Source organism: Buteo buteo, chromosome 4 (assembly GCF_964188355.1).
Source record: "Buteo buteo chromosome 4, bButBut1.hap1.1, whole genome shotgun sequence".
NCBI classification, from domain to species: Eukaryota; Metazoa; Chordata; class Aves; order Accipitriformes; family Accipitridae; genus Buteo; species Buteo buteo.
Genome location: NC_134174.1, coordinates 66,038,303 through 66,326,660, shown reverse-complemented (window position 1 = coordinate 66,326,660; position 288,358 = coordinate 66,038,303). Strand labels below are relative to the sequence as shown.

The following is a 288,358-nucleotide window of genomic DNA, read 5'->3' as shown; positions in this document are numbered from 1 at the left end:
CGTTGCTAGTTTCTCCCAAATCACCGCTTTCAAGAACTAACAAATCTTCTTTGCAGACAAACACACATCCCAAACACACACACCTCCTTCCCAGCAGCTCCCAAACAGCAACAGTGTTTAATACGCTTGGTTATTCTGTCCCCGTTGGAAAGATATCATTTAAAATTACCTGAATTTGAATAAATGAAAGCTTGCAGTGGCTAAGCACCAATTTACCCTGCTGCCTACCCACGCTTTTGGGCTCCTCTCAGGGTTGTTGTTCCACAATCCTATTTTCCTTGGCTTTTGGGTGTTTTTGTGTGTGTTTTTTTGCCCTTCAGTTTGTTTCATGGAAGGTTTGCCCAAGCGAGAGCTGGAAAAGCTTGGCTGAAGCCCCGTGAAGGGTCTGTTTGGCAGGACCGAACCCCCGTGCGATGGCTGCAAGGCTCAGTCCACGCCGAGGGACCGCCGGGAGCTGCCGGTGAACGGCTGTGTTGTTTCCCCTGCCAGCTGCAAAGAAAAGGCTGCGTTGTGTCCTGTGCCCATGTGTGCAGGCAGGGGTGGGGGGGAGTGTAATAAGATTTCGCCCTGCTCACATGCATCTGTTATCATTTCGGTCCTTGGCTGGTGGGGCAGGAAGGTGACGCTGCTGCTCTCCGCTGCTGGTGGCGAGCCCGCGTCGAGCATCCTCGCAGGGCATGCGGGTGATGCTGCAGAGGGCTGTGACCATCTCCCTCCTCCGGCCAGAGTTGCCACTCAAGCTGCAGGGAGGAGCAGGGACCCCCAACTTGCTCTGCAAGAGCCTGTGGCCCTCTTTCCCCTGCTGTGGGCAGATGAGTTGATGGATGGTATGTGTATATGTGTGCTCTGGAGCTTCCAGGCGCTCCTTGGGGACAGCAAATCCTCTGCCAGGTCCCAAAAGATCCCCATGCATCTACTTGAGCCTGCCCTGATGGAATGATATCTCCGCCCAAGACACAGTTAAGGAATATTGTCCTCAGGCCAACCCTGGTGTTTATGAGGCAACCCAAGGCCGTTGAGCTCGGTACCAGATTCAGGCACTTTCTGGAGGTCCATGTTTGCTCTGTGGGCTCTGAGCCTTTTAACGGACACAGATTCCCATGTATTCACATGCAAAATAAGAAAGGGGACATTTAATGAACAATATATTAGGGATTTGTGGTGGTGATGTGACTCTGGGTTTCTCTCCTGAAGCTTGTGATGGGAGGGAGGAGGTTCAGGATCCACAGAGGCTGGCGTGCGACTTGTGACTTGGCACGCCGCTCGCTCCTGCCCTGCGGCACCATTTGCATGCTCACGAGAAGGAAGATTTCAGCATCTCTCTCCAACGTGCTGCAGTTCTGCTCTTGGTGAGGAGGGGCAATGGAGAGATTCAGTCTCTAAGCCCGCAGAAATTTTAAATAAGGGAAGTTACTTCGCTCTATGTCTTGCATTCAAACAGTCGCACGTTCCCATGAGGCGGACCCTGCATCACCAGCCAGTCGAGCTGGCAGCTCCTGTTGGATTGGCTCATTGATTTACTTCGTGTTGTAACTTGATGGAGTGGTTACAATATCTGTGGGGTTTACGCTGCAATCTTCCTCTGCCTGACTCACCTGGCTGGCTCCGATTATCTCCTTCCCTGTCTATCGTACCAGTCAAAATCGCTTTCCAGTCCTTTCCCACAGGTAAACATCATCTCCAGCCCATGATGCATTTTGTATCTCTCCAGAAAGTAATACCTATAGAAGTCAGCACTTCACTGATTTATGTAATTAAAATATGATGGATCAAGTCATTAAAATTCACTAGCGCTGGTACACGTGTTCACAAGTACACAACTTGTCTCCAACTATGCCTGCCCCATCATCCCAAGATGACCTTGTTTTATTACTTAAGCTTTTACTCTGTATCAGAAAATTATGAATAGCAGAACCAACTGAAGAGTGGAATTAAAAACAAGAGTGCCTGGTATATTTTTCTGCTTGTATTTACTTTGTCACTTCAAAATGACAGCTTTGAAATTCCTGCATGATCTTCAGCATGTTCTAAAAATGACAGCTACTATAATTCAAATTTACTGCTGTATTTTTTTTTACTAGTAATGAAGTTGTAAATGCAGCATTTCTTTCATTACCTATTCATTAAAGATATGACATGAAAACAGAGTTACCATGGAAATGGCTCTGTGAATTCTGAGTACATAATAAGAATTTCATTGTTTACACTACAGCATAGATAACTGATGGGTGTTGTTGTTGCTGGTAAAGTCTTATTTAGCCTCAGGAATGCTTGTAAGGGGGAAAAGGTTATGCAATTGGTCTTCCACTAAGTGCCTGCATACAAGCAAAGCTCTGTAAAATCATCAGTGCAGAAGAGTTTTATGATGAAAAGGACTGAATATGTTTTGAGCTTTAAATCTTTGAGCATCATTTGGAGTTGAATATTTAAACATTCAAAATAGAGATAGCCTAGTTTGTGTGTTACTAATAGTCTCATCACAGATCTAATGCGTACACATCTCGTCTAAATAAATTAGCATACAGAAAATTTAGGAGTTTTTATACTTAAACTGAAAACAATAGGTTTTAGTAGCATGAAAGCATCAGATTTAATAAATAACAATGTCAACAGCTTTGCAAAAAGGTAAAGGTGCTAGAAGCCTTATTTTTGCACCAGGGCTTGCAATTTCAAATGAAATAATGAAGATCAGGAGCAGTGTCCTCTAACTGTATAACAAGGACTGCACTTTTGTGCCATACTGCACCTATGAAAAGGATCTGGTTTTATACATAATGGGACTAGGAATATTCTTAAACAACCAAATTCCATGGTGACCCTTTGACAGCTAAAGTCAGAGTGATGGTCAGCAGCACTTTTTCTAGTAAAAAGGTTTTAATCCAATTCTGCACAGCTCAAACAAAACCCACGGAATAGGCTTGAGCCCTGTTAAGAATAAATGAGTCAGGATTGTCATTTATGCCACAAAACCTTGAATGCCTCTTTCTCATTTGAAAACCAGTTCATTCTAGGGAATGAGCCATAAAGAGAAGCATTATAGATAGTGTGTTATAAAATAGAGTGATAATGATATCTCCTTTGTGCCTTAAATAAACATTTAACTGTTCCTAGTTTTAAATAATAAAATGTGTACATCTGCACAAAGATGAGGAGTCTGAATGTGACCGGGCATGTCCCAAGTCCTTTGATATCTGTGACAAGATTCTTGTTGATAATAAAGGTGCTGAATTGGGGTGTTTGATTTACATCAGTACTCTCCTGTTCCAGAGTCGTTTGCACTAGGCAGCACTAATCACTCCTAATTGCAGTTGATTGGCAGAATAACATTAATGACGTCCCTAAAGCAGCTTGCACGTTCATTTTCCTAGGTCCTTTGCAGGAGGACTGTTTCCTCCCATGTCTTCCAGTTGGTGAGATAACGGGTGGAGGGAAGGGACCATCCCAGTGACACGCTCGGCAGTGACAGGTACTGCCCTAGGTATCAGGTCTTCCCATTCCCAGCCCTGTGCTGGGAGCTCATGCTGACTCTCATTTTAGTAGAATTTGGTAAATTTGGGGAAAAATTAGACATGGCAGCCGTCATACGTAATAAGACATAATAGCTTAAAGCAATAAGACTGTAAAGAGCATCGGATGGGTCACCTACATGCAAATAGCAGCTAGTACTTTCTCCCATGAGCTAGTCTGCCATAGTACAGTGATAACCATATTAAATCTGTCTTTATGAATACTTCCAGTATTCTGAGGGACAGCCACGGACTGCAGTTATTGCATAGTATAAATAATAATTTTGTAGGAAAGGATTAGAGTGTTATTCCTCAACATATCAGAAGTTACTTTAGGAGAAGAGATTTAGGCAGTGGGGGGACTAGATGCTACTGCCACACATTCACCAATAACTTATAGTTTGCCTTGGAGATTATGTTTCATTGGCTTGAGTGGGAAAAGGCAGTTAAAATACTAGATTCTCTCCTGCTCCTGGTAAGAATTATCTTCCACCTTCAGCTATTAGAAAAGATAGTGCTGTCCACACACTCATCTTGGACCCTATCACACATCTCTCTTGCATGTGTTCAGCTGGCATGTAGGGATGCGCTTTGGCTTTGACTCAGCTCGGTCAAGTTACGCAGCAGCTGATGGGCGGCCAACAGCATGTGGCATGAGAGGGAGAACAGTTTTCACATCTTGCTGTTGATTACCAAATGAAATGTAACTCAGATTATTGGAGCTGCTCAGATTAATGATCTTGATAGTGTTTTAACTTTGCAGAGCATCTGCACCATATGTGATCCCACCAGTGTTTTGTTGGTTGAATCACTGCTGTGACAGAGCAAAGAAAAAGTGTTTAAATCATATATTCTATTGGAACCAGTAGGCAATGTTTTGCTTTTGATAAAACTGCATCAGACACAAAGAGTAGTTAAATGAAAAAGGAAAGCTGTTTGAATAATGAGTGCACTGACCATCATATTAAATATAAAGACTTACACAGTAGGTTACATTTTGGACCTAAATTGCTTGTTTGAGTCTGTTTTGGTTTAAAATGTAATTATTTTTTTCTTTTGCAGTGTTGTAAACTATTTTTACTGATTTTATAGGTAGGGTCAAATTTTGCTGGTCAGATAGAAGAGCACAAAGACAAAAACGTTCTTCAGCTGCCTCCTAAATGTACGACGTGCCATAAATCAAAAACTATAGGAACTATGTCTTGGTCTGAAGAGTTTACCTGGCTCCTCACATGGAGTTTTCCTCTGCGTGGTACTGCAGGGAGAGAACGAGCAGGAGTTTCAGCCCTCCCTAAAACCTCTTTGAGCATTTGGGTCTCCCAGCTGCTGCTGGTGTCCCATTGCTGAAGGGTGCAGAGGCATTGGTACTACATCCAGCATCAGCTCGGTCCACACTTAGCTTTTGCATGGGATCCACATTAGTCTCTGGGGCCCCTACAGGCCCCTTATCACAGAAAACTTACTGCAGGATGTATAGATGAGACTGGGGGTATATAAATAACAGAGGTATTTCACATTTTACTGTATTTTGCAGTTTTGGTTCTCCAGGCTTATTTTCTACACAGCAGGGGCAATTTGCACATAATATCTTTGCTGCTGGACTGTGAACATTTATGCTACGTGAAGTTAAGCAGCTGGTATAAAGCCCTCAGAAATAGAGTTTTATAAAAGAAGTGCTGACACACTTTTAATTGGAGTGCTGGATGCCACAGGAGCACTGTGTCATAAGCCTAGGTAGTTAGTGTATCTTATTTTGCAGCTTGCAATGTCCAAGCTATAGGGCATGACTGGCTTTATTTTTAATGCAAATTATAGCTTATTTCCAACTGTTGAATTGCAGGTACTGGGAGCCTTGCTTGCTCTTAAAACTGTTATTAGTAATTCGAAGAAATTGATTATCTGAAGAGCAGGCAGATCCTTGCAGGCAGGGGATAAACACAATTGTTTGCTGTCAGGGTGGTTTGTTTTTTTAAAACATTTATTAAAACTGCTAGAAACCATGCTGGCTAAAAGTGTAGTTTGCAATTTTCTGAGTGCTTTATGTCTCTTTCAGAAAAATTCATTATAGTAACAGAGTAACCAGGCTGACTCTCTTTGTGTAAAACAACAGACTCTCTGGAGATACTAGAGGGGTAACAAAACAAATGTACAATGTCCTGATAGAAATAAAAGTATTGATCTGATGAATATTGCAGCCTAAAGACTACATGTTATTAGGGTGTAATGAAATCTTGTTGTTTTGGCTTCAGAGCTATAGCGCTGCTACTGATCACTACAACACTGAGTTATTCAGAAATCACATCTTTGGGAATACTCAGATGTTTTAGAAGATGCCATCAGCTTCCTTGTTTCTTTTTGTTCTTCTCCCCCATCCAAATGCCCTTTTTTGACTCTAAATATTCCATAGATGCTTGAAATAAAGCCTTTCCCTCCTGCTTTTTTCCTGTTTGACAGAAGCCGAGGTTGTGGTTCATCGATACAGTAAATCTGGCACTAAGACTCTTGGTATTGGATCCAAAATGCCACAGGCAACTGATGCAAAGTGCTGATTCAATACAAACTGACTCTCATAGTTCAAATTTATTTGGAAATTTTTTGATAGATTATAGCATAAGGTTTTCTGCTGAATCAGGTATTGTCAGTACTCCTACTGCTGCAGTAAAGTTGGCATAAAACCAGCATGAACTTAATCTCATCTGCTTTGTCTCCTTCAACAGAAATATGATCATGTGCCCACTCCTACCGCAGATCAAACGTGTGTGCTGGGAAGCCCAGGACTGCGCAGGCTGGGTGTTACTGGCAGCAGAACCTCCGCCTGAAATGAAACCTGTTCTATCACAGAGAAAAGAGAGGGTGGAGGTATTTGAGGTGCCATATCCAATGTCAGAGACAACTTATCCATGGAGCAGCCATTCTTGTATAGCTCCCCTGGGATGCAGGTGTTATCAGATAGGCTGGCAGTTTTGTGGTGATCGGCCCTTCTCACTGACCAGTCTTTCCTTAGTAATTTCTACAGTCTGCAATTGACCCCTCAGTGGATTTGCTACTGGCCCTGCACTCATGCTGCTCATCAGTAGCCTGGTTCAGCAGCAGTGTTTCAGTTTGTCTGGAGCTGTTGCCTCCAGACTGTGGTGTACGTAGCCGTCAGTGCTCCAGCCCTTTTCCCTCAGCTGTGCTGCAGTGAAATTACTGGACCTGGAGAGCACTTCCCAGCTCTGTGGTGACTCAGGTAATGCCCTCATGTTTCCTGCTCACGGACAACCCATCCACAGCAGAGCGCACCTCCCCAATATTCCAAGCAGCACCACCTCTGCTGGCTTCCCTCCCTTGCTCCTAGTCTTGAGGTTGGATTTATATATAGCTCTATCCACAGCTATGCCCAATGTCATGTTTTGGACATAGATGAAAGACAGCCTAAAAGTTTCAGAGGGAAACAGACCATCCTTTGCTGCACATGATGTCTTTCTACCCTTCCAGCCTTGCATTATTAGCACAAGTGTCCTTCCCTGCTATTTCACTTGAAATCAATCTCTCCAGCACTGATTGGTATGTCAGATTCCCTCTGTAGGCAAGCTTGCTGAACACTTTTATTGTACTGCCCAGAGGCAAAGTGGTCGCACAAAGAGCCCTCTAGACTGAGCTCAAGGTCACAAGTCCTAATAGCTTCCTTAGGATGGCTGCATTCTCTGCCAGAAATTCACTTTCAACCTGATCTTGCTGTGGAATCAAATCCCACTCAGCTTTAGCACCAGTGAAAGCTGTTGTCCAAAACAGACCATTGCTTATAAAGAATTTATCTGCAGGTTTTTCTGGAGCTCTGGTTCTTCCCTACAGGGAGTGGGTTCTGGCATCAGGGAAACTTCTGAAGTCAGGCACCTATCTCAATCTTCTAAAAACAAACACACAAATTCAGTGGTTAGGTGTTATCAATTCAACATATAAGTAAATATTTCTTCTACTGAGTTGTCTGTTCAATCCCTTTTACCACTGCAGGCAGCAATGAATCCTCTGCATTTCAATTTGCTGCTTAACTACAGTTGGTCTTAGTCAAGGCCTGGTGCAGGTTTGTCAATGAACTACATAAGGATGAAGTTACTGAAGTTGAACTTTTTACGTTGCCCCTTATAGTACCTGAGTAGTGTCATAGGTAGCAGGTCTGCTCAAGCAGACCTCACTCATGGAGCGAGCGAGTTCTGGGCAGCTGCCTTTGGTACTCCCGTGTCCAAGGAGATCAACAGCATGTTGGGATATTCCCCTATTAGGACTCTTTCCCCCTCTGCCTCTCTTCTAATTTGGTGTAATTTGTTTCTTTGTCTTAGATGCCTGCGTTCAGTCCCACTTGTAGTTATCTCTCGATACACATAACAATAGGTTGTCAATCTGTTTTATCATACATAGAATCATAGAATCATAGAATGGTTTGTGTAACTGTCAGATAAAGGAAAATAGCTAACATTTCTCTCTGGAGGCCTTTAAGATATTATTATTGTTTTATTATACATATAGCATTATCTTCTTGTTGTTTAGGGTCATTTTAAGATCCAGTGCACTTCACCTTTATGTTCTGCACATTACATGCTTTTGTGTGTGACCTTTCAACGGTAATAAAGGGAGAGGTTTCAAGAACACATCCACTTCTGCTGTATATTGTTCACCTTGAGCTATGCTCTTCCTGTTTATGACATGATAATTTTCATAGCAACCACTTTCCATACAACATAATGCAAATGAACGTGGTACTGCATCATTCCCATACCACTCTCGCAAAGTTAAGTAGTTGCTGTAATGGAAATGTTACGGTAAGAAGGTGTGAGGTAGAGACAATAGAAAAGGATAGGCTGCCAGGATTTGATAGGTGAGAGGTATTGTATGTTGAGGTAGAAGAATGACTGATGTAGGATGGCAACGTGGAAAACAAGCAGTGAACAGAGCCTTGAATATCGGATTTTTCTGGTTTGGTGACCATGGTACAGGAAACACTGTATTAGTTTAAGTAATTACCGAATAATTTAATATCAATTTTTTGTCAAAATGAGAACAAACAGAAACAAATAGTTCAGATTAACCAAATGTTTTGGTCAAGATATGGGGAAGAGGTTATATATTTTCCAAATTTAACACAAATACAGTTTTGAGTCCCTTTCCACTGTGCCACACATGGTGCTGTTCTCTTAGGAATTTTTTTAAAAAGAAAATATGAACTCACTGTGGCTAAGGAAGGTGGATTAAGATATTGAATGTACATTGTAGACTTATATGGCAACCAAGATTTCCTTCCAGACAGGAGAAGGAAGGGAATCCATTTTAAGATTGCTACCATGGGTACTTGTAGACACAAAAGCCCATGAGAAGACTCCTATTACCTTCCATTACCTTTTGATCTAACTCTTGGAGAATTGCTACAGGATATTAGTACCCGTGGTAAGAATTCTCACAGAGAAAACATAGGAGCTACAAGCCCTGAAGCAAACCACATCAGACACCCAATAGGCCCACGTGTAAAGAATTTATGTTAAAAGCCATATTGGGTAAGTTTGCACAAGGACACAGGTAGTTTGTAAGAAAATATATTTTCCCCAAATCAAGCACCAGCATCTTTTTTTTGTCTTTCTGAAGCTCTGGTATCAGTATTTGTGTCCCTCCACTTTTGGGGTCTGTGCCCTTAGAATGAGGTGTGAGTTCATTTGTTGCAAAGGATAGTGAAGAGGAGCAAAAAAGCTGTTCAGACTTGTGTTATATGCCAGGTAAATACAATCACTGATAGTGCAGCCATTTCACATTGACTTTACAGTTATTGTTGCAGCTAGATTATTTTCCTGTGTTAGATGTTTTATATATTAAGCAAAGATGCAAAATGCTTTCCAGGGTACGCTGCAATTTTGCTTTTTAAGTTGGAAACTAATTTACTCTTGAAACCATAGATGTTTAAAAAATGGCATTGCTTGAAAAAATTAGCTTTTCATGTTCCCTCTAAATTAGGAGAAGAGGCTAATTGCTGTGTTTTTTATAATACGGTGGAATACCCTTAATATTTCTTCTGGAGTTGCCTAAATTGGGAAATCTCTGGAGGCCCCAATCTTTCTCCATCAAAGAGAGAGAGAACCTGTAGCCATGTAGGCTCCTTAGCTAAGACGCCTCAATAAAGTACCTGCAGTCTGTAGTCCCCAGCCTGAGGATGGCTCAGAATAACAGAAAAGTGACTTTTCCCTTTCACATTACTGCACGTCAGCTAGCCCAGGGTAAACATCTATGTAGGTGCTCTCCATCTATGTCCTTTGCAAGGCAGCGTGTTGCCGTAGGTTAGTGTAAAATCAGAGAGGGCTAAGTTAACTCAAATTATGGTGTGTTTTCTGTGCACTCAGAGCATGCACACAGACCAGCTGATGTATGGTAACTTACTCACCTGATGTAATTTGTGGTTTGTGTGCTGGAGCCCTTGTAGTCTACAGTAATGAGGTTTTAAAAAGACAGATGCTTCCTCAGCTCCAAGGTCTCTTGGAAATGTTGTGTATTTCTGATGTCTCTTTTCACAGTGGAGCCGATGTTTTCCAACGAGTTATTATCACTGCTCTCCAGGTCTCAGATACACTTGACTGTGTCTGGCCCATGTATAGCCATCACCCTTTTATTTATGAATGACTTCTCTGATGCGTTTTGGGGGAGAAATCCATTTTGGAGGAATCCGAGCATTATATTGTTTTTATATATGCTGGGTTTTGCATGTTTAGTTGACACACAAAGTGTACTACTATTAAGAGGCAGTTAGCTGTTGGCTGTCCTCACAGCATGACAGGCCTGAGCACTTTTACCTTTGTCACATACAGTTTGTTCTCTGAACTGTTGTGACGCTTACCATCAGCCTTGGGTTTGCCGATTGCATGTTCATCTCAATACTCGGCAACTTCTCTACCCCGGGGTTTAGCAAACACACATCCTTTGGGTTTGGGGGTCCGAGGCTGGAGCCACCTCTGCTCCCTTCCTCCACAAAGGAGCCAACGTACTTCCATGTGGAGATACATGAGATGCCAAGTTACTGACTTGAATCCTGGCAGCGATGCACCCACTGGGCTAATTTGCTTGGGAAGATACCTTGTTGACATGTCCAGGTCAATATGCTGTTAGCTTGAGCTGAAGTGTTTGGAGATTGCCACGTCCACGCAGCCCTCCCTCGCGCAGGGGATAGCCCTTCTGCAGACCTCACCACCTGGGAGGATGGAAGGTGATGGCCTCAGTCTTCATCAATGAAGATGAAGATGATGGCCTAAGTCTGCAGGACCCCCTAACTCTGATGGAGTGAATGGGGCTTTGCAGGTCTCTTCAATGCAGCTGAGCTCAAGAGGCCTGGGGCAGAGAGGATGTATGTTTTATACCGCTCTTCTTTCCCATGTGCATTTTAAGAAATGGAAAGCAAATTGCATTTGTCCCTGCTGTTCTACAGTGGTTGGGTTTACCACTGCTGCCACCACTTCTTGGGAGCAATCCCACCCTCTAAATCTGTTGCACAGTACCTGGGGTCAGAGGACGCAGAAAGACTCTTCAAGGAGGACAGAGACGTCCAAATACCTCATCTTCATCCTTCACTCGAAACACATGACATTCAAAGGGCATCAAAATTGTCTTAAATGTCCTCCTTAAGTATGCACATGCAACACCCTTTCACAGACTGAAAGGCTGAGACATCCAACCCGGTATACTCAGAAACAGTTTATCTTGCTGAAATATGTAGTTATAATGGATGGTCTTCTGTGATTTATTTAGTAGTGTTCTGTTTTTTACTCTTTTTTTAAACTCAACCCTCTTGCTTCTGCAGTACAAAGGAAGAGTCAAACTGACTACTTAACTGACTGAATACATCACTTGGGATGTTTCATTCTAAAAACCTGGGTGGGTTTTTTTTCAAATTATTTACACTTCAGAGTGGAAAAATAGCAACATTACTATAGCATTAGATTAAATTTCCCCAGGTTAATGGGCTCAGTGTCAGGAGTGAATAATCACAAGTGCGTTGCCAATGGAGAGACCATAAAGGCACGTTCCTTTCACAATATATTCTACTCCATGAATATATTAAAATATTTTTCCCAGTATAAAAAGAACGGAAATAGCCTTTTGTTTTCCTCTTTTCATAGCAAATGCTCCTGTCATTCGCAACACAATGAATTCCTCGAATCTGTACCAGTCAGTTTCTATCCTTCCTTCAAGACCCAGAGGCCACTGGAAAAATCCTTCACATGGCTAAGCTTTGCTGAATATATTTAACCAGTAAATTATTTATCTTCTGAACTAGAAGAACCAATACTCATTTATGTTCTAAAAATGGTTTGTTTTACTTACTTTATGAGTTAGGTCTGCAATAGTAGCAAAGCCAAAGGACATTTAATTAAGTTATATTTGCTTTTTCATGATCTTTCAGCTTTAGATTATAAATCATGAATCAATGAGTACTTAATTTCCTCATATAGCATTAAAAGTAATTGCTTCATAAATTCGTTTTAGTAATCCAAATATTTGCACAGAGTGCAGCACAAAGAAGTTGTTTCGTTGATGAGAGTTCTCACTTCCCTTTCCCCTCTTGGAAGAAAATGGGGTTTGCTCATTTGGGGTCCAGTCCTTCATGTTACAGAAGTCTCTGAATACTAGTGGTGGGATTGTGTTAAATATTGATGTCATACAGATTTTTTTGGTCATTGATTTCCTTGGCACTTGAATCACAGTGAACTTCTCTCTAAACCCCAGTCTGGCAAGCAGAATCTTGTGAGTAGGTCCATGATCCTGTGCAGGGCCACCGAACAGCCATTAGCTACAGATATTTCTGCTTTCTTTCCAAAATACAAGCCCAGATGTGGAGACTTGCTTAGATCCTTGTATATTAGATACTGCACTCTTGGACTTGAGTTTCCATTTAGCAACACGGAGCAGAGAGATTCTTCCTGCATCACTCACCACGGCGATGTACCATCTGTATAAAGAACCAGCTGCGTGAGAAGCTATAGCTTTCCAAACATATTACATATGTAGAGTACATAAAATGCATGTATGTATTGGGTCCTGCTCGATTATAATGGTTTGTTATCAGGCATTGCTGGTTTTCCCAAGTGGAGGATTTTTTTTTACTGTTGTGGACAGTGTGCTGAAAATCCCGGTCTTTTAAAAAACAAAATGTCACTATAGTGCAATGGTCCAAATTGTATGCAGCTCCATGAAAGCACTTTTTCAATTAAAGGCTTCATTTGAATTGGAAAGCTGATGAATTGTTTTTTGATGGAAAGAAGAGGAAAAAATTGCCAGCAGCTGCTGTACGGAAAAGGGTCAGCTTTTCCAAGTTCCTATGACTCGACCAATGCCTGGTGCTGTATCTTGAACACCTCTGAGATGGGTTTCAGTGGGCTTTGCATTGCTTCTTAGCCACAAAGGTGGAAGATAGTGAACTGATACTGTGTAGAACCATGCAGGAGTAGAGCTTGTGAAAAGCAGATGAACTCCAGCATCATCTGCTTTGTGGTGCTCCTAGGCACAAGAAGAGGGGGGGCATCCTAAAGAGCAGCTGTTGAGCATGAAGCACACCCGAGGTCTGGCTGGTAGGGTCCAAAGCCCATGCTCCAAATGGAGCTGATGCAACATTTCCTCTAGACTTCACGCACCCCCAATCTGTGATTTTTAATGGGATATGCCCAACATACAGAGTTTTCTCTAGCTGGACTTTGAGGAGTTCCCACAGGTATCCTTAGGCAATGATAAGTCAGGCAAAACCTCCAGGGGAGTGAACAGCAATTGGGGCAAAATAAAGGGGAAGGAAGGAGGAGGTAAAGGAGGAGCTGCCGTGGCCATAATTCCCTTGTGTCTGAAAAAGGTTTTGAGAAGGAAGTGTTTTATTTCTTTAATGGAGATATGGGTGGCAGGGAGGGGTCAGAAAAAGAGGCCTGGGGTTAGAAACAACTGTTATCTTGGAAGAAGATCTCCACTGGAGTGCAATGGAATAATCAGGATTTATTTATAAAATATTGCTATTAAATAAACATTACAGAAACTTTCGAATATCAAGCTTATTTATAGCTTTAGGCGTGAAAACCCACATTAGTATGTTGAATTATATGAGTTCACTGCTGCCTGCTAGCTGACAGCACGTCAAATTATTTGCAAATATTTTCTGGAACAGTAACCTTGAAGGATGCCAGCACCATTCAGTGTAACCTTATCACGAGACAGGAACCAAGTGATGAGATGAGGACTGAGGATACAGAGTTTTTAGCAGCAAGCGACCTCTGACTTGCTGCCTAAAAACAGAGTTCACGTGGTACCTCCCTCAGCAGAGAAAGATGCTTTTTTGTCTCTGACATTTGCGCTGGTTCTGTGCAGGGGTTTTGGAAGATGGTGTGAGTGATGTCTAGATGAGAAACTGCTCTGGGCAGGAATTTGAGAGTACATTGGTCACATTTAAGTGGGTTTATCTCCTCCAGCCTGCAATACCAAGCTTCTGCGAAAATTATGTAATCATTTTAACAAAGTGTTCTGTAATTGACATGAAAAAGGCAAAGTGAAATAAAAATGAATTTCTCTGTAAGCAGGAAGGTTCATTCATTTTAACTGCAATCTGCAAGAGGGAAACGGGAAAAAAAATCCCAAATGCAGGCTTTTTATGGAAATTGTGGCCTCATTGAAATTATAAGCTTTCTGCTATTTAAATGAATAATGTTCCCTAACACAGACTATTTTCTCATTTAAAAGTCTGTTGGGGTATAATTTCATCCTTTTACTGTCTGCTGTGTTTTAACTTACAGCAGTTTGACTAAATATTGTATTTTCTATCCATCAGAAATTGTCGGTATAGTTTGTGCAACAAGCATTTGTTGCTCAATTAGAAGGCTGACTTTGAAGTGTAACATTCTGCATGGAGGTATATAGGACCCTTGTCACATGTAAAGCAGGTGGTATTAAAATGCATATTTTCTTCCCTGGCGATGGGCAACAGCGATGACGCCTGCTTGGGCGCACAAGGAGTGAGAGGGCATAGGAGTCCAAGTGATTGCACATTACCTCTGGGCAAGATGCAGAGAGGCAGGCCAAGTGCCAGAATGACTGTCCTCCCTGCGAGGAAGGGACAGAGGCGACAGGCAGGACGAGTGACCGGGTCTAACCCACACCAGGCAGAAGACCCGGTCCAAGTGGTTGTGGCTTTGGCACCCTGGACATATTGGAGGGCTCCCTTGGGTGCAAAGTGCTTCTTCACACCAGCAAATTCAGTCCAGCGCAGGCAGCCAAGCGCCTTATATCTGAAAAGCAGTGATTTCCATGTCCCACATGCTTCCAAATCTTAAGTCACTGCTCCCAAACCTGGTCTAAAAATAATGAGATATGAGTAAATACATGCACTTTTGGTTTCCTCGCCTTCTGGTTTTCAAGCCATTTAGTATGCACCCGGGTCACATCTTCATGTTTTTATCCATAGCTGTGATGACTAGTACTTTATCGTTGTTGTTAAAACAAATGCTGAGGTTCTCACATACTCACTTGGCTGGGAGTTGGGGCTTTTAAAGAGCATACTGTGGGGCTCACAGTAAAATGATGAGAGCAAGCAACTTGCAGCGTAAATTACCTTCGATCTTTTGAGGGCATCTTCGTTAAGCAGAAGGACACAGCGGTGAAAGATATTTAATGACAAAAAAAAATGTCTTGCCTCAAAGATGCAGTTAACCTTGACAAATAGGTGTGAATCCTCTAAGGAGCAATAAAAGTGCTCACCTATTTTATGTCTGTCGGTCTGTCGTTTGGATGCTGGTGCTGGTGCATGCTCTATCAATTCTTACAGTATTTCCAGTGGCGAGGCCAAGCGGTTTATAAAGTTTTACATGCTGCCTGCGTGCTTATAGAATTACAGCCGTGGCACCGCTCTTACAGCAGGAGAGGAGTCCCCAGTGGCTGATGGCAAAGCACGGTTTGTGCGAGGTGAGCACAGGGACCCGTGCTGAAACCAAGCTGCCCAAACTGGGCAGGCAGGCAGCAGGCACTGCCTGTAATCGGCAGCGGGAGCCACACCGGAGAGCCCGCAGCAGGAGTGGCATTGCTCTAAAACAAAGGTTGGCACCTGCTTCCAGGAGCCTCCTCTGCTTATTCCCCGTTGGAGAACACCTTCTGGATATCTACCCCCAGTTTTATAATGCTGAACTCTTTATCCCTCCCACAGGGACAACTGCAACTTGAGGACAGCAGCCCTTACACACACGATGATAAAAATTAGCACCCCTGGAAAGCCACTGACCGTGAGGCTAATCTTTGTTACCATGTTAATTCAGTGATTAACTGCAAAAGTTCCTCTCTCCTCTTCTCCTACTGTCGGGGGGGAACATCCCTGACTCCATGATGCTGCCATTACCTGAGCTGCTCTGTGGTTTGTCCCAGCCGGTGGAGAGGCACTGGGGGAGAGCAACTGGGGACGACCAGCACTTAAGTTAAATTGTGGTCTCACCATCTATATGGCCCCTGGCCTATGGACCCTGATGATTCAGACACCCTCTGTCGAAAAAAAAGACTTAAACGTGGGACAGGTATTTTGAGGCCATCATGAAGGCTGTGTTCAACCCTGAGTTTGCTCTGCACTGAAGACATGCACATTGTGAAGGGAAATTGTTACTTTTTCTTTTTAGTCCTTCTGCGCTTTTTTTCCACAAAAAGTCCTTACCAGCTCTTGTTTCATTTAGAAATATGGAAAATACCCAGCTGTAGATATCCATGGTGGAAATGACACCGCTTTGAGAGGGCTCTCAATGCTGCTTCACAAAATAGGCCACAACATTGTACCTGGTCTCTTGCAGGCCAGGGCCAAATACCTGCTAAGAAGCCTGAAATCTTTGCCATCTGCTTGGACGAACATACCCCACATAAGCAGGACTAGGCATGGGCAGTGTAAGTGGCAATAACAGTGGAAATTCAGATTGCACCAAGAGACAGGGTCTTGGGTGCGAGTTTTCAGCTCCAGCTATCAATCACAGCTGTTTCGAAGGTCTAGCAAGCCTGCAGGTTTGCTTCCTGATGCCCTTACCTCTTTGCATTTACAAAAGCAATGCGGTTCAAACCATGCTAAAAGCTTTTGGCCAAACCAGGCTTGAGCTTCACAGTCCCCATGGCCACCAATCTCCTGAAGGAGGCAGCCAGCAGCACCAGTGTAATTATGCCCTTTCGAGTTGCGATTAAACTCATCAAAGCCAAAGCTGAAATACCCTCTCCATCCTTCCCAGGCCTGTTAAGCAATGGAGTGTCTTCTTTCATGGCAGGTTTATTTACACACCTTAGGAGACATTTCAGATTTGCTCACATAACCCAGCTTTGTACTGCAGGTTGAAGGAACCAACCTGGTTAATATGTTAATTCTTCCAGAGCTGAACAAACTCTTCTTACCTCTCAGGTCCTCTCACTCTGCCATCTGCAGGGGGATCTCCATGTGCTGAATGGGCACAGTGTTAACGTGTTAGCTTAGTTTTTGTCTAATTGTCATTTTGGCTTGACACAGCAGTCCTAATGCTTCTCTGGCTGTGTGTCCATCTTGCTCATGCCCTTTCCGTGACTGATCATCCACTGCGGCGTTCCTGAGATGTGGCAAGAGGTGGGAAGGAGCTTGCCTTTCAATTGCTGCAACATGTTGCTTAATGGTATTTACTTAGTTTCAGCTTGAAATCTTACTCTTCTCTTGCTTATTGTCATTACTCCCAGCAGTTTGTTTCACCTCTTATCTTGCCTAACATGAAGTTTGAATAAAGTCTCATAAGAAACAGCCCAAGTATGCAATAAATAGCAGCCGTAGGAGGCCACAGGCAAGTACTTCCAATTCTTGCCTTTTCTATTGTTTGTACTTAAGGATACATTTTAGACTTCACAGTCCAAATTCATCCTATTCAAATGAAGTTACCTCAGAGACATGCTTGGCTCTGTTGCTTAAAAAAAATAGATAATCCCAAACAGCAGGATAATTTTATGACCACTAATTACATTTGTTGCTATGCAAGCTAAGATAATGATAAGAGTAATCGTATCTCATGCTTCAGGGCATACGCTCATCACCTGTGGACGTCAGGAAGGAATTTTTCTCCCTATGTACAGAACGGTTCAATTAACTAGATATATTGTGGTGGTTTTGTTTGCTTTCTGTTTTCTTCCTCCGAAGCATCATCTATTAGCAGCAGCCAGAATAGGTATACCAGATTAGATTAACTGACAGTCTGATCCAATATGGGTATTCCTAAATCCCCACACTGGAAAGTAAAATCAGCTGAGGAAAAATATGTAATCTTTTGCAATTTGGAAACAGGTTTGGTTTTTTTAAATGCCTGAATATCCCACCTGTAACCAAAGTTGAGAGTGCAGCAACGCTGAGCTTTGAGCTACTGTGTCGCATAAAAACCAGTGCCACGAATGTTCCGGTTTGAGGAGACTTGGAGCATTGCTCTTCTCTTTTGACTCGGCGAGTAGCATCTGCATTCGAGCACCACTGGGTCCTACGGATTATGTTTGTGGCTACCCGTCACGTTGCATTAGAATAGCCAGCCTCAGCCAGAAAAGCAATTGAAAGGCATTGGAAATCTGCCTCGCTGCCCACATCCAGGGAATAAGCTCTCTGATAATCCTAATAGAGAAGATCAAATTTGCCAAGAAAATAGAAGAGATTGTTTGTATTTTGCTTCATTCTCCTCAACTATCTTTCTGCTCCTCACAAGACTTAATCAACAGCTAATAAACCTCAGCTTCTCGGTGCACAACAGAGTATTGTCTTTCTAGTACTTGTGTTGGGACTGGGATTTATCTGTTATTGACTTCATCCCTTCCCTATCCTTCCCTTTTGTTTGGTCCCCATTCCCCTTTTCTCACTAGCGCTTGCTTTATTTTTATCTCTAGTAAAGCAGGTCTGCCATTTAATTAGCAGATTGGACTCTACCTGAAGCCAAATGAAATGTAGTCTCCCGTCGACCCGCATGCAAGGTAGAAATTCCATGTCTGAAGGATTTCAACATTTGTCTTTGCTTGCTTCTGGACAAAATCAGAAAACTTTCAGGTTTATTTCTGAGAGAAAATTCTGAAAACAAAATGGTTTGGATTTGCCGAAACTTGTTGGGCCTCTATTTTATGTTACCAAACCAGCCAAAAGGAAGCCATTTCACAGCAAAACAGTAGCAACTCTGCATTAATTCCACTGGCCTGGGGTAGTGAAAAACTTAACAGTACCATATTCAGATACAGCTTTTGATGGTAGATGAGACGAAGAACTCCTCAAAAATTTAACCAGATCTGCCCTTTGCTATTAGGCTAGTGTGCTGTGCAAAAACCCTCCTGAGCCGAGCAGCTGAGCGGCAGTGCTGCAATTGCTCAGGAGCAGTCGCCTTCCCGACTCTGGCAGCAATCAGGTTGAATCATGAGATACGGCTATTCTTAACATCTATATACACCTGTGTTATTAACTGTTCATAAAACTATACGGCCCTTTTAAAACATCCAGCTACAGTTATTTAATTCTCTTGACTTGTACAATAAAAAGGAGATGGGAGAGGCTGTCAAACACTTCCCCAGGAATCAGCCCCACAAATACGTATCTCACAGGACACCTGAGCTCCTGTGGTGCTCAGCATCACTGAGCATTGAACCAACATCACCTGAATAAACCCTCTTGATTCATTTTGAGAAGAAAGGTGTCGTATCATAATCAAATAGCAGAGGTCAGTGTAAGCAGTGACAGCTTATTTTCATTGCCGAGTCTGCACTGCACAAACACCTATCTGTCAGCATTCGACTGGTTTAGTTCCAGGCAAAATGACTTGCTTGCTATCCAATCTGGCGTGCTGGCAGTGCGGGAATGCAAACAGCCAGTCCTTTGTGTTCACCTGCAGCTTTATTCCCGCCATCAATAACTGCTAAAAAGGCAAGTGAATTTTTTTGTACGTTGATTCTGGAATTATATCACAGCAGTGGTTTTGTTTGATCAAAATTTCTAAATGTTTTCTGTAACTTGGAACAGCATAAAAATTAGTCTTGAAAATTACACATATGCCTCATCCTAACTTGAGGAATTCTAAAAGCTACTTGTGAGACAAGTCATGCTTACCATATTCCTTGCGAGTTGTCCAAAAATGTCCATCAAAAGCAATGGCAAAATGGTCAGTGCATCTGGGAACATACCACTGCAATGCAGAATTCTCCTTAGCTGAGACTTCCAGATCTATACACTTGCACAAAGTATGCATTAACAAGACTGACCACCGACCTATCAGTTTTTTCTGTGTATCTTTAGATCCACAGTATCATAAATACTGCTGTTCCCAGGGGCTTTGGCATGGGCAGATGCCATCAGTCCTGCCTCTAACAGAAGTCTGCCGAAGCTGAGGGTAGTTGGTACTGATGGGGAGTGCACAGCATTTTGCAGGTTGACTCCAAGGGATATGTTGCCTGTTTCTTTGGGGTTTTCTCCAAGCTCAAAACCATAGGAGCTCCACACAGTTCCCTTTACCTTTTTCAAGAATTCAGATCCCAAACTTTGTATCTGGCTCAGCTCTAGTTTTTAAGAGAGCATTGCAAGTAGAGAGTGTGGTGTTAGTTGTGGCACACAGAGAAAGAGAAATGATTAGGAGGACAATTAGGAAAGAAGAGTAAACATGGAGCTGGAAGAGAGGTGACACAAAAGAAAATTAAGTTACCTCTGCAACAAGAGACAAATCAGGAAGGACTCCAAGGAAGTGGAAGTTCACATGGTCAGAATAACGGGAGAAGTCAACTTCAGGAGGAGAATATAAGCAAGATTTCAGAAGAGGGATGGATGGATGGAAAGTAGAGGAGAAAGGCAGTTCATGGGCTTTGGCTTCAAAGGATAAGGGAAAAGGATGGATTTAGTACTAGAAGGAGGGAAAAAAAAAAACAAGTGGGAGAGCCTAAGTGCAGGGGGAGCAGGAGAGTCAGGACTAAGGCCACACTGAAGTTACAAGTCTGTGAAGTGGAAAGTTTAGTAAAGTTATCAGCTCCGACAAAGAAAGTGTTAGGAGGGAGGAGAACAGCTTTGTTCCAGGGAAACCAGATCTGAGATAACGGCAAGACAATTAGCAGGAAAAGAGTTGAGAGAGAGAACTGGAGACAACAGAGGAGAGAAGGAAAAAAATGGGCAAGACAGAGAGAGGCCTTGGGCTCCTTAGCATTAAAACCCCAACTTCTTGGGAGCGTTCACACTGAAATAGTGACTGTGTCCTTTTATTTTCTTTTACTTGGTGACCAAGAGCAAAGACAGAAAGAGAGATAAGGCTTAAAACTAAAAAGAAACCTGCTCGGGTCATCAAGTTTCTTTCTCAGACACCCAGAAGCCAGCAAAAAGCCATAACACCACTGGATTGTGCAGGGGAGGTGGCTCAAGCAAAATAAAAATAATCTGTTTATATCTGGCAACAAACAAATATCTTAAGAGCAGCTGGGAAAATCAGTTCTCTTCTTCTTACACATGGGAAGTGACAGTGCCCAGATTGAGACACCGCTACAGAAGCTGACGTGCTAAATGGCAATTGTTCGGTACTGGGTTCCTGTGTACACCCACATATATTACATTCTGATGTTTAATGTTCACAAACCATTAGATACATGTATATTTATGGTTTGATAATCAGCTGTCATTAACAGATGAGTAAACAACATAATGTTCATATTTAGGAGGAATATGCAAACTAAAGAGAAACTGCCAACTCCTAAGAACATTTATTTTTTCTACACTTAATGGGGGGAAAGGAGGAGGAAATACTCTGTCTGTAAATTAATTATGGGATATTGGCAATGCCTCCACTACTGTACAACTGTAATTATCTCATCTCAGTGCGTGGGACTGCAGTCATGCACCCCCAGCTATTCACATCCATGGGAGTTAAGAATATACCCATCAGTGTACGTTTCCTAAGTTAAATAATTTTTTCTATCTCTTTGAACTCGGAAGAGCAGAGAAATCATGATCTTCTCAACCGCTGTTATGCCAAGATGGTGAGGCCTTCTGCCCTACTCCCTTCTTGTAAATCAAACGTGTTTCAAACTTCAGGAGAGGGTGGAAACTTCTCCCCATTCGTAATGCCAGTTTAAGTAAAGCTGCTTGACTTGAACAGGGTTTTCATGCAGTTTTGCAGATGTCCTCTATTTTCTTACAGATTTGCTTTTATCCATCAACTACAAGCAGAGGAGACCATGAAAACACATTCTCAGCCCCTCCACAAATGTCCCTGGGATGAATATGGTCCAATGTAGTTCTCACTCCCTGGTAATATCTTTAACAATCCCTGACAGTGCTTTTCATCCAAAGACACTTTATGAAAGGTATCATTATCCTATTTTTATGGATCAGGGAAACTGAGCCACAAAGCAGGATGGGATTTACCCAGGGATGAGGCAAAAGAAGTAGAGAATTATAAGGAAAGGTCAGGTCTGGAGAGAATGAATCTGCAATGATGAGAAGACACTTCACTGGACATGGCTGAGAGAGCTGGAAGAAATAAAAAAACATCCAGTTAGGGATGAGACTGGGAACAGAGTCCAGTCTTCTGACTGTCACCTCCCCACTTTCCTACCAGCTAGGCCATGTGCTTGCAAAATGGTACACGTATTTATAACGCATGTGGATACTTGACAAATAGCAGATTAACATTAACAGTAGTTTCCTGGACAATGTAACCAACTTTTCCCTTAGCTGATTCTTCCCCCGCCTTATAAAATTAGAACATTTTGCAATCCATTTTGTAGATGAAAACAGCTCATGTACAGATGCAACAATTTGGCGTGTTATCTCACCAGCATTTTCAGCGTGGGATAGCAGAGCCTCTCCAGCTGCTAAGTATCAGTCCCTTCAGCAGAACCAAATTCACTAATCTGGTGCTTCCTCCTGCCCATAGCCAGGCTTATTGGGGAGGATTATCTCGTTGTCCAGGGGTAATTTTCTCAAATAAATGGGTCAAAGCTAGTGCTGGCTCCCCTCCTGCAGCCCCGCTGAGTTCAATGGCTTTGCTCAGAGCGCAGACTGGTTCCTCATTTCCATCTAGATCCTTGGGCTGTGGCTGAATAACTAGAAGTGGCAGGTGAAACTGAAGGTTTTGGCTTTGTTTTTTGTAAAGAAAAGATGAGTGCAGCAGAACAACATATGGTACACTGCTTGGCTAAAAATGATTTAGTGGGAAACTATTGCTTCATTTCTGTCTCTCTGCAACCACATACACTAATGTAGTGGTGTAACTATTAATCTAATAAACTGCTAATATTTATTATTAATTGAACCATTTAATCTAACAGTGGATTAGGGGAAGGCAAATGTAGGACTTAATGACTCTGCTGATTGGTATAAATTTTAACAGTGAGCACAGGCTGTATAATATAAATTGTGTTCCTCCTGCTGATAAATACCTTGTAACTGGAAGAAACTGTGCTCAAGCAAAACTTGCACTGGCTATCAAGAGGCATATTTGTTGTTGTTGTTGTTTCAGTGTACATTGTAGGACTTAACTCCAAAAGATGAGGTCACTGTTTATCACCAGTTGTTATTATACTAATAGCAAAGAAAATGGTTATTAGTAATGTCTGCTTAACATTAGAGGTCATCTTACATCCAAAATAGACCCCTGAATGGATGGTATAGTGCTGCTATGAGAAACTGAAGTGCAGTATAACAAACCTTAATTATCCTGCACTTCTAACCAAATCCCCTGTGTTGTCTGCAAATCCATCATTGCCAGGGCTATCTCTAGCCCACCCACTGTTGTGAACAGCTCCAAATTCCTAGTTTTCTATAACTGGAAGCAAGCATGCACCCACATCTTATGGTAGACAAATATCTGCTTAGTGCTAAATCCTGTTTCCCAGACACTGGTGCATGGGAGTTTAGGAATATTTCAGTTTGGACTGGAGAGATGCTTCAGCTCTGTTACCTTTCAAGCCTTTGTAGTCAGAAGCAACGTCTGTGTCCTGTGGGGAAATTAATGGAAAAGCCCAAACTTCCTCATGGGACGTATCTTGCTCTAAGTTCTTGGAGGACCTGAGATCTTAGACTTTATCATTGTGACATTATGGGCTTTAGACAAGCTATTTTTAGAGGTTTCTTTAAAATTTGATCAGTTATAATTTTCCCTTTCGTATGAGCTCTATAGCTAATACAATAACTCTTGGAAACATGGCAGCACCATTTCTAAGTGGGGGGTATGAAAAATACTCCTAATTAAAAATATTCTTTGAAACATTTGCAAATTAATTTTTGATTTTTTTTTTTTGTTATACATAGGACATATGGTGATGTTGTGTGGCTCACAGGCATTTTGATCTTAAATAAGTTATTGCGGCAGTTCCAAATTTCGTGCTGAGAAAAAGCTGATGCCACTTTCCAGGTCTGATGAAAATCAAGGGCATGTTGTTATTCTTGGCTATCCTACCATAGGGCTTCATGGGGCTTGATATTAGCAGAAAGAGTCTGGTTCAGTCTACGTCTTCTAGTGCCAGCAGAGACCAAAGAATGGAGGTCATCCTCCATTTTGTATGTCCCCTTGCCTAATTTTGCTCTCCATTTTCTACAGCTGATGGAAACATGCCCTGTGCTTTTGCTATGAAAACAAGGATGTGTTAAAGAAACCAGAAACCTATCTTCCCCTATCTGGGAAATCTAGGGGGTCCCCCCATCTACTTCTGGTAAGTGAGCTGGGAAAAAAGCAGGTTCTTACCCTTGTGGCCTCTGGAGGTCAAGGGACGAGAGAAATGGAAGAAACAAAAAGCTGAGGGATGAATTAGAAGAAAATAAAGAATTGGTGGAAAGATTAGAGCAGGGTGGAAAGAAAGGAGGAGAACCTCTCCAAGAAAGAGATGACCTCATGGCTTGCTTACCTCTTTGAGATATAAATGTGCTAGGAGTTTTGGCAGAAGTCGCTTTATGAACTTGCCTTGGTTGGGAGCTCTCGATCTAGCTGCAGTATAGGCACGTCATCCTACTAACACAGCTACACTGCCTCACATTTCCCATGTTATCCCACACCTTCTACCCTTCATGCTCCCAAATTAGCTGAATCTGAAAGAAAATGCAGCTAAGACAGTCCAAGGCAATGGAAAAAGTGAAGGGAAAAAGTTCAGCAGAAGGACATACATGCTAGAAAGACGAAGCAGAGAGAGAACTAAAGCAGAGGAAATCCTGATATAAAAAAATTATCAGGATTTGAATATGGAAATCTGAAAAACAAAAGACTCAGCAAAGTGTCCTCAGTTCCAGTAGTAGCTGCCAAGTCACATTTTCTGAGCAATCTTTAGAAAAAGAAAAAGGGGGTGCAACGCGTTAGTGAAGGTGTCAGCGTTCAGCCGGCACAAATGCTTAAAGTTGAAGTGACTGCTGCTTTGGCACAAAACCCAGGCTCTGCCCTCATCTGCATTGTACTTCTGAAAGTTAATAATAAATGTGACTCAACAGTCACCAAAATCAGTGCAGAGGACCTCCCTCGCTTAGCTAGGTGTTGAGTCCTGCTGCAAAGACCAGTTCCCTGCTGCAGAGGGAAGTAGCTCTGAGGGCGAAATCTCTCACCTGGGAAAGTCTGAACTACAAACCAGTTTTAGGAACTGGTGGTGAGGGAAACCACAGCTCTTGGCTGGCCCAACACAATAAAGAAGCTCAGAGCTTGCTGCTAGCAATTTTGCTAAATGCAGGTGTAATTTTTCAGGCATGCAGGTCAGAGCCTGCATCTCCTTCACCTGTGGAAATTGCCAAAAGTCTCTTGACCTCCCTGGAAACATGCTGGTTTACGCCATGGCTCCCTCTCAATCAGTTTTCTTCTTCCTTCTCTGAGTGCTGGTTGATATTTTACAGGTGTTTTCTTGCTCCTGATGCTCATTTAGGTTGCCAGGTTGTTACGGCTTTTGGTGATTCTCATGCCCAGCAACAGAATGGGGTTGTAAAAATTTACTTTCTTGTTTACATCCACTCAGCAATTTTTAAAAAGAAAAGTGGGAAAAACCATAAGCAAAGAATCAATGCTTGCGTTTAATAGTTAAGCATAAAAGTCATTCTTAAACAATATTTTTATTTCACTTTTAATGAGAGACCAGAAATACCACTACTGGGTTTTTAAGGCCCATAAGGTGTTAGTACTCTTGTTATCTCTGATGTTCATGGTCTCTCGCACACCATTTATGCTGGACATTATTTTTGACAATGCAGTATGGCAAATGCCTGGACTGGGATTCCTTGGAATGAATAAAAGATTTATAGTGGAAATTCTACAAGTAATATCTTGTTATAATACATTTTTGTGCTAACTGCAAGTGACAAGTGATTGCTCAAACTTGTTCCTGCAGCTACCAGGTTTTTCTCTTTAATCCTATATTAGTTCTACAGAAAAAAATATGAAATACAAGGAAAGCTGTCTTTTCATTTATTTTATCTTGCCACTATAGGAATATTTTCATGGTAAATTCAATATACTTTGTCCGAAATGTAAATGGAATGTTCAATATATTTTTAACTCAAGCACTGTTTAAACATTAAAATCCTCTTTTGCAAATGCCATTGTGATAGAGGTTCAAGACTTTGCAGGGGCTTAATAACTTACTGAGAGGAAAAGAGGCCAGTTTTGTAGTTAAGACTTGATTTTAGAGGCTTCACTTCCTTGCTCTGCTGCAGGCTTCCCATGGGACCTGGGCTAAGTTTTTAATTTTTGTGTGCATCATTTCCTCATCCACAAACTGGACACTGTGGGCAATGGGTGCTCTGCAGTCTACAGGGCAGGGAAACATTAAAAAAGACTAGACACAGTTAGGAGAACTGCAGGTAGGCATTGATGCAGATCATAGAGGGGATGGTGCTATCACAAAATAATTTGTGATCTTCTTTGTTTGTAACGTGGCAACCATATTTTGGGGTCATGAACGTAAAGCTTGGGAGCTTGTGTGTATATTAGTTCCGCTATCGTCTACATGAAGTCATAAGACACCATTTGGATTGTGAATTTAAAAAATCTTTAAATGAAAGAGGAAAACCACAATGAAGTTTGAGACTGGTGGCATGGTGATGCGTCACTGCAGATTGTGGTATATTCGTATTTGCAGTGCAAGCAATGCAGACATACTGCCCTGGCATACCAAAGTGCAATATTTCACTTTGAGTAGAGGTTACGATCAAATGTTTCCAAGGAAAGTAAAAGAACCTCCTCAAGTATCAATTAACAAACTCTATCCAAACTAAATTTTCATCCCAAGTCCAAGGCTGTTTTGGCAGTTTATGTCCTGAAGGTTGAACATGTATCCCCTCCATCCCTTTTTCCACTCTAATCTAAACACAGGATGTTATCTTTATTATGTCTTTTCAAAACTTGCACAGGATTTTATTTTGCTTCTGTATGAGAAGAAAAGGAGAGGAAGAGAGAAACTGGCTTGGGTTTGGGGGGAGTAAAAACAAATTGGAGGAGCTCTTGGAGAAAAGATGTAAAATGGTCTAAGGTGATGTAGCTGCTCACTCAGGGAGCGGTGAGCAGCAGCTGAGTAATACCTGGCTCCATGCTCTGTCGGCTTCAGCAAGCCTCTCCATTCTGGGCTAGAAAAACACTTTCCAATTCAATATCCAGGCAATGTTCAGGTTCTTTGCTGAGATTGCCAAAGGTGCCCATTTGGGTACCGGTGATGGCCTATGTATGGATGGCTGCTTACCAAAGATTGCATTGATAACACCTGCTGTGTCTGTCAGCTTTTATTGCTACCAGATGTAATTGGATTTAAGTGGTGACACAGGAGTATGAGACAATCTGCCTCTTAAAATGGGATCTTCTGGACACAATAAAAACTTCTGAACCTTGGTCTATCCTTTTGTTAATCGTTCTGCTGGTTTCAAGATTCCCATGTCGCTTTTGGATTTCTCACTCTGGTTTATTCCCACCCATGTCCGTTTAACAGAGCTTACAAGAGGACAGCTGACATCTCCATTTGCTTCTATTTTCTCTCCCTTTACTTTTTTCTCGTCATACTTGGTACCAAAATTTTCTTCAAGCAGAAGTATTTCAAGAGCCATTAGCTTTTCCTTGCTAGCCTGAGTGTTGCAGTAGCGGATTGTATCGTAATTGTGTCTTGTTTGTTACAACTAAAAGCTGGGCTCATTGGTTGTATGAATTTCTTGGTTTGTAGCCAAAATCAATCTGTGCATATGTTTATCGTGCTGTGACACAGTTACTGTTTTTTTAAAGCAGTAGTTTCTCTGACAGCTTGGCTCGGTATCCTCTGGATAATATCAATTTGCCGTAGGTAGACCTTCCTACTGAGTTGCAAATACTTCCAACCCACCAGAGTCAGGACTGCGCCCGCTCACCATCAGTGGGTCTGTATCTGTAGCACACTCCTACTCTCAGGTCTCTTCTTGGAGCCCAATCTGCAGTTCAGAGACAGAAACGGTGGCCCAGATTCCTCAATCCCCACATAGTTTCTGCTCTCTCACTTGCATCTTATAAGTCTGCCTTTGTGGACAACAAAAAAGAGCAGACAAAGCAATGGATTAATGAGGTTCACCTTGCTCATCAAGGAGGCTGCAGAACAGCAGTTCTCCCAAAGCAGCAAATGCCATTGTGCTGTCCTTGATCTTTCTTTCATCCCTTTTGCGAATCCGCGGCTTTGTCAGTATTGTACTTCAGGAAAACCATCACATCTTCACTTTAATTCCAGACTAGTTTTGGTGCATGCAGCGAGAGGTGTGATCAGGCTTGTCTACGGTGAAGCCACTGTCGTGGAGCCATCTCCATGGGCGGTAGCTGAAAGACAATTATGGTTACGTCTTAGATAGCTCTGTCTTGGCTTCTCAAAGACATTCAGCTGGAGATCAACCTCCTTCCTCAGGCAAGTGATTCTGAATATATCACAATAACCTTGTGGTGTATATTTCTCTATTTGTTCGGCTTCAGACTGAGGCTGAAAGCACTGCTGGAAATACACTTTAGCCAAAGGTTGTTTAGGTCAATTGTTCCTTCTGGTATTAAAGTTATGAATCATCTTGGCATCAAGGTGTGACCTTTCCTCCTTACACTATTATGTCACCAAAAAGAAGGCAGAAATGGAAATAGGAAGATGATTGCAATAAATTTCTCACCACTGATATAATGTCTCGTGTGCACTAGGAGTATTGCACTCATAAACCTCATCTTCCTTGGCACAGATCCACACTAAACTTTGTTTCTACTAACAAAATCCTTCTCTTTTTCCAGCACAGCTTTCTCGGCATCATAAACCACCTGCTGGAATGAGTTCTCTGAAGTGACAGTGCAGAGATTTCCATCCAAAACCGATACAGGCAGTCCGAAAAGCTGCACTCCTGCAGTGCAGAGTCCCCACAGGAATGATCTTTCCAAACAGAATGTTTTGATGTTGCTTGTCCAGAGGCTATAGTGAATAAAAACATTTGAAAAAACTAAAGCGTAGGTAACGGTGAGGGAATAAATGTCAGTTCTTGATCTGTATCTGCCTTGGAAATGGTTAAATTTGCAGAGCAGAAACTCAGTGCTGGTTATTTACTACAATTCTAATCTCTCACTAAAAAAGATTTTCCCTTACAATGAAAACTCTTGAAATTAAATTTGACACATTGGAGTCTGAACTAAACTCTATTTCAAATAAAATTGTATCTTTGAAACAACATACATCAAAATACAGAGGAAAATTGCAGGGAGATTATGATAGGATTAAGCTATTTCCTGCGCAGAGCGATAGCGCTGCAGCCCTGTCAGGAGCTCTTCTCCAGGATAATGCGGTTGTTCACCATAAAGCAGAGCTCCTGGAGGATGCTATTCCCTCTCTAACCTGCCAAGTGGAGTGGTGTTAAAAAAAATGTTGCTACTAGGAAGTTTGTCACCTCGTATTTCAGCTTAGTTTAGTTTCATTGAGTTCAGGTGGACCATGTTATCCTGAGCTGGGTCCCCCAACTGAAAAGTGGCCCCCAGGGACACAGCGGTGGGGTTTTAGGTGCTCATAGAGCTTTCAGGAGAGGGAAAGATGCTTTAGCTGAGTCTGTGATAGCACTTTGCTCAACGTGAAGGGCAAAGAGAGTGGGAAGGGAGGGTAGCAGATGTGGGGCTTGGGAAAGGCGTGCACAGCGCTCTGCCGGAGCATCTGGATGTGGGCGGTTGACCCCAGAGTTTCTCTAGGGTTAATCACCTTCAGCCCCTCTGTTCAGGAGAGCAAGGAGAGCTTCCTCTCACCTTCCTCCCATACTTCTCCTCAGATGCCCTTCCTACAGAATCGGTGCATTATCAGGATTTAGTGTAGAGTAAAAACCTCCCCCGTATTGCAAACCACTTCTCCCATGAATCCAGAAGATTTTACAGCATCTCACTCTGGGTGTCAGTCCATCATCAAACTGTACATGTAAAATGGTAACAGATAGTTTGATTTTAAAAGAAACTTGTGGGTTTTCTATGCCGTTGTAAAAACTCTTAGGAATATAGAAAGTGGCTAGCTTTATATAATAGCAATCCTCTTGTCAGTGTTCCCAGACCTCAGCATTATTTCCCACTAACCTTTTTAAAGAAAGATAAGTCATATAATTTCTCATCTGTGAGCAGGATGTGTCTGCACTTTGGGATTGCGAAGATGTGCTATCCCTGACCAACACAGCAGTGCCAATAAATGCCGCAGGCATGGCTGTATCTCTTGAACCGAGCTGGCACTGGTGTGCAGGAGCTGCGAAAGCTCGATAGCATTGCTGCGACAGGGCAGGAGGAAGCTTCCCGGTGTAGCTGCATCTGCACGCAGCATGCTTTGCCATGGTGCTTGCAGTGGGAGAGCATTCCTACGCAAGCCTGCCTTTCAATTATTAATAAGAATTGGACTTTCTTCTTAAAAGTGAAAAATGTGATTCATGTAGAAATGTTGAAATCCCTATTCCGTCTTTGCTCCCAAAATGTCAATATTTTGTGATGTTTTATTTTCTGATAGCATTATACATACGGCTCACCATCCCAGTATGATAAAAATCTGAGAATTATATCATTTTTTTGATAAAAGAAAAAGAACCAAAGCGTGCTTACTCTAATTTCTATGTAACTGTTAGTAGAGGACTAATTAGTGTGAACTTTTGTATCATGATTTCATGTAACTTATTTAAAAAAAAAAATCTATTTATAATCTGATTCCTGTATTTTGACTAATCAAATAATTTGCGGTAATTAGTTTTCAGGATTAATAAAAGTAAAAGGAAGAAGCCATGGGAGACTAGCTCCATATTTTAAGCATGCATAAGGAGTTACTCCCATTTCCATTTAACTTTATATTCAGTTTGCAACTATTCCTGGGATAAAATTAACACATAGCAATATTATTAATATCTTGAACTTAGACAGTGCTTTGGATATACCCAGATCCTCCACGGATCATTCCTACCTCAGTAGGGTTGGGTTTCTGCCCTGCCGTCACACGAGAGCTCCACCTCGTAAACCATTAAATTGTCACGCAAATCAAAACTTCGCCTATCTGGACCATGTGAGTGGGATCACTCAGCTACAGCTCAATTCCCAGACTTCTCATTTAACGCTTTCAGAATTTATTTCCAAAAGCTCTGATCCAGCATGTGATTTGAGCAGGCAAGTGGTTCTGTTGAAATCAGCTGATACAGTGTGGAAGTTAGGCTCAGGTTTATGTTCTCAGCTGAATGGTGGCCAAGTTAGGCTCAGGTTTATGTTCTCGGCTGAATGGTGGCCCTGGCAAGGAAGGGAATGGAAGTTTGGGGATGTAAAAACACCATCTTGCGAACAGGAGGGGTCAGCATCCTTCCCAAGTCAGGGTTGGCACGCTCAGAGAAGGCGGTATCCAGAAGTGACTGCTGCCAGCAGGCAAAAGAAGCTATTCTGTGGACACAGAGATTAGGGGCAAGGGGGACAATCAGCCCACCCAGGAGGTTCCACGTAGAGGTTCCCATCAGCTGTGACTGTCTCTTGGTTTCACTGTATGCTCTCAGCCCCTGCTCTGCTCCTACCTTGCTATCCACTGACCATCATTTTGACACGTGAATGCACCTTTGCATGCTACTGCAGCACAAATAATAGGAAGAAGAGGCACACAGTGGCTAAAGAAAAGTCAACCTTTTGCTCAGGGCAGGTGCCACAGGCCACCCCAACCAGCCCACCTGTAAACAGGCACCTGATTCCTCTGACTGGGCAATCAAAACCATTTGACTGCAAAGTCTAGGCTTACCATTCCCATATTGGCAATGACAGCTGCTGTGCACACACCACACTAAGCACTTCTAAAAGGCCAATGGGTCTTGTATAAACTCTAGCACAACATGATGGGTGAATAATAAAAACAGGGACCTGGGAGCACTATATGCCCTTTGACATAGTTTGTTATGTTGTTTTATAACAATAAAATTGAAGCTTAATTTTATTTACCAATACATTCACAATATGTATTTGGATCAGTTCCTCAGATTAAAAAAAAATGCTGAATTCTATCTGTGTTCGATAACTGACAGTTTAGATGCCTGTTTGCTATTGATGTAGTCAATATGTTTTGTGTAATACCTAACAGATAGATAATATCTATCCCTGCCCCATGGAATTTACTTTCTAAGCAACAGTTGTTAGTGGATTCAATATTTGCTGAATTGATTAAAACCCATTTTAGCTTCATTCAAGTCATTTTCCAGTTGCAGTAGATCTACAGTGAAAATAGTTTATGGTTCTTTAGGGTCAATATCCAACCTTATAAGACTTGTTCACCTAAAACAGCTGTTGAGGTAGAGGTGTGTGCTTTCAGCCAAAGTTTTCGATGAGTACAAGACGTACCTTTCATATAGCCCAGATATTGTTATTGCAGCCATCAAAAGGTCACATGTTGTTGTCATAGAGTGACAATTGTTTTGTGAGGAAATATATTAAACACTTCTAAAGTAAGATTATCTTATTCCACTTCAACATCTGAACCACTACAAATATTTACAAATTAAGTAAGCTGCAGGAAAGAACATCCAAACGCTTGAAATAAAAGAGCAGGAGTGGTTGGCCCTGATCATGATGATAGTTTTACCCTTGTGAGTGCTTTCACCTGGTACACTGAAAATACTTCTTGCAGAGAAGAGAGGCCTTCCTGAAAATGCCACTAGCTGTCATTTATGTGTTGTTCCTGGTTTTGGCAGTGGGCATTTACACTACAAGGCCACTGCTTATTCGACTTCCAACACGCAGGTTTCCCAGTGAAGAAAATGTGAGTTACACCATAAAGATGCAAGACATATGTCACTTCAGACCGAAGATTCAAGTAGCCCAGTATCTTCTCTGCAACAGTGGCCAGCAGAGAATGTTTGGTGAAAAAGAGTAAGTAGGAGAAGAGCAAGCACAATGTTATCTTTCCACTGGAATATACTCCCAGCTTCTAGGGAGTTTTAGGGAATTCCACAGTCCTACCATTAGAAATTAGAGTCCTAAATCAATTATTTTTGTGTCCTACAGGTAAAAAAAAAATAAATCTGTTTTCCATTTCATTATTATGTTTCACTAGAGAGAGTAGAGCAACTAAGTAACAGTATCTTGCAGATAGAAGGTGCTATTGAACTGCAATGAGTTTCATACCATCTGGTGCATGTTGCAGCTGCATGTTGCTCCTAAGAAATGAGAGTTGCAGTCTTTGCAGGGGAGCAAGTGTTTATTGACTCCATTTTTACAAAGTGTAGCAAAGCTAGCCATCAGCATTTGCCCCAAGCCCTGCTTGCGCTTGCAAGGCTGTGTCATTTCTCATACCAGTCACATCACCCTGTACCGATGTACTTCAGAGCAGTGTATTAAAAGAGATGACTAACATCTTTCAGATGCTTTCTTTCTCCTGTCCTCTCTTGTGTAAGCAGTGTAGTGTTTTATTTGGAAAGGTTTTGTTTCTGTTTCTAATGTACATGCTGCTGAGCCTTTATGACTGAGAAGGCAAGTTCAGGAGTACATCTTGTACTTTTAGTGGAAGGTGTTTGGGTTTGTGATTGCTGTTATTTCCTGTGGGAGCTGGCTGTCAGAATTATCTGCCACAGCATTATGTAGTGACTTGCAAAGATATTATACCTGGGATTGTGGATGTTACCAGCCGTGCTGGAACCTTAGGCCTTTTAGCAGAAATAGTTGGGGAAAATTTCATGTCTAAATACCAGCGTGCAAATCAGAGTCAGCCTCTTATCTTCTTCCATACAAATCACTTCGGCTTAATTAGGTATAACTTCCCATCCGTTAAGCTTCACAAATTCCAGGAACAGGTTAGGAATTAGTATCCCAGATTTACATATGGAAATCCAAAGCCGTGGAGAATCCATTATCCAACATCATATGGGAAATAAAATACAGATTTCCTGACATCCACAAGGTTGTCCTCTTAGCCAGTTATACAACCCTAGGTTATACGAGCATTTAATGGAGACAGTGACAGAACAAGATGGATAGCAAAGTTGCCAGTTCATATAGGGGAAGATTCCCATAAATATGCAAAGGGGTACCAAGCTCCTCAAGTACCACCCTGTGCAATACCTGCCCCGGTGAAGCCAGGAGATTGCATGCAGTAATGAATGACCAGGAGCAGAACCTTGCCTTAAGGATGGTCATTTATCTCATTAGTTATTAATTGATTAATTTGAATTTTCAACTATGTTCCCACTGCACTGATTGGTATGGATTCACACTTGCAATGAGTACACAAGGCACAAGACGAAGCTTTTGCACTCATGTGCAGAGGAAAGAGGGAACTGTTGACTGTCAGCCTTTATGGGGTGACATGGCCGAGGGGAGAGGAGAAGAGGTTTTAATAGCAAAAAGCAGGATATCAGACTTTTTTTCTTAATCCCAACTGAAATATTTAGAGTGATCCTCTGCTGATTTAACAGGCCCAGCAGTCTGATGAAAGTGAGACAAACCAGAAGAACAGCAATGATAAAAAATGCTGGTCTTGATAAGGAAATACAGGGTGCTCAAAGCCAGCTAAGTGCTTTCCCCTACTCGGCTGCACAGCCTGCCCTGTGACAGGAGGAGTAAAGCAGGAGATGGAGAGAGCGATCACCTGAAGGAGCAGAGATGATTAAAAGTATAGCTCCCTTGTCACACATGGTGATATTGTTAACAGATTTCCTTAAAGCTCTTGTGCACTGACTTGAAACTGGGAAGCTACTTGCTGAAACTGCAGTGTGCCTCTTGTATCGGAGCCAGTTTTTTAACAGAGATATCTATAAACCTTGGCAGCCTCTCTCCATTTTCTAGTGGAGAGATAGCTACGTCCTAAAAATCCATGGTAGTTCTCTGGTTGGCACCGAACTGGACAAGGAGACTGATTTTGGAGCTGGTGCGGAGGCAGCACTCCTGTCCCAGCCCTCGGCTGGCTGCTCTCAGCGCCGGAGTCACCGCGACAGGGCGGTGGGAGGAATTATTTATCCTGCTGAATAATTACCTGCGTGTAACAACAGGCTTCAGTCTCCTGAGCTATCAATCTGCAGTCTTTCACCAGCGTTAAATTAACTGGGGAGGAATCTGCAAGTGTGTCTGGAGAATATATAGGAAAAGTTCAAAAGTTTAGTGTGCTGTTGAGGCTGCACGATCACTCCACATAGCAAAAAGGAGAATAGCTTCTTTAGAAACGAGACCTCCCTGACCCACCTGTTGCAAAGACAAAAAAGAAAAGGAAGCAAAATGATGATGCTCTTTATGATGTTCTTTCTGAAGCCAGCCCTTGGTTTTGGATCCAACTACTTATATGGGACTGTACAATGTAGGTGCTATTGCAGCAGTTGTCCAGTTTCTACTTTTTGTCATCAATGTCCAACATGCTATAAAGAGCAAATACTTCAGGTCAGAATTTTTAATAGTTATTAGAGCAGAAAGGAATAAGGAAAGATGAAGAATTTTCAACAGAATTCTTGCTCTCAATGTGGTGTGTCAGGAGAGACTGTTACATTTGTTAAGTATTGATTTTTTATTTTTTTTAATAAAAAATGAAGTCCATTTCTTTATGGGAGATTTGAATGATTGGATTCTTCCAAAGCTTCTGCATGCTTATGTAAAAAATCTTGTGAAATACATGATGGACTCTGAATGCTGACAACTGATACGCCAGCAACAACTGGAACCCAATAATCCCACAGTACTTATGTAAAATTCCAGTACAAATGCGTCCTTAAAAATTAGTCTGATGAACTTAATTTTACACCAATTTCCTTATCTAGAAAATTATTCAGTTTTAATTAAAGGTGTTGTGGGTATACACTTTACAAATACAGAAAGTACCCATCATTATTTTTTGTAGATATTCACTGATGCTTTGAAAGCTTCATTATACTTTGTTGTGCTACTGATATCTATACTGGACATCAGAGTACAGTAGTTAGAGGACTGAAAATTCACATTAACTATTTTACAAACCTAATGGTGCCTTGAAGATCCTACAGTCTAGACAACTACTTGAAGAGAATATCAAACCCATGCAAGATGAAGAGACTTTGCTGTGATCAGACAGTGGATTTGTGGCTGAGCTAGGAACAGATACAAGGTCCTACCTTCCCGCTCCACACTGCATATGTTGGACCATATGAGGTAGTCCTTTGGGGTTGATACGTTTCTTTTGACTTTTTAATTTGTGCGTTAGCTCTCTGTACATTTTGGATCCTGCAAAAAGGAAAGAAACAACTACTCTCAGAGGTGGGCTTTTGCAATAGCAGGAAAAGCCATAGAACTCTTCTTTCATTTTAACATCACTGTTGATAAATGTATTCTGATGGACCACTCTGTTTCTCATTCATGGAGATATTTAGTACATTCCTTTAATGGCTGGTGATGCACAAATCGGTTTTAATATCAATAATGAACAATTTGGATGACATTCAGATTCAAGATGTGCCAAAAAAATTTGCTACATGTCAGGATTTATTGAGTACGATACAATGAGGTTGCCAAAGAGGCTGGAGTTCCTTCAGCAGAAAAGTAAACAGATGGTCCCAGGAAAGTGAGCACATTCTTAAACACTGAATTGCATTTGGACAGAAAGGAGTCACATCTGCCAAAGCTCGCTGGCCAGAAGTATGGCGGAAGGGAGCCATCAGAAACTAATGTGACATTCTTCAAGCTCTTTCACTTAATATTGATATTAGTAATCTAATAGGAATGTTCCAGAATTGCCAGGTGTCCTTTTGGTTGGCCAATTTGGGGGAAGGAGACATGATTAACAGTTAGTAACTGGATACACATATGCACTGTGGTCTGAAGTGTTCATTGCTAAATATATCCTTTTAGGTCATCCATGTCCACCTGGCCTGGAGCTAAAATGGTAGACGCTCCTTATTTCAAATAATCTGTTTCTGATTTCTGCTACCAGAAGCCAAAAGATAATCTTGCAAATGTGCATGCCCCTCTGAAAGACTGGCTTTGAGAGAAGACACCAGATCTGGGAGTGCATAGCACAATTATTCTGGAGATCTTCTCAGACTTAGCACAGCTGGGCGTTCAGGATCAGGGTTCAGGAGGTATAAGGAGTAGGATATGTGAGAAAATACATAGATTTTATGAATGCTAATGGTTTTGTGCTTGTGCAGTGCTTTGTAAATATAAACTGCACTGTAAGGGAAAAGACTGTCTTGTTCTTCAGCTGCATTTGAACAGCAGAGTGGGAAATCATCCAGCATAGTACTGTACGCGAGGGAGACACATCCTCTGGTTCAAGCAGAGTCTTCAGAGGTGCAAGATAAGGTTCTAGCTCCTGGTCTAGCTTTGCAAATAGTAAAAATGTCACTAAGTCTGCTCCATGACTCAACTTCCCATCATAATACAGGGATCATAATACTCACCTCACAGAACTTAATTCATCAATAAATACGAAACATGAGGTCCTTGTATGGAAGGATCTGTAGGAAAGCACTAACTGGGCATCGCTGCGAATCACAGTAAGAAATCACATCACTGATGTGGTGGCAGAGGTTGTCTGGAGAGCAAGGAGCTCTGTTAACGGTTGAGATGAGACAGCTAACACACTCAGTGAGTTATACACACAGTAAAATGTTAAAGAAATGTTAAGGTTCAGTTTGCGACTGGCACATATGAAGATGTGCAGAGGTAGCATATCAGTAAATGCAGTCGAACGGAATTTATTCCTTCTTGCATACGACAAACAAACAAGTGAATTTCACCATTTTATTTCCTGCCCTAGAGCTGGCACATGGAGCAATGGTGCAGCAAATCTCACACAGACCTGGGTGTCGGCGCTCATGGGTAATCAGTTCTCAAATGATGCCAAAAGTGGGAGTTGTGAGCTTCGCCTTATCCCTCTTCTTTGCACCTTCCTATCAGCAAGTCTGGGTACACCTTTGTGTAAATTAAAACTGGTAGTGTGTGTTTCCTAGGTACTGGGAGATGGGGAGGGGGTTGGTGTCATTGCTGGGTGTGAGGTTTCTCCCTAGGCAGAAGCTGCTGTGAACCGTACCTGTCCTGTAGATCTATGTGGCGTGGCTGTTCTGCACACCCTGCCTGTTTTGTTATATAGAGTTAACAATGTCTTAGGTAATATACACTTTTGCCTTGACTATCATATATATATATATATATTATTTCTTGGGATCAAGCTTTTTTTCCCATTGCAAGGCTAACCACTGCTGGGTCTCTTTTCTGCCTTTTAGTGAAAGAGTCCTTCCTGCCTAGAACAGGTGATTTCATCCTCCACATCTACCCAGCATGGTCCTCAGTATGTCACACCTCAGCCTATGTTAACCTCAAGCCTTACTATAGGGAGGAGCAGCATGTTTGTGTTACAGGCAAAAACCCTCAGAAGTAAAAGCTCTCACAAACTGGGTACAACGAGCCCTTTCATCCTCTATTTCCAGCCCCTACAGTGACAAATGCAGCATAAACTGTTTGAGCAAAACCTCCCGCTGCCATTGGGGGTGATGGGAGGATGCTCAGCACCTTAGAGTGGCATGCAGCATCTTCCCCTAACAGTACCAAAGCAAGTCCCCTGCCAATGCGAAAGGAATAAAATCTTTCAGTCTATCATCTGTGTGCGTAATGGGGAAATGGGTAAAATTTTCTTGCCTGTGTTTATGCAGGAAGTCAGACGATACGATCATAACGGTCCCTTCTGGCTGCAAAATCTATGAATATCCCTCTGTGCTTAGTGGGGTGTTTCATGTACATGTAGTGAGCCTATTTCATCTCTGGTTTAACTCCACTGACATCAGTGAGTTACACCAAGGATAAATTTGGCCTTGTCACTGTGTTTTGTACTGTAATTCAGTTCCTCCTTTGTTTAACACTTTTGGCAGCTTAATATATTGTAAGTGCCACGTATGTATAAAATGCATTTCTTTGAGCAAAGAAAAATATGCTAATATGCATATTCCTACTTTGTCTCTTTCTTGTTACCAGTTAATCAATCACACAGAATGTTTGTGACACTTATTAAAGGGAATGAGTAGATAAAAGCACATGACTTTCATTTATGAGACCCTGATAAGTTGGAAATACAAAGGATCTTACCAAAAGGAGTCCGTGTATACTAATGGGTAGAACAAAGAGCCGAGAATGAAAAAGACGTTGAATGTGGATCCCAGTTCTATTAACTCCCTTTGTGATCTTGTGTAACTAAGCTATTCCCCACACTTTATACGTGTGACCAGCTCCAATCTGGAGGCCATGCTTCAGTTGAATATCATTAGGCCAATCATTCTTTTAAATAAAATACTTCTGTGCTGTCAGCTTTTAATTGCTATCAGCCAGAAATCCAGATTAAAATCCTGGAGCCTGGATCTGGGAAGATTATGTTTTTAGTCTGTGTTCAGATGCAGCTTCAAAAGAAAAGCAAATCCCAAATGCGGTGAATATCACTTTTTTTTTTCCTCTCTTAATTTCCTTGTGTATTTGGATTGACTGGCAAATCTGCAAATCTTTATTCCACCTGGTTGCATGGTACAAACTGAGCAATCTGCTCTTCGGCTGAAAACTCCGAGGCTCTAGATAAATAAACGCCTGGAAATACCAAGTTGAGGAGCAGAATGGATATTGATCCAACATGCAGTGTTTCTCGGAACACATCACTTTCCTTTTCTGCGGAGAGTGGGTCTTTCCGAGAGCAGGAATGCTGCCCCGGTGGCAGGTGCTCCAGCACAGACAATAGCAGCGGGGTGAGGGATGCACGCTGCCTTTGCAAGGCTGGGAGGAAAACCAGCACTCCAGCCCAGTTGCCATGGGGTTGTCCAGGTGATGGTTATTACAGCGTGTTTCAGCACAAGGGACCCCAGGAACCTTCATAGGCTAATTGACATTTTATGCACGCTTCTCCTTACATATCCCAACTCCAGATGTCCCCATCCTGGGGTGAAGAGAGAGGTGGTGGCCATCTAAGTGTCTCTAGCAATATTTTGCAAGTGGAACGGGCAGATCTTGGCCACGGGCTTGGCTCTGAGGCACAGTCCAGTTCCTGGGGACATGTAAATTCAGCGCCATGGGACAGCAGTGCTCCTCCGCTGCACCCAGGCAGGCAACATCAGTCCCGGGGCTGCCCTCGGTGCCTCTCAGGTTGAGGATCAGGGTTGCAGAGCCGAGGAAAATAAACATTTCATGGGCTTGTTCTTGTGTTGCTTTTTCCTTACATTATTTCCTGTAGGCTGCTATATAGCTTTTCACTAGCTTTTGAAAGGCAAATGTTAAAAATGGCCTCTGAGAAAAACAGTACTTGCCTCTACAAGTTAATTTAACGGTTGAGTGTATGAGATGGTGACAAGTGGCAACGCACACTTAACCATAGAGCACACACCCCCCCCCTCCCGAAAGCCAGCCCTCTAGTAACTGTGGAGGTTGGGTGCCTTCTCGCTAGGGCGTTTGGCTCCGTCAGAAGGAAGTTTGCGAATGTGGCTGGGCAGGTTAACAACTCCCTGCGAAATGAATCAACCGCTTGCCCTTGCACTTCTCAGAGGAACCTCTGGCTCGCAGAGCGATGCCCTCGCGTGCATGTCGCTTTTCCCTGGGAAGAGCGTGGCAGAGGAGAGGTACGGGTCCCGAGGAGAGGAAAGGATTATTGGAGGTGTGCAGATGTCCCCGAGATAAACAGCTGGGTTTGGCACTGCTTGGAAGAAAGGGCTGAGGTCTGCCATTTTCTCACCAGATTTAAACGTGCAGCCAGATCAGGTCCAGCGCCCGGTCTGGGCAAGGGCAGAAGAAGCCAAGGGACAGAGCGTGGTCAGCCATGAAGGAGAGCTGAGCTCTGGTCCTGGCTTTGACGCTGCTCTGTTAGCACCAGGCAGTCATCTTCTCTCTCTCATTTCCCCATCTGCAAAGCTGGGATGATGATACTATCCTGTTTCGTACTGTTCTTGGAGATTCGCAAGTGAACAGGGATGTTGTTATTATAAATGAATCTGTAAATCTATTAGTTCAATGCTGCAGCAGCATAATAGCACACAGTACCTTAAATATGGTTCTTAGGTGGCCATATGAAACATATGCTGTTGTTATTTTAACTTCTTTGTATATTTTCTAAATTCCTCCCTTTTGGTAAGAACAATTACATTATAAAGTTTGGAAACTAAAGAGAAGCGTGCAGTGTAAATGCTCAGGAATGACTAATTTTGAGACTTTTTTACAACAAAGAAGTTCAAAATGCAGTTAAAGGCCTGACTGTTAATGAATGAAAAAAGTAATTTGGATACTACCAGCAGTGCAGGAGGTACTTTTATTAGGTAAAGCAATGCAAAAGTTTGGCATGGGTTCAGTAATAATAAAAGAGCAACTATAAAGAGTTAATTATCTCTGATCCCTAAAGGAAGTATATCTTTCCTATCATCATCGAGGCCCTTTGTAGTGCAGTGTTGGGAAAAACACAACATTTTGGCTGAGAGCCCAACACCTGGCCTGGGAATCATGTTTTACAGTGGCCAAAGATCATCAGCTTCTACTAGATAGAGTGCTAATAATGTGAAATCAGTGCTGAAGTTACCTCATTAGTAGCACCACAAGTAAACTCCATAGCGTTCTTTTATGGAAAAAAAAAAAAGAGAAGAGGCTTGGAGTCATGGTGTTTGCCTTGCTTTGATCTTTAAATAAAAATGTCAGTGTCGTTTCCTAAATGAAAAAAAGGTATGGCTGTTGTTGGCCTAACCCTTCCTTGTCAAGTCCCCCTCACTGCAAAAATGGGAAATAAAACCATACAGTCTCTGTCATCTGTGTTCAAAAAGGGGAAATTAGGAAGAAAAATAAACAACTGTGGAGCTATTTGGAAAATGCTCCCTCTTCTACCATTCACTCCAGCTGAATATTTCTAATTTTTTTTTGCCATAAAACCAGATATTGGTGAAATATTTTGATTCATATGTAGCCTGTCCCAGTGGTGCTGCAAGTGCATCATGACTCCACACTCCTTGGCAGCCTGAAAGGTGGCAGCCTTGACGCTTTCTAGTTGACAGGGATTTGAGCAGAAAACTTATGTGTGTGCATGCATGTATGCATGGATAAAGCAAAAGAGTTTTAAGAGAGCAAATCATACAAAAAAAAATTCCCCCAACAACTGTAGAGCAGGCACACAAACACATGTGGAATCTGTGACAGGTTTAAGCATTACTAAAAATACACATCTATGGACACTTTTTGCATGTGACAACGAGTTGTTACAGGTTTGGGATTTCGCTGGCTTTTCCCAGGCCAGTAGGGATGAAGCATCTTGGCTGAAAACAAAAAGAGGCATATAAAGGAAAGCTGCAAGGTCCTTTACAAAGAAGTAGCCATTTTTTTTTCTGTTTTCTGAAATAGTCTCATCTTGTTCATATTACCTGGATAGCAGTTAATCTGTAGTCTTCTCTTAAACCTGCCTCACATTATGCTACCACTGCGTGGCCCTATGAGGGCAGAATAGCTGAGAAAGATTTTAGCAAAGCTGATGATCTTAGTGAGGTTCATACATTTCTGGTGGGGAGGGACCCCACCACCGAGGAGGGGAGCTGCAGCACCCTCCCTGTGCCCGGTCCTGCCCAAGTGCGGGGATGAGGACCCACGACATCTCCGTGGGGTCCTTCGGCAGAAATGAAGTTCACCGTCCGCCGCAGCTGCTGGAAGGGAAAGGAGAAGGGAGGCCCCCGGCAGCAAATCCAGACTGATGTCTAGGTCTGTTTGGTCCTGAACCAGGACTCCCGTCATCAGTTTGATGGGGGAAAATAAAAGCCAAAAAAGCAGGTAGTTTCTTTAAAAGAAAGTGACAAATGTGGAAAACAATATCTGTAGTCATTTGCTTTGCTAGAAAATAAATCTTTCTTTAAAAGCAAATGAATAAAACCAAAAATTTAAATTGCAAACGCTTTACAAACCTAGAACAAATCCTTCCCAAACCAGTGGGAAATATTTCTGTTTTGTAAAAATTTCATTTCATCTGCCCCTGTTCAGAAATTCAAGTCGGAAAGCAAGGCCGCCCTTTATTATGTATGCCAGCCAACAAGTCCCTTCCATCCTTTAATAACTGTGTCACAACACCTTTTTCAGATGCTTGATGGTATAACGCAGAGGTTAATTGGTTATGGAAATGGCTGCTAATGTTAGAAGTATGAGGGTAATTTGTTCCCCCGAGCGGGAAGAAGACGCGGCAGCAGCACGTGAGCTGTTGCATCCGCCCCCCAAAGCCCTGTCTCCCTGCTGTCCCCACCACCGTGGCCGTGGGATGCTCTCCCGGCATGTGCTGGTGACCTTCCCCTCCACTCCGGGTTCCCCAGCCCTCACCCCAGCGCTACGTGGGCTGCCACGCCAGAGGGGCAGAGCTCACGTCCATACTTCTCGGTACCTTCCAAATCTCCCAGGAGGAGCAAGTGAGCCGGCCTTACATGAGCCCCCATCCCCAAGGAAATCCGGGTGGCTGTATCCCTCCTGCCCAAAGTCAGTCTAATTCCCGTGCTCTGGGGATGACGATGCTGCTTGCATTGTGTCTGCCACAGACATATGTTTAAGATCTGCTCTGCACTGCTTCCAAAGGCAACTTTCTCATAAGAAAAGTCTTCCTAAGAGGCACGAATAGCAGCCAGGTATGAGCTTTTAGGCCATGAGAGGGTTTGAATGCATTTCTGCTTCTTTGGTATTTGTATTTCCTAAGGGATGTCCTCCCTGTGCTGACATTTTCAGGTGACCAGGCAGGCAGGTCCCAGCCTGGCTCTGCAGTGACAGCATGCTCTGTTTTGGTGAGATCTGGTGCTGCTGAAAGCCAAACCGTGGTTTGGCTTGTTGGCCCTGGCCCAGAGCCCAGGGGGAAGTGACCCTTGGTTCCCCATAAGGGAGGAAGCTCGGTCCCTGGTCCAGGCAGAGCTTCTCTTCCCGTGCAGTGGAGGCTCACTGGCCATTGATGGCAAGCGTGGCATGATACATGATGCACCAGGCAGCAGAAGGGTTTGGAGGGGCTGTCTGCAGTGGTCTGGATGCGTCCTGGCAGGTGCTGGTGCCTACACCAACGAGGTGCTGCTGCCTCCCCAGGATTCACTAGGGCTGCTCTTTGGGTTGATGTCATGTTGTAACACCAACTTCTTAGTTAGGGAAGGAGCATATACGTTACCAAGTCCTCTATCCTGTATTCACCATGGTTTAAGTTAGTGTCCAAAGTGCAGCAAGTACCAATATACTGACATCGCTACACTTCATTTTGCACGTTTCCCTTGCTCAGTAATAAGGGACGTTACTTTGGCAAAGGAAGAGTTAACAATCCCCATAGACGTACTTATGTTTATAACATACTCATCAAAAGCTTTTAACCCAGAATAACATTTACACGAAGGCTGCAGAGCTCCATCATGCTGCTAATGCTTACAAGATTTCCCTAAATACTTTTCCGGCAGCTCTTCTTATGGAGAGAGTCCAGAGGGAATAAGTGAGCTGGAGCTGGGCGCACTACCCTTGTGTGCGTCCTTCCCAGTGACACCATTGCAGGTCCAGCCTTGTCAGATCCACTCACCTGCACACCTCGGTGGGGTGGGGAGCTGCGGGGGTCCCATGCTCCAGCATGGGCTGATCCAGGGCGGCTGGAAAGATAGTTGTGTCCATGGTGCAGCTGGGCTGGTGCAAAGGAACAGTGATGGATCAGCTCATCGGATTTCCCACGTCTCAATGAGGAGACAGGGAGGCAGATGCTTGAGACTTCACCACTAAGAGAAAGAGCTCTGGCAAGTGCCACCCTTCCAGGGAAGAAGGACAGGACTTGCAGTGCCGTGCTGCACACATTTGGCTTTCCTTTAGATCTCCGGTGAAAAAATTGAAGGCTCCTGCCATTTCATTCATCCTTTTCAAAATGAGAGAGTGAAAAAGGCTTCTCTTTCCTCCGGCTTCCTCATTCCCTAGTCCAGTAAATAATGTGCCACTTAAATGTCTGCATTTCCCTTGATGACAATTTATTGCAACAGAAGCGCCGTTAATTTGGCTGCATGGCTTCCAGGTGGGGCTGTGCTGGAGCGGCGTGTGCACTCGCTGTCCTGCCAAAAGTCCTCAGTCCCCAGCCCTGAGGAAATGAGCTGGCACCCAGCAAGGCACCGTGTCCCTCCGGAGGGGAAGCATTGAGTTGAAAGTCTCAGCTACTGAGGGTGGCTTTTTCAATTTGTAACCTCCTTTTGCTTTAGAGTATTCCAGACATTAAATTGCAAGGCTGGATCTCTGAATCCAAAATGCAGCGAGTGCGAATCGATGTAGTAAAGCCAATGGAGCCAACAGAATTTACATTAACTGAGGATCAGGCCCCCAGCGTGTACTCCATACCGTGGTAAATTCTTACCTGGAGGCACAAACATATTTACTCCTGACATCATGGGAACATTACCTACCTGTAGCGGCTTAATTTACACACTCCCCAACACCTTTAAGATGCTTTATAACCTTGAAAATCCCCTGACAACAAATATTCTCTGCTAGCATATGCCAGCAAGGAAATGGTGCAGTATAGCCATACCAATTAAGACTGAACATTTCATGCGTCCATGGTATTTTTTTATTGAGGTACTGTCTATCTTTTTAACTAGGTTTGTTTTTATTGAAGCAAAAACCTGCCCTTTCAGATGAGCAGGCTAGTCTATCAGAGCTGACATTTAGTGGAAAACAAAGTGCAGGCATGAGAAGGTTACGAGAGCTGGCACATGCTTTAGCCCAGATTAGCCCATAACAGAACTGGACTCGTCTAGTTTTACTTTCAAAAAAATCCTTCCATCAGTAAATTTTGTCCTGCTTGTGAGCAGAGTAGGAGGCCAGAGCAGCAACGGTACTCGACAGCTGTAGAAAATAAGGGTTTGGGATTTATTCCGTCATATCCACTCCAGAATTGATAAAACAGGTCGGGGCTGGCTCCAGTTGTAAGCTCAGTGGCTAAATCTATGGTGGCTTTATGTTTTTGCACCGAGGGGACACGTGTTTGGTGTGCATCCTGAGGCAAGGAGCCGAGCACGGTCCCCTCTCCAGGACAGAGCATTGTCCCCTGTGTCATCCCCGCTGTCCTCCATGCCATCACCCCATATCCGAGCTGCTCCGCTGCCGCCTAGCCCAGGGCAGTGTCTTATCTCTGAACAACCTCTGCTCCCAGCAGGATTTGGGCCATGGGTGCTGAGCACCTCCCAGGCTGTCCATTAGGCCTGGTGGGATGTGGTGTTGCTGGTTACTGATTACAGCAGATTTGGCCATGGTCGCCATCCTCGCCTCGCTCTCTCCGTGCAGCTGCCATTGGGATTGGCAGGAACTTTAAGCTTTCTTAACTGTGGGTTTCTAATGGCCTTTTTGGACCATTGTAGGTAAGCAGGTTTTATTATCCATGTCCAAATAATAATAAATTAATTATGCAACCTAAACTTGTGCAGTAGATATCCGATTGCAATCATGACATTTACTAACCACCGGGGAAGGCTTTTCCTGGCGTGTGTTATTTGCATTGTACGGTCAGATATTGGCCCCCAGCTGAAGGGCAGGGCTCCTTTGCCCTAAGACAAAGAGATTGTCCCAACCCCAGGCAAGCCACAGTGTAGCTTTGTGTGGAGATAAAGCAGGAGGGAATCAAACTGAATTAATGGCAGGAGCGTGAGTCTTGAAATCACGGAGCAAGTGGGCTTTGCACAGGGAGGGCACTGGGGACGGACTGGAGGAGAAGTGTTGTCTTCCCAGGTATCGGTAGGAAGTTTTTTGCAAGCGAAGGAGTTGCAATCTTGAAGTTTTGGAGCTATCATCACTAAGTTGCCTAGTATTTTTGTGTTTGAAAGGGTTTGGAAGTAATATTCAGCTGATCTCAATCCCATGTAGAGTGAGCTATTGTAGGCTTTTAGCATTCATGCCTTGCTCTCAATGAAATGGAAAAGGCCGGTCGCTGCCAGTGTGAATCTGGTTTTAGGTTTGCTCCAGAAGAACCTGGTCAGCACAGAAACTAATCAAATCCACAGAGTAAAAATTTTTAGGGAAATATTTGCTTATCTAAAACTTAAAGTCTGAGTGTATTTGCTTTTCATACAAATGTCATTATTTGCTGGTAAATATTAATAGTGGAGATATTTAAGATAAATGTTTGGAAGAAAAGCTTTCCCTCTGCAACTCAGTGCCCTTATCTCCCTATTCATAGACCCAACTCAAAATTCTTTACTCTTAACATCATCATCTGTTGTCATAGAAACTATTGCAATACATAAGTACTCTAAATGACTGCAACTTCGTTGAATGGCAAGGGATTAAGATGGACTGTGATGGGGGAACACTTTAAACAGGTATATCTATTGAGAACAATTGATGGCAAGAAGAAATATTCAGTCTCTCAACAAAGCAACGTGTACAACATTCATTTTTATGCTAACAAAATCACGGAACGGTATTTATTGAACCTTTTGTTTATTTTGTGTATTCTTTCCTATGAGACATATAAACCAGGAGGCTCTTTGTTTTCTGTGTAGTCCAGTTCTGAACTAATTTTACTGGGATTTCTTGGTGAAATATCCTGTGAAGAGTTTGGGCTTACATTCCTTATTTCTTAAGTTTATGTTTATTTATACCTTGCTAACAAAGAAATAATACGTCATCTGCTTTGTTTCCTGTGGCTGAGAAAACCGGCACTGAGCTTTGCCTCTTTAGCATTCATACACCCATATTCTCTTCAAATGACTAGTGAAAATACATTCACCAAAACCAGTTAGGTTTTAATTCTACAGCAACTTATACACCTCCAGTAAGTCTGCAGTCCTTTAAGTCCCATACGTCTATCTGAGGCATGTACTGTTCCCAAGAAGCAGAACAGAAGGTCAGTTACAAGTTATCGGGTTTTTTTCCCCTTGCTATAGCTGCAAAATGCCAGAAGAGCTTCAATTTGAAGCCCTAAGAAACTGTTATTCCTGCATCATCTCAGTGGAATGCAAAGCTCAGACAGGTCCTTAGGATGTGTAAATGTCACAGAGATTCAGTTTTGCAGAGAAGTCATTGACACTCCAGTGACAGCACAGCAGTATTTTGCTTCTGGTTCAGTACAAATTACAGACAACTTGACATTAGAGACCTTCGAATGCAAAAGCAGACTGAAATCCTACATGATCAACTGACTTTCCCTATTTACAAAAACACAGCTTTCATTTAGACGTCTCTTTGGGGACAAATTGATGGAATGGAAATGGAATGGGGAGAAAAGCCAGGGAAGTTTCTGATTCGCATGGTACTGCTCGCTCCATGCTGAAACCTCTGAAGTATGGCTGTGACTCTCCCTTGCAAGATACTACATGTAAATGTTATTGGCACATCCTTGAGCTCTAATGTTCAGCCTGTGCTCCCTGAACTCCCCCTGCGTAAAGCACAGAGAGCCAACCCGTTTAAATAAGAAAAGACCTTAGCAGCACTTCCAGTCCTTGCTCGTATTGTTTATTTCAGATAATTGCCTGTGTTCATATATTTGGTCTGGTAACTTTGCAGTTATTCTCTTATCTTTCTTTTTACATGTAATAACAGCCTGGTGACCATTCTGTTAAGATGGTTGAATGCAGATTGATTCTGCACTTTAAAGTCATTTGCTGAACATAAGACAAGAGAGATCACAGCTCGGCTAGGAACTACTGCGGGCCACGGGTCAAAATAATGCTTTGGGCTCTACAGACAAATTAAAGAGCTCAAATGCAGGGTGTTGCGTGTATTTGAGGCCAAGATATTGGGTGAATGGCAAAAGGACTGGAGCAGCAGCTTTAACTGCCTGTGAAGTGGAGATATCCTGACATTCTCCCTGCTGAACCTTGTGGAGATCAAGTGACTGTTCAAACATTGCTTTAAAAAGCACAGGAGAAAAGGTGTTAATAAGAAAAAAAATAAGCCGGAATACGTTAAGTGTGCTCTTGCCCCAGAGAGTCACCCTGTGACCTCAATTCCTACTGGCAAATGAAGACCAAATCAAAAACGCAGGAAACATTTTCATGGCTACACTGCCAATGTTTTGATGTCTTACAGGTTGGGTGGGGTTTTTTTTAACCTACTCCCAGCTGTGGCTGTGGGCTGCCTACAAAAACAGCCATCCCATACCTTCATCAGAATAAAAATGAGCGTTCCCTGTGAGCCCGGGCTGCATCTGCTGGGGATGCTGGGGCAGGGGCTGGGCCATCAGAAGAAGGGACCTTGTGAGCCCCTCTCTGCCATTAGAGAGGGCAAAACTCCTCCTTGGCAGCTCCCCAGTCCTCAGCGGGAAGGCGAGGGTGGCTCACACCCGGGGACGTGAGCACCTGCCATGATGTCCAACCTTTCGGCCGTAGGAGGACTTCTGCATTTCAATTCCCATGCTAGTGGGACCGCCTGACTGGGATCAGAGGAGCAACAGCCCAGGTGACGCCAAACTCCTAACTAGTGATGCTACTTGGTGAAGAAAAGTCACGGCAACTCGTGGCGCCAGTCTAGCAAAGCTTGAGCCAATCGGAAGGCAGGGTTTATATTGCCTAATTAATTCAACTGTCATGAAATTAAACTATCATGTACTTTGATATCTGTCTGTTTTCTCAGGTGCAGTTATATTTGAAGAGACCCCACGCCTGTTTAGCTGTGATCCCTTTTGGAAATAATTGGCGCGGTTTTGATTGATAATGTGTATTCCTCTTTAAAAGAAAACACACTATTTTTCATAATCAGAGGCTGAATGCATAATGAGTGCTCTGGTGCTGCCTTTAGCATCAGGTCTGTCAAACTGCACAGTTATTTCCATATTGATGCAAACTAAGATATTACACTCCCTCATTACATTGACATGGCACATCTTTCAACAGTCAGCTTCCAATCATACGTTCCTTGCAAACAAAATTACCTTCATTTTCTCTTTTGCTACAGAAGGAACTAGCAGTGGAAATGTGCCCTAACAAGCTAATCAACTAATTTTTAGAATATGTTTGAACCATTTAATATTCTAAAAGAAAACAAGAAAAAGTTGCTAATGGGTATGCTGGCATAAACAGAAATAAATAGACAACTGGTTGACTGAACATTAGCATACTTAAGTTTTATCGAAGTCACAGTGGAATTCATTTTGCAAGTCAAAAAAGCAAGATCTATTTGTATCCATAAGCCGAACAACCTCATTTATTCTGTACATTCTTGAGCAGATAACCTTGGTTATGAAGGTAAAAGAAAAAAGAGGAAACTATCCTTTTATGAGCCAAATACTTCAGGCGATAAATTGATTTTAGTGGGACCAGTGTGTAGGGCTACTGATAATAGTTTGTGTGATGCTAATGGCCTTGCTGCTAGGAGAGAGGAGTCGGACTCTTGGTTATGGGCTGCCATTCAGTGGGTTGGCAGGGAGCGAGGGTGTTTCCAAAGCAACATCCAGGGATGGGAAGAAGGGAGAAGCAGCTTTGCATCGCTAAATCCTAACTCCTGTCCCAAACAGGCAACCATCAGCAGGGAGATGAGTTGGTGTTTTAAATGACCCAGTTCAATGGAAGGGGAAGGGTCGAGCTAAGCAGACTGAAAGGGACCACAGGTGAGGAGTATTGACTAGAGAAAGCATTGCTAAGGTAGCGAACACCATGCAGGGAAGTTTGCAGCAGGTGGGCTGAGGCCACGAGGTGCCTCACCAGCCTGTGGCCAGGTCCCCAATCACCCCCTGGGAACTTCACAGGGACCCTCCGATTCTTCCAGGAAACACATTGTTTGTTTTGCTGCAGGAGGATTCCAAACCCTGTGGAAAGATCATCATTCTGTCTCGCATTGTACAGTTTGTTTTCAAAAAAGGAGCTTAATTTCATTTCCTATCAAGATATAGCTCTGCATTTGTTACATATGTTAACTTGCTTTGAGAAATTAATGGAAAAGCAAATTATTGTGCTGATAGGGTGTTTGGGCGAACCTTCAATGTCTTCGCCGGGTGTGAGCATGGGAACAAGTAACAGTCCTTCCCCATGCCAGTGTATGATTGCAAAGCCCTGACCTGATAAAGGCCATAGTGGTCACCGAGGCTGGTTGTGCCTGAGGACAGCCCTGGGCAGCACCTTCTCCTGAGGCAACGCCAGAAAGAGCAGAGCCATCCTCATGTGAAGGAGAGACTCGCCTGGTGCAGCTGTGTGTCCTCTGTGTGCATAACAGCTTCAGACAGGGCACCGATACCTCCATACGACAGCTTGCCTCTTCTGATAACTACACACTGCGCAGGACGTGACTTTCAGCCCAGTCTGAACCAGGCATTTGCTTCTGCACCGTCGATTATCCCCAGATTTCATTAAGGTTGTGGACCTTGAAGCTTGTGAGTTGAGCCTGAATACTTCCATGTCCAAGTTGTAGTCATTCCATGCACAGGTCACCGTACGGAAAATACGGGATGCTTTACATATCTGAAACCATAATCTGGTAGCAGAACCTAGTCATTCCAGCTGAATGTCTAAAATTTGGGTACTATATTTTGCATTTCATTTCCTATAGGACATTTGAGAATCCAGCCCTGAAGGCCATTATGTTAGATCTGCTGTAAAACCTAATATTATTATCGGCTGCGTTTCCTTACATACCCAGGGAAAAATACCTTCCAAAGTTGACAGTTGCATGGGAATGCACCAGACTGTTCCCTGACGTGGGATTAAACAACATACTGTGTAGCAAGAGAAACATCTGTTTGTTCTTGAGCTGAGCAGCGACTGTCTCAGATGAGGGTCCGGAAGAGGAGAAGGACGGCTCAAGATGAAAGCTTGCACTTCAGCTGTTGGGGGAAGGAATACATCCATGCTCCTGTAGAATATTTCCGCTCGATCGTAAAAATCAAGGCAGTGGCTATTCCAGCAAATACCCCAGCACCACTGTGGCATGACAGCCAGCAAATGAAACTGGAAACATTTCCATCATAAAATCACATCCTACTAGTCGAAAAGGTGGGCTAGAGAACAGATGTCCCAAGATCTGTGAATGTATCATATCCATTATGGATGTCTTTTAGTCTAGAAAACAAAAAGTGGTTTCTGATGGTGAAAGTGTCTGTTGGAAAAGGAAGGGTGGAAGAAGCTTTCATCTGCTGCTGTGACTCTGGGCAGCCCGTACCCCACCAAATGGAGCATGAGGATGCGGAAGGGAATGTCACGTAAAATCAGAGGTTGTGGGCAGCCGGCGGAGGAAGGGGACTTGGTGTGTAATGTGGTATCGTGGTTTTCAAGCAGTCGGGCTGATGTGGGGCATGGAGCAGGAGGGGCAGCTTTCCTTCTTAAGTGTGTCCTTCTTAAGAGGTTTTGAACAGGCTCCTCAGTTTGCAGATTTAGATACAAATTTGTACAAAGAAGTGTGATAACTCTCCCTGAAACCTGATTTGATTTTCTCCCTTTGCTATCTTATCTGGCATGGAGGAGATTTAAGTCATACCAGATTATGAAGTGTTATCCTCTCTACTCAGACACAATATCTCTGGACAGTCAAGCTTCCAGAGCTAAGCTTCAGGTTGCCTCTGCAAGTTTAAATTTTGAAGGTACTTTATACCCGATCGCTGACTCAAAAGATACAAACACAGAGTCTTACGCCTGGTAATTTCTTTACATAAATAACAATTCTGCAAAATAACCCTTTAATGACATCAATTATACGTAACTAAGCGCACTTTAAAGACTGATTTCTTTTTTTAGGGGGTTGTTTTGAAGCCTCTTTGAATTCATTAAGAGTAATTTTCCCTTTATAAACTAAAGAGCAAGTTTCCCATAGAAGCTAACCCCTCTGACAGGTACATTGTTCCACTTTCAGGCCTAGTTATTTACTTGCCAAATGCATCAGATACAGAGCCTGAGAACAGCTGCAGAGATATAAAAATACACAACTTAGCCTTACTCTTTTTCTCAGCCGGTGCTTGTGCACGGGCTGTGCAACCGTGAATAGTAGACAGAAAAGGGGACATGCCATCAGGGGCATGCTGAGGGCTGGCCTCCCTCCCCCAGGGGCTCCCCTGGTGCTGTAGCCTGCATTTAGCCCAAGCTGCCTACACAGCGAAAGGAAAGAAAAAAGTAAGAGTTGAAATCACATCCTGTAAAGGTTGAATTAAGAAAGGTGTGAAGATTAAAGGTTTCATGCCTGCTGTCCATCATGAACCATACCCATTCACTGAACAGGCTCTGATACCAGACCTGTTGTAGGCATCAGTACCTTCTTCCACCGAGGTCATGTTCCCAAGAGCATCAAGTCCATCTGAAAACGCAGCTATTTGAGTTTTAACTCATGACGGTTTTCCACATTCTGCTTGCAAAACCTGCGGGAGCTGTGGCCAGAGCCACAAGACTTCTTCCTTCCTTCCCGCTTCTCCGAACAGCAATAGGAGGTCCTGTCCAGACAAAGGGCTTGTTCCCTTGGCGGAGCGAAGGAAACCTTTCTCTTGAATTAGGTATGCAAAGCTTCGTTCTTGGCCAAAGATCTAAACCTCGACTGTTTGTGCTACATTGTGAGAGGTTGTTTTATACTGTCCCCATTCACAGTCCCTCTGTGCAGGGAATGGGGACACTCATCTCTGCCAACTCACACAGACGCTGCAAGAATAACTGCATTAAAGACATGAGGCACTCAGAGCTTATGGACATATGGATATCTGCAGCAGAAAGAGAAGACTCCGATCATATCATTCCCTCTGCCATGGGAGCTACTGTTTCTACTTAAAATCTCACTGACAATATAGAAAAATGCCATTCAGGCAGAGCAATATGCCTATGCATACTGGATTGCTGGAGAGTATAGAATAACAGCCAGCCAGCAGCTGATAATCTGCTTGTAAACTCCTGTTTGAAAATAAAGACAATCCCATTTTACAGTAACCAGATGTTTAACAGAATATTAGTATTTACAAGTGCCTTAGGCTATTGTTTTATAAAGGTCTGAAGAGGGCTTACAAAAATATAAAATCACAAGCAAGTATGCAGTTCAAAGGCTTCTCGAAGCTGTGAAATTTCGTGTAATGTGGGATAGATCGCCTTTTGTTTGTGCCTGGTATGTTGGATGTGATTGATTGCCGAGTGTTCCTCCATAACTTACCTAACCAAGTTCCTCTCTGCTCAGATTTTTCCCCGTTCTTTATTATCCATAATTGGATAACTTCTCTCCAATTTTCTCCTTGGAACACTGAAGATAAGGTTTCTGTTTAATCATCCCACTTTAAGTACTTGCAATCAGACAGGATATTGCTGCTTTTAAAATAAGACAATGACATTTAATGACTTTCATTTCTTCCTATACAAAAGATTAATTTATATGCTGGAGTCATCTTTTTCATTGGAAAATTCTCTCCACTCTTTTTGAAATGATTCAACCTGATTAACAACTTCATTCTCCTTTTATATTTCTGATTTTGTGGCTTTCACTGCAAGCATTTGCTTGTCATCTTTTTACCAAGTCTAATTTAGCTTTTGTTTCTGAATTAGTCTGAAGTTAAGAAGCCAGACAAGTTGTAAGGTGTGTGAGGGCAAACATGCTACCACGGCTAGTGTGCAGTGTTAGGGAGGAGGTGGGAAGGATGGCTCTGCGCTGATGGAGCAGCAGATAGCATCACCGCGCTTGGAGGCATGTCATTAAAAGCTGTAGGAAAACAGAGGGATTCCCTTAACAGCGCTTAGAGGCTCTAAGAAATTCAGGTGAAGGACTGTGGGGTCTGTCCCTCGGAAAACACAGGGCAGAAGCAGTGCTGGGGAAGCAGAAAATGCATCACTGATGTTCGCCAGGCAATTGGGAAAAGGCCCCATAGGAGGAGGCTCCGTGGGGCAGGTGGACAGGTAGGGAAGGGTGAATGAGCCAAGAGCTGCGAGGGAAAAAAATTCATGATCTAGAATATACCTTGCCTGGCTGTTTTAAAATGCGAAAACACAGATTATTTAACCGGCCGGTTTTAAACTGTCTACTCATAGTGTTTAATATTCTTCTGGAGTGCTGTCGGAAAGAAAAGTTTCATCAAGATGCTGTCTTATGAGCACAGCATCTGGATGTTTCTCTAAGTACAGACATGAAACATCTATTCAAAGCTCTGTACTTTCTGCATCGTTACTGATGATTCGATGGTTAATAACATAAATTAAAATGTAATCTTTACCTTCGAACAGGTGAATGTTTGCCTTTAGCAAGGTAAATACCATTGTTAGGAACTTATTTTCTTTTACTGCTAATAGGCTTTAAAGGTATTATCATTTCCTTTATTCTGCTGGCCATCATTTTCTTTTTGTACCTTTTTGCTTTACTTAGCTTCTAACTTTTACTTTGCTTTACTTAGCCTCTATAACTTTCTGATTTATATTTGTTACACTTGACTTGTGTGGTGTTTATATATGTTCTCTTAGCTTTAGAAAAGTCTTCATTTTTTCTTTCAGATCAAGCTGTTTCTGTTTGTTTAAGTCAGCAAGGCCTTCTCCTGCAGTTGTGGGATTAGGGGTTTTCAGCATATAGGAAAAGGTACTTGAGCAATCCCCATTATTTTTTCCTGACAAAACTCTTATGCCCAACAGTTTTAGCCCATAATTGTTTTCTGGACTGTGAAACCAGTCTTTCTAATGGACCTAATCTATAAATACAATGTTGAAGTGGGTTAGCATAAGCCACTTTGCCGTGTGAGAACTTTTCAAAAGCTCTAATGGCTTTTTCTACTTCTCTGTCTTTGTATGAGAAGAACGGGTGGGCCCAGATGCTTTTCTTTTTTCCCAGTACAGTCTCTGTATGTGCATGGGTTGCCCTTCCCCTGTGTGTATAACAAATGCAACAAGGTTGGCATGGAGTTCAAGCTGTACCACCGCATTCCCACCCTCGCTTTAGTACCACACTCAGTTTTTCTCTGTGTCAACACATTACTCCCTATCGCTGCCATTGCTACTGAGTGGCACTTCGTTTTCAGTTGAGTGGCATCTTAGTTTTTGAAGATGGCACTTTGTTTCCAGTTCACGTGCTATAAATAAAATCTCCAGGGGCCTCCTGATGCACACAGCCCCAGGGCCGCAGGAATCTCATTTTTGCTGCTCCTGCCCTGACCCCAACGCGATCCCAGGTAGTGCTGGGTCCAGAGCCTTGCTGGGGCTGGCCCAGGGAAGCCCTACGCGTGGTGTGCAGCCCATAGCGGGCCCAGCTCTCCCTTGCATGGGAACTCCTTCTACCCCAGCCCCGAGGGCTTGGGAAAGGTGGACATGCACGTGCAGAGTGCCATTCGGGGCCGTTAAGCAGATGCTAATGATACTTCCCATCTGAGGACTGTGAAGTATTGTAATGATGCTTTAACACAGCTCAGCAATCAAACACTAGAGTGTAATGAAAACACGAATACGTGTTTACCAGAGTATAAAAGCAGATAGAGAACAGAATGAAAATGATTCTTCACTTAAGGGCACACACATGTAAATACACATACGTGTCACTTGACTAATCCGTGACACTTAAACCCAAACACAAACCCTATTGCTGGGGCACGGCAGCCATGGACAGAAGTAATACAGCAGACTAGATTGGATCCACTTTCCAGATTAAGAACCTAAGCTTGCAAATAACTCCAGGCTGCTGAAATCCTACAGCCACGTGATGTCCTCTGTGCGGTGTCTTCCACACCCCACTGGGGATCAGCTCTGCCCTGGTGTCTGCCCTGTGCCCTGTTTCCACCGGGATGGCAGCAACGATGAAGCAGCTCACTGGGAACGCTGGGGTGCCAAGCAGGGCCCAAGCAAAATGCCTGAGGCACCAGAGATGACAGATAACAAAAAACTAAGTAGACTGGGTGAAAAAAAAGCCTGGCTCAGGACATTTAACCCAGAGCATTGCCTCTCCTGTTGAATTGGTTTTGCAGGCTAGAGAGGCAGCTTTGATGCTGTTAGTACTCGGAGCACAGTTTTGGCATGGTAATTTCCTTTAAGAAAAAAATAACCGTGAAGTGAATGAGAGTTGACATGACAGATTGTATCTGCTGTGCCTGTTGGCCCCAAAGGCAGTCATTTGTGTTTTGAAATTCAGTAATTATGTATGTACACAAATGTTTCTAATGGGCCCCAAACAGTCAGCAACACGGGCCACCATCCCCGAGCGCTGCGTAGCAAACGCGGGAAAGACTAAAATTAAATAAATGAGTGAGGAACGTGAGGTTCACCTCTGTGTAGAGAAACTTCTAGAGGAGAAACCTCAAAATCAGGAACAGCCACGGGTTCCTGCATCATGAGGAAGGTCACCTGGAGAAATCTGACCGGAATGAAAGAACAAAACCCCCCAGGAGCTTTGCAAGGCTGGTCGCCTCTGCCAGAAAAGCCCGCATCCTCCTCCGAACGGTGCTGCCCATGCAGGCAGGGAGCTGTTAGGCACATAAATGCACACCCTTTTTCTGGCTTAATCTGAATCTTGACCGTGCCTGAGGTGTGGGCTGGCTCTAGTACTGATTTTTATTCATCTATTTTGAGCAGCTGATTCTTCTGTTAAAACCCAGCAGAGACCCTTGACCGGGCAGGTTGGGCTGTCGGGGCAGCACCTGTTTAATGAACCACCGCGGCACCTTTGTTTCTCTGGCTGCCTTGTGCCCTGTTCTCACTTGTACAATTATTACAAAAATCAGACAGAATGTTGCCTTGAGATATGATTTTCATAGTGGGATAGATTTTATTATACCAGCCGTACAATACCCGCCATTATCATTTTGATTATATGCTCCTCTCATTTGCACTATTGGAACATTATCTGTGGTACATTCATTATTACTTCATAAGAAACTGAAACTACATCTTTAAGATGAATTGTAAGGAAGGATTTCTATTTCCTCAGATAGATACTTTGGCTGAGAACATTAAGTGGCAAACATTATTTGTAAAAGTTTATTTTATTTTATTTACGTAAACTCTAAAAGAAAGAAATAACATAGATATTTCTAACAGACAGAAGACCCTGCGGCTAGTTGCAACAAATGACTGCAATTTAGAATTCATGTACTATTAAGAAGTTCTGATTAAATTGTAAGTTCCTTCGGAGGAAGGAAGTTGAATAAATGAAAGTCTGGTGTTGGCCCAGTGGGCTTCGATGGGCTCACGAGGACCGAGGGTTCAACAGCGGCTCACGGGTTCCCTCTACCCCCTTGACCCAAGATCTCTGAAGATCAGATCCATCATGAACCTGGCAGGAGAGGGCAGAATGTCAGGAAGATATTTGTGTTTAATAGCTCAATTGGGTTTCAAACAATGGGTTTAAAGAGATGCTGGATCACCTGTATGGCTGGTGAGCATCCGTCACTGGAGCGTAGTACATGCCCATGGGTGAGACCACCTTGCACTGTATGTCCACAAACAGAGATGGCCTTTTCCCTGAGGAGCTTCCTCCCCACCTTTTCTCCATGTTGCCTTTACCGTGCAGGAGGCCTCATCCTCCTGCACACATGGGAAGGGAAAACCGCCAGCCACAGAGACCTTACCCAGCCCTCTTGGTGCAGGTTCATCCCTGCTTCCAAACCAAACTGCCCCACTTCTGCCCCAAGTACCTGGGCACAAATCCTGACCTTATTCAAGGTCTAAAACTTCCCATGACTGCGATACAACCAGATTTTCACAGGTCCTCTGGCTGAACAGTGGCAAGAGCTCCTGACTCATGATGCATTCCATATTTCTATTGAAGATGTCCCTGCTCATTGCAGGGGTGTTGGACTAGATGACCTTTAAAGGTCCCTTCCAACCCAAACCATTCTGTGATTCTATGATTCGGCGGTGCTGCTCAATTGCCATGGCCAAGTGGGACTCGGCACTCATGTTTAAAGGGCATCAGTTGTTTCAGCTGCCACAGAGTAGTTAAACCCCAAATTGTGGGGGGAGCTGGACCATCTCAAGGAACCTGCTCATATGCGAAGCCAATTGCCAATTTAAAAAAGATACTTTGTGACTTCAGTGGAAGAAATCACACTTTGCTGTGTAGATAAGAGAACATTTTCAGGTTGATTGGAAATCATAAATATTTGATGTACTGTAATTACTGGTTGTTAAGTATCATTTTCTAAATTATTATTATTTCTATTAAATGCACAGAAACTTGGGAAGGAAGAGTGAGATTATGCAGTAACGCTTCATCACTGAAGATCTGGGTTTGTGACAGATCATAAGTGAACTTGCCTTTCATTTCTTCCCACCCACCTGTCTCACAGACCACTGCAAAAAGTGGAATCGGTGCTCAGGTGATCCCAAACTTAGCAGGACAGAAGTCACAGGCTATGTGACACAATTTAGGCAGTTTCTGCCTGCATAATGCCCAGCTCTGACTGGTATTTCTAGTCTCCAGAGAACTGAACTCTTCTAGGCACAAAGAGCTTTTAAAAATAGCATTAGTCATCAGCTAGTAAAAGCTAAAAACAACAGTAATGCCGACCCGTGAGAATAAGGGCTGGAGTCCTGCTATGATTTTACTCTCCCCTTTACTCCTCGTGGCTGTGTCATCGTGGCATCTTTGGGCAAATTATTTAATCTCTCTCCTTCCTCAGAGCCATCCGTTAAATGGACACAACAATTCCTCTTTCATGGGTCTGTGATAAGGTTTAGCTGATGTTTGTAAATCACACCGAGATCTCTGATAAGAGGCATTCTATGAAGCATGTTCATCTTCAAGCTGTTCAAAGAAGCAGGACATGGGCAGAGGTGTCACTGGAGGATGAACCATTTGGGAGTCTCGAGGTCCAGTCCTTCTCTGCTCCAGCAAATCCAGCCTTGACCCTCTGGGAGACCACTTGTATCCAGATCTCCAAATCCAAGTTATTTTTCCTGTGTATCCCACCCATCCCACACCATAATCTCCCACTTAGCAATGTTGGGCTTGAGTTGCTGATGATGAGCCACAGGGTGCAGCTGCAGCAGCCCAGGTGGAGATATCTCCTTCCAAGGCATTAAATAGCGTCCTATAGCCACCACTCCAAACCCCCGGGCATGGCACTGGCCGAGTCCCCAGTGGTGGCAGAGGTAGGTAGCCACAGTCCCCTCTCTGGCCAGTGGTTTCTGGGCCAGCTCTGGATTCCTGGTGTTTGGTTGGTTTCTTTGTGACCCCTAGTGCTATCCAAGTGCACCGATTCTGCAGCTCAATTATTACTTACAAGTTGGTAAACAGAAAGAAAATATTCAAACTAATCTGGAATAAGTCAGATATACTTTTTTTCACCTCTGGGGAGATTTTCAACTATAACAATGTAGCTTTGAGCTTCTGACAGATGCTAATGAATTGTTGTTTACATGTTTGATTTACTGCCTAAACAAAGATAAGACATGCTCTTGAAAACACATTGAATGCACAATCCAAACACATCCATTAAATCTGTCACAATAAACATGACAGCTTTCTTCTAACCTAACAACTGGCATGCCTCATTTACATATTAATGAGAAAACTGGGATCAGTCTGCACAAATTGCTTCTATCTTGCGAAGGGGAAGCACTGACTGACAGTGCAGCTCTCCGTGGTGTAAATACAACAAGTAAATACCTCTGCCATCTTAATGGATTTTATTTTTATTTGCCTATTTGGTTCCACGGTTATTGATTAGTTGTCTCTTGTGAACTGCAGTGACAGAAGTTACAACTACAGGGACAGACATTAAAAGAGTTCCTACAGCTTCCTGGGTGCCTGAGGTCTTTGGGGTTGGCAAGTCTGCTGGGCTTTGGGGTTGGCAGTTCCCAAAAGGGCTTGGTTAAAGGCTGGACCTACCTTGAAGACCTCTCTGGTCTCCATCACCACAGGGTAAATGTCCCATTGCAGCCAAGTGCTCTGTTGTCCTTAAAACGTGCTATGTTGTCCTTAAACCTCTGGAGGATGAGCCATTCTGCAGGTGGGAAATCAAGGCACAGAGGGGAAACTACTAAAAAATCCAACCCTGTGCCGTTTCAAATGTGACTTGGGAGCTAAATTCTTGGAGTTACTTGGATTGCTAATTCTGCAAAGGTTTTACCAGAGTATGCTTACCCCTGTGCCATTAGCAGCTAACAGTGGCGTCTAAAGATCATGGAAATCTGAGCTTTAGGCATAGCGGTGACCTATAAAAGAGTTTTTCTTGGACTGCGGAAACTCTGAAGTCACATCAACGGGGAGTTGCATACCATCTGACAGGGTTTTTTAGTATCTGTACCCTACACTGCATTTTAGAATACTAAATGCCAACTTTATGTATCTCTAATTATCTAAAAGTTAGATATCTGGTCTTAGCTGGATGCCCAGGCTCGCTCTGTGCCAGTGGAGAAAGCTCAACGCCTACACAGGGCAGACCGTGCCACCGACGGCTGTCACCAGTCTCAGGAGCGTTGCTCTCCGCTGCCTGTGGAGGAATCCTAGGAAACCTCATCCAACTTTTGGACAGCTAAGGGAGATGATAGGGTGAATTGCACCTTCAACATCACTGACTTTCAATCTGGTTTACACTCTGAAGTGCTTAAATTACCTTCTAGAATGGCACTTAGTTTTCTAAATCAGCTAGCTACTTTTGGAAAGTCAACTTTGAGCGTGTATTGACCCAGCGCTACGTGGCTGTAGCACTCACAGCCTTGTGCTGTGCAGATGTTCCCAAGACAAGACCCATGCTCAGGTTCAGCAGGGGATGCTCAGGATCCTCAGAAGTAAATCCCAAAGTACGGACCCTAGAGACCATGTCATTAAATGTTACCATATTGAGGGATCATACCATCGTACACTGCAGTGAACGCGAATTTTCTGCAGAGCCAGGGGCCCTTGTGGTAGGGACGTGGGAAGCTGCATGCTCCAGGTCCAAGGCAACATGAAGATGAAGCAGATGCAATCCTCAAATCCAGCCAAAACCCAACTAGATCAGGAAGAATGGTATAGATTTAAAATCCATATATTCAACAGAGGAAGCTTTCAAGCATTCAGACACAGTACTTCTGACCATTATGTGTCTGTTTGAAGGCACCGGAGAGCTATTTGCAAAATTTTGATCTGCCTCTAGGTGTACACTTAAGACATAGCTTGGGCTTTGGATTTAGGGAAGTTTCGTGTTGTAATAGTTTGCTGTAAAAGGCTGTATCAATAACAGTAGAACGATCCAAACTGTTCCAAAGGACTCCAGGGAAATTAATGCACTCCTATGCTTCTGTTCTGAAGTCAAATTTTTTTTTGGTCTCAATGAACTGCTTCTTCCCTACAAAATTGTGCGCACTGCTTTATTCTTCTGAGGCCCACAGAACCAAAAATTTCAGAAGGCTAATTTATCTCCTGAAATTTATCTCCTGTTTCTAGAATAAAAAGGCTGTGTTCAGTTACCCTTGGATAGATATTTCTCCTCCTCCTCCTCTCCAAGACTCCGTTATCTGACTCATGTCTCCAGACGTTAGTGGTTTGCCCCTGAAGTAGTCTTTCATCTGTTTATGGCTGAACAGTTTGTGTGCTACTGGGGCATGGCATGATAACTGAATTTGTATTAAATAATTAACATCAAATGTAACAGATTTTGCTGTAAATGTTATTCCAATCCAGCATTCTGGAACTACATTCAAATGAATGAACGCACCCAGAGAAAACCAGACAACCTCCCCCAAAACAAAAGAAAACCCCAGCCTCCCAACTTTCTCTGGTGACAAAGATCTTCATTCAAATGCAGAGACAGATCCCCCAGCCTTATTCAGGATGAGCCCTCCCTCGCAGTAAGAGGCTCTGGGGAAGCTGATGGGGTGTCTAGTAGAATAAGCTATTGCTCAACCATGCTGAGCAGAATTAGTTGCATACAACATACAAGCAATGAACTGATTTAATTTCACTGTCAATCAACAAGGAAAAAGGGCCAGCATAATGCAGATAGTCGCTTCTCTTCAATCTGAGAAGAGCTTTGGGGGAAATATTGTAAATGTCATAATACAATATGTTAAATATAGTAGTTAAAATACTGTTCTGCAGCCAAATTCTCTTCTTGGACACATACACAACTCCCACTGGCAGGAACAGGAATTTTGCAGGGTAGCCCCAAATGAGGAAAATCTTTTCTGGGGACGGAAGGAGGGCTGGTCGGCATGTGCGTGTGTGCCCTTGGACCGAGCGTCAACAGGGACCTGTGGATATGAAAATATTCAGGATGTCTTTGAAGGCTAATGAGGAATAATTTTGGAAGAGATTTCTAATCTCATGCTCCAGGACACTGGACTAAATCCTAGGTCAAAGCCAGCATTTCTGTTCCTCTGTACTAATGAACCATGGACTAAGGAAGCGCAGGAGTGAAGCCAAGAAGACCCCCAGTCCTAATCCCGATTTTAACACTCCCTGTTTGTGGTTGCATGCAGATGACTTAAAGCTGCTTATCCCACACCGTGCAAAACCTTAAACATAATTGTACTGATAAGGGCAGCAGCTGTGGAGAGGCTGAACACAAGGACTGTGCTTCCCATGTTCTGTGGTCGCTCTTTCTCGTCTAAAATTACAACAGCTGCACAGGCAGAGATTTGCTTTAACTAACGCCGTTGCTAACCAGCGAGCATCGACACTGTGAGGTCCCTGTCTCCAGCACTTCCAGCTACAAACGGCTTCCAATCAGTCAAGGCTTAATAGATGAATGAGACTAACATATGGGGCAAAGCTTTGCTGTGGGGGTAGTTAATAAATACAAATAGATAAATATTGTTTTCCTGGTAGTGATGGTTCCAGGTGGTAGCTTAGTCTTCGTTATTATGGGAAAACTAGGGTTTCATAAGGAAGACAAAGCCAGTGAGGAAGCATACGTCTGATGATCCTGTGAAACCAGGATCACCTGGCAGGAGAGGATGGTTTAAATAAAACACTATGACACCGTGTGTGTCATCATCTATACTTTCCACTCCTTACGCCTGCTCCCTGTAAGAAGCTAGAGGCCTGCTAAGGCCATATTATGATATATTCTCCATATGTGGTCATATTCTTCTAGTGACCAGCAGGAAGCTACATGAAGGAGAAGCTGCACAGTAATTAAAGAGCACAGAGTAATCAGCATGTGTGGACACTGAAGGAGGTGCGAGACCGCTGAAGAAGGTACGAGTCATCACAGCTCAGTGCAGTATAACTAGACGAGTAAAAAGAGGAAGAAAGAGGTGCAATCCATCCTTTGGACCTTTCCTATGTAAATTTGTCTAATACCTTTAAAATCCGTTAATTTTTTTCTTTTCTTCAGCATTGACACACCAAGGCAAACGACTTCCACAATTTAAGTAGACTTTATGTGAAAAGAGGGGCACCTGGTATTTGCTTTACCTACTGCTCAAAAGTTTCATTTGGCATTCGCTTATTCTTAAATTGAATAACGCGTAATCGCTCCCATTACACCTCCTCCATGCCACTCAGGCTATTACAGATCTTTATCATATTCCCCCTTCAATCATCTCTTTTTCTAAGCTGAGGGGGATACGGGAGAACTGCACACAATACTCAGGAGGTGAGCACACATGAATATATATAGTGGCATAATGATGTTGTCTGGTTTAGTGGTGTTTTGCTGCAATTGTGATGGTCTAAGGATACAGATGGAACAGAGTTCATAGACAGACGTAACACCTTTTATTACAGCAACATACATAGCTGGAAAAATTAAATGAGCTTTCAGGCACACATGCCCATAATATTCTAGTTGCCTTTCTGGCTGCCTATGAGCTTTGACTGATGTTTCTTCAAACTATCAGCAGTGGCTCTCAGATCTCTTTTCTAAGTGGTAATAGCTGAAGAAGAGCTCATCAGTGAGTATACAGAGTGAAGGCTGGGTTTTTTTCCCTTTGAGCTTATCAGAATTGAATTCGATCTGCTGTTTTGCCACAGAGTCATTTGGCTCTGTGAGACCCTCCGCAGCTCTCAGGAGGCTTTGCCTTTGACTTTTGTATCATTTTGTATCACCATTTCATTCTTCATCTGTTTTCTGGAGGAAATTTGTAAAAGGAGGTGAATTAAATGCAGGGGTCAAATTAGTATATGCGTTTCTTCTGCACTAAGGCGCAGGTATTGGTGGGCTCAATAGCTATTCAGAATGAACAATCACTCCAACATAAGAGTTTTTACTGAAGCATCTGCAGCTTTTTAAAATTGCAGTTCGTGTGTACTTTTTTCATGCTGGGTCCCGATCATTACAGTTTCCAGCTGAGCAGCTGTCAATTTGGGCTTACCTTGCTTCTAGCATCCCAGTTGGGAAAGCCTTGTTAAACTCTCATATTGCAAAGCAATCAAACATGTTTGTTTGTTTGTTTGTTTGTGATGATTTATGCTTTGATTAGGCATTTGATATTACACTGGTTAGGGTAAGGTGCAAGCAATCTCTTGAAACAGTGCCAGCACTAAGTCAATATTTCATTAAGATTCATTTATGAGAGAGCAGACGAAGTACTATAGTGAGGTCTTTACATGTTTCATATGCATCTATTTGGGTAAGGCTGCTGATTTTTTAAAATATATTTAGATACTTGGTATAGTTGTAACTGGTATAATTCCTAATGTAGGAACAGTCGTAATGATAAAAAGTGTCTTTTATTAACAAAATTGAATCTACTTCCCTGAAAAATAAAGACTGTAAATATGTGAGTGTAAAGACACTGATATCACTGTATCTGCACGGTTGTATAGACAAAGCTGTACGGAACAGTGGGAAAGTTTGAAAGAAGAGCCTGGGCAATATTGAGACCAGGCTGTGCTGCCTGTGGCAGGATTTATTTATAGTATTTTTTGCAGGGGCGTATATTTCTTCCCTATCTTTTCCCTTACACTCAATCTCTGCTCTCAGTATCGCACACAGCTAATCCACGCTGCGTGACCCACACTTGCCAGTTTGGCCGGGGCAGGAGCGGCACCAGCGTCCGTCCATCCCACACTCAGCCCAGGCACCGGCAATGAGTTCCCCTTCGGCTGCCACATGCGGCTCCTGCTGCGGTGCTCGTCCAAAGTGGGACAACAAAAGCAACAACAGCTTTTAAGACAATGCAAGTTGCCAAAAAGTAGATACAAAACCAAACGCAGAGCCAGCGGAGAGATGTAAAAATCAGGAGTACGGGCCAGGCGCGTTGCAAGAGCTCTCCTTGGCAGGCAGTGTCTGTTGAAGAGACGCTGCCTGTTTATGCTGACGGGTGCACACTGCTCCTGGAGACTCAAGGAGAAAATCTGTTTTGCTTATATGAGAGTCCAGAGACAGCTTTTTACCCAAAAAGATATTTTTCTCAAAGTTGGTAGCACTATAATGTACCATATGAGTGAGAAGCATGCAAGTAAGTTGTTGGCCAGATGCGGATACATCCACAAGATGAGCTCCTTGGCCAGTACCCACTGACAAGGAAAGCTGGAGCACCGCAGAAAGTCTCGTGTCAAGTGAATGAATGAAGTGAAATGTAACGCCAGCCCTGACAAACGGTCGGCACCGGTGCCACTGGGGAAGATTAATGCCTCCCTTCTCCTTACCTGCACCGACATGATGTTCTCTGACACTCAGATCTAATTGTAGGAGCTGAGGTGTAGGAAATGTCACCCTCGCTTAAAATGTTATCACGTAATCGGTCTGTGATGATGTGGAGACAAACAGGAGGTTAACAGATAGGTCTTTATCTTCTGCATGCGGAAGAAGGTCTGCGTGTCTGCCACAGTGATAGCAATCGCTGTGGTATGTGCTTTCCTGTGCTGGGAGGGAAATTATAAAGTGAGGTCAACATACTCAACGAGATGCTGCCAAAATATGTATTTCCTTTCTACAAACCTTTTTTGAAGAAAAGCCTCATGCTGGAGACTGTAATTAATAAAGGAAATATTTATACAGTGTCACAAAATTTACCAGTCACTTTATAAACATAGATGATCCATGTTGCCTGTCCCAAAGCACTTACAGTCTAAAAAAGGCAAGAGACAGAGAGCAGTTTAGATGAGGGAGAGAGCAGGGATAATTAATGGTGAGAAGAAAGAGGATGGGTTGCAGGGAAGGCTTCGTAAGAAGGGAAAGCTTCATCATGAAAATCGAGGTGGTCATAAGGTGAGGATGAAAAAGTTGGAGATTAAGGCAAAAGTGTTTTGAAGGGGCAGGTACAGATGTGGGCACGCATCTGGGAGCAGAGGCTCAGGGGCAATGCTGGTGTAGGGACTGATGAGAAAGCTGTGGAGGGGCTCTTAGAGGTCTGGAGGAGCAGAGGGAAAGGAAGATGTGGATCAAAAGAGCTTCAGGACGTGGGCTGTCATCGAGTGGCAGCCTCAGCGGAGGGGATGGGCAGGGGGCTGGAAAACCCTGTGAGCTGGGAAAGATGCTGGACCAAGGGGAGCTAAGGGAAAGGTGGCGAGCCAGCGATGGAGAAGGGAAGAAAAGTTGTGGATCCATTGCAGAAAATGCTGAATGAATGTGTGGTGGAGAGAGGACAAGTAGGAACGCAAAGCGGCAGAAAAAGAGGAAGCAAGATAAAGGAAAGGAAGTTCGGGCAGCAAGAGTTAAGAACTTTGCCATTGATTTTGGAGACAAAGGAGGAAAATAAATAAGAATGATAGAGAAGTAAGTGGGATTAGGGGAATTGCTCAAAGATAAGCAAGGCAAGAAGGTAGAAAGCAAAAGACAAAGGCAGGCCGGCAGCACAGGGGAAGAATTAATTAGGGTCAGGCAACTGGAGGGAATGGCAGAGCAACGAAGGAGCCCAATCTGATTCTGACATTGTAATTTTTCTGTTCTGGTGGGGGAAAGGAAATTGAGATTACTTTCAAATATAAGGACAATAAAACTGGGGCATTGCAACTGCTCCCACGCCATCACCGCTTGATTCAACCCCACTTGTGCGTTGGTCGGTGCCAGGACCGGGGTGGGGTTGCAGTAAATACTCTAAGTGGCAATGCTGCAGCTATGGTGAAATTGGTCCTTATCCAAAAACCGCAGAGTTCAGGCAGTTCAAATATACAGTAGTTTCCTCTATTCCCTTGGAAAGGTAAAGTCTATGTATGTCTGAGTTTTGAGGTAGTAAAATGCCACAGTATTTTTAGTCTTTGTTTGATCAAAGAAAAATGAACCAGATAGACAAGTAAAAAATTACCCAGGAGCTGAAGTCACTGGTGATGTCTTTTATTGCGCTATCATACAAATAGGAAGGATGTTCTTTTCATCTGACATAATGAAAAATGTATACCCTTTTCAAACTTACTGGTATTAATTCTGAAGTTAGCCCAAAAAAACCCCCCAGATGTTACCTAGAACTTGACGACTTCTGATTAATTTAATAGGAAAAATCTCTTGGTATCAAATACCAGCTACTGTTCAGGAGAAGGTGAAGAGAATATGAATTTTCTTTTTAAACCGTCTATTACATACAAGTAATGATAAAGAGCAATTTCAGACTTTTCTCATACTCATATTTATTGTTCATATTAGATTAATCAAGATGGAAGCGTTCTCATAAGAGGTAGGGACGGTTCACTCCTGAGTAGTGCAGCTCAGAGCATTATCCAATCAAGTAGGCAAAATAAGATTTTTATCTCATGTGAAAAATGTTTTCTACTCCAAAATATCAGCGCCTTTGCATCACAGAGGTGTCAGCCAACGCTGGGGCAGCGTTGTGCAAAGTATGGAGGGCACTTTGAGCAAGATGTCCTCTGTCCTCCCTTGCTAGAAGTCCAGCTGGAGACCAGAAACAAAGTGGTGGTGGTGTACCACTGGGGACAGGCACCCACATTTAAGTGACTTTCCCAGGGTCGCACAGGAAGTCTAAGGCAGAAATAAAACCTGAAATCAGATCTCTCAGGTCCCATCCAGTTCCTTAACCACAAAATTCTCTTGCCACACCCTGTGCAAGCGAAGTCGAAGCATGTGTAGCAGCCCCTGCAAAGCAGACCCCAAGCTACAGTAATAACAGGCTGTTGGGTCTCCTTTGGGGTCTTACTCTGCACTTTTTAAAGCTGATGGCAAAAGTCCCGCTGAACTGAATGGCCAACAGTCAAGCCCTGAGGTGCTTTCATGCGAATTATGTCCTTCATTTAATTTTGCATGATGTCAGTGAAAATGCATTCCTAGCACACAGCCCTTTGTGGTTTTCAACCTAGTGATGGCCATAGCTAGCCCGTGTTTATAGCCTTGCCTTTGTACCTTGTTAGAGAAGCATATGCTTTCACATGCAGATTTTTATGGCAATTCATAAAGGCTTCTTTTGAGCTACAATTTAATATAAAACACAGTAGAAGTTAGTGAAATTCTGAGCTGAATTTGGAAGGCAAAAGAAGAGCCCTCCCAAAATACAGTTTAGGGATATATTACTGCATCTACAAAGTATTCCCAAATAAATGGGAAATACAGTTCCTGGCTGTGCCACTGGGTGGTATGTGATTGAGGTGCAGCCAGGGAGATCCTGGGGAAACTCTTCTGACTCTCAGTGCAGGTACAGTGGAGAAGTTTGCATTCATTGCTGCCACAAACTCTAGAGTGAATGCATTTACAGTTTATATTTTGGTAATTAGTTTGGTGGTGGACCACACATTCTTACTTTTGAGTGTGGTCACCATTGATCAGATAGACACGATCCAGAAGCTGAACGCTTTTGCTGCAGTGTGTTGAGAATTACATTCACAATTTTATATTCAAGCAAACAATGGAATGAAAAAAAGAACACCAGCCACAGCCTGGGTTCTCGTGGTACTGAGATGCGTGGAAGCAAGGGGGAAGATGACTTAAGGTCTTGCTTTTGTCTTAAATTTGCATAAGAAATCACACTTTTATTAGAATTAGCTTTGGCAGACTTAATACGACTGCTCCCATAGTTTAAAAAATGTCAGTGTGAGCAAGTGATTGTAAGTAAGTGGCCCTTGGAGTGTGGAGTCTGACACAGTCAAACACTGGAGCAACAGGGACTTGCAAAAGATTCTGACCATGCTGAAAAAATAAATAGAATTTTTTTTTTTGAAGTCCAAATTAAGAAAAGAGCATAAAATAGTAAAATATCGTGAATAGTGAGAAGAAAGTCTTTTGAAAACAGCTAGCACACTGTGTGATTCTCTGTACAGAAAAGGATTTTGCTTACATGCAGTGTGGAAATGCCCAGCTGATTGTCCCTTTTGAGCAACGTTAGACCCTAAATCAGGAAAGACACCCCCACACACACACATTCTAAAGGGCTTTCCTGATGACCGATGCTTTCCTGAACCGCGGCCATAAGGTTTGCCTTTCCTTTGAATTTATAGCTCAAAATGGGTTGAATTGGTTCCTTTTGACCTTTTCTTTCTGTGCCCATCCCGCCTGCATGACCCTGACCTACCACCCTGAGCCAGCAGCTTATTCCAGAGGCACATGCTGCAGAGGTGAGCGAGTGGGGTCCAGAAAGGCTGGAAACCATGGACCTGATGGATATGCAGGGATGAAAATGCCTCCAGCCCTTCCTGATACCTGTTTGAGTGCGGGTTTTTTAATCACAAGCCAAAACGGGCTTTGCCCTGGAAATTGCATTGCGCACAGAGAGACAGGGATTTGTACATCAGAGACCAAGATGAGCTAGATGAAAGGGCACATCCTCTTTCTTGCAAAAGAGCCTTGCAAGCAAATCAGGTGTTTATTGTTTCGTGCACTTTCATGGTAGGAATCCTGTCTTCAGGTTAGGAAGATGAAGCAAATGCTGTTCTCATGTTTGCATTTGATTTGTCAGCTGGGATATTTAAAATATTTTTCTTCTGTGTACTCAGCATTGCTTAGAGGAAAAAAGAGAAAAATAAGTGGAAGCAGCTATGAGATGCTCCTGTGTGGAGTCTGGACGTACAGATTTCCAAAGTTTCTAGCCTAGCCTGTGAAGCACTAGCCATGCTTTCTATGGACCTATCATGTTTGCACTCTTTTTTTGCATAAGAGTAAGATGAAGATCTCCTTGGTGACCGTGCCTCCTTTATTAATCTTCCCAGTGTGGTAGGTATTCAAATTCAGACCAGTTTTCTATCCCAACTCTTTATACCCTCTCTCCTGGAAGGTGTGCCCTGCCTTCCAGGCGAGGGCAGGAGCCTACGGCAGCCTCATCCCACTGATTCCCCACAGATTCAGTGATGCCAGAGACGGGTCAGGACTTCTCAGCAGAAAAATGCAAATTTCTCATCTGAAGGATGATGGGCTGGACTCAGACCTCTTTTGCTATAGGAAGGGACAAAGCTGGGAGCTCTGGATTTCCAGACTTCTTCCCTCTTCTGACATTTGCTAGGTTTTTCTTAGGGTCGCCTATATGTTTTGTTTTACTGGAGTAGCACTGTATAGGCTTCTGCATGCTTGAATTACTGTGTTTCTGTTTCAGCAAGGGTGCTTCTCAGTATGAGCTGTTAATGTGCTTATCACTGCGGTACCGTGCAGCGGAGGGACGACCCGGCTCAACCTCCTCTGGAGCAGGAGCGAGCGTGGTCCCCAGCGAGAGCCAGTGGTTTGCCCAGTACTCTAAAGGCAATGACACTACTTCAGTTTTCTCCATCGGCATATGTATTGCTGTACGTCTCTTTCTTTCACTCCGTTTTGGTGCTCTGCTTGCATTTTCTTTAGATAAAGGTGGAGGTCTGGTCCCACATGTTCCAGGTCAGCGGGACATTATAAAGGCTCTCACTTCGGGCAGCACGGGTGGCTGTGTTCACTGGGGAGGGAAGGGGGCAGGCTCTGTTTTGTGCAGACTGAAAGGTCTTTCTGTTGAAGCCTTTTTTTTAATCAGAAGAATCTTTTTCTATGCTTTCCTTTATCTCCCTCAGTAAGGGGCAAACAAGGAAGGAGACAGTTTTCTAGGAATTACACTGCATGATCCTTTCCTGTCTGCAGTCAGTTTTGCCAGTAGATCCTTATCCAAACCTCTAGGGTGGAGGTTTCCTGCAGGTGGAGGCAGAAACATAATATTTTCATACTTCAGAGAGAGGGAATTTTTTATTTTCTAACAGTTTTCTTGCATAATAATAATCCCCACCACTTTGCAGGATCCTTGTCGTAAAAGACTTCTGGGATGGATTAAACTCCTTGGCACCTCCTCAGTGATTAATCAATCTCAATAGGCGTTTATTGCTTTGTTCACTACAGCGCAGGAGAGATTATCCCTTAAATATACTTGACTCTTTTGGTACCATTCAATTACACAAAAAAGAGCCCCAACACATATACAATTATTTTGAACTACTTCTCCAGCGAGGAGCAATTGATCTTTGAGAGTCTCTTCCTCTTCTTGTTATGCTGATTAATAGCCTTGGAGTTAGTCCCTGAGAGGAAAACATTTCCAAAAATAGATGACAGTTTCCATCTTCGTATTTTAATCTCTCGAGGGCCCTTTACATCCACAACGAATCCTGGAGGAATTTTCCCATTTCTCCCCATCTTTTTTAACCTTGCCACCTCCATGACGGAGCCACCAGCTCCCAGCGCAGGGGAACAAAACGGGAATCATCGGTTTCTCTTTGCTCCCTTCCTCTGTGGAGCAGAGGTCGGGGCACAGAGACGTGGATGGCTGCTGCCAAACGGAGGGACCTCTTCTCCCCTCCATGGCTTACGGGTGCTGGGGGGCATGGGACAACCTGCAGCTAAAAGGCAGTGCAAGTCATTCCCATGACAGCAGAAGGAATTTGTCCATGCGATGTAGATTTTTAATGCTGCTGAATTGTGATATTGATCTCATTCTCCCATTAGGGAGGAAATAACTTGAGTGGTTCATAGCAACTTGCACTGGTGAAACCCACGGAGGTACTTCATGGCATCATCAGAGCGTGTGTTTGGGAAACGTGCTGGGGGTCTTGCCAGTTCCCCATTGCTGCTTCCCATCAGCACAGCTCTCAAAATCTGTATTTCTATACTACCCTTGGTTTGGAGTTTGGTTCACCCATGACACCTTGTCTGCTACCGAGGTTGGCGAGCCGGGACCGCATCTCCCAACACGGGGGTCCCTGCACGAAGGAGACGGTCATGCCAGGCAAAGCCAGCCAGACCGGCTCAGCATGGCGTGTGCTGCTTTAAGTGCGGTATCGGGGCTCGGGGGCAGGTTAGAAGATGTTTCACCTCCCTTTCAGGCCACCCTGTGTGTGCTTGCGTCCCATGAAAGGATGTCAACATCCTCGTGGTGAGGCATCACTCCAGGGGAGGACAAACACAGTGTCAGAAAGCAATGGCCGTAGCAGGGAAGGAGTGAGAGAGCCCGGTGCGTGCCAAGCAACTCTCCTCCAGTGCTGAGAGAAGCTGGAGCATCACCCTTACCTACTGTGGTGAAAATTCCCAGGTAAAAAATGACAGAAATCCCAGGAAGGGGGAGAGGGTGGGTGGCAAAGAGGGGGAGGGCAACACGATGAATTGCAGAGTGTGGCCTAGGGAACACTTTCCTGCTGGAGACGAGCCCCTGCAATTTCCTACTTTTGAACATGAGTCTTATATCTAATTGTACATTTATAGCTGCTCTCATGGCGAGCAGATGAGATTTTGGGATTGCATATTGTAGTTACTCTTATCCTAGGAAATTTTTTTTAATACTATCCCATACCAAATGAAAATAGCCAGAAGGAAGAGGTGACTGTAAATCTCAGAGCTTCCCATCAACCATGAACAAATAAAATCCACTGTATAAGCAAAGCAATGCTGCAAAAACATCCACTGGCAAAACGTACAGAATTGGAACAAGCTACTCTCTGGACCGTACGTGTACAGGGGATTAGTGCCTCAGAGCAACCAGTCCTGCTCAGACATTCGGGCTTTGAGGCTTTAACTCTGTTACCGCACGCCACAGCAGATGTTGCGTAGCCACTTCGACGAAACACTTCATGGAGACGGGCAGATCTGCCGCCTGCATTCCTGTAGTGGAGGATATGGTCCTGCATCAGCATCCCCCCTGCACCATCCCTGACACCGGGGAACTGCACGGCGAACCCAGTTTACCACCACAGCAAGTGGTGTGGGGCCAACCGAGCTCCCCGGAGCAGGTCCCCATGTGCTGCCCGGGAACGGGCTGCGGGGAGGAAAGGGATGCAGCTGATGGGGTTTGCATTGCCGTGGCATCACGCTGTCGCAGTGATTTCAAGAAGGAATCGGCTCCTTTGGTGCAAACGGTACCGCACCTCTGGTCCTGCTCATGAAACACCTTGCTCTTAGCAGGAGAGGTGCAGGGCTGTTTTCTTTCTGCATCTCGGCTCAGGGCGTGCAAGTCCCGGTGCTGTGCGAACGCCGCTGCTGCACATTTTCCCTTTAACGTGGTGTCGGTTTGCAAACAAAATAATGATCTTTTGTTACTTTTCAGGAAATGATTTTTAATATACTTTATTGAAGCGAGGGAAAAACAATTTAATTGTGAGAGCTGCTATGAACCATATTTAACCTCCAAAGTACTAAAAGGAGTGTTTTCAGATAAGTTATGGTTTTTAATCTAAGTTAAACCATTATGTACATAAGCACTATGTTTTTGCTATTCTAATAACTGCCAGCTTGGACTTCCCAATTCTTTTTTTATCATCTTTTTTGTCTTCCAAGACAGACTGCTCCATTTGAACTTTAAGAAATATTTTACATTTTATTCTTCTTCGTGTCTTTTCTACAATGCGCAGGGCAATACTGTATTCTTACATCTGAGCATGATTTCCCTCAGCATATCTGTAATTTACTGGCTTTCCTGGGAGTTTTGAAATGTCTGGATAAAATTCTTGCTTTTGAGAAGCGCATGCAAGTGGTCGCATTTCATCTGTCCTGGATGGCATCCAGTGGTCTGTTGTTAGTTCAACACTGATTAATATTTTACATATACTTTACTAGCACTTGAAATGAAGTTTCTTCCCTGCAAAGATTAATTACTGAATGAACGATATTGAAACCGTATTATTCTCGTAATTCATTTGGGGAGATAATCTTGGTAAAACATGAAGTTAATTACATGACAGCAATAGAGAGGGTTTAAGATTTACACCGATTTCCCTGCCCTTTGAATAACTGTCCTTAGGTTGCAACAAAACACTCTACAATAACTATTTCATGTGTGAGAGGCAAAAAAGAACATTTTAAGAAAGAAAACTTGTCTTTTTAGTTTTTCTGTACATAAACTTCACATCACTGCGACTCCTTCCCAGTACTTTATATATCCATTGTGCCTCTCATGCAAAGACCCAGAAATGCTTTACAACCATTAATTAATCAAAGTTTCTCAACAGCCCTGTCCGTAGGTCAGGAATGAGTGCCCTGGCTGCAGCAGAGGCAGGTTGGGCACAAATAGGTTAAGACGGGGAGGGAAAGGGCAGAGACAAGCTGAGAGCCCTGGAGATCTGTGCTGCAGACAGATCAAGGGGTCATCCTTACACGAAGTATATTAATAACTCTTGTTTATTCCCACGTCTGGCAATCTTTCTTTGTTATTAAAAAATACATCAGAATCACATACTCTGTTCCCAGCAAACAATAATCCAGAGATAGTAATTTTAACAAAACTTTTTTTATCAAGCTTTTTCTCCACCTTTCCAGAGAAATGAACGTTTCTTCTCACACTAGCCACTTTTCTAACCACTTTTCAAGTGCGCTCCAGGGATGACTATGGTGCCTAGTCCCTATCCCACAGCAGCACCAGCAGCTACTGGCATTGCCCAGTAAGTGACAAAAAGCTGTGAGCTTTGCAGGTTTGGCACTACAGGGTTCAGGGACCCCAATGGCGTTGTCATTTCTCAACTTTTATTCTCAGTCCTTTTCTAGTTAATTCTTAATATCATTTACCAAGTCTTTGAGCAATATTGACTCAACAATATTAAGTTTAAAATTATCCACCACCCTACAGAACGAGAGATAAACAGCTAATCAGAGCAAACACCTTGTTGAAGGGCAGCAGCCATTACATGGCCCATGCAATGTGGTTCTTCTCTCCTGCCTCTGTGTTCCCCTGCCCAAGCTGCATAAGGCTGGCAAACGAGGCTCACATATCTCACGGCTTTCTCACTTACATACTCTTACCCTGGAGGTATAGCACTTTTAGCCAGCATGACTTCCAAGCCCTTCTCTCCTTGTGGGATGGGGGACCAACTTCACTCTCCAAGATCCCACTCCTCTGTGGAGTCCTTTCCTATCAATGGTAGGAAGACAACTTTTTTCCTTAGGATGATTTCTTTTAGCATTTTCACCTGTCTCAGTTCTCTCCCAAACACATTTTAAGTATTCTCAGTCTCTAAAAGATCTCAGATTTTTTGGATTCTGGGCCTTTCAGTGTCCTTCATGAATATTATCACTCGGCTTGCTGTGTTGAAATCAGTGACTATCTATCCACAACCTCAATTGTATTGAGCCTAAATTGTGGGGTTAGTATGGCGTGAGCAGGTCTGTTCTCAGGGAGATGCTGCCAGCATTTGTCTGCCAAGCGGTATTAGCACCAGCAGGTTTAGTCTACAAGCAAGCAGGTCTGCACAAAGAGGCCCATCCCTGAGGAGACCTGTCCCCACATGGGAGCAGACACCCTGTCAAATGCTAGAGCCATTAGACCTCCTTCAACTGCAGTCCCTCTGGCTCTTGCTGAGATCTTCTCTCTCTTTACCACCATCTAAACACTCAGTGGCTTCACTTCCACAATCTGTCCCCTCCACCACCCACGGAGATGTTTCCACCTTCCTTACAGGAGCCTGCACGTGCCAATGGTGATTTCGTCCAGAGCTCCTGGACAAGGAGGTGCCACCCTGGGGATCGTTTGCTCTGAGCTGAAAGGGTCCTTTCAGCAAGCAAGGATAACGGGAGGTACCCCTTAAAAAAACTGGTGCCCCCTAAAAAAGTTGCTACTGGCACGGGAGTTTAGCTCTGGGACGTGATCGGTAAATTATGATGAAAAAAATACTCCCTCAGGGACTAAACCCATCAGCTTCTAAACTCCTCAGGAGGCAGTAGCACAGGGGCACAATATAAGGGAAGAGAAATCTGTGCTGCAATCATATTTCTACTTTGTAAGTCAAACAGGCATTGTCTTATGCAGCCTTTTTCCACTGTTAGTCAGCTTATGACAACGGTTTCTACCAACACCAGCCACATGCTGGCAGACTCCCTGTCTCTTGCTTGAAGATAAAGATTACAATAGCATCTGGGTGGAGGCCTGGGTGAGGAAATGCTTCCCACAGCATCTCCCAGGATGTTGTCTGGAGTCCCGGCAGGCATGCCTGCGGTGCCCGGGGACCGATGCTCCTGCTGGGATTTGCAACGCCCGCGGCCAGGTCTTGTGTCTCAGGAAAGAGAAGAGCCTGTCCGGAGGCAGGTGGGTAACTCCACTCGTGTTGGCTGCAGGGCTCTGCCACCGCACCAGCTGGTGTGGGGGCACGGAGGGAAGCAGGTCTTATTGCTTCCACTTACAGTTGGAAAAATGAAGATGCTGAAAGGCTTTGCAAGGTCGTGCCCCGCAATATAGGACTTGGTCCTGCTTCATGCTGAGCACTCTTTTTCCAAATCAGCCAAGTCCTTAAGCGCGTGAGTAGCCCTAATGAAATCAGCAGGATTACTCCTGTGCTTAAAGTTAAATGCACACATAAGTGCTTCGCTGGACCGCAGCCAGACTTGGCATCTCGCAGGACTCGGGGACAAAATGCTGCGCAGCCAGCCGGCATCTCAAGGGGCTGCTCCCCATCCCTGAGCTCTGGAGGTGGCCGTGGCTCTCCCAGCAGACAAAGCTCCAGCGCCGGCTGCCAGCTGCATTCCAGGGCAGTGCTTCCCTGGAACACGGCTGCGTGAGCACCTTGCAAAAGTTTGGGAACTCCTTGGTTAGAGGAGCTACAGGACCCCATCGCCCCCACGCAAGCAAGTCTCGCTGGTGCCTCCCCCGAAATAAGTCGCGCTGTTGCCGGCAGACGGCGGCACGCCTGCCCTGGATAGATGAGCGCTACCCCCCAGACTTCGCCGAAGTAAACTCTTTATGTATTGCTTGTCAGTCCCGCTGTCAGATATGCTCACAGTGCAGTGTATTCACATTTTTCCCTCCCTGACCCTCAACATCTCAATTTTCAGTCTGCCTTTGAAATCTTGGCTAATTAGGAGGCTACATGTTCCCTGTGAGACTGGCCTTTTGTGCAGAGTTTGTAATTAGAGTGACTGTGCAGTGCTCTATTAATTGCAAGAATTGTGATTTTTAGATTAATGAGTTAATTGCTAATATCTGCATACGACATTCCCTCAAGATGTATTACATTACAGTAAATAAACCTTGTGTCTGGAATGGTAGACAGTAAAGGAAACTGCCGTGATTAGTTTGAATACTTTAGATAGCTAAAATAATATTTACTCAAAACACAAAGTGTGTAAAACTGGATTTTAAAGCCTTTTCTTTCCCCCAGCCCCCCTGGCTAGATAACATTTCTATTTGATAGCTCGCAGACAGGAGCTGCCAGGATGCTGCTCTTCCCGTAGAGGTCCTCCACCTCTTCCCCAGCCTGTCCTCCTGACCCAGCCAAACCCTCCCCAGCTTCCACCGTGGGCCCTCCATCAAGCCCTCCATCTCCAATCACACTTCGTAGCTCCTTTAGACTTTATCCCACACGCTGCATTTTGTCTTTGTTTCCTCCTGAAGGGATGCTCCAGCAACCTGCAGCGGTTGCCGTCGCCCCTATCCGCGTCCCCAGCCTGCAGTGCAGCGGCACGCAGGAGCCAGGGAAGAGCTCAAGCTGCAGAAGTTGCAACAGGATGGAGGGAATTATCCATATTTAAACTCCCAGGCCACTCCTGCTTAACTGTTGTGGAAAAATCCCATTGGAAATGTAACAGCCAGAGCTAGCCAAGACCTTGGTAACAGCTGAGTGATTTTCATCAGACAAGTAGCTGTTTGCTGAAAAGTGTAATTTTGGGACAGCTGAAACTATTTGCAAATTCATCACGATTTCAGGAAATAGCCTCATGTAGAAGAAAAGCCCCAAATGAAAAAGTTTCTTAGTTTTCCAGTTTGATATTTTCTAGATTAAGTGCCTCTTTTTGTTTTGCAAATGAAATTTGATTTAGATATTTATCTAAATTAAATAAAAACCTGCAGAGAATGAATGCAAATGCTGGTTTGCACGACAAACCCTTCTGGGTTGGCTCAGAGCAGTTCTTTCCTTTTTGTACTTTCTGTTTATTTGTTTAAACAAAACCTAGGCTCTCTCCAAAACAATTTCCCAGGATTTTAGTTCAGTCCGCAGGCTGAGTTATTCACATGAGTTATTCTCTTACTTGATAATGCATAGAGATAAAGGGAGGATGGGTTAATTCCAGTAATGAGCAACTTACTTTCTGCTTGGCTCAGTATCAATATCCAATATACTTCTCAGAGGCACAGAGAAAAGTTTATATGGAAACATGTCAGCGCATTCGTGCTTTTTAAAACTCCTGTTTGCTTATGCCGCTGAGAGCCAATACAGCTCAAGCGCTGAAGATGGTTCCCCCCAGCTCCCCCTGCACACCTTCCTCACAGCAAACTGTGTTACCTATCAATTTCCCGGAGAGACACTAAACACCAAAGGCAGCTCCGCTACTCGTACACACCTTTTTAAATTTAAAAGTTCCGCTTTTGTGCTGCTGGAGCATGAGTCTAATGTGGCAGAGACTAATTCCAACAGGTACAGTCTCGTATTAATGGGTTCGGGTTGCGTTTGGCCTTGGGATGCTTTGAAGGGAAGCTCTTTCACCAGGCTGATACGGCGTGCAATTTGGGCACTATCCTTAAGCCTCGCGTGCAAGCACAGCTGAGAGTCATTTTTACCACTGTACGTAAGTCACCAGGCTGCAGCCGGCGCCGGTAGCCACCCTACAAGCTCTGGTGACTCGGAGGTGGGATGCCTGCGGGCTCTTACTGGGGAGAGGCAGCTGCCGGCTGCTGCCTGTGCGCGGCACAAGACACCGTCCGACGTGAGTGTGAAAGGGCACACGTGTCTTTTCGTTCTGAAGAGCACTGGGCATGGCTGGGCTGCTTTATGGCTCCTCTAGCAACAGGCATTCTGTCTTACCTGTTTTCTATTTGCATTGCTGTGAAATGTCAGGACTGGATGGACAAGGAGGGTTGGATATGGGGTGCTGGGGCCAAAATCTTCAGTGTTAGGTTCTGTGAAAAATTTGGCATCGAGGCCAGTGGTGAGGCATCCGATAGGACCGATGCTCACTAGCTTCCTTGACAAGAATCACTGCGGACTTAGCTCCTATACCTTCAGGTACCTGATTTTTAAATAAGATGGTTCATTACATGAATTAAAATTTCCTTAGAAAACAGCATTAATGACAATTGAAAAATCCTTTTCACATGTCAAATTATTTTAGATTTTATCATTTTGAGCCTGGTTAATCAAAACTTCAGACTGCTTTCCCGAGAAGAGCAGCTGTCTGTATTGCTGCCCGTTTGTGCATATGGTCATGTCAAGACACATGCTTTAGAGAGAGGATTGCAGGGTGGCTGGGCATTCTTTTGGTTTGAGACATCTGTCTGTACCTCAGATATCCACCCAAGTACAACTGTACCTCCCAGGGCTCTTCATGGTAGGTACTGTGGATGCACTTACTAAAACCTTTTAGATACAAAGGTATTGCAGCAGAGGCCATACAAGTATGCAAAATGAAAAGAAGGACCTGTCCCAGATGAGGAAGGGTCCCAAACCACACCACAGTATATAGACACATTTGGTATCTATGACATTTTATCTCAGTGCTATTAACTAAAAAACTCACTTTGAGGTGTCCTGAGTCTCACCAGGTTCTCTGTCTCTGAACTGCATGGAAGCTAAACTCCAGACTCATTCTTGCATTGCCGATGTGTAAGCCAGCAAGACACTCAGAACATCCTGGATCAATTCTTAGTACATTGAATCCATGAAAAACTTGTTGTACAAGAGGTTGGAGCAGGTATGAAAGAGAAGGGCAGAGAAAGAGTAGTTGACCAGCAACATGTCCCGTAGCAGCTGTCTCCGTTGCACCAGCCCCTCCACTCTACTTCTTGCCCACCCCCTCCAAGTGACAAAGATTTACATCAGATGTCTTCACTGGGGCTGTTTTTGCTCACTTGGGATGAGGCACCAGACACAAGCAGGGGGAGAAACTTGCTCTTTTTCCCCTAACAACATGTGTTCACTGAAATCTGGAAGTCCACCAAGGCTGTGACCATGCTAACGCTCTGGGCATCCTTGATAACCTTTTACAGATACGCACCTAGGGAAACAGCACTGCTTAGAAGCTGGCTCCATTTGCCTATCATCACCACTGAATACATAGTGCTTGTCAAAACGTGACACAGAAAACAATCAGAAACATCTCTTAACGGAACCTCCCTAAAACCATGGCAGAAGAGCATATGTGCAAAAATGCAGGACCCAGCGGAAGGCTGGTTGCATCACGTGCCTCCACGAAGATGCTGGAACAATCAGGAGCATCCATCCTGTCTCTGTATTTTGGGAGATTTTTTCCTGACCACAGATCCTGGGTATCAGGGTTTCCTGGGGATTTAACGGCAAAGGTTGAAGGCATTTCTCTGGCTGCCCTTTTCTTGAAGTCTAATCAGGAAATAGGAACATAAGAGACCAGATTTTCTGTGCCTTTTATCTTTCTCTTTAAAGGACTGGATTCCTACGGCTTATTTATTGACGACAAAAAAAGTAAAAATGCTTACTTAGAAACTAAGGACTGGTGTTCACTGTAAAGGTCTGTTGCTTTAATACCATTTCTGTTAAAGCAGGAAAAATCCTTGCGGGGACACAATTCAACTGATAGAAGAAACGCATACACCAGTGCAGCTTGTTCTGATTCGGAAAGTAAAATAAGCAAGATGGTACGGGTGCGTGTTTACGCCAGTATAATTATATCACAGTAGGACTTCCAGGGTATAACTGTTTCAGTTTAAAAAAAAAAAAAAATAAATCATATCTCTAGCTGTCACTGCTATAACAGTAGTACTGTTCTCAGGCGGACTGTCCTTTGCTTCAACGCACACAATCTGGCAATGAGCAGCTTTTGGAAAGATTGGCTGAGATTTGGCTACGGTGCTTTGTTTCAAAATGAAGAAGAGGAGGGGGTGAGTGCAGGTAGCTTTGCTGCTTGTGCCTGGGTAGAATCGCTCCCAAATGCCCGACTGACCTCTGAGCTGATGTCCTTTCTTTGAATTCCCAGTCAGAGATGGTGGCAGTCCCTACCGGGGATGGTGTCCATCGCAGGAGCCTGTGTTCAGTCCCTCTGGGTTATTTAGATTACAGCGGCAGGTACAAGGCTCACACGGCTCAGGCCCCTTTGTACTGTACCGACACCATATAAATGTCTGGCAATCCACGGGCGCTGCCTTATCTGCATTTACCTCGCTCGGTCTTGAGCTGACACCACGCTTGCTACATCTCTGGTGACCAGAGAGATTTAAGACACAATTGTACTATCAATGAAATGCAACTTTTGCCTTCCAGGCACTTAAATCCTTGGAGGGCCGTGTTCGGGGCTGCACTGCTTCAGTTTTCTGCCAGTAACTTCCTAATTAGCATAAAAACTAAAGACGGGTGCTCTGGTGAATAGGATGCTGGCCGGGGACTGCTGAAACCCAGCTTCTTCTCCCTGACCTACGGAGGGACTTTGTGTGAGTCGCTTCATCTCTTTTCCCTGGTATTTCCTCCGACTCTGTAGCCTGCAGGTGCTTTGGGACTGCAATGATCTTCCCAAGGACAGTCAGTGTAAGAAGGACGAGGTCAGATCTGCTGTCCGGCCCAGCTCCGGTCCGCCTCGCCCCATCTCATGTCTCCTGTGGGGGTTGCAAGGGATGCTTCAGGGCAAACTCTGAGGAACAGCAAGTTTCCCTTCCAGCTTCCAACAACCAGTGGTATGAGGATTCCCTGAACCCAGAGACCGTGTCTAGATGGTCATGTGCAGTGATCACTGATGGACCTGTAGCCCATGAATTTATTTCAGCCCCACTTAACCCACAATATAATTTGGCTCCACAGCATTTTGGCGGCAAGGTGTTGCACAATTTAATTTTCTAGTACGAGAAAAAATTCTCATTTTTAAAACCTGATACCTAACTGTGATTCGATACATTCTTCTGTTTTAAGAACTGTGAATGCTCGTTCCCTATTCCCTTTCCCATACCCTTCAGGGTTTTATAGACATCTGTCATACCCCCTTTGGCCAGCTCTTTTCCAGCCAGATCTCAGCTGATGCCCCAGGCACGACTGTAATTTAAACAGCGAGTGACAGCTAGAATAAGGCGGCCGTGAGTTGGGCCCAGCCTGCCTACAACACGGTGCTGAGGAATACAAGCACACGTGTTTCGCTTCAACCGCCTGTAATGGCCATGCAGGGCGATTACCAGTGTCCCAGCAAATGGCAAATTACCTGGAAGGCCCAGGTCACACTTTCATTTTGCTACCACACTCTTTTCTATTGACATTATAATGTTAAATCTCCCAATAATTGGCTTACAAAACAAGTAACAAATGCGGAACTAGAGACTGGGAGCTATAGTATTCCCCATTAAGATATTAAAGTACGCTGAAAGCACAGGCAATTGAAGCAAGCTGGCATTTATGGAAGGAGAACATTGAGGAAGCCCACGGCAGATAAGGGGGAGGGAGCGGGTAGGGCCCTATGTGTCTTTATCTAATAACTATTTGTTTAGAAACAGCTGGCACATACATCAAATTAGTGCATCCAAATGCCCTTCAAACTTTAAACCAGACAGATTGATTCAAGAACCTTTCATTAAACTTTCCTGGAAAGATTAAACATCAGCCATGTGTTATATCAGCAGAACAATTCTGCTCACGTGGCGATGACATTAAGATGTTTTACAGAAGGGGTATACGAATGCATATGCACTCTGTGAGGCTTTTCTCCAGACGTGTAATTCCTTGCTTAAGAATATAAAACGAATAAAATGAAAAAAAAAACCACAAAAAACAAACCCAACAGTTCTGCATAACGATTTCACATGCATGCAGAGGGGGAAAAAACCCAGGATTATCGAAAGAGAAATTTCTTGTATGTTTGCATCCTTTTGCTCATGTTTGCAAAGGGAAATGGATTTGAGAATTTCCCACCGCTGTTGAATTCAGTGTCTGTAGTAGGGCAGAAGTAATATGTAGTGCCTCTTTCTAATCATCGATTCAGTTCAAGAGTTCTCAGCATGTAACTCCTTTTCTTTCTCAACGGGAATAAATTTGCCAAGAAGGGATAACACCAACATATTATGAAAAATATCACCCGGCCCCTGAATTTGTGCGACTTTGTGAAAATCAGTCAAAATCTATATTTAATTTAATGTGAAGAAAGTACAATACTGGGACCATAGTTACATCACAAAACAACTGTTACTATTGCGATCAATGTACTATTGAATTAAATTGTTTTATATATTGTATTAGAGTATCCCATGCATTTTGCTGGTCTTACAATGCACTTGCTGCAGTGGATGCCAGCGGAGGATTAACGTATTCTGATAACGTCTGCGGGTATCCCATTCCCTGCCGGCAGCCCCTCTGCGATCCCATGCTTGTCTTCCCAATGCAACCACGTCCCTGTATTTAAAACAGAAATATTGAACACCGCTGGAGCCTGTTCTCCCACAGATTCTGCAAAATGCAGCGTCGTGGTTCTGGGAGTGAAAATCTAATGCCGTAACCTCTGCTGCACGGTGCACCGGAACAGTAATATATTAACACGAGGTCGTAGCCTGACAAATGCTTTTAAGACGGCATAAGCCAGCGCTGCCATAAAACCAGCCCTGCGCTCCCTGCCCCGGCTGCTCCTTCCCACCCGTGTGAGCCTCTCCCCGCGCAAGCAATGTCTCCCATGCGACTGAAGGCAGAACCAGGTTGGGGAACAGATCCAGCTGAAAATAAGCTTTTTTTTTTTTTTTCCTTTTTCTTGCCTTTTTTTTTTTTATTTTTCTTTTTTTCCTTCCCTGGGATTAGCGTTCAGCTGGATCTGTTCCCTGATCCACTTCACCTTGCAGCTGCACAAATGCTCGTGCTGGCAGCGGGAGGAGGCAGCGCGGGCTGGGAGCGCATGGCCGGGGCCCAGAGCAGCCAACTGCTTCTTGAGGCACTTGCAGCAGCAGCTGAGCACAAGGCTGCAGAGCAGCTATTTTTTTAATAGGCTCGGTTTTCTTTCAAAATTAGAAAGAACCGAGAGAGTTTCTGCACAGACTGCAAATAACCCGCACTTTTCCAACTAGGAGCTCAAAGTACGCCGTGACCCCGCGGCAGGACGGAACCCGGGATGTGCGAGTCCTCCGGCTGCCTGCAGAGCTGCTCCGGGAGGCAGAGGGAAGGACAGAGGAAAAAGATTCGGGCTCTCAGAGCCCCTAGAGAGCACACACGACCACCCACGTCAGTTTGGGATCAGAGCCTGGGCGAACCAGCACCTCAAATACCAAGGTAGCATCAGTATAAGATAACAAATGAGGGTTATCTCCCCTAAGAAACCCACCTGAAATACTGCCACGGAAGTGGAGAAGCAAAAATACTGGGAAGTAGTATTCCTGGCAACCTCTGAACTGAAAGCTGCCTTGATGGCTTCTTTTTTTCTATGACAAGCAAGATTCCCCATGCTTTTAAACCACAAAAAAACCCCAGACAAACCCATTCACCCTCTTTTTTCTGGGTTCCCACAGAGAACTTGTGGCATGAATGAGTCCTTTTCATTTACATTAAGTTAAATACGGTTACGGTAGGAAACTCTGGGTCTGTAGAGCAAACCTGTTAAACGTGTAAAAAATAACGTTACAGTAATTAAATACTAAAAACTAATCCTAAAATAGGAGGTGGGGAGGAGAGTTGCTGATCTAAGAAAGATCATATGCTGCCTTCAGGAGCAATTTTTTTGTACCGGTGCAACCCTTCACACCGGATGACATCCTTACAGTAAATGATACAAAAAGGGATCTGAACCACTGTCTTAATGAACTTACTTTTACAAGACTGATACCAAATGTTGGATTTTTGACTTCTTAGTAGAAGGAATTGTGCTCGATGGCGCTTGTATACCCGTGTCAGTCTGGTGTGAGATCAAAACTATAAGAAAAACAACCCATCTTCTAAATGCTTAGTTACAAACAGTTTACCAAATATGTTTTGGAACAAATTCATCCCTGCTTTGCATCAATTACAACAGTGAAATGAAGGATGTGTTTCTCTTAACGCATTTTAAAGTTAAACTAGAGTACTAATATTAAAAGGGGATTATGCAGTAAAATAAACCAATTAATTTCTCCAGGCTCCAAATTTGCACTCACAAAAATCTTTACGGAAAATTCCTTAACGTATCCATATTCGTGCTTATTGTACCGGTATTACAGACAGTTAAACCAAACTCTAGGCTTACGTTTCTAGCTCAATAGAACCTGTAGAAAATGAACATTTGCTGCCACCGATTTGTAAAAAACACATGAGCACCTTCTTAAACATAGATGATTATTTTAATGAATATCCATTATAAACTAGCCAACAGCTCTGTTCAAAACCAGTTATGTTTTAAAACCTGGTAAAATATAAATGGGATATTGACATCGGTGCTGGATATGTGGCATTACTCAACATACAAATTTCATTTCTAATGATCAAACGTGGTCTCTGGCTTGAAAGGATCTAAGCAGGATTTGTGTCTGCCTGTTCCTACATAGCACTAACTAAGTTGCACAAACACTTGGAGCAGTAAAATAACTGGTCTATTCTAGTCAACAGATACTCACTCTAAATCTGCAGAGAGGGATGCATGCGCTTAAATTTATGCACTGAGAGTCATCCAGCTGAAGTCACTCTGACTCCTCACGCTACATAAAAGCTATGCAGGAGCATCGTCTTTGCAGGATCAAGGCCCATATTTGCATCTGCAAATCAACCTCTTTATGAAAACCAGATTGTAAATTTAATTTTTTTTGTTTGTTTGTTAGTTCCTTGCAAGGTCTTGAGATGTACCAGTGTAGCAGGAGGTGCTGCACTCAGGCTGACGTGTCGGTGAAGTGTAGAGGGAAAGTGTGATTGTGCTCCCGGTTGATGGAGTGTCTCGTGTGGCGTGCATTCAGCTGCTTGGAAGCCAGCATGTGGGTCAGGAAACAATATTTGAACATCACCATTTTCCTGAATCCACGGCTAATAAAAGCCAAGTTATTCACGAGAGAAGCATGTAATCCCTTACTAAAAATAATGACAAATTCATCAAATATAACTATTATAGACACAGGGGCTACAGACTTTCTGCTATATTTAAGCTGCAACACTGGATGAGCACAGTGAGTACCGCAGTTAATTAGCAGCAGGGGGGAGCATTATTTCGGCAAGCGAGGTGAACCCTGGCTGGCAGGGAAAAGGGGTGCCAGATAAACCTTGCACCCCCAACACCCGGTTCCCATATTGGAAGGACACATAAGAAGTGCATTTTTTAAAGTTCATTTGATGTCACAGAAAAATGATGCTGGGAGGGCTTGGTTCCTGAACGGTGCCGGTAACTTTTCAGTATGGCTACCCATAGGTTAAAATAAATAGAAGAGAGGAACAGCTTGATTTTGCTTTGCTTTGCAAGCACCCCTCATAAACTAAGTTTTCAGGACTATTCTTCTCCTAGCAGGGATTATCTGCACAACCACCCTCAATTACTCCTCAAGGATGGGAGCCTCAGTCTTTTAATATACAGTTAGAGATGATGTGGAGAATCCGCCTTTCAGATAACAGCCTACTGCCTGAAACATCTGTCCAGAAAGTGGATAAAATACAGAAATAATCTGGAGGAGAGAGGCCAGAAGAGAGAGGTCTGCTCCGTGCCTGCCCGGGCAGCAGGACGATCCTTTTCCTTTGGCTCTTATGTCTTTCCCTTGCCCCAAAATTGCTGCTCCCGAGCTCTGGGAAGCCGAAACGCCCCACTCCAAGCACGTGCTGAATTTTGCACAAACCAGTGAGATACTGGAGGAGTTGAAGCTCCCTTAAGGTCGGTTAGCAGCTGAATGGAAGTTTTAAAAGCTTCAATTTGAAGTTAAAGACCTGTCGTTTCAGGCTCCCCACCGAACCCACCATGTATCTTCTTTCCTAGCATCTGATTACAAAGGCTGTTTCACACTTGATAAATGTTCGATCGCAATCCAAATAGTTTGAAGAAAAATCCACATGCGTGAGGATTGCCCCCTGCTAAACCTGAAGATGTTTGCTTCAGTGCTTTCTCCTTTACAATCTGTAATCTAATTGCTCCAGTAATGATATAATTATTTGTGTCTTTGGCCTCAACGTATGTCACTTACTTTGTTTGTATCATGAATTCAACGTTATGTATTAGAAGCAATTACTGTTTTCCTGTCCCACGCCCCCACACATTGCATACGTAATGTTTAACAAAGCAAATCAGCTAAAGCAAAGAGCGATGGTGGTTGTGGTTTAAAAAAATCACCGCTGAAATGCCACAGGCAAGTCCTCGGTTGGTGCAAATTGCTGTTACTCATTGCGGCCCAAGTTCCATGTGCTAAGGAGATGCCCATAATATTTTGACAGTTCGCAGTGTTGCCAATGATGGAAATCCAAGATATCTCGGTAATACGGGAGACTGTGATTTTCATGGTGAGGTTTCCTGAAGGCAGGCGGGGTTTTCTTTTCAGAGGGACTTTTGCCAAAGGGAAGAGTGCAGGATTAGATGCGCCTTCTAGCCGAAAGCTGCTGAATTTTGCTAAAATCTACTTGGAGGTGCCCGGCTGTACCCCGCGGCATGCAAGGCCTGGGGTGGCCACAGCTGCGGCCATCTCGGCACCTCCGCCACGGGGAATCCCGGGGAGCTGAGGCTGCACGAGGCTTCAACTTCTGCGGGACAGAGGCAGCAGCTCCCGGCAGCAGGTGCTCGGAGGACAAATGACGGACACGGTGTAAACATCCAGCAAGGGTCTGAAACGTGCTTTTAAGAGAATCAAGATCTTTAGGCTCTTCACCGTGTAATTTCACCCACAAAAACTGAGGCTGGCTTATTAATTTTGATGGACAATTGATCTGGTTCAAGGGTTTGATTTGACTAGAGAAGGAATGTGCTTTTTCCCAGGCTGATGGAGAAGCACGGGATATATGTAATGCAGAAGGCTCGATGATTATACAACAAAAAATGGGATCACCACCTGCCCACATTCTTGCGATAAGCAGATGAAGAATGTCTGTCAAAACATTAATTCCCAAATCTATGGGGGTAATGTGGAATACAAATACAAATAAACGCACGTCGGAGCGCGCTCTGGTTATCTCGCCTTCAGCCGAACGCCCCGGCACGACGATACGATCGTCACATCAAATTGGGCGCTCGGCGGGGATGGATGCGTCAGTCCCACCGTTTTTAAAGATGTCAACGGCGGGGTCCGAGCGTGCCTTGCCGGTCTTTCTTCCCCGGCCTCACGACATCACTTTCCAACCCCGCACGGGGCGAGGACGGACGCGATATAATAATTGCACGCTCAAGCGGAGGGATGACGGCGATACAAAGAGGCGTGGGGTGCAGGCCAGACTTCGGTACCGGATCCCATGGGTGCTGGGTGTCCCCACACCCCCGCTAGCGGTCCCCAGACCTGGCAATGCCAGCCTGGATGCGACCGGGACGTGAAAAGGGGGACACACACACACGGACACATACACGAGTGGGGGGGGGGGGGGTGGGAGCGCGGAAGCCCCGCGGGCGCATTGAGCGCGGGTGGCCGAACAAAGGCGGCCGTCTGCCGGCCTTACACGCCGCCCCCCCCCGCCCCCCAAACCCACCCACAATCCTCCCCCCGCGGGTCGGCACCGGGCGCAACAGGCACCGCGGCCCCGCGGAGCCCCTTCCCCGCCCCGCGGAGCCCCTTCCCCGCGGGTGCGCTCGGGGCGGCCCGGGCCCGTTCCCTCTGTCTGTCCGTGTGTGTGTGTGTCCGTCCCCCGATTCCCCCCCCCCCCCTCCGCCCCTTCCTCGCTGCGTCTGTTTGTACTTTAGCTGATCCACTAATCCCCCGAGAGAGCCTATTTGTAGTGAAGAGTATCTATAGGGGGCGAGGCTGGTCCATGTGGGTTTGTGTCATTGGTTTGCAAGGAGAGACCCCGCCTATTGCCCAAAAAAAAAAAAAAAAAAAAAAAAAAGAAAAAAAAAAAAAGAAGACGGAAAAAAAAAAAAAGGCACTGAGAGCCCCTACCTCTCCCTCCGCTCACCCAGCTCGGCGAGGGGGAGAGTGCGCTCCGCCCAGCACCGCCCGGGCACTTCCCCCCCTTTTCTGGCTTTAAAAAAAAAAAAAAAGAGGGGTAAAAAACAAAAAAGAGGGGGGAGAAAAAAAAGAAAAAGGAGGGAAAAAAAAAAAAAAACCAACCAACGACCCTCCCCCCCAAGTTGCAATTAGCATCCTCCCCGCTGCTGCTGGGCTCCGCGGCGGGGCTCCGCTGCCCCCGTCCGCTCCCGGCGCGGCGGCGGGCGGAGCAGGAGAGCGGAGAAGAGGAGGGGGGGGGGGGGGGAAGGATTAAGTTGGTTTTTTTTTTCTTTTTTTTCTTTTTTTTTTTTTTTTGTGCGGTGTGCTAGCTGGTGGCGTTTTTAAGGTGGATCTCCGACAAGCAGAGCCCGGCGGTGGTGGATGCGGGGAAGGGGATGCGGAGCTGAAGAGCGGTGCGGGGGCTGCCGGCGGCCGGGCCGGGAGCAGGTAAAACGGGACGGGGGTGGGTTATGGGGGGGGGGGGTGAGGGTGTCTATGGGGGGGGCAAAAGGGGGGAAAAAAACGGCGTCCGGGTGCTGTCGCCTGGGCTGCGCTACGCGAAGGACAAGGGAAGGCGAGGACATCTTTGCTTCGATGTCCCCCGTGCGATGGGGATGGAGGAGGAAAAGGAAAGAAGCGGGGGGGGGGGGTGTAGGGGAGGAGGAGGGGGGGTGTATTGTGTGCGGGGGGGGGGGTGTTTTGGTGGTGGGAGCCCGGCCGCGCAAGTTACGCGGGTGCCGGGCTGGCGCGGAGCTTGGGGTTGGAAGTGGGAAATCTTTTGTTGTGGCGGGCCCCGCATTGTTTACTTAGTACCGAGCAGCCGCCGACAACATCTGCCGGGGGATTAACGGGGCGGCGGCAGGAAAGTTTGGGGAAGGGGAAACCCGCGGGGCGGCCGCCAGCTCCGCGTCCCCCGGCCGCCGCGTCCGCGGCGGCCGGGGGACGCGGAGCAGGCGGCCGCGATCCGTTGTGTTGTGTTTTTTTAAAAAAAAAAAAAAAAAAAAAAATTAAATCTTTTTTTAATATTTTTACTTTTTTCGATTTTAATTTTTTTCATTATTAGTAGTTTCTTTTGGCTAAAGAACCGCACTCGCCCCCCCTTCAATCACTTAGCAACTCTCCGGGCTTAACCCCGCCGTGCCGGGTGTCCGCAGGGCAGGGCGGTACGCGGGCCGCGCTTCGCTCCTTCCCCCCCGCCTAGAGCCTACACCCCAGCCTTAATTTCTCCAGTATTTATGTATTATCTTATTCCCCCACCCCTCTTCCCCGGTTTGAAAATTTTAAACCCTCCCCCCGATACGTCCGGCAAGCAAAATCAGAGGTGCTGCGCGGGTGCGCGGATTTACGCGTGTTGTTCTTTTTCACCAAAAAAAAAAAAAAAAAAAAATTTACACCACCCACCCACCCACCCCAACTTGCTGGACTTGCAGAGGGGAAAGAATAGCCTTTTGTCCTGCCGAGGGACGTGCCCCTAAGGTAAATCCTGGCTGGGGCTTAGCGCTTGGTACTTTGCCGGGTCCCATGGCTCTGCCTGGCTGTGCTAGGGAGGAGGAAAGTGGGAGATGGAGATCTCAAAGTAGTAGAAGTAATTTCTTCTTTCAGCTACACTTCTCCGCTGCCTTTGAATTGCCTGCAATGAATGTACGTAGCTCTAATTGAAGTACTTTAATCATTCACACTTGATTAAGTATACCGTGACCAGAGGAGAGGAGTACACACGGCTCCCTAGAACGTGAGGGATGGTATGACATTTTAATCCCGTGTTTTAAAAAACATTAGTGAAGCAGGAAAAACGATAGCCGGTGACGGTTAGGTATAATGGACCGTTGTTTTCATACAGATGGTGGCTTACCGACGGGAATGAAATTGCAGTTATTGCAGATATTTAGGCGGCGGGGGGGCGGGGGGGAGCACGTACTTTTCAGTTTGTTTAAGCACAGTGAAGAAAATAATGATAGACGAGATGCCTGGTGACAAAATGCTTTTGTTCCTGTTTCCATCAGTGCATAAGGGCGCCGACCTGCTTTAGCATTCTTTAAAGGTCTCTTTACCAAGGAAAATTGAAGACGGTCTCATTATAGGCGAGTGTGTTCAGAATACTATGAGGTATTTATGAATTCAGAGGTGATTGTTGAATCGCAGACATTTCAATTACACATCCTGTAGTAAAAAAAAAAAAAAAAAATTATTTGTGGCGATGTGTTCTGTAATCTGTTATTAACATAAAGCTGATTTGTGCTCGAGCTCCGGAGCTGGCCGAGGGAATGGGTTCGTCCACGGGGCTCGAATCTTAAACAAAGATTTGTATTCTTCGCCTCGCAAAACTTCTGCTGCAGGGGCAGCCTGAAGTTCCTATAAAAGCGATTGTTCGGGAAACGTCAGCTATCGTCAGTATTTTTCTGGAAAATCTGGCGTTGTGAATGCAGGGCGGTATTTTTAGAAAGGAGCTTTTTATTTTTGGACGGGTTTGGGAAACCCACCTGTTAGTCATTAGCAGGGAGCGGGGACAGAGGTTCACCTTCATCGTTAGCGAACCTGGGCACATCTGGGGGCTGCAGGCAGTTATTCCCTTCACCTGAGCTCTTCCGCTCGTGGACAACCAAAGTATCTTTCCCTTTAAAAGTCATAACCCAGCATGTCTAAAACTGAAGAGAAGATAAGATAGTTTAGTCAGAGCGGTGAAAAGCTCCTGTGTTTTGAAATGCTGATTGCCCGAGTGTTTGACTTTTCATTTTTTCCCCTAGAACTTCAGACCCAGATGCTTCCTCAGTCCAGAGTTTTATTGTCAACTTCATAGCCTACAAATTGGAGATGATGTTTTCTTGTGGTCAGCTTCCCCTGGTTTTAAGGTAGTTTTCTTCCTGGCCCAGGCTGTTTGGGATTCCCGAGGTTTGGCTGGCCGGGGCGGCTCCAGACCGTGATGCCCTGCAGAGCTGCAGCCCCACAGCCCTGATCGCTGACAGCTCCCTCTTATCCCAACCCACTTTTCGAGGGCAAAGTTGTTGCCCTTTTCCACTTTTGCTCTTCCTAGATGGAAGACGTTCAAAGGAATTTCCTCATAGCAAAAACTGTAGCACAGACTGTCATCTTTTGACTCTCTTGTTTCAGTACAGAGACTTGTCCAGTGATAATGTTCCTCGTATCAGGGAAAACATCAGCCTCAAAGTATGAGGTCCCAGGCACGAGGTGGAAGTAGCGTACTGAAATCTTTGGCTAGGAAAGTTGATTTATTCAACAGGCTGGCAGCAATTCAAATAAAACTTCTTCAGTTCAGCTGACTCTGGTAAGAATAGGTACTTTAAGGAAAAAAGTCCCCGAATCTGGGTTTGCCCAAGCTTTTGGAAAAGGTAGGTTAATTTTCACTGTTTTTTTGTTGCTGTTTAGTAGCTGTGGGAATTGAAAGTGGCTTCGTGTTTAAGCAGAAGAAATGGAAAAGCTTCTCTAAACACAGCACTGGCAAGTTGCAAGGCTTTTGTTAAAATCTGATGGATGGATGATGCTGTCTTAAAAAATCTGATAGGTGTCATATTTACTCCTCACATCAGGTCTAGCAAGTATTACTTTCTTTACTTGATACTCTGGCTGTAGTAAGTTAAAGAAGTGGAGAGCAGAGCTGCTGGTGAAGAGCTTTTCAGACTGGAGTGATTACACCTGCCCTAGAAATTCGGGATTTTTCAGAGTACGGGGACCCTTTGCCCCCAGCAGTTTCCCTCCCCCCAGATTTGTTTGCAGCTTCCCCCCCCCCCCCCAGTAAAATCACGCTTTTTTGTATGTTTGGTTATTCCACAGAGCTTGAGAACAGCACCCTGAGCCAGTCTCCTAGCTCTTGGGGTTTGGATACAACAGAGAGTAAGGAAATGTGATATGGATCTTAGTAATTTTTATATTTGTTCTCTTGCTCCAATAGGAGTCACCATTTTGTTGTAAGAAGGATAAAGCCCTGAAATATCTTCTATTTCCTTGGCACAGCCCACTTAACTCTTAAAATGAAAATTATTCTTGCGCTAAGTATATTTAGATTATAGGCTCTGACCGGAGGAATGGCATCAGGGCTCACAGGCGAGTGCAGGGGGGAGTGCGGGGTGGTTGTTGGGGTTCCCTCTTGCAGGGAACGCTGAAACTTTGGAGGGGAGGTTTTGGCACGTCACCGCTGGTTTCGCTCTTGACTGGGACAACACAAATGTTTTAGCCAGGAATTGGCGTTTTCTCCACCGCTGTACGTGATGGTGAAAGATGCGATTCCAAAATGGACTTTGTCATGCCCATGTGCGCCTGGGCCAACTCTTGTTCCTGCTCCCGTGTTCCCGTGGTTCGTTGTTTTGTTCCTTCTCCTTTGCCAGAGGAAGTAAAATAAAGATAAGTTTTAGGTGAAAGGATGAAAAATGCCATGACTGTCCTTTGCCCCAGTGAGGGCACGCAAACCAAACCTTCTTATTATGCCGTGCATATCTTCTCCTTCTGCTCAGCCCCATCGTGGTGAGGAGTCCGGGATCTTTGGCATTTTACAGAGTACTAGGAAGGCCCAGATTACATTTTCTCTGAAGTCAGCAGGAGTTTTTTGATAACAGAGCACTGAAGAATCAGTTCTTATTTATTTAGTTCTACAATGACCAATGAAGCTTAATGAGTCTGCACTCCTCTTTTGTGCACCCTGAACCCTAATGATTTCTTAAAAAACAGGAATTGTTTTCACAGGACTAAACATCGGGAAGTTTTGAATTTTTTTTTGTTTCTCCTCTCTGAGGTGATGGCGGGATGTCGCATTTGGGAAACATGATGGTGAGATTGCAAAGAGAAAGGTGAAGACTTCTTGTTCGGAAAAGAGGTACTGGACTGTTAGGAAACAGAAATCCCATTTTGTCACCTCTGTCTTCAAGGCAAGAGGGGCCTGAGTCCAAATTTGCTCCAGTCTCACCTAGATTTCATGCCCTGTTTGAACTTTGTGGGTTGAGACTGCGAGAGAATCCCTGCTGCACCGGCTTTGGGGTTCGCTTTGGTCGATTGGGTTTGTTGTACTTGGTCGGGTGAGGGGGGGGCACGGTGGTGCTGTGTGGGAAGAGCTTGGTGGTCCTGCTGGCAAAGTTGTTGGTGGTTTTTTTTGCTCTGTAATGATTTGTTAGTGCCTGTGTTATATTCTTTGTGGCTTCCATGGGATTATTAAAAAGAAATACAGCTGGAATAGTTGGAGGGGAAAAACGCCTGGTGGAACCAGAGTGGCCTGATCGTTAGCACCGGCTTTGATGGACCCGTCAACCCCTCAAGGAGGTAATCAGTGCTGCTGTGTGGCAAGGTTGCCCACTTCTGGGATTTTTATGGTGCTTTTAGCCCATCCTGAAAGTCCAGCCAGGAGCAGAGCCCTCTCTGGGGGATGCTGGAGGCTTGTCCCTGCTCTGCGGTTTTGCAGGAGAGGACAGCCCCCAGGATGCCATCACCTTTCAGGGTCCCCCCGCTCCACAGCTGACTGGAGCTGCGTGCACTTGCGTTACGTGGTTATTTTGGATAATTCTGCCTTGTTTTTCAAATACATGGTCTTCTGGGTGGATCACGGTAGGCATCTTGATAGGCTTCCATAAAGTCCCATCTGTTCTGGGACTTCACTGTAAAATGCAGATAAAACCCAAGTTACTCAAATACGTCAGTAGTAGATTTTAATTATTAATGACTTGCTCCTCCAACCTTATCTGGCAGTAATTTCGTGTATACTTTAAGCCAATAAAAACCAGTGGCCCTGCTGAAAGTAACTGCCCTGCTTACTTCTAGGCTTCTGCCCATCCCTCCCGCCAGAAGTAAGCTTTACTTGGTTAAAACAACCTGCTTGTTGAATTTTGGGCTCTGCCTCGCTCAGGCCCTCTCTCTAATCCCCACCAGCAGTCCGAGCAGCGCGAGATCAGGAAGGACCTTTGCCACCATGATAGCCAAATCAAGGTTGACCAAATCACACCCTTCTTTGGACCCAGGCGCAGAAAGCACAGGGTACCTTGGCGGTGAGTTTTTTTGTGGAGATGCTGGTAGGAACCTCGCTGAATTGATTTGTCACATGAGGACTGCCGCAGTTGCTCCCGTGTACATTAACTTGTGTAGTGTTGTCAAATACTCAGCCACTATTTCTTTGCAACAACGCATACCAATTATTACTTAAATAGACCCCTGAAGCACAGCGCGGAGGGAGAATGTGTGGATTAGAGACATAATATTTACGAGGAGCCAAGTCTTTAATGAGACCAGGAATAATGCAGATGGATTCTCTGTTGCTAAATATAACAGATATGTAATGGATGCTGCCTATCATTTTTTTTTTAGCGACCCATTCACTTTGGAAAAAGAGTAACTTCTGTGCTGCGGAGGTTGGCACAGAATTGTAGGATATTCCAAAATTAGCCTGGCTTTTGGTTATTATTGTAATAACTCTAATGTATGGCTCTGCAAGGTATAAGCGACCCTGGCTGGGAGTATGGTTGAGCCCCTTTGAAATGCTGGTGGGCTTTGGGAAAAGCAATGGGTGTACAAGGAGTGCAGGATCAGCCCCAAAAGAGGCAGAGGGAGGAGATAGAGATCCATTAGGTTCCACACAGCTGATGCACTGGTGGAACTGATAGCATCATCATTAGCACAGAAAATAAACAAAACCAACAATTAATCACACGGCTGGCTCCTGTGCAGGTGTCGCACCGTGGGGTGCGATGAGCTCTGCAGGTCCTCAGCCTGCCTTTGTGGATATTCCAGTTTATATTTAGGGGAAGCCGCCGTGACACAGTCCCTCCCTTCTCAATAAACAATTCCCTTTTGGCCCCGCTTGTGCTTGCCGATGTGAGCATGCCGTCAGCGCCATCGTCGAGGGGGTCTCCCGGCTTTCCTGCATCTTTTCTGTTGCAGCATCCCAAGCATGCGTGCTGACATCCACATCGGTACCTGGCTGAGGCTCCCCCGGGGTGTGAGGTCTCCGTGAGCACCTCATTTCTCTGCGGGTGATGTACTAGGAACGCTTTGGGCATAAGGAGCTCATAGTTTATGTTCCAGATGAAGTTTTTAATTAAAAATTGGCCTTCTGCAGGCCCCTTTGAATAACTGCGTCTTGGCTTTCCTCGTCAACTCTCCTCCTTGGTTTTATCAGCATAACCTTTAGTTTCACGACGATAAATGGGAGGTTGGGGGAATGTCCTTTGTTTGCGTTAGCTGGAGGTAAAACCCTGTAAATTCCCCTTTAAAAGTGTTCTAGGCCAAATATAAGAGATGGTAGTGGTACCTGTAGAGCTGTCATAAAGTGTCCACTTTTTTATTATCTTTATGCTGAAAACCACGTTTGGCATGAGAGGGGAGGTTGGAAGGAATCAGCAAGTTAGGTGAAGTAGTCAGGCTAAATACCAGACATTACACTTAAAAGCTGAGAGACTTGAGCTTTGCTGTAATTAGTTGTGGATGAAATTAATTTCAATTCAATATACGGAAAAAAACCCTTTCCATCAGCTTTCATGATTTTGCAGTTATCTAAAGTTTCATGATCCCGCAGGACAAGCTCGTGTAAGTTTTATATTTGCCACTTGTCTAAGCTAGTAGCTCTTTTTATACAAAATGGTATGGTGCAACATTCGAGCCTGGAGTTAGGTTATCCAGAAGTTTAGTACTGGAATACCTATGCTAACTTCAACTTTTATCCTTTGCTAATAACAGCAGCGTTTCTCAGAAGAAATACCTATTCTAGCTATTCTCCGTTCCTAGAAGGAAACAAAATTTTTTAATATGCTGTAATATTATTCCTGGGTGAAGCACCAGGATGCCCGTGTGGCTGGTAGCCCCGTGGCCAGGGTCAGGCAGGGCTGTGGTGTGCCGCGAGCGCAGCCGCGTCAGGGCATCCAAAGTGGCAGTACCTGTTGCTTTTTCAGGCAACTCTGTATTATTCTGACATATTTTTCCCATCTGTAAAGTTTGAGGAGTAGAAAGCATAGATCTGTATCTCTCTCTCTGGACAACAAAAGCTGTGAGCATTAGAAAGAAGCAGCGCAGAGCAATTTGGGGAGACAAAGTGCAATTTTAGTTTTGTCTAGCCAAAAGTTCAACATATTTCTTGCATTTGTGCTTTCTTGGAGGTGACCCAACTTCACTAAATACAAGTTCCAGCCTTGCTTGGAGTATGAAATCTCACTCACATTTAGCCCCAGGCAGTCAGGTTGCGGCCAGTGACTTTTGTTGCGCTTGTTTCTGAAAAAATTTTAGTTGACTGATGTATCAGAAGGAAGAATCTGGCCAAGCGGGTCTCCGCTTGCCTGCTTTACCTTCAGCCATCACCCTTCCAGCCCAGGCTGTTTAAGGTGCTGGGAGCTGAAATGGGATGCACAGCCCGTACAATACGGTTAACGTTGCACAGCCGAGTGCCTGAGAGGGGAATCGATAGCGGAGAGTAGAAATCACAGCTTGAGGAGAGAGGCAAAGGGATGCAGACAGAAGCTGCGGCTGGCAGTGATGAGAACAACCAACGGTTTCTGTAAAGTATTAGAAATAAAACTAGGTTACTAGGTGACGTTAATAGAAAAGACCAAAAATATTACACTTTGGAGGGGCAGAAAAAGTAGTGGTATGTTTAGACCCCCGTTACGATTGTGGTAGACGTGAATATTAAACAGCCACTGCTTTAGTCAGACCTTTGTACGTCAGCCCTGGTGTCTCTCACTGGAGAGGTTTACAGAGTAAACTGAGCCAGTAACGCGTATTTTTTACTAAGTCTTGAAATACTGGAGTATTCCCTGCGAACCGTAGCAATGCTTATGTTGTATTATTATAGGAAAGCTGTAAGCGGGCCAGGCTGAGTAACACAGACCCGTCAGCTTGACGTGAGTCCTGGGCAAACGATGAGAGTCGGTGGTAGGGGACTTGTTTAATGAAGGAGGGAAGGATGGCGATGCATTCAGTCTCCATCAGCCTGAGTTTAGGGGCAGCACATCCTGTCGAACTAATTTTTCTTTTTTTCATTTAGAAAGCTTATTGATGGGATTGGTAAAGGTAACTGCGGGGATTTTAAAATTCAGCAAGAAATGCAGCTTGGTACAGCACCGCTGTTGTGGCTGGGGATGTGCAGAAGAGTGACTGGCGGAGACCCAGCAGACTGTCAGCTCCCAAAATACAGTTGTAAAATCAGAAGTAATTTCCAAACATCCGTTTCTAGCAGCCTCTCTGAGCGCTCGGTTTTGTCCTTACGCTGCTTAACGTGTTTGTGAGCAACCTGTGATAAGGCAGAGAGTCACTGTTGCTAAAGCTTGAAATGTCACTAAGATTGGGAGAGTGGTAAATAATGAAAAGGAATGACCGCTGGTAAAAGCAATTTGTATTGCTTGGATACAAGCAGGTAATATTTCTCAGATGGCCAACTGTAAATTTCTCTATCTAAGAGAAACAATTGCAGGCCGTACCTCCAGGATGCTGTCTGGAGAAATCACATCTTTATAGAGGAGCGAGGAGTCACGAGCGAGCGCTGCCAGTTTGATATTATGGCCAAAGGTCTTGCGTGCTCCTTGCCTGCGCTGGCAGGTACCTGCCGGGCTGGAGGAGGGATGTGGCAGCCGCCGTGTCCCGAGCGCCTGACGAGGAGAGTCTGCGGAGGGCAGCTGGAACGCCGACGGAGTCGGGAAGGGATGCAGGGGTAGGGTCCAGGGCCTCCGTCCGGTTGACTTAAGCGGGAGGGTGTTGGAAGGTAAATTGGTTAAGGCAATTAGTGTTGTCATGGGGAAAATAAATTGAATAATAAAGAGCTCTTGGGTCTAGCCGGTAGAGTTTTAACAAGGCCGGATAGCTGGAAGGTGAAGCCAAGGAAAGGTGAGAGCTAAGGTCCATGGTTTTGGCACCGTTGATGGTGGAGGAGGCTGCTGAAGGCGCTGGCGGTTTCTCCACCTTTGGAAACACCAAATTCAGGGATGTTTGTTCACTGGAGTGAACGACGCTCAAGCAGGGATTAATTTAGGTAAATTAGCGTGGAGTGTATCAGCTGGAAAATCACAGTGGTCTCTTCTGACCTCAAAATCCAGGAAAGCCCGTCGTTTAAATGAGAGCGTCCAGATGTTTGCAGATCCCAAGCACCAGCATTGTGGGTTTTCTTCAACAGGATGACTTGCAGAGACGAGACCTGTATCTGAAGGTGGAGATTGCAGGATGTGATCTTTAGTGCTTAGGAAAGAGCGTAGGTTTTTAATTTTCCCACCATTTCCCTGAAAATTTCCTTGTATCCGTTGCACAGATGAGTTACTTCCAGCATCAACACCAGGTACTTAGCACTAGGTAAGAAGCTAGTAGGGACCGTGTTAGCCTGTATTATGGCTAATGCCTGGGTCAGATGCAAATAAGTTTAGGTGGAGAAAGGAAATGAGGGAGGATTACTTTTTTTGATAGTTGTGTCCTTTATCTAATTGCACAGTATTTATTCAAACTCCAAGTCAGCTCTTGGTGGCCACGGGACATCAGAAGTCACTCCAGCCCTGTTGGGAAACTTTTGAGCAGAAGAATACAGACAGGAGTGCAAACTGATCAAAACAGGTCAAACCCAGATTTAAAAATTAATTATACATTGCTTGTGTCGCTGTTGGAACCAAACCAATGCATTTGTATGCAATTTATTTTTATTTTGAAGTGAGACTGTACAGCTGGATGTTTGCAGATTTACTCTGCTTTTAGGTGAGTTTTCATATTGGTCTGTCCATCTCATCCATCATTCATGGATGAGGTTTGTGGGATCACCGGGCTCTGGTCCGTGTTGTGCTTGAGTATGTATGTATATATATATATATATATATATACACACACACACACACACACACACACACACAGAGGTACATATCTGCTGGGTTTACACTGACTTTTTAGGTCTAGAAGTTGAATATGTTAAAAGCCTAGTTGCAAAGAAAACAGGGAGCGCATGAAAACATTAGGCAGCACGTGGCAACATTTAATGGTTTATTTGGCCACTCAAGGTCTCTGTGTGCTGCCTGACCTCTGGGAGCGAAACCGGAGCAAAAGGGGAATTTTTTGGTGCAGTTAAAAGCAGGATAGTAAGATGGACTCGCATGGTAACACAGCTTGGGCTAATGCTGTGAATTAAGGACATTTAGATGTTTGGCTTTGTATGATTTAGCTTAAACAAACAAACATCGCATTAATCTCATTACTCAAGCAAATGAAATAAACCTTTAAGGCACTTAAAACACGCTGATAATAGTTACCAGTCAGACCACCGAGACCCATTTCCAGACAGCATGTCTGCTCCCGTGTGTAAATGCTCGCAGAATGGGGAATTACTCCAGGGGTGGCAGTGGGGCTGGCGTGGCTGGTTGTCAATTTAGTGGGAACTGCAGATGCAACAGGAATTGCACCGGCCTGGCTGGGGAAAGCCAGGGGCACAAAAGGCGAGAGTTTTTTTGCTGCTGAGTACCGGGCGCTGTTCACCGTGTTGGGACTAGCATTGCTTCTTCATCCTTCCGCTATAAAAGATGCGACTGCAAAGGTCCTTGTGGGGAATGTAATAAAACCCCCTAAATTTGTCATTAAAAGCGATGTATTCCTATGTACCATGTCCTTACATTGCTCTGGTAGTGTAATGGATGTGACAAACCTAAGCCTGGAGACGTTGGTAATTTTTTTAGCGTCCTGTGCATTGCACTTTCATTAGAGGAAAACATAAGAATTTTATTAACTTCGACGCGTTAGGCTAGCCCAGGAATTTTCTGTTGTCTTTAAGTTGCATTTGTTTGGGCTTCGGTTAGGCAGAGAAATGACTGAGTGACGTGTCATGTTTATAAAATCAAGAGTACCTAGCTATTTTCATACAGATCTCTTAATAGAGATTAAACACAAAATAAAGCAGAATCTATCAACAGTGATATTCCCATAAGCAATATTGTAACTTGTATGCAGCGTAATTATATTTTGTACACTTGCCAATTAAGCAGTTATGCTTTGGAGAAAAATTACTTTCAAGAGATGGAAGAAAAGTATCGCAGTAAATCAAATAAAATATACAAGTGTTAGAGGGTTTTGTGTATGCAGCTGAAATTTTAAAATTTCCTGCTGTGTTCAGGTTGCAGTATGCGTAACGGTGCTCTGTGTCCTGTAGCTTTTTGAGGACTGGAAAATAGAAAATAGGAAAAAAAGGCATAAAAAATGTGTTGTTTCCTGGGATAGCTGTGTGCCACGTGAAGCCGAGATGCTCAGGCAGTCCCGCTCTCTATCCTCACTCCTGCTGAGCTTCTGCCCGGTCACCCTGCCCCACGCGCTGCCCCACGGCAGGAGAAGGTGCCGGCACCTCCAGGTCGGGTCCGTGGACCCCCAAAGTGCCGGCCGCCCCGCGGCTCACAGCCGCTGCAGCGGTCTCCCCTGCTTCCGTCTTTCCCTGTTTTGTTGGCCGGTGTGTTGGCAAAGGGCACTCGGAAACGCGCACGTCGGGCACGGACTGGTTTTATTCTGTTCTCAAATAGTTTTGCTTTTGCTGCTCTCGGGGCAGTCGTCTTTTCGTTCCCTATCCCGTGATGGCGTGGAACTGCGCTGAGCCTTATTTGTGATTAAAAACTCACAAACTAACTCTCTTCCAACAATTCATGACTTTCTCTTCTTCACTTCTATTGACAGTAATGTCACCCGCAGCACGAGGAGTGTGAGATGTCTGCGTGTAGTTAACAAATGAATGTTTGCCTGTAATTTCAGTGACCATCCTTTGGTACCTTGGCTACCTTCAGTGGTTAGACCTGCTTTGAGGAGTTGTGCAGAGCAGTCACTGAAGTTGTCATTTTCTTACACCTAAGGGAAACCAGTCTTACTTTCCTCTAGGTGTAGGCGTCTGTACCTGCCGACGCTGTGTCGCGTGAGTGGTGTTCTGTTCGTGTGCCACCAGCCAAGACCTGAATGCCTGAAATAACTTGCGTGGAAGTGTACCCAGAAACGTCAGGTTTCCAGTGCGTGGCCAGGCTGGGCTGCCTGGGAATTACAGGGAACTCTTGTAAAGTCATGAAGAAGTTACCAAGGTACTGTTATTTGCTGAACAGGCACAGTATCAGTTCAATATCTGGTTAATTCTCTTTCCTGATGTAAACTCAGTGCTGGGTGAGTGTTAGGGAGTTTAAGTGGCTGGTAGAAGTGATAGGAGGGTTTTTTTATTACACTACAAGGTCTCTATTTGAGGATTTCAAAACATTTTGCGGAGCATAGGTGGGTTAAATGAGCTGGCCAAGCCCATGCTGGGTGTCTGGAAGGAGGAGAGGAGAAGTGGCTCTTGCTCCCCATCAACTGTGGGAGCCTCTGCTCATACAAAATCTCTTCTGTTTTTTTTCCTCTAAATCACTAAATGTATGTTTTCATCAGTAACTCACAGCGCTCCTTTAAAAATCACTTTCTATTATACAGAATTAGGAATATCTCACTTCAAATGTGTCAAACAAATACACTGAAGTGAAGAAACAACCCTGAGAAAACTCCAGATAAGGTCCGCTGGGAGGAAAGTGCTGCAGAAGACTTTTCCTCGTGTCGTGGGTGCTGGCCTGGCGGCCGTCCCTGCCTCGCCGTAATCCGAGGGACATGTCTGGCGCTGGGACCTGCCTTTCCCCCTGCCTCCCCGCACCAGCTGGAGCTTGGGTTCGGAAACGGCGTTTCCTCAAGTCATAGCGTGTGTGTGTTGTGTCGGGGAGACAATTCATTTAATGAATTGATGGTGGTCCTCGTTGAAGGATATATCGGCGTTTTCAGAATAATGCCCTTTTATTTTAAGGGTTTAAGCAGCCCACAGCATAGTCTCCTGTGACGTGCATCTTCCCTCAAACCAGCTAATTTTTTTTTAAAAAAAGCTTTCAGATAGTTCTGACGTCCTTTCCTGGACTCTCTAATATAAAAACAGTCCTGTAAATCAGATTAAGAAGGAATCCAAGCTAACCAGGTGTTTGCTTTGGAGGTGTGGCTGCGTTTGTGAGGCACAGGGCTGGCAAGGGACGGCACTGCTGGAAACGTGTAAGCGAGGCTCCATTCGACACACTGGGCTTACGCACCTGCAGCCTTTGAAATAAAATATTTGTTGTCTAAAATGCTAGTGTTTTAAATGTTAACGTCTGAGTGTGCCTGGCACGGTTTATTGTTTCAGTGTTACAAATCTGCATGCTTTCAAAGCCTTACAGAAGGTGTTTGCATGTAAAAGCTTGCGATGAGAGTTTAGTTTGAAGATGACAAAATAAAACAGTAAAATAAAAAAACTGCAAATAAGTGTGATGTAGAATAAGGTCACCAGCTGCCCTCTGTCTCTATTTTCATGGACCCTGGCTTGCGGCATCACCTTCCCATGCGCGGTGTGCCAGCTTCTGCCTTTCCCAGCTGCGCTCTGGGGAGGATGAGGATGCTCTTGGGCAGGTTACCGCTCGCCTGCTGCCATTCCATGCCCGGTCTCCGCTGCATTTCCATGCCCGGTCTCTGGGGCCGGCAGCGAATCTCTTACCTTTTTGCTTCTGACACCGTCCCTTTGCTGTGCTGTGCAGTACGAAGTGCTGGATGCAAATTGATGACTGCAGGGGTTTTTTTTCCCCCTCAAGTCCTGTGCGTTTGGTTCCTCAGGAGGCTGGCAGCCAAGGCAAGTTTATTTCTGTCAGTTTATTTTTAGCCTGATGCTTCTGGCCCCGCTGTTGACGCTGGCCAACGCTTTGGAATCCGATGGTGTGGAGCGGTGTAACACGGCGAGTCCCCGTCTGTGTGTGGGTTCATTTCTCCAGGGCATTTATCTTGCCCATCCCTGACATGCCCACGTCGGTGGCTGTGACCACTGAGCTCCATCCTTGCACACAGCAAGCAGGCCGGGTTTGGAAATGCTGAGGGTTAATTACAGGATACAAGTAGCAAATTTCGTGGAGGGTAAAATAAACGTTCACCCCACGTGTCCTGTGTGGATGCATTTTGCAAAGTCTTTCTTGCCTTTTTTATGGACTTTGTCACAGATTAATTCCTGGCTTTATTTATAACTGCATTGCTTGCAGCAAGTTTAGGGGAATTGTCCCAGTATTAAAATTACCTTTTTTTGAGGTAATGCACTTCATTGCTTTGAAAACCATACCATGAATCCTACTAACATAAAGTGAGTCTAAATAGGATTTGGCATTACTTTTTTCCACCAACCTAGCACTAGCGTGCCTTCTGCTCAAGATGCAGGACTTTGGTCAAGTTGAAGAGTTTCCTTGTCGTACCTTGGGTTTATCAGTGCCTCATAACCTTTCCTCCTCTCCCACCCACCAGCCTGAGCCTCTCTGCTCATCTTAATTTGAGAAGAAATAAGCCAAGTTATGCTTTGAGTAGAAGGAGATTATTATCACAATGGAATAATTACATTTTGGTACTTGATTTGATTTGTTAGCTGGAAGATTAGTCTGAAAGCAGAGAAGAAAATGAATGCATTGTTGACTGCAGGAAGTTATTTATGAGTTTTTACTTATGTTTAAAGGAATTCCCCCTGTGACTTAAGTAGCAGTGCGATTTATGGCCTTTCACGTTGGATAGCTGAATAAATAAATAGAATAAAGACAGGAAGAATAAAAAGAAATGGTACCAGGTTTTGTGGGTGTAAAGTTTCTGTTGTGGAATGCAGGAAGTGATGGCTTTCAAAAACCCAACCAGACGGATCAACAAAAATAATGCATGCGTTGCATTGGAAAAAAGAACATGATCCCAGTGTGTTTTGCATTAATTATGTTATGGCAGGAGAAATGCTTACATACTCACACGCTCTGTATGGGGTTTGTGTTATGTTTCTATAATTTTTCCATAACTATCTTCATGTAAGATTCCTTCCATGGCTGCTTCTCCTATTCCTGCTTCCACGAATCAAGCAAATAGCATGATCCAGGAGGGAGAAATGGTCTCCCTGCTGGACATCTAACGCTGGGAGCTGCTGGTGCTATTTAGTGTGGTGGCACCATGGCAGATGGAGACGGAGGAGATGGAGGAGGACGTGGGTCTGCTGGACACGGGTTAGGAAACACTGGAGAAGTGAAGAGGCTGCTTGGAGGTGGGGACAGGTTTGGACAGGACTGACTCCTGCGGAGGGGACTCTGCAGCCATCACTGGAAAACTCATGTGGGGAAACTTAACTGAGAAGCCGATCTGAGTGGAGTTAGCATGTCTTCTGCTGCTGTCATGAGGACATGAGGTTGGCATGGCCCTTCTTGTGGGCCGGCCTCTTGAGGATGTGTCCGTGTGCCTGGGTTGCTCACGCAACAGAGCAGAGTTGCTAAATACCTGTCTTCCAGAAGCAGGCTCTTAGCACCAGACACGTGTTATCACTTGACTATTAAATCTTGTCACTCCATACTTGGCATTTCCACATCGTGTCCTGGGTCAGCAGGGTGCAGTAAAGTGGAAATAAAGGCAAACCTCCTGCTCTGGCTCTGGAAAACGTCGTTGGACGAGTGCGCTGATTCTGTCAGAGGAAATCAGGGATGCTCCTGCGCCTCGGAGCGTCGACGGGGGCCAGGCTCCGCTCTCTGCCGCGCTGCTGTAGTGATGCTGATTTACACCAGCTGGTGATGTGGTCCAAAACTGTATTTCAGAGTAGCTCAGACATGGATCAGACTCGCTGCGCATTCGGGAAGCCTGTCGGGCAGATTTCCTACCTTTTCCAGGTGGCATGTCCTGGTGTTGGCAGTGGCTGCGAAAAAAATGCCAGCCAGAAAGCAGCCCACTGATGTCTCCCAAGGCTTCATTTAATGAGTATAACCTTCAGGGTTTGAAAGTATTATTCTCAGGGGAGATGCCTGCTTGAAATACTGCATATACAGTGTTTGGTGGTTGGTTTCTTCACTCTTTCTTTGGAAAGGCAGAAGGGGAAAGGAGTCCTGCCTGAAGTCCAGACCACTCCTTTCTGTGGACAAAACCTGTAAGAAGACCTTACAGAGGCTTGAAAGTACCATGGACTGACTGAAGTTGATTTAAACATTAGGAAAGCCTAACTCTTGTGCTCCACAGTGCTGCAGACCAAAGGGCTTGGTGGGACTGGATTCCACAAATCAGTGAGGATGGAAATGACCAAAGCTAAGATGGTCCCATTTACATCTCAGGTGTTTGGTTGCTCCTGCATTTGTGTACTACCATGTATAAAAGCAACTGTGTAAGCAGAAAAGCAGAGGCAAAACACAAATTCCTTGCTATGCCCACACTGCAGAAGAGTCTTGGTCAAGAAGCGCTTTCCAGGTGCAAGAAATGGGAATAACACTGCCCCTGCTAGCAAAAAGATTCATTGTCTTTGTGGGAACTGGAAAAATGAGGTGGACCTTGGACAGGGTAGATAAGATTCTGTGCTGTCAGGTGCTGAATGCCCTCACCTTGGAAGATGTTGCTTGCCACGTCTTTCAAGAGGCTGTATGAAGAAATGAGCTTTCACGTGCAGTGTTGAGTTTATCTGGGTGCATGTGGTGTGGTGGATGTCAGGCTGGATCTCCTCCACTGGCCCAGCTGGCATGAGTCATATAGAAGATGTAATTTGGGGGAGCGACAGGAGGAGCTCAGGGGGTGGAATGGTGACTTATTTTGCATACTTGACAAACCCATCAAAAGTGATGTGCTTGACTGCGGCTGTATTAAACTTTCTCTGGTTTTACTTAAATGACGTTTGTGACACTGATCATCAGTGTCGTATCAGCAGAAGGTATTGGTAGATCCATAAAATGTAGAGTAGCTCGTCACAGAGGATATTTGTCATTCCCAAGGGGGTCTTTGGGAACCCCCCAGAAATCTTGGAAGCCCTTTGCGATGGGTAGTAGAGGGAAGGGCAGGGGACTGGGGACAGTTGCTTGGTTGCCCCTCGCAAGCTGAACCCACCGGTGTGTATTTTCTGTGGTGAACAGACACGTACGTAAATGATCACCTTGGAGAACGCATTGCTTGTCACGGGCAAGGGTGGGAGGTTTGATGTTGAAGCTCAATGCAAAGTTCCTCTCCATCCTTAACTACATTAACTTCATTTATGGCATGATGATGAATGTCATGCATGAATGCTCCAAGAAAATGCTGATTGTGGTCCTGGCTATTTTCGGGCGAGCTTGCTTTGGACACCTTCTGCGGTGTGATCAGCACAGAGTGCTGCCAGCGGGCTGCCTTGTGTCCCCATTGCCTGGCACTGACATGCTTTCTGCAGTACTAAAAGACCCTTTAGTAATTTTCTGATTTTTAAATGCTGAGTGTAAGCTTTAAGTAAGCCAGAGTTGTGGTGGTGATTGTGATTTATGTTATGATGGCCGTGCTGTAATTTGCTGTGTTATGCACCAGAAAGTTGAGAGCATTAGGATAAAGTCTTTCAATAACGTGCAACAAATTCTCATCATCAAGGAGTAACTGTTGTAAACGTTGTGTTGAGTAATTATAGAGTACAAGGAAGATTTGATACAGGAATTGTGGCTTAATCTCCTGCACTTCATTACATTTTCCCTGTGGTGGTAGCAAGAAATGGGAGGTGTATTTTATTTTCCAATTTGAGTATGCTTGCTCAGGATGGCCTTGCTCTTAATGTTGCTTCACGGGGGAGAATTTACAGTGGGGATTTCCATTTGTGCTAATGAGAGCTATGCCCATGCACTTCACTGGCCTGGTGGCAGAGGAGGAGAAATAATAATTAAATTCTTTGTCTTCTGAAAAAATAAAACGACCCCAAAACGTCCAGTGTGTCGGTGGGAAGTGAGTGAGAACAGGATCTACCATCGTTGCTGCTCTTGACCATTTACTGGTAGCTGAGAGGGTTTTCCTCTGTCCCTGTTCTCTGTTCCTTAAAAGAAAAGAGAAGGGGAAAAAAATCCAGAAATGCATTCTAATTGGGGAGAATAATGAATAATCTAAAGATAGATATTGTGATTATAAAAAAAAACATACAGGTTGCTAGCATAAAGTTGTCTGAAATGAGTTGCAGTAGGTTTTCTTTATGCTTATGATTAATACACTCTTCCATTTAAAGCCATTAGGTATAGTGCTCCACTTGATTTAAAGTAAGTGCAGTTAATATTTTTGGTTATAAATTTCAGGCGTGCTGGTAAGAAATCATCAAAAAGTACATTTCTTCATGTAAAGCAACCACAAATTCATGCTAGCCCCCGTACAAAACAAGAGGCAGGTTCTTCTCCGGCAGCTGGATTTTGCTGGTTGGGAAGGGCTGGTTGTGTGTTGGGGAATTACAGCGAGGCCGGTGTTAATAGGAGCTGTTGTGACACATCTTTTGTAGGGGAGTCTATCGAAAGGGAGTGAGGAAAGGGCTATACTTAATCAGTATAAATGTCAGTAGCATATTTTAATAAATTCTTGATTTTGCTTGGACTGTTTGCAATTGCATATTTAAAAGGAATCTGCCATCCCCTTTCGAAGGTATGTGACATTTAAAAGATCTGTAAAGAAGATTGGTTTGACAGCTTCAAATTACATTTGAGAGAGTTTTTTCCTTTCAAAACAGAAAATGAATACTTCCTATTCTAAATGTCACTGCAAAGACATAAACATGTTTAATCAAATTATATATTTAATTTATGTAAAATGTAATTTTTTATTCATGCAAGAGACTCACTTGTTACATTTTTACCATCTCCAAAGCTTCGCAAAGTTGGTGAACTGCTGAATCTCTCGAATAAATCACTGCTCAACAATTTTTCCGATTCTTCCAACACAGCCATTGGCTTATTGTTGAATCTCTCCACTTCCAGGTATCTGTGTTTCGCCTCAGGCTGCCATGCTGCTCTCATCAGCAAAGCCGAGGAGTTGGCCGGGTCTTGCCGGGATGAAGGGTGTAACTCCCACGGAGGAGCTGGGGTGGTTGGGAGGTGGTGGAGGACCTCTCGGGATGCCCTGGGCTTGTGGCACCGTGGTTGCACACCAAATTTGTTGCTCCTCTGCATCATCGCAGAGGGTGAGGGCTGTTGACTATCAGCTTGTATCCTCTTGGGCGGTCATTTTGTGGTGAACCCGTCAAAGTGATGAAGCTGCTGGTCCAAAACCGTGAAACCTCTCCTAGGGGAGAGGAAAAGCGGTTGGATTTGGTGCTCTGGACTCCAGCTTTCACGGGATGTGCATCAAGGGCAGATATCTGAAACAGCCCAGCAGGTCTCCAGAAAATAAGGAGCTTTGGCTCCTGGCAGGGTTGTCAGCCTTTCTATGCTGCTGTGCACAAGCTTGCCGGAGTAGCTACCTGCTCGTCTCTGCCTCCGGCAGCAAAACCTCACGGGCTGGAGCCGCAGGCAGCTGAGCCAGCAGTCCAGCACTGGCTGCCTTTGAGGATGGGCTGTTTTTCAAGAAAGGAGATTGAGCAGTAATCCCGGGCGAGTCCTGAGAGCAAAAGCCTGCTTTAAGCAGACTTGTGTCATCAGGTGGTGTCACCCAGCTCAAGATGGATGGGCGTCTAGGGGCTTGGGCTTTCTTTCTAAGAGTGGAAGCAACGGAAAAGGAATCAACATCAAAAAAGCAAAACCAGGGAATTCAGATATTTTGCCTTGTTTCTATTTCGATGTCTGCAAACTTCATGTATTTGCTGAGCAAATAGAGATGCTAAACTCATGCTTGTCCCAGAAAAGGTCAGAACTGTTAGGTCATACCTGCCCAGGGACGAATATAGTAGGGCTCAGCAAACCTTTGACCATGACCTGTTGTCTTGCATCCGTGTTTCAGGATCACCAGGCAGACTGTGGGTTAGCTCCGGCAGACTGGAGGATGTTGTACAGGTTCTAAAAGCCAAGAAGCAGCAGAGAGTGTAGTCGTGTTACTGGAAGCCTCCTCTGAAGGAGGGGAGAGCAGGAGCTGCAGGCACCTCTACTGAGTCCTGGGCTGACAGTGGAGCATCTTGTTCAGGTGCTGGCCTTGGAGAAATGTGTTGGTTTCGAAAACTCTAGTGATACCTTCCTTTTCCGTTTTTTAATCTCATCAATAACTACAATTAGTAATTCTGGTTTAAGTGCTCACTGATCGGGGAAAAGTTATGGCACTGGAGTTAATTGCAATTAACCACCACTGCCAGGCAGATCCTGGTTGAGGGCAGACCCAAACTACCAGGAACTTGAAGGCTTGGGATACATCAAAAGGCATAGCTTGATCATTTATTTGCTAGACAGAAGTACCCTCAGTCTTTCAGAGAAGACAGGCATGCACAGCAAGGGCAGAGCAAGCAGAGTCAGCATGAATGCTGGAGAACAAAACTCAAAAATCTGGCAGTCCTCAGGTAAATCCATCCTCTAGCAGAAAAAAGTGTCAGAAGTCTTTCATCTAAGGTAGGTCATGTTCTCACAGTCTTCTAAAACTTCTCTGTCCTCTTCGTGTTCCCAGCGGGTATATTTGTGTGTATTTATTCATGTAGAAGATGGCCAAGCCAAAGTAACTTAAAGGGGGATGTTGCATGCAAAGACCCCCATCCTGGAGCAGTCCTGGAGAATGCTCCACGTAGACATGGTGACTGTGGCAGCAATGACCATCAGGCCTCCCTTAAAGAGGAAGACTTTCTTGGATAAACCCAAAGATCTGGAAGAGTTTGGGTCTTTCAGCTCTTTTTTGCTAACAGCAAAGAGGGGTTGAGTGAATGAAGTAATATTGACAAAGCTATAATTTAGGTAATTAGCCAGCTGTCGTGTATTGAAAAGGACAGGGAATATTTCTTCCCTGGTTTGCAGTTTCCTTAGAAGGGAAAATGTATCCAACTGAAGATACATAGGAACTTGCAGTTTGCAGGTAGCTAAAAATACTGGATTTGAGAAATGCATTGTTAGAGCCCCCAAAGGGAGCTCCTGAATGTTTTCTAAGCCTTCCTCCCTCGGTGTACCTCCAGCGTTGGCCTGATACTGAAATAGTACAGGAGATAATAGAGGGGTTTTGATCTGCACTTGCTAATGTAAAATTTCCTGATCCTTCTCTGGGATTTGAAAGGATCCTTATTCAGGCTGAAGGACACTGAGTTCCCATGCAGTGGGGTCAAAGTGTGGTCAAAAGGGTTCGCCCTCCATCTCCATCCTTATGTCAGGCTGGAACTGAAACTCAGGCTGGGCAGAACGTTCTGGATTCGGGATATATTTTATATTTATATTTTATTTCTAAAAAAACCCTTGAAAATATTCCCAGCAATATTTACAGTTCAAGCACAGTAGATTGGTGTGGAGATTTTGGAAGACAGAGAGTAGTAAACAGTACAGATTTTCAGTGTATTCCTCCTTTATGTTTTAGGGGAAATGCACAGTCTATAGTTTTTTTTATTACCCATTTCAGTATGAAATATGTTGCAACATTAAGTTGTATATTTCCATTGAAATATATGGCAGGAATAAAATTCCAGATAAAAGGTAACTATTTGACATTCTGTATAGTTGTTGTCATGCTGTTAAAATAACACATTGACTACTAACTTGATATGAGACAAAGATGAAGAGGAAGCTGTGTCAGCAGGATTTTCTGAGGAACCCTGTAATACCGACATCCAGGCGGCTGCCTTCGCTCGCTGTACCCTTTCTTCTGAACTGCAAAAGCAGAGGTTGCCCTGAAATATTAACATCCTGAGAACTTCATTTTCTAAGTAAAATAATCCGCCCTGCCTCTTCCAAAAGAAAATATACTTGCAGTACATTTCAGCAAAGCATGATGTTTAAAATTTGTTTTCACCCTGCATGTGCTCTGCTGTAGAGTTTAAATATAAAATTAGAAGAAAGTGGAGGCAAACTGCAGTTAGTCAGCTGGGCTAACAAGATTTTAGGAGATTGCAGTTCCACACCGTACACCGGCCAAAGCCTTAATGTTGTAGGGCGTAGGATCATCTCAGCTGAGTCAGCCAAAATGATTTTAAATGTTGCTTTATATATTTTACCCATGAGTCCCAATTGCTGTCTTTTACGCTCTTGCTGACCCGCTACGTACCATCAATAGTCTTTGCCCCCTGTCAGGAGTATGTCCTACAGTTGCTATACTTGATGCAAAACAACCAAGTATGTACAGAAATGAGTATTTTTGCTAATGCGGAATATTTTACACATCTGCTTACGTGCTTTAACAATATAGCTGAAGTCCAGTATGAACACTAAGTCTAGCTACTGCCATGCAACAATTTTGCAGGCAACCTGTAGAGTATGAAATAGCTTAAGGCAAAGGCATCTAAAACAAGAGCAAAGCCAGTGCAAGTTTTATCAGCAGTTTGACATGTTGCAGTGCTCAACAGTTTCTCCAGGCTCAGCATCTAAACTGCCCTGTACATCTCCCAGCGGAGATGGAGGTTGTTCCCCAGAGATGTGACTTCGGGCCGTGGACACCTTTCCTGTGCAAGCTGCGTGGAGCTCATGGAAGTGCAGTAATGAACCACAAACGCCTGCTGGTTCCAGCAGACTAGGAGAAGCAGTTGGGGGCTCAGTTGTGTATAGGTTGTTTAAAGTAATGCCAGACAGCAGTGGAAAATGTATGGTAGAGCAGAGTCATGCAGGACGGGGAATGGACTTGATGACCTAATACATCCCTCTTGCCTCACCTTTTCCCACAGCCAGGCTTATTTTGTCTCATTGCCTAGACTACAAAGGCTTGTGAGTTGTGGGAAAGAGGGAGATCTTGGTTTCCAGAGGGTTTTTTCTGCTTGAAATGCACTACTGGCTGAAGCTGTGCTTGTGGTTTCTCTAGTTACTATGTGTGAACATTTTTGGAGCTGTATAAATGCTCAGCTTTTTGCTGTAGGTGATGGTCTCATGTGGACCATGGTGTTGTGGTCGCAGATGTTCCTGCTCAGCTGGAGGTCACCATGGCCACAGCTGACATATGGAGTTTGTGAGCACTCCTCATCTGCGCCGGTGCAAAGTTTGCCATTGAAGGGGTAGCAACGATGGTACCTGGGGCAAATCTGGCTGACCTTGCAGCGAGACAGGTCAGGAAGCACCCACCAAACCCTGGCTGCTAACTCTGCCGTGGGACCGGTAAGTTTGTAGATCACCACTGCTATTTCCAAGATGATTGTATATTTAAAGTATTGTTTAAGAACTAGTACTCGGGGAGTTAGTGGGTAGGTAGTGGTGCGTTGCCCCAGCAGAAGTGTTGTCTGCCTTACCGCTGTCTTTCTGAGACTTCAGACTTTGATTTCTCGCGGTGGCGGGACGTGACCCTTGGCTCCACCAGCATAATTGTTTTGGCAGCTTTTAATGCTCTTTCCTTCCAGCGGTCTGTGCAGTAAAGCATCCCACTGTGTGTTTCCTCATATGTGCGTGCCCTCTGGGTGTTAGCCCCTCTTACTGCCCATTTCTACTGATTTTAGGAGGCGGTGGGTCAAGTCCAGCATCATGGTGTTCCTGCCCAGGCTCTCCTGGCACAGGTCCACGCCGTTGGAGTGGAAGCTCAGGCTGCGGTGGTTGTAGCAGAAAAGCAAACAGAGCTGTGCTTCTGCCTGTGCATCAAGATGCTGCAGAGCCTTATTTCAGCAGCTGAGTCTCACTGTTTTTTAAATGCTTTGAAATTCTGGGGTTATATTTGGATTCCTGCTTGCATGTCAAGGTGGTGTCCCAAAGCTGTGAGCAGTGACCCATCTTTGCTCCTGGGGAAGTCACTGGGAGGCTAAACCCACCCTGCTCAAAAAAATCCTGCCTGGAGAGCCCCACTGAGGGCTGTAAATATGAGCTGTTATTAAAAGATCCTGGAGATAACAGTTGTAGCAATTTAACAGCAAAATGGAATAGCTTGTTAGTAAATTAGATTTTTAGTCAAATAGAAAAAATGTTTATTTTTCCATTGCAACTGACAAACTTGGGGGTTTTGCACAATTTCTTCACTTTTCATACGTGCATTTTCCTTGCTATTTATAGCTTTACATGTGTGCAGCTTGAAAGCAGCCAGTTTGAAATGTTCTAATCTCAGATTTTCCATAAACATTCCTGCCTGTACCGAGACCCTTGTGCACCGGGTTTATGAAAACAATCCCCTCTAGGCAAAGATTTTTCTAATTCCCTGAATATAAGAGGAGAAGTTTATAATGAAGTGTTGATAGGACCTTTAGTGTAATGTTGTGAGTATGGCTATCTACAAACATGGTAAGAATTAGTTCTCAAGCATTTTGCTGAATAAAGGGTAATTTTGCATTTGTATTATTGTTTCTGTAACTTACTTCCATGCAAAATGTGCTTTTAAATATGTAAATAGTTCTGCTGTGACAACATATACTTTCCAGTTTCAAAATACCTCTTTCAATATGAAGAATTACTGCAAAATAATTGATTCTGCTCAAACGTCTTCTCTTAAGCAGGTTTAATGTTTGATATAAGAGGCCTTGCGGAGTGTTATTTCAGACGCACGCACAATAATATTAAGCTATTAGGCATTTCCCCCATATGTTAATACTTAAAGGCTAGCCTGATATTAATGTTATTAAAAAGCTTTGCAGAGGAGGGCATTGCATTATTGCTGGGTGCTGCTATAATTATTACACTTGTGGGATATGCAGGTGGAGACCACCAGCAGCTTTCTGTCCCCTTGCAGCAATACAGGATGGTGTGCTGGTGAGGGCTCCCATTAAACCCAGTTGCAGGGATGAAGTTTGGAGGGTTCGAGTGGGAGCCATGAAGCTCCCGGGCTGGGATGGGTGCAGGCACCCTTGGCTGCCTGTTGTGGTCCATCCTGGTCCTTCGTCACCCATCCCAGGCTCTGCCATCCCAGCCCCTCTTCAAATTTCGTTGTCCAAGTGGCTGGCTCCGTAGCATTAAGCAGTGTTTAGTTGAGACCAGGAGGATCTAAAACGTTGTGTGGCCGTTGATCCCGGCATGAGAATAAAACCAGTCTTGGGCTTTTTGCTGTGGTGGCGTGATGTTCCCTGGTGGACCTTCCTGCATCAAGACCCACAGCACCAGAGAAGGGAAGACACCAGCCACAATGTGTGGCCTTGCAGATCACTGAAAAATAAGATCATGTCCTCGGGTACTGCCATTGCAGAAGTGCTGTTTTCCAGGCTGCTGGTCAGGTAAATAATAAAAAAATCTGGACTGTGTTCTGGGTTTTCCTATGAATCAGCCGTGGGTTTATACCAAAGTCCTTGGTGGCTTCCAGATATTTTGTTGTGCTGGAGTTTCCTATTTTCCTGGCAATTTTTCTTCCCCTGCTCTGCTGTATGTTAACAAGATTTGCTGGCCCTTTGAAATGTTTAATGTAACACGGACAGTGAGCAGCATGTCCAGTCACTGGACCCTCTCCGGAGGCTGCTGGCACTCCCGATATCTGCGCCGCCTGGCTGGGTACGGGAGGGTGCAGCAGGGTCTGAAAATACTCGGAGTGTCCCTAACAGTTATGGGCTCATGTATAGGGGCCATACGTGTAAGTTGTGAAAGCCTGAGCCTCTTGTGGGTGCTGGTTCGCTGACACACTGGTAGGCAACAGGTCCGTGGGAGAGCTGGGCTGCAGCCTGCGTGGTGCTGATCCCGCCGTGGGGTTGGCCATGGTGCTCTCAGTGGAGATGATGGTGGTCCTAGTCCTTCTCTTAACGGGAGCCGTCATGGCACCGGTGTTTTCGGGACTTGAACTTCCTTGGAGTCCCCATGGATAGAAATCCTAAATTCACCTAAATGCGACCTTGACGCCGTTCCCGCTTCCCTAGAGTTAACTTCAGAAGACTTCGGCTGAATCTTGCTGGAACGGGACCATGGCTTGGTCAGCTCAGCAGCTCTTCAGTCTGCTTTCAACGGCACTTAAAAGATGTTAATTGGAAACAGCATCTGCGTGCATCTTATCCCAGGCTTGGCTTCTGCACTCCCTGGGTGCTCCAAATTACTGTTCCCATCTCTTGGGGGTTCTGGTTGTAGAGGGATGCTGGAGGAGGATGTGCATGGAGAACCTTTCTGGTAATATGGCTCCATAATCATGTGCAAAGAGTGAACCGGGACCTCTGGATCAGGGGGTGTGAGTTGCTGCTGCCAGTGCTAACAGCGTTCTGTTTATATTGCTTCCAGGATTATTTTTTAGCTGTCATTTTTAGGGTTACGAGTACTCCAGGAAAGGTAGTCTGATGCTTTTGGCTCCAAAACACCTGACCTTTGGCAAAGACTGCCCTAAAATTACTTACCTGGCTTTACCTGTTCAGAAAATAGCTGTTTTGTTTAAGGTTAACTGGAATACAGCTTTTAAAAGGTATTTCTCTCATGACACTTTTGGCAGTGAGCGTTCATCTCTTCTGCACTAATGCTGCCTCCTTGATTTCCTTCTCCAGCATCCCCAATAGCTGCCGGGCTCGAGGTGCAGCCCAAGACCTGATATTTGGGTGCAAAATCCTTGCTTCAAGTATTTCAAGTATCCATGGTAAAGGACCCCCTGGAAGGAAGGGTTTGCAGCAGGAGCTGGGAGAGATCTGTAGCGATGGTGTTGCAGACTGCGCAGCGCCGCTGTAATGTTGTGTGAAATACTGTACCCTCGCATTACATTTTAGGAAAAAAGAGTGTTGTAGCAAGCTGACACTTTCCCCTCGGTGTTCGGCTAGTCCTTTCTGTACACACTGGACTGTGGCTAATGCTGCGAAGGAAGGCAGGATAGGAAGATAATGATGATAATAATAATGGAAATTAGGGATTGGAAAAGGGACAAAAATGCAGGTTGGCGTTTACGGGGCAGAGGAGTAGTTGGTAAGATTACACCAGACCCATCCGTTGAACGAAGACTACTCGGGCTGGGGAGGACCATCCCTGCCCAGGTGGGTTTTCCCAGCCCATCAGAACTCAAAGGGTATCTCCGCCTCTCGCTCAAATTTAGGAGGGCTGCAGGGAGGATGGAGACGGATGCGCTGCCCGTGCCAGCCGGGAATGGCACCGCGCTTCTCCTCTTCACGCTGCACCCTCCTAATGTATGTGAGTGCTGCTAAATGCATCACCTCATTTCATATTGCATTTGCAGAGAAAGTGCAATTTTATTGAACATTAGGATTGAATTCTTAACTGACTAATCAATTTTAGTAGTAAGTTAAAATGCCTAGTATTAATGGACAACTGGAGCCATTAATCAGGGTTACAGTAGATTAACAGTTGTCAGCATTTATGCTAATCGTACTTACATACCGTGGGCTTACGGATTGCGCTTGCCACTTCCATATTTTTTCTAAACATGTGTAACACCCCAGCTTTGCATCTATTGATTATTTTCTCGCTTCTCGGGCTCTTCTTTGAAAACACAAGCCTAACGGACATTGGTATGTGGCTTTTTGCACAGTTGGTTTCAAGTCAAAAGAGATGGAAAAAGTTCATTTGTTCAACTATTTGACTGCTTAATTTGATGTGGTGTACAACTAAACCAAGACAAATAGGGTGTTTTTAATGAAACTATTTAACAATCTCTGGCAGCTCCAGAAATCGTAAGGCACTAGAAAAATACAATTCAAGGAGTTTAGGTGGATGTAAATAAGAAATGCACTTCAGGATTCACTTGCCAAATTCATTTTGCTTTCAGTGTTTTATCACAGTAAGCGGCTTTTTAAGCCAGTGAAGCAAAATTTTTGTTCAAAACCAACCAAAATAGAAATGGGCCTTAAACCTTCATAGGTTTTGTGAACATTTTTCCTTCATCCGTTTTATTGGGATATTTTTCAATTTGAAGCTGGGATTTCCTAAAATCTTTTTAGTCCGCAGTCTTCAATTAGCTGATTACTATAGATTATATGCATACTCTGGATACCTCATCAAGCTGTCTAATAGCTGGATCATATTGATTGTCCTTCAATTAATCATGTCCCCTATTTTCATTTATCAAAACCAAAATACATGTAATTAACTCTGAAGTGATATAGCTCTACCATAAAGTGATTTTGCTACTGCTATAGAGATAACTTGGTAGATTATACTAATAGGAAATGCAAGTTGAAATTAAATTAATGGTATCATGTCCATCACAGAAGAATAATTAAAAAACTAAGTGAACGACCATAGTGAGGAATCCTTTATAACGGCAGATACAGATGTTTGTGTCTGTTTTCTTACTTATATCTTGGGAACTTGCCATCCTTGAGCTTTTGAATGATTGCCATCAAGTCTCCCAGAGGAGATGCAAGGAATGCCCCAAATTTCTCACCTGGGGGGATGACAAGGGGGTGGGGGGACGGGACTGAGAAGGTGCAGGGTAGGTAATGGCAGATCAATTTTTTCCCGTCAGTGGGCCAGTTTATGAAAAAACTACCAGATGACATTGTTTTGCTTTAAAAGCAACTTTATTAATTTGAATGTAATCTCTCCTTCCCCCAGCGCTCGTATTGAAATTGGCTCAATGTGCTTAATTCCATGACAGACTGAATTGTAATAAATAATATACAATATCCCCAAACCAGCTTGCTTCAATTGGCATGATATTTATGAACAGCGAGTTTCCGAATTGCTCATCACGGTTGAGGCTTTAAGCTGCAATTTTATTCATAAACACAACTGTGTGTAAACTCAGGGAGAGCAGAGTATTTGTGTATATCATCATTCATACTTCCAACCAAAATGGACATACTCAATAAGTGCAGGCTTTTTTGCAATGCATTGGTACTAATTATTGAAGAATTCATGTTATTTCAATATCACTCTCTTTTTTTCCCCTTAAACCTTAAGGGTAGGAATCCATTTGTTTCTGGAGCAGAGAAGTTACCCAGGTTATCTTAGGCCTTGTCACTGATCCTTTGATATCCCTCGGGACCTTACGCTGAAAAGTTCTTGAATTATCTCGTGGGGTTTTTTTTTGATATCCAGAATAAAAAGAAATAATTTAAAAAAAATAATTGTTGGCTAGAATTTCCGATGTGCTTCATTCAAATACTGTCTATGATGATACAAATTAAAAATGATTATTTTCTTTGAGCTGGTTTGGTTAATCCTTGGAGAACAGGAGTTAGAGCTTTGTCAGTAGTGCTGTTTCACCACCACTTCAGCTTTCCTGCCTTAGGCACTTTGTTATCAGACATTAATATCTGCAACAGCAACCAATTATCTTGTAATTTTAACAAAGGCATCAGAAAAGAGAAAGTGCTTGTTGGTTCGATGGTCGTAAATACATAGATCACAAGCAAAGAGCCTTTACTTTTATTATGCAGAATAATGACTATGTAGCTGTTAATGGAATTTACTTTATACTATGACAATTTATACTTCTGCATGTCTGTGGAAGAGCTTTCCCACTAGGCTGTTTTGACAGCTCTCTGTAATAATATGGGAGAGTGATGTGTCTAACGAAGTCTCCGAGAAAAATATCTGGTTTGCATTTCAGAACTTGTCATTCAATATGTTTTGCAGTAGGAGATAGCATGGGAAAGATGCCTTCCATCTCGGGCTGCCATCGCTTCCATACAGCGTATGTAGGGGCTGCGGCTGCCTCTGCCAAGCGGGATGGGAGAAGGGTCCTGTACCTTCCCGGCGAGCAGCGTCCAACCTTTAAGGGAAACTTTGGTTTTCCTGAAGCTGCGTACAGTGCTGTGTTTTGTTGGTCCAGGATCGCAGCATATATTGGGCTGCATGATTGTGATGCCTTTTTGGGGGGGGAATAAAGCTCTTCTCGCAAGCCTGACCATCTCGGATGCCATCTGCGAGCTCTGTGCTAACCCCGCGGACGATGGGGATTTTAAGCTGTGGTTACTTTGGCTGGAAGGGAGAGACCGGCAGGACCTGCTCACCAGCTGTGCATGGGAAAGGGCTGGTGATAGAATCTGCTCTGATAAAATAAGTAATCCATACATCTGTAGGAAATGATGACTGTTGGAAAAAATTTGTAAATAATGCGTACATATAACGATGCTGTCAAAACAGTAAATGAAGTGTAATCGGTTGGGGTTCCCGTATCGGTGGAAGTGGGAGCAGTCAGACAAGGAGTGGGTCGACATTAATGAGAGATTGCTACGGCTGGTGATTCTCTGCTACCTTTGCAGAACTGCAGAGATCTGATTTCTGAGGTTTGGGACCAGAGGGAGAGCGATTCTCACCCTGCCCTCCCACCCCAGCATTGCAGGGGGTTGCAGCAAGCCTCGGTCCTCGGTCCCTCTCGGCGAGGTGGTCGTGGCCAACTGGGAGAGGAGGCAATTCCCGCGGCACTGGGATCTCTGCCGGCTCTTCCCACCCCCGTACTGGAGCAGACTGGGGCAGCGAGGGAGCGACGTTTGGCCAGGGATGTGGCTGAGTTTAAGTGTTAAGTTAGGCTTTGTTGTTGTTTGTCTCTTCCTTTTCCTTAGCAAGCTTTTCTTCTCTGCTAATCCTTAGAAGCAGCCCAAGAAATGACATTTATGCATATTTCATAATGTGATTTCTGTAGGCATACGGAGCAAACAAATCAATTTCTCAGCAGCACGCTGTTTAAAAGAAACAGCAACAACCTGTGGGATAAGTTGCAGAAGCTGTTAAAATTAATTATAAATGGCAGAAGATATAACATTTGGGGGAAAAAGTGCTAATGTGTGAAGAATAATAAACATTCAGGAGATGAAAAGGAACTCTCTGTCATCTGATTATTTAAACTTCATATATTTATAAATATCATAACACATTAAAACAATGTACCACTCGCTACCAACAGCACATTACCATTTTATTCTGGGATTGCAACAGCCTCATCTGCTATCTCAAATAATAGCTTTCACCTTTCTAGGCTCGGAGTTTTACTGCAGATTCATGTCTGCGTGACTATAAATGCACTATAATATTTAAAAAAAAAAACGAGGAATCTGTTGGTGGTGAATGTTGATGGGGTTTTACTGCTCTGTGGGCTTAAGTTGCTTGCTTAGGAGATGTTTTTCTTTTAGGCACGGTCTTGGGGACTACAGATCTGACTTGTATTCAGGTATTATAGTGTAGCTGTCAGCGATGGTGGATGTTTTACTGGTATCTGCTGAAGGATCAAGAAAATGGAAGAGAACATCTGTTTGAAGTGAGAATTGGATAGAATAACCCAAATCTCTAGAAACTGATGCTGATACAGAAGCATTCACTAGGGTGCAGTTGATTTCCCTTCAGCCTTTTTTCAGTAGCAGAAGCTCCACAGTAGATACAGTCATGCTGAAATATCTTATTTTTATTGGGAAGCTAGTGTAAATTCACCCAACCAAAGTGGTTTTTAATGGTACAGGCTTCGGTGAGAGTAGGGTAGGGCCTGCCAATATATCTGTAGTCTGTTCATGGTGCCTCTGGACCACAACGCTGTAATTTCTGTGCAGCTAGCACTTGGGTTTCTTAAACCGACCATCCCACCTGAGCTATGGAGTTTGCGTTACTGCTATTTTTACAGGTATTGAGAAATGTGATAGCATGGATGAGATCTTCCCTGGTAACCAGGACCAATGCCACTGAAGTTAGCCGGGGTGCCATTTCTGTACAGCGACTGTACACTTTGTACAGCGACAAGCACGGGCCCTATGGTATTAACGTTTCTCAGACTGCCTGTTTGGTGAAGAAGTTAGGTCATCGGTCAGCAGAAAATGCACTAATTAGAAATAAATTGTTATTTTCATCCTGCTTTTGCAGATGAGATCAATAGAAAATACTCGGAAGAGAGCGTGTTCTTGCTTGGGACGTCTCGTGGTCCTGGGCTTGGGAGCGTTTAGGTGGGAGGCTGCTTCTGGCCAGGCTGAAAAGCTGCTGGGTGGCCAGCAGAAGGGCTGTGCAGGCAACGAAGGATAAAGAGCCTCTCAGCTGCGAGAGGGGCTCGGGGAGGTGGATGGGATACAGAAACCTGCGGCAGAGCGACATACTGAGCATCATTAAGCCAGAGGGCTTTGCTAAATTATGGCTGGATTTTGCCCCTGATGAGTTTGGCAGGGTTTTGCCGTTGGCTTCTGCGGCGCAGGGTTGGGTGTCCACCATGCCCGTGAACCTCCCTATGGTTTTCGCAGCCTCTCGCTGCAGTTATTTCAAAATCCACCATTTTTTAATTATTTTTTTTTTTTCCCCTTCTCCCGAAGGTGCTGACCTGATAACGCGGCGTCAAAACCGCTTGGTCCCCGTCACCCCACGGCCTGTCCGATGCGATGTGACACTTCGTTCCTAACATATGTCACTCCGCGCTAGCACGTTCTCGCTCCTCGGCTGCTCGCGGGAGACCTCCTCGCTCTGCGGGGAGCGTGGGGGCTTGTTTCCGTGGGTGCCACCTCTGGACCCCCGCTCTGACCTGGGGAGCATCGTGTACCCACGATGTCCCCCCCGGCGCGGGGATGCTGCGCCGGGAGCTCGGTGGGGAGCGTTTGCCGAAGCCCGTGCCGGCTCAGGCTTCGCGGCCGTGACCTGATCGGCGGCAGCGCGGCTTTGTCCCGGCGCAGGAAGGGAGCCGGGGTTGGGGAGCGAGGCCGTTTTGGCTGAAAGGCTGTTAGATTCAGGTCACTGAGTTTGGGCTGCTGCGTTTTCTGACAAAGTCTAAAAAATGCAGATTTGTAGCAACCCTATGTTAATGAATTCAGACTGCTTGAATTTCGCACTGAATAATGGCCGGAATTACCAGAGATAGTGACTTATGAGATGTGATTGAATATCATCCTTTTCTCGAGATTAAATTGATAAAATGATGTAATATCACATTGTTTTTATTAGCATGCTTTGATACAAAAACCTCCATGGAGCTGAAGATTTTGTTATAATAAAACAAAGGTACTAGAATGACAAAAATATTCAATAAATTTTTAAAACGTAGTATCACATTTTAAATGCAATTTTGTGCATATGGTGAGTGAATGCAATACCTCTTTACCCTCAGGCCGCCCACTTTCATACATTAAAAATATTCTATTTAAATGCAGATTTTGATTTGCTATCTGGCATGGCGTTCAAGGAGAAGAGACAGGAGAAAGGGAAGAATGCGTGCATCTCTTAATTTAATTACATGTTTCTTTTGACATGCAAAGGTACAAGCAGTTGTTAGGTGTAAGGGCATGCATGTATAAAAAAAAAGCGCAAGGTCGAGTTTCGAAAATCTGTGAAAGAAAACGTAATCTCACCCTCAAAAGAGAGCCTAGTGCGATCTTAGGGCTCTAAGTGTGCGTATCTGCGTGCATCGCCACGTGTGTGTTACAGGCTTCCGCGCCCCTCACGCCGGACAGCTGGTTCCTAGCACCGTGATCGTATCAGCACAACCATGCTGAAAATCAGATCTCAGTTGAAAATAACTGCCTGCTAAACCAGAAAGATTATTTTTAGCCAAGATCGATGTGATAATCTGGTTTCTGGTGCGGACCCATCCGGCGTGGCAGCGGGGTGCAGGTTGAGGGGCTCTCGCATGCGTGGGGGGTGTTGGGGTGGGTGCCCCTTGTTCTGTTCGCTTGGTGTCATCCAGATGGATGTGGGTTTTTGGAATGAAAACCAGAATATTTTTTTTTTATAACTACCTTAGAAATGCTGGAGATTGACTGCAAGGGGCAAAAGTCGTAGTTGCAAAATGCTTTGAACACCATGGAAGTGATTTTGCCATTGGTTGTGTAAAAACCAGGGAGGTTACGTTTGGTGTTGGTACTCTTTGTCTTCATTGGTATGTTGTATGAGTGAAAGCCTATTTTCAGAACTCAAGAATATTTGAATTTCAGTGCCCTGGAGCAAATAGGTTGAGTGGTATCAGAGATTATCAGATTTAATTCATTTATTTTAAATGTAAATTGATTTGAAGCCACTGGGAGCCGTTAAAGTGTGCAGTCGTTGGCCTCCGCATTGCCGTATATTATTTCTCCTGCCATCCACCTCTGTCCATCCCTTCTCCCAGTCTTTTATCAGACTGGTTTGTTCCTCCTGTCTCAGAGAGACCTGAGTTTCAGGGCTCCGCGCATCTCAGCATCACATCGAGGTGTGATGCCTCTTCTCCTGACAAGTACTCGAACATTTTCACTTTGCTGATGAAGTGCTGTGGCCGCGTCCCAGACCGTAATCTCCCGGAGCCTGAATTTCTCCCTGTGTCCATCCACCGGCGTTTCTTTCCCTTGTTTGTAACGCATAGATAATGGGGGTGTTTAATGGAGTAAGGGGATGGTTTAATTGGGATAGGTAATGATGATTATTCCTATGGTCCTGTGAGGGTACCAGTCCGCAATGGGACTGAGTTTAAAAGCCACTGGGCTCCCAACTCTGCTGCCTCTCTGGGCTGAGCCGGCTCCCTGGGCACGGCTTCTCCACTCTTCTGAGTTTGGTGCAAAATACATGTTTTCAGGGGCCATGTGATTTACCACAAGCAGCTTATAGTTTCCTGTAAATATAAATTCAGGGCTGTACCAAATAATGCCAAATGTGTATTTTTAAGTCTATGTATAAAATTATTTGATCACTGAGAGCATCGCATTTGCCAATTTTTCTCTCAGGCATATAGATATTAAAATCATATTATGCACAATATGCAGTCGTAAAATTGAAGTCGCAATGGAAAGCAATATTGTAATTTTTTTCCCTTTAATTTTAGTCTCAAAGAATGTGTCCTTCTGAAGAAAAGGTTATTTGTCTAATGTGCTGGAGAACAGTTCGCAAAACTAGATAAGAGTTATCCCCATAATATGAGCTGGAAAGAGAAAGCAATCCGCGGAAACACTTGGGACTCTAAACCCATCTCGGTTTCCCAGCACAACTGCAAACTCTTCATTTCTCGGTCTTTGCGAGCGTTCGGGCAGCGGGGGGGGGATTTGCTGCGGGGCGGTTTGGGAGTGCAAGGGATGCTCCTGCGTTTGGGGCAGGACGGAGGGTGCTCTGACTCGCACGTCCGCTCCTCAAACCAACGGGGTGGCATCGAGAGGTATTTAAAATGTGCCCTTCCTTTTCGGGAGAAGTAAATCCCAACGTGTCCCTCTCCTTCGGCACTCAAAAATAAAAGCGTTTCGAAATGGCTATAGCCTTAAAATAAATGTTAATAGGTGAGTAATAAACAGCTGATGTAAAACATCCGGGGAAGCGTTGAGGATACTACCTGTCTTGTGAGCGCTTAGGGACTCCTCAGTTTCAGACTGGTAAGTTTTGCTGGGTTTTGGGGTATTTTTTATTCCAAACATGGTGGGAGGAGGAAGAATATCAGTGGAATTCGTTTACATACTGCCTTAACTACTCTCACAATAGTGAAAAGCTCTCATCAAGTATGTATCAGATTATTTTACTATGCCAACATTAATATTGGAAGCACACACGTAATCTGGAGTCAGCAGGTTCATACACTACTATCTCATTAAATTTTCAGGCAAAAGCTGCAAAAATTAATTGGAGGCGTGTAATAGTTTAGAATGTGAGCTGGCTTATGGTAATATAAATTACATGAGGAGAAGACAGTTTTATATACTGAGAGAGGGAAAACTGGTTTACTTTAATGAGAAGAGATAGAAATGTGGAGCTATTTTTTCATTACAGATGCACTCTAAACTGTTTGGACTTACTTGATGAATAGAGTTAATTCTCTGCTACAGTTCCAATAATTCATGTTGCACAGTTTAATGACTTCTAGATAAAAACAGGATTGAAATGTTAATTTCTATGAAGAAATTGGAGCACTCTCATACATCAAGCTTTTTTTCTATTAAACTACTAGTTAATTTCACTAAACAAGTCTCTTAGAGATATTTCATGGTACATAGATTTTTGTATTTCTCACCTGCTTTATTTTATTCCATTGGCCATGAGCATTGGCTACTGCATAGTGCCACTGAGATGCAGAAAAATTTCAGTTGTACTTAAGCTACCATTATAATAATGAAAAGACTTTTTTTTCTGCAACGCACGCAGTGGTGTTGAGACCTTTTGGTGTTGTCCCCTGTATATCCAAGTTGATGCTTCACCTGCGGAGGGTTTTAGGTCCCCGCGTTCACCACCCTACTGCGGGATGGCTGGGGGAAGAGCCGCAGCCGATGCCGCCTCTTGCCGTGGCCCCGTTGCCTGTGCCGGAGGTAAAGCCGCTTGGGACTCTGCTGCCTTTGCCTCCCAGGTGTAGCCAGCGGGCTTCATCCGAGGAGCATGTCTTGCTGTGGGGGCACAGGGAGCTGCTGGGTGCTTGGTAGCGTCTGGCTACCTTGCTGGGACCTTCTCCTTCATTCATTTTGACTAGTGGTCTTCTGCCATGCTGCCTAGAGGTTGGGTACTGCTGACTGGTGCTGCATAGAGAGACCAAAAGTGTTTTTTTCTACTGCATATTCCTTCTTTTAGGAGTTTCGCTGCTAACTGGAATTTGTTTCCGTTGGTTTGGTTCTGTTTTCATCATCCTAGATCTGTAGTCCTTGCAGCAGCCTTGCCCTTCCCTCGTGTTCGGTGCCGTACCACGCGCCGTTACATGTGCTTGTCTGTTCACCTTCCGTCAGTTGCTATTTGCAGTTTTATATCTGTGGTTTCATATTTGTGATAGTCCGCAACATCGTTAGGTGGGGACCTCATCATACAACTTCACTTAGCAGAAACCAGCTTGATCTTGACTTTTACATGGGATTGCAGGACTCGTGCTCCTGCTTGAGGTACATCTTGCCCGTGACTTACCTGCCCACCCGTCCGTGCTGGGCTGCCGTCCCCTCTGCCCACAGCAGCTCCCCAGCTAATGCTCTCTCTGCTTCCAGCTCTACTTCCCCAGGAGGTCCCCTGCTTTTTTATTTTGGGGTTTCCTGCATTCATATTTCTTTCTGTGGCCGGGTCTCGCCCGCAGTGCTCACACCACTGCAGCACTGTTGGGAGTGTTCATTTCATTGCTCGCTTCAGGTTTGCTGGGAGCCAAAGCCCGGATCTGCCAAAACACTGACCTGGTCAGAGGTCAAAAATTTTCTGTCCATGCAGCAAGGTGATGGTCAGACACTCATTTTTACTTCTTGTTCATTTATGTTCACTTCAATGTAAAGCCGTTCTGCTTTTCTTCTTGGGCAGTGGGTGGATGTTGAAGGACTTTCCTCCTTAGGCTGGTAAGACGAGGGCAAGGGAGGTGCCGGGGCTGCCGGGCTGCGGTGGGCTTCTTGCTTCAGGTGCTGTAGCAGCCTTCTTGGTAGACTCCATACGTGCACGAGCATTACAACACATGACATTGTTTTGATGTTTTGTCTCGACTTTTCTTTGCTAAAGTGTCCCCCCTGGCTTCACTGGGACCCCGGGTACCATCAGGAGGAGGACTCATGCCCACGGTGCTGAACTGGACTAAGCGTGGCTGCTTTTGGGGACTTGGGTTCCCTGCAGGCCTGAGCGGATCATTGCCACCAGCGGTCCTGTCCCCGCATCCCCTGGTCCGTGGCTGCTGTTCTTACCTAGCACCGTAAGCGTGCAGGGAGGTGGAGAGCCAGCATTGCTGATGGAGTTGCTCCAGCTCCCATGCCGTGACCACGGCAGGGAGGGAGAGACACGGGCTGCCCAGCACGGTTGGCACTCCCTTTGGTTGTTAACACATGCTTCTTGAGAACGAGTTTTCACCTTTTATATTCAGATAACGCTGGGGTTTGTGCACGCAAGAGAAACTTTTAACCTTGCACTCTAGATGTACAGTTTCATGGGTTTTTTTGTGTGCGTGGAGGTGAAGAAAACATCATCCAGGTGCAGGCTTTTGCAAAGAGGTGAATTATCAAGGTGAGCTTGGCCAGTGCGTCGGTGGCTGTGGGGACACTGCCGGGGAGCTGCAGGTCAGCTCTCCCTTGGGGCCGGGCACGCTTGTGCCGACTCTCCTCTCCCGCACCCTCCTAGTATCCATCTCCAAACCCTGGTGGGAAGTGGCTGGTGCCGGTGTTTTGCCCAAAGGAGGAGGAATTTTGGGACCTGGTGACAGCAGCCAAGTGCCCATCCAGGTCGGAAAGTGAGGTCGGAAAGCTCTGCTCCTCAGGCTGGTTTCTCCCGTACCGTCCCTTGGGCTGCTTGTCCTGAAAAGCGCTTTTATACATGGACCTTGTACCGTATTGTGCGGCCCCGGTGTCTGACACCGGATTAAACAAAGTGTCGCGCGTGCGAGGTGTACGGTACAATTATTTTAACCCATTTTGCTTTCTAGTGTGGAAAATCTGCTTAAAATAGGACTTGCTAAAGTCATTGTACCATATACAAAGGGGTTATTAAAATGCACTCTCGAAATAGAAAATAGGATTAGAAGAGACACTTTGGCTTTGAGGCCTTCTCCAGCCGAAAGAAGGCCTCATGGCCAAAATGTCTCCTTTAATCTCATTTTCTGTTTTCTGGTAGGAATTTTATTAGCTCTCCTCTGCCCCTCTCCCAGCCCCCCTGCTTCCCTCTGCCCACGTGCTGGTATGGCACCGCTCGGCTTTCTTCCCACAACTGGGGGCTCATAAGACAAAAGGATATTTTTCTCTTATCATAGTGGCAAGACCTTTTATCTGTAGTCCAAAAAAATTCCCCCCGAAACACATGACCACTTTCTATCAACTGACTTTTGGTTACTTGTAATCTGGCTCCCATCTATCAGGATTCTTTGCTCTTCAGTCCTGGCGAAGGCTTATTGTGCTTGTGTGCCCTTGGTACAAAAACCACCTGGAAATGCTAATTATTTAATGTGAGATGCTGCATTTTCTGTCTCTGAAGGTAATTCAAAGTGGATACCTGTGATGTGGATACCTGTATACCTATATACCTATCTATTAGTTGGAAATGCAAAAACTGCATGATATTCCAACAACTTCATGGTTTAAACATTTCCTATAATTTAAAGTTGACCTTTCCTAGATAATATTGAACTGGTATCTAGTTGCTTCACAGCCTTCTACCATCGCAGTTCCTAAAATTGAGTTTTTAATTTAATATGTAAAAATTTTTGCCCCAGATTAGGGACAAAAAGCCCCCAAATCTTGCTGTAACTCTTAATTACAGTTAATTACTGTATTTCTTAATTAGAGTCTTAATTTGCAACTATTTAACTTTAGTGAAACTAACTGAAAAGAAGGAGTCCACAGGGAACCTATCTAAAAGAAGTACTCATGCTGTTTTCATATTTTTTGTATTTTGAGGGAATCCTGAACGGACTGAATTTTATTTCTGTAACTGGGAAGGACAGCTGACTTGGCCATAATTGCAGCAGGAAAATTCTGGGGGAAAAAATACTCTGAAAGGATTTGCATCAAGTTTGCAGGTTGAAGGAGAGAGAGAGGCACCCAGAACCAAAAGTGGGGAGATGTTTGCAGAGGTTGAACCTGCGGCATCTCCAGTAGCTTACTCACTGGTTGGAGTAATAAATATTTGAAGAACTTGCCAGTGACCAGATTTTTAAATGCAAAAACCTTTCGGATTTTTACAGTTGGAGCCTCAAAATCCTTCTCAGCTAGTAGTGTTGCCGCATACCCACCTGAGTGCTAACATGAAGGTCCAGCTGTGGCATTTGGCTTTCCTCTGAAGGTGCATGCTTCAGAAATGTCACCTGCCCAGCCTCCCCAGGTCACAGCCTCCCTGCTCCCCCAAGAGCCCTGACACTCATGATTTTTAATTTTTTCCTCCCAAAACAAAAGTAAACACACAGGGGAAAAAAAAAAAAAAGGATGTTTGCTTGAAATGCAATACCAGACGCGAGCACATTTCTGCTTCGGCAAGGCTGATTCTCCCTCGGAGAAGGATACAAATGGTCAGCTTTAAACCTTATAACAAAAGGTTAATTTTTCTTCCTTGACGTCTTGCTGACTAAGTCAAACCCCGAACATGAGGTCGTTCGCCGTTTCATACGTTTCCAAAGACGGCTTTATACACTCGTGATATCAGTTTTGTGTCTCTTGGCAACAGATTGGTTCTGGCACCCCGAGGACGGGGCGCCTTGGCATTCTTGAACTGCCAAGAGACACAAAGCAGATACTGGGGGTATTTGATGCCTTGCTGAAAATACATTAAAATACGTTTTGTGTGATAATAATGTGTTTTGAAAAATGAGCTTTTTTTTTTTTTTTCTGAGCCAGTCCTCCCCTTTCCCCATTCATCGGTATGTTTTTAATGCCTTGGCTCCCGCCGCCCTTTGTGGATGGACGCGTCCTATCTGGAACACCGCTCACCCTCGCCCAGGGGTGATGCCTCCATCGCAGAGCTGTTTTCTTTCACTTTTCCCTCTGTACAGAAGGAGAAAACTGCTAGAACCACAAGATGGAAACAATTTTTAAATTTTTTTTTCTTCAGGGAAACTGTCCCACCTTAGAAAGAGCCAGCAGTCCAGCATTTCATTGAGGTGTTTTAATCAGAAAAAAAATATATATAAAAAGAGATGATTCTTTATATTATATGGCTGATTATGATGTGTCTTTTAGATGATCTTGGCAAAGTCTTAAGTGCCTTATGTGCATAACCAGGACAAGTGCTGAAGCCTTGTAGAATAATTTATAATGCACAGCACAGCCAAAAATCTACTGTCATTCAATCAGTGAATTAAATAAGCATCATGTTACCTAGCTTTGAAATCACCCCGTTTCGCTACCACAAATGACGCGTTCAGTGGTGAGGAGCGATGGCAGCCGGGGAGGTGCTGCACAGGTATCTGCTTGGGATGGGAGGGACGAACATGAACCTGGGGATTTCTGCAGTTTCTCTTGCCTGATAGCAATCACCAAGGAGACGTGGGCAGAGAAGTCATGATGACCGGAGAGGAGGTTCCCACTTTCGTTTGGGTCCGTGGGCACTGTGCCGTTGGCTTCAGTAGGACCGGGCTGAGGTATTGCACGAGGGCAAGGTGTGGAAGAGACAACTCAGAAGAGGCGGGCGTTGGAAAGAGGAGGTGGAGGAAAAGGGCTAAATGTGAAATTTTGAGGTTTCGAACGCGGTGTGGATGTGCTTGAGGAAACCGGGGGGAAGAGCCTGGCAGCGAGGCAGAGTTTTTGTGTGGTTTGCCTGTGTGTCGCTCTGCTCGGAGGGGCTGGTGCGGTCATGGCAGCTGTGCCTCTGCCCCAGGCGGTGCAGAGCTGTTTGGGACACGTCTGATGATCACTTGAGAGCTGCAAAAACACCTCTCTGCTTTATTCGCAAAGGTAGATTCTTATTTCTTCTGTGCTTGTGCCCCTAAAGACCCCTCACCTGCTGTTAAGGAGGTGCTCATCAGGGTGTGCAATACCGGTGAGGTATGTCTGAGAAGTTCTATGTTGGTCTTCAGTTAAATCCTGTTTTCTTACAGAGCAAGTGATCTTTGCCTTGCTTCCTTTCATGCTAAATTACACCGTCCTCTTTCTGTTATGTTCACAAATCTTGAGACTTGACTGTTGTCTTCCAGTTTTAAATAGAGCACGTGGGAAGACCTAAACAGGCAACTTACTCCGTGTCTAGTGGGGACTTGATATACTTGCCAGCACGTAGTCTTGTATTTATTCCTCTCCATTAAATTATATGCTCAAGACCGTTTTTAAATGTGCATGTATCCAATGTTAATTTCAAGGAGCCAGATTTTTAAAAATACATATACTTAAATGGTGATGGAACCCATAAAAAAAATCTATTTAAAATCAATTGTGTGCAAGAAGAAGTCAACAAACAAAAGGGCAGAGACAAGCATATCAGCTTTAATTTAGTACTGGATTCCCTTTGACAGGAGCCATTTAGATAGAGGGCAAAAAATTATCTCACTGAAAAAGGCAGTGATTGATCACATGTTGGTAAGTGAATCAAGTCTGCAAAAAACAGAGGCGATTAAGGGACAAAGAGGAATTATCATATTACAATGTTGCTGCCTGTCAAACCTCCGTTGTGTTGTGCATTCATGTGTCACATTGTGACATTCGATCAGTGCTTAACTCCCTGGGACAAAGGGATGGTCGTTAAAAATCTTTAAATGCTGCTAGGAATTGCGCTGGGGGTGTAAATCCGTGTTTTGACTGCTGACAGAGATCTTTATGCCCGCAAGAATAGATACGCGGGACCTGGCTGACAACTTATTAAGTAGATCTTAATGCCAGGGCGTTTCCAGCTCTTGCTCGACTTTGTTGTTGCTTTGCTGGCCAAAACGGGACGGGTCGGGAGGTGCCGGGGAGAGCGGGCTGGTGCTGCTCATGGGGGAGGTAAAAGGAGCTGAAAATTGGTTGAACCAAGCAGGTTCATCTCCAGAAAATGGAAAATACCTGAGAGAAGCCAGGAGGTGGGCTGGTAAAACCTGCTGTGAAAATCAGGGGGCTGAGGGTGAGGTGGAAGAGGGTTTGTAGGAAGATGTAGGGAAAGAACAGAAAACCTTCGAGTGGCAAAGCTGTAGGGAGAGGCTGTCCGCTTGGATGGACTTCTGGGGGTTAACAGCAGACGTTAACGAGGCTGGAGATGGAGGAGAGAAGACGTGCAAATTCAGCGTCAGCGTTTTCCACAGGCTAGACCCAGTTAATATCTAGACCAGGCCAGCTTCGTTCAGGCGGCGGTGTCGGAGACGCGGGCGGCGGGCGCGCGCCGATGAGGAGTGACAGGTACGGGGGAGCAGCAGCCTGGAGAGGCTGCAGCGGGCAGCCTCGTCCCGCAGGCGCTGGGTCTGTGCGACCCGTGTCCCTGTGGGTCTGTGCCTCCCGGCTTGATGGCATCTCCCGTGGCTCAGCGTGTCCTGTGGTGAGGTGCTGGTATCCTGCTCCTCGGGGGCAGAAGCTTCTGGAGACCGTGGCACCTTCATAAACCTTCTCTAGAAACCCGAAAAAGTATGTGCCCTATCATTAAAATAATGTACTACAGTTAGAAAAAGTAACATATCTTTAATTTTTGCATTTTGTGGCCATGGGAGGTGCTCCTAGGGTACCGCTGGTGTGGCTCTGTCCTTTCCCACCCGTGTGGCCTCTCCTCCTGTGGACACATCAGGACACTTGCATGTCCCCCGGGTTGCCAGTGCAGGAGCTCCATTGGAGAAGCCCCCTTGCTTTGCTGCTTTTCGGGGTCATGTTCACATCTCCTTTTCTTGCTTTTTATGCCTCCAGTACACACAACTAACGAGGTCTTGCCTGCCTGGGTCTGCACAAAGTGTGTGGCTCCATGTGGTTTACCTGTTTGGGTTTTTTTTCAGAAAAAAGGAGGGAAGGACAGTTGTGTGCCTCATCTGAGTACCAGTTCTTCCAAAAAAAACATGGGTAAAGATATCTATGTGACAAGGATGTGATAAGAGAAAAATAAAAATCACAAGTCTGGGGTTTTTTTTAAATAGTACATGAGCAAAGTAGTAGATCTCAGAGAACCAGCCTGTGATTTTCAAAGAGCCTCTGTTTAAGCAAGTATTGTGGGGTAAAAAAGCTTGCTCTGGATTAGAACAGAAAACAAAGCATCAGCTTTTTTTCAGGGAATAAGTTGGTGCTGGACCGCTCTAAGTATCTGCATCGTGACTATATGTCTGACTATTTTCATTAATAATCTGGAAACAAGAGGTGGACAGTGAGTTGGCGGCACAGAGGCAGCAGGAGACAGCACGGCTTCACCAGTGGGAGCCAGCCCCGTGAGGAAGGTGGCAGAGCTGAAGTTAGGTGAAGGAGGACCACAGGGGCAGATGAAAGTCACCACTGCCAAATGGAAGGTTAGGCACCGGGGAAGGAGCAGCCCGAGCTCCTCGTACACATTGCTGCGCTTTAAATGAACTGTAACCGCTGGGGAAAAAGACCCGAGGGTCGCTGCGGACAGCTCGATGAAGACATCTGCTCAGTGTGCAGCCGCAGTCACAAAAGATCAAACAAGACATTAGGCCATAGGAAGAATGGGTGAGAAAATATGGAAAATATGATAATGCGGGTGTCCGTAGTGTCCTGATCTGGGTATTGTGTGGAGGTCAGCCCCTCGCCTCTGTGGCACAGGAACCCCCGAGTTTTGAGAAGGCGGCAGCTGAAATGGTCAAAGCTAATAGTGTCACTTCTGCGTGGTTGAAAAGATTGGGATTGTTTGGAAAGATATGTGAGTAAGAGGATTCGTCGGAGAGGTTTTGTAAACTAATGCTTCGCATATTTAACCTTTGTCAAAATGTGAGAGCAAAGGAAAATCCCATAAAACCAGAGGTGTGCGTCGGGCACTCTGCAAGGCGACGTTTCTCTCCCAGTGCTCGCTGCAACGCCGGGGCCGTTGGGCAGCCCCTGTGCTGCCGCGGGGTCCCTGCTCCTGCCATCAGAACCATCGTCTGCTTATCTATCGACCAGCGTATTTTAGCCCATTTGATACTTTTTGGCAGCGTGTACTGAAACTGCTTTTCATGCCGCGTTAGAAATACGGTCCGTCACAGCATGTTCTCCTCTGCTACCAAATCCTTGCTGAGAATCTGAAATATTTTGAAGTCACATTCAATTAACGTGACTTCTTCTGGAGCACAGGGCTTCACTTAGCAGTGTTTTCACCACCTTCACTGTTTCCCTTTGTCGTGCAGAAATGCTTCTTACGGTCCAGTCTCGATGCAAGCGATAGGGAACCCTCATACAGCTGGTGGGGTATCCCTGGTTGGGGACGGAGTACGTGGTAAGAGCACGTAAGGCCATACGGGGTGCTTAGGCTGCAGGTTTTTTGGAGAGGACTGTGTTGCACACACATCCCTCTTCCTCACACTTTTTTCTTTGAACTCGACAAGAATTCTTGGACTGGGAGGCATGATTAATGCACAGATACTGAAAAGCGTAGTCGGCTTTTTAAAATTTTAGTTACTTGGAAATATGGGCTGGCTGCCATGGAAAAGGGTGCTGTAGGAGTTTATCTGAATGCAAAATACTGGAAAGTCAAATTTTACAGTCATTTAATTTGTCCAGTGTTTTCAAATAAGGATACTAAATGGATATATTTAAAACAGTGTTACCTCAAGAAAAATATTTATTTGACAGGGTCACTGCAAGTTCACTGTGACAATACTGAAACAGCACAATACTCTTTAAAGTGAAGATGGAGAGAAATGCCTGCTCAGTTTAAAGCCCTGGTAATGCTGCCCCAAATCCAAGCGTGGCGGTGGCAGCAAGCAGTCCTGCATGCCTGTGGGGCATGCTCCATCAAAAGTGGCTTTCTCTGAAGAGACAGCTTCAGTAGCTGCATTTTGCATATGTGTTTTAGAATCTTGCCTGCTTGCTTTTTTTTTTTTTTAAATAGTTGCAAAAAAATAAGAAGGAGTGTAGCAGCGTGCCCCCGTAACAGAATGGCTGGGGCTCGTTTTCTGGCATCACCCCAGTCCATCAGCAGTGTGAGTGGGAGATGTGGTGTGGGAGTCATCAAAGAGAGGGCAGATGTTGATATACTGGCTATATAATTACTTCTGAGCCTTAATCAGTAAAAGATTAATTAAAGTAATCTAATCCTTATAAAACCTGTAGAAGCAGAGCTCACTGATGGACTGGAGGGTTTCATTTGGGCCACTGGTGATGGAGCAAGGGTGAGAGTTATCCCAGGTAGGTCACATCTCGTGGCCCAGGTTCACATGTCACCTCTTCACTGCGGTCTGGTCTAGTGAGTGCACATCTGGCCAGAAGACACAAAGAAGGGTCCCCATCCCGTTGGGTGCTGATTGCGTGTTAGCGAGCCGTCACCACGAAGCGGGACACCGCTCTGTGCTTTGTGCGTGGCGGGTGAGATTGTGGAGGGCTCTTGGGGGACGAGGGCTGTTGGCCATTGCCGAGACCGTTGCAAGGATTCAGAAATGTTTAACAAAACCCTACTTCTCCAAAGAGTCAGAAGCGGCTCCAGCCAAACCAGCCCAGTGCCAGGAAACAGCTCGGATGGTGGAGTCTCCTGCCGGCATTGCCGCTCTGCCAACAGCTAATCCCCTGCAAGAGCACGGGAACAAAACTGTGCCGCTCGCGCAGCTACTCCTCAAGCACAGTCTAATTAATATTAACCCCGTATCGCTGCAAAATTCACGCTATATTTTTCATAGCTTATGCGCTAAGCATACCGCTTTGCCAAGGATCATACACCAAAACACGGAGCGCAGAAGTATGACACTTGGCCCGCGCCGCCAGGTTTGCTCGGAGGTAAACAAAACCCTGGCACCTCTGCAGATGACAGTCTGCTTTGTTTTCTGCTCCTTCGAAAGCGCTGGTTCTCCTTGGGAGTAGGCTGGCGAGCCTGCAGAGGTGTGGGGACCCACGCCGTAGCTCGGGGTATGAGTGTAGAGCCAAGCTTCAGAGCCCCAGCCTTATTTTCGGTGCCAAGCCCGATGTTTTTGTGCCCAGGAGCTGGATGCGTTGCTTGCTTAGTAAAGCAGGTTAATGCTTCGCTGGACTCCGACATGCCAACGGCTCGGTCAGTTCAAAACAAACAAAATTCCAGTTTGGACTGAGCTGGCCCAAAATGAAATGCCTAGTTTTGTTTTTACTCCTGGAGTTTTGGGCACATTTTCCCCACGTGAAGTTTTCTATTTGGCTGGAGCTGCGTGGTGTGAAAGAGCTCCAGAGGAAGAGTGGATAAACATTTTGATGTCAAGGTGTCTAGTGAGAGAAAGTTTGTATTTAGGCTGCCTTCAAATTAGGGGGTTTTGTGGACGCTTCATCTCTGTCCAGGATTTTTTCACATTTCCATCTTGTAATCTGTGGACCAATACAGCCAGGTTTGTAGGAGCTTTTGGAAATGAATCCATTCCAAAAATGAAAGTTAGAGGACAGCTGAAGGCAGGTCTCTGCTGCTTCAGGCAGTGAATTTGGCTCACGTTCCCAATGCTGAGGCTCACTCAGTTCTCAGAGGAAGGATTTGAAAAGGAGGAGTAAAAAACCACACAGAGGAACTGCTGTGCATGATTCAGAGGGGGACGCTGCTGTTCCATCACTTCTGTTGCTCCCCTGTCACGGTGGTATGCTGCATCCTCAGCAGTGGGCACAGCTCCTCCATTTGTTCTTCTCACCATCAGTAAAGATGCTACAACATTTTTTCAAGAGCAGGAAGGCATGAAGTCATCCTTTGTGCTGTCTGTAGTTGCATTTAGATTCCTCAAAGGTCCCTGCTTTCCAGTGATTGGCGAAGGGAAGTGTTATGTGTGCATTCGTGGAGTCCTTTAGGATTAAAATGTGGTATCTGTACATACCTTTTGCTGTACTTTTTTAAAAGATGCTTTTTGAATATCACTGCCTTTAGTTATAAAAAGCAGATGTTGAAATGAAGGCTATTGGAATTTGAAATGGTGACCAGAGAAATTTAGCCATTGTCTCCTTTCACAACTGGTGAACCCTCGGAGCCATTTTAAGCAGACCTAGGGTGAAGGCATTGGAGGTGATGATCTTTGAAAATAAGCAGAAGAAAACAACCACAGAAATGTTTGCACTGAAGAAAAACCTACAACATGAGGCATCCAATGGGCAAAGGTTGCTTTAAAATGTCCCGGTTCTGGGCAAGCTTTGGTCAGCATTTGTGTGGTCCAGAAGACATGTGGGAAAACAAGTTTTGTAAGTTCCTGTGCTTAAAGAAGTGGTTGGTGTTATCATGGCTTTCATTGTTCGTCTGTTGGTGTTCCTTGGGTATGTGCTGCTGTAGTGGGTGTTACTCTTAGGTGATGTGTAGATGGACAGCCTGCTCCTAGGAGTAGTTTGTGTGCATGAAATGTGTCTCAGACACCACAGCCTGTTTGCTCCTGTGCATTTCTAGCAATGGGGAGAAAATTCCCACTAGCGTTGTTCTGTGAAATGCTTTTTATTTAAGTCTCCTAAGTTTTCTAACCACTTTGCCCCTTCGTTCTCAAGTCAGTAGCTTTTATTATGAAAGCCCTGGTGTATTGCTAACTATTGGGGAAATTCCCTGAGGCTGCTGAGCAGGAATCTGCCTTGATGACAGAGATGCTTCCAATTTTTAAGCAAAACAGCCTGTAAACTGTGCCATCAACTAACAAGTACGGGATCCCTGCCGTGTAGTGTGTGGGATCCTGTAGTATTTTTATTTCCAGGGTGATACCCTCATGGTAGCATGTGGAGCTACAGCTGGGCCGCCAAGGAGCATCCTGCTTTGGGAAGATGAACAGAGAATATGTTCCTCAGGATTGCCATGCCTAATTAGCCTCAAGTTCTGGTATTAAGAGATGTTAATGAGCTGGAGCATATAAACTAACCGCAGGAAAAAAACCCTTTTAATGGCTACGCCAGCGGTAGGAAGAGTTGCGCTGCTGCGGGGGGGAGCTGACTCACAGCTCGAGACCGGTGGCACAGGGCAGGGGGTCGCGGTGGCCAGCTTGCCACAGGGACCTTGCGGCACACGTGGGCACGGCCCGTCTCCTCTGAGTGGGACATCAGAGACAAGTCTCTCTAAGGTTGCTGATTGGGAGGAGGTGTGGTTATTTTCTGTAAAATGGTCTAATTAGCTAATTAGCACGAGGAAGGTCTCTTTTTTGGATTTTTTTTTTATTTTATTTATTTTGAGCTTGCAGCACTGGTGATGACCAGTATACCCAGTATTGCAAGCTAACAGCGTACAGCTTTGGTTATGCACTGCCTGCTCACATTTGATGTTGTACTCTATTTGTCTTCTTTTTTTTCACCCTTTTTTCCATCGTGAAGATAAAGGTTTAAAAAAAGAAGTAGGAGATTTAGTTCGTTTGCAATTCTGTATCAAAATTCAGAGAGGTCAGAGAAGCTCATTCTTTCTACTTCATTTTGGCTCATTTGGCATCTTTCTTTAGTGGCAGGTGAGGAAGTTGCACTTCCATTCTCTCTCCTTTCCATGCACTTCCGTCGTACACTGTTTTACCATACCAGCTATTGTATTCATTATTTCAAAAAGTGCCTTGTTTATGGGCAAGCTAAGCAGGCACAATGTAAGATTTTTATTCTTCATACTGGAAAAAATGTCTTGTCTTTTTTTTTTCCCCTCATTGCTTTGAAACTGTGTAAAACAGACATGGGGAAAAAAAAAAAAAAAAGCCAGCTTGCCAGGCTCTTAAGTGAATTGATTGCATTGAAGAGCAGAGCTGGAGAGGAGCCAGCACAGAACCCCTGATCAGGCAAGAAGAGAAGGGATAACGCGGCCACAGCAAGGATGTGAAGCTGGAGAAAAGCTCTGAGAGGAAGAAATAATAGAGGTGGGGGCAAACAAGAAATGTTTGCTAAAAGGATGTTGGTTAGCTACCAGCGCGGAGCGAGTCACGAAGAAAAAATGCACGTGTCAGGTAGGGAATCGGCAGAGACGAGTGTTACAAATGCCTCCACAGAGCGCACCGGGAGACCCTGCCGGAGATGCTGTCTGTGCTGCTAGCCACCACAGTGATAAATTTAGGCTGAATTTAAAAGAAAGGTTATATTCCACTGAAGAGTGAAGTTTCTCAAACTTCATGGCCCAGAGGAGTCGGCCAGTGAGGTCCCTTCCAGCTGCAGGGTCCTGAGTCCCTCTGGGGCATTTGCCTTGGGGAGTGGCACCTTCGTAATATTTTAGCCATAAACTCGGTGTCTTTATGCTGGAGCTCTGCATTATCCCATTGGACTTGGTGAAGCACATCTGCGTGTGCTGCAGCAGCTAGCCTGTAGTCCTGCAGCAAGTAGCCAGGGATAAACTGCCCCTGTCATCGTCTGCCAGTGAGGGTGGCAGCTCCCAACAGTCGGTGGCTTCAGCACATGGCCACTCCAGATAGGCTTTAGATCAAAGCTCCTGCCAAAGCCTGAGAGATGCACGCATTTTTCCAGGATAGAGAACGAGCATCTGGGTCCTTGTTTCTGACAGCAACAAAATTGTGGCAAGAGTGCTCTGCTTGGCTGTCGTAAGGGCAACGCAACGAGGTTCTCGCTGGAAGACGCCTTCCAAGCCTGACTTTGCACTCCAGTCCCACTGGAGCTGGCATGGAGGAGGCCACGTGCAAATGCTGTCCTGCTACAAATGCCTCTTCTGGAGTCTGAGGTGGTGGTGGGACTCATCTGTGTGCCCGCAGCTGCCCACGGGAGGGGAAGGCGGTGGGAAATGTGGGGCTCTTACGCTCCCACTGCGCGTTCTGCAGCAGCTGCCGTTTGAAGGAACAACTCCCAGAGCTGGCAGCCAGCGTGGAAGAAAGTAAATAAAGAAAAGTCATCCCCATTTCAAGCTGTGGTATTTTTACTTAGTTAAAATATTTATCTAAGAAATCTGATGGGGAAATGTAAAAATGTAAGTTTATGAATGTTCCAAAGAATAGGAAGAAAAGACAAAAGGCCTGGGAGAAAATACCACAGTATTTTCATTCTTTTAATGATATCTGGTGGTTTTTTTAAGTGCTTGGGGATGAAGGACTTATTGTATTGGTCTGATTACAAAGTAGTCATAGAGCCCAAGTGTAACCGTTACAGGCAGCGCTCATTTTCTGACATCCCATATTCTTGAGCTCTGGAAGCGTAATACCAGCTATTCCCCATCCTATTTATTGCATCCAGCTTTTTAAGTAATGGGCCAAATAATGATTGCAGATTCTATAATCAACATTTTTTGTTAATGATTTAGAGCTCTATTTGCAAAATAATTAGTTCTGCAGAGCTCCATGGTACAATACAAGAGGAATGCTCTCCTGACTTTTTATAGCCACAAGTTAATTGAAACTACAGAGCCCGAAGGGTGCAAGACAGTTGAAGGGCAAGCCCGGGAGCCTCAGCCCCAGGATTATTGTAGCCTGATGGGTGTGAAATGAGCTTAAATGTTGGCCATGGACCTGCACTGTGACACGTCTGGATGCTTGGAAGAACCTCCTTCATTCCCAATGGCAGCAGTGGGTTGTAGCTGCTGCCTGTTGAAGTTGGGCTGTGCAATTCCTTGCCATTTTCTATAGGTTTCTTCCAGCTTTTCTATAGGTTCCCAGAAGACCTGTTCCATGGACCCATGCAGTAATAACTGAGCTCTTGAGGATGGGGACCACAGGGAAACCATCCTGGTTTCTTACAGCAGCAAATGCAGAGACGGTGCCTGACAAAGCCAAACGCCTGACCCATCCTTACTGAGAGGCAGATGAATCCTGAGAGCTCTTAAAAACCACTTGGAAGAATCAGCTCTGGCTACAAAAAAACCAACATGCATGCTCTGTGTCCTCCCTGTGTGACCAGGGTGGTGGTTGAGTGCAATGCAGACAGATTTTGTTGCTGCCGTGGCTCCTGGCCACACTGGGTAGGACCGGCGAGGTCCCTCACTCTGTTTTCCCTTTTATCTGTTTGGATTTTCAGCTCATGAGCAGAAAGGTCTTGATTCACGCTTGGCACAACATGGCTCTGATCTCAGTGGCAGATGCCAGATGCTGCCGGAATACAAAGAAATAATGAAAGTAACCCGAAATGTGTGAGTCAGCAGTAGGTGTGATGGGGGTGCCTCCTCTGCTTTGTCTGTCTTTCTCTGGCTTTTCTTACTCCATCCACTCTGCCTTCAGCTTTATTCTCATTTCTCCTCCTATTTTCTTCCTCTGACTTATTCCCTTTTGTCTTTCTTTTCTGCCTTTTGCCATCTTCTTACTGTCCGCTCGTGTGACGTGACCATGTAGTGGGGGAGTGGCATTCCCCACAATGCTTAGGAGAACTTGACTTTTCTGGTAACTAGAAGTCCGTTTCCATTCCGCTTCAATTCCCTGGCACCCTCGGTACCATTAGTGCCTTCTCGGCAGCAGACACTTCATCTATGGAAATTCAGAGTGTTCCTTCCTTCCTTCTCTAAACACAACACTGTGTGTCGGTGTCATTGCAGAAGTGCTAACTGCAGTCAGTACCTCTTTGAAAAACGCTGAATTGCTTTAGTTCTTCATTGTGAATCGCTAATTTTATTTCCTCCTAACACGACGTACAATTTCTATAGTTCTGGAGGTCACTGGAGCTTTGTAAGTGCAGCCAAAAGTGTTTTAAATAGTCATTGTGCAGCATAGTGATGCCATCAATCTCCCCTGCCATTATTATATCTAGAAAGTTGGATTTGATATCCATTTTCATATTTAAAGCAAAAATTACTGGCAAGCCGCCATATCCTGTAAGGCACAGAGAGTGGTAACTTGTTCATAAACGTTTATATGAATGTAATGGTATTACCTATTGGTTTGGGATATTTTTCAACAAATCAAGAACTGCTGGCAGCCAAATGGTTTCTGAAGAAGGTTTTTTCTCCTTAACTGGTCTTATTTTATTCTTTCATTTCCAAGCCTGTCTGTAGTCTAGCTCTAATAACAATTAGATCTTTTTAATTGGAGTCTTGTAAGCTTCAATTACTAACTTGCCCAGAAATACTTTGCTTTTTGGCTTATGTATATATGAAAAAAAAAGGAAGAAAAAAACCTAGAAAATAATAGCGTAATGTAAGTCTGCGGCATATTGAATTAATTTCCTGTTCCACTTCTGCATCAGCTAACCAGACAAATAACCAATTTGTTAGGGGCTCTGCTACTTCCTTCAATCACTTGCTCACAATACACTTTTTACATTTTATTTCCTGGTTTTTTTTCATTTCAATTCCTTGCATCCCCTGCAGGTCTCTCTGTTTCGGTGCCAACAGCAACATACCCACTGAGGGAGGGCAGGGTGTGATCCTTCGCCTCCCAGCAACCCCGTCCGCCCTCTGCTACACGCATTTTCTGCAAGGTCCCCGACTCGAAGGACACCGAGCTCTTTGATCAGCAAGCATCCCTTTGCGTTCCCCTTGCCAATTCGCGGGGACGCAAACCGAGGATCCCGCTGGTGCCACCTTTTTATCGCTTGGCCTTGCCTTATCGGTGGCAGCAGGAATTATGGCCGTTTCAAGTGGGTTCCCAGTTTATTGAGCTGTTTCTGAGAGCACTGGAACAGGAATATCGCCACAGCTCGGCAGAGAGGAGGAGGGTGTCAGTGGTGTGTATTGGGCAGCAGGATTAAGCAATCATAACAAACAGGGCTTCTATTATTTTCCTCTCCTGCTGCATCATGATGGATTCTTTTGGAGACTGGTACAGCACTGGGTAGCTAAGTGCAATGTGGCTTTTTGCTCCGTTCAGTGTATTTTGTGGGTTTATATTTGTATTTAGGAAATTGATTCTGGACAGTCTGCCAGGGATGTCTTTCCAGAGAAATTGAGGCAATGGGGAGAAAAAAACAAACATCACTTTGCATTTCTGAGTAAACTGCCTTAACTGCCAAATGGTTCCTTGCAGATACACAATCCTATAGGAAAAGCTGTAAGAAAAATAAAGATGTGTAATTTGAGATTTCTTGAGTAGAAGTTAAAGAGGGCTTTCAGTGTACTCTGATGGATAGGGGAAGGAAGTACATCAATTCAATTGCAGTATTGTGTAGAGCATAATAAATATTTTATTACCACAGACTATCATTTAGTTACTAAACAGCGCGGGGCAGACTCTGCTTTCGGATGGTGTCCGCACATTTGCAACTCCGTGAATATCACATGAGTTCGCTTCTGCGGTCGAGGACAGTATTTGGGTCAGATCCTGCAAAATCTGTGCATAAAATATTCAAGACCCACATCAGAAAACTCTTCAGGCTGGCACTGTAGCAGTGCGTGTTAGGACAGCAGTTGTTATGAATCTAATGGTATTTCTGGTGTGACCATAAAAATACTCTGGCCTAAGGCTGAAGTTTGATAAATAAGGTGAATTAGACTATTTCAATGCTGATGATACAGGATTACACATATTTTGAAATACAGCGCAGCCTTGGCTATCCAAATGAGAGGGGCGGATAGCGAACGCTGTTTTGTAAGGTGAGCTGAATAGGCGCAGTTGGTTAAAGACTCTTTGGTCTTTTAAAAGAATCTTCAAGAATCGTAGGTATTTCTGGGTTTCGGGAGTTTCTGCAGGTGTTTGCTGTGCGATGTACATGCATTTCTGTTGGAAACAAAACTCAAGCAAATTCGGAACAAAAGGTCAGTGAGGACGGATGGTTGGGAACCAACACCAGTGTGGATCGTATGGCATTCAGCTGAAGCAGTTTAATAGCTGATTTAGCGGGGGGGGGTGGGGGGGGGGGAAGAACTTGTGTAACTTTTTACCATTTGACTTTCTTTTTTGCGTTCAGTGTGATGTGAGGAAACCAGAAAGCCAGTGGGAAACTGGGGAGGGAACATGCATGAAAACCAGCAGCAGAAATCACATCATTTTTTAGTAATCATTTCTGAGCTTTCTGACCAGCCACCACAGTAACTTTTGATTTCTGGTTTTCCTGCTGTCATACAGTAATAGTTTTAAATTTGTCATGCTGGAGGGAGATGCCAATATCAAACTGAGAATTAAGTAAATGGTTTTGACTGGAATTGGAAAGAAAGTGTTCTCTGCTATAAGCTAAGTTTTACCTTAACCTAATTACACGATAATGTAATCAGTGTTTAGCTAATCCCGATAGGTGAAAATTCGGAAGTTAGGCAAGAGATACGTCCTCACCCAGACACATGTAAGTGCTTTGCAGTTTGGCAAGGAGATGTGAAATTCCTTGCTTTGCAGGTTTACATTCGAGTGACTCTTTGTGTCCCTTCATATGCTTTTCCCTCTGGGACTTTTTTGGAGCTGTGTTTAATACAGAACCACTAGGACACCCGTGAGTTATGGGATAATAATTCCATGTCAGGTACTGTGAGAATGAAGCTTATTTTACGAGAATTCCCTTTGATGGAAGTAGGGCCCCTAATTCAAACTTGAGTGCATTTTAAGAGACATATACATGCACACAATAAAATCCAGGGAGAACAATTTGCATAGAAAAGCCAGGAAACAGCTGGGCTTACAGACAGCTGAGATTTTAGGGGTTGTTTTCTGGGGGAATAGGGGTAGAGTCAGCAAAAGAATTTTAAATCCAGGCCGCTTTTGAGAATTTGCTTAATATTGTATATGTTGGGATAATTTTTAAAAACACAGCTGTGTGCTGACTTCTGAGACCAGGTAATTTTACCTAACATTAATATTGAGGTTGTTGTTCTTTGTTATTATCAGCTAACAGTGATGCTAAGAGGCACTTACTTGTTGTCTGGGTCATATATGTATGTATTTGCTCTTACTTTAAATTCTTTCCCATAGATACAATTCAGCACAATCAATGCCAACAAAATTATTTTGAAAGCAGATTAGATTAAAAATCTCATCCCTTACTGAGCTTCCCATTGGCATATGAGATGATCCTTAGAGAATTAAGATTTGTGTCAGCGACAGAAATGCTCACATGAGATTGCTCAGCCTCTTGCTGGCCGTTTTTATTTTAAATATTTGACGGAGGTGCCTGGCCAGGCTAAATGCAGTCTGTGTAGTATACTTCTGGAGGTTGACGACTAGCACCAGAGCAGGAGGAAAGTATCTGAGAAGCATTTTTCTGTACAAGCATGTTTGTAAGTGTTTTTATTCCAGATCATGTTGCTGGTGACTTAGGGCTTTCCTAGAAGGAGGACAGGACTGTTTGTGTTGGGAAGGCATATCTAAGCGTGGGCTGAACCATTTCCAAACCCCAGCTGGCTGGCGTCTGCGTTGGGAGTATCTCGGGTTTGGTTTTGTTGGTTTTATGTGGAAGTGTGATACTGTTCGGTTGTAATTTAAGCCCGATCCTTGCCCTCGTGGAGCCAGGAGGCCGCTTTCCACTAATGTGTTTTGAGGTGGGGGACAAGAGGATGGTGCGGGCAGCCCTGGATCAGAGTAATGGGACTTGTGCCCTATGCTGCTCCCCAAAACTGCGGTGCAGTGGAGGCAGAACAACTTCGTCCCTTCTTCCTTCCCCCCATCTCCTGGATGCCTTGAAACATCAACCTCATCATTTAGAGGCACAACTGTGGGTGTACGTGCACGTACACACACACATGTTGATGAAACTGTAATAAAGCTAACGGGTTCAGCTCACAGCACTTAAAATTGAACCCTTTCTTCCCTGGATTTTGCTTGAACTCGCTGGTGTTCATCCCACGGGCCGCTGGACTCCCTGGCTGCCCCGAGCAGCCTCTCTGCAGTGATGGACAGTTCTGGTCATGCACGGCGGGTGTCTGAGGGACTTGGACCTCAAAACCTTTGAGGCCAGATCCCACCTTGTCTTTTCTACGTTGAGTGAAAGCAGGTCAGTGCAGATTTGTGACTAATAAATGTAACGTCTCAGCCTCCACCTGCTCTGCCTGTGACCAATCCATTTTTTTATAGTCAAGGGTAAGTCCCAAGACTGGCAAATGGTTTGACTGCCAGAACACCGTGGTTCCAGATGGTTTAGGATGATGATTTTGTAAAGGTATATTAGGGCCATTTGGTATCCTTGCCACTTCGCGTATCTATTGTAGCAAATAATTTAATGGAAAATAAGCGAGGCTGTGACTTAGGAAATAAAGTTTGGGAGCCTCCCATTGTTACTGCTTTTGTTGGTTTTATTTAAAACAGGAGTCACTGTTTTTATAGATTTATTGCCCCAGCCTAGCTTAAAAGGCAAGGGGGATGGGACAATCAACAGTGATTTATTTCTTTAATGCATTTTAAATAAGTAGACCCCCAAGAACGAGGCAATGGTGCATAATTACATTACACTGGTCACAAAACTTGGGCTGTTCCTGCTGCAGGCTGATTATTTAACACCTGGTGAGCGTAAGTGAATGCACTGCTAGGGTTGGAAACTGTGTCTTACTCTGGTTTTTACAAAATCTATTCTTTGGTAGCAATTTCTGTCTTAATTTCTGAAAGCTAACACACATTTTTTGCCACGTCTGGTGAAGTAGATTATCATAAAGTTATCTTCCAGTGAAGGTGCTGTGTAGAGAGGTTTCGCTGAGCTTTGTATGAAGGTTGGCTCCTGTTGTCCACTGTGAATGTGGGGAGCGGGAGGCTGGAGGAGGAGGGACCGAGGGGTTCAGAGACCTGTCCCCCGTCACCCACAGCCTTCTCTGTTTGCAGGGGTTCAAGTCCTGGACCTCTGCACCTAGGGGTTCTGATAGCTCCGCTCCCACGTCCATACGCTGCCTCTCCTCTATCCTTGTCCTCCCTCTCCTATACCCTCCGTGGACTTCCTTTGGAGGAAAGGCTGCGTGGAGAGGCATGGAGCTCCTTTCCAGATTGCAATCTCCTAAATTAAACCAAGCAAAATCGATTTGAATATTACATTTGCCTACAAGGACCTCCTGCTAATTTCTATGTTTTTTACAATTGCGTTTTCCTGTTTTTGTTTAGTTTTTTTCATCTTTATCACTTCCCTGCTGCTGACTAAAGGAGCCACACAACAGGGGAAAGTGTGACTAACTCACTGCCTGCACAGGGGAAAGAGTGAGACTGCTTCTACACATGCTGGTGATAAATGCATAGAGTAAACAGAATGGAAAAGTGGAGAAAAACAGCTTTTTTTCCCTACAATCTCTTTTTTTTTATAGCAACGTTAATCATTTTTTCCAGCAAGTATAGGTTAAAACAACTTCCATCGTAAGATTTCTCACAGAAGAAGCAGTATCGGCTTAAAATTTGTACTTCCTTCTGAAATTGTTTTTAATGTCTCTTGTTGTAAGAAATACCAAAAAATGTTTTTCCTGTTTTTTTCAGTGTCTCCTTTGGTTTGACAGCAAGTCAAAGAGATGCAGTTTTTCTCTTTCTTCCATGTGTTCAGGTCCTGTGTCAGCTTGGCAGGTATTTCCTGTATCAGTTGGGAGGGAAAACATTTAATCAACACGAAAAGGGCAGGGGGATTCACCCAGGCATAGGTCCCAAAACTGGTTTTAACTTGGGTTGAAATGGAGTAGATTCCAGATGACAGCATCCCTTTAATTAAGCAATATAACGCCGTTGATTTAAAGCCCTCTGAAATCAATGGAAAGATGCCATGGGCTGCAAAGGGCTCTGGAGCAGGTCCAGTCTCCTTTTGTGGTATAGAAATGATGCTTCAACAATTTAAGAGCCAGGGGAAGCTGAATGAGAAGCACGATGAGTGACCTGCTCACGTATTAGGTCAGTGGCAAGGAAGAAATACAGTTTTGAGCTCAGCCCTCGCTGGCTCGGGTGCTAATGAATGGCCATGTTTTCCCTTCATGAAGTGTTACGGCAGAGCTGCTTTCATATTTTTCTTCTGAGTATCCCAGCGTGGCTTTGGAAAGGAAAGGGAAATCTATTTTGTGTGTAAACACAGTATTGCAATGTTTGTTTAATGCCTTTGTTTACTTTTAAAGTTAGTCCCATACTAATGAATTTATAAAACCTACATTATCCATAAAACTGTCACTCGTGCAAAATTTAGTAATAACTCAGGTAATGTATTTAAACCACTAGTGAGTTTGCTCTATCCTTGAGTTGATAAATTGTATACCTTCATTTGGTAGGAATCAGCAATTTTATGTGGCAATTAATTTTAACGGCAATAGGGAGCCAAAGGACTAAATTTTTACCCTTGGTTTTCTGCACATGTAGGGGAATATCCCCATGTTTCACGTTCAGATTGCAGACCTGGGAAGCAGCGTGTGCGTGGAGGGAATGTCGCTTTGCAAGGGATAGGACCGCGCTGCTCCAGCCTGCAATCCAACCTGCCAGTTTAACCATTTGGGGGTTTTCTCATCTTTTAAAATATATGTCAGAAAGACGGCAAATGACAAAAACCATCTGTCCCCAGGATCTGTCTTTACCCCTTCTCTTGCTGGTTGCCTTTTTTATTGTTTAAGTCACCACCATCAGGGATGATGCCAAAATCATGAACTTGGAGCCAGAGACGAGGAGATAAGTGTTTCTGAAGTGATTCAGGTTGTTTGTTTTCCCTTTTCTGGTCTCTGATACCCAGCCTAGAATGGTCCCATTTGTACAGTTGGCTGCAAGGCTGTAATTGTGTAGGATCTGGTCTGGGAACCAAAAATGCCTTAATTCTAATCTTAGCTCCTGGTACCAGATTTACATAGTGGTAGCAGGTCATTTATTTCATAATTTATGTCTGTAACACTGACTGCATCCTCAGCAGTGTACAAAAAGCAGCGTAGTTCCCCTAAAGCTAAAATTTGTCTTGTAGCAATAAAAAATACCAAGGGAGGTAATTTGAAGGGGATTTATTTATGATGCTGTTAAGTAAGATCCACATTTTGGTTTTTGCCAGTTGTGAAACCGACTGAAGAGAGCTGGGCTGCAAGGTGGGTTTGGGCATTGCCGGGCAAAACCCCGCGGACATTGTTGAACCCGTGGGGTAAATGAGGGTTTTGTTTTGAGGCATCCTCCTTGCCATTGCTGCAGCAGCACGGAGGTCTGTAAGGGAAGCCCAGGACCACAAAGGATGAGCGGGGATGGTGCACGTAGCTCCTGAGCCTCGTTTTCCAGGTGTTGGTCTCCCATCTATGACCCTGGAGCCACTGGTGGCTCCGTGAGCGCTGCTGGCTCGTGTCTGTAGGTGGGTTTGCATTTCAAACATCATTTGTGTTACAACTGTGTCAGTTCCCAAAGTGGGGTGATGGCCCCGAAATGAGGTTCGGGGAAGTTATGAACAAGGTCGTGAGCCTGACAGAAATTTCATTTTGTCCAATATTTGTTCTGCTGTTTGGGGTTGCACGGAATTACTGGTCTGTAAAATGAGGTCGCAGCTGGGAAAGAAAGTTTGGGAGCTGCTGCTTTAGAGCTTGGGTTGAAATTAATTATTTGTATACCTTGGAGGGTTGCATTGGTTTTTAAACAAGACAGCTGGGTTAGAAAAACAGTCCGAATTCATTGTGAAACATGTTGTGTGATGGCCAGCTTTCGAACCTTGCACTCCCTTGGTGCGCTACCAACCAGAAATTTCAAATTGGCTGCTTAAAATTGGCCGTGTAGTCACCCAGATATTTCATCATGTTATTTCAGAAATCCCAGTGGCTCCAGATGCTCCAGGGCTGTGGAGGAGTTCATTGTAGCCGCAGTTGGAAAAGTTGGTCTAGTGGAGCTGTGTAGCTTGCATTATACCCACAGATATTTAGGCAGCAGAAATGTGGATGCAGAAAAGAAGGCTGGCCTGGCTCGCACCAGCTTGAGAAGAAAAAGCCTAGCCAACGTAGAACCGGATGTGAAAAATGCAATACCAAAGGTGTCAGCTTTGTGGCTTCAAAGGAAAATGTTCTCTTAATTTTACTAAGATTAAAATGCCTATAAAATAATACCCTTTAAAAAGCAGAGTACTCCTCAAACACCAGTTCAAAATGCCAACAATTCTCAATTTGCAAAAAGAAAAATCTACGGCAAAATTACTGTGTTTTCATGCACAAAACCTGTGGGCTGTCTGGAAAACAAAAAACTGATAAGACAGCAGAGCCAGGTGCTTGCGTGTGCTTTTCAAGGAGAATTTCTCTGTAGGGCCTCCTTTTCTGATAGCTCCCTCACCACCAGTTGCCTCTTCTTTCGACCGGTAACCTCTCTGATCTCCCTACCATCCTCTTTGCTCTTCTGATTCGGTATTGCTCTGATCTCCCTACCATCCTCTTTGCTCTTCTCATTCAGTATTGCACAGAGGATTATTTTTGAGGTGAATGTTTATATGCAGGCCATGTTCATAAGAGTGAGTCATTTATGTATTCTTTTGAGTCATGAAGTGCTGACTCTGGACATTTATTTGTTTTTCTACTTGTTGCTTCCTTCTTAAAAAGTTGAAAAAAATATTTAAAAGTGTTCTGCTTAGGCTTGAAATTCTAATTAATTTCCAGATTGCTGTGCTTTGAGGATATTCAGTGGGCAGAGCAGGCGCAGCCCTCCCTTGCCATCCATGCCCAAGGGATGCTGCACGGGCAGCTGCCGGTTGCTAGTGCTCTTCCAGTTGCAAACTCAGCACTTGGTGGAGAAATTTCTCTTTGCCTCATTATTATGGTTTGACTTGTGACTTTATTGTTGCATGTTCTGAGTTCCAAGGAGGGGGGGAAAAAAGCAGGAAAGGAAAGTGGGGTTTCGGTACACTTCCTGCACGTTGGGGAGCTGTGCTCTGTGTTAGCTGCTGATAAGGAGGTCTTTAAACCCACAGGTTTTTAAACTCAGCACATGGTTAAGCACCAGGGAAAAGAGATGCCTTTTCTGTCTCTAAAGCAGCCATTCCCTGGCAAAGTCTGTGCTGTTTTGGAGCAGTCCATGCCAATACTGTTTGGCTCTAGGGAAGAAATAACTCCCAGCTCGGGGCTGACATGGATATTCAGAGCAGCTCCCGGACCACCAGACTCCTGCCCCCATGCAGAGGAGAGATGTAAAGAAGTGCGAAGGACCCACAAGCAGCAGACGCTGCTCTCCGGCACGGCTGTTGGCTTCCACGTTCCTGCAGCCGTCGCTCCGGGGTGCCAAGCAGGGCAGGACAGTGCCGTGCTGATACGTATCAGATGGCTGAAATGAAATGCAGGCTGCATCGGAGAATTTGGATGGGCTCCTTCAGCTGTTTTTCTCCGTTTGCCTTGCTGGGAATGGTAGAGCAGCACAAGTTGTGGTTCATCCTGTTAAATGTAGTGGAGGTGTGGATTCCCAGACAGGTCCCAGACAGCTGCAGAGACAGGGATTTACTTGTCCTATTAGGCTGTATATCTCTGTGCGCGTATGCAACGCTGCTGGCCAAACTTTGATTGAAACCACTTCATCCCTCGCTCTCTTCAGTCTACAAAGCATGTTTCGATTAGGAAAGACTTACAACCATCCTGTACTCTGTCAGATTCACCTTCCTGGTCCCCAGGAAGGAAAACATTCATAGCTCGGTCCCCACTCAGGGAACGAGCCATGGGTTTACCTGATGCTGTGTGCAGAGCCAGGGTGGAGACTTGCAGGTACAACACGCTCCCGAAGCCCTGCGATACGGCCTTGCAAGAAGCAAACCCCTTCAGCGGCTGCCGTAGCTGGTTGTGATGGTGATGGCTGGCTGCTCCAGAGATGGCTTATCTCATCACAGGCTCCATCCAGGCTGCAAGACACGATGGCGCATGTGGTGGTTGTCTCTGTACTTGGTTGGTTCTCTGTGTTTGGAAATGCTGAAGCTTCCTTATTGCTCCCTCCTCCTGTCCCCGTCTCTCCCCTTCGTTCCCCAGTTTCACAGCCTACTCATATGAGCCGTGCATTTTCAGGGAACTGAAGAAATCATCCATCTCCCAGGTTCCTTGGGTGGCACCATGAGAAGACTGTGGGTGCAGGTGTTTATGTTCAGAAGTCACAGAGCTCCCGCATGCTTGCAGTAGGTCCACGTTCATGACGATATTTTATAAACCCCAGCCTGTGAGACCATTCTTCCCTGCTAGCACTTAAGATGGTGTCTACGAGTGTTGGCAGACACGGCACCGACTCTGCTGCAGGCTGCCCCAAAGCGGTGATTGTATTTGCCTGCTTCCTAGCAACTTAGTGTGCTGGTTCAATTACAAAGGACTTGGAAAAACGCGCTCCATCTGGTTTTCCAACCCCAGATGCGACCACCCCAAAGAGTGATCTAATTCTTCTGTATTTAGACTTGAAAACTTCTCACCAGTTGGTGGTGCGGGAAATCAAATAAGAGTCCTTAGGAGCAATAAGCTCCACATGCTGGCCTAATTGCACTGCTGCTCCTACTCTAGTGTATGTGCAATGCTGCTGTCAAAGGCGTATTGTTAGGCTGGGGGAAAACCCACAAATCTTAATTTGAGTAATAATTTAATGTGGTCCAATAATTAGCTATTCACGATAGGGGCCCCTTCGCGTCTGGTGTGGTGTGTTGCATGGTGTGAGGAGAAGGCAGGCAGGCAGGACTCGTGGGCGGCCTTGGTCTGTAGACCAAGGTTTGTGGAAAGGGATAGTATCTCGACCTGCTCTTCAGCACGGTCGTTGTAGTCTACATTAGATCATCCGAGAGTGTTGTTCTTGTTTTAATGTGGGGTTTTTTTTTCAAATTAAGACAAAAAAAAGCTGCTGCGTTCCACCTCTGCGGACTGAATCAGGAGGGCAGGGTGCACTGTGGGGAAGGAGAGGCAGAGCCCAAACTGGGGGGTTACTGAGCGATAGGAAAATGTCCCACAACCTCGACGGAAAGCTGGAGTGTAAAATTCCCTCCCTCCTCTCTTTGGCCGAAGGTGTTTCTTGGTTGTGGACTTTTTGTCGACATAGGGCTGGGGATCAGAGCCTTATCGTTTTAAGCTCGTCCTCAGGCCGCGCTTTCCTACACCTAAAGACCCAGCTGGGGTGCCCGCGAGGGACAGTTTGAAACCGCTTTCCTCAGCCCTTAAAACTTCAGACCGAGTTCGAACGGGGGGGGTGCCAGCCTTCCATATTCCCTCCGGTTGATTTGAGCAAGCCCTGATTCGGAGCGGGGGTTGTTTTCTGTCAGGGTTTCCTGTGGGAGCCCCCGCGCCGCTCAGAGGAAGCGTGACCAGGCCCGCCGCCATCGACGCGGCGGTGGGGAGCAGGGCCGGCCTGCTGCTGGAGGGCAGGCGAGCCGCCGGGCTAGCCGTGGAGGGGAGCCTGGCTGTCCACAAAAAAAAAAAAAAATTAAAAAAATTGGAAAAAGGCACGACCCCTTGGGACCCGCGTTTTGTCAGCAAATCAAGCAGGCGCTATTTTAAGCTGCTATGTACCTAACGCTTCCTGTTTTTCAGAAGAAACGTCTTGTTTTTTCGCTTTTATGTTGACGGATTTATTTTAACGGCTTGTTCCTGAGGCGGCACGAAGGATTTTCTACACACACACACACACACACCCCCCTGAAACACACCCCCGAAGCCCATGAGGAGGGAGGGGAGCTGCCGGGGGGGGGGGGGGGAGGATGGCCACCCTCGGTCATCCTCTCCCGAGGATCGCTCGGGGGGTTCCTGGGTGCACCGAGGGGCCTTGAAGGTGGGACGGCCGCCGCGGGGGGCTTTCGTCGTTTCGTGAACGCTGCTAAGTTAAGCCATGTGTGGTTCTCTTTCGAGGAGCAGTGGCCTGACCAATAAGGGCGAAGTAAATAGCATTCATTTCCTGCTGACCTTTTAACACGAACAGATGTTTTCTCTTACGAGTACCATAGGCCACTTCAGTCCCTGACCTCATCAAGTGGGCTGCTGCCGTTTTCTTACTCGGCAGTCTATAAAACTGCTTTTTTAACCTCTTTTGCTGAGACCCGCCTGCAGAAGTGGGTCTCCCGCCTTGGTCAGCACCCATGTGCCTTTAATGTTTCTGACTTTCTTTTCTCTGGATGGACCAACCACTTCCTCCTCATTTTTGTCCTCTGTGGAGGATGGCAGATGTTTCCTCTGATGGGCTCTATCAGGCAGCTTGGGGGAAACGAGTTTCCCTTTATAATATTTTCCCTAGCAGTCCTAGCACAGGTTGGGCTTGCAACCCCACGGCTGGAGCAGTAAGTCCATCGCCCTTATCCCTGTTCGTGGTGCCTAAGCAGAATGAAAGGGGTCTTGGAGTCACCTCCAGGCTCAAAAAGGAAAAGGTTGGCAGTGCCGGAGCTGAGACTTTCATCGGCGTGGCTTCCCTTCAGCGCTTACTGTGCTGCTGGAGCCATCCCGGCACCTGCTGGAGCCATCCCGGCACCTGCTGGTGCCTCCTCCTCTGCTTCCCCGTGGGTCTTGGTCCTGCCCAAGGGAGTCAAAGTGATCTCAGCTCCGTCCCAGGCTGCTCTGCTTGGAGATCACCTGGGTGTTGCCTTTTTGCCAGTCTTCCCTACCACATCTCTAGATCTGCTGCTGCAGATGGTGCTGGGTGGGGATCTGTGCGGGAACTGAAGGAGTTCGGGAAGCAAATGTGGTGGGAATGAGCAGTAAAGCTTCCTCATTCCTGCCACCTTTTAATTGGCTTTTGGCCAAGGGATAGGCAAGTCTGAGCATGACTTGCGTGTCCAACAATATCAGAGATGCCTAGTTCATCCAGGAGGCAGCTAAAGGAAGTTTCTCAGCTGGCTTTCCTGCCCAGAGCCTGCTTTCTTCTGCCAGTGCTGCTTGGAGACCACAGGAACAAGCTCCGCAGTGAGGTAATGGACAGAAATGTGGAGGCAGGCTGGTGTGCGTGCCATGAATCCGTCTGAGACCTTTGCCTGTTGGTGAAGAGCCTTTTTCCAAAGTTGGCATTGCAGTAGTGTCTCATCTGATGTCATCAAGCAGGGCGAGGTGTCTCCATGTCTGGGATGAAACAAGCACAACTGTGGTGCTTGCGGGCCAGTTTATTTGCTGTGCTGCGTGGTACACAGCTTGTGTTCCTGGGCTAGTGACATTCAGGTCGGAGAGCAAATCCTTTGGTCTTCTTTTGGTTTCAGGTGGGGGACATTGGAGATACAAATAAATACCAGTATGATTTTCAGTTATTGAGTTATGCCATCTGGAAAGGGATGTATGTTAATTTAAAGTTCATGGAATTACCTTTGTAGACTTGTTTTTTTTAGTACTATGCTGAACGTAGGTTGATAGAGATTCCCAGGTTGTCGCTTGTTGGGTTTTTGGCCTTTCCCTAAAAGAGATATTTTGTTTTGTATTTGTTCTTTTAGTACTCTCCATATGTATTTAGTGGAGGATGTTCAGAAGTTTTACTTCATGAGTTGTGATTTCTATCCAAGAGCAGTGGGTCTTTGCAGGACAAATAAGGGGGAAAAAAAGCTCTTTCTGTGGGTCAGGTTACCCTCCTTTTCCTGTTCAATTAAAGAGAGAAGTATGCAAAATCTTAAAAATTCCTGAGTATTACCCAGACATTACCATTTTTATAGTTTCAAGTTTAGCGAAAATGACTCACAGGCATTTTTAATAGAGGATTGCTCAAAATAGAGTGGAGTGTGATTCACATTAACAAAGCAAGACACAAGAGAGGCAACAAAGAAGCCTTTAACCTGATACTCACTCTTCCCCATGAGTATATTGCAAAGTGGATGGCTGAGATTTCCCCTCTGCCCGTGGTGCCTGGCAGTAGTGGGAGCGGCGTGCAGGGAAGGAGCAGTGATGGATGTTGCTGAGCGGTCACACCTCTGCTTCTGGGGCAGTTGAGACACTGTGGGAGCAGTGCACGGTCCGACCTGCCCCTGCTCTGGCGGTGCACGTCCTCTGTCAGCCCCCGTTCAGTCCGTCTTGGAAGTTACCTGCTAACATCTTCCCAGGCAGGTTGGTTGTAGAAAATGATTACATCCCAAACATCCCTGTCTCAGGGGTAGGAATCCTGCCCATCTTATATATTGTTTTTTATTGGTCAGTGTAATTAGGCAATGCCTAATTGTTGTAGGCAACGGTCAAGATCAAATGTTTGAGCCTGAAGTGGAAGAAAGCCTGCAGTTGGGCACCTTTTCCAAACACACCTTGCTGTTGCTCACCGGCACTCGGACCTGAGCATGTGTCCAGCACTGTGCTGGGCTATTCCGAATTTTAAGGTCAACATGGCAAGAGAGATGTCACATCTACAGCAGCGTGCTGCTTGTAGGGACTCCGAGCGAGGAGCCAGCTTCTTTGGCTCTACCTGAAAGCAAGGAGTGTTCACAAAGCAGGCTTGTAACACAACCCTTGTGAGAAGAATTGTTTAACAAATAGCCAGATAATCTAGTTTGCCTTTTCCGCTGTGTTTTAGTTTGCCCTGTGCTGGCAGTCAGCCTTTCCCAGGTTTAACCTTGCATAGAAGATTTTATCTTGTGAGTCTGCAGAGGCGGCTGCTGGTTGTGGAAAACATCACTGACTTACCAAGTGGATTACTGGGCAAAATCGATTTTACTTGGTACATTCATATGCTGAAAAGCAACATAATAGTGTCTGTTTTGCTTCCACACCAGCGAGGGGGAAGTGCCCCAACATGTGTTGGAGACCCTCCACGAGTCTGAGAGGCGACTAAGTGTTTTGGACCATATTTATCACCAGCATAATTCTGATAGCATTGTTTTGGCTGCACTGAACAAGACCTACAGAAATGCCTTAGGTATACGTGCTGATGTATATTTTGCGTCTGTCTTTACTTAAGTGTTAAACATTCCCTCTGCGCAATGGGAGCGGAGACCTTCCCCATGGTCCTTGCGGCTTCTTTGGTTGATATATGGTGTTTTCCCTCCGTTTTTGTCAAAGTGTCCTCTGTTCCAGAGATAATGCAATTGCTATGCAGTGCCGTGCAAATACTCTTCTGTATTTGTATCTCTTTTCTATTTAATTATACTGTATAAATGTCTTCAGTAAATTTGATAAGTTGGGTGAAGGATATTGATTTTCGAGTCTCTCTTGTGCAGGGCTCCTTGTAGTAGCGGCAGCCGTTCACCAGGCCTATTTCCCGAGGAGGTTTTGAAGGTTCAGCATTTAAGTAGCTACAGGATAACAAAGGAATTTCTTTCTCTATGCTCCCGGTTGAGCTGCTGATTGCAGGGTTTAAGGCCATAAAGAAAACATTAGTGTTGCGTGTTTCTTTTTAAAGCCTTAGACTCATGTCATCTGCAAAAGCAGGTGGGAAGGGAAATTGAGACACAGGATAGACCCATTGCCTTCATTCCTGCAGATAAAGCCTGTTACCAGCTTTGGGAAGAAATGAGAGGGGGATGCTCCCAGGGTCGGATGAGGTCCTGGGGCAGAAGCGGGGGGACCCTGAGCTTTCAGCTGGGGAGCCCCCCCACCTCACCCCTCCATCACCCCATGGCTGATGGTGGGGCAGGAGGAGTAGGAGAGAGACCAGTGGGCATGTGGGGATGCAAAAGGGGCAGAGGGAATTTGCAGGGTTAAAGCGGAAGGACCAATGGTCTATTTTTAACTGCAGTTTTGAATGTGAAGTGTCACCAATGTTAAAAAAAGCTCCTGGTAAATGGTGGGGAAGATGCACGCGATAGTGGAAAGCCAGCTGCAGCTTTTTGAACTGTTCGCTGGTGTTTGTGAGGAGGCTGCGAACACTTGGTTAGTGTTAATGTTTTAATTTTCCTTTTCTCAGCCTGAGGTCTCCCTACACAAGGGACTTTCTTTAAACCGTGCTTAGCTCTCAGCCTCTTAAGATTATTTTTGTTCTTCAAGAGGAAAAGAAGGGAGAAATGTAGATATTTGTGCACTTTCCTACTGCGCTCGCCTTCTTCGCATTCTCTTGGAACATAAAATGTTTTCCTTTCCTTTTTTTATGCTGAAAATTGGACGCTGATTTTTTCTGGCTAATTTCCATACAGGATTTTAGCCTTGATCTATAATGCAGGCCTGTGGCTGTTCTTGCTAAAAGTTTGGTCCCGCCAGGGCTTTCATTATAAATCCTTATTTTCAGCAGCAAATTGCTTTCTGCAAATGTCACCCCTCGGAGTGGGCCGGTTTGAGTGGGTGGGGGGGCAGCGTCCCCGCAACACTGGGCCCTGCGCCTCTCAGCCATCCACCTGCAGGTCCCCAGGATTTGGGAACCTGGGGATTCGGTGTGTTTGCCCGGTTGCTGCATTACGGCAGGAGGCTGGAGCTGTTGTGGTCTATCATGTCAGTGATCCGTGGAATAATGCATCCCCAAGTAGTGGCCATTTCTGTCTATTGTGTCACCAATCTGCGCATTAAAGGGACCCCGAGTAGGTGTTGCTACAATAAACCGTAACAGCTCTATAGGAGCCGTCACAGTTCATTGCATCAATAATCTGTGTATTAAGGCATCCCGAGCAGGCCTCGGCACACAATGGACCGTTATGGCTCCAGATGAGCCTGTATAAATTTAGGTCAATAACCTGAGTGTTGTTAAATCCCAAAATAGCCTTGCTACAGCGAGCTGGCAAGGCTTCTAAGAAAGATGTGTAGATTATGCAAACCTGTGTTGGTTGCAGAGGATACTCTGACTTGCTACTAAAGGTTAGTGGCGGGAGAATTATTTCATCTTATTTATTACCGTTATCTAAACCTCTCTCTGCTCACTTGGCTCCCCCCTTCCCTCTCCTTTCACTCCTCTGGAAATTAAACCATGTGAGCGATGCTGCAAGAGCAGCAAAGGCGAGATGCGGAGGGAGAGACAGGGATGGAGGGACGGGAGAAGCGAGGAGGAGGCAGCGTTTCGCAGTTGAGCCGTCCCGGAGCTGCCCCGCATCCCGACAAGCTCTTTCCCACGGGACTTCATGGAACCACTCACACATTTTCATCCTGACTGCACTTGTGCCTGACCCCGTGGAGCTCAATATTGTCTGGAGCATGGGTTTTGCATGACGGGAGCCTGAAGGGCAGGAGAGTCCCCCGGGGCTCCCCACACCGTTGCTTACTCCAAAAGCCACCCTCCATCTTCATCCTTGACCCGTTTCTTGATCCAAGCCCTCCTTGGTCCTTGATGTAGGTAGGTGGTAGGGAGAGGAATGCCTTCAGCACAGGACGGAGAGACTGGTTTGCATTGTGGGTGTACGCCTGAATGGAGACGTAGCCTTGAACTCTTGAACTCTTTTTTTTTTTTGTAGAGTAAAGCTGCTATGTGCTGAGAACAAACAGGACTCACTCCGATGGAAAGAGATTGTGTAGTGGGAACAGATCTCGGACCACAAGAAACAGGGTTTTCCACATTTCCATTCTGAGACTTTCCATTTGAGATTTCGCCAGCAGTTGGGCAGCAAAAGATGAATTAGCTGAGCTCTTAAAGGTATTACATGTGTTTCCCCTTTCAGAGACTTGTTAGAACATATTTTCTTCAGGGATAGTAGTAAGTGTTACAAACAAAACACCGTTTTCCCCTTTGAATATTCCTTTACACAGAGCATCATCTACATAAAAAAAAAGTACATTAAGCAACATGAATAGCTTCAGGCTATTTTACTTCATGTTGCTAAATAAGTCAATGCAGATGAGGACTTTTTATGTAAGAGTGGCTTGTAAATATAAGCACTAAGATAAGGGCAAATTATAACTCCAAACATATCCTGGAGATAGAAGTGTCACTGCTCCTTTTCACTATCTCCAGTCCAGGCAGAGCTCCCAGGACAGGCTCTGGGAGACTTGACGGAAAAAATGTCGAGATATCTGTGATATAATGAGAAGCACAGGGAGTTTGTTCCATACGGGGGAGTCCGGTGTGCTAGTGGGGGGGGGGGTGAGTCTCCTGGTGCGCTGGACCATGGTGCAGCTGGGGCACGAGGAGCTTCACCTCTGCTCTTCGGGTGAGCTGGGTCCATCCTGAGTGAGTGGTGGAGTCTCCTGCCAGGCAGTGCTTATGGTTCCTCCTCTGGCCCTCAACTGGGACACGAAGGTGTGGGCTGGTGTGCACCACTGTGATCTTTCCTGGGATATGGGCATGCGTCCCCTAAGGAACTGGGCTGAGGCCACCAAGGTACCTTCCATGATATGTAGCCATTGCCCTGCAGTAGAGTTTGCTCGCTGTGGGACGGGGCCCAAGGAGAAGGTCCTGTGTCACTGCTCATTGCTGGGGCCACTTGGGTCTTCATGTAAGATTTAATTGTTTGATCCTGATTATGGAAGAATTAAGAAATTAAGAGTGAAGGGTAGTATTCCAGACTTGAAGACACTTCAGCTGTACGTCCTGTAAGTCTGTAGGTGGGCTGTGCTGGCTGGGATGAAGGTGCTGTCATGTTCTTATCTTATGTTCAACCCGCTGATGCAGCAGCACCTGGTTACAACTCGGAATACGAGGTGGGTGCTGCTGTGGGAGTGGGGTGCCTTCACAGACAGACTGCCAGGCAGAGATAGTGCAGGGGAAGGAAGCACTGTACTCCCCAAGTATCCCATGTGTTTACTTCTAAGGATGCACTCATCTAGTTGCTTCTTCTATAATTTCTTTTATTTAGGAGCGATACAGATCCAAGGACTTGGAAGAGTCGCAAAAACAAGTGGTCTTGGTTTTAGCATTGGTCCTTTAGCTTGGGCACCCGAAGGAAAGCATTGATATCCAGGGTCTTTTTGGTAGTCTTTGAATAGCTGCGCTTGCTGTTTTGAACTTTCTGTTAAGGAGGAATTCAGGAGTAACTTGTGAGTATTGTGGAAGTATATACTATGTACAGATGTTTAATTGAATTCTGCAAGGCAAGAGCGCCGGGGGCTGCTGCGGCGAGCTGTGAAAGGCACAGCCACTGCCTCTGCCAGCCCTGCGTTTTTGGCCAGAGACCGGGAAGAGATGTGGGCTTGGCAGATCAGCAGCACAGAGTAGTGGGGATGGGAGAAACACGAGGTTTTACAGGGCGGCACAGGGTGCATGTGTGGTGGGAGGCGGGTACAGAGGTTGGGAGGATGTGGCTCTCGGCCACATGAAGTTTTTGGTATGCAGCTCATACTCAGGAAGTTTGGCCACCCTGATTACAAACATACGTATATTTGGAGATGTATAGCAAGATCTCTTTCCTAATTTGATTTGTATTTAGATGCAGGGAGGAAAACCACCGAAGCAGGGAAGTGGGTGGCTTTGTGTGGTTTCCTAGCCAGCAAAAGCTGAAAACAGTTTAAAGTTCACATTTGGCAGTATAGTAGTAACTAGAAGGAGACCTCTGAAGGTAAGCGGCCATGTCCTACCTCTTGGCAGTGAGGAAGCTGGATTTGCCTTTGTTCAGCTGCAGAGATGGATGAGCTCTCCCCTCTAGCTCTGGAGACGGGTAGTGGTGCCATGGCACAGTTTACAGTTTTTCTCAGTTAATCATTTTCAGGATTTAAAACATAAACTGCTGTTTGTGAGAGTAAAAAGGATGAAGTTTGCTGTGTTGGAGTTAGCGGGAGGGAAGAAGTGAACTGAACAAAACCAAACCTTGAAAGCAACAATAACTGCGCACCAAAGTGTTTATTTAACCAGGACTTTTTTTCATAGCTATTTCATCTTATTTTCCTTTTGTCCTTGCTCTTGCTTGCTCATCTATATACAGCATATGGAAAGGTTGAAAAGTGGCAATTACTAAATGAGAGTAGACAGAAACTGTTCTCCAGTAGCTCCAGATGGGGGTTAGCGATGCTGTTCACAAGCCGTGTGCCAGTGCTTCACTCTGCAGTATAAAATGCCCTCTAATGGCCAAGTAACTGTATAACTCATTTGACAAACCAGCAAATAGTCAATTTTTCTCGGGGTTTCTAATTTGGATGTGCTGATTTTGGTACAGGAGCAACTAACGGCTTGAGTAGAGGAGAGCTTTCGGTTATCCAGATGTGCCAATGGCAAAGGTTCACCTTGCTGCCGCATTAATCTTTGCAATTAGTGAAAATAAATAACAAGTAATTTAAGGAACTCTGGCAAAATGTAGAATGAGATGTTATTTTTCAGTATGGCAGAGACCTTTGGAGACTGTAAGATTATTTATGTATCATTTCCTCTTGTTTTGTTTGAAAAGTTAAGGGTAGTTTCCCAGCCAGTTACGTGCTGTAGCAATATCAGTGTGCGTGTTATCAGCATCATATACTTAGAAAAACAAGATAAGAGAGGCTGAAGGAGGCCCATGATTAATTAACAGATGGATTAGGCGCTCTCAAAGCTAAGTGGATAATTTGGGTTCAGCTCCTGGTTATTGTTTTGCCCACCACTAGGCCCCTGAAGGCTGTCGGTGCAGGGTAAGCAGAGCATCAGCCGGCTTCAGAGCATCAACTGGCTTCACTTCTGATGCCAGAAAGAGAGATGACAGTTATTTTCTTTAAAGCAATTTTCTCGCTGTCTGTTTGGGTTGCTTGTTTGTATTTTAGCTTTAGGAACGAAAGGCGTGCCAGTTCTGGTATTTCCTAGTTTTACTTGAAAACTCACAGAGGATCTGCAGAGGGCTGTTACTCCCTGACAAGAAAGCGTGCCTGGATCTTCTTTTCTCAAAGCCGAGAATTAGTCACTAATGTTGGAAAAGAAAATTTGGGGAAAAAATGTTGAAAAATAAAATAGGAACAAAACCCCAAGTATCTCACTCCCCTCTCTTTTGTACCATGGCTATTGGGGCAACTTGAATATTGTCATTTCAGTAGATCTTCATAACTTCTTTCTGGCTACTGAGAACCCAATCTGGAGTACAATTTGTAACCTGAAATACGATTCTTAAAGAAACTTTAATAAAAATTCCAGATGCAAACAAAAACTTCTCTCATGCTTTATGCATTATTAAGATGGAGAGGAAGGAAAATGCTATGAACCCACATGTCTTTTTTTCCTTTGAAGGGCATATATATATATATATATATATAGTTGTGATTCTTCTTTTACTGAGTCAACAAGTAGCTTTGATGGAGTAGAACTGATGAGGGATACTTGATGTGACTTTCAAGGGCTGAAAACAGTGCAGGATCAGGCCTTTTATGTCGTCTTTGAAGCCTTATTATTTTAGCACAGTCTGTATCTTGTTGCATAATGTTTTAAGATGTGGTCTGCATCATTATGTAGCGCGTTTTAATTTAGCAACAGATGTGCAGGCTCATATGCCGTTATGGTACATTTTGTTCACTCATATAATAGCAAGTTCCTCAAAATTGTTACCAGTTCTTCAGCGCAAGACTCCTACAGCATGTTATTCTCCTTTTCTGTATGGTGAAGAGCAGAAGAGCTCTTTATTTGCCGTCAGCAGGTGCTAACGTGGGAGTGCCGACTCTCCGTGAAGCACGTTTAACCTCCTGCGTTACTGCCTTCTCTACCCGGCTGCGGCACCCAGTGAGTACACTTTCCCCAGCAGTTTTTGGGGGAAGGCACCAGGTAGGCAGTGGAGGGGCAATACTTTGGTCGTTAGGTTACTGGGCAAAAAAAAAGCGAGTCACCTAGAAAAATAATGCTTATTGCCACCCACGGCATCATCCAGTCATTCCCGCGGAGAGGCCTTAATGCAAAACATCACTGAACGCTCTGCGGCAGCAAAATCATACTAATAACTAGTAAAAGCATTAAACCTAATTAACAATGGTTTTGTAGCAAGAGTCTTGCCCTCACTGTTTTGAGGGTGCTGAGAGTCCATGGGGGGGATGCAGGCTGCTGGGAGCCTGGTACTGAGGTGTAATTTACAGCTGAGGTAGTTCTCCCAGAAATTGGGAAAAAACCTGGGGTTTTTTCCTAGCATCCTATTTCCCATGCAATGGCTGAGAGCATTTAATGGAATGCGAGAAGTCCGAACCCTGGCCACACAGAAACTGCGATTCTTCTTCCCAAGTGTGAGGTTTTACATCCCTCAGGCATTTAAAAAAAAAAAAAAATTAACCTATTTTTTATTTTGGCTAATGAAAATCTATGTTTGTTCTCACTACCCGTATAAATGTTTAATCCTTTTTTGGTTCCTGCTGGGCTATCGGGCTTAATGGTGTCTTGACACTGTGAGTTCCCCATGTTGTTTTATTGTGCTTTAAAAGAAGACATCCAAAAAAAGGATCTCAGGAAGATCGTGTTGTCTGTCCCTTCCCTTCCATGTGCTTCCCTCCCCTGCGGTCGTGCCAGGGCTTTAGAGAGAGGGGAAGGTGATGGGGGCTGAGCAGTGGTATCGCGCTTAAGGTCGTGCCACCGGTGTAGGGAGGAAGGATGACACAGTGTTCGCAAAGTGTTCCTCCTGCATTGTACCATCTCCTTTGTCCACTTCCCTCCCCTGTCATTATCTCTGTGTGTCTCCTTCTTTCTTTCCTCCGTGTTGCCTTTCTTGTGCCGAACTCCGTTTCTCAGCCCCTCCTGTCCTTCCCAAAGGCAGCTGCCGATGTCTGAAATGATCAGCCGTGGAAATGGCCAGCTAGTTCAGAATAGTTAACGCCCGGTGATGCTAATGCAGGGCTTAAACAGTTCACAGCTCTGAGGGGTGTTCTTGCATTGAAATCTCAATTCAAGTGCAATCGAGCTTTCGAAACTCTATGCAAAGGAGGCAGCAGGGAGAGCTGCCCTTGCCATCGGCAGATACTAACTTCACAATTACCGACCACTTGGGCATCCTGGTCTGCTTCCAGCTGAGAGGACGGATGTCCTGCAGTAATCATGAGTACAAAACCTTCTCTGGGAACCTCTCCCCTCCTGGGAGCCTAGGAAATGTCCGACAGTATCATCAAAACATTTGGACTGGATTTTCCCTTGTTTAAGTAAGGAGTGGTACATGTGGAAATCCAGTTTAGATGTGAGGAAGGACAGAAATTTGCCTTTGCTGTTTGGAAATGGGAACTTTTGCAGTTCATGGAGCTAGGAGTTTTCTGTAGTAGGGAACCTCCATTTTGTTGATGCCATATTTCGTAGAGGGTAGAAAATGTAATTGGAAATTGTGAGCAACAGGTTTCTGTCTCCGCTAAGAGTCTGGGGGTATGCACGTGCTTTTTTTGGTTGTTTAGAAGGATGCTTGTATTTGAAGTTAGACGACTACTACTTAACCTACAACCATGTATTCATTGGCAGAAGTGGTGTGTTCGTACCACTTGTTCATTCGCACCTCGAAAGGCAGCATTCGCGGTTTTATTGCATCGTAGCTGATGAGCTGCGTTTTGGGCAGGACTCACAGGCGCGGTTTCGTGATGCTTACCAAAGCCTGTGGCGCTGCAGCGGGGCTGTGCGCTTGCCTTGGCTTCGGTTCATCGTGAAACGGGGTGTAGGGAACCAGCATTCCACTTTCCCGGGGCTGTGCACAGAAAGGGAATGTGCGAGACGTGGTTTTGTCCGGAACGCTGGGAAGAGGGGCTCTTAATCACCTGCTGGGTGCTGCTGTGGTTTGATGGCAATGCCTGTGATGGATGCCCTAAAATATACGTCGCCCATGTTTGTGCTCCTGTGCTACCTACGTATGCCATGGAAAGATGATAAAACAGTGCTAGTTGAGAGAGAGCTTAGAAGACAACACATTCTTCATAAAGTCACCTTTCTCTTGTTTTTGTCTAACGGTGCATTTTATTTCAGAAAATCACCTTTTCTTTCTTTTTGTTTTCCATCGAAAGCAGGAAAAATAAGCCCTAATACAGCTTTCTCTGCTCTCATTTTCTGGCTCATAGATTGTGGTATTTAACGGGCAGTACTAAGAAGCTTTTTAAATGTGTTACGTCAGGATTGTTTTTTTCCTAAAACATTGTATTTAAGTACGTTCCTTCTTTAAATAAATAAATAACTGCTGGGCTATCATCGTGTCCGAGGGTTTTCAAGAAAATTTACATTTTGAAAGACACTGTTGGAGGCTAACACGGCCATGCAATTACTGTATGTAAATCACTTCACTTGTTTCCTAATCTTGCTGAAGATGAAGTACAATTTTTGTGCGTGCCCCCCTCTCTCTCAAATTTCCTCATACAATGAGGTTTTCATGTATTTTAATTGCTGACCACGATTTTTGTTCTGCCTAGCCTGATTGTATTTATTTTATTGTGGGGGACATTTAGCCTTGCAATTGTTTTGAGATTGGGTTGGATGGAGAAATCATTGAGGATAGATTGAAGTTGGGTGTGCAACTAATTGCGTCCTTCCTCCCACAAATGGAAGAACTGCTTTCTTAATTATAGCTTCATACGAAGGCTGGGGAATATCCGCTTGTTTCTGTGCCCTGCACATCTGCTTTTTTCCATTTTATCCATCCCTGCCAAATCCTGCTCGGCAGCTCCTGCCACATTTTTAATAAGTCTTCTGAGTTGGGCTTTTATTGCTGGTTGATATCATCATGGACACCTGTCAGATAAAGATGGAATAGTTAACTTCATTAGGAAGGAGTTCATTCATGGGCATTACATTAAGCTGTGTGGGATTCTGATAATATGAGCAGTAATTTCTCTGATTGTTATTAGTTTCTTTTGTAGAAAGTTTTCCTCCAGGGAGTAATGCAGGGAATTGAGACGGCAGGAGTAAAAAACTTTAATGGACGCATTTGTCCATCAGAGAATGCACTCTGTCAAAATTAAATACACTTTGCATATTGATTTTGTTTGGGAAGAAAAGGAGAAAGGAGTTGCAGCCCCTACATAATGAACCATTTGAGCATTTTCAGAACAAAATGATAACTTTTTTTCTCCTGACATGACTTTTTTAGAACCTGATGTTTCTCCCTGAAAGTGGAGTGGGATGTAATAGAGGCAAAAATCCATGTGTATACTTTTAAATGTTGCTCATGGAAATGCTGTTAGCAACTCTGGCTTTAGCTACACTAACAGTTTAATTTTTGTTGTAAGAAATATTTTGACTGTAGCAAGCTTCTGCCTCTGGAATGGAAGTTTTCTGCTTCTTTTAGAATGTTGCATTAATTATTAATGTGAGTGGGAATCGTGCTCTTTAGCATCCCTATGTTTAAAAAAAATCAATTAATTATTGCTATAAATCTCAGAGATTATGCTGCAGTTGCGCTGCTGGGAAATTGGCCATTAACTACCAGGAAATCGCCTATCTTCCCTTAGTCAGAATTCAGTTGTACCAACACAACCCTTTTCCTTTTATAAATTAACTATCAATGTGATGCATAATTGATAACCATTTATAATAATAACAATAATCTCCATGAAATTCTCATCTCGGTATGCAGCGGCTTTGTTAGAGCCTTTACCCCTCGCATGCTCAGCCTAGCCTATTGCATTTGTTAACTGTGTTTTCTGGGAAGTTATTGCTTCACTGGCGTGGTTTTAAGAGAGCCGTACGCTGTTGCAGAGGAATAAAATGCAAGGTAGAAAAGCCTGACCAGACCATGTGAATATGAAGAACCTGAAGTGTTTTGAGAGGATGGGTTAAGTGTTGCTATCGCTGCTGTACAGAAGGGGAAGCAGAAGTCGAGGTTACAGATGCTGCCCAAGGTCAACTTTTGGACATCAGCCTGGATTTTCCTGGTTCGCGGTGTCTTCTTGTGTGCCCTGTGTTATGTGAACCCAGCGGTTTTTTAGTTTGTCATGAAAATTTTGCTTGCAGATAATGCAGTGTGAAAACGCACCTACCATGGAGGAGCTATTTGGGGGTCAGTTTGAATGAGTGGTACCAAGTTTGTGGTTATTGCTGGCTTTTCAGAATTTATTTATTTTTTCAACCCTTTCTAGTACTTTGTAGGCAGAGTGGTTGAGACTTTGCAGAACGATACAGATGGCCACTCAGGAGAAGATTTCTTGCTGTGCTTGCGCTCGTGCCTGTCTTCCTCTTCCCCTTCTCTCCTTGCAAGGCCTCTGAAAACGTGGTGGTGTTTTGCTTTGTTTCTAGAAATCACAGCTTTCCACTAATTCTGCTCTTTCGGTGCTTTTAAGTGGGCTTAAAAGGGTGGTGGATGGCTGGTCGGGGGCCAGAGCCTCTTGAGTGGTGTCCATCCCTGGAAGGTTTGTAGCTCTTATCATTGTCATGTCTCTGGTACTGTAGCATAACTCGGTAAAAAATTAGTGCATGTAGCGTTGAATTGTTTGAATTCAGTTGTCAGCGTGAGGTCTTTTCTTGTATGTCTTGATTCATGAATACTGTTGTGGAACTTGCTTTGAGAAACTCATACTTGGATTTTACAACAAAGCTGTTGGGTAAAAGAGCCACGACAGCACATTCAGGGTCTGTAGTCTGAGCTCAGGTCGGAGCGTTCGGGGATTAAATGAACCTTTGGCTCTCTGTAGGAACAAAAGCATCAGACCTGAGAGGATCCATCGAGGGTCTTCCTCTGTGTCACCAAAATGCAGAAAAGCCTGCAGCTGTTGTCCCTTTGTAGAGCATCGCTTATAAATCAGCCACACATACCGCTTTATGGGTTGCTTATTTCATCGGCGTTTAAAAGTCTGTGTGCTAGAAATGGCAGCTCTGGCACCCAAAGTTTAATGTTAGCCCTTGAAGTATGAAGGTAAGGACAGGCTACGGTGACAGCTGGAATATGTATCAAGGTCTAGTTGAAAAATCAAGGTCCATTGATGACTTTTACAGGGCAAGGCTTAAATAAGACATGAAAGTGGTTTGTGTGTGTGTATGTGTGTGAAAGTACTGGAAAAGCAAAAGCTACTTTCCCTTTTTCATATACTCTCTAATAATCTTTCAGTGTCTGTGAGCCTACAAAATAGCTTAATGGATTTTATTTGCTAGGAATAGATTTTTAAGACAGAAATAAAACTGGGAAGGCAGTTCTCTTGTACAAAGCTGGTTTTTCTGATCGCAGGGAAGATAAAGAGGCTGTAAGCTTGATTTGCAGTGTAAGATGTGTGACTGGTGGGACGATGGGGTTGGAAGGACTAAACTCGCAGCTGTCCTTTCAGAAACCTCCTCTGCTGTTGGGGACGGGTAGGTCTCACCAGGTGTGCTAGAAATCCTAATGAATCCTTTCATTTCTCTGCAGGATCGACAGTGGCGGTATGCACGCCGACTCCTGTGAATTTTCCTAAGTTCCTGGGGGACTGCTTTGCTTTTTGAATCAGAAAGTTACAAAATACCGTCAAGAATGGCACTTGTGGATAAACACAAAGTCAAGCGGCAGCGACTGGACAGAATTTGTGAAGGTAAGAGCATGCTCCAGGTTTTCTATAGAAGCTGACAGATGGTTTAGGTAGAATATCTAATTTTTCCTTGTTTTTACAGTGCTTAGACATAAAGAGAACCAGATCCAGGACTAGATTCGCTGTCCTCTCTGTTGGCTCAAAATACAGTCATACTGTTGTTGAAATTTTGGGAAAGGATATACTGGTTACTCATTTGAAAGACATCTGTAGTCCTGTGAACAGGATTTTTGTTTAATTACCAGGTTTTCTCCTTTTATCCTAATTTCTACTGAAATGATCTAGTCAGTCCCAATTTGAAACATAGCTTAAATTTATACTGTCTTTAGAAAAGGGTTGTGCTCTGTTAAATGTGGTGCTTTCTGGAGGTCTCCTCTGGCCAGAGAAAGGCAGGACGCAGAGGCTGGAGCCATAACTCTTCCTCCCCTTCCCACTCTGGGCAGTGCCAGTTGCAGTGTCCAAGACAAGTGTCACTCAGGGGGTGTGAAAGTAGGCGATCTCCTGTAATATTGACTATCATCCTATAAGAAATAGATGGAAAATTTAAAAGTTGCTGTTGAAGTATTTCTTATGGTTTTGGGCGTATTGTTGGAACAGCTTTTCTTTCGTTGGTGTGTGGCGATAAGGCAGATTTGCTGTAAATCATTCTTTATTAATAGTAAGTTAGAGTGTCACAGCACAGGTGACTTTTACCTTTGTCCTGGTTTTGGCTGGGATAGAGTTAATTTTCTTTCTAGTAGGTGGTACAGTGCTATGTTTTGAATTCAGTATGAGAATAACGTGACAACACACTGATGTTTTCAGTTGTTGCCAAGCAGTGTTTATACCAAGTCCAGGATTTTTCAGCTTCTGATACCCAGCCAGCAAGAAGGCTGGAGGGGCACAAGAAGTTGGGAGGGGACGCAGCCAGGACAGCTGATCCCAACTGGCCAAAGAGGTATTCCATACCATGTGACGTCATGACCAGTATATAAACTGGGAGGAGTTGGCCGGGGGGCGCAGATCGCTGCGCTGGAACTAACTGGGCATCGGTCAGCGGGTGGTGAGCAATTGCATTGTGCATCACTTGCTTTTTATATTCCAATCCTTTTATTATTATTATTGTAATTTTATTACTGTTACTATTATCATTATTCTTTTCTTCCTTTCTGTTCTATTAAACTGTTCTTATCTCAACCACTTTTTTCCCAATCCTCTCCCCCATCCCACTGGGTAGGGGGGGAAGCGAGTGAGCAGCCTCATGGTGCTTAGTTGCTGGCTGGGGTTAAACACAACAACCTTCTATTTCGATTTTCCAACAGAAAAAGTTTTTAGGTAATGTTTTCTATTGCAGCTCACATAGTGTAAGTTAGTTACGATAGAAATGAAGTGATGGCAAACAAGCTCTGCCTTTTTGGTGTACGCTCTGATAATTCTCCTATGCAGACCAACACTCGTGCAAGTTTTACCATCAGCAGCGAAAGCAGAACGGAGTGTCATTTTAGGAAGAATATCTGAAGTTATGTCTTTTACAGAGTTCCAGTGTTCATCTGCTCTTACAGAGATGGGTAGTGGCCTGCAGGGTAACAATTTGCAGTATTACGTGAATGCCAATGAGGTGAAATAGGTTTTGCTTGTGGATGAAAGCGCGGAGCTCACAGGGGAGTTGTACTGCGTGTGTTCGAGCAAAATGTGTGGGGCTTTGTGGAGTTTCTAGTGAGTGTAAAATGCTGATCTGCAGGACAGGGTGGTTTTTGCCTTGATTTTTTGTGTTATATATTGCTTACTCTAGCATGCCAAATTAACACTCCTTTGCTGTTGCTTTAAACTTGTCATGAGTTACTTTGTTCTATTAATTTTGCTCTGTTAATTTTGGAGGGGGGAGGCAAAGCAGAGAAGGTAAGGGTTAGAAAGTAGTATCCAGGGTACACTGCGATGTGGAGCTGCATATTTCTCCTATTGAATGTCATAAACGCTCAGGTGTAGTACGCTATCTCATCTTCAAAATTTACTTTGAACTTGACTTAAAAGACTTGTATCAGCTGAGCCTGGATTTTCAAAAGCTGCCTTCCCAGTTTGATGTTTACTATCAGATCTAGTTGCTGAGTGTACAAGAAATTCAAAACGATCATACGACAAACCTGCTAACGGAGCTTTAGATGTGATTGAAGTTCAGATTATTTTCCTCTGATATATGAGCTTTTTTCTTCTTTCTTGGTCAAAAGATATTCTTTTCTAATCTGTAAATGTGCAGAAGACAACTTTTTTAAGTATACTTTGTCATTTGCCACTTGTTTTGTGATTTTATTGAAACGATGGGATACACCGTTGTAAGACACTGTTGTGTTGTATTTATAAGCAACAGATTAGGACTGAGTGTAAGCAACATTGTAAAAATTACCTTGAAAAATACAAAAAGCTTACGATTTTCCAAAATACTAGACTTGTAGGCCAGCGGTATACTATACCGGCATCTCTGATGGTTATTTTTTATAATAGGCTCCTAATTGTGGATTATAGCATAGTAAAGCAGTGAAGAGGGGCCATTCCAGTTACTGTGAAAACACACTTTGAAAAAAAAAGGAGCATTTCTCTTGGTTTTGTCATGAAAGGTATATGGAGTAATCAGTGAATGATGATGAGAAATTAGGGAACTACTTCAGCAGACTGAGGAGAGAAGTCTTTGCTAACAGAATGGTGTTCAGTAAGAAGAATCTCTACCGCTCCATCAAGCCGAGTGCAATGTGGTGCAAAGAACTTGCTTTTAATGTGTTCCTGTTCTGTGCAAGCACTTGTGCAGCTTTTCTCTTTAAACAAGTGGACGGGATACAAAGCTATATTTTCCTGATGAAAAACTAAATGTGTTGTAGTACATAGGTGGATTTCTGTGCTTTTTATGAAGTTGCATATACTGTACCATCCCTTTTTACTATTCGCAACACAAACCCTTGGAGAGTTTGCTAGGGAACGGACTTTATTCCATGCAGCAGGATGGTGGCAGGTCTGGAGGTGAAATATCCTCAGGCTGCATGTTGTAATCCCTATCCACAGTGCCAACCGGATTCTTCTTCATACAGGCTTACTAAAAACATAACTAGTCACATGTTGAGGGAAATAGCTTACAAACTGCTGCGGTATTAAAAGAGTATATTAAGAAGCTGCAGTGTTTGTATTACTCTGTTAAACGTGCATCTGGCATGGAAAAATAATCCAAGCTGTACAAGGAGGTGGTATCTTTGAAAATGCTGGTTCATAGACTTTATAGGCAGGTTTATGAGTCTTCCAGGAAGAGAAGTAGTTCAGTCGCATTGCATTACTCAGCTTGACCAATTTCTCTGTTGGTTTTTTTTTTTAATATATAGTTATGACATCTTTGTGTGACGGCGTTACTTTTTGCTCTAAGCAGGTTGCTTTGAAGAGGTGAGCTTTTGGCACCAGGTAACAGATTTTGCTCTATAGAAAAATACAGGTGGGATAAAGGTGCAGACTTGAGGGGATAAAGAAATTTTAGGGCAACAGCCTGCAGTAAAGACATTCAGAGTAGTCTGTTAAGAATTAAGTGGGTTTGTGATGCCCGTCTGAATGAAGCTAAGTCGGAGTGTGCTCGCAGTGATCTTGGCTTACCCATTTCTTTCTTTTCTGATTGTCCCAGGGACTTTGGGTGCCTGTTCTGTAATTGGATCCATGTGGGTGGAAAGATGTACCCAGTGAATGGCTGGGGCTTTTGAAAATAATATATGCAGAGCGGTTTACATAATTCCTGTTTGTGGAATTGTGTCTAATTACGTAGCGGGTCAAAATATGCTTTAGAGGTGGAGCTGCTGGTGCTGTGTTTAGTTAGACTTGTCCAGCACCCCCTAGTTCAGATACTGTTCCCATTAGTTTGTAATTTTGCCGCATTTTAAATTTGTTTGAGCTGAAATTTTCCATTCCATTATGAGTTTTCACCTCGGGGTGAATTAAAAAAAAAAAAAAAAGTTCCAGCCAAAATTGTGGAGCCGTGTCTGAGTGGGAGATGGAGAGGGATGTTGTTTTTGCTGTGTTTGAAACAAAGCAGAGCCGCAATCCTGCAGCCGTACAGCGTGGAAGCCGCGGTACCCGCCTGCTCCGTTTCAGATAAAACAGGTCTGAATTTTGCAGCAGAGTTGCCATGATGTCAGGAGCGTGCCTGTTATTTTTCCCAAATTTGGGGCAATTTCTCAGCCTTTGAAAGAAGTGAAGCGAGCGCAGCTAACGCAGCTGAAGGTTGTGTCGTGTGCTCTGTAACGCTCCTCTGGGCGCAGGGGCGGTGGGTGCGAGGCAGGGACCTCCGCCAGAACGCAGGCATGCAAAGGGGGAGCAGCAGGGTGAGGTGAAGATGAGCGCGGAGTAAATCGGAGGAAGGAGGCAGGACAGAGCCTGCGTGAGGAAAGGGAGAGCAGGACCTCAGGCAACTGGCCCTCAAACTTAGGCGCTGTGAGAAGTAAGGTTCCCCTTCTATCCTTCATGACCGCCCTGATTTTAATTTGTTATGACGGTCTCCAATTGCGTGATCCTACAGGTATGTGTGTTATTTCTCCTTGTCTTGTAAGCCTGGTGGTTTCCTCCTGCTCTTCCTCAGTGCTCCCTGCCTCCTCTGCCTCCCTCTGGGCAGCAGAAAGGGAGTGAAGCTCCAGGTTGATGAGAAACCTTGGCAGGCCCTGCTAAGATGACAGAATGTAGGCAAGATGTGCAACATCGCTGATTTTCCTTGCTGTTTCGCTGAAGGGAAGGTTCAGGAACATAATCTGGCCACAGACAGATTGTGTCTCTGGCTGGGCAGCACCGTGGTCAAGGGGGCTTGTTGCAGCGTGCGACTCTCACAGCAGCGATTTCAAACCATCAGTGGCAATAACCCTCAGGGCAGAAGCTCACCTGCCTTTCTTTTAGGAAACAACAACAGTGGGAGATTAGGTGTAATTTTTTCTGTGCTACCTGTGGCAGAACAAGGTGTGCAGCAATGCTTCCAAGAAACCCCAAGCTCAGAAGACCGTGGCACTCCTGGCACATGGCATCCATCGCTCCCGTGGGGCTCCGGTGCCCGCACGAGGCATTCCCGTGCAAGGAAATAACTTGAAGCATCACTTCTGCTGCCCAGTCTGCTGCTTGCTCAGCTGTTCTTTATCCTGTGCTTCTGTGAATATGGTTAAAAAAATATTAAATAATACCAGAAGCTAGACAGGGAGTGAGGAGCAGCCCTCTGCAGTTGCTGGCAGTGGCTTTGGGAACAGTCTGGCTGGGAAGCCAGAGGAGAAGCTGCTATGGCAGTATGCAAGGTTGCGTTGTCATTTTCTCATGAAATGTAGAAACTTAATGGGGACAAGGCAGTAGCGGTGGCACATCCAGGATGCAGGATGGCAGTGTCTTGTCTGTGTGTAAAACAGGGGTTTCCCAACACCACTCAATTCCTCTCTGATGATCCCAAGTGCTGCCTCTGCTCCATACCATTGCAACTGCGCTAGCTTGCCGTCTTCAACACCGTTGCCATGAAATTTTAATGCTTGTCTTTAAAGTTTGCACTGACATTTGTGAGTCAGTTGAGCTTTCAACACATGCCCCAAAAGTGGCAGCCCTTAGATGAACAAGAAGCAAAGAGAAAAAAAAATTGCAAGGCCAAGTGAGCCCAGACATTTTCTGATAAGAGTTTTTCTTCAGTATTTGTCGTTATCCAGTGGGAAATCATGTCCTTACGCATCAGTTTGTGCCACTAAAGCTGTCTGTACTTTGCAAAATGGCAGAACTGTTTGCAGTGCCAAGCAAGCCATTCATATTCTTTGTTTTCTTTTAGGTCCTTTGATATGTCTAATGGCCAATAAACGCCAGCAGAGTCACATAATACTTTTCAGTGCCTAATGCATGAGTCTCTCAGCTTTTTGACTTACTGACTTATATTCTGAGTGGCACCCTAGTGTCCTCTTTGGACGAGACTTCTCTGGTGCTACCCATAATTAAGATTTCCTGAAAGAATTCCTCAAGTATTTACCTTCCAGTCACTATCGTATCTATGTGTGGTCTTGACCCTCGCAGACCCTTGTTTATCCGTGGGAGTGGGACACCATGGCGGCTACTGATGCCTCTTGGATAGGTCTGAGTCCTTTGATGCAATAGTTCACCTTGAAAACCTTGAATAAGCACCTTCCTGTGATACACCAACCGGTTGGGATGGTGGTTTTCTCTCCGTTCTCATGTTTCCCCATTGATTCTGTGGCTATTCAAAGGAAAAGGAACAGAAGCCCTTAAACGACGTACTTGCATTTTCAGGCTGAAGCAGGAAACTCGGGATGAACTAGGAAATGCCTTTGTACCTCCAGCAGCCAGTTCATATGATTGGTCCTTATTTGTTTGTTTGCAGTGGTGTCTGCTGTTTGCTGGATTTTGACCAAGCCCTTGTTAAGGAGGGTGTCCGCTCTGAAGCGTTCACAGCATAGAGCACCTGATGGTTAAAACAAATGTGATCTGAAAAGGAGCTGGTGTTAGCAGCTGCTGCTCAGAGCAAAATCCGCATGTCCTGCAGCAGTCGGGAGACAACGTGGCTGCACATCCATGCATGTGTCTGGTCATCGCTCCGAATTACAGAGTTGGAGAACTCTCCCAGCTGCAGTCGCTGAACCATCCACAAATAACCCAACAACCAAAAATCTGGAGAATTTTCTGCTGGGTTAGTAGTCTGGGTTTCTCGCTGAAGGTCCAGCAGGATGTGGGGAGGGTGCTGGGAGCACGATGTGAGCGAAGCGGGGAGCGGAGGAGGTGGGAGAAGGGTGGTAGCACTGGTGGGAGCCTAAAGGAAAGGTTGGAAGGAAAGGGTTTTTGCAAAGGTTGGAAATGGTGGAAGGAATTTGGGGAAGAAACAGATGGTTTCATCATCAACAAAGTTATCATATTGGCCGTGGCTGCATGGGGCTGGTTAAGTCATTTCAAGGGTGGACAGAAATTCTGTATTCCATAGTTCCACCTGTGATGGAAGTCTAGGCAAACCATATCCAGTAATATTTGAATAAATATACTATGTAATGCTAGAGCCTCTGGTAAATACAAACCTGGATCTATGGCAGGGGTGCTTTTTACCTGCTGTTTATTTCAGTTTCTTTTCCATAAAAGTGGACTTAATATTCACACTGTCAATTATTGCTTGTGGTGCACTTTCTTATCGTTAAAAAAAAAACAAACGAGCCTCAACAGAAGTGCCCCTGAAGAATTGTAATGGTTCTGGCTTTTCAGCAGTATTTGAACACTGTGTCCTTGAGGTTTGGGCAAACACACCACTAACAGCAGAATACGGAATAGGTTCTCATTCAACAACTACAGTCCATTCACACTGAAAAATAGAGGAACCTTGCTTGTGGAGGCAGATGGGAAAATGTACTTAAAAACTACAAGGCAGTCAAAATGAAAGTTGTACAAGCAACCTGAATTCTGGCATCCTCTCATTTTCCAAGCCTTAGTGTTTTGTTAACATGGTATTGTCTAGGAAATAATCAGTTATAAGACATTGCGGTACGTGTAATGCCAGAAAATGAATTGTTTCAATGCTCACCATCTCTCTTCCAGACCATTGCATGTGTGAGGGTCTCAGGAGTGACTGGGCAACTCTGGAATGGGGCTGCCTCCAGTTCTTGCTCCTTTGTATAATGTAACAGTGGCCAAAATGAGTAAGTTTGATATTTGGGTGGAGGAATTTTCTTCCATTCTTGCCAATTTGAATGCCAAGTAGCATCTGATAATACTTATTTTTACTGCTTAGAAATAGAATCCTATTATCTCAGGAAATTCTTATCACCACTAGTCATTTGATGAGAAACAATGAGTTAAAGATGATATCAAGTGTGGAAGAAACTGCTTGTCCTGAGTAAAAGTGACTTATTTAGAATAAATATAGACCTTCTTTTTTATAGTGGATATGAGTTTCTTTGTTCCATGAATATAAAACACAGTACAAGGATTTCCCCCCCCTGCAATAAAGCTTTTTTATTTTTTTTTTAAGTTTCCACCTCAAAGCACATAAACCATCAGGCTTTTAAGGAAGACTCGCTTACCACATTTTGCCTAGAGAGCAGGCAGAGTTAGCTTGTCAGATCCTCTGCCGTTGCACCCTGTGCTGAATTATGCTAACTGAAGATTTGTCTGGCTGCTCCTAATGTTTTGCTCTTCTTAGAGTCCATATGGAGTTCTTTGACCTTTCTGGAGGTTTCAAAAAATCACTCCAAATTCACACAAAAGCTGGATTACACCTCATTTTTCCAATCTGGGCAGTGAAAAGTGTGCCATCCAGCAGTGCTCTTGATTACCCATTCGCTGATAGAGGCATGGCAGGTTTGGGAGTTACTTGTCATTAATAGGTTTTGTTAAAATTCTAAGATTTTTACAAAATTGGACAGAATCCTATGGATGAAGAAAGTTCAAGCAACCTTAGTGGGTTCACAGACATTATTGAAGCTTATTGACCTTATTCCATGATTTTGAACCCTTTTGCTGTACTGAATCAAGAACACTGTATATTTCTAAGTGGAATTCTTCTGCTTTGTGATGGAGCGACTGTGTATCTCATATCTACAGGTATGCTGTTGTCTGTACGGCATGGAGGCACAGGCTGCTCAAGTACTCTTGCAGTTCTGTGTAGATTTTTTTTCTATACATTCACTTATATGCAGTCTATCTCCTGTGACATGCCACAGAGAGATGTGCATGACAAGATGTAGGACTTGAGCCAGACATGAAGCCAGCCTGACAAAATCCCCTAGGCATCCAGTAAAGAGTAAGACACATTTAGATAAGGTTACAGACAAAAATTTCAATAATTTGGTATGCAACCTTTTTTTGTAATAGATATGTGACTCAAGCTATTGCAAGAAGGAGGGCTCCCTTTTCCCTGAGACTTGAGTGCTGTATGCACAGAAATAAGAAAAAATACTTCTGTTCTCCTTGCGTTTAAGGCCACATTTATGGTAACTTAATATGTGTCTAACTCTTAATTCTGCCTTGTATTTTTCCATTTTCCCCAGCCTTAAGACAAGGTTCCATGTAACACACTTTATAACTTCATGTCGTTAATTAAGAAACAATTACAGCTGATGACTTCAATACCATCAACTTAATTTTCGTCCTTACCACATTTCCCATTTAAATTAACTGGTTTAGGGATTAACATGTTGTCATCATATCTGTTTTTTTTCTCCTTACTCTAAATCCTCCCCCGCATTTAAAGATTACTCAGAAAAATGATAATATCCCCAGAATATGCAAGGAGAAGCCATGTTAAGGAGTTGTTGGAGTGGTGGCCGCGGGGCAACCCGGTCGCCTGTTCCCGAGCTCCAGAATTTGGGAGTGCTGCAGAAGCCGTCTCCAGCATCCAGGGGGTGGAAGTTGGCTGCTTTACCTCTTCCAAATATGTGATGGAAAATGTCCTCAGGGACAGATGAGAACAGGATGGATTTTCCTTCAAAATACCAGAAAACAACTCGTATCTAACTCCTAAGTTAGAATCTTTCAAGGACTGATGACGTTTGGATCTGGACCAGGCTTTTAGGTTTGATTCTGATTCTACTGAATATTTACTGGTAAATATTTTGACAGGAGTAGGACATCTGGCTATACTAAAATAAAGCTGCAGAGAAACACATTACATGACTTCTCTTTTATATTTTTTGGTATCCACAAACAGATGTAATGGATCGAAGTGCCAAAACAGTGAAGGTTTTCATTATGTCTTTTATATCTGAGAGCTTTCTTCAAAGAGCAAGTTTTCTAGAGTTGGTTGTGCATTTTTGTTGCCTTAAAATTAAACGGCATTGATCATTTCTTACTGACACTTTTATGTAGCCCATTAGCTTAACACTATTAATTTGTTTTGTCTTTTTTTTTAGATTGTCTTTTTAGTTTTTTTAAACCAAAACACTCTCTGCTGCCATCTAGCACCTCAAAACTTACTAATAAACAGCTCCAGTTCACAAAATAGCCTGTAGATTGACATCCATTTTTGAAATAAAAGAGTGTCACTGCCTGCTGATGATAACAGGTATTTGTCTGAATCAGCAAATGAACCTAAGCAAGGGATGCCGGGCTGGCACCTTCGGCCTCGGGGTCATCCCCATCGGGGAGCAGCCGTCCCCCATAACTGTCCCCATGGACGGTGAAGGACCAAACTAAGACATACCTGCAGATGTGGTCCCTCCACATTTGATGCTTTGATTTGATTATTGGAATACAGTAATACAAAACGCCAGTCTTTTAAGAAAGCGATGCATAAATATTTTTTAGCTAAAGTAATATTTCCCCCCTGTTTTGTTTTGGGTTTGGTTTTGGCTTTTATCTGTGTTGGGTCTGCAAGGGAAGAACATGTTTCAAGCTCCTGGCATCATCAGGGGAAGTAAGGCAGAGAGACACCCTGAACCCCAGCCTGTTTATCTCCTCAGGACCGTGTTACAATCTAGTAATTAATTATTTTTTATGCAAAGCCCAGACATGCATGGCAGAGTTCAGAATTACAATATATATTCATTTAACAATGGATTTCTCTACTGCTCTCTGGGACAGATATAATTCCCATGCTTTTCATTACGCATGCTATTTAAATCTTGATCCTGAATTCTTATTAAAAATGATGAGATTTGACCTCAAAGTCTAATACCCAGTTTTGGAGACAAGGTGCTTGATGTGATTTCTAGAGGATTATTTTTAAGAGCATTCGTAGATTAGATCTTTGCAAATAGCTGAGGGATGTGCCCAATGAACCTTGTCTACTGGCTTTTAGACTGCCGTTCAGCATCCAGATTGATTTTTACTTTGTAGTCCTTGAAAGTGTGGAGTTTTGTGGTGTAGGGATACATATGATATTTTTATTATCCCTTTGCTGATGCAGGAATGTGACAATGCTGTTTCTGCTAACTTTTATTGGAGTTTCCCCATACTTGAAGGCAAAATTGATTCCGATTGAAGTTTCAAGAGCTTGTAGGGCTCATTCCAATGGCTCAAAGTGAGTTTTACAGCTGGGCCTCTTGTTTTTAACTGCGAGTGTATTTTAGATGATTGCTAGCTTCCTGCATTTGTTACCTGCAATTCAATTTTCATCCCGGATGGCAAATAACCAGGGCTTTGCCGGGGAGCAGGATAACATGAGGTGACAAGTTACTGCGTGCTCGTCGGGGTGCTTCTGTGCGTACCCTAATTCTGTGATAAATGCAAGGTAATTGGAGGTAGGGTACCCATTCAATGAAATGCCTCCAACCGGCGAGTCGTTGGGATGTGGCAGTGATATGAGACGGCCAGGAGGGTGGGAAGGAACCTGTCTCCTACACCAAACTCCTTCTGAGCAGAGATAGGCACAGAAAAGCAGCGGAGAGGCAAGGGGTCAGGTCCTCAGTGATCAAGTGAAATATGTAGTTTCATTATGTGAAATGCCTCCGTGCGCCTTCTCAGCACGATGCCAGCTGGTGTGAATGGAAGAGGGTTTGCATCCTCTCTCGTCACGTTGACGTGTGGGGTTTGGGAGGATTCTTGGGAAATTACTCAGAACAGCACTGCAATACTGTGTTATCAATTTGGAGAGTAAATGTCTGCTTTATTTGGCATGGGAGGTAGGCTCCTTTGCTGTGCCTCCACGTTTAGTTAGGTACGATATTGACCTTTTATTTTCCATATGCATGGGCCCATTTGTATGTAGCCAGTGGGAACGGCGGTTGAACCCAGTTACAGATTCTAGTTTGTGCGTAACATTTAGAGGCAGCGTGAGCTAGTGCATTCCTGTAGCTTGTAATGCATGTGAGCCAACAGTTACGGCACACTTCTATCCCAGCGCCAGGGGGGTTGAGTTACAAATGGACGTAAGCTTTTGTTTTTTGCTTTAAAGTCATCAAAATACAGAGTTACATAAGGCAATGATTGTTTAATAATCGGCTGATCTTCAGAGTGTTTTGTTGGAATGCACCAAGTTGGTATTCGAGAGTGTTTTGTTGAAGTTACAAAGCATCTATGCTTTTGGTTTGGAAATTGGTAAAAGCATGTGGCATGGCTTCAAGCGCTGAGTGCTTTCAGATGCTGTTCTGTTCCTTTGATTATTGAAAATGATTCCAGCACAATCCTGCTAATTTTCTCTTTGTACTCCTCTAATTTCAGGAGACTGTTAGAAAGTCCATCTAGGCAGAGTGCTTATTGCCACTGCGAGAGAAATTTTTGCAGAGCCAAATTTTAGCAAATGCAGTAATTTCCAAGGATTTGGAACATTTTCTTCCTGCTTTTCTTCTCCTAATTATTTTATTTTTTTTTTAATTTGTGTGCGTGCATGCGTGCGTGTGTGTGTGTGTATGCATGCGCATCATTCATGGTACATGCTATTCCTTTTCCTCTCCATAGCGTCCATGGTATACCACAGTATAGTTTAGTACCAGCTCATTTCTGCTTCCCCGGCATCCTGCAAGCTGAACGTAGGAGGATGATGTTCAGAAAAGGCTTCCCGAGCTTTGGGGGTCATTAGGCACAATCACGTGCGGTCCTTGAAAGCCCGGGCAGTGAGGGCAGAAGCATTTATCCTACCAGTAGCTTTGTACCTTGTCACCTTAAAATATATGACAAACACTGATTAATCTTAACACCATCTGAATGTGATAGGTGTATATTATTATATCCCTCTTGATGGAAGGGGAATCTGTGAGTAAGAAATTAAGCAATTTACTCACTGACAGTGGCAGACTGAAGTATAAAGACTGGGTGTCCTAATACCTGCTCTCTCCATTAAGACAAGATGTATTTGTTCTCTAGAGGATTTTTCTCTAGCAGGGGCAGGATTCCTTTGCCTTTAAAAGAGAAATAGCTTTTCTAATACTGATGCACCTTACAGTTTTTGCCAGAAATGACATTTGGCATATTCACAACATTGTTTCAGTTCCGCTTTCTCCCAGAAGGAAATAATTTGGGAGAAAGCATCAACATTTTGCTACATTAAAAATATTTTTTTTCCAATAGAAACAAGATTTAAACTTGTAATTGAGAAGTAATTTAAAATAATAAAAAGCAAAACTAAAACCAATCTGCACTATTTTGTTACACAGATTAATTTTTCCAGCAACTTGCTTTCAGAATTTGTAATGAAATGTTTTAAATCAATGTGAATTAAACTTCACATCCAACCTCTCCTAAGTCAGTGCTACAGACACCAAAAAATGTTGTTTTCACAGTTGTGTTGCAGATTCAGCATCCTGATTTCTTGTCACAGGTTTTATGTGTAAAACAGACTCTCCTCATGGCCCTTTCTAGCACTGTGTAAGATAGTTGTTTCATATCTACTGCGAATTGTTTCCAGAACCAGATTTCATGCCATCAGTTTTTGAAAGTGGTGTTCAAACAATGAGCTCACCTTTCTTCTACTCTGTCGTTACCTTTTTTTCAGAGCAGACTGCTGTAGTCATTATATCATAACAAAATTTACTGTGTATTAGATCAACACTAAACTGAAACTCAGGGTATTAAGTCAAAACTGTGCATTTTTCACGTGATCTGAAATACCAGAGCATTTAATCTCTCGATCGGCGCTTTTTTTTTTTCCAGTTTTGTGTGTGGTTTTTTTCCCCAAATACCTTTATAATTAAAAGATAAAGGGAGAATAGATTTTCCACCTGTCCTGCAGTCCTTCGTCTCCCCCTCACGTCGGGAATGAGGGTGCCAGTGCCTCCTCCACTCCTGAGAAGCGCAGATGAGATTATGAGATTGGTGATGTTGGGTTGTGCCCCGGTGCCTCCGTGCCCTCTCTTGGCTGTTGCTGCCTGGGTCTGAATTCAGAAGTAGCTACGAAGTTATGGGAATTTGCATGGGCGCTGCTTTTAAGAGTGCCAAAAAAAAAAAAAGAAAAATAAAAGACCCTTGCTGCCCAGCCATAAATATTTCATTCCATATTCATTTCTCGATTCACTGGGAGTGTGCCATGTCCTTTGCTGCCGTGATGGCACGCGAGGCTGCCCAGCTCCACGGCTCCTGGGCACATCTCCTCCGCCAGCCGCAGAGCCGGCAGCGGCTCTTGGTCCGCAAGAAGAGAGGCCAGCAGAACCCTCCAAAGAGGACATCTGCCCTGTGGCCGTGGGGAAGAGTACAAGTCCTACAGCCCCTGGTCCTGCAAGCATGTACCTCTGCTTGGCTTGGAGCACAGGAAGAGTTAATTTGTTCCACTGAGGCCAGCACATAACGGGTAAACCGTCCATATGCATGAGCGTTCCCAGTGGCAGGTCTGAAGTTAGAGTCTCCTGGCTCCTACGATGCAGGTGTGAGGAGAGCACGTCCTTCTGCCCGAGGGCTGCAAGGTTGCGCCCGTGCAAGGGCAGGCGGGTGCAACGGCACGTGGGTGGTTTTTGGAGCCCGGGCGCGCGGCTGCTCCTGCGCTTGGGCTGAAGGGAGTTTGGAGGTGGGTCTTCTGGTCCTGCTGTTGCCTGTGTGTGCACTGGAGCTGGGCAGGGTACGGCCACCAGTTACAGATCTGTCGGTTTGGGTGAGGTTTCTTTTGTGTGTCCATCACGCGACCCAAGGGCTTATTAAAGCTTTTGTTTTTTTCAGAGGTAGTAAATGCTCAAAGCTCCCTCCTGACTTCCCTTGCAGTTGTTCAAGATCAGCATTTTTGAAATTTAATTCCTCTATGGCATGTTTTTTTCCATTGTCAACCAGGGCTTAACATGGTGGCTATGTTCATTAGTGATTTCTTTGAAGACAATGGTGCAAGATGCCTTTGATCTATAGACCAGGATTTTATTATTTTTTCGTATACATTTTTGGTAGCTTTCTTCTGCTGCTTCAGAACAAACAAATGGCACAGATCTCACTGTATCCAGCTGGGAATACATTTTATTCTTTAGCAAAATGTTGTTGTAATAAAATGTTTCTGTTTGTTAAAATGTTCTCTGCTTTATTTATAAGCCACAAATGTGTCTTCCCATTTTGACTCTCACAAAAGAAGAAATTTTCCAATGTGCCTTAAGTTTGTTAGTTAATTCAATATGATGCCAATCAGATATTCTCTGAGAATTGCATAAATAATCTTTTGGGGCCCATGTTTTGCATGACTGTGTAACATCCAACATAATTTTAAAGACTGTCGTTCTTGGGGATGGAATTGGAGGAGAGAATGTTTGAAGAGGATTTATAATATTTACTGCAATAAAGAAATTTAGGGATTACTCAAAGATCCTGTCAGTATTTGGGTCAGAAATATAGCCCAGAGGTATTAGTATGATAGGCAAGTATAAGCATTAGACTGTATTAGTGATTTAGCTATCATAATAGCACAATAGTCTATCATGTGATGGCTAGTGCGCTAAACATTTATTGTGGATTAGCCAGGAAAAATGCACAAGCTGTCTCGCAAACAGACCAGGGAAGGTGACTATTATGTCTTTTACTGGGTCTGTCCTGGAAGGGGCATGTTGAAGGTGGAGAAATAATTTCCGTCTGAATTTTTTTAATTACAAAAGGAAAATGTTGCTTCACTAGCAGTGGTTAGCAAAATAAGCAACGGTTGACCTATTCTTCTTTGAAAAGGAATATTTGAGCATGAGCAGCATGTGGTAATTTAGATACGTGTTTTGGGAAGCCATTTTAATATCTTCTCTGAAAAACGGTGACTATATATGGAAATTTTTATTACATTCCCAAATAACAATTTTCTGTGGTGTGATTCCATCTAAATCCTTTTGCCTACTCTAAGTGTAAAAAAAGCTTAATCCATATGAATATTGAAATACCACTAGATACAAATTGAGTTTTGTCTGATGTTTCTGAGTGTTTTCCCATCTCATAAACATGTAGTTTTTCCAAAGGACGCTGGAGATAATAGGCAAAAGTCTGCTATTCCTTTTTGCTTTGTAAGACCAGGCTTTAGATCCTTTGATCCTCCCCTCCTTTTCCGTGACCTCTGCTAGGGTCTTAAAATTATACATTCCAGATTACACCTCCACAATTTTCTGTCCTGGGATGATGAAAGGATTTGCGTATTATGATAATAATGTAAAGAATCCTTTTGGAGCCTAGTTAGTACAGCTAATTTGAAACTACAACAAAAAATGTAATTTCCAAAGCAAATTACAATATTCATAAAGTGTTAAACAGATACCTAACTAATTTCTAATCGCTCTTGTATTCTTGAGTATCTTGCATTGGCCTTTTTTTAGGCCTGCCTGCTTGCTCCCATTTAATTTGTCCTTAGCTGTGTGCAGTGGATTAACATTTCATCAGGGTGGATTAAGATTGAGCTGACACTGAAGCTTTCTTTTTTATTTATACATGCGCGTGTGTGTGGACGAGCGGATACGTGCACGTTTCGTTATCTCGCTGCCGGTTCCTGGTGGGTGCTGGTGCAGACGGGAGCCCTGAGCTAATGAGGAAGGAGACAAATGAAACGGATGAAATGCGTGTTAAAAAAAAACAACATGCAAAAAAAAAAAAATAAAAAAAAAATCATTCCCCGGGGGGAGAAATTGCATTGAGGTTGCTGGCTGGGTCGGCGTGGGAGATTTCATCGGGCTAAAATGATGTCACATGGAGCGAGGGCTTTAGCGGTTTTATTTAGCTCCTAATCCCCACACACTGCTCGGCCAGTTGTCCATGTGCGCGCGCCGTCCCCAGCGGCAGAGGATAAAGCATCTGGGCTGAGCGCGGCCGCCCTCTTCTGCGGCTGCACCGCACGGGAAGGGTCTCTCCCTCCGCCGACCCGGAGCGAGAGCGGGTGGCAGCGGCCGCCGCATGCTTTGCCTACTAAGGTTACGAAGAATTAATAATTCAGGCGACGCTTTGAAAGGCAAAACCGCCGGCCAGTGGTTTCTGAAGTCCCGGGAGGGCTCAGGCGGAGCACGGTGCGGTTTTGATGCGCCCCGGAGGAGCGCCGAGAAGGAAGGTGCCTCCTCTTCCCCCCTTCGGCGGGAGCGAGCGGCCTCGCGGCGATGCCCATCCCCAGCAAGCACCCCAACATCGGCCGCTCGCAGAGCTGGGACGCTGCCGGCTGGTATGAAGGCAACTGGGAGAGCGAGAACGCCTTCGAGTACCAAAGGCCGCCGGGCCGGAGGAGCTCCCTGACCTACGGCGGCGAGGGCGGCTGGTACGAGCCGCCGCGAGCCAACGATATCATCTTGCAGGGCGGCGCGGAGCTGAAGCAAGAGGCGTACCCGTACCAGGATGCCGCCTTCGCCCCGGGGCCCCTCAGGAAAGGCTCCGTCCCAGACTTCACCTACTGCGACCGGCAAGCGGCCATGGCAGCCCGGGGCTCCCTGCCGCCCCAGGATTACTACAGCGACCCTTCCCTGTCGGCTAGGTCGCCCAAAGACCCCCGCTGCTACCGCGACCACGTGGTGAGCAGGCCGTTGGCGAGCTACGGCGTCCCCGGCAGCCGGCTGTCCTGGGACCAGGTCCCGGGGCGCCCGCCCGCCCCGCCGGAGGCCGCCCGCCTCTACAGGGACCCCAAACTGGTCCTGGACGGGCAGCGGCCGCGCGGCAGAGACGTCTCCCCGGCCCGCTACGGCGCGGAGCCCCCCGGCCCGCGGTACGTGGCCGAACCGCCCGCTTTCCCCGGCAGGCAGGCCTACGGCGACGGCGTGGAGCGGCCCCCCGAGCCGGCGGGGGCCAGGCAGGCCGCCCCCACCTGCCTGGTGGTGGACCCCGCCGGCGGCGCCGGCTACGGGCCAGGCAGGGAGAGCGCCGGTGCCAAGGGCCCCTACGACAGCTACGAGGCGGCGGCGGCGGCGGCGGCGACCCCTTCCCACCCGCCGGTGCCCCCCAGCTTCCCCGGTCCGGAGGGGAAGAGGAGCTTCGACCCCGAGTTCGTGGCGCTGCTGCGCGCGGAGGGTGTCTCGGAGAGCACTTTCGCCGCCCTGCTGCAGCAGGGCTTCGACTCCCCAAACCTGCTGGCCGTGATGGAGGAGAACGACATCAAGTCGGTGGCTCCCAACCTGGGGCAGGCCCGCGTGCTCTCCCGCATCGCCCACAACTGCAAGGCGGAAATGCAGCTGCAGAGGCAGGAGCGCAGGAGCGGGACGCTGCGCCCCAGGACCCGCTCCAACAGCTTCAGCCACCGCGGCGAGCTGCCGGGCGACTACGGGGCGCCCCTCGGCCCAGGGCCCGCCGCGGACGGCTGTGCCCCCCCACACCCCCCGCCTCCGCTGCAGCCGCTCTCCCCGAGAGGAGGGGAGATGCACCGCCGGCCGTCCAGCGCCCCGACCCAGCACCTGCTGGAGACCACCGCCTACCCTGCCTCCGCCGGGGCTCCCCAGGGGCCGCACTTTCTCCCCGGTTCTGGATACGGCACCCCCCTGCCTTGCAACACGCACCCGCGCCCGGCCTCTGCCTACTCCGCTCCGGCCGGCATGCCCGTGACGGCGGCCAACCCGCACGCCAGCCCCAAAACGGCTTACCCCACCACCTACACCGTCCCCATGGAGCTGATGAAGAGAGAGCGGACGGCCCCGGCGTCGCCGGCACCCAGCCCGCACGGCAGCCCGCAGCTCCTCCGCCGGCCGGGAGCGCCGGGGGACGGCAGCCTGGCACCCACCGGACCCGCTTTCCCTGCCCAGGTCTCCCCATACCCGAAGCTCAGCAGGCGCACGGGGCCCCCCGTCATCGTCTCCACCATGGCGTCACCTGAACCAAGTAATTTCCGAAGGGTCTCACCCCGTACGGTAGTTTAGAACCGCCCTGTTGTTGCTTCCTTTACCCCCCCCAAAAACCCACAGTCAGACATATTGGCGTTTCATGCCTAAATGTTAGACACTTCCCTATTTAGAAAAGGAGGTGAACGGGATTTCTTCGCAGGGCCGCGCTGGCTACGCGGAGCTAAAGATGCTGGTTGTCACTCTGCGGTTAAATTCCAAATATTTTATTTGTTTAGCCAACTTCAGTTAAAAGTGAGCGGTATCTCAGATAATGCTTCCAGGGTTAATCTTGCCGTTCCTGTTGTTTGTAGAGAACGGGAGATTAGATACTGCGCTGGCTGAGCAATTAGGACTACAGGGTTTGCTGCAGATTGACTTTTTACCGCTGTTATCAGGCGCAAATGTGTTTCTCTGAGGAAATGGTTAGCGTTGTTTTGACTAAATTCATCAGATAGCTAATGGTGTTATTTGAGAATCGACTTACCTTTGGCCGTTACCTAAGTCTTTTCTTCTTATTATTAATTTGCTGTTTTATCAGGCATACAAAATAAACCCCTTGATTTCCTTCTAGAGATGCTTGTAAGTGAAGTGATATAGCTGTTAAAGTAATAGGTCTGCGCTTAAAACTAAAAGCCTGTCATTAAGCACTAGAACAATAAAAATGAATGGTGGCTTCTCGTCTTCCCTTCCCCTTCTAGAAGTGCTCAGGCCTTTGGCTGCTCAGATGTAAAGCTGGATAAGCTGAGCAGGCTCCACTCCTCCACTGTGGAGATGTACATTGATGATAACGCTCAGAGCCTGAGAGGAACTAAGCCCCAAAACCACACTACTAAGCACAAGGAAATTTGGCAAATCCATTCATTTGCGGCTTGACTTGTTTGAAAAACGTGGAAAGAAATCCCTTGTAATGTTTTTCCTGGTAGTGACTCTACGAGCAGGGAATTTTCTCCCTGTGCGGTTCAGCTGAACTCCCATGCAAACAAGTCTCAAACAATGTGCCGTACCAGCATACACGCACAAAGCTTTAATAAAAGGATACCATTTATAGGCATAGAGACAGTGCCAAACTGGTGATGCCATTCCACAGGAATCTAAATAAAGAATGATTTTGTGAGCGGAAATGATAAAGTTGTCAAAATGCAGACACTTGGCGCACCCCTTTCCCTGGCTTACCATAATTACACAGCTAGGAAGTAGATGCCGTTTCTTTCATGCTTGTGTGTCCTTTATGTAGCTGGTGTAATCTATTGATTTCTAAAAAATGCTTAAATATTAGGCAACACATTCTGTGTTGACATGAATTAGATGCAGAAGTAGTACGTTCAGGCGGTATTTTTAAATAAACAATTTCCCAAAGCCTGAAAAAAAGATGAACTGGCATAATGCAGGGAACACAAATATGTTCATTTATTTGCGGTACGTTGGATTGAGCCGGTTGATACAGATGCTGTGAAAGCCCTGATGTTAAGGCACTGACGGAGCACATGCATTGGCAGCAGTCTCCTCTGCTACAAGTAACAGACCCCTCCTTCCTTGTGTCTCGTATATAAACTGCAAACCCTATTCTCTAAAAATCTAGATACTATCCCTTCCCTTTAAAAGAATTACCAGTGCGCAACAAGAGGAAGCCAGCAGCGTTTCTGTGCTGCTGAGCTCTTTCTCGCTACTCAACCTTCTTTTTTCTTTGCCTACGACCAACTCATTTGCATGAGGATGACATTTGTTGCTCCAGTAATTTCATCTGATAATGGCCAGCTTGCAAAGCGGATCTGAAAACATATTCCTTAATTATGTGTTGCTAAGCAACGAGAGGGTTTGGCCATAATCACAGAAAGATTATCTTCTCATTGAAGTCCCTGAAAGGTTTAGCTGAAGTAGGACCTGTAAAATTGTCTTCATTTTTGTTTATTTCCCCTTTTTATTTTCCAAATAGCCTGAGAGGTTTTCTTCCTGTTAAACTATATTTTAAAAGTAGAAGCCAAGGTAAGACACATGGCAAACAGAAGGTTATGGATTAAAAATGAAAGGCGTGGCGGTTTGTAGATGTTTGAGCTGTGTTGAGGAATTACTCTTTAAGGAGCACCATTGCTAAGGAGTGTTCACACTTACACACGAGGTGATAAGCAAATATTACAAATATGTTAAGATGTTTTTAAAACATTGAGCGGATGACAGAAACTTGACTAAATCCAGGAAAATCGTATTTGCCAGCAGGAAGAGACAGGGTGTGTTTTTAGGAGCAATGAGCCTTCTCCTAGTTGTAGCTTTGGCTGTGGATACTTGAGTTGCAAGGTGAAAGCAAGTTCAGTATTAAACTCTGTCTCTAAATGGCTGCAAATATTTTCTGTCGGTATAAATGTCTTCTTAGTCAGTGGAGGGTTATAAGATGTGTGTTATAGTCCAGTGATGTTTTGAAGCTTGTTTTACAGATAGGGGGTTAAAATATATCGTTTTGGTTATTGTTGAAGTCTTGTTTGACTATGTATTGTAGTCTTTCTACAGTGAGTTGTTTCTAGATAACGGATTTGTGATTTTGTGCTAAGTTTTGACACTCTGTAGGGATTCTGGACAGCTACTGTTTACTGGAATTTGGGCAGAGGGCTCACAAGAAGAAGGCATCTTCTCCTGCCCGGTATTTCTTATGGTAGAGGCAGCATCCCGGGCAGGGATACAGGCATGCACCGCATGCTTATGGGCCCCTCTTTTTGGTATGGTTAAATAAGGGAAAATCAGCAACAAGATTTATTGCTGCAACTTCTTTCCATTTCATAAAATAATTATTAAGAAGAAGTTAGATAAATTGCCCTTCCTGGGAATTGCGGAGTTGTATGAAGAGAAGGTGGTGAATGAGCACCCTAAACCCGTTGCTGTGGCAGCAGAGCGAGCGGCGTGTAGGAGCCGAGCGATGTCCCCGGAGCCGAGCTGGCTTCCCGTCCCAGGAACTTCCCAACCATGGCTCTGGCAAAGCTGCTGCTCTCTGCATCCTGGAGACCTTGTGCGTGAAGCTGTCAGGAATGGCTTTCCCTGGGGAGAAACGTCCTCGGAGCTTGTTGCTCCTGCAGCCTCGCCATCCATAGCATCACAAGTAGTGAATGCACCGAGTCATCTCAGTGGCAAGCAGGAAAAAAAACCCTGCAAAGTCTGAGCAACAAAACCGTGTCAGCTGGTGGTCTGCTGCCAGAGCAGGTTTGTGACCAGCCTTGTGTTGAAGTGGGTGGTAATGCAGGGAAATAAATAGTGTAGGTCAGCAAAGCTGGTAAGGGTAAACTGCATCTAATGATCACTGATTAGATTACTGGAGCTCCACCTCTAAAATGCTGCATCTTCAAATTATTATGTTTGCTAGTATTTTTATTAGATTACTTGATTTATATTTTTTTATCCGATGTTTCAGTCTTAAAGCAGTTGGCTGAGAAGTCCTGTATTTTTGTAGCTAGTCTAGACTTCTCCCAAACAAGGGGTCGGTCCAGATTTTTGTTTCTGATGATGGACTTAGGGAGTTCCAATGAGGAATGGTGATTCATTGCAAATACATGTCTTGGATGTTTTTTCAAACTGTAGTTTACATATGAAGATATGAAAGCAAATGATCACAGAGGGGGAGATACTTCCCACAGGGCTGAGGAACAGGGCTGCCCCGTACAAGTCGGGTAGGTATCATAAGGAAGGAGGAGCAAACTTACTTAGCTGTAAGATTTGGTTAAAAGCCTGCCCTTTTGCTGAGCAGGGAAAGGCAAGCTGAGGGTAGTAGACTTCCCTGGACAAGTAGTTCACTCCAGTGTGAAGGGGACTCATCTTCTCTTTTACTATCTTAGAGCCCAGCTAGAAATGCCTTTCACTGTGATTAGCTCAGCCCTGCTTACGCTGTTTAACACAATTGTGATTCTTTTTATTGGTATTTTTCACCCTGTGACAGATAAAAATTGTGTTAACCACCCATCAGTTGCAAGCTGAAGGTGTTCCTGTGGGCAGCCCCCAAAGAGGAGAGGGCATAGTCAGGAGCAAGAGCCTTGATGGTTGTTCAAGGATGGTTGAAAGAGCTCATCAAGGGTGGTTAAAAGAGCAACATTTGCCCATTCTTTTAAGAGTACCGCACTGAAGTTGTCATAGCTTTCTATGGGCAGACAGTTTAGCAGTGATACTTCGTACACAATATAAATTTCATGAGCATTTGTTGGTGGTGGTTTATTCTTTGCCCAATGTACCATATAGTGGACAGTTCAGAAATCAACTTCAGGTTTTCTTCACTATGTCTTCTGTACAGAGTGTTGCATGTAATCACAATGTGTACATGTAAGACAGCTCAATTAACAATCCGGACTGAAACAGCACCAAAGGAAGCTCCGTGCACTGAATAAATCTGATTTAATTTGCACATTGACCTGACAGACCATAGCAACTCCTTGGAGCCATTCCCAGCTAGTGTGTTACTCCAGGTAAAGTAAGTCTGCACTGCATTCACTGGCAAAACCATGGACTAATGATTTTAACTGGGATTGTAGCTTCCATACAAAAAAACTTGATTGAAATAAGCGTACCTGTCTTGCTAGTGTCTGCTGTCCTGATGGTCACAGCATCGTTTGCAAGACATTAATATGCAAATGATAAGGGTATTAGCTGGAAATAATTGCAGTGAGTTTGGGAAAGCCTTTGAAAGGCTCATGAGGACTCTCACCAACTTCAGTTGGACAGATGAGTGTGCGGATGTGTATCATGCGTGGATCTTAAAACTGAAGTCATAAGAACTGCTTGTGTTAGTAAACGGCTGAAGAACAGAGTGTGCAAGAGATGTGCTGAAAACTACCTTGATAAAGTATTGACTATATCTTGGCCAATATGTGCACACAATTCACTGATAGCAGAGAATACGCTTTTAAAATACTTTTTTAAAAGGTTGAAATACGCTTTTTATAATGGTTTTATCAAAAGCAATATAAAGTGTCAAACTCATTCCAGTTGCAATTCATTGACTTTAGTGCCATGGCAATAAAAATGAACTTGGCCTGTTGTAGGAGAACGTGTTGTCAGACACACAAGGGTTGTCATCTTCAATCTACACTTTCCCTTTACCCTGTGTCTGTAGTTCTCTATTATTGTTTGAACTTTCCTATATCCAGATCATTCTCTGACTATATTTGCTGACATTTTTTTAGCTTTCTCATAAGTAGTTTCCATAGCTACAAACTTAGTGTTCACAAAGAGAAAAAATTTTAAAGGTTTCTGATCATTATTGTATTAAACATTTTTTACATTTATTCTTTCCTTGTCTTTCTATCTGTAGCGTTATGCTACAGACCAGTTTAATGAAAATGCTGCACAACTGAATTGTCTATTATTTTTAAAAGCAAAGTAGGTGCTGAGCTGAATCCTTAAAAAGCAGAAGATGAAAATCGTTAAGTCACTGATTTAGAATAAATGTTGCAGACCTAGGACATATATTAGTAAGGTTTATATATAGCAACTGGCAGATGAGCTTTTGACTTTTGCACCTAAATAAAACCTGACATTAACAGCATTCCACTGGCTTTTGGTAAAGAAAACTAATATTTAATCTCTTCTGTCTGCTGTTTCTAGTGTTTTGTTAAAGATGAAATGTTACTTGGGGGCAGGCAGTCATGTATGTTATTTTTCCTAGGCAATAATAGTTCCACCTCCCCATTAGAGAGGTGCTGGGCAGCCATGCCCTGCCTCAGTGCAACCGGGTGCGTCCTTAGGAAGCATTTCAGCAGAGGGGTGGTTCGGCAGCGCGGCGGGACCCTTGCCCTCCACGCCGGAGCAGCTTTGTTGAGCGAAGTAGGAGGTTTCTGAGTGCCTGTGCCTGGCTGGCGTGACCGCCAACACCCTGTCCAGGGCCCTTGCCTTCTGCACTCGCAATCCAATTAGCTGCTCTGGAGCAGATGGAGCGGATTAGTGCCTGGCTTTCTTTCCTCCGCCCTCTCCCCCAGTGCAAAGGGTGTCGAGGCCAACAATCGGCTTAAACGCGGGTCCCATGGCACAACGTAACACGGCCCTACCCCTGCCGGCACGGGGCCACCCTGTGCCCCGTCCCAGGTGGAAGGCTTTCCAACTGTGAGGCTGCTGCAGTTCGCTTCCCCAGTGTGACGGCTCCAGGTCTCAGGTAGTTTGGAAGAACTTGACCTAACCTCATTTGCCAGGCATAAATTTCATTTTTTGTTTGCAAGGAGTGTCTGCGGACCCCACTGCCAGATGCATGAGCAGCGTGCCTTGCGTTTGAACGGCCAGTGCCGTCGCTGCCAGCAGTAGGGTCAGTGGTGGAGGTTTGTGGTCCCTTCCTTCCTGTGGTCTTCCCTCCCGGGAGCACCCCAGACCCTGGGGTTGCATCTCAACCACCAAGCGTAGGGTGGCCAAGGGAAACGGCCTCTCGCCTCATCTTGCACGTGGAAGCGGAGGCAGCCAAGGAGGGGCTGGGAGAAGAGTGAGATCACAGTACTCTTCCCACAGTTCCCAACAGCGTCATAGTTCCCGGGAGGAAGGTGGTTTAGGCTCTGTAATCCGAGAGATAAGCAGGTTGTCAGTGTAAGAAGGAAACCAGGAGGGCTTACCTGAACGGTTGGAGCCGGTGAAGCTCCTTGGTACATACTGATATGAACAGCCAAGATGGCATTCTCAGGTTTTACTTCTATATGCAGATACATATATACGTGTGAAAATGGGGAGAAAAACTCTAAAAAAATATAATCAGTGTATCAGTCATTAACCATTTGGATCAGTACTTCTGCAGAGTCTTCATTATTTGCCAGAAGTGACTTGTTTTGGTTATCAAGCAATTTATTATTTCCTCGGTTGTCATACTGATTTGGCAAGTAAATAAGCAGACGCGACTTTGCTTAGACAGCAAACACAATGATAAGTAATAATTAAGGATATACTTTCAAAGAAAAAAGTCAGAAAAAGAGGATCAAAACTGAGGTCCCATTGAAACATTTGGCATGTATTTGCCAGATGTGAAGGTAGTATCTCCGGGTGGGCTACCTCCGTGCGGGCTACCTCCGTGCCAAGGAGCCGCATCAGGAGTCATAGGGTGGTGGGATGCAAGAACCTGACGATGCCCCCTTGACTTCCTTGCTGGTCTTCTTAACCCTAACACATTTCCTGACACTTGTTCTAACACTGCAAATCCCTGAGTGGCTTCAAGGTGCCTCCTACCCACTCCTTTACTGACCCTATAGATTATCAGCCTTTTCTTACGATGGTCCAGTCTCTTATGGAGTCTCTCACTGTTACTTACAGAGTGAAAAAAAACAGGAATAGAAATGTCACACGTAGTCTTGTGCTCTCTGCCTTCCTCTGAATGCTTTATTATAAAGTTTTAAATGAATATTCAAAAAGTACAGTAGTTCATGCAAGTGCATATCTTTTGCTTTGTTGGTGAAAGGAACGTCGATCAGTATGTGTTATGAAAGATAAAAGAGAGTATTCAGTATAGACAGCAGAGAGCTTATCAGTATCTAGACCGTCCTGTTGGGACACTGAAGTAATCAGGAAAGCCGAAATGTAGCTTTAGTTATCCCACCTGGCCAGCAGCTGCAATTCCTGTTGATCTCAAGCTTTCCCTGTCTTTGAATTCTTGCTCGTGTTGAACGGACCTGCGTAAGAGTGGAAGTTGCTATCTTACCAGCTAAAACATTTGGCTTAAGAATCTCAAATTTCCATTTCATTCTTGTTTGCAGCGGTTGTGGTTCTGTTTCGTGCGTAGTCAGGGCTAAAAGGTCCAGAAACCAGAATTACTATAATAACACCAATGATTGCACTGTAATGCAATGCCGAGCAACCTGTCATGCTCTGCATTGAAAATTTTCCCCTTATGCTTCATATTTATTCAGCAGGGGAAGGTGTTCTCTGTACTTGCCGTTCATCCTAAAAGCATCCAGAGTAGCAGTGTGGCATCTCCCATGCCATGGTTCAGCCAGAGGGCGAGCCTGTGTATCATCTCGCTGGCGTGTGATAAGATACAGAGATGTATCATGTGGACTAGCAGCCCCACGATCTGGCTCATCAGCTCTTTTTTACTCCAGTTTTCTGTTTCTGAAGCTTGCATAAGAAAGGCCACAAAATTAATATTTCTAATTTTTGAAGAATTTCTTTCCGGACAAGCAGCTTCCAAAATATGGTAGTGAGAGAAGTTGTGCTTCCATCTAAAAAATGGTAGTTTTGCCATTTATTTCAATCAAAGAATTATTTTATCCTCTCCTGCAAAAGCCACAAGCTCCACATAACTTACTTTTATTGCATTTCTTAAAATTAGATCTACAAAACCAATGGTTTCTTTAAGCAAGAGAAGCTGTAAATTTCATGCATTGAATGCCTGTGCATTATTAAAAATAATAGGTTATATTTGTCAAATGGATAATGAGTATGTTTCTTTCTCTGTTTTTCAGTATTTTAATGAGTACAGGAAATGTTTGCTATTTATTTGCTTTCAGATTTTACCAAGGAGCTCTGGAGATAATTGTCAAATTTCCACGCGTGTATCAATATTTCATGAAGTGCTGTTTTTCCTCTGTACGTTCAGGAGTTAGGTCATTAGCACCGGAGCTGTTATTAACAGTCTGAAGCAAGTCATAAAAAGGAATTCCACAGAACACTTGCAAGTTTGCAATTGAAAATTTCCAAAACAAAATTCTAATAGGGGGTTTATGGGTAAAATAAATATCGGTAACATTGCTCAGTTTCAAATGTTGCATGTTAAATCCATTAGAGGATTTCTTGCTTGATCTCGGTTTCTGCAGCTTGTAGGCCTGAACTGGCGAACGCCAAGGCTTTTTCTGTGTGCGCGTTTTTGGCCCCACGCCCGGCACTAGCTACAAATTGGGGTGTACCTTACAGAGATAGGATATCCATCCACGTCATGCTTTGGAAAAAAAAAAAAAAAATCCACCTTACTTTCTACCAGCAAATTAAATTCTGTTGAATTATTAAAGCTCAAACTGCTTTTAAATATAGTACCAGTCGGCACTGATGTTGACTGTTTAGTTTTCGGTTGTTTTTGAATGACTATTTAGTTTTCGGTTGTTTTTGAATGGTCAGCCTGACTTTGAGGTGCAGCACTGGCTGTGTGTTAAGAACTATTGTTCTAGTTTGGACGTTTGCCACTTAAAAGTGGTTTAATTGTGCATGTGGTTGAATGTTTCTGTTTTCTTCATTTCTGATATTTCAGTTTTACGTGAAATTATGATATTCCTGTTCTTGTTCTGATTAGGCAACTTAACAACATCTTTGGTTTACTCAGCCTAAAACTGCGATGTGTCAGGCTGGCCTCTGCTCCTATTAATGAGCTAGTCTGACTAGCTCACTGTGATGCTCTCAAGAAAAAACAAAAAAACCTCAGAAAATGAAAATTATTCATAGAGATGGACCCACTGTGCTCTGCTGTAGAGAGGGTGCTGTACAAAAATAATTGATAAATTACTGTGGCTTTTTGATCATTATAAATGGTTGAGTTGCCATACATGCTTCACTAGGCACAGTTGAGTGATAGCTGTGCAAAGAGCAAAAACTGAGACTTTAAACCTGATTGAACTACATGAAATCTGGAGCATTAGCGTGGAAATCTGAAAGTGTACAGACAGCTGGAAGGTGGCTGGAAAGGGCATCCAGGTCTCCTGAAACAGAGGTGATTAGAGCAGAAAGGGAAGAAACCTGAGGCTCTTGCATCTCTGAGAACGAAGCAGGAGAGGACTTCTAGCTGGAAGCGGGTGGGCAGTCATGGGAGAGTCCCTGGCTGCCGCGGAGAAAAGGACCCCAGGCGAGAGGATGGGACATGCTGTGGCAGCGGGAGGTGGGACACGCAGTGACAGCAGTGGAGCAGAGCTGGATTTGCAAGACGTGCAGAGCAGGAGGCACGGAAGGAGCTTACTTGGCTGCTCCACCGCAAAAGTATGAATGGTGGGCAGGGACCAGTGGCTCTTCCCTGGAGAAGGAGGGATGGGATCTGGTGGGAAGGGCAGAGCTGGCTCTTTTACAGTAGGGTTTGAAGAAGATCCTCAATAGTGGCAGATGTCAGAACTTGCATATCTGTCTATATTTTGGGATAATTTTAAGATTAGTGACACTATGGGCTACAATAAACCAAAGCAGGTCACTTGTGAAAGCTAGTAGTAATGAGAATTGTGGTAGCAGTTGAGGAGGAGAAAGAGAAATGGCAATTGTGCAATATTGATAAGAGTGTGTGGAGATAATGAATTTGATTGTGGCTCAATATTATAAAGTTCCAGACTGTAAACAGATATTTGTCAGAGGGAAGGTAGTGCTCGGGGTGAAAAACAGCTGCTTTGCTAAGTAAAAATCACCTTGTAAAGGGTTTGCAGCTGTGAGAGGTGTGTAAGAGAAATCCAGAGCAGATCCATTTGATTGTCTTGTTCTTCTAAGGTGGCACATGGAAAAGACGGAGTTTGGGAAGTTGATAGTAAATATGACGTTCATAACTTTTGCTTAGCTTTGAAACTGAATTTTTCTCTCTTCGTAGTTGCTTCATGGTAGTAAATGAGCTTTGTCCTGGGAAATGCAAAGGGAAGTCCCATCCTACTGTGGCTTCTGTCCCCGGTACAGTGGTGGGACTGCTCGAGCAGAGGTTGGAGACAATGCGTAGCCACAGCATTATGTCCTTAGTAGTGGTGGCATCGGAGAGAAGAGTGGTGCTGAGAAAAGCAAACCCGACCATTTGGTACCCAGGCATGTGCATTCGTGTGCAGCCGGCAGGCGGGCTGAGGCAGGGAGAGGGGTAGGATCAGCGGAGAGGGAGACTGGTCTTTCACAGTCGTGAAGAAAGCAAGCACATCGGCAGAGACATATGGAAAGCAGATCTCACAGAAGGATTGGGAGAAACAACATTGGCTCCTGCAAGGCTCGTTGCTCGAGAGGTTTTGCACAGTGCAGATTCGTGTTATGCAACCAGTTTATGGTACGGGAAGTTGCAGAGCACTAAGTGAGAGCCAAAGGAGATGTTCCACCGTTCTCCCAGGGGGACAGTGAGCCGCTTTTGCTCCAGGAAGGAAGAGGCGTCAGATGCCAGTAAGGAAGAGTGCTGCTTTAACTCCTTCCAAAAAGCCTCTTGCACTCCTCCCAGAGCCCTCAGGCTCCAGAGCAGCAGCTGGACTCAAGAAGATAAGCAGTTTGCAGTGCAATTCCTGTCTTACTTTTGGTGGGTTTATGGTTCGGTCATGGATTGCCTGCACCAGGTGCCAAGAGTATATGACTCCTCTCCGTGATGCCCCTTGTAATCGGGAGAATCTGGACGTACTCTGCATACTGGGACAGTTTCCTGGGGAATCTCCAGTTTCCTTTACTCACGCTCTGGGAAGTTATTAGGCATGCTGAATTAATATGCCTCTTACCTTTTTGTTTGTTTAATCCGTTCATAAGGCGCGTAGCCAAAGCACCGCAGTACTGAGCAAGAAGTACATACTAAGAAATGCCGGACAGCCCAGGCAGCAGCCAGGCTGCAAGCACCACTGAGCATAGGCAGGGCTGGAAACTGCCCTGCAGAGTCAACGGGAGCAGCTTTCCTTCAGTGCAAACACATCTGGGGAAGTGGGAGAGGAAGGAAGAAGGTAGGAGAGCAGAAGAAAGGAGAAAATACTGGAATCAGCAACAGTAAGCCAACCAAAATACTGCGGCAGGACAGACGGTGTGCTAAAGGTAACCAGTTTCTAGGAAAGTATTCCATGCTTCGTAAGAACGCTGCTGGTAACATTCACAAAATGTTTGTGTTTCAAATTTTTTCTACACTCTCTCCTAAGCACAAGACTCTGGCCAAGGAGAAACATGGGTCATGGACCATTTCCAAGGGTGCACTTGAGATGCTCTTACTGTAATTGAACATGAACCTGTGGCCTCCCAGGGCTGCGCACACTCCTCTCAAGTTGGTGTAGTTACGTGCTTTGCTTGTTTGCCTCTACCTTCTACCCTTCATGGTGCTAGAAATACTCTGACTCAAGTCCATCCAAATACAGCAGTGCTGTGTTTGGTAAGTGGGTCGTGAGCCCTCAGGGTCTGAGCAATGATTTTCAATCAGAATTTGGCAAAACAGCAAGTTAAAATTCTTTTTTTTAAAAAAAATTGATTCCCGCATCCAAGATTTCACTCCACAGCATTTAAGGTTAATTTCCTGGTAAACAGAATGTGTAACCTGTGCTTTGGTGCTTTGTATCAGCCACGTGGAGCTCCTGGGTGTCAGCTGTAAGGTAATTTTGCAGGTCTCCTGGGGTGATGGTCATACTCCTGCTTGCAGAGGTGTTTGGGGCAGACACCCTCCAAGGAGCTGCACCTCTCCCTGTCCAATTTGGGATGATTTTTTTTCATCTCTTTTGTGGAAGAGGATCGTGAGGGTGTCCTCTGAGATTTTCTTTTTGGAGCCACACTCCAAAAACTCAGCCTTCCTGCTGCCATCGCTCTCCAGTCACCTGTCTGCAGACCGCAGCCTTGCCCGTCAGACTTCCTCATGTCAGAACCCGCGTTTCATTTCATTCTGGCGGCTGGTTTGAAGCAGAAGAACACAAACACCCCACGCTCAGTCACACAGGGTGGCAGCCCGCCACAGTGAGGAACGTGCGCAGCCCTGGGAGGCCACAGCTTCATGTTCAATTACAGTAAGAGCATCTCAAGTGCACCCTTGGAAACGGTCCACGACCCATGTTTCTCCTTGGCCAGAGTCTTGCGCTTAGGAGAGGCATCAGTATGTTGGTTTTCTGCTGCAGCCAAGAAGTGTTTTTGCCTTTTGCCTTCCCACTCTCCCCAGACGCACACAGCACAGCTGCCTCTTCCCTGGGAGCACTGTTTTGGCAGCGGCCGTTTGAATTTCCATAGTGGGATGCTCGATCGTCTCAGTGTGACAGGTATCAGCTTCCTTCTGATGCAGGTGTCAGGTGCTGGTTGGATTGACAGACCTGAATGCAGCCAACACAGGGGAAAGCTGCATTTTCTCTACCTGTAGTTTTCTTCACTTTCCTGTGCAGTTACCTGTCTCTCTGTTGGGATATACCCTGTGCTGGCTTGAGAGATGTGCAGAGTCTGAAACGTCTCTTCTTAGGGAGTCTATTGTGCTTTCAGGCTGGCATCTGGTCTGCTGTTTAAAAAAGCACACAACCTTTCTGGTTAGCGTTTTCCATTTGCTACACGGCTCGCTAGTTCTCCTGCAACAGCACACCGGGTCTCCACGAGGACAGCCGGGCAAACCTGGCCAGCAAGCGAGCAGCGAGGTGTGGGTTTCTCAGGCTTCCTTGCAGTCGGTCGTACAGCGCTGGATGTCTCTGTACTCTCCCGTTGCCCATCGCCAACTGCCAGAGCAGGGCAGAGGACTGAGAAGACCACCACGACCACTGTATTGACAAGGATTCTCTGACGCTGTTGGAGCTGGGTTGACTGATGCTCTGAGGACATGTCAGTAGCCTCATGGACCACATTGTGGTTGCAGGCCATGACATAAAATGCTTAGCTGCAGTAGGGATGTCCGAGGGATAGAGTGACAGCTCATCAAAACTAGACAGCAGTTCTGTATTTGACATCTTGAGGTCAAAAACTGTCGCTTCTTGATTTTTTACGGTGTCTTAAATCGCCTGGGGACTGTTTTGAGCCTTGTCAAAATGTATTAATTAAGGCCAAGTCATATTCACAATTTGTACTGCTCTGATTCGGCAGCAGGACCACACTTCATTTTCAGCCTAATAATTACAAGTGGGTTTGGATGATCTGGGGGGCTGATAAGAGCCGGTTTCTGTTTCCTCCAGAGCTGCATGTGCTACAGTTCTTACTTGGTCTTTGCCTTGGCTGTCTGTAGCATTGTTTTCCTCCTCCTTATGAATGCAGCCAACTTTCTAATTAAGGAAACCGCTCTGCAGCCATTGTGGCTGTTCATTTGAGTTCTTTGTCCATACCAAAGTTTCCAGCTCCCCAAAAGATTTTAAGTCCTTTCCTACTAGCTGAAGGAAGATAGGAGCTTTGGCTTAGGGCAGGCTCTTCCTTTAACTCTGTTACGAAGCAGGCGTGCTGCACCAAGCACCGCTGTGTGCAGCACATTGACTTCGTCAGAGCTTCAAATCCACCTCTGGCTATGACAAATACCATTGAGGTTATTTTTCTATTGGGTTCTTATATGAAAAAAAATACTTATGAGAAATAAATATCACTTTGTGCTGGGCTTTACTGCTTACTGGGCTTTGAGCCTGAAAGGATTTAAAAGTCATCATACTCTAAGGGAAAGTTGCAGCGAGAAAGAGGAGGTGGAGGGTTGCTCCAGCCAGCTGTTGTGATTTGGGAAAAGGCTTGTCCTGACCAATGGAAAGGAGACCGGGACTGAGACGGAGAGGCAGCCAGCACTGGCGCAGCTACGCCCAGTGAGATTAAGACCAAATTAGAAACTCGGCTTGCAGGGGTTTATCATTTCCTTTATATTGTGATATTAATAAATGCAAATCTTTTTTATCTTAGTGGTTATCCTCTCTTGTATATTTTGTTAATAGCCATTGTCCTTACTTTATGCTGCACTGATAACTGCACGAAGAGGATGGAGACGTAGTCACATGTGTTATTGTGCCGTGCAAAAGTACCTGGGTGTGTAAGGAAAGAATATGTGCACTTCTTAATGTCTGTGTGCCAGCTCCTCTTGTTAGTCTTGAGTTGGGCGAGAGTCCTGAAGACAATGCCATGTTAATGCATCACAGTTCAGTGCTTTTGATATTTCACAGTGAAGCACAATAACTTTTTTTCTCATTTCGTTTCTGAAGTACACAAAATTTGGAACATATGCACTGCGTCAGGATTAATTGCTCTTGCCAGTCAACCCAGAGGAAAGGCTCAGATCAGGCCTGGTCGCTCACCCAGAGGGAACTCTTCGTGTCTGCTACTCTACCTTTGCGACCCTAGCAACAGCGGCACCTTCTGCTTTTCAAATTCATTGTAGGCTAAAAATGAACAGCAAAGACCCAGCCATTCACACCTGCTCGCTGTGGCGGTTTAGAGCTCTTTGAGAAAAGCAGCGCTTGTTGCAATACTATGGTCCTTGCGCTAGTAAAATTGGGTGCATGGAGGGATGCTGATGGGCGCATGCAACACAGAGGAGGATTTGCCCGGAGCCTGCTCTGCACCATCAGCCCGGGGTGGACCGCCAAGCTGGGGCAGGAAAGCACATCCAGCAGATGCATGCATCGTCTTGGGACTGTCTGCGTGGCCAGCTCAGGAATACACCCGCACCCCTGTCCGGCCTCGTGGCTCCAGGTGAAGCAGGAGCTGCCCCATTGGCACCCTTTGCCCAGGACTCCTGCACAACTTGGCTTCACCGTGGAGGAGGGCCACAGTGGCCTGGTGCTCAGCTAGGGTTGGGCTCTCCATCCCGGTAGATCTGCTTTCGATCCTAGATAGGAGCTCTCTACTAGCCAAAATAAAGACACTCAGCAATCTGCCAGGGCCGGTTAAAGGATGTAGTCTTTTACAGGTAGAAAGAAATACAATTTGGGGTAGAGGATACAAAATACATTTGCAAGGCATCTGAGCCTGGTGCTAAGGCATTCTTTCTGTCAGCGTTGTTGTTGCCAATAGCTTCTCTTGTGCTCAGACCAAAACTATTTTGGGTGGAACATTTGCTCCCTACTTTCTAGCAAGCCTGGTCACAGGAATGAAGAATGGATTCTTTTCACTGGCCGCAGCTGGTTTGAATGATCCCCACACTGAACCCATTGACTCCAGGCGCTCCTCATGTGAATCGCAAGGAAGTAGCAACTGATTTTTTGTTTATGTGCCTGACAGGGGCAGAAACAGAAAAGCAGTCTCCAGTCAGCTGAATGCTTGAATCCAGGCTCATGCCAGGGAGGAGTCCTGGGGCACGCTCTGTACCTGCTACTGGCAGCAAGTATGGTTCACCAGCTCAGGCCGAAGTAAGGAGGCAGAAGAGGGTGAGACGTGTTGCTGTCATGGGTGTCTGTGCAACATCCTCTCCAACACTTCGTGCAGTGTCCCTGGAGAGCATGGCTGTATTTGGTACAGAAGATCCATCATGCTCATTCGATGAGAGCTTGAAGAGGAGTCCTTCAAGAATTGTGACCCTTGTGTTACGTACAAATCAAAAAGAAATATCTTGAATCCCATCAATGTCAGTTGGCTAGACCTTGAACAAGGTATTGAGAGGGATCTGCTTCAACGCACTTCTCTCAAGGTCTGCTTCTTCTGAGGAGCAACAAAATAGCTTGTTTTAGAAAACTGGGGAAATCATTTCCAAACCCGGTGACTGAGATCTGTGTATCTTCTTGTAGGTGATCTCTCTGTTGAGAGCAACTTCTAACAAGTCTCTGCAGAAGAATCACCTTCCTTTTTCCTTCTGAAGGAAGAGGATTCCAGGGAAACAAATGAGCACAGAATTTGTCTGCTTGCAGAGGGAGGACAACAGGTCAAGCAAGGTGACCCATTTGTTGGGCTGAGAACCACAGAGACATTTGGGAAAACTCTTGCTGAAAGTAATGCCACAAAATGGAAAGGGGTTTGGGGGTAATTACGAAGCCACCTCTGTTTTCTCAAGTATTCTTAAGAAAGTCAGCTGGCCATGCGTTACGGATTTTTTCACAGTGTTGGGTTTTTCTTAGTACTATCAAAGCCATTAATTAGAGGACTAGATTACACTGAGTGCTGTACAGTTTACCTCTTGGGTATTTGTGGAGTGAACCATGAAAACACAGACATATTTGTGTGTGAAATTGTAAAATGCTTGTTTAGCTGGGTTTCTTGATGAGTACTGTGTCTTACTTCACCTCTTTGCCATGTAGCCTGTACCTCTTGATTACAGCCAGCGGGTGTTTTCACGTCAGTGGCAGTTAATGTGTGAGGGTCTTTGGGATCTCCTAGGACACAGGCACTATGTAAGATCATTGTTGCTGCAGGAGCCTTATTTTTCTAGATCCCAGGGAGTTTTCTCAGTGCACTCATTTGATATTTTTTGTAATTTGTAGGATGTAATCAAGTGTATAATAGTGTCAATAAGGGTATGATGCATCAAGATGCATCTTTGCCAACTGTTTTCTACTGCAAGGCAGGAAACTTTGTCAACTTTCTAAAACTTTGGTGCAAGACCCTCCCTTCACCCCCACCTCTTTCCCAAGAAAGAAATGAAATCTGATTAGTTCATTTTGCTATACCTCTCTCTTCTGGTGGGTTTGTGGCCTAATTTTAAAACTAAAAAAATCAATTAATTGAGAATAACCATAGGGTATATAACTACAGCTCTTAGGTTGATAGGCAATGGGTTTTATTGAACCGATAAAATATAGAAAACCATTAGAAGAAAACGGCTTACTGCAGTGCTATCGTTCAGTGTGATTTACAGTTTTATAACTGTAGGCAAATTTGAAATATTTTTCACTATCTTCAGTATACATTATTAGATAAACCTATTGCTTGTGCTTACCTGCATCAGCACTGACTTTCTTCTCTGTGATAGTGAAGAGACATAAAGATGAAGATATTTTTAGCCCATTATAGTTTAACATGGTTTCAAGAGCAGTCAGTTTCTCTACAGTTTGGATTTTATTTGTCTCTTAATGTGCTGAGGATGTCTGTAGGAAGTGCCTCGCAGGAGTTGCAGTGCAGCTATCCTTTGCATGCACAAGAAGATAAGACACCTTAAATATGAAGATTATTGACCAAAATGTCAGCTCATGAAAAACAGAGAGAAAATACGGATCCTTGCAAGAGCAACTTCTAACAAGTTTCTGCAGAAGAATAACCTTCCTTTTTCCTTCTGAAGGAAGAGGATTCCAAGAAAGCAAATGGGTACAGAATTTGTCTGCTTGCAGAGGGAGGACAACAGGTCAAGCAAGGTGACCCATTTGTTGGGCTGAGAAAGTGCAAGAGCATTTTATTCCAGCATCCTGATCTCCCTCCTTAGCTCTTGTTGCATTGCTGAGGTTGCCCCCATGAGAAAAGCCATGCGTCGGAGCTGGGGCAGGTCTGTCCCATGCTTTGGTGAGGTCGATCGTGCCCCACGCTGTGACCAAGTGAGCGTGGTGAACTTCGGGGGCTGCTGGGATGCAGCCTGGAGCCGGGACAAGCCGGGGCTGCAGCACGACAGCCCCTTCCCAATGCAGTGGGAGGGTAGGAAGGAGCGTTCGTGGTGCTCCAGGCTGGTGGTCAGAGACCTCCGTGGGGCCCCGTGTGCTTGGGGGAGAGGTGGGTGTTGAACTGCCATAGCACAGGAATAGCTCATCGTTCTTGGAATCAAAAAATAAGGATCTGCCAGTGTGTTATCTTGATTAATGAAGATGAAATGTGCTGTACAAATACATCTGAAGCATGATCATGCCGTTATCCCTTGGGCTACTCTGGCTCACAAGGAGAAAAGGTTGATTTGTATTTATAGATGATTTTGCTTGCTCTGCCAGTGTTCATTTTTGTTTTATTACGAAACCCAGGGAGTGTGTATTTCTTCTGCTCAAAGATGTAGCAGATTAGCAAAAATTTTTTGAGATTATCATCGTTTAAATAGCTCTGCTTTAAGATAAATTTTTCATCTATCATTACTTCTGAGGTTTAGTGATACTATTTTAAACACTGATGATAAATTAAGGAGGTTATAAGCTCTATTATTCCAGGAACTGTGCAATATTTGGACATTGAACATGGTTTTCATAAACCAGAAGGCGCTTGCATGCGGCTGACTGGGCTGAGTGCCCTCCAGCTGGTGTGGGAGAGGTGGAGATGAAGCAGCTACAAGGGTAGGATTTGCAAAATGATGAGAATTTAACCTAGCCTTGACTCGAGCCCATCCTGGGCACACAGGAGAAACCCTCCTCGGGGTGCTCGTTACTCGTGCTGACAGATGCAGTGTCTCAGGGTGAATAGGTACTTTTGGCATCAAAGTTAGTGATGGTATTTAGCAGGCATTGCTTGGTCCACTGTCTTAATTTAAGGTGTGAAATGTGTGGCTGTGGATTATCACTAATCAAAGGAGGATGTTTTTAGGGTTAGGGATGAGACAAAATGTTAGGTATGTTCTCGCCTGTTCCTAGTGCGCGTTGCTCATAATAGTCCGGCTGGAAAGATTCGGAGGGGTTTGTTTCAGCCTCCGAAAGCCTTGAGAGGACCAGGGAGGCGAGGTGGGGTGGCTGGAGGCACTGCCGCTTCCACCCCAGTCCTTACTGGGAGCTTCCTTCCACTGTAGCAAAAGAAATCATGTCTCCAGCATTAGCTGAGATCTTTTTGGAAGAGTTTTGGGTTTGTCCGGCCACGTCCAGGTCCAGAAGCTGTCGAGGAGGTGATGTATCGGGAGGAGGTGTGTGGAGGCTGGGGCTGAGGTCCCCGGCGCTGCCCGCAGGTGGGTGCATGCAGCCCCCAGACCTGCAGCCCCTGTTTTGCAGCAAAGCAGGAATGCTAGCGGCCAGGAAAAGCCTGATAAAGGGGGAACATAGAGAGCGTGAAAGTTAATCATTAAACTTTTTCTGTTATCTTTATTCAGCCAGGAAAACTGAAGCTAGGCAAGGTTTGCAGGGAGAGATAATATCTTTTATTAGACCAACTTGTATAGTTAGAAAAACACACGTGCTTTTGGGACCACAAGCTTTTCTTCAGATCTCCACGATTGCACATTACATTAAAAATAAAATTCATTTAATTTTCAAAAGGTTTAACGGATATTTGGAAGAGCTGAATTTAAAAGCAACTCACAAAAAATATCCCATTTGCTTTAATTTGATTTGGACATTTTAAGAAAGATTTAATACCCCAGAATTACAAAAGACTTTTTCTGGCTTGAAGTTTACTAGTAGAAACCTGACTTCTGTATACATGGAGTCAAAATTTCTACATGCAGTCTCAAAACCGTGTTCTTTTGTGCACCTGAGAAGTTTTCATAAGTGTATGGACACACTGTTATTTCTTTCTGAAATACCTACAATACCCTTTTGCAACTTCAAGATGCTCTCAGCGTACAGTAATTATTAGTGAGCAGCCAGTAAGGTTCTGCAAAGGTGAAAGGTCAGGTTTTAAAAGGGTGAGTTTAAAATACAGAGTTCTCTGCCCTGACCACCACTTTTTTCCCTCAGTCTAAAAAAAAAGGTGATTAAATGATAATATTCTGAGATTTGGGAGTTTGTTACTTATCAGTGTATTGTTATTAATCAGTGTACTTTCTATGTAACAGGAGATAAGATGCTATTATTAATAACATTTCCAGTGAGAGGTTTTGTACATTCACCCTGACCTCATGAAATCTTCAGCTTACAAGCCAGTTTTGTGGGGAGTGTTTCCTTTTTTCTTTTTGGAGTGCTTTTTTTTTAATTTTTTTTTTATAACCTTCTACGTCGTCCAATACACCAAGTTAAAATTCCCTCAATCCAGCTTAGCCTCAGCTGTATTAATGCATGGCTCAAGGGCACAAATAGCTAAAAAGGGCTGTATTGTGTGGCATCTCTAAAATCTTTTTTCAGAGAAGTTGGATAAAGAGATTGAGGCTTCGGGGGGGGGGGGGGGGGGGTATGGGTTGTTTTTTTTTCCGGCTGAGTGAACAGCCTTGCAGGTGACTCAGAGAGAAGATGTCAGGGTGGGAGATGCTGCTGGGTCCGGCATCGCCCTGTTCCTATTGAACTCTCCAGCAGAGCATGCTTCTCTGGGAAGGTGGCTGCAAGCACAGTGTGGGATCCTTCTTCATTTTACTGATGTATCTGGGGAGACAGCTTGACAACAATATGAAAAATAATAAAATATATTAGTTAAGGAACATGGGTCAAAGCAGGAGTGAGTTTCTTTTCAATACTTTTCCTAGGACATTACATATAGAGCTCTGTCTTCTTCATGCAGTCATGACCAGTAAATCCTGCCTGAGGTAGAACCAGTCTTTTCCAATATGTAGTAAAACAAAAACCAGAAAATATTCAGGTTCTGTAAGATTCAGAAAGTCTAACTCAAGGGGAAGGTTGGAGCCGGCTGGTTGTTCCTGCTGGTCTGGGGTGTCCATGGGACAGTGCTCCCAGATGAGCTGCTTTCCCTACTTACCCTCCGTAGCTGGGAATACCCGCAAGGCAAACAGCCTCCCTCTCTAAACTGCTCCTCCGAAGGATAAAATCAGTTCTCGTGTACATCTTTCCTGTTCTGTGTGATGCAATCATCTTCTTTATCTCCCATGACAGTGCACCTTTTCGCCTGGCAAATAATTGATAATGTACCTCGAGGGGATATCGGCCCCATCCCAGAAAACGTTTCTGTTAAGGACAGCACGCACTGAAATACGTGCTCAGCTGAAGTATGCGCTTGAGGGTTGTCCTCCACCGCGGTGGGTTTCCCGGTGGCCTCGATGACTTCTGTGGGTGAGAGAAGGACCAGGAGCTGGGGAGCTCGGGGATGGGCACCCAGCCTTCAAGGAGCGCGCCAGGGGAGGACATCCCACCCAGGCTGGGGCCGCACTCGGGGCCACGGAACTAGCGGAGTACAAATTTTGTTTGCTAACCCTGGGAGAGCAGGTGGGTTTTGGTGGTCGCTGCTGAGCCCGACGTTTTGTTTGCTGTGTTTTTATGGTTCTGGGCTGCTTTAAATGTCAACAGGAATTCAATGTATGCCTTTTTTTTCTTCAGTGTAACTGTGATTAAATCCTACGATACACTTGTAAAGCATTTGCTGTAAAAGTAAATCAACTTGAATAGCAAGTAGGTTGTAGTTAAGTGCTTTCGAATGTTAGTATTTAGGGTTTTTTTCTCGCTTAGTTATGATCCTGTGCTACAGGGAAGTGAAGGTGTTTATCTTAGGGAAATGAGTGGGATTTGCAAGGCATTCAGCACCTCCCAGGACCTTCCAGAGTTATTCCCTTGCTCATATATTTCCATTTTGCCATCCTTTCTGCACTAAGCAGAATTGGTCTCAAATTCCTCAAAGAGCAACGGGAGAGCACGGGGGGCTCCAGGTACGGACTGAGACAGGGAAAGAAATGGAAAAAAAGTGAAGCAAGGAACTAGGACAACAAAAGCAGGAGCTTTGTACGGGCTGTGAACGTGCTGCAGAAAAGCTGGAAACGTGGTGGTGGTTGGGCTTCCTCTCCATGCCCAGGTTTCCTTCATTTGATCTTTGCTTTGGAAAGAGAAGGTGGGGATCTGAGAGCGGGGACACGGCCGGGAGCAGCGGTAGGAAGGGAGAAAGTTACCAAATGTCCATTGCCCTCAGCAGAAATGTTTCACATTCATAGGTCAAAAAGTGGCTGTTTCGGTCTCCAGAAGGGATGACCTTGCAACAGGGTCACTGAACAGACAGTTCCAGCTGGGCTTGTGTGCTTGGCAAGTGCCCAGGAGCTATTTTAATAGGTCTTACAAGGGACAAGGCCTTGGCAAGACCTGTGGGTTTTGGAGGGAGCTCACCATCTTTTTTCCTTTAGTAGCTAGCAAGTGTCACTCAAGCTGTGGAAGAGCCCCTGGGAGCACACAGGGCTCAGGGACAACCCAGGGACAACCCACGTGCTTCTCTTTCGTTTGCGCGTCACTGCAAACGGCGTCGCTCACTGCCCGTGGCTTGAAGGTTGTGTGCCTTTTATCGCTTTGATTGAAGACGCTGGAGATGTCCAGGTGGATTTAAAGGATTGAAACCATCCCTCGCCCCAGGCCAGGGCTTCGGTGCTCCCTGGATGGTCACAGCTCCTGACGCAGCCCACAGCCCATCATCTGCGGCATTTGCAGGAGGAACCGAGGCAGCTGCCAGCCCTTTTTGGCACTTGCACTTGGCCAAAGGTTGCTTTGGAGAGGCTCTTAAAGTCAAGCTGGGCTCTCACCAAAGGCTCCCACATTGCCCTCTTGGAAGGAGTATTAAGTAAAGCCTGGGTTGGATCCTCGGTGGGCTGTTCTCCCTTCTTGCTGCAGACGAATGTCTTGAGATGACAACAGCTACAAGGCGGACGTGGAGAGGAGGATTTATCTTCCCAAAGGCTGCCCAGGCTCCCACCCTGGCAAAGCGGTCCCATCTCTCCAGCTTGCTCATCTGTGCTGTAGGAGCATCACCCTACAGGGAATGCTGTAAGCTAACAGTGAATGGCAACCACTGTCCTCCCCAGCACAGAAACTCCTCCAGTGCCTTCTCGACCCTCCTCTGGGATCTACAGAAAACCTCCAGCAGATCTCAGAAGTGCCAGCAGCAAAGGAGAGCAGCATATAGAAAGCCCAATGTATATCTTGCTTCAAAGATTGATAGCACTTTCTGTCCAGCATAATGGGAAGGACTAATGTCAGTGGTTAACGCCAGCGTGATTTAATTCCTACAAGTATCTCACAATGTGGCATTTTCTTTGTTTTCCACTCAGAATCACCCATTATCAACGTGCAAACGCAAGTTTAAAAGGTGCCAGTGGCACATGGACAGCTAGTGTGATTGAACCCCTCGCTGCCCAAAAGCTGAGTCCAAGTGCTTGCTTTGATGGATTACCTTTATTTTTTCATTGGAGAGAAATTTCCAGTCTAAACCATAGGGCTCTCAGTTGTCTGTCTGTGTGATAAAACCAAGTTTGTACCCCGCAACGCTGGTACGTTGTCGGCAGCCCCGCTGCTGGTCCCGTGGTGGTCTCCGGCAGCGGCCTTTCAGGCTGTCCCCTTGCCAGGGCTGCCGCTGCCGGTTGGCAAGCTCGTCTTTAGTCTTGATTCTTACATCTCATCTTCCAAAATATCTTTACAGCCTCTGAATCCCTCAGGGTGATTTGAAGTCCAAGCAGCCTCCTGCTCAGATGGTTAATCTCAACAGCTCTCCCCTGTGCCCTCTTGTAAAGCATCAGCATCGTTCTCCTTGGTCTTATTTATTTTATGTTTTTAAGAAAAAAAAAAACAGCAATGAAAGCTGTCCATTTCCTGGAGCAGCTCATTTGTTTTTTACTGCTGTAGTTTGTTTCCATTTGGGAAAAGATAAATGGATAAAGAGGATAGGGAGGGACCCGAAGGAGAGCTGGCGTGGGATTTCATCCCTTCTGCATGATGCCGTATGGCTGGAATGTGTGTCTCAGAGGTGAACGTCACGCATATGAAATGTAAAGAATATATACTGCAGCTGAAGTGGCAGCACTGGAGGGAAAGCATTTTCTCAGGTTTCTGGATAATATCAAGAAAGCTATCTGCTAAGCGCTACAAATACTATTTGTTTTCAGCACTGGGCTTCGTAATGGAGCACGTTCAAGGAGAATTTATTGGGGTTTTTGCTACCTTTTCCAGATTGTTTTTAATAGGAGCTGCAAAGCTCAGCCCTGGGCGGTGGGACCATTTGAGAATCCATATGGTGTCTGAATCATAACCACAACACAGACCCTAACTGTTTTTTTCCCCTTTTTTTCCCATCCCTCTCTAAAAAAAAAAAAAGAGAATACAAGAAACTGAGCTCCTCTGAGCAAGCAGTTTTTCTCCCAGGTGGTTCTTTTAGCTTTCTTGGTAGCATCCCTCACCACCCCCTACGGCCTCTCCCATCTGCTCTGCCATCTTTCTCACATAACCTGGCATCTCCCACTGCTTCTCCAGACTCACCGTCCCGTCCGTCCATCCCCTGCTCCGCACTTCTGCTTCTGGGGATCCCTGGCCAGCCCTTGGGGCCAGCACATCTATCGGGTACCCCCTGTCTCCCGTCGCCTTGCGTGGCCATTAGGAGTTTCACCCTAAGACCTTGCTTAGCTCCTCTTGAAGTCACTCCTGTTAATCCACGTGTGAGCTGGAGCAGAAAGCCACAGGTTGGTGTTCATAGACACAGATTTACCCACCTGGCGGCCTGGGAATAACCAAAACACCAATGATTTGGTACGGCAGGTATATAGCAGAGGCTACGTATTACTATTCTATCACTTTCTTACTGTGTTACACTAGTTTATATACTTGTGGCTGTATCTAGAGTGCTCCTGGATGAGATTTAGTTCAGTCCAGAGATTATTTAATGGAAGAGTAGTGCTCCTTGCAAAGCTTGTACTTGTCTTTCCTGCCCCAAGACTGCATCCCCGACAGTGGATTACACGTATCTCGGTGCTTTAATAGAGGTATGCAACAGGAGGTGAAGAGGTGTATCTGTTTCTAGTGTGTTTCTACAGGAATTAAAATAAGAGCAAGAAAATACCATATATATATACTCCTTGTATTTTTATTGAATATTTCTTTGTGGTTGCTGTCTGCTTCTGTAGTTCAGCTGGGGACTGTAATCACAGTGTTTGTATCAGCTAATGAGGATATTGTTTTATATGGGAATTTCCCATGAATTTTTAAAATACATTCTTAAAGGAAGCCCTGAGAAGTTATCTAAAAAGGGAACTGGCAAGAAGCCAGGTCTTAGGTGCTGATGGGAGGAAATGTGCCAGAGAGGTCAGGAGTTTGCCCAGGCTCTTCCCAACGGCAGGTACGAGTTTTTTCCTTTCCGGCAAGGACCCTGCCTCTCACAGGGGAGGATGGGCCTTGCTGCCTCTTTGCTCATGTTTCTGGAGCTCGGGAGTTTCTCTGCAGCGTGATTTCCCGCGCTGGAGGGGACTGCCATGGACCTGTGGGTTTTCCCAGCAGGCTGGAAGTTGCCTCCGCTTTGCCGTCGTCCCCCTTCCCCGCGGCAACCCTGGCTGCAAGCGTGGAGCCCATCAGCTCCAGCTGCATTGTGGACATCAGTTCTGAACAAAAAAAATTCCCAGTCTTTTCCCAGTAGGATCCTGGCAGTCTCAAAGATGCTTTGCTTTGCTTTAAAAAAAAAACCACACCATGATTATTTATAAAAAAAGAGATTTGATGTCACTTTCTAAACTAGTTCTGTATTTGTGTGGCTTCTGTCTCTACAGTACCAAGTGCCTCCAGAGTATTTACAGTTAGAAATAACAGTAAATATCTGTTTTCCCCTGACTGTGAGATAAATACTCTCTTTATTTCATTTTTTCATATGCATTTATTATGAGAAGCATTTATTAACAGGAAAAGTTAAATGAAAGGAAGAGCATCACTTGTGAGTATGCTGTGGTAAAGGAGGGTGGTCCTCTCAATCCTGCAGCATCTGCAGTGCTTTCCAAAAACATCCCCTCCCTCACAGAAACCTTCCTTCAGCACTTGTTCGATGGCACTTTCGCAACTCACTTAGTCCTTTCTGCTTGCAAGTGATACCGCTGAAGTTTGCAACCACCGCCCCACGTGCTGTCTGTGACCCACAGAGGTGCCTTCCCGGAGGTTTCCCCTCCGTGCAGCCCTGAAGCAGGATCCGCACTGGTTTACAGCCCATGGAGAGGGTGGTCCAGGGCCACCAGGGTGTGGGGACCCCTGAGGCACCTCGGAAAGGCACTGCGGGACCCTGGCTTTGCAGCTTGTAATGCCGGGGTGATGGCTGGGACAGTAAATCTGTGGAAAATTTGAAATACTCAAGCAATGGCAATGTAAGTTCATGAGAAAGATTGTGCCTAAATCCCCTTGTCTTGTACTCAGATATTGGATTTCAGGGAGGCTGACAGGTCTTTTGGTATTTATGTTACAAGTCAGTATGGGCTTAGGATAATAAACCTTTTTCTCCTTATTCCTGACCCTGTCCTCCGATTCCAGGGCTCTCCTGGGCATCCAGAAGCATCTGCCAGGGTCAGCAGGACCCTTGTCTGTTAGAGGGCTGCGTGTGCCGATGAATTGCTGCCCGTTTCTCCCGGGTGTTTCCCTTGGACCAGCTCTGAGTGGTTCAGACCCCCCCAGTCTGCGGAGGGGAGGGATGATGCTGTTTGAACCAGCAGGATGGTGATAAAACGGTGATGGAGAAACACAGGTCTGCACAGGCTAACCTTGTTGCTGACAAATTCCCCATGTAGCGCATTTCTCCCAGGTAAAGCATTGTAGCCAGTACCGCCAGTGCAGCGGCAGTGCTCTGGTTCAGTTTTGGCTTCCGTGGCCAAAAATCAGTTTGACGGATCCAAGGTAGTTTGCACCAAAGCCACCTAGATCCCTCTGTTAACTAACTTGCACCACTCTGTAGCCAGGGAATGACAACTGCAGGGCTAACAGTATTAAACGGGAGTGAGATGCAGATTTTTTTTTCTTCTTTCTTGGATGAGGATTCTCTCGAGCTGTTGCTGCTGCTGGCAATGATGATGGTGACTGGAAAGATTAAAAAACAACTGCTCCAAGCTGTGAGCTGCCACATGCTCTGGAGACGGGGCATTGCACAGGTATGACCTGCCCTCCTTCGCCATGTCCCGCAGCGGCACTTCCCGGTGCTCTGCAGGAGTGTGGGATTGGGATGATGATGATACGGGGCTGCTTTTATCTATTTGGGACAAACCAGGCAGGACCAGGAGATGGGCACCTCCAGGAAGAGACAAATCCTTCCAACAAGCGAGTGTCATTTCTGATGCTGAAAACCAGTCGGTTTACACATGAAGAAAGAATTTGGCCCTTCGTTTCTGGGTGCTAGATGAGATCAGTGCAGCCTTGCTTTCCCCCAGTGCTTTGTGTTTGTTTTTGTGATGCCGCCGCTGCTGCTAAAGGCTATCAGCCTGTTTCTGGAGCCTCGTTCAATATACTCCGCATGGAAAGGCATGTTTCATTTTTAAGTTTAAAAAAAAAAAAAACCCACACACAAAAAAACCCAAACAAACATAAAACGCAGCGTGGCACAGATTAAATCCATTTGAGACAACTCGGAAAAAAACCGCCGTATGTGCAAGTCAATAGGAGGAGGGGAGTGGAAGGGGGAAAAAGCAACTGTGACATATACAAACCCTTTAGTGTGCATAGCATAAGATTTTTTGGCTGGCACTCACATGATTTTATTCAAGGGCTGGGAAAGAACTACGATTAGTTAAAAGCTTCGGCAAAGTCTGGAGGGAGTGCTCTGAAGAGTTGGGAGCCGCGCAGAGGTGACTGTAACTCTTCTCGCAATTTCAGACTATTCTTCTGTGGCTCAGGACAAAAGCCTTTTCTGTTCCCTCCGTGTTCAAAGAGACATTTGTCTTGAGATGTTGCAGCTGTGGGCCGCGGGATTGCTTGTTTGAAGATACCCCCTCGTAGACGAAAGGAGAGGCAACGCACTGAAAAGTGGTAGTATTTTATCGTGTGTGGGTTCCCCCCCCTTCTCTTCCCTCCCTCCTCCTCCACTGCCATGTGTGGTTTTTAATAAGAAGAAGAATGTGGAGGCAACATTTTCCAGGCAAGGGGAAATTTCCTGTTTCTTTTCTGTTTGTTTAATAAAGTGTGTAGTTGACTGTAAAACTGTAGCTACTTTGTTGTGAACGGGTAATTCAGGCGAGTGTCAGGATTGCTTCTTGATGCACTTTTATATACTGCAAGTGAACATGTTTAAAGCCTTTTTTTTTTTTTTAATGCTGCGTGGCGTAGGCAACTGAGATTAATAAGAATTAGGCAAATGGCTTCTGCTTTTGTTTCTGTGAGATAGTACCAGCCGTCTTGCGGTCACACAAAGGCTGCCATTTAGCAGGGAGCACTCCCTAATTCTCTTGGCAGGGGTGCCATTGGGATCGGATACAAGTGGGTGGCAAAGGGGAGGAGCGGCAGGAGAGGACAAGCAGGCTTTGTGTATTAAAAATGAAACAAAAGCACTTTATACACGGGGCTGCGTGCAACAAGCGGCGCTGCCTGTGAGCCGGGGTGGAGTTTGAGTTCTCAGTGTGACTGCAAAGCCTTTCTTTTTTTTCCTTTTTTTTTTTTTTTTTCCATAAACCCTTCCTCCTCTCCCTCTTCCTTAGCAAGCTCTCCCTGCAATGCTGGCAAGGGTCCGCAGGCAGCTGAAAACACCTTAAAAAAAAAAAATTACATACCGAACAATACTCGCCACAACTTTGCAAGAACGGCTGGGGGTTTATCGGCAAAATGAGCTTCAGATGGCGGGGGGAGCCACCAAATTGGTGAGGCTCTTGGGAGGGAGAGCTGATCCCACCCCAGCGCCGAGGAGAGCTGGTCCGCTGCCTTCTGCCCGCTCTGCTGCCCGCTGGGGAGGCAGCGATGGGTTTGGTTTACACCCCATCGTACCCCTCGGTGGAGCGAGCCCGGTGGGTTTGCAACGCGTGGCAGAGCGAAAGGGTTAATGGCTGCGATGTTTTTATCAGAATGTAGTGGGGGAGTGTCTGGCTGTTTTAATTACTTTCTGATCCGTGGCATACCTTGTTCTTAATGAAGCAGTCGCACGCAGAACAAACATGCTGTATGAGCTTAGGTAAAGAGAAAAGCGGACTGAGTTTGGCTTGGTTTTGTCAGCCCAAATGTTTCGGTTTGAACGTGTTTTTGCAGGAGGTAGGAAGCAGGACGGTGAAGAATAGATGTAGGGTGGTGGAGAGGCAACAAGAGAGGCAGATGAGGAAAATATACTGCGGTTGAAGTTGCAAACCTGCCAATGGTTTTTATTAAAACATAATTTCCATACATTATGCACTTCATCTCATATCGATTTGCTTCAAAACTTTCCTTGTCAAGCTGAAGTAAATTCCCTCATTGAAGTAGGAGAAATGAGAGACATTCCTCTGACTACCTCGCGGTTTCCAGCCGGCATTCATCCTCGGCGACTGCACTTTTGTGTGCGGGCGAGGGTGACATGCCTAAGAAGCCTGTGTCATCATGCACAATTACATCCCTAATCCAGAGCAAAGACACAGATGCTGTTTCCAAAAAAAAAAAAAAAAAAATGCTGTGTTTCGTTTGACTTTCAAAGAAGCTTATGTAATGGCAGCATAATAAAACCGTTATTTTGGGGCTCAGATTAAATGTCGAAGTTTCAGATAACCCGTGGTTTCATCTTCCATGTGCCAGGCTCGCAGAAAGCCACCGCCAGCCTCCGTGTGCCTGCTGCTCCGCCTGAGGATGGTCCTGGTCCCCAGTAGGCACCGAGCTCAGCTAGCCCAGAGGCATATGGTTCTGCGGCTTGGGGACAGGGATGGTGGCCACCACGGCCACCTTGTCCCTGCATCGGATTCCTTTTAGTTACAGTTGCGGTGTGAGGCTGATAGGTGATGCTCTAAGCCTTGGAGATCATACACATTAGTAAGCGTTTAAGTCAGTGTTACAATTCACTCGCTTGTTAACCTGAGAAAATAATCTAGCTGTGGTATAGTGCTTCACATAAGGATTGTGTAAGCGCTCTGAGATTTGTACATGTTTTTATTCTTGTTTATCTGCTTATGGCAAGCTTCTTTCAGTTATCCAAATCGTCTCGGCGCTCTACCCTGCCTACTGACACAGTTGCACTTCCGTCTGGATGAAATGCATGCAAACATAATGTATTACTTCCAGTCCATGCTAATGGAGATCTCGGTAGGAAAGACAGAGAGAAGGACCTAGTCCAAAAACGTTCATGTGTAATGCTGAAAATCTTCGGTCAGGTCTGCTGGGTTGGTTGGTTCTTCATTTCTTAAAGCAGATGCAACAAAATAGGAACGGAGAGCCATTAAACCCGCTCCGTTAAACCTGCCTTTTTCCATGGGGTTATTTTTTCCCATGTAAAATAAATGGAACTGCGTGCTATCCCGCGTTTCATACGCAGCAGTGTAGATCCCTCCCCAGGGCGATGCTGTTGGTGCTGGCGCAGTCTGGGAGCCATCGCTTTGGCCCGTAGCGCCCGCGTCTGTCACATGCACATCAGCTGGTGGAGATCTTGCTAATACTTTACCCGACAGCAATCTGGACAAAAAGGCACATTTAATTTTCCCTTAACAAAAAAAGAAGAAAAAAAAGAAATCAAGCGCGTTGCTCTTCTCATTAGTTTCTTTCCCTCACTGTTGTTTTCTGCCACGTGGGGCTGCAGTGTCACGATTCCTGGCGTTGACCGCAGTCCAGAGGGCTGGAGCGGTACCCAGCCCTGCACGTGAGGGCCAGCGAAAGAGCCTCCCGCTCTCGCGTTTAGTCTGACTTACTCAAACAGTGCCACAGACAGTAGCATTTGTTCTGTAATACCCCATGTGAGATGTTTGACCCCCCCAAAATACCCAAAAAACAACTCCGTGGAGTTCCCTCAGCCAAGCCCCATGCTTGTCCATCTCACCGACATCAGCAGTTTCACTGTGAGTAAGAAGTCGTGATACCCGTGATGTAGCGTGGCAGGGGAAAACGCTCCGATCCAGAAGCAGTGAAGGCATTTAGTGTGTCTGTTAGCCCCTCAATGAAAGGATCACACAACCGCTGTGCTTAAAAGCGAGTCAGACGTTGGCTGGTAGCCCTGGAAGGTCCTTGTGCAGAAGGAGGGGGTTTGGTAAGGACTTTGCTGGGGCTGCTTGTGCGGGGGTTTGAAGGTTTGAACCCAAACCCTCCAGGTCTGGCCGTCTCATGGTGTGGCAGCAGAAATAAAACATCGCTTTGTGCCCAGCGCACCCGCTCCCCCCACCTACGCTTTTCCCAGAAACCACCTGGGCAGCCGAAAAAGATAGCTGAGATATTTTGTACAGTCCTAATGTAATAAATGGCCTCACTGAGTGGTAAATGGAGGCGTAGAAATTTCTAAGTGACTTGTCCAAAAATGAACTAGTTAATCCCCAGCAGAGCAATAAATAGGATATAAAAATCAGGCTTCTGCGGCCCTTGGTGGTGATCGTTCTTTTCCTCACCTCCGCCTGGAGAATGTGTTGTTGTGAAATGAGAAAAAAGCAGCACAGCTGAACAGACCCCTGAATACACATATTTTCAAGGGAGCAGCCCACGGAGAGGTGTGTGTAAGCGTGAGAAGAGCGGTGTCCTCCGCTGGCACGAGTGTGCTCACTGCCGCCGCGGAGCAGGGTCTGTAGCTGGTTCATCCTGTACATGCTGGTCCTTCACGCCGGCTCCAGCCACACATCCCAGAGCATCCTGCGGGATGCAGGGATAGACCGGGTTTGGTTTTGCAAAGTAAGCTGAGCTTCGCCATGCCTACCATGAAGCCTTTTGGTAATCGGTAACAATATATGCCTGTATGCTAAAGAGGTCTTTGGTGTCCTGCTTTTTCTTTGCTTTTCCAGTAATCCTTTTTTTTAGTGGATGGCTGTTCAGACTTGTCTCTCTGAGGTGGTCAAAATGATCAGTCCTTAAAAAAACAGACCAAGTGCCAGTGTACGTCTGTGGAACAAAATCCCGGCCTTCCTGCAGACAGGGAAAAGTTACTGCTGGCTTGGGTTTCACTCCTAAGATGCTAAATAAAACGGTTGAAGAGGCCGGCAGCTCTGGCTTACGGGGTTTGCTTGAAACGGGGCCCATGTCGGTGAGGATCGGCACAGCAGAGATACACCGCCATAAAGTCACAGGTGGCTGAAACGGGGATGTCCATCCCTGTCCTGGGACCAAGCCTCGCTGCGTTTTCTCTCCAGCTGGGGCAAAACCGCAGCCATACTCCCAGACACAAAACCAGACCTTAGGCTAAACTTCGCATTGCATTGCCATCATCCCCCAAAATTTGTTTTACAAGCTGAAACCACCTCACCCGACACAGGAACCGTGCTGCCGGGGGGGACCTTCCCGCTGCCGCCGGTGTAAAAGCCGCGCTTCTTCTGCTTGCAGGTATTCGCCCTCAAATCATGAACGGCCCCATGCACCCCCGGCCCCTCGTGGCACTGCTGGACGGGAGGGACTGTACGGTGGAGATGCCCATTTTGAAGGACTTGGCGACGGTTGCATTCTGTGACGCACAATCAACTCAGGAGATTCACGAGAAGGTAACGCGAACTGCGGAGGCGCGGGCGGGCCGGGCTGGGGGACGGTGTGCTCTGGCCTTCGTCTTCCAGTTCTTCTGAGCAAAAAGCGTACAAAGCTGCGTCGGTCAGCAGATAACATCGACAGAAGTCGCTGCAGATTAAAATTCATCAAGGCTGGTTTAGAAGCCAGATGTTCTTCTGGAAAAAAAGAGTCACCTTATCTCTTCACATCAGGTTTTTTTACATCAGTATTATTAACGTTTCTCATTTTTTTGAAGTTCGCTTGCTCGGTGCAGCAGTAAGAGAACTCTGCGCCTCCCCAGCGTGCGGCGCAGTTGCTCTGGCTTTGCTAACACCATCCCGCGCTGCAGCTGATGGGCTGCTCGTTTCTCCCAGCTCATTTCTCCCCAGCAGTGAGCGGGCGAGGTTTGGGCAGCGTGCAGACAGATCCGTGCAGTATTCTGCTTGGAAGCTCAACTAGTTGTAAATCCTGCTTTTAAAATTATTCTTTGTGCACATTTAGGTAACTCAAAGGAGGTTTGAAGTGATCAGAAATCACTTCCAGGATCTGGGAAAGAGAACTACAAATAGCATCAGTGCTGATCTTTGCAGTGCTTCAAATATTAAATGTGGGGGAGGAGGACAGAGATCTTTTATAAGACTTTGGTAGATGATAGGTGAGCCAATCTTGGAGAATTTGAGTCGGTTTGGGGTTTCTGGAGCACCAAGGTAGCTTATGGTGCACAGCAATGAAGGTTTGAATCTCCATTGAAGGGGGCAGAGTACAGCCTTATGTGACTGTACAGCCTCACATAAATCTTTTTAGGTACTCTTGAAAAGATACAGGAAAGGTTAATGTGAACAGTATGACAGATATTTGTACTTCCAGTGTACAAAAGAAGGTCAAGGAGTTATAAGTAAGTGACACACAGTTGTGTTCAAAACCAACAGATACTGCTCTAAAACCGAATTCCTGTTTAACAGTAGAATTACTGCTGGTTGGAAGCAGAAAGATTAGCAGATAGCCACCTGGAAAAGGGTCCGGGTGAGCAACTGGCTCAGTTTTCCTCTGCCTTGTCTCCCCAGATGTAACGTCATAATTTTCAGATATCCATCCCATCTGTTCCCAAAGGGAATAGCCTCAGTGTCGGTGGGTCACACCCCTGATGGTTTTGGTGACACCTGGAAGTGTTGGCTTGCACCGTGCCTGGGTCAGACAGTAGGCCAGCAGTAAAAATGTACAATTTACTGTGTAATATTCCTGATTCAGGAGCTGCAGGTGTCCCCTCCAGGTGTCGTGGTGGCTCCTGACATCTCTGTTCTGTTCCAGGTATTAAATGAAGCTGTTGGGGCGATGATGTACCACACCATCACGCTGACTCGAGAAGATCTAGAGAAGTTCAAGGCCTTACGGGTCATTGTTCGAATAGGCAGTGGCTACGACAACATTGACATCAAAGCCGCAGGGGAGCTTGGTAGGTCTCAGCTCTGCACCCCATTCCCTCCCACATCCCCCCAAGTCTTTAAAATCAGCACAAGTACCTGCTGCTTCCCACAGGATCGTGCTGGCAAAGTGGAGTTGCAGGCAGGACCTCCCAAATGGGGTTGATTCACCCCCTAAAATTACAGGTGCAGTTTACATTTTTTGCATGTAGAGAATATTACAAGAAAACTTGACCATGAAGTAAATGAAATGGTGCAGTTTTAGAAGGCAGCTTTTAGGCTCATACTGTGTTAAAACTGCCCCATCTGAGTCCCTTGTTCCTGCACTGTCCCTATTTCCAGATGTCCCCTTGTACCAACAGATATTTGTATGGCTGTTCTATTTCTGGCACAGGACAGTTGACCTAGCTTCAGAAAAATTGAAGGAAGTGTGTTTTATTGTATTTTGTTAAGCAAGATTAGTCTTTTGATCTGATCTGGTTCTTGGAGTCATGCCCACACCGCTGGGAAGGTGACGTGTCGGATGGTGGAGCAGGAATTTTGTGTTGGGTTGTTGCCGCTTCCTTTGCCATCTCATCAAAGGCCATTTACTGTGGGTACATGTCACATGGACTGCCAAAATACGGAGGTTCACATTGTCAGAAAGGAGCCCCTATGTCCGGCTATGGGATTTTTCTGCACAGCTGGGTTCGGGGGGTGCATGTAGCCTGCATTGCGTGGCTGTCAGATGGTGCTGGGGCCACCCAATTTCTGTACTGGTTTGGGTGGTCACAGAGACCTTTGGGTGCACACACCCCCCCCCATGCGAGAGCTTAGTTGTATCCATTATTTTAGCAGCTGAGTTACAAATGCTTTTGATCATCTGATCCCAAGATTCAGTCTATCAAGCAGTCCTACAGCAGTGTTTAGGATATCTTGTATTACAGGTTATCTCTGGGGAAGTGAAGAATAACGGCCATTTCACGTGAGCTGTTTTACAAAGATAATTGCGATAAGAGAGTTTCAAATAGTCATTCCTAAAAAAGCAATTCTCAATATAGTGAATTATTTTTTTTCGAGAGGAGAACAGTGTCTTCTCAATGTAATGGTTTCTTCATGTTTTTAACTCTTATTGTTATTATCCATTATAACAATGTTCTGAGGCTTTGAACATCAAGAAAGGAAAAATATAACGAATAAAGTAATGGGATACTGCAGTATAATCCTTCTTTTTATACTTGGCAAATTGGGTGGCCAAATGATGTGGTTTCGAGTAGAAAATGTAATGACTACCCACAAATGTAGCGTAAAGTTTAATTGGTATTGCTTTCCATAAGGTAGTTTTTAAACTGTGCAGTCAATAAATGACCAGTGTCTGAACGCGGTGCCTGGCTGCACACTAGCGGCCGCCTGCACCTTGCTGGCTGGGCTGGTGGGACCAGTTTCGACCCACCAGAAAATACCCCCAGGAGAAGATGCTGGTGTTGAACCATCCGCCGTGGGTATTTAACCCTCCCGGTGCTGGCAGCTCCTGCTCCTGGGGGCACAAGAGTAAATAACAGAGCTCGTGGGGACCAGAACATCGTGTCCCTGTCACCTGAAAGGGAGAGGAGGCGGACAGTGTTTTCAGGGTTTGGCTGGTGGTGGATTTTTTCACCCTGTAGGGTCAGTCAGTTTTTCTCCCAATTTCTGTGGGTCTTTCAGACAGCCACAGGGTGGAAAACAGTTTTAAAAACAGATCGGCAGCTCCTGGGAGCAGGGATATTGGCAGGGGGATGGGAAAGAGATTTTTGATTTTGAATCAGTGCCCCTTACAGTGGAAGGGGATTTTCTGACTATCTTATTCTGTCTTTATCTCCTACTTTTTCATGGTTTCTACTCAAAGGCCCCAGTCCAGTAAAGCACTTAAATACACATCCATCTTTAAATGTGTGTTTAAATCGCATTGAATCTGGTGGGATACAAGCATGTGCTTAACTGCTCTGCTGAATAGACGTGAAATTAAGCACACCCTTACGCACGTTGCTGAGCCTGGACGGGGCAGTGATCGGTGAGGCATTTTCAGTGAACTTAATACTTGCAGCTCCGAGTGGGGACGCCACAAAATAAACCTTTTGTGGCAAAGGAACAAAAGGTCTGTTATCGAGACCCGCGCCAGGACGGGTGGGTGTGCGGTGGCGATGCTGGGGCGGGAGAGCTGCTCCGGCTTGGCTGTGCCCTCTGCACTTCCCAAATTTTGGGAAAGCCTCCAAATTTTGTGGCAGGAGCGATTGGTTCCTCCTGCAGGAGTGTGGGCGGTGGGTGGAGGCTGTGCTGATGGTGGTGGCAGTCACCCTGAGCCTTGCCGTGGGGTGTTTTGAGGAGTCGACTGTTTTGGTGCTTGTCAGTGGAAGGGGAAGCTGGCCCTGCCACGCTGACTTGGTGCACCATCCTGCTCGAGTGCACCAAATCGTTGGTCCCTAAATAATTCCATGGTTGAACAGTCTTACTGTGGAAAAGGAGTGACTTCTGCCAGTGCGATTTAAGTTGCTTTGAAGGTCGATGAAACTAAACAAGAATAAGTCTTTCTATTGCAAACCAAACCTTTGCTGCTGGAATTACTCCTGCGCAGCTATCGCGCTTGAACTCTGCACTTGTCCTTGCTCCAGAGAGACGCTGGGGCATAGGGGACCCCTCAGCATTACCGGTCACGGTGGTTTTTTTCAGGCTGCTGTACCTAAACCATGCACATCCTTGGAAAACATTACTCTAAGTGCTTAGAAAAATGATGGGTGATGTGAGGGCGAAGGGCCGGGAGCCCCTTCTGCTTTGCCGTGGGGCGAGCGGCCGGGGCTGCCCTCCTGAGCCACGGTTGTGCTTTGTGGTGTCGCCTCTGCAGGGATCGCCGTCTGCAACATCCCCTCGGCCGCCGTGGAGGAGACGGCCGACTCCACCGTCTGCCACGTCCTCAACCTCTACCGACGAAACACGTGGCTTTACCAGGCGCTGCGGGAAGGCACGCGGGTGCAGAGCGTGGAGCAGATCCGGGAGGTGGCCTCCGGTGCCGCTCGCATCAGGGGAGAAACGCTCGGCCTCATCGGCTTCGGTACGTTAGCGAAGGGCGGGCAGGCTGCGAACGGTGCGTTCAGCACCGCTGGCCCGGCGTTCAGCCTCTGAGGAAGACTCGGCATCACTTCACTGCCCCGGGAAGGACCTAAAATGAGCATTGTCAAAAATCAGAACCACGACGGTGGATCGGTGTTAAGTAGGGAGAACATCTTACGCTGATTTTTGGGGGGAAAGAGCTGTATTTTGTGAGCCTTGGCTGAGTCCTTGGAGGAGCACTGGTGAAACCCGCCAGCACCCCAAGAGGGACCACACTTGGGAGAGCTGCCATCTTCTCCCGAAAAACCCCATCCCTGAGCTACAGCTACACGAACCCGGCTCTTCCTGAGCCATTCTGCCCTGCGCGGTGGCAGGGCTGTGTAAAACAAAGTTTGTCTTCAGTTCACCCGTAGCTAGAGAGAGCTTCATCATCCGCGGTAGCTTCAGCACTTCTGCTGACAGCCCTCTTTCTTTGACATCCCTTTCGGGAGCAAAGTCCAGCCAGCGTAAGATGGTTCAGGCAGCAGAAACTCACCCAGCACTTCATGGCCAGACACATACACAGTGACAGAAACTTGAGCAGAGGAGATTTTGGTGAGATCCCGGTTTAGGGACCAGTTCTGGCTGCATTACAGGGCCTGTGCCCTCCAGCAGCTGGAGGGCGGCTGCCATTGAGGCAGCACCGACTGGGAGCCAGACCACAAATGTTGCAGCGGTATTTCCACTTGCTTTCTGTGCAGTAGCCATTCTCCCTATTTGCTTTATGCTGTTGTCTTGCAAAGCCCTAGGGTAAGTAGTGCAAAAAGCTGGCACATGAGCATGTTTAAATGGGGAAACTGAGGCAAGGCAGGTGGGTGAGGTTAGAGCAGGAGATCTGGGTTAGCCAGGGCTGATGTCCCCTGGTCAGCCAGGCATCTCTGGAGCACCAGGACAGCATCAGGAGTGTACATGCATGGGGGGGACATTGCACCACTAACCAGGCACGTGCTGGGCTGCCGCACCGCCGCTAGCTGGAAAAATTAACAGATAAACGGAGCCTGCGCAGCCCTCGTGGTGGGGACGGGCAGGGGGGTCTCCAACACCACCACAGACATCCTTGCCCAGCACAGTGGCTGTAGTAGCCCTTTGCTTCCAAGCCACGACAGTTGTCTTTATCATGCCCAATTAACCAGCCGTTCAGCGAGAGGCTGAAAAACCTATCAATCACATACAAGTTGCCTAAAGAAGGCGGCGCTTTTTTCTTTCCTTTTTCGGCTTTTCTTGGTAGGTGCAGCGCCGCAGAGGATTATTTCTCTGCAATGTCCAGAGCTGCACATCGGTGGGGCCGAGCTGCACGTTGTGCCTTCCCTGCTAGACCTGCATGGGCATGGATGGTGCCACGTATTCAAATGGCCGTGAGCTGGCAGGTGCCTAATGGCCTCACTCTTCATTTTGGTTTTTTTGTGTTTTTTTTTTAAATTTTAACACAAACATCTCACTAAAGCCAAGCACAGCCCTCCCTGTGCAAGGTGGCCTGGATTTGCCTTCCAGCCAGCTTCCCTGGAAGCCCAGGAGGTCACAGGGGACCCCCACGGCAGTCCCCGGACTAGGCTGGGGGGGTCAGGGTATGGGGCAGCTCAGCCACGTGGAGCCGGGGAGGTGGGCATCGGTTAAATTAACTCCTCTCTTTCCTTTGCACACAGGTCGCACCGCGCAGGCGGTCGCGGTCCGAGCCAAAGCGTTCGGCTTCAACGTGATATTTTATGACCCGTACCTGCAGGACGGGATAGAGAGATCCCTGGGCGTCCAGCGGGTCTACACGCTCCAGGACCTGCTCTATCAGAGCGATTGTGTCTCGTTGCACTGTAACCTTAACGAACATAACCACCACCTTATCAACGACTTCACGATTAAGCAGGTAATTTGTCTCGCACACACAACCGAGGAGAGCGCTTTGCTCTTCAGTGGGCAAACCCCGAGTGTCGGTGCTGGCCGTGGGTCCCTCTGCGGTCACAGCCACAGCGAGCCAGTGCCTCGGTGCCTACGGGCTACCTCCAAAATAGCCGATTACACCCAACAGCCCGTCTGTCTCCCCACGGTGTTTACCTGGTGCTACCAGGTAAGCAAGCCCTGTGCCCGTGGTGCGGAGGCAATGGCAGGACAAGGTTTTGTGTGCTGGTACCAGCCAGAGCTAGGCTTTCCACAGAAAACGCACGTGTGCCAGGATGGGGATTGCTCTGGGGTGGGAGCACTCGGCACAAAAAGCGGGACGCAGTCCCGGGAGGAGGCACCCCAGGGCACCCGCTGCTGCGTCAGGGTGCGGGTAGGACCGGGTCACCGCACAGAACTCACTCTCATCTCTCTCTTTTCCCGGCCACCGCCAGATGAGGCAGGGAGCGTTCCTGGTGAACACGGCGCGCGGGGGGCTGGTGGACGAGAAGGCCTTAACTCAAGCCCTGAAGGAAGGACGGATACGAGGGGCTGCGCTTGACGTGCACGAGTCTGAACCGTTTAGGTAAAGCTCTGGGTTTTTCTGGGGTTGCCATCTGTACGCAACAGCCACGCGCCTTGTCGCACAACGCCAGCGCTGGGGGACAGACCTGCTGGTTTGGGAAGAGGTTGCGGCACCTTTGCAGCATCCGTCTGGTGTGGGCTGGCACCGGGGTTACAGGTGTTCAAAGGTACTGTGGGAGCTTAGAACAAGCAATCGGCCTGTGTTTTAAAAAAAAAAAAAAACAAAAACAAAAACAAAGCACTCGCTAGAGCATAAGAACAAATGTATTGTGTGAGTGTTGGGTATTTTTGCCCGCAGGCTGCTGCTAGCTGGGAAGGGGTTGGTTATAAGCGAGAGCACAGCTCCTCTTACCACAGATGCGGGATGGAGGTAGCACGAGTGGCTTGCTTGTGTTTTCAGAAGCAATTTAAAAATTAAAGTGTGCTCCTACAGAGGGGGAGCTCCCATGTCCACTCCTTCCCACCCTGGGCTCGGTGACCTGCAGCCTGTCCCTGCATCCCCACACTGCTGCAGAGACACCCCCAGGCGTTTATTCCCACAGGAACATTACGAACAACCACCCAGTAGGCTGTTTTTTCAGCCCTGTTGGCTCTTCTTTTGGTGCATTTTCAGTTTGTGCCCTACACTGGAGCCGTGCTTTCTCCCCAGAATTTCCGTGGCCATTTTGGGCTGGCAGGATGCTTTTGGGCTCCTTCCAGCCCAGATGCCGCAGGTAAGGTACTGGGGACTGAGGCTTGCGTACGCAGAGGGCAGGCCACAAGCCTTTTGCCATGCATAACATATTTTATTCTTCCTAAACATTGATTAATCTTTCTTTTTTTTCCTCCCTCCTCCCAGTTTTGCTCAAGGCCCGTTGAAAGATGCTCCTAATTTAATTTGTACTCCCCACACCGCTTGGTACAGCGAGCAGGCGTCACTAGAGATGAGAGAAGCTGCTGCTACTGAAATACGGCGTGCGATCACAGGTACCCAGCCCCGCAGAGAAGCTGGGGTTAGCTCATGTGTGCGGCTGGAATGTGAACCAGGAGGGGCAGAGACGGGGCTTCACCCTGCCCATGTCTCAGGAGGAAAAGAGCTGAGAAAGCAAACTTTACTTTTCTGTCATTTGGGCACGTTTGTAGTTGGGTGAGGGCTTTTTGTGGGTTTGGGTGGTTTTTTAAATCAGTGGGGCACTTCTGCAGCATGGCAAAGATTAGTGTCTGTGACTGGGAAGAAAAGGACAGCGAAGCAATAATTGCTGCCCCTTTTAATGGTGCTAACTCAAAAGATGGTGCTGACCACAGCCGACTGCATGCCAAAACCAAATCCCAAAGCAGTGAAGGCACCTGTGTCCAACTCTTGCTGTAACTGAGCTCGCTCCAAGGTGGTGGTCACGATACTCCAGCAAATGGGTGGTTCTCTTGTCCTAAAAATTGCCCTCCTTATTAACATGGAAGGCATAGCTTCATGCATGGCTAAGCCCCTGCTTTGAAAGCAGTGGGCTCAAGGGAACAGCTTTCCCGAAGGCAGAGAGTTCGGACTGAGGGTAGGAAACTGGCCTCCACCTCAGGACAGCCAAAACGTCCTTCTGAAACAAGGGATATGGTATTTCTTGGTGATTTTTTTCCCCATCCTTTATATTAACAAAGTGAAATGAAAAAATTGTAGCTTATTAGAGGGTGATAAAGCTAGGACCTGCCTGACACATACTTACCTTTATTACCAACTCCAGGGCGCATCCCAGAAAGCCTAAGAAACTGCGTGAATAAGGAATTCTTTGTCACAACAGCTCCGTGGTCAGTAATAGATCAGCAAGCAATTCATCCAGAGCTCAATGGTGCCACGTACAGGTAAGCCAGAGAACAGGACCAGCGCAGCGGGTTCCCTGCAGAGTTTTGGGAGTCCAGCTATAAAGTGAGCAGGAAAGCCCAAGTAACAACTTCTGCACTGGCTCACCTGGTGACTGTGAATTTCCCCTCCTTGGGGCTTGATTTAACCTCGGGTTTATAAAACCTCCCGTTTATAAAGCCTTCATTCTGGTGGGCCAGCACTCACTTGTACAGCATCTCTGTAAGTGGCAGGACCCCCCCAGACCCATGAACAAGCAGGACATAACTTCTAAACGGAAGAAGCGATTGCAGATTTGCTCTGCATTTCTGTCCATGCACTGACTGCTGTGAGCCTGGCCCGGCTTGTGGGTTAATGAGCCCAGGTAAAAACTCCAAATATAGGTCCTTAGTCAGGTGGCCTAATTTCCACCTAAATCCTAGAGATTAGGGTTGCTTATTGTTCCACTTTGGACAGCTCAAAGCACGCCAATAGGAGACATTAGGCATGAGGACTCAGCTGGAGCACGGGCAGCCTTCAGCATATCACCGTTACCAAAAATACTCTGAGCTACAAAAAGCACCTGCGGGGCACATCAGGTCGCGTTACAGGGCAGAGAGAGGCAGGAGCGCATTCGGCAGCGGAGCCCTTGAGAGGGCAAAGCACCGAGCAACGCGTGTGCCATGGCCCCGCACGCTCGCAACTGCCTGCGGGTCACAGGCAGCGATTGCTCGCTCTGACCAGCAGAACCTGTACGCTGAAACATCCAGCCCTGGTGAAAGCGTCCCCCCCTTGGTCCTGCTCCGAAGCACGTGGGCAATGCCATTACCCTGAAGACAAACCTTGGCTTCCCAGCTTAACCTCTGCCTCTGCAGGGTGCTTCATCCTGGCTAAGCTCCTCGGGAGCCGCGGCCCCGGTGCCCCTGTAAGCTCGTGGCTGGGGTCAGCTCAGCACCTTTGTGGGCAGGTAAATCCTCCCATCCCCTCCCGGCTTCCACCTCCATCTTTCCCTAAGGAAGCAGCAGGGAGGCGCTTGTGGTTGGAGCCCTCGGTCCCCACGCATCTAACAGACCTCCAGAGGGTTTTGGCCTCGTTGCCCCCAGGTCACATCTTCCCTGCGGACAGCTCAAGAAATTCGCATTTCTTCTCCTTTCTCAAACTCAGTGCCGTTTCTTGGAATACATGTAACTCGCCCCGCTCTTAGAAAGGAAGGCGGACTAGATCCCACCCCATTTTTCAGCTGTGCTCTCTGGTTACACAAAGAGGATGCAGCTCACTTTTCATGGAAGGAAAACTTACAAACCGGGTGTAGGTGTTCACAGGTATTCACACACCAGGATGATTAAGTCAGCGTGCTAGCATCTGGCATTTCGGAGAGCATTCAAGATGATTCCTTACCCAATTTTTCAAAAGAGAAAGGCTTCCTTATGGTTCAACGACCTGTTAGAAGGTACAGAACAAGACACAGTCCCTGTAGCATAGTGGAGGATGCTTACCCAAGACACAGCAGCATTGGTTTAACATTGAGCTGTCCCTTGTAGTTTAAAAGAAAGACCGAACTCGGCTCTACTAGAGAAGCGGAATCTCTCTGCTGCTCATTTTCTCCATAGCCTCTGCGACGGTGGTTGGGTGATTGGCGCTGTCTGTGGCGAGCTCTGACGTGACAAACCTGCCTCTCTCTGTCCCCTCTCCCAGGTATCCCCCTGGGATGGTCAGTGTCGCACCGGGAGGAATACCGGCAGCTATGGAGGGCATCATTCCCGGAGGCATCCCTGTTACTCACAATCTTCCCACAGTGGCACATCCTTCCCAAGCTCCATCTCCTAACCAGCCCACAAAACACGGGGACAACAGGGAACATCCCAACGAGCAATAGCAGATAATTTAAAAATCATTCAATAAACTTAGGACCAAGAGACATTGGAAAAGAAGTTATACATGAACTAAAAAAAGAATTTGATACGAAATTTGTAATGTTGATTTTGGACAGACGCATCATTGATGTTCCAGTGTTAACGACAAAGTGATAGCAGTCAAGACTGGGGAGAAGCCCTGAAGAAGTCACCTGCTTACTGAAGCGCTGAAAACTAGGATGTGATACATTAATGATCAACTTCTGTTATTGTGTGTTAAGTTTCCTTCATCTGTGCATCAATCACATGAATAAAAAATAGATTTTTTTTTCCCCTCAATTCCTTGGGAAGGACAGGGCTTCTGCACCTGTTTTCAAACCATTGCATTAAGCCATCTTTACAGAGTTAACATAGAAATGTTAGAGGAAACCATTATGTGGCTTCAGCCCTTTCCTTACTCTTGTATCTGGTTACCTCTTCTAATGGGAGGCATCAGTACTGGCTTAGACTTGGAAGAAAAAAAAAAAAAAATAATACTTTTTGCAGTCTCACAGGGCCAGTGACGTGTAACAGAAGTTCTCCTGCCAGGTTTAAGTTCTAGCCATTCCAGCCAGGATCCGTGGGATGGGGAGGGCAGAAAGGGCTCCTGGCAGCGGCCGCTGCCCTCCCAGGCTAATGAAAAAACAAACTGCCAGTCTCTTCTCTGCCCAATACACTGAATAAAGTAGCTGTGCATTCACCTACGCCCTGCAATGATGCAAGAAAAAAAAAAAGAAAAAAAAAGAAAAAAAAAGAAAAAAAGAAGAAAGTATTAAGTTTCACACACTATTTGTACTCAAATATATTTTCTCAGTTTTAAATCTGCAGCTATTTTATCAAGTGGAAAAAGTCTTGAGCTGGAAAGGGTTCAAGAATAATGTTGCATTTCCTTATGTCTCAGGAAACACTTTTTATGGTAACTTGTCAGACTGTCTATGAACAAAACCCACTTTTTTAGACATTGATAAAAGTCTTCTTTTCTTCACGTGATATTTTATACAAGAACACTTCAAAATGTGTTATTAGATGTGACTGATTTTAACAAATCCTATTAGATTTGTATCAGCTAGTTACATGTTATATTCATAGTCTTTTGTGAATCATCGCCTTTTTGTTTTTAAAAAGATGGCCTATTTTGAGCCTTTGTATGGGTACATTCCTGTTTCTGTGACAAAAAAAAAAAAAAAAAAGCTTAAGCTGTCCCAAACAGAAAAAAAAAAAAACAATGGCTATCAGAAGTATGTTTTGTTTTAGTGTGTTACCGTTATTGTATTTGTTTATTGTAAAGGTGGACATTTAGCGTTCAGTGCAGTTTTCAATAAAAAGTGATAAAATTTCTATAATTTCTGAAAGGTAAGAGCTCTCGCTGCAATCTGACTAATGCTTCGAGTTGAAGACACTGAGAGTGCACCGTAAGGTACAGAAATGTAACTCTGATCACACTGTGCCCTCCTTGGAAACAGAGTAAGATTTCCCAGCAGAGAGCAGGTAAGTTTTCCTCGAGTCTGACTTCCAGCACTTGAGCAGCAGCTGGGACCTGGTCCCATCACAGTCCGCAGGACGGTGACACTGAGAGCGCCAGGATTGGCACCGGCTGAGGATCGGTCCTTGGCTTCCTGCAACCGGCTTTGAGAAACACAGTAGAAACTCGGTGCAAGCTTGCCAAGTGCAGGTCAGTTTTTAAGTTGCACTGCTGGGGAAACGCTTGCTGAATTTAGTTTCCTACCCAGACTTTGAGGTGGTGCTGTCCATAAGCTGTAATTTGAATATTTAAAATCAAATGGGACATCCTATGGAGTTTAGGTGGAAAAAGATCACTACAGTTTCTGTTAAGCTACAAAAAAAGCAGCTACACCTCAACAGTTTTTGTACATACTCGAGAAATGAAGCATTAACAAAGTGCTAGGGAATAAAGCTGAAAACATGGGCAAGAGGTGCCAGCAGCCTCAAGCCTCACTAGACAAGAGGCCTGTTCTTCCATTTCCACCCCGTCTTTCACATTGTGTCGAAGTGCCAGCACATGCGGCCTTAGATGGGGCAAAGAGCTTGGTCTGGAAAGGGACTTGAAAAAACGTGAAACCAAAAAAAGCGTCTAGGTTACAAAACTCTGTATTTTGTTTGCTTTAAATTAAACTGAAAACTAGTTACCAGCTTCAAACATGTTAAAAAAGAGGTCACCTCTTGTAGATGAGTGACCACTCTTTGTCAGTGATCAACATAGCACGCCAGTGATTATCCGTGAACACCACAAGAAACCAGGATGATAAAACAGTTTAGTTACAGAGAAGGTATTTGGGAAACACTGAAACGACGGTAAAAACCAAGAGGAACACATTTAATTGCTGTTAAGGTTTAGAGTTGTTTTAAAAATAAACTAGCTCTGGTACTGTGATTTGTTTTTAAATAAGCAGTTGCATCCCAGATGGGTGCAAGTACTTCCCTGTCTCGCAGGATCTCGTGCGCCGGTGGTTCCTCGGGCATCCGCCGCCAGCAGTGGACTCTGCACCAGGACAGCAAGAGGCTGAGCTCAGACCCCACGGGGAACAGCAAATGCTGTAGTGTTCATCCAACACCCAACCTCCCTCTCAACCAAGACCCAAGGACGGATGCAAACGTAGGCAGACAGCTTCTACTGAAGTGCTACAAGCTCAACGAGAGTAGAAATTAAGAGATCCCGAGGGTTGCAAACTAAAGGACATGTTTTGGTAACGGACTGCAGTTTCGGGAGTTCCCCTCCGCGGTTGGGTTTCAAGCGCCTGCAGTGCAATCACCAGCGAAACGCGCAAAGAGAAGACCCATGGAAGCGGAAAGGGAAGAGTATCATCGCAATTAAGATACGCCAAAGTACCAGGAAGCGGCACGCTGCAACTCTCAAATGGAAAATTATTGGGCAAAGAAACAGGAGATAAACAGTTGCTGCTGAGGATTTGTGCCGTTACTTTGCTGACAGCCGTACTGCTGTTGTCATGCTCAAGGATGGCAGGCAGGGAGTCTCTCCATTGATGACGGATATCAGAGCAGCTTAAAACAAGCAGCTTGAAGGTGACAGACACTAAATAAAACCCTAAAAAAAAAAAGGGGTTAAGGGAAGTTACTGAACAAAAGGGGGAAAAAGGAAAAGCGGCAATTAAATAAGGGTCTCTAAACGCACGCAAACCGATTTTGTTAATGGAGTAAACACAGTCTAGTAATATTTGCCATAAGCCATGCAGCAGAACTTTGGAAGAATCCAGAATTACTAAATTTTAATATATTAAAAACAAAAGAAATACAGGGATTTTCACTGAGGAATTCATAAATAAAACCAGAAAAAACAACCAGATGTAAAGGAGGTAGCAATGAAAAGCCAAGTTCTGTGCTAGGAAAGCATGTGCTGCTGCGAGCAATAATATGAGGAAAATAACACTGAGAAACCCAATTTTATATATATATACTTGGCTAAAAGAGCAGAACTTGCTGACAAGCTGCAAGGTAGCATTTGCAAATTAATCTCAGTATTTGTAAACTTTCAAGTATGTAATTCAAGGAGAGTACCCATTAACATACACTGACCACTGTGCTAGCACAAAGCAGGGGTTTGCATCTCTTTAATCTACAGGTACATGAGGTTTGGATTACTTTGATTCTGAAAAAGATACTTCACCAGTTCCGAAATGACCTGTGAAGCGTGTTAACCTGAACAAACCATTTTACAGCACATCGGAACAAAACAATAATGATCAGGAAAGCCAAGAGCTCTGGAGTACCAGGACTGCCCTCTCATACCAGAACTAGATAAATATCGGAGAGCACGGTGCATGCTTTTGAAAAACAGCTGAACTGACTGCATGGTGAACTTCCACTTGCTATGGTGAAGTGCTGGCTGGGGACGGGGGTCGTCAGGCCACAACACGGGCTGCCCACGGACAGCAACGGGAGATGAGGAAAGGCGTGCTGCTCATCGAATTTGGCTCAAGGTAGACTTTCACATTGGTTATTCTCCCCATGTTACAAGGAAGCTTTACTTCCTTCAACAGAACAGTACTGCAGAAAGCAAAGGGGGGCGGGGGGGGAGATGTTAAAATTCTGCGCAGCATTTTGCACACCCCTTCAAGTAGCCTACTGAAGGGAGAAGCTTATCCTTTCTGTCCATTCGAATGGCGCTCTGCACAGGGAAGCTAATCCTGGGTAAGCTAGGATCTGAATTTACAGCAATCTGGCCACTGAACGAGAACTTCTAAACCTGGCATACTCAGTCCTGAACGAGAAGGACCTCCAGAAGTGTACTGGCTACACCACGACAGATAAAACGATGCCACCAAGCACACAGTGCAGGCCACCTCAGATGATGGAAATTCTCATCCCAGCTTCCTCTGCATTCAGTTCCCCTGACAGAAAAGCTTTACACCCTCAGCTAGATGAGGTATGAAAGGATTTCACTGCAAGGTAAGAAAAAGGACCAAAAAAAAAAAATACTGACTTAGAAAGCAAACTTGAAACGGGACCATATGCTTGTGAAGAACCTCTTTAGTATCTGCGGTTTGCCCATTTAGTTCAGGTAAATCATACGTACATTGCAGATAAGCATGCATTCTTTTACCTGAAAATTTGCGCATGCACCAATCAGAGGAGATCTAATGGCCAAAAAAGGTGAAGACATTTCATAATAAACCTCAATGGAATCTGTGATGGGAAAATTGCTAAGTTAATACAGTACTTCATTATTTCTATACTTTTGGTGTCGTCACCATGTTTATGTAGGAGTTGTGCACATTTCAACACCATCTAAGCAGCATTTGGAAGAAAAAGCAGCAAGTTCCTCAGGGTTTCCATAGCTCTGAACTACATAAAAATATGTGCTATGGGGCTTCTTTCCAACTTCTAATTAAAACAAATTTCATCTACTGCAAAATTCCTTATTCAACCACCACACGATCAAAAGTGCTTTTCCAGACAACCTGAATTGCACTGTATAGGTAAAAACTGGCATTAACCTTTAGTGTTTAAGTGAGATTTTTAGATAAACTTTATCCATTACAGGTTACATGGCTAAAGTTATCAAATATAATAAAATTTCTACTGGAGAATATACTCTGAACTTACAATCTTAGGAACTTACATAAGTTTAAGTATGGCCACATCAATCAACATGCAAGAAATTCCCAGGTTTACATACTGAGAAATATATAACACAGTGCTTTTAAAAACAACTTTAGCATAGATTCTTCTTTTTAATTAGAACTGCCAAGTGTATTCTCACTAGATTTAATGACCGAGGAGTAACCCTTTAAAAAGGTGTTTTTTCATTTGCAGCAATGTTTAAGTTGATGAAAGAATAAATGATAAAATGATACACGGTTTGTATCACAGCAAGACGGAGTTCTGACAATATGAATTTCTCAATCGTGTCCAAGTTCTCAAATGTCACACAATTTTGTTTAGTATATGCTCACTGGAATAAAATCCCTATATTTTAGGTCACTTCTCTGAATAAATATTCTTATGTATACTGAAATGAATCTATTAACTATTAGAAGAAAAAAATTAAAAAAAACCAACCAAACAAAAAACCCAAAACACTTTTTCAGGAAACAAATCATTTCACTCCATGAAAAATTTAGCTTCTCTTCCAGTTTGTTCCGTAGAGTTTAGATTTTATTATATGGGCACAGCAGTAACTAAAATATTAGTGAAATAATGAATGTATTTTTGCTTATGACTTGCTGTGGATATTTTGTGCAAACAAAAAAAACCTCAATCTGACCTGGGCACTAGTGAGATTTCACATAAAAGGGCCTTTCACGGAAATGTATCAGAGTATCTAAAAGGTGATGCAGAATACCAAGTTCTACTGTAAAAGAATCTCGGAGGGAAGAGATATCCATCTAACATGTGCTTTCGTAAGTGCCCTTATTTGAAAAATTTCTTTGCAATAATTAAGATGCTGGTATACTTTTCCTATTACACAACCTCTTACACAACCACATGCGGTACATTTATAGACAGATTTACAATCAGAAAGAAAAATGTTTTTTTTCTGTCTTGATAATAAAATTAGCTGTTTTTTGTTTCTTTTTCTTTGTTTTTATACAAACGGTAGTCCAGCCCATTTTGCTCTCTTCACACAGCAGATGAGCTTCTAGCCTCTCTCCATGCTGGTTAGAAAAATCCTTTACAGCATGTTTCCCCTAGAATTGGGTCGTTCCACAACGAACTGCTAAAGCAGAACGCTAACTCCGGGTCAGACACTCTGCGCTGGTAATTTTCTTCTCTATTTCTTCACCATCATTCATCATCATCATCCTCATCTTCCTCACCATCGGAAAGGGATGTACAAGGGCGGATCTGTCTGTAGCGATCGAGCCATTTCTCTACCATCTGGGTGACCAGCGGATGATTGCGCCTACGAGAGCTTTTCTGCATGGCAACGAGAACCCCTCCTTCTGTCACACAGCAGTCCAGCCATTCCCGAAGCAGCTTTTCTTGCTGCTCCTCATTACCTATCTTTGGGGGAAAAGAAAACAGCTTCAGAACAAGGCAGAGTTAGCATACTACTTCACCGCAGCTGGGAGTCTCCGAAAGCCAAACTGCTGCACACTGCATTTTCAGCCAGATTTTGAAGGCTCTGGCAATATTCTTCAGCTATTCTTCCCTTCTAAGTTTTTCAGAGGTGCATTACCAAAATAGCCTTCCAATATTTCAGTTATTTGTGGGCAACTAATTATTTATGGTAGGCACCATATATAAGGAGGATAAAGAGCCTTCTGGCTTTACAAAGCAGTTTTTAGGAGTCTAGCAGTTCTTGACATGAAATGCTTCTTCTTGTAAGACATAACAAATGTTGCGACTTGCTGAAAAAATATCCCTCTCTAGACTTAAAGGAGAAAAAGCATGGGCTTTATCTACAGAATGCTCACTTTGTTGCAATTACTTCAGGTTTTCCAACCCTCCCTTCCCACATGTACACACTTTACTGAAATTGTTCCCCGTCTTTATCACAGTTATTAAAGAAGAAACAAGTTGAGCTTCATTAGAAAAAAAGAGGTAGACCATGCTGTAACTACTGGCCAATATAAAAAGCATTTCAGTCTCCCACTAGTGTCAGAATCCTTATTTCTGGGTCGTTTTCAAAGTACGTTTGTATTCGCGTGCACAGTGAAGTTACATTCAATTTACAGAGCTATAAATAAGCATCAAATTTGTGGGAAAATACCTTTCAGAATCACCTCAAATGATAGGGAAGGGAGCAGTATTAGTTAAACAGAACAGCATATTCCCTATAATTCTTTGAACTGCAAAAACATGGGGCTACAGAGATTGCTGAGGCCACAGCTTAAATAAGCAGCTGTGACAAGGGCTACCAGCTACACAGCTATTTCTTACCTCTTGAGCAGAAAGGAAGTGAATGTGCAATAATTTCCTCTCGCTATCCACCAACGGTAGAAAAGTAACAGTAACATCATCATCAGTGTTCAAGTTAGCACCAGCACCTCGATTGCCATAACCATCGTTCTCCATGGCAACCAGAGCAGAGAAATGGCCCCTTGTGTAGCCCAGAGCAATAGGACTTTTCCAACAAAAACTCTGTTCCCATAACAAAGGCAAATACACACCTACGACAAATTAAAACAAAGGGTAAGACTCAGAACTGTAGTGTTCAACAAAAAAGAATTTTGATACAAACCTTTTGCTTTTGGCTAAACAGAGTAACGGCAGCACATTAACAAGCATTTAACATGTACTTGGTTTGGTCTACACTAATATAGGTCACACTTTTCAGTACAGCTAATTATTATTAGGGTAAGACGAGATCAGTCAAGTATCTCCGCAGCTGTACAAGTTTAGACATGAAAGCCATTACAATTACAACCAATACCACATTACCATTCCCTTAAAATCTATGGTCTATAGTATAGTGATGAACAAAAAACAAAGTTAGAAAAGTAGTCTTTTACGTTCAGTAACTCTTCTTAAAAATAAAAAAAATTATAAAAAGAGATTCTGCACCACAGAAATAAAAGCTACAGTCAGATGTCTATTTTTACCAGAACAAAAAGTCCACCATCTGCTTACAAAACTTGTTATTAAAAGAACTTACTGCACTAAATGTTATTCAGCACCTAAGTATGGAGCCCATCCCAGAGACAGTGGGACTTCTCATAAACATTGTATTAATAGATTAAATTAACCCCCATCAATTATGCATATCTAGTCTCAAAAAAAAAGAAAAAAAAACACAACAAAAAAAATCCCCAAACACTGAAAAGCTGGTGCTATTTTGCTCGGATACAACAAATTACTGATGTCACAGATTCTGAAAGAAACTGCACTTTTTCTCCCCACCATTTTTAGCAATAAAGACAGTAATTTGCTTGAGGTGCATGAAGTCTCAAAATAAAACTAGAACTCCTTTCTTCTAGGAACATAAATAATTCTTGGTGTGTACTGCTGCAAGACAACTTAAGCAAAAGCATGCCTTACCTTGTGACAGTTTAAAAATAGCCACGCATAAACTTAAGTGCACATGTAGCATAGCAACCTTTCATAGTACAGCTGCTGCCAGTAAGTTAGGAACAGACGCTGCAGCAAAACAAGGCACTTCACTTCTCCTTCAACATCCATGGAGATGGAAAGGCAACGCTAAAATGGAAATCTGAGGCGGGGGGGTGGTTTTGGAGGTTTTGCTTAAGTTTAGAACTCATCTGTCTTTGCTGCAGCAAAAATTAGTGCAGGCTACCAGTAAATATTTGTCCCTTTTTTTCCCCATTCTTGAATTAGCAATCAAGAAATACCTAGAATTCTTTCCATTTGTTTTAGATTAAGAGTCACACAAGTTTTTATAACATCTAGATCTAAGGACAAATCCATTTAATACCTTCTTAGTGCTCCCTTCCTCCCATCCCCATTACAATGCAGTCTCGCTGTAATCCAGTGCTAAACACAAAAGATGCAGAACAAGGGGTAAGTGCTAACCAAAAAATTTCAAGCCTTTACATTTGGGGAAAGAACCCAACATCTGGTCAAAATTCAAAGTTACATTGAAAATAACATACTAACAGTCAAATGTAATACAGTCAGTCCCTCAATTCCTGGAAATTCATTATTCATGCATACTCAGAGAAATAACTTCATAAACTTTTTTCCAATATTTAGGCTGAAGCATCAGCAAACCAAGTCAAGCAGCAAGGGTTGGCAACACATTTATTAATATTGTGTGCTTCATTTAAATACGATGGTGCTATCTATATACATGTTGGTTAGGTTACCGAGGCCTTTCAGAACTGAAAGCATCAGCACCCTCAGGATGACCGCTTGCCCCTCTTCTTCCACAAGTTCTGATCATAGAGATACATCAAAAGGTCCCCTCCTTCCACTCACAAACTGTGCCAACTTCTCGGGATACTTACACTAGTGTGGTGGGCTGACCTTGGCTAGCTGCCGGGTACCCACCCAGCCGCTCTCTCACTCCCCTTCCTTGGCAATATGGGGGAAAAACCACAATGAAAAGCTTGTGGGTCAAGACAAAGACAGAGAGATCACTCACCAGTTACCATCATGGACAAAACAAGATTCAATTTGGGGAAGTTTAGTTTAATGTATTGCCAATTAATACAGACAGTTAATGCCCTGCTGCCTCAAACTGGTAGATTTTGGCCCCATGCACAGAAATCACTGGTAAGCAAAGGGTATCATCTCTAGGGACATCTCATGTCTCATCTAACAACGCAGAACTCCTGCGTCAGGCATAAGTACATGACCTTTCAGGAGTGGAACTAATCTGTTTGCCTCGACATAATCTCCACATTGAAATTCAGCAACTTTTTGGAAATTTTTTTAATCATTGTTTTATCTTAGTAAAAATTCCACACTAATAATTTCCCCAAGACAGAAGGATATGTTACACTTTCCATTCCTCCTCAATATTTATGTGATGAGCTCCACAAGAAGGGAATTTCAAGCATTACCAGGGAGAATATCTAGTGCTCTTAAGATTTATAAAAGTCAATCTGATATAAATTGAGAAGGTAGAGTAAAAACAGTTGACATGCACACATGCCACAGAAAACGAAGAGTATAGGCTAACACCTATCCTAGAAGCCATCCACATAGGATTTAGTTTCTCCAACCTGATCCGATAGTAATTTCAGTCAGTCACCTTTTTTCCCGTTTCATTTTAAAAGCTGTATATTCATGGCACTAAATACATGCAGCTAGACCAGAAGCATACTTGAGGCTAAGTAAATAGATCTTTCACACAGAAGCCTTAATATTTAAACAGTTGCAATCTAGGAAACAAGGAGGCTGTCAGTTACAGGATTCACGGCAGTTACAGCAAGGATGCCAAGCTGGAACAAGGAATCCCTGGAGAAAAAAATTCTGATCAGGGAGAAGATTTCAGGGGTGAGTAGGGGGTTTACAGTACCTTTTCCAAGGTGCTACAAACTGAACTATGATGTTAAGTAAGCATTAAAAAAAATTCATTTCCTCATCTCTATTATAACCCACAATCTTTCTTTCCTCTCTCTTTTTTGTGTGATCTTAAACACAGGCAGGGTTCTATACAGCAAGTCAGAGAAGCCCAAGCACTCCTCAAAGCTTCACTGAAGGGGCACGTGCTAAGCAAAGCTCACACATAAGCCCAGAACAGCAAGTCTTGTACAATTTACAGGAGACTTGTCTTGGCAGCCCATAGTACCCCGAGTCTGACTGCTGTTCAGTTTCAGCTATGCTGCTAGCATTTAATTAGCACACATTAACCACAAAAATGTGGTTGGACAGGGATAGAAGTAACTCCAGGTAATTTGACACAAGGCTCCTAAGTTCACCTGTTCACAGTGCTGCATGTTTCTATGGATGGATGGATGCGGCTCACGGCAAGCAAATCACAAGTCATAAATATTTATCTGACTTAATTCCTGGAAACACATGTCTAGTAAAAGGTTGTCCCAGACACCCGGTTACCTTCTGGTTCACATAGCAAGAAAACAATTTCAGCATATTTAGGCCATGTAACACTTGTCTGCCTCAATGCCCAATCTATAAAATAAAAACATTTTGCAAACCATTCAGCCTTTGAGTTAAAAGCAACACAAACCTGAAGTGTCAGGTCTATAGCACATGAATAACTGTTCTTCCCCAGTCTATCCTTTCATCACCTCAAATAAAAGATAACATGTAACTACAAAGAATACCAAACTTTTATACTCTTCAAAGTAGTATTTCATTTCCTCACATAAAGAAGTTTTGTCACTGCCCCAAACTTACAAGGCAAACAGCTCCTCAGATCTTCTGAAGACTCAAAATAGTTATAATAGGTTACACATTTGACATTAACTCCACAGCTTGGAGTTCTATATATTATGGGTTTGCCTCTTTCCAAAGTTAGCATACTTTTTTGAAAATCACAAAAAGAGATGCTTTGGGAAGTCCTCTAGTAAGCTATAAATAAATAGTGATGTATTGATGAAAACAACTGCAGGGTACTCATCAAGCAGATATACTTGAGGCCAGGAAGATGAACCATGGGCAAAACAAACGCCCTAACACCCTGTAACACAGCCACAGTGCCTGATCAAACAGTTCTTCCCACATGGGTTTTGTTTACAGCTGAGCCTGTACAGATGCTCCCAATCCCCTCTTATGTTTCTATTCTTTAAATAATAAAGTGTTAGCATGTAATACAGAGGAAAGTCACCCAAACACGTATTTGGCTTGCAAAATAGAATATGCATCTTTAGAAATCTACAAACATATGTCTGAGCAAAATCTGAGTCAGCTAAACATCTTCGAATTTATCTTAAGGATAGTTAGGCTGTTTGCTCAGAAGACTAGGAGAAACAGTCAGAAAGAACCTGATCAAGCTATGCAAAATTATAGTACTACTTGAGAAATAGGCCAGTATTTACATCACACTTGCTGTAAAGTGTGAATTACTGAAACACAGATAAATTTTAAACACTTCCTTTTAACTACATCATGGAATTCACTTTTGCAGAAAGCGAAATTTACATTATCAGTGACTGCAAAAGTGAATTTGTAATCTTAACTAAAGGTACCTAATCTTATACCTCACATAAAAACTGTTGGCAGAGCATTTATGAACAGAATTCCTTCCCTTTCAGCCTCCATGCCATACGTTCAAGTTACCACCTCTTTTACTTTAATCAACTACAAAAAAAAGCCCAACTTTATCACTCTCCACCCTACTTCAATTTCTCTACGCTTCTTTGTATACCCTTGCCTCTTGCTTTAAGGCTGGCTGCTTTTCACTGCTCTTAAGGGCTGCTTCACAAAGGTCTCCTGCAGTGCTGCAGAGTGACGAGGCATGCCCCTTCGTCCTGAAAGAGCACCCAGATACCACTGTCACTCTGGTGAGAAACTACGCCAATGCTAACACCTGCCTGCTTCGCCCCCAACTTTGTAACCTCCTTCAGGAAATGCTAAATACAGTTTTGTTTCCAAAATGAACATTCACAGCCATAGTACCACAAGCGGACGGAATTTCAAATTCCATTTATTAAACCCCTTGTGTCTTACAGCAGTACAAACCACACAACTTTTGGTATGTTTTCACAATCAGAATATTTCATATAAATTGTAGACTAAAGGCATGTTGAGTGGAGGTCAAAACACATTTTTACTGTGGCTACAGGCAGCATGCCCATTATACAAAGAAAAACTCCAAGTTTTCAGGGGACTGTTTTGTTCTTTTTAATAGCTAATGCAAATTTACCTACAACACAATTCCATCCTCTTCCAGCTAACAGCTTGATGTGACTCTCCTTTCAACTTCCTTTATGTTTATGATTTATAACTGAACCTTTTTTAAAGCTAAATTTGAAAAACTAAAGGCTTACCTTGAAAGCGGGTATATCCTAATGTTTCTCCTCGGAAACTCTTATAATATTTTACTCCATAAACTATAATTGGTCTTCTAAGAATATGTGCAAGTACAAAAATGTGTGTCTGCTCCAAACTCGCTCCAGGCTGAACCAAACACAAAGACAGATATCACTTAAAACAGAACCTACCATTCTCTACTTTAAAATTTGAAAAACAGTCTCCAAATTGAGACAGAAAATGCTTTTAAGAGTGATCTAGCTTTGACAGGAAAACAAAAGACTGGAAGACTATTACATATCAGTTGGAAAGAAGCAAAAACATTTCAGCTTGCACAAGAACTTAATCTGTCAGAAATAATTCTTTGTCCTATTGCCCAGATTCAATCTAACATATTTCATTCCGCAATTAGAAGTGAAACTCCACATAACGTGTAGTCTAAAAATAATTCATTCATCTGACAACAGGTTAAGGTAAATACCTTTTGATGATAGGAAAAGAGCACATCCAAAACAAATCACAAGAAAGTAACACCAAAATTGTGTTTATACTTTAAAAGAGGAGCTAAAAATATTCCCATAGTTAGAAGCTTATAGGAACGGAAATCTCATTTTGGAGGGGAGTTAGAAAACATCAACTTGCTGAAGTTTAAGTGGTGTAAGCTTACAGATTTGTAGGCCTGTTCTAGGTGGTAAGTATTGCAGGAGCTAGGAGGCAGGACATTTAGACAATTGTGTATTAGTTTATTCTACAGAATTCACTCTGACACCAAGAGCACCATACTTCTTTGTACTGTACTGCTTAATGGTAAGATCAAAAATTAGAATTTTAAATGATTCTATCTTGGCAAAAGAGTCTACCCAGTAATACTTTAAGATTACTGGCTTAAGAGGAATGTTTTCCCTTACACATGAAAATTCTTATTCCTGAAGAATACTTTGAGTTCTTGAAATTTCTTTTCAGAGGTTAGAATATCCTTTCTAACAGACATCCTATAAAGTAGTTTTCTTACCTGGCTTGCAAGAGAGAGTATGAATGCCCAATCTTCCTGCCACTGTTCCTCTCGCAATGAGAAATGTAAACCAAAGCTTTGGGAATACCATGATTCCCACTCTTTCCAGCGTGTATAGAACCTAAAATGTTAGAGAGAGAGAGAAAGAGTAGTAAAGACAAAAATATTTACTCAACCACCATACACTTGATAGCAATATTCAAAGCTTGTAATCCTTTTTATCAAGTCTGTAAAGAAGTGGGAAGAAAAGAGAGCATAAGCCAGGGAAACTGGATTTTGTTTTGGTTTTTAATCTTCAGGAGACTCCATTTGGTAATCCTCATTTAAGAGATCACTTGGGATCACAATGCCTACAGCAGACATGCTGTAATAGATGCAAGTTCCTAACAGTCTCCTGGCTAGTTTGATACTTCTTGTAATAGGTTTTTCGAAGCCTTATTTAGGATTATTTAAGTGTTGATGTACAGGAAACATAACTAAGACATTCCATTTCACCTAAGAGGAGTTGCTTTCTTCTCACACAAACAATACAGGTATTCTCTGCTGCTGACCATATCACAAGCCAACTAACTCCAAAGTACTTGCGTATCAACTTCAAATAGACCATGGTTAAGAGGCAGAATCTGTTTTACATCAGTTTTTGGAGCAAAGAGTATGGTAATTTCACATTATGTGGAACAGTTATAAAGCAGCACAGATAAGAATCGAATATAGAAAGTAGGATTAATCCCATTTACACTGAAAGTTTTAAAGTGACAGGATTCCTGTTTTTCTGTTTAAATTAAAATTAGCATTTTTGTACACTAGTTTAGTCCTAATGTTTTATCTATCTTAATCAATCTTAATCAATTAAAAAGAAAAATGACCTACACATTGAAAAGCAGATGCTGGCTTTTTAACATTTTAAACTCAGTCTGATCACCACACTATGGAAAGGCCACAACTTCACATTAGGAACACGCGTTTAGCGAAGAGTGCTAAGCCAACTTTTAAACAATGGCCTTTACTGTGAACACAAAGAAACCATTCTGAAGTTCAGCTTATTAAAAAAGTCACTGAAATGAACTCATGTAATTAAAATCTGAGAAAATTAACAGACAGTGGGTGTGTGTGGAAGAAACCTTTCCTATGCTTTCAGTAAAGATGTAATCATCCTAAAATCTTGGTGTATGTAACAGCTGTCACCAACCAGGCTGGCCTTCCCAAGTACAGCTAAAATTTCTGCATGGTTTAAAAGACCTATTAGTAAGACATTTTGATAGGTCTCTGTGCTCACTCACTCTAATACATCTACAGGGAATCTCCTGGATCTACCTACATTCCAGTTTCTATCCAAATACATCAACTGCCTCCATCTTTGCAGCTGATAGATATTTTGCCTGTTTTCCCCCAGAAATCTCTAACCTAACACCTTGTGCTAAATGAATTAATTGCCAGGTCTCCTGAAAGAAGCTTAGTTAGATTCTGCCAAAAAAAAAAAAAAAAAAAAAAAAGGGGGGGGGCGGGGGGGAACAGGACAAAGGCAGGAAAAGAAAAAACAAGGGGAGGAGGAAGAAAAAAAAGAAGGGGTGGGGGCAAAAAACAAAAAAAAAACCAAAGAAAAAACCAAACTATCCCCACAAAAGCTCTACTACAAAAGTGTTTTCCTAAAGCAGTTTCTTCCTTGAGTTAGACAGCCATAGACACAGTTATCTGTAGATGTTCACAGGAGGTAGCTCTGTAGACAGAAGTCAAAGCTCAAGATTTTTATCTCATTTAAAACAAACTTTTTAGTTTAACACAGGAGAACTGAATGCATCTTTTAAAAAAAAACAACAACAACAAAAAAACCCTGAAAGCCAACCTAGGGCATATGCCCATTCTCCACCAAAAGCCAATGGTAGAATACAAAAAGGGACAAATCAGAACACACTTTTGAGTAAACTAAAAAAGTGTAGTCATTTAAAAGGTGAGTGGAAAAGACTCCACAGGCCAGAGCCTCTGGGAGCTTCCCTATTGAGCTTTTTCCGAGTACCAGACACTAGACTGCCTCTTGTAAATAGATTCTTTGTTCAGCACCTAAACAAACATCACAAAATGAGGCCAAATGAGTTACATGAATGTTCTGTGTCCAACTATAAAAATACCTGGTTTTAAGTGTCTTTGTGAAGGCTCTGAAGAACAATTCCACTAGATAAAAGTTTAAGCATACTGTTGTTGAGATTAGTGATTGCATTTAAGAACCTCTTCCTTCAGTAATTATCATTAAAGCCAGTGACAACAACAGCGCTTCTTATCTCCTGCACATCCTAGCCCACAAAAATTAAAAGTAAATGTATCTTCCCACATAGAATCTATACAGCAAGTATAGGATGTACAGGATGATCAATTTATGACAGCACTTAACTAAAAGACTTCTCACAGCCTCAATCTGGATTTTTTGAAAGGCATTATGACTCTATTCTGATCTAGTATTGCCACTAACAAGTCAGTTGACTCTTCAAGAATTTCCATCGCTAACAGCCTCTGCAGGCAGACCAGTTCCTATTAAGGATGTAGCTCTGTAGAGGTTTGTACTAGAACCTGTACTAATTTTTCCAGTAACAAACTAGCAAGCAAGATTATCCAGACTGAAGGTAGGCAACTGTATTCAAACCATAAAGGAACACATGAATCAGTTAAAAAACAACTGTGCTTCCAGTAAGGAGAAAGATTAAGTAAATTCAGAGTAAAATGCAAATTCTGTCTAGAACATGAACTAAAAAGCTTAACCAGATTTAATACACTCTAAATAATGAGTGTTATGTTAGATACAACAGTTAAGTCAACAACAGTTAATACTAACATTTTGAAAGACTGGTTTAAACCTCAACAGTTTGCAGCATGTTTTTGGATACCATGCTTGGTTTTGTTACCATAAAGAACAAAACCTGATCTATCATAAATTTCTGTTCTGGCCTCAGGGGAACTGCTTGTGATGCCAGGGACATTCCTGCATGGTCAAGACGCACACTCCATTATAAACAACTCTAAAGTAGTGACAGATCCATTCGGAAACAGGTTCTCAGGAGAATTATTACTGAAGCACTGCTTTATTGAATCCAGCTCCAGATGCTCGTTTGGGGAGTTTTCTCCAAGCAGCAGGCAGCTGGGGACAGTAATCACAAAAGCTACTTATAGGTACCCCTAAAATGAACCTTTGCTGTTGATTTCCTGCACAGCGCACAGAGCAAGGGGACAGGCTCTCTCTCTAGTACGCCTGCTGATGCTGTTTGTCTTGTCCCTGACTACAAGAACATAAGAAAACTAATCGCCTGTGTCTTACATTATTTATCTTTATCAATCTCTTCCCATAGTCCCATTACACACTTGAGAGCTGTTGGACACCGCTGGTGGTCCAACTGTAAGAATTTTTCCTCTAGCAGAGGCAAACCACAGCATAAAACAACAAAAGTTGTTTTACAGACTGATAAATTAATTCTATGGCCAAATGACAGCACTAGTTAAACGTCAACACTCTGTGCTTTACTGCCATTATTTTAGCAGACAGAACAGGAACAAAAAGAGCAATACCGAATAAAGCTGTAACTAAGCAGATGGAATGAAAATACTGAAAAGTTTATACAGGAATAAAAGGCTATCTTCTACTAACAGTCTTCTGCAAAGCTTCCACCAAGCAGCAAGGCATGGCATGTGCACGATTTACATTGCAAGTATACAGAAATTCTAGTCTTAATAACTGTGGTTAGCGCACTCTTGACAAGCACACAGCATAAAATATTTTACTCTATTTTAAATGCTATGTGCTGAATATCACATACTGGCACTGAGTTCAGAACGTCCAAGTTTCCAGTGCTGTCATTTAAAATACGCTAGATCTAGATTACTACATGAATCATGCTGTGACTCAACATCTGAGGCACACAACCCACAGTAAATTGGGGAGTGGTGGTTGTGTTTCTTTTTAATACTATACTGCTATCAACTACTATGCTACATGGAAAGCTATCTTTAAAGTTGACATAAAAACTAACTTACCAATGTGAGCAGTCATGTAAACTGTCATGAAGAGCTTTCCGCAGCACTGAATCCTTGTCGTAAATGCCCCAAGTGGCTTGTAGTACTGAATCAAGCAGGCAGTCCCCTGCAGTCCGATTCCAAAGTGCATATAATCTGCTGTCCAAGCGCGTACCCAGTTCCAGTGACCAGTTAATAATGGGAGATTCCTCTTCTAGCTCTGCAACATGACAATAGCCTCTTAAAACCCATATTCATTTGAAGTCTCAGAGAATACCAACAGCACAGTAATAGCATAATCTCAACAATTTACATGAATAAAACTAAGTTTTCCTTCATACTACAAAAATAGGTGAACTGCAATAACTAAAGGCATTCCTCGGGCGAAATACTGTCAAGAAAAGAAAGAAAAAAAACCCAAAACAAACCATAGCCTTAAATAAAGCATCATATCATGTGTCTGAGGATTGCTACTGAAGTGGAAAGATTTGATCAGTTTCCTTTAAAGAGCTTGCGACTTAAAACTGTAAAGTTTTAAAAATCTTTACAATTCAAAGATACATTACAAACATGATTTTTACAGACTCCATTCTCTCTCTCTAAAATAATTCCAGGGTGAAGATTAACTTGAAAGCATCAAATCTATATTTAAAACTAATTCAGGCAACAAAGCCACATATATACACATGCACTTTTTTTTTTAAATCACAGAAATATTCTCTAATGAAAAGCAAGGAGAGATTCTAGCTATTCTCACAGCATTTACCTTTCTGAACATCTCTATCAAGTACTTCATCAAATAACTTTTCTTGGACTGTGGGTGGTAAGTCTTCAATATCTGGAAAAATAGAAAGCAAATACAAAAGTCACTTAATGTTACTATAAAAGAGACACATTACCAGCTGATGCTCAGGAGAACTTATGCAACAGCTTTCACCCTATCATCCCTATGTCTCCTCTGAAATGCTGCCGCTATTTTCAGATCTGTTATTTGTGACCATATAGGCTTCATAAAGCACACTGAAGCAGATATGTATCTCAGACTGACTGTCATACCTTTTAGTCGGAAAGGATCGTCACAGCATGCGTAGGGTAAGAATGGATTTCTCTGAAGGAGAAAGTGAAGTAGAGAACCACTTTGAGGTGGAAAAAAAAAAAAAAAAGAGTATTTTCAACCCTACTACATTTAGAATAGTTTTAATCCTAAGCAATAGTTTTCCACCCATCTAAATGGTTTCCCCTCCCTGGTCTCCCCCAGTGGACAGGTACAGTTTGCCAAGAGACTTGTTCTTGTACAAAACATCCACTTCCTTAGTCATTTCATGCAGACTTCAATGAAATATAGTTCAGAGAACCCCAATGGTTTGCAGGCCATAGTTTGCAGGTTAGAAAACAAGAAGTGGGAAAACTATTAAGCTATGACACAGAAAATGCCACTACTGACAACTGTTCCAAGAGCTTTACAGACAGAATCTGCAACTGTGGATCTATCTCAAAAAAAAAAAAAGCCAGAAAATTGTGTAATGGACAAAAAGTCTTTTATGACTTCTGTATCAGGTAAAATAACAAACACTGCCCCACATTCTAAAACACACACACACACACACAACATCTGCAACACCTTGAAGATCTGCTCATGGCCTGCATTTCAATACAAGGTAAGTAGTAAAGGGTTGCTAGGCAGATCAGCAGCTAGAGACACTTTGCTAGCTTCAGCACAATTGTGAAACTTAAATATATGGAAGTTAAGGAAGTAAATCAAACAGTTAAACAAAAACATCTAGCATCCCTTCAGGCAGTCTACAGGATGATGACTGGGCTCTAAGTGGTATTTCAAGGGCACAAAGACCTCTCAATTCCAGTGTCATATCTGCCAGTCCTGCTCAATACCTCAAACCCTAGGGCTTCGAAAAGTGAAGTCCATATCTTAGGCATATGAGTTGCTACTGAAGCATACTATTGTTTGGTGCAGGCATGCTGTTGTGGGGTGGGGTTTTTTGGTATGATTGATTAGGGTTTTTTAAACTAAAACTGGCTTGCAGTGGCCAGCCATCAATTTAGAAGATTGGCACTTTAACGTCTGTGCATTGACTCGTCAGGAAGATCTTATCCATTTATTTGAAAGACCGTGTGGAAACTGGTTCTTAAACTACATCATATAGGTAATATCTGAATAGCATTGTGTGATTTATACCACTATCCTTGGAAATGCTGTCTTGAGACCAACTACTAACTGTTGACTACAAAAGGTGTTCAGTTGACTAAGTGTGATGGAAGTGGAAATACACTGACAGTCTTGATGTACAGATGCTTCCAAACGTTCTTATTCCTTAATTATTTAATGGCTATTACATGTGTCAAAGAGATGCACAGTGGTTTAAGACATGTCTCTTGAAAATACTGAACAAACTCCTCAATTCTGGCAAGAGCAACATTTCTCACGTGTGTTACAAAACTCTTCTGTTGCCTCTCTTTCGCTTCTCTCCCCCAAACAGCAATGAAGTGTTAGTCTCTAGACACTTTGTACACCCACGCTGTCTGCCTCTCATATGTGACCCACAGAATACAACTGAATGCAGCCCCTCAAACAGATAGTTGATATACAAGTGGCAACTATTATCCAGACTTTTTGAAGAGGAGGAGATGAGGTAACATTCAACCAAAAAAGTTCCAAATACAATTCCTAACAATGCTACTGCTTTACAAAAAGACAAACAGATCTGCTGATTAGTACAGTTTCCATCTATGCATTTTTTTACCTCTGGTAGCATTTCTATTAAAGGAAACAGCTATTGAAGATTAAAAGTCTTCTAATAGCTTTTTTTTAGTAGACAAACATTCTCTCGATTGCAAAGTATCTCAATAGTATTCAAAAAGTGCTATTGCTATGACCACATACAAATGCAAATAACAGCTCTGGGCCTTAACGGAAAGGACTGAAAGCTAACATAGCTATGGGAAAAGTCATTTTAGAGCCCAGAAACGTCTGGGCTCCAATCTTAACTTTAAACGCAGCCTTTCCTTAGAATATACCACTTTTCTTAAATTTCCTTGTGTCTAAAGAATACAACAGATGTTCACTTCACAGGAACAACATATGGGTTGAAGTGTGCAAATACTGAATATTAATAAGCAAATTCAACTACTAAATCTGACCTAAGCTATTAAAACTTCACAAATAAGACCTATACACACACACAGCACCACCATCAGAAAGTCAAAGTATACATCAAAAACAAGCAATCCTCAACTAGGTGACCAAAAAAAAAAAAAAAACACAAAAAACTTCCGTCAGTAAGAAGAATTTCATAACTACCTGCAGGTAACGTAAATGTTACAAGGTCAGTCAGAAAATAGCAAGCAAAGTCTCCCTTTCGTTGATGAAGAGATGCAGCAATTTCACGACGAATTTGTTCTGTGACCTCTGGACACACCATGGCAGGAATGCACTTCGCTGCATGTTGCGATACCTGTAACATAACACAGTTACTGCACTCAGTATTTTTTCTAGTTAAATAGACTTGGGAGTGATAACCACCAGTGGACAGCATTTTGTTAGCAAGTAATGCAACAGAAGCATAAACATTGGTAACCTGAAAGATTAAATGTTTAGTGACTCTCAATGAATTAACGTCTCATTTGTCATGTGGCTGATAACATAAAGCTGGTTAAAAACCTCTTTAAATAAAAGAAGTGAATTAACAGGTGACCACTTCCAGCAGGAAAAGGAAACCAAAAAAAACCAGATAAGAGCTAGATAACAATAGGAAACATACCTCTTAACTTATGCATAAGCCCAGTGTACATTTAACAAAGAACTTCATTACCACAGCACAAGACAGTTTCCTACAAAGAATATTCCCAAATACTAAGCTAAGATACTTCAATTTCTCCAGATCATCACTGGCAGCAGGAACTCATTCAATGATACAGGGCAAGTGACACAGGGATGACACTAGATATATAAAAAAACAACTTTAACATATACATTTTCACTAGTTAATATCCTAGCAAAGGAAAGTACCACTGTGGCTCAAACACTACTAAGCATTTTCACAAATGGTATGTTAAGTATTCCTAGAAACTGAAACAAAACCAAAGAAAAATCTGTAAGACAGTATTTCAGCAAATTAACTTGTTTTTAAACATGTAACTCCACCCAGATAGCTATGTAAGCAGCACAAAACTACTGAAACTAGCCACATATAAATATATACTCTTCTCAAGGCTTTAGGTACATTTGTCTTGCTTCATCTACTCTTTTTAATTACTCAACCCTACGCTTTCTGTCATCCTATTGAGCTTCTCAGGCATGCTACTTTTCTCAGGAACACATGCTTTCAGAATTGCATTAAGCATCAAAAGAGGGAAGGAGGCAAAATAAAAATTTGGCTCTGATCAGATGAGGAACCAGAAATCTGAGATGAAGGAAACAAACAAAAAAGATAACAGAATTACTTATGGGCCTAGTAAGAAGACATATAATGGCAGTGGACAAAGATCACCAGAGGTGAGGCGGACCATACAAAAATATACAAGGAAGTGGAACACGCAAGAGCAAGGAGACCACAGAGAGGAACCAACCAGTCTGTAAAATGGGCAAAGGGCGGGAAAAAATGCAGCAATTCTGCAAAGCAAGAAATTTGCCTTTCTCTGGGAGAGAAGTTCCCAAGAAAACCAGGGAAGATTGACCAGGTAGACTTATTCATTAACAAAACTCAGAAAAAACTACGCTGTCATTGATGTCAGGGTTTTGCTTTCAGGGCATTTCCTCTCCCCCACCCAAAGCACAGGAAGCCTCACAATAGCTCACTCCACTGCCAGTAAGGTCAGAATGTGTGCCAAGATTGCTCATTAATGAGAAAACTGAACATCCTCAAGACCACAACATACATACAGTCTTAAAGTAAACCTGCTTCTTAAGGAGAAATGTCAACAAAGGCACAAAGCAGCAATTCATGTATTCTAACAATATCAGCCTCTATCTTCTAGCAAATAAAGTTACATGTCACTGGCTGCAAACAATGGTGCAGTTACATAAAGTTCCCATTCAATCTACTCAAGGGCCAAAGTAACTCACCTCTGTAAGCAAAATTGCTAGCATATCTTGTCTCTGAAAGCGTATTGCCAGATGTACAAGCGTGTACCCAACATCAAAAGCAGAAGGGCGATTTAGCAGGCGTACTTCATCTGCAGTAAGCTGGCGGGCAATATCTCCTCCTGATGACTTGTAAGCTTCAACAGCAGCTAAATCACCTTCTACAACTCCTGAAGGAAAAAAAAAATAAATACAATTCGTTTTAGCTAGTGAATGAGCCATTCTGGATCGAGCTATCTTATTTAACACAGTTTACCTATTCTGATACAGACCTAACATATGAAGATCAACTGCATACCAAGAAACTTGCAAATTTTTATTTCTTTTTTTAAACATAACACTACAAAATATTTACACTTACCTCACTTCCTAGAGCATTTCCACTAGCCAAACTAGTTGGAAGACATGGCAGATCAAAAGCCAGCTATGAAGTGGTGCTGAGGACCCTTGATGAAATACCTGGTATAACACACGTGCTAGCGTTTCATTTGATCAGCAGTACTAAAGGAAAGTCATTCATTCATATTACAGAGATCAGTTTGATTATTATATCTTCCCTTTTAACTTATTTAAAAACAAACTACTGGATCTAAGAAACAGATCTATTAAAAGGGTTTTGGAACAAAAGTGGTTCTTCTTTCATCCGAGTATGGTTTAAAACAGTGTTGGAAGAGGGTACAGAGCACAAAGTTTCTCTTCGGCTCACCATCTCTGCTACTAATTGAACTCACGCAATTATCATTCAGGATACTCTATTAAAACTGAATTAAAGAGAAATTACACACACACACACACACACACACACAGTGTGTACTTTCTAAAGCAAGATGGGGTGGGGGGGAACCCAAATGTCTCAAGTCCCTAGGAATCTCTAACTTCTGTATCATGCTTCATATCAAGACCATTCATGCTAAAAGCATTCCTTAGCTGCAATTATCAGAATACGCCATCAACAAGATGTGGTGGTGTTAACAGTATCAGTTCCAATATAAGACTTCCTAAATTTAGAAATCCCTTCAAATATAAAGATTCTATTTTAGAGATATGCTTCATAAGAGAACAGTGTAATGCTGAATTGAGGAAACAAAAGTGATCTTAAAGCCATCTCTAATAGAGAAGTAAACAGAATACTTCTACTTCACTATTGAGAAGCAGCCCTATTTGCAGCAGCTCAACAACAGAAGAGTGCAGATCACAGAAACGAGAAAACCCTCTCCCCTATTTTCTGTAGCTAAACCTTCTTGCCAACTCCTAAGAGTCAGCAGTTGAGTAGAGGCCATGAGGCTGGAAATTGAGACTCAAGTCTATCCTTCACTCAATTTGCTTACCAAGACTCAAAAATTGATCAGAAAGGAAAGAGGTAAGTAAGAGGTAAGTCTCAATCAGGCACTCACTGCCGTTCAGGACTAATATTCAAACAATAGACAAAAAAAACCCAAACCCAACCACAAAAAAAACGACCCCCAAAAACCCCCATACCCCAAACAACAAAAAACCCCTGAACAACCAAAAAACCCACCAAAAATCAAAAAACCCAACACAACAAATGGAACTGCCTACTACCAGAAGAGCACACTAACTGCTGGGTTACTGGTTAATCCAGGATTTAGGAAAGCATTCTTAACTCTGCCAAAAGTCTATCATTTTTAATACTGAGATTACAAAGCTTTCAGAAGAAACACGGGGGGTAGGGACGGATTATCAGTGCAAGACATTTCTCTACAAAGTTATCAGCTCTGCTTAGTAAGCCTCTACAGATGAAAGTTAAGATTATTCATTTCAACAGTAGTCTAAAGCAGAGAAGTTCCAGAATACAAACTCAACTGTAAATTTCAGTTGTACAACATCTACCCATTCATCAAGGACTCAAAAGTCCTAACAGGCCAGGGCAGAATGAAAACAATACAGGGCAACAATTTCTAAGTTTTCTCATGCATGTTTCTGGTCTGCCTGTACAGGAAAACATTCCCACTCCACTCCAGCATTAACGTCTAATTCTCCTTAAGCGCTTGCCTGCATATTCACCCCTGATGAGCTAAAGAACTCTTGTCTAACGAGTTTTGTCTGTCCAATTTTAGTTCTTGTTCCCCAAGTTAGATCTTTGCTGATGAAAAAGTATTTTCTTTTAAAGAAAGGAGCTGCTACTGATGGAGAAAAGCTACTTTAGTGAAGGGAAACAAACACTGAAAATTCACTGGTTTTCAAGATGTTCTCCAAACATGCATCAAAGGAATGCAATACGGGATGTGAGCAACATAGCTGTGCTCCTGTTGCAACATTTCCACTTCTGGGTGGAATTAAAACATACCAAAGCAAAAGGTACAGTTTTGTCAATATATGCTGTATCCATAACAAGAATGCCAAGTGTAGCATTTTATTTCCTTGCAATCATATTTATGCCACTGATAAGGCAATACGAAGGCTGCTTGTGATATGTCATTCCAACCAAATGCAGCAAACTGACTTACTGGGGTTTTGGGGATTTTTTTGTGTGTGTAGATATGTATGTATACATAGACATCAAAGTCAGACAATTTCTCATGACCCGTCCTCTTAAAACAAGTTACACTACAGCTTTGGCACAAGATCACCTGTTAGAAAACCCAAGAATCCACAGGGAAAGAAGAATCTTGATAGAAGAGCAGATTCGTTGCTATCTTATGACACCCTTAATTTTTTATTATTTTATTAATTTAGGAAAGACATTTTGTTAAAGACAAATAGCTACTTCATACCCTTTTATATTTTAACCACTTCTATTGACACCGAAAAGATTGTTACCACATCTGTACCTTCCACCCCACCACCCAATGACAAACGTACCAAAGACCACCCAAGACCGGTAGGTAGCCACTCTGACAATCCAACTATCCCAGACTAATTTCAAAATTCAAACAAACATCCCCAAAATGATCTTTCGATGACAGATGATCAGACCCAAATCATCGTAACAGTTCCAGCTGGCCAGTCTATCAAGTACACGCTACACAGTAGTACATGCTACTACAGCCTTAAGTCAGTGCCCAGTCAATTCATATTTGTAATTATTCTTTTAGTCCCCCACCCTCAGCTGCTAAGGCAACTTATTATCATCCCGCTTTTAATCAAACCTCAGCAACAACTGAGGTCTAAGACTGATGCTGAGAGGCAGCCATGTGAGGTTTGGCAATGCCTTCAAGCACTAACTACTACAAGCTGCAGTAAGGATCCAATCAGTGACATGTGCTGTATGCAGTACTGCCAGTTCTTGCAGTTTATTCCCACGTCTTGCAATACTTGACATTCCTAAAAGCCCCATGTCCTAGAATTAATTACTAAAATTGTTACACAAGCTGTCATTTAAAAGTACATTTTTAAACTTCACTGATGAAGTTTAAGCTAAAGATCAATACATACATCAAAAACAGGCAAACTGTGTATGTTTTCTAGGCCTTATTTAAAAAAATGGAGACAGTAAACGTGTTTTAGGTATACGGTTGGCAATACTTTATCTAGAAGTGAAGAACAGTGATGGTGTGCTAAATGATACATCAGTCTAGCACAGTTACAGCTCATGGAGGGATGGTGCTGTAACTATGTGCATGCATCATATCTCGTCATCCTCTATTCCTTAATCCAAACAGCCAAGTGACTATTTGGGGGGTGGGTGGAGGAGGGAAGCATCAAGAAATTTTTACATCAAGTCCAGACAAACTCAATTCTGGATGCACTAACTCTGTTTTGTAACAGAGTCTCAACAGATAAACATAACACACAAAATCAAACCATACAGGGCTCATTCTGCATAATGTTTTGCGCAGAGACCACTACAAGCCTATCTCCTTATAAGCAGCTTCCTCTTGCAAACCTGCTGCATGCTCTAATGTCTGGTACTAACCTGAAATGAAATAACTATGACCCAAGTACCCAGAGCGTCACCATCACAGGGCCGATGTTCTATGGTCACTACAAGCCTCTTTGGCCCCTCTTAGCTACAGCAAGAGAAGTCCAAATTTCTCTTTACCCAATCTCCCAAATATCTACTCCGTTTTAGCTGCTTCAAAAGAACAGGGAGAATTCCTGACAGCTTGGCAGGTGCCAGCCTGCTTACAGTGCCAGTCAGTAGAATCGAAGGCTGCAGTGAACACTGAGCAAAAGTACAGTAATAACAGGCAGATTGCCAGAAATCTGAACCAGAAAACACAAATCTTGCCCCAAAACTATGGGGTAAACTTGCCTACAGGCAACATTCAGAAGAATTGCCTGCAATTCCTAAATTCAGTGCCACTCCAAAATGAAGTCTAAATATGCTTTTATTGACAATAGGAGGCACAGTCCTACAATGGCTTTGATTTCTGTCAGATGAATGAGAGCCTCCAATTCATTAAGTCTATTTAAATAAAGCTTAACAAAACACTATTTACAAGAAATATTACAGAAATATTTACTGATGTTATAATTCACTACATTTCATAACACACAAGTGCCTGATTACTTACACAAGCAGCTTCTGAATCGTGTTCTGACACAGTGGCGTGCCAGTTGGATTATTCCCCGCTGACACCCACTGCATTCCTCAGACTGTTAAAATGTCAAAAGGAAGAGGGGCATTTGCCTTAAGATTGTTCACACAGCACCCCTGAGTGCTCCAGCAGCTAGACCTCTTGTGAGGGCATAACTCCAATTAGCTACAAGCACTGCACAAATGCAAACAGATCTTTATGACTCAACATCTACTTCTGATCCACAGCACGAACAGCTTTTCTTTGAAGTGGACTCCAGAAATGTTAGTTTAGTGTTGCAACTGAAGATGCCAGACTGTGTGTGTGTGTCCCAACAAGTTTTGCTTTGCTTAATGCACACACACACGACTATAGCCTGACATCCCAAGTGACAGGACAAAACACCAAGTGCTGCACCCATGTCATGAGAAAATACAAGTGCAAGTTAATATTCTGCATTTATAGGTTCAACTGTGTTCCCATTTGCAATTCAGGCATTTCCTCTTACTGGAATATTCTTTCACAGCACTGAGAGCCAAGGTTTTTTCTTTCTAGTAAAGCCTCAACTCTTAGATAGCACAGATCAGGAATATGCAATCTCAGTATACTTGAGAAGACACATGATAGAGAATAAGTTACTTAAATAAGACTAAATTTAAAAAATACTTATCACCCAATAACAACTATTTGTGCCATCGTGATTCTGTATTTTTCCTGCTACAGCTGTTACAACTATCTTCTTTATTAGATATCAGTACTACCTTTGCTCATATCAACTAAGCCCATAATTAGCCTAGCTGCTACAACCAAACTACTTCAGCTAAGGTGCTATTAAGTTTATTCTTTAGAACATGTAAATATTTATAGGGTTTAGTGCAGCTAAGTAAACTTGCAAAATACGCAAGAGCTTACAGGCATATCTAGAAAACTAAATCCCATTTGCCTAATTGCACAGTCCCAATGACTTCAGAACAGCCAGATGTAAAAGTTTCCAGAGAAAATACTATAGCAGCAGCCTTTATTTACTTCACTATCTGTCTGATACTTCTAGAGCGCACTGGCTGGCACAACTTGCAAATGAAATAGGCAAATTCTTTCAAGTAGACTGATGCCGTTCTGCCATTTATCTATGGGGCAGCAGAGAGGCTGGGGGAGACAGAACTGGGCAGCAGCACTGCCTTAGCAGGTCAGGACAAGGTCTCACCAGCTCCAGAAACAGCTCCCAACAGCAGCAAGGTTTAAATATGCAGTGAGAGAGACTAAAAACAAGTAAGAACAGAGAATAGCAACCCTCACTTCAACCACCTTTGCTGTCAATGTAGTTAAAGGTTCCGCAACAATACCTCAGTCAAACTGCTGTGGAGACAAATGAGTAATTGCAGAGCAGCAAAAAGCAGGGGATCACACAGCCTACAGTAGCTGATTCTGCAGTAGGCTCCTGATCCTCAAAAAAATGTAAAAGCATCACTATATAAAAGGCACATATGCAGTCTTGCAAATACTACAGGGCAGGCATTCTAAATCTTTGAAAAGGCTGAACAGGATTAAGCTGAAATGAAACAAGAAAAACCAAAGAGAATTAATTTCAACAATATACCTGCTAAAATAAATAAATTTTTTTGCTAAATTAATGGAAGAGTGTAAAGATGCCTCTGTTTAGATAGAATACCTAAAGAACCACCCAAAGATTCGAGATTTCTTTGATTCAAGGAGGTAGCAATGCCACAGTAAACAGTGTGTTCTCACATATGAGTAGACTACAAAAGGAAACAATCTTAAGGAGGTCATTGTGCCTCACATGTGGGACAATAGTATTCAACTCCACTATTCCTTGAACTGCTTGGTAATAAGAAGGCAGATTTCTCACCCAACCAAATGATGCATTGTAGAAGTCAGAAGCAGAGACAGATCCCTCTGTAACATACACCAGGTCAGAAACACGGAGCCCTGTGCTGCTTCTCTTCTGCTACAGATACAATTGCAAGTGGTCTACATCATACATATGCTCTCACTTACTCATCTAACAACTGATCCTAAGATTGGTTTAAGTGCCAAGGTGACCTTCCAGCAAGTGAGGGGCTGATCAACTGACCCATTAAAACCTAATTCTGACACTTGCTAAAAATCTTACTGCTCCTCTGGGCATTGAGAGTGCTGAGGACCTGCGGTTTGACCACACAAGCTGTAGCATTCTCCGGAGCTCTGCCCTCACCCTCTTCCAACTATTCACCAGGGGCGCATCAGGTGGTCATAAACAAAGTTTTATTATCAATAACTACTCCACCATTTCAGCACTTTGAGTGCCAAAACCATTCAGTCTGAGAAGAGTTTCTCCTCTTAGAGGAAGAACTCCTTCGCAAGCAAATATGACACATCAATTAATACAAAAGAGAAGGACTGTCTGAAAAATCTTTATGGGCCTCTAACCACACCCTTCTGTTCATTCTCCTCTTCCTTCGTTTCCAGGATCTCCCTTGTTAGTATTACCATGTCATCAACAGCAGATCGGTCTCTAGGTAATGACAGATTGAGACAGAACCTTCCGTACACTAAATTTTTTAAATTCATCAACCTTAGCAACTTGCATCAGCTTAAAAATAAGTAACTTCCAAGAAAACATGTACCTTAAACCTGAAGCCATCCAATGCATGCGAGTATGACGATCACCTATTTTTTTCCCATGTAAACAGCTCTTACCCCTACATACAGCCCATGTAGCATGTTTCTAACACATCATTACAGGACAAAGCAGCACACATGCAAGAAGAACTGTTGAAAGATATCCTTATCCCCTCTCCTATCTGTCAGAGGTATCCACGCCCCTTGTTGCATTAACAGCTGGTCAGTTGCTTGCAGGGTTGCACCCTAAAAGGAGGCTGGACAGTGGAAAATCGTGAATTATATTAAAGTTAACCATCAGTGCTTCCAAGGTAAATTTAAGTAACTATTTTTAACTTGATCATTTATTTAATTATTTTTAGCATAAAGCATCACCAAGCATTTAAAAAAATTGGTCAAGAGACCAAAATAAAAGTGTTTCAGGAGTTAAGATCTTCTACCAAGGAGTAAGGAATGCAGAGTTTTACCTACTCTGCAAGATATACACACACACACACACAAATATAAGTATGATAGAATATATGTATAGGACACAGACGACAATACAAGATTTCTTACCCAGGTCAAAGTTGTAAGCTTGCGTCATTGTTACCTGGCACAGAAGGCAAGTATGCCACACCGTGCTTCCCAGTATCACAAAGGAATGGAGGAAGGAAGCCAGGCTGTACAGCTCATACCAGGGACTCTTCCCCTGCAACCATCCCAACAGGCACTGTTTGCCATATTTAGCCAAAGCCAGCGTGGCAGGTAAACACCTGTCAGTGACTAATTCTTGCTATACTTCCCTAAACAGTTCAAGCTAGCCTGAACCGACTCCAGCAAGGAATGGAGCATGACGCTTCCCCACCTCCAGCAGCTTGTTCCTACCCATACACCTCCCACTCCCTTATTACAGCATAAACAGCCCCATCAAGGTTTAGCCATACCGTGGATGTGATGAGGAAACCAGTCTGGGTTTACTAAAACAGAAAAACCAACAAACAAAACCACCACCACACCCCCCCACAAAAATATCCCCTAACCAAGCTTAGCAAGCTTCATTTTTAGCAAGATTAGTTTCCAGATGCATCTCACTGTATGCTGGCATGCAAACATGCCAGGAGGACAGAAACAAGCAGCTAGGAGGACTACTTTGGGTGGCAGTGCCAGCTGAAAGCGCCTTGGTACATCAGTCCCTTCAGGCTGCTTTTACTGTCAGTGAAGAGCCACATGCTCTGCAATACACAGAGCAGGAGATGGCTGCCATCTCTCCCGTAGCTGCAGAACAGTCTGGGACACTGCCCAGCCAACTTCATACCTAAATGTGGACAGAACAACTCTCCTTTCCCACAGGGTTTCTGAGTGCTTGGGTAACACATTTGGCACTATTTCAGAAAATTGAAGGGAGAAAGGACAAAGGAAAAAAAAAAACCTGTAAGAGAGATAAAGTAGTTGACAAAGGAAAAACTAAGCAGACACATATGTAGGAGTACCAGGAATGAACTAACAGTCCTTTTAAGGATGTACTGCAAAACAGATTGTTCTAAATATTTTGGATTTGTTTAAGAAACACGCTCTTACTTGTTTCTTTCACAGGGCTAAGAGGAATGCGTGTCTACTTGGTTCCAGAGCCACCATCCCCAGCAGGGGAAGTCTGGCCCATTGACAGCAGTAGCTACCTTGCTGACCTGAATCAAAAGACAAGAACATGCTCTCTTGCAGCAGTTAATAAGCAGGGTTGGAGGAGAAAGGAAAATGAGAAGAAATGCAGTTTACTTTTAATCTGCTGGCTACAGTTCAAGCTCAGGAGTTAAACACACAACCCAAGGATCCTCAGCAGTGCCCTGCAACACACTCTACTAGCACCACTGTAAAATCCAGCCCTGAAGTGCCAGGAGAGGGGAAGATTCAGCAAGTTCTGAAGTGTAAGCCCCAAGCAAACTCTGAACACTAGAAAGACTTTATAGTCATGATCATCTTCATCCATTTGTACTACTTAAATCCACAGCCAGCTGTAACCAGCTTCACCAGGCCCCACATCAGTACTGCTCTTCTTGCACATCAGATTCCTTATGTCCCACAGGCCACCAAACCTCTCTTACAGTCTCTTTGGGATAGATAACCATGAGTTACATAAAAGACAATGGAGCTTAATTTTAAATATACATTAGCTTTCCCCCCAAGACATGAGAGTCACCTTGGACTTCACATTAACCTTGTACTAGGCCAGTACAGTAGAAAGCATTGGTGTCCTTGCAGAAGCCATTTGTAATTTCTCATTGTAATTCAAACTGGCATTTGTAGGAAGTCATGTCATTCACCGGCCATGCTTACTAGATGTTCTGGTTTGATTTTAATAAATTTTAACCAAACAATCAGTTCTAAAATCTCATCCTTTTGAGACAGGATCATTTGATGAATACATCCACTGCTGCAAAAACACAGTCAATAACAAAAATAACATTCAAGTACATTCACTTGCAGAGTTTGAAAGAGGGAATGCCACTAATCCTTCTGATTCAGAAAGAATACCCTCCATCAAGGAAACTATTCATGCTGAAATGCAAGATTTGCAGTCATCACATTTTGTACAGCCTAGATTTGCAAGGAATAGAAGCCTTGATGGTATGTTTACTTACTGAGGTGGGCAGAACATTAATGGATGTCTCTAACAAAACAAAAAAGCCCACAAACATGCACACAGAGGTACTTTCTAAATCCACACAAGCTACACGTCTATCTTCTGTTTCAGCTAAAAAGAACAGATGTGGAAAAAAAGTAGTCCAATACATGTTTTTAATGAAACTTGACATTAAATTTAAAATCTAGTAAAAAATTTTATACTTGAGTTGAGATGCAAAGAGAGAGCTCAACTAAAAAGCTGTCCTAAAGTATCAAACATTTTGCTTGGTACCTTCTAAAACATAATTTCTTCTAAAAGAACAGAAAATAACCACTCTGCCAGGAATTACTCCTACTCTTGCTCCTCTAATCTTTAACTTCAGGGAAGGCTACACTTTGTACATCCAAAAACTTTAAACTGATACATCTCTCCCACATTAGATAGACTCAAAGCAAATGGACCCTCCACAACTGATTGAGCTTAAACTTGGAGGTGCGCAGTCTGAAGTTACCGAATCCTAACAAGTCACCACTTGTCAGCTGGACTACGGTAACAGACTACATACCAACTCTTATTCCATCAATTTTCACAAAGCTTACCTGACGTTTAACATGAACTTGTCCTATTTTATAATTGTATTTGGCTAAGGATTGACAAGTGTTCAGCTCAGCTAGAAGATCACAAGAGCTCCAGCTGGCTAACAAACAGCAACTCACTAAGTCACAATATCTCAGTTGATTTCAATGGTAAGAACATATGCTTCAGGCAAAATTGTTCAATTGACAGTTAAATTGTTTTAAGTATGTCACACTAAGACAACAAAACAACCAGCATAAATGTGGCTTATTGCTTTTAAAATTGCTCGTTAAACTGGTATACCTTTCCAATACAGATACACTCTGCAAAACATCCAGAGACAACCACAAAAGAATCTATGAAGCTTTCATCAATCTTCCTAAGGTTATTCCTGCTACAAGGAATATTTGGAAAAATATGACAGCTGTGATATGCAAAGTGAAATTCCAAAATGAAAGAGTAATAATTAACAGGTTTTGGTTGCTGCTTTCTTTCCCCTCAGTTAAAAAGCTGAGCTATAGTAAGTGTTTTAAGTTACAGAAAGGAATCCATGAAATCTTTCAGCAGAACAGTAGTAAAAATCAGCACACAACTCCACTTGCATTCTGGCTTTCTCAAGATCCCTTCAAACTATTTTCATTTTAAAAGAACTAAATCATTACTGCCTTACAAAACTTCTGTTAACATAGTTTTGAGCTTCATGTACAACTGTATAGTCACAAGCAACATTAAATACTTGCATAACGCATGTTCTTAAACATAAACACAACCATTCCCACACAGATTAAATCTGAAAGTGTGAAATATTTTAAGTAACATTGGAATAGTGTAAAAAAAAATCACTTTTCAAAAAGCAGAGGAAAAACACCCCTAATATTTAATACAATTGCTATAAGAATGCAAAATAGACTCTTGTAAGGCACAGAAACGACCTGCAACAATTGATCTTGGGTATTCAATAGCTTACAAAATACCATACAGAATTTCAATTGCTTCATTTCAGAAGGAAAAAGCACTGCACATGTGCTAGCATGTAAAGAGCTGAAGGTATCAGGAAATATTGAGGCATCTAACTATTTTCAAAAGGAAATGTGCTTGTCCAACTATTCACGCAACACAAAGATAAACTGGAATATTTATTAGCTCAGAGAAACCAAAGCCATGATACCCATGAAAACATTTACCCCGATCAAATATATTAAATAAAGCAGCTCCACAAATTAGTTTTTCAATTATAATAACCATGAAGTGACTTCATGAAACATTAAGGAACAGTACGAGACAAACTAGTAGCGCCAGAGTTTCAAATGAAGTGTTTTACTCTAAAAATAGTTGCGTATTTCAAGTGTTTAACCTGCTTGTATGCTAGGGCACAAGATATCTGCTTCTGGGAAGTTACAGCACAAAAGTTAACTCACAAGGTCAATAACTGAAGAAAACCCTGCTCTCACATGTCTCTGTTCTTTAACAGCACTGGGAGAATTATCCAGAATTTCCTTAGGAAAGCACTAAAATACAAAACAAAATTGGTATTTGAATTTTTTGAAGCAGTTGACTACAAAAATACTTTCAGAAAGCCTGTAAACATTTACAACACAGTATCCGTATTAATACAACATTATTACTTTCAAGGTCAGTATTACACATGCGGTTTCTTGGAGCTACATATTTTGGTGTTATTTTTAACATCTGACAGAGCATCTTGTACTGTTGCAAGCTCTACACTGTTTACAAATACTCCCAAGCTGCAGCTGCTGATTCTACTAGCATATCTTCCCATAGCAAAAAGAAGAGTAATTTTAATTATCCAGTAGTGGCATTTTTTACAGTGCTATATGCATTACGTTGTTCTGTAGACTGGTTTTGTAATTCTTCCATCTTTTGATGACTACATAGAACAACAGGATTTGGTTACAAGGATATCCATTTCTACAAAAGGTCACAAAAGTCTGAGCATAGTTGGGAAACATGTTCAGATTATGGACAAACTCTGCACCCTCTCTCAGCAGGTGCCATTTCAGGAACTTCTACATTTGGTTTACTTTTTAAAATTAAAAATGCAGAGATTAAAAAAAGCTGGTTTGAAATCAAATTTCAAGTTTATGGTTTAATTCTTCATTCTCCCAAAACACCTAACTACAGGCATAACAGTGTAAGGTAGCAGCAAACGACTTACCAACGCAAGCATTTAGAAACAGCCAGTCAGTCTTTTTCATTCTATTTTTTATTTGCTTTAGTTTTTTGAAGTCAACTTCAAGTTCTTCCTTGCTGCCAACAGCTCCAGCCAATTCAATTCTTTGGAAGTCCATTTTCACATCAGATTCACGTTTGGTTGTAGGTGGAGATCTTCTTTGGCTATTACCACTACTACAGCTTCCTCTCCATCGAGCTCTGTCTTGCTCATTTATGATTGAAGAAGCCTCTTCTGTGTCTGCCAGTTCTATTGCTTCTATGTTGTTAGGTCTGGGATGATCACATACAACACATTTCTTGGCCTTTGCCCAGTTTTCATATGTACAAACAGAACAAGTCCAGTGCTGAGCCCTTGTGTTTAGTTTATTTCTGTCATTATATTCCTCACATGGATCAACAGAAAAAGGGACTGGTCTTGAACCAGAACCTGAAGACTGAGGAGACTCTGTGGGACTCCTGGTCCTACGTTGAGACAAGCACTGAGTACACCTTATCGCTCTTGGCCAGTTCAAGTATGTGCACATGTGGCATGACCATTTATTTGCACCTTCCATACTGTAAGATGATTTAACCCTTGGTCTTGCACTAGAATCTGGACATATCAAAGGACTGCTCCCTCCTTCAGTGCTCGTAGGATCCCAGTCTCTACCAATATCACTTGAACCACTTTTAAATGGATCTTCTGTGATAATTGTTCCACTAGGTCTCTGAGCACGACACATGGTACATTTGATTGCAGATGGCCAATTTTCATATGTACAATACTCACAAGCCCATTTAATTCCACGCTCTGTCATCGTGCACTTCTTGAAATGAACTGCGTCAGGCAGAAAGCTAAGTAATCAGAATACATCATTAGTACACAACGGTTGCATAGGAGCTCTGTTTCAAAAAAAAAAAAAAAGAGTAAATGAGATTTAACCCAGTTGACGTGTACTGCACCAAATATAAAAATCAGGCTGGGCAAACAGGCAATCTTTTTTTTCTTGAAACTGTTAGAACATTTAGGGGGAGAAAAACCACTACGAAAAGAATAAGACTTGAGCTAACAGCATTTTAAATGCAGAATTCAGGATTTCCTAGTGCAGAAATGAAAAGAAAACTCAGTCCTACATTTCTGGAATTTCTTAAATTTGCACAGAGGCTTCCAAAACAAATTCAGAAAACAGATACACATTTCGCACTGAGAATACTGGAGAAGAGACCAGTACAGCTACAGAAACAAGTCACAAATATTAAATTGTTAAAATAAAACTCAATATGAATACAGCAGTACAAGAAAAGGAACACAAAGTCTAGCTCCTGCGAGGTCTATTACAAGAGCTCACAGGATCTGGAAGGAAGGAGGACTATATCAGGTGGGCAGTTATACAATGAGTGAGCAGTTCTTTCAGAAGAGTAGGGTGTAGGAGTTTACATAAAATACACAGATTTGAAAATTTTATACATGTGCTTAACCAAGAGGAGGCCTTGATTGGACATGACTCATAACAGTAGTGTTACAAAGTTAAAATACCACTTGAAAGCAAGCACAAGCTGTGTGCATTGACAAGCTAACATAGTATTTTCATTCTACAAATCCAGATTTCAATCCAATTCCAACTCACTTTTTCTCTAATGAAGAGGGGTTTCTGTCTTCATGCTGGCTCAGACCTTTTCCTCAGATTGCAAATATGAAGGGTGAGACTAAGCAGATAACTATTCCTGTAAACAAAATGAAAACAGACTCATTATAGGTTTCCTACTGGACCTGAGTAACCAGAAAGTTAATTATTAAATGCCACACCTATTCTGATCCCAATACACTTGTTTAAACTCAGTCATAACCTGCTAAGACTAACATACGGACTGGTATAAATAAACCAATATTTATAAAGAACCAGTCACTACACAAGTGATCAATCTGCTGAAGTAAAAGAACTAGATCCAAGCAACATCAAATTTACACCAGAACCTCTATAAACACTCTTATTGCAATCTGAAACTTAGGATGGGGAAGGAAAAAGAAGCTTTGTGTAGAAGGCATAATAGAGGGAAAGGGTGAGGCAGGTAGATGAAGGACAAATAGAAAAATGCATACAGTCCGTTTCCTCCCTTACCACAGAACAGTTACCCAATATGTAAGACTCAATTACGTGATATTTTTAAGCATGCAAAACTGTTCAAAATACAAATTTGTCATATCAATTGACTGACAATTATTCATCATACTGCAACTCTCTTGGCTAACAAAAACACCCATAATCTAGTAAACAAAAACCGCAAAAGAGAAGTTACACAACAGCATTAAATTCAAAACTAGACACATGAAACTAAAAATTAGTTTATACCTGTTCTCTGATTAAGAAATGTTTCATGAGTTAGTACATTCTTCACTAAAATACCTTAGCACACACCTTGCTCTACCAAGGCACAGCTAAATGTCCACTTAAATTTGTCACCCTTATTCCTACTATCTCCCTTCTGTGGACTCCAACGTGCAGCATAGGTTTTTTCCAACAGCTCAACTCTGATCTATTCACCAGATCAGGTGGCTGCATGAATGAGGGGCTATCGCATGGCCAGGACAGAGGAGAGGGCAGGACTATCCTTTTCAGCGGCGATCCCTATTTATGTTGCATGAAAGCAGATGAGCAGTCAGGAACATATAAAGCTTTCTCATAAAGCTCAGGTTCTAATATTACTTGTTTGAACAGCCTGCAGAGCACTTCACTCCCACCTATACGTTATAAAACTGTGTCAGACTAAGGAATGTGCTGAGAAGGCAATTAGACTTCCTACTGCTTCCCCTCCACCATTCCTCACAAATGTCCATGCCAATGCACGATGGAAAAAAAGGAGCGAGATCATACCAGGGTCCCCATATCTGTAATAAAATAAGTGAAAAATACGTACATATACACAAGAATACAAGGTCAACTTGATTTTACTAAAGGTGACTTTATGTAAGTCGACTTTTCAGAAACTTGGAGGAAAAACAGTTTCTCTACTCCATACACAAACTAAAGCTTTGCCAAAACACCTCCTATATGACTACTCTACATGCTAGATTTATCTATTCCACTTCATCAAGCCTTTTTCCCCCAATTGCCAAAATAAGTTTTTTAATTACTTTAACATTTCTTAATAAGCTTATTCTCTCTATAAACAGTAGTGTTTTCTGAGATATTAACATTTCCTAGTTCGGAACACAAGACAGTTGCACACAGTTTTCAGAAAAGAGAAGGAAGCAGCATACCGTCCACACACCTGCCAACAGCCACCAACAGAACCACCAAGAGCAGTTTCACTTGTGCTACTGTGGACAACCAGAAAGTGGCTATCCCAATACGAGCTTGAGAATAACTTCTACCTGAGCAGAAGCTGGTATGTTTTGAGTAGGTAATGCTTTTAATCAAAAGCCAGATCTGTATACAGTGTGTGATGAAGCCTGAGAGGGATCTGTAACTGTAAACGGTCTCTTACCTGCCCTAGTTTGGAAAGCCTTAAACCCAGCGGTTTAGGGGCAAGAAAACAAATCATCCATTTTACTGACATTAAGACTGGGCAAGGAGATTGCTGCTCCAGTTGAAAAGCAGCTGGTTGCAAAAACGATCTAAACAAATACTGAGATTCTATTTATGAAACTAAATAGCACAGTACATACTGTATTACAGAAAAGCTTTCACGTATATCATGAGGTTAGGTTTTTAGCTGCGATTATTCTCTGTGCCCCTTAAAAAGCTAGATGCTTTCAAACATAATTCTTAGAGAGGCTGAGTATCTGCAGCTCCAAAAGCCTCCGAGGTATGAGCTCACTACCTCCAAACACGAGGCCTCAGCTTATTACGAAGTAAAGAATATAAAAAACTCAATGGAGCAATGCAATTTCTCTTCTTTGATAGCTCTGCCAATACCCACTACAGCACAGCTAGATGAGACAATTTAGAATATTCACATACTGGGTTTTATTTACTTTTAGGTCTTGGTCTGACTCGCAACTGCACCTTGACCCAGGGACACCAAAACCAGCTGATTTACTGGTGATACAGGATCACCATCCAGCCACTGAGCAGTCTGAAGCTTGTTACATTTTTTCAGAATTACTTTGCCACTCTGTCTTCAAGTAAACTTGTTATTTTAGATTCTTCACAGAGGAGAAGTTGAATCATGTAGTACCTCCTCTCGCACAGAAATAGCACAACAGTGACTGTGAAGCACAGGTGCATGCCTTAATGTCCAAAAAGCATGAGCAGACAAGAAATTAAACCCCACAAAACTCCAAGGAAGTTCCAATTGATCAGTTTATACAGTGTGCTAAACACCTTCTGGACAGGTTAATAGAGTAACTCAGTATATTAAAGAGGAGAATATATTAAATTCTGATAAATCAAGTAACAAAGAAAAATCAAAACATAATCAGACGACCTTTTTACTAAATAAAGTCAGTCAGAAAAGGTCACCTAGAACAGTCACAAATTTTTCTTTTGCTTTCTTTCAACTTTTAAGAACATTCTTCTTTTTAGGTGCATGGCAAAACACAAAATGGCACACAGAAATTGGGAAGAAACAATGAAGTCCTCAAATAACATTTTTATGACAGGATGTATTATGCTCCCCTCAGTTTCATTATTCACTGTGCCCAGAAGTTATTTCTCCTTTGGCTCAAACAAGGAACAATATGGAGCTCCATTTCATTAAACGATCAAGCCCTTCCCCATACACAGGCCAGATGCTGATTTAGACCAGCCTACACTACGGATTTTTTGCTGGGATGGTGCTGGCATCTGTGCTGCCAGAAACCTTACATAACTATACTGATCAAATCAGTGTTCCCACCTTAACTCGTTCTGCTCATGCGTATGGATTTTCGAACAAAGCTAACTGCTTCTGTATTTACAGGGAAAAGGGAGCTTAGGTATGAACTTAAGCCTTCAGCAAGACCTACAAGGCAAAAGCGATCCACCCTCTTTCTCCCCCTCAATGTAGCTGCCTCTCTTAGGCTGCTCCAAAAAGAAAGGCAGGCTGGTTTATTTATTTTCATTTTAAAACACTGAAGCAACTTTTCAGAGGAACAATATAAGCAGAAGCATCTTGTTCTGAAAGAAAGAGAACTCTCTATAACCAAATGCAGAATCTATTAACTCAACAGTTTACGAGTGTGGAAGTAATACCTTTCACACATCCAACCACAAAAAGGAGGGGAGAGGAACAGGACTGCGAGTCAAAGCAAAAGATCAAACAGCAGCACTTTCACTGACTGTATTCTTTACGTATTATGAAACATGGTGTATTTAAACGTACATCTACCAAGAAAGGGTCTTAATCTGACAGCTGTAATTGCTCATTAACAGCTGGATAATGTGGCTGTGAAGTTTATATATACACACAATGGACGAACAGCTTTTTAAGAAAAACTGCCTATGATTAACCCTGCATAATTTGACACATTTTCAGAAGCGTTCCCCCTTGTACGTCACCACCTTGAGTTCTCTTCCAATTACCCATAAAAAATTAGCATACTACTTAGGAAACTGAAGTTCATTCATACACAAGTAAGCTTTCTAATTAAAGCTGTAAAGGGAAAACCTGTTAAAATCACACATCTGGATTATCACCTTAAATGGTTATGATAAAATATGCACTAGTCTGAATCCAGATAGTTGTAGCTGGTTTTGTTCTGTAGAACTGCAGAATTTTTTTTAAAAGATGCATAACAATAATTTGAGTTAACTGTTCACAGTAGGAAACAAAGCAATGGTTCGATTTCACTGTTTCCAAACAAATACATTTATAAACACTGCCACTGTGTTGCTTACTCTAACCACACTATCTTTTTAAAGCTCATGTAAGCTGTACCAAGGGACTCAAACAAAAGTTTTGCCAATTTTAAAATACAGCCAGTAGGAAGGTCTAGAAGATAACAGAGCTGTACACAAGCTTAAATCAAAAAGGCCAATTTGTTTCTTTCAAACTTGTAAAAACTCTATGAAAATCTCCTCAACCATTTCTTACATAAAAGGCATTGCTGTTTAACTGGCTCAAATCCACTTGTCATCTGGGTCCAAGAATCCCTGTGAAGTATCACACTGTCAATATACTTCAAAAAAACAACTTACATTTTTAAATAACGTATTTGACATTTATTGCCAAGTATTAAGAATCAGTTTTCACATTAAATTTGCCTTGTCTAATTTTCCAAGGTGGAATTTTACTGACACTTTCTTCTCTTAACTCACTAAACTTACTCACTCCAACTATTCGCTATTCTTGCATTACTTTCTCAAGAATTCGGCATAAGCCTCAACAGATCAGTATATTAAAAGCATAAAACTTGAACCTAGGCTCCTATAGTTTGAAGGGAACTAACAATAAGTTCCATTGATGTCTCTGCAAATTAGTTTAAAAAAAATTAAGAACACTGACCTTGTCAATGGGACAACCAAATCAGATCAGCGCTGAATCTGGAAGCTTTGCAGTAAGGCCAGTAACTATGTATTATAATAAAGAACGGAAAGATTACTGCAAGTCACAAATGTAGAAGCATTTTCTGTATTAGCCCGAATACACCGAAGCAAGGAATTTAGCACGTAAGCACAGTTTGCTTTGCTTGTTAGGACAGTTCTTTAAAAATGAAAGGACACTGCCCCAAACAGATCAGCAAAAAGGAGAAAATACTCTGTCATCTCAGGAAAAGAGCACTGAAATTGTTTTCTGCAAGCTGCTCTATGAGGTGGGGTCTTTTGCTTAGGAAATTTTTATTTCTTTAAAGAACACTAGCTGGCTATTTGCAGTACAGACAGTAGGAACTGGTCTCAGACTGCACCTATCATTACAAAAGGCAGAAACCCCTTTCTGATAAAATGCAGATACAAAGCAAGAACTATGTTGGAAGACAGAGGCTTTTGTCAAACTACATTATCCTTCCCATTGTCATCCCAGTAAAAGCACTGCTCTCGAAACACACAAGGATCACCTTTGCTCTTCTGAGTAGTAGGCTGTTCTTTGCTCCCAATAACATGGGTAACAGAAAGAATGTTGCTGTCTTACAAGAGGCATCATCGAGTTAAGGTTGGCACAAATCTCAGTTCTATTAAAGACTGAATCATAGCTATGTAAATCGCAACACAATCTACAAACTATAACATTAATGGCACATGAGAAAATAAAAATTGAAAATATTTTAGTTATGACTAACTATTTACAATCTAGTATGTTAAATGAGTTTTAACATTTTTCTTCAGTTTTGATAGTCTAGGCTGTCAACAAATACCCTGTACTGCAGATTTTTAGTTATGACCCCCTTCATTACATACAACTTTTCATCTACTAAGTGGGCAATTCGTTAAAATCCAGAAGACTTGATCTTTCACAAAGAAATGTGCTGCAAGATATGCAGTTCTCTTAACCAAAAAAAATTCTGAGAAAGTAAATAGTAACTTTTGAAAACATTTAGAAGTCTGTTCATTGGGTGAATTCTGATGGGCTTCATTTACATACAATTAGTAAAAAATTGCTTTCATTTTGACTTATTGATTCGTATCTCATTTCAAAGCATATTAAGTGTACTTTATTAGGCATTTATGGTATTCAGAAAAAATATGCTGATTTTACTTCAGCTTTCTTTTCAATATTCTGTTCACACTTCCAATCCAACTGCTATCATTTCAAATAAACCTTAAAACCTGACTTTTCATAAGCAAGAGAATTTATATGCAGTTTTAATGCAAGAGGATGCCTAATTTGCAAACGCTCTATGCAGTAAGTAGCCAAACATTCAGGAGGTTACAGATCTTAGGAGACATCTGAAATACAAGAATTGACAATGAACCTTAGGTGAGGATGTAGACCTAACTACAACCAGACTCTTCTGCAAAAGCTGAAAAGTCATCACAGAATTAGCAGGTATTTGACAATACTAAACATTCACTCTTTCTGCTTTTGTTATTTTGATGTTTATCCCTTGAAGCACTTTTGTGCTCTTAACCACCACCGTTAATCCTGCTGCGTAACTTGCAAAGTACAAGTTTCCATTTCATTTGTTACTCATCTCAAATGGGTCAAACTACATATAGCTCTATTAAATTTGTGACTAAAAGCTAGGAAAACCTTAACTGCTCAAAACAACTTATAAAAAACAATAGCAGTGGCTTGCAGTTCAGTCGTCTTTCTTATTTCAGGAGACAGTTACATTTTTCAGGGGTTTTTTTTGTTGTGTTTTAAACTCAATTATAAGTGAACAACTATTTCGATGAGATGTTGTTACTACACATTAGGATGGACTAAATATGACTGCTTACTTAGAAACCAATACCATTTGGGAAAACGAGAGTAAGCAGATTCAACGGTTACATAACACACAGCATCTCCCACACAATACAAACCAAAACCAAGCAAACTGACTCAAAATAATGAGCTATGATAGCACATTCGCATAAATACAGCCAGCGACATTTAATAAATCTGAACATCATGAACAGTCAGCAACAGATGAATACTGACTCAAGGTAAAGAGGTACAACACAGTAACAAACATACGTAATAAAACACAACAGAATTGCTAAAACTTCATTTTTAAGACACTTGGACTGGACAAAGTATGGAAGTTGAACAAGAGGATTCTTTAAAAAAAGTAAGGATAAATACAAAAATGTAGTTTATCTGTGTTTAGACTACATGCTTAAAACACAAGACTTATTTTTGTTTAGATCTCGGCCATCCTCACACAAGATGAGGAAAACCAGATGTCATGCTCTGAATAAAAACACACTGTGGAGTCAGACATGAAAACTTAAAAACACTTAAACCTGCCCAACAACCAAGGAACATTATATTAAGACTTGTACATTTGACATTCAGTTCTAGCAATTATCCTCTGGACCTCCTCAATACCAGCTGACCATAAATTAGATCATGGCTACATGCAGACATAGTCACCATTTGGTGGAAAAAAACCACCTGCCTCCAAATAAAACAAGGAAACACACACGCATCATCAACTGTGGTGTAGTCTCCTCCTAATTAATGGCAAGCCACTTCCAGTTAACAACTCTTTGGTATATGCATTTGCAATTGGGCTATATTTAAGACTAGTTCTAGTTCAAGTAAGCCATACAAGCTACACTCATTTTATCCAACTCTTCTTAAGATACTGGCTAGACAGCAAAAAAAAAAAAAAAAAAAAAAAAGAAAAAAGGGGGGGAGAGAAGCAAAAATGCTATTATCACAGCACACAAAAACCACTACTGTGTATATCACTGCTTAACAAAGAACTAGTGCAAAGAACTAGTATCAAATATCACAGTGCAAACAAATTCAAACTCCTTCTAGAGGAGTGATGCTACTTTGGGTTTTTTTAAAAATCACTTTTTTTTGTAACCTTATGATTAGTAATCTGTATTTTGCTCATAACACATATCCAACAACTCCAAGTTAATTACTGCAAGGTACTCCTAGCTGCTAGAAAGTTTCAGAGTAACAGGTCTAAAACAGTAGCCTTCTGCTTTTTTGGGGCAGGAATAACTTTCTGTTAAAGACAACACTGAATAACCTTCTTTAAATAAACCATTTAAAAGCCATGAGGTGACAATTATTTTTATCCCTGCCAAGCTAAACAGTAATGCAGAGGTCAAAAAAAATGTAAATAGCCCGGCAGACCATCCCAACCCTTCAGCAAGATAAAGATTAGCTTCTCAACAAGCACACAGCAAGGGGAAGCCTTTGTAGCCAAAACCTAAACCCACAGGCCCATCTGACAGAAGGCATAAATGACAATCAGACATTGTTAAGACACCTAGTACAAAGTACTCCTGACTTATCATGGTAGTGTGAACTGAAAAAAAAAAAAAGAAAAGAAAAGGCCTAGCGTGAAAACAAGTATACTCAATACTTCTTGAAACTGCAGAAGACTTAAGACTCAGACCTGTTGATCGAAGCTGTTTCAGGGGAGATAGCAGCAACTAATAAATATGCCCGCTGTCTCTACTGAATCCCTGCTTAGATACTGGGAAGATGAATGCAGACAGAAGAAATACTTTCAAGCCCTTTAGCCTGAAAGAAGTACAAGTCAACACTTACAGTCTTTATAACCACAAGAAATAGGATTCTCTCATAAACTGACAATCACCTTCACAAAGCAAATTTCCTATTTTTTGCTAGAATTATCCACATTATGAGACTTACGAGAGTCTTTCTTCCCAGATAATCAACTAACTATGCACCAAGAATTGCATCGTTTTCAAATGAACAGACCTACAACAGCGTGTGCAACTTCAAAGCCACTAAAAGATTACTTGATCATAATAGTTCTAATCCACTGAAAACATAACAGACCTCTCAAGTTTATTTTTCTTTCCAGAGTCACATAAACCATGGTTCTGACTATTTTCTTCAGCTCAGGAAAGCTAACTCCTGAATATCTAGAAGATAGCAGAACACCTACGTAACTTAGAAAAGTTTCTTAATGCCTGTAAACGCCCCAGTAACTCGGACTTTTTGTTTCATTAAAAACAGCTACTCAAGACTAGATGCTAAATCAAATCGAATTCAAAGAATTGCACGGAGGATTTTTAAACTTTAACATTTGTTTACAGAAATAATGGCAAACATAAGCCAAATAAAACATTGCTGTGTATTGACTTCTGGCACGATAGCAGGAAGGAGAAGAAAATAAAAAGACTGCAGCCTTCTTGCTCACAACCGACAGTTTCAGAAGGAAGTCCTATTTACACTCACCAAAATAGACACAAGTCCATCCTTCCAGTCCCCCCATCCCCTGGACAGCAGGTTACGTGCCTGGTATTTGTTTTGTACCTAGCTGTCATTACTTAAAGTATTTTCAGCTCAATTCTGAACATAGCCATAAAGACAGATGTAAATTCTGTGTGTTCTCCAGCATTTGTCTTGGAAGTACTAACTTTCATTACTTTAAAACACACATGTGAACACAAGTAAAATTAGCAGCCATTCTCAGAAAAAAAAACACCACACCTTACTAGAAATAAACAAACAAACAAAAAAAGCAATAGTAACCTTGTTTTAAGAACAAGCAGAACAGATTATATCAGGATAAATTCAAATAGCCAAAGGGAAAAACGCCAACTTAATCATTATCTGCTGTACAGTAGAAGATGCAAAAGGGCGGCAAACTTGACTGCTTCGTAGGCAAGATGCTCTGCACATACCAGCAACTACCACTCTTTCCAATGCACTACCCTCCCATGTGCCTTGTAAAAAAAATCTACTATTCCTTCTGCTTTCTTGACCCAAGGTCTCCATATCAGCCCCCTCTTGAAGACAGTTCCTTCTTCAAACATCACTGCACTCATTCCCTACCCCACTCTCTCCACACCTCTCCTCTCTCTGGTCTTCACCAAAATGAGTTTTTGCATAAACGGGACAGCAGCACAGGAAAAAAGTTGCTTTGAAAAATACCAGGTGGATACAACTCCAGTTTGACTACAAAGCTTCGGAAAACCTGCCCGTGCCATGAAGGAAACACAAAATCATCCGTATTATTAAAGACTAACGTGTTCTCAGAATTGACGCTGAAGTACTACAGTTCTTCTTTTAAAGTAGGCTAACTTTTATTAGACACCAGAGGTAACAGTCCTATTATTAATCGCGTATTTCAAGAAAGTTCCAAAAGGATTACCTACATACGTATGAGAAGCTGTGCTTCAGCAACTGATGATGCAAAAATGAGCAGAATCACGAAATCAACACGATTCTGTGTAAGTTAAAGCAATGCCAGCTATGCAAGGAGTGCTATGAAAAAGAGTAAATACCAGAAAAGTGTCTGAATTCCTAATGTTCGAGATCTTAACTAGAAGATCTAAGTTTTCTTTTTAAGGTGTAACAAATTCCATTCAACTGAAATTACAAAGTTATAATTATCTGTTATTTAACTGATTTTACCAAGCTATGCCATTTGACAAGTGAAGTGCTAAGCTCTTCATCAGCTGGGTTGAAAAAAAAAATTTTTTTCAACTTTGCCTCATTTCCCTCTTCATACGTAGTACTACTTAAAAAAAAAAAAAAAAAAAATTAAGACCTCTGTTACAACTAAGCCAGCCATTTTCAGCTGCCAAACTAAAGTTCAGTTCCATTTCAGTACCAGGAGGTTGTGGATCATAATTCAGGCAGTTAAAGTGAGGATTACTTGTTGACATGAATTTTGAACAGCTCAGAATAACCCAGTCTTCAAATTTTGGGGAGGAGGAAGGGGCATGAGATTACCAATGGAACTGGCAGTAGCAGTTTAAATGCTTTGCTGCGATTAGTAGATGGTACATCACGATAAAGAATGTATTGATCTAAAGTTCTGCACAATCTCAACCTGGTGCAAAACTGATATGGCAAAGAGAAGCTGGAAAGAGAAACGTTAACACCTAAGTTAATACCACATGAAGGAGGCAGTAAATCTCACGTTAAAAGTGCCTGAGAGTACATACAATTATTTGATCGACTGTATTAAAAATAACCTCCCATACAATCAGTAAAGTATCTTCTACTTACACTTCTGACTTATTTGCAGATCCATCTTGCAAAAAAACACCAAAGAAGGATGAGATTTCCCGTGCCCAAGGAATTTACACATCAAATGACGCAACAATTAGAATAGCCATACACAAGGCTAAGTAAGACTGAAAATGTTGCCTTGACCAATTTTGCGTTTTACCTAGTCTCCAATTTAAGTCATACTTCTGCGATGAATCCCGTTGATGCTTTTGTGCCACTCAGCATTCTAATTAAATTAATATTTTTAATTATAATTCTGAGACAATGCTAATGGATACAACTCTACAACAACAGATTACGGCCTCATCGGTCATCTCCAGCTGCCTGTCCTCACTTAAGCAGCATAAGAAAAGTAAAGGTAATAATTTCTTTTTTCTTCAAGAGAATTGCACCACATAGAGTTTCACAAATCCTACAAAATGCAATGCATCCAAAAGCATTACTTAAAGCATTATTTAATGCTGTGACAGACTGAAATCAGAAGTGATCTTTCACATATGACCTGCTAAACTCCGCACGCTGAGAAACCAATTCAACTTGGCCTTTGGAAGGAGGCAAATAAAAGAGTTCCAGAACACCTCCTGCTGCTTACCCGTTTTTCCCCTGAGTAACCACTGAAAAAGAAAAGAAAAAAGAAAAAAGAAACAGGCTTCACAAATCTCTTCTGCAGTCACCGAAGACATTATGAGCAGAAGCAAAACTAAGTGCAACAAATCTCTCCTGAACTACTGTTACAAGGTTCTGCTCACACCAGAATGAGCTTTAACTCAGTATGTGTTAGAGAAAGGAGGAAGTCAAGGTATTACACAGAAGGCATCTCACCTTTCAATTTCTGCATCAACAAAGGTATCAACGTGTTAAACTCACATGCCAGTTTCACCCCTTATGACACAGCAGGTAGCTAGTGAGTAGAGACTGTTCAAGCACAGCACAAAGCCTGTCCAACAACATTTGTTTACTACATCGACTCCCAAGAATTCTAGAAAAAGTTGTCATTGTTATCACTGAAAGCCACCATGGCAGCAAAAAGTTCTCAGCAGCCGTGACGCATCTGCCACGCAGGAGACCCAGATTAATTTTCTCCCATCGTCTCTCCCACCCACTGCTCTTAGGAGAGGGGTGACTGCTGTGGGGACAGAGCGCTGGAGATCTGAGCTGAGGGCTGGAAGGAATGCCTTCTGTCACTCCGAAGGAAGGACTCACAGACACAGCCGTGACCTCCCAGCAGAAGTTTACCTTAGCCTGGCAGGAGGCTGCCGCAGTGTGGGACTGGGAAGGTAAGAGTCAGAAAGGTGCTGGAAGCGTGGATTACCAAGGTTTGCCTCACTCGTTAATCAAACTTTCATAATTTTTTTTTTCAAACTTCACAAAAACAAGCTCGAGTTTGATGTACTTCCCACACCGCACTTTATTTCTCATAAAGTATCGACGATACGCGATACCATTCTATAGGCAATGTCATGGAAGTTCTGCTATCCGAAATTCACGGATACGAGCAAGCAGCTCCCATCACCTACTCCACCACGGCACGCAGATCCAAACAGGCATTTCCAAAAAGCCAAAAAAAAAAAAAAGGAGGTAGAGGAGAAGAAGTGGGAGGCAGCAGAGGCATGATCTCACCCCAGCAGACCGAGGTGCTGCAGCCTAGCATTCGGAGAAGCAGCTACGGGGAGGAAAAAAAAAAAAAAAAAAAAAATCAGAGTTTCCTGCCTTTGTACCGAGACTCTGCTCGCTGTAACACCGCTTCCCAGGAGCTCTGTTAACACACGGCGCTGCCGGGACGGGAGGGAGAAACGCCGCATCCCTCGGCCGGCGACCGGGCTGCCCCGCCGCCAGCCGTTACCGCCGAACACTCCCCCGCCTCACACACACACACACACACCTCCCCGTTCCACGCGGGACGGTGACCCCAGCCGGCCACGGAGGAGGATTCCCCACACCGCCCCGCCTCGGCCGGGCTAACCCCAGCCCTACAGCCGACCCGCTTCGCTTCGCTCCGGCGGGCGAATCCCGGCGGGGGGTCACCGGCCGGGAACCGCCGCGGGCTGCCTCAGCTCGCCCCCGCCGCCGGGCCCCGGCGGGAGGCAGCCGGCCGTTCCCTTCTGTTCCATTCCCCCCTCCCTCAGCGCTGCCCGGGGAGGGGAGAGGGGCTTTACCTCACGGCCGCCGCCGGGAGCCGTCCCTCAGGTACACGCTCAGCGCTGGAAGCCGCCTGCGCCCCGCGCCGCCGCCGACCCCCCCCCCCCCCCCCGGCCCGCTGGCTGCGGCGTCCTCTCCCCGCTCAGGACATGGTCTCTCCCAACGCGGCGGGCTGCCGCGGCCGCGGGCGCTCCCACTCAGCTCGGCGGAGGGGGGGGGGGGTAAGGGGGGGGGGAAACGTCTCGCCCCGCTCCCCGGACTCCTCTAATGGCGGCGGCTGGAGCGGCCCAAAGCAAAATAAACCCCCATACGGCCAGGAGCCCGCACGTCAGCCCGGCCTAGCCGCCCTGCTCTGCCGCCCATTGGCGAAGCCTGCGCCTTTCCTTTCCCCCCTCCCCTTCCCCTCCGCCAATCGGCGCGCTCCTCTTTGGGAAGAACGGGTGATGTCATCCCTTGCCGCTGGGGCGCTTTGGCCGTGGGGGCGCTGGGGTTCGCCGCCCCGCCGAGCCACGCCCCCTTCCTCCCCTCAGCCCGGATCCCGCCGAGGGACCCGCTCCCCTCTCCCCTCTCCCCCGCAGCCTTTTCCTCACACACCGCCCGGCAGCCCAGCGCCCTCCCCGCCTCGGCGGGGAGCCCTCCCTGAGGCAAACCTGTGAGGGGGACCCCTGCCCGGGGGGGGGGGGGGGGTGTTCATGCAGAGAGTGCGTGTGGAAGTGGAAGCAAGACCATGCGCTGGGCTTGAGACTCGCCATCCTGGGCGGTATGTCGACATCCAGTTGTCTGTGGAAATAACCCCCTCATAAAAAGCCCTTGCTGTGGTGCCTTGGCCGGGCGGCAGCCGTCGAAAATGCCGCTTCTGTGGCAAGTTGTCCTTCCTCCAATGTCCTGATGGGAAACGTCAAGAAAATCGTGACAGAAAATCTCCTGCCCAGGCTGTACAGCCCCCAGCCTTCAGTAGAGTCCCATTAATTCCTTCAGTTCTTCCGTAGCAAAATAATTCCCTGAGCGCTGCTAAGAAATAAACCATCGAGGTTTCCTTCCATGCCTCCATTCTGTCCGCTCCTAGCTCAGGTCGGTGGGTGTGTGGGGTTGGAGTTCAGGATGTCCACCCCGGTCTGAAGGACTCTTCGGCCAAGCAGCGGTCATGCAGTTCAAAGACCATTCCTCTTCTGGGGGGAAAAGGCCGGTAACGACTGCTCCGCCAGCCCTTGGGGTCAGTCCTCGTGCTGGCTATGCAATCATTTTCTTTGCTTTCTACTCAAAAATGGCAAGTCTGCATCTTCCTTAAGCTGCTCTTGTAGGCTCACTGACAGAAAAAGCGTATTTGCCCCCATCCTCGCTCTTCCCTCGTGGGTCTTACATCATTTGATACCTGACTTTTCTTTTTTTTTCCACCAGAGTTCCTACTTTATTTCAGGCTTTCTCAGATGTTCTAGCACTTCTTATTTCCATGGTTCCATTCCCTGAACCCGGCCAAGGTGATAGAGGGAACTCTGTTAGCCAATGCCTCGGGCTAGGTGTTGCATTGGGAAACTCGTCCTCTTCTGCCCAGCTGGATCCATCCCTTCTCAGTCAATCAGCATAAAAGAAAAGCACCTGAGATGTTCAGGCAGAGCAGTGAGTGATGCCTTGCACTAGAGAAAATCCCTTTGTCCAGCAGACAAACAACTCGAACTGGAGTCAGGACAAGTAAAATGTAATTACTTATGGAGACTGAATTAGAAATTTGTCTCCATTTGCAATTAAATTAGTTCCCTATAAACATCAAAAACTGTTGGGGGGGAGGGTAATGTGATTTGTCTCTCCCAGACTAGTTATTTACTAAATTCTCTTTCTGACTCCACTGAAGAAGTTGGGCCCCAGTCTGCGTTTTGGGAAACATACCAACCATTATGTATATTTAGCTATAGAAAAGATGGAGACAACTGTATATTCTTTCACACACCCACATATAAGATCCAGATGAACTTGGATAAGTCAAGTAAAAGAAATATTCCTTATCTTAAGGAATCGTGCCATCTCTGTGCTTAGAAATAATTCAGAAAATGTATCCTTTGCTCTTGGCATATAGGCAAGATGATGGAAGAGCTGTCATGTAAGCGAACAGCAAGTGGTGGGGTAAATCCTGCATGCTGCCACAACTGTACAACAATGGGAAATCTCCAGAAATAATTGTTACAGATTAGACTGCATAAAAAGATACAAAAAGAAAAAGAATATATAATTTGGGGGAAAATACTAACTTCAAATTCCTCCAGAATATTTCCTAAACCTGTCAGAAAACCATTTGGTCATCACAGAAACATATTTTAAACAAAACACAGTGCACTGCAGCACATTAGGAGCATGTAATGTACTTTCAGAACACAGAAAAAAGCTTTGATGAAGCTAGACTCATATCGTTTCAAAGACTTCTGTTGCATAGGTAAGAAAAAATTATGACCAACTGAAAAAGAAGGTTTCTGAAGAATTCTAGAGACAAGTGATTTTCATATCTGCATAGTTGTTCTGCAGAACAGAACCATTCAAAGTAATGAAACAGGCACTTATATAGTATCTGTGAAGGTGAACGCATGTGGTAAAATTGAATTTGAAAATAATTACCAGAGCTGTTAGTTTCAAAAGCAAATCCTGGGTACATCTCCAAACTAGCAGACATTTCTGATGTTGGCGACATTATTCCTAAGGCCATGTCTTCGGTTTTATCTCAAAACACCACTGGCATCTCCCACCAGGTTTACTTTGCAGGAGTTTGCCATTTGTTCTAGACTTAAACAATCAAATACAATAGGAATGACCTTTCAGCGGTTTAGAACATTAATATTTACATGTATATTTTATCCAATAATAGCTTTCAGGGTTCTGATTTGGAGGGAAATCAAAATCTACATGACTTGATAACCCAGTTCTCAATAGATTTAGTATTTGATCATCTCTTTTAAATGTCAGAAAGATAATTCTATGTTTATTAGAGGTAGCAGAAATTGTATGCAAATACTAATTTCCTGTATTCCACCCCAAATTTTAATTTTATTCCACCAGTTTAAGGACAAATTTTAACTCCCTAGTAAGGAATTTGAAACAGTCATGCTCATTTGACAGCTTAATGTGTTATTTCGGGAACTTTGCTTTGTGGAGCTGAATTCACTCATGCCTTGGAGATTATGTGCCTTCCTTCATTAACTGGGTGTGCAGCTGCCCTCTGTAACTCAGAATAAACCACACCAAAACTATGCGCCTTCATTCACATCTAAAAATACAATTTGCACACATATGTCTTCCAGCTTTCTTTTTTCCCCCACTTCTCAAACATCATAAATCCCTGTTCCTCTTATGCCCGCTGCTTTCTCCCCACCTTCCTCAGCCATCCTAGGTCTCTCCCATCCCCTTTCTTTCCTTCCACTCCCTCTAGAACAAGAGCGAGCTGCTCAGGAGAGAACTGATAGTAAATTTCCTTGTCAGAACTCACAGATTTGATGAAATCCGAACGGCGCACACAAGTCATGCAATTTCGCAGAAATATCGGTGGAACCCAGCTAAGAAACCCACCTGGTTCCTCCCCCTTGTCAGCCTGGACCCGCACCACCAGCACTTGTGCAGCAGCCAGTAGCACAGACTGCCTGAAGCAGGAACCCTTTGTGCCTCCGAGGTGCGAGCCTTGCTGGCAGCCAGCGAGGCAGATGGCTGGGAAGTTCCCTTCCTTTTCTGCAAAGAATTTATAAATTTAGGATTTTTTTCAGAATCACCCAGAATTGCAAATTGCTGCTGTCGCCTATTAAACAAGAGCACTTTGCACCACACTGCCTTACAAGACACCCTATTTCTTCGGTCCTGATGCTCACTGTTAGCAAAAGGTTTCTTCCCTCAACCCTCAACGTTTCTGTTCTGATTCACCCTGCTTATAACCGAGCGAATGATACCGAAAGCTATAATTAGAAAGAAAGTGTTGAAACATTTCGCAGTAGCATATTTCTAGATGTTGCATACAATAGCTGGGGGACTCGGTGAAGCAAAATTGTGCTTCAGGTAAGCAAAAAGACAAACACCAAATTATTTTACGCTGGCATGGAGTGTTTTTGTGCGGCAGCAGAATTGCCTCAGCCTGAGTGCAAAGATTACATCTAGTTAGTGATGTATAAGTGCAGATCTCGCTCTTATGTAATTTTCTTTACCCTGGTAACTATTCACTCTCAGGCAGAGCGCTGGCTCCCATTAGGCAATTCGTCCTCGGCTTATCCAGGAGCTGAGATGTACGTGCTCACCAGATGGTTATTTCTCACTAGCTGAACTTTGAATATGCAGAACTCCCTACTCACACCGGCTCCTCGAATCCTGTTCTTGCCATTGCTTTATTCAGTGTTTTCAGGCTTTTTATGAGCAAGGCAGATTTGCAACTGAACTGAAACACTTAGATAAACGGTGAGCAATAGAAATGCACAAAAATCCAAACGAAGCACAGTTTTGGAAGCTATTGGGAACAGGGTATTTTAAATGGTTGACTGATTTGTTACCGTTTTTCCATCCTCTCTCTGAGTCAGCCTCAGCCTTCACACCCAGTAAATCTCATGCTTCTGGCTCTTTTTCCCATTTCAGTTTGAAACATAAAAATATTCAACTATAGCTAGATCACTATCCCCCCTATCCAGATGAGGATGAAGTCAGAGAAGGCATAATGCCCCGACCAAATCCGTTCTTCCCTGCCACAGCTGTTGGGTGTTGTTACAGGCTGCCACTCTGAGACCTGTAAGAGAGCTTCAAATATTTGCAGCTGACCTCTGGGCAGGGAAGGCAGGCAGCATCCTTCCCTGTCATTACCGCGTGCTCCCGGGCGTGATGGGAGAGTTACTGCCCTCGTACCAGCTCTGGTCCGACCTCATGGCTGGATCCAGTGGGAAACAGCTTTGCTAATTCTACCCATTCTGTTGGCTCAGTTTTTAGTCGTTTCTCAAGAAAAACATCCTTCAGAAAATATTTTCGGAGTCACAAGTTTTCTTCTGACTTCCCCAGGGGCTTTGCGCTAAGAGGGGATGTCATGCACATGAATCAAGCCCTTCTCCTTTTGGTCTTTTTTCCTAAAAGAAAAGTGAGAGTTTATCTCATACCCTAAGCCACCAAACACATCAGCACAAGGGGCAGGGAAAGAACAACCGAAGAGGAAAGTGGTCCTTTCTGCCTCGCTGTCTGTACCCCTGGGAAGAGGTAGCCATCTTCTCCCAGAGGGTACTCAGAGGTCGGAGCATCTCACATTGCACAGCGAAACACTCACCCACGCGTTCCTCCTCTTCTTCAGCTACGGGGCTGCCCTACTGCAAAAGCACCGTGGCTCTCCATGGGGCCAGCAAGAGGTACCTCGTACGTCTCCAGGTGGTAGATGCCCAGCAGAGGTGGTGGAGGGTGTTTGGTTTAGGGAGAAAATAGCTGGGAAGGATAGAGAATAAACAAATAAGGCTAGGAAAAACTGTGCAGAAATAAGACAAAAGTATGTACTGAGTTGTTACGTCCTCAGTCACTTTGAAATGTATTTCAATAGCAAAAAGGAAAAGGTTAAAAGTGGTGAGCACTTGTATTGAAAGCTTCAAAGTGCACCATATTTTTCTTGCTTTCTCCCTGGTTCCGCAGGGAGCAGAGGAAGGGGGTAAAGGAGCAAATCCATCAGGATAGGGCTTTCCAGCTGAAGGGTTTGGGCCACGTAGTCGGGGAACCTTAGGAACTTTCCTCAGTTGGGCAGACGCTGAGTAGGTGAAGGAGTCTGTGCTGGATGGCCAACAGAAAAGCAACACACACGGAGAAAAATGGGAAACTGGGAGGCAATGGGGTGGCTGTAGTCCAGCGTGTGCATTCAGTACGGTTCTGGAGACGCTGGGAGGCTGCAGGATCTGCCCGTCCCAGATGGTGAGCACAGCGTGGCTGCTACCGCTGCTCTAAGCATGCATCAGCAGGTTTGTCACAGCGAAAGAATGCGGGGGGAGGACAAAGAGAAGAGGAGAAAAAGAGGGAGAGGATTAAGGAGAATGTCAAACAGAGTATTAAAAACAAAGGGAAAAGAAAAATAAAACAGGAAAATGCAAAGAGCTCTTTGAATGCACTCTTAAAGAAAGTCGTGGAGGACAATGAAGAGTAACAATGCAACTATAAAAGGAAGCAGCAGCCTGAGTCCCTTTAGGGGCATGTAAGACATTTGTGAGCACTCGAGACAAAAATCCATGAGAAAAATGCACTAAAATCCATAAACTAATTGCTGTATAGAAATGTCAGGCCAAAAGAGGCTGGATTCCTCTGTGCAATGGCCAGCATCTCTCTTATCCTCAACAATGACAGATTTAACTACTACCAAACACCAGGACCCCTCCAAAATGCTCCTGTCAGCAGAAAAAGAAGTGTTGACAGAATTGTGGGGTGAGCGTAACACTGACTCCTCCAATGCTGCTAACTGAAGCTAGATAAAAATACCACATTATACAACTACTGGTTTTGATGCCTAGGTTAGGTCGCTCCCTCCTCTGGGTACTAGCTTCTGTGAGCCCCACCGACGGCATCACCCCTCCCCAAACATCACATAAAACCCATAGAGCTAAACTCGGTGGCCGTAGGTTTGGCTGTGAAGCTGAGAGGCAAGAACTCATGCATTTTTCTGCTTTAGGTCAGCACACCATTCTTCCTACGTAGCAAGTATTATCAGGTGGCATTAATATGCCCCAAATCTGAGCCAAAGTTAGCAGCCATTAGAGGCTGGCGAAAGTGAAAAGGGAATTTATTGTAAAAGGCGGCTACCCAGGAGTGTACGAGGCAACAGAGAAGAGACCTTCTGTGTTTGGTTTACAGAACACAGTACATCATGCTGAGCACAATCAGTGCCAGCTAATCAGATTATTTGATGAGCCAGAGGGAGCAAAATCTATCTTCAAGTTGACGTAATCCACCGATAGACTGCTTAAGGATTCTGGATAT

At 44.2% G+C, this 288,358-nt stretch overlaps 2 protein-coding genes across 9 annotated transcripts; one reads left to right on the top strand and one right to left on the bottom strand.

Annotated features, from left to right (window-relative positions):
* The first annotated feature begins 89,920 nt into the window (after positions 1 to 89,920).
* Positions 89,921 to 232,720, top strand: CTBP2 (C-terminal binding protein 2). Of its 4 annotated transcripts, none has more exons than XM_075026586.1 (10): positions 89,921 to 90,309; positions 169,379 to 169,538; positions 220,546 to 220,700; positions 222,010 to 222,154; positions 224,980 to 225,186; positions 226,868 to 227,082; positions 227,549 to 227,679; positions 228,517 to 228,644; positions 229,391 to 229,508; positions 231,181 to 232,720. In XM_075026586.1, exons 2-10 carry the CDS (start codon positions 169,481 to 169,483, stop codon positions 231,359 to 231,361), a joined length of 1,338 nt encoding a protein of 445 aa, XP_074882687.1. In that variant the 5' UTR covers positions 89,921 to 90,309; positions 169,379 to 169,480; the 3' UTR covers positions 231,362 to 232,720. The 4 variants fall into 4 exon arrangements, with proteins under 4 accessions (XP_074882687.1, XP_074882688.1, XP_074882691.1 ...); XM_075026587.1 differs by lacking the exon at positions 89,921 to 90,309 and adding an exon at positions 148,003 to 148,030; XM_075026590.1 differs by lacking the exon at positions 89,921 to 90,309 and adding an exon at positions 163,842 to 163,863.
* Positions 232,721 to 233,470: 750 nt separating this feature from the next.
* Positions 233,471 to 281,573, bottom strand: ZRANB1 (zinc finger RANBP2-type containing 1). 5 transcript variants are annotated; one of them, XR_012650189.1, is made up of 12 exons: positions 281,428 to 281,573; positions 268,381 to 268,477; positions 266,757 to 267,607; positions 254,285 to 254,472; positions 252,521 to 252,674; positions 249,971 to 250,042; positions 249,226 to 249,424; positions 245,209 to 245,329; positions 244,214 to 244,343; positions 238,740 to 238,969; positions 235,957 to 237,860; positions 233,471 to 234,441 (listed from the first exon to the last, which is right to left on the bottom strand). XR_012650189.1 is itself a non-coding variant. In XM_075026592.1 (11 exons), exons 3-11 carry the CDS (start codon positions 267,568 to 267,570, stop codon positions 237,642 to 237,644), a joined length of 2,127 nt encoding a protein of 708 aa, XP_074882693.1. In that variant the 5' UTR covers positions 267,571 to 267,655; positions 268,381 to 268,477; positions 281,428 to 281,573; the 3' UTR covers positions 233,471 to 237,641. The 5 variants fall into 5 exon arrangements, 4 of the variants coding, with proteins under 4 accessions (XP_074882693.1, XP_074882692.1, XP_074882694.1 ...); XM_075026592.1 differs by having other exon boundaries at positions 233,471 to 237,860; positions 266,757 to 267,655; XM_075026591.1 differs by having other exon boundaries at positions 233,471 to 237,860.
* Positions 281,574 to 288,358: the final 6,785 nt, after the last annotated feature.

Excerpts from the sequence above, each read along its gene's own strand:
- CTBP2 (XM_075026585.1), top strand. The coding sequence starts at position 186,440 with ATGCCCATCCCCAGCAAGCACCCCAACATCGGCCGCTCGCAGAGCTGG. Across the intron at positions 225,187-226,867 it reads GCTCGGCCTCATCGGCTTCG|GTCGCACCGCGCAGGCGGTC; the intron begins GTACGTTAGCGA and ends CTTTGCACACAG. Across the intron at positions 227,083-227,548 it reads ACGACTTCACGATTAAGCAG|ATGAGGCAGGGAGCGTTCCT; the intron begins GTAATTTGTCTC and ends GGCCACCGCCAG.
- ZRANB1 (XM_075026592.1), bottom strand. The coding sequence starts at position 267,570 with ATGACAGAGCGTGGAATTAAATGGGCTTGTGAGTATTGTACATATGAA. Across the intron at positions 245,330-249,225 it reads TTACATGACTGCTCACATTG|GTTCTATACACGCTGGAAAG; the intron begins GTAAGTTAGTTT and ends CTAACATTTTAG. Across the intron at positions 244,344-245,208 it reads TACTCTCTCTTGCAAGCCAG|CCTGGAGCGAGTTTGGAGCA; the intron begins GTAAGAAAACTA and ends TGTTTGGTTCAG.